At 40.7% G+C, this 270,000-nt stretch overlaps 3 protein-coding genes and 1 long non-coding RNA gene across 7 annotated transcripts; 1 reads left to right on the forward strand and 3 right to left on the reverse strand.

The window, feature by feature from the left end:
• Positions 1-32,553: 32,553 nt before the first annotated feature.
• gnai1 (guanine nucleotide binding protein (G protein), alpha inhibiting activity polypeptide 1) lies at positions 32,554-70,252 on the reverse strand. Its single transcript, XM_061959601.1, has 9 exons — positions 69,804-70,252; positions 49,009-49,051; positions 44,208-44,349; positions 42,476-42,633; positions 40,076-40,204; positions 39,422-39,551; positions 39,208-39,361; positions 33,348-33,573; positions 32,554-33,266 (listed from the first exon to the last, which is right to left on the reverse strand). The coding sequence occupies exons 1-8, from the start codon at positions 69,919-69,921 to the stop codon at positions 33,383-33,385; spliced, it is 1,065 nt and encodes a 354-aa protein (XP_061815585.1). The 5' UTR covers positions 69,922-70,252; the 3' UTR covers positions 32,554-33,266; positions 33,348-33,382.
• Positions 70,253-76,550: 6,298 nt separating this feature from the next.
• cd36 (CD36 molecule (CD36 blood group)) lies at positions 76,551-120,837 on the forward strand. Of its 2 annotated transcripts, XM_061959610.1 has the most exons (12): positions 76,551-76,691; positions 76,872-77,032; positions 82,085-82,229; positions 88,013-88,168; positions 97,280-97,371; positions 97,468-97,517; positions 107,080-107,149; positions 108,867-109,054; positions 109,126-109,244; positions 113,639-113,712; positions 113,795-113,849; positions 120,477-120,837. In XM_061959610.1, exons 1-12 carry the CDS (start codon positions 76,566-76,568, stop codon positions 120,651-120,653), a joined length of 1,413 nt encoding a protein of 470 aa, XP_061815594.1. In that variant the 5' UTR covers positions 76,551-76,565; the 3' UTR covers positions 120,654-120,837. The 2 variants fall into 2 exon arrangements, with proteins under 2 accessions (XP_061815594.1, XP_061815595.1); XM_061959611.2 differs by lacking the exons at positions 76,551-76,691; positions 76,872-77,032; positions 82,085-82,229 and adding exons at positions 87,197-87,457; positions 87,834-87,892.
• Positions 82,602-90,417, reverse strand: LOC140678804 (uncharacterized). The gene is made up of 3 exons (XR_012050417.1): positions 90,286-90,417; positions 88,695-88,760; positions 82,602-82,828 (listed from the first exon to the last, which is right to left on the reverse strand). It is a non-coding gene; the product is annotated as an uncharacterized lncRNA (long non-coding RNA).
• A 3,675-nt stretch (positions 120,838-124,512) lies between the features above and the next one.
• Positions 124,513-212,560, reverse strand: sema3c (sema domain, immunoglobulin domain (Ig), short basic domain, secreted, (semaphorin) 3C). 3 transcript variants are annotated; one of them, XM_061959613.1, is made up of 22 exons: positions 212,370-212,560; positions 205,722-205,896; positions 205,401-205,659; positions 204,991-205,283; positions 201,206-201,411; positions 187,093-187,254; positions 155,118-155,278; positions 152,763-152,825; positions 142,434-142,553; positions 141,888-141,978; positions 141,659-141,778; positions 141,450-141,592; positions 137,683-137,797; positions 137,279-137,348; positions 133,712-133,856; positions 131,877-132,099; positions 131,614-131,702; positions 129,540-129,581; positions 129,207-129,364; positions 127,201-127,268; positions 126,964-127,094; positions 124,513-125,445 (listed from the first exon to the last, which is right to left on the reverse strand). In XM_061959613.1, exons 5-22 carry the CDS (start codon positions 201,213-201,215, stop codon positions 125,032-125,034), a joined length of 2,325 nt encoding a protein of 774 aa, XP_061815597.1. In that variant the 5' UTR covers positions 201,216-201,411; positions 204,991-205,283; positions 205,401-205,659; positions 205,722-205,896; positions 212,370-212,560; the 3' UTR covers positions 124,513-125,031. The 3 variants fall into 3 exon arrangements, with proteins under 3 accessions (XP_061815597.1, XP_061815599.1, XP_061815598.1); XM_061959615.1 differs by lacking the exon at positions 201,206-201,411; XM_061959614.1 differs by lacking the exons at positions 201,206-201,411; positions 204,991-205,283; positions 205,401-205,659; positions 205,722-205,896; positions 212,370-212,560 and adding an exon at positions 191,498-191,621.
• Between the last annotated feature and the right edge of the window lie 57,440 nt (positions 212,561-270,000).

The following is a 270,000-nucleotide window of genomic DNA, read 5'->3' on the forward strand; positions in this document are numbered from 1 at the left end:
CTCCCTTAGAGATAGGGTGAGAAGCTCTGTCATCCGGGGAGAGCTCAAAGTAAAGCCGCTGCTCCTCCACATCGAGAGGAGCCAGATGAGGTGGTTCGGGCATCTAGTCAGGATGCCACCCGAGCGCCTCCCTAGGGAGTTGTTTAGGGCACGTCCGACCGGTAGGAGGCCACAAGGAAAACCCAGGACACGTTGGGAAGACTATGTCTCCCGGCTGGCCTGGGAACGCCTCGGGATCCCCCGGGAGGAGCTGGACGAAGTGGCTGGGGAGAGGGAAGTCTGGGCTTCCCTGCTTAGGCTGCTGCCCCCGCGACCCGACCTCGGATAAGCGGAAGAAGATGGATGGATGGATCTAACAGTACAGAACACTGAGGCTTGTGTTCATACAGTATTGTCACAGACCTAATGACCCTGCAACGTCGTTGCAATTTGTTATCTAAGAATTTAACGCCTTATATAGATAAAGTATGTATATTTTTAAATTGTAAAAAATCTGTATAATATATCATACATACTAAGAAAAATAAATACATGTAATATTTGCAACAAATCAATACAGAGAGGTGCAAAAAATAGGCCTTCTCCCCATTGGAAGCTACAATGCTGCGCTCTGGTGGTAAAAATGTGTCATTGCAGACAAGATAGTATCGTAATGCTGGAAATTTCTGCCTAACTGATATGTTTTGATTCTTCACAAAAGAAAAAAACGAATGACATTATAAAAACTGATAGTGTAGGTGTAGAAGAAAAATATAAAACAGAGACTAAATAATATGTAGGGCTCAAGTGAGGCGGGAATGGCGCATGTCGTGACGTCATTAAAAGCGACAAACACGCTTATGTTTCCGACAGACGGAGTAACTCGCAGTGACCGAAGTAAACACACAACATGTAAATATCCTTTCGCCGTCATTATTCAATAGTTGTACTCACCTTTGAGACCATTGAAGAGCAAAAAGACACGCTTCTTAAAGCAGTCGGGGTTTACGCATGCGCAACAACGAGTGCCGTCTGACCTGTGATGTGGTTTCCACGGAAACGCGGGGAATTGACGTCATCGCATATTAGAGGGGCGGGGTCGTGCCATCAAGTTCAAAACGAGCCATTAAGTGTTTTTTGTTTGGACGACACACGCTACACGTACACAACGTACACGATCTGGGAAAATCGGTAATAGTCCACGTCTAATTTATTGATATTATGAATTTACTTTGTATTTTTTCCAATTCAAAAATAAAGTTAGTCTCACATTTACTAGGAGGCCAAGTGCTCCACAGGAGGGCGCCCTATGCATGGACACGTCATCAGAAAGTACAGTATTTGATCCAAACTTCTCCATATCTCGATCTTACTGTTAACTGCCTGAGTTTAACATGTAATTATAGTGAAATAAAAAAATAAAGAACGTGCAATTTATATTATATATATATATATATGTGTATATATATATATATATATATATATATATATATATATATATATATGTCTTAATAAGGTTATCCAAAAAATAGTGCTCGATACCGTAGTAGAGCGCAATATATGTATGTGTGGGGAAAAAAATCACAAGACTATTTCATCTCTACAGGCCTGTTTCATGAGGGGGGGTACCCTCAATCATCAGGAGATTTTAATGGGAGCATTCACATACCATGGTTTATATAGGGCACAGAGTGGGTGGGTACCGGCTGGCGTAGGGGCATGGTGATTGGCTCATGTGTTAGGAGGTGTGAATGCTCCCATTAAAATCTCCTGATGATTGAGGGTACCCCCCCTCATGAAACAGGCCTGTAGAGATGAAATAGTCTTGTGATTTTTTTCCCACACATACATATATATATATATATATATATATATATATATACTGTATATATTAAAGAAAAGTATGCACCCAGTTGTAAAAACTGACAAAGATGGTATGATGAATGAATAAGCAAAACATATGATATATAATAACATATCAAAAAATCAAAATAAAAAAACACTTTGGCATTCATTAGATAATACTAAATGAATTAATTAAGGGTAAATTATATCAGACACGGTGGCATTAATTAATTGAGGATACATGATATCAGACACGGCATGTTAAATAACACATGGGTTCATTTATTTATACATTTAAATGATATCAAACATAGTGGCATTAATTAAATAATATATTCATTAATTCAGGATTAATGATATCAGACACATTGCCATTATCTCAGCAATGACTGATCAACTGTTAACTGCCTGGGTTTAACATGTATTTATGGTGAAAGAAAAGAATAAAGATGGTGAGTAAATAAACATTTCTTATTTGTGAAGGAAAATTATAAATCCAGCAGTAAGAACTGATGTAAATATTGTTTAATGAATGAATGAAATACAAAACATACGATAGACCAGGGGTCCTCAAGTACAAATCTTGAAGGTCCACAAATGTTTTTTTGAAACAGGCTGGGTCCGTTTATTATCGGTCAAGCTTATATAATAGCAGGAGGTAGGTAGTTTAACATTTTCTTAAAATTAACAAAAATAAAATAAATATCCAATAAAATACATGAAATATTTTCTTTGAAACAAAAATAAATAAGAACTTTGAAAAAATGTGTCCTCTGCATTTGACCCATCCCTTGATCACCCCCTGGGAGGTGAGGGGAGCAGTGGGCAGCAGCGGCGCTGCGCCCGGGAATCATTTTTGGTGATTTAACCCCCAATTCCAACCCTTGATGCTGAGTGCCAAGCAGGGAAGAATGCTGGTATGAGCTTTTAAACATAACCCGTTAACTGCTGCCAATCAAATGGTGAATAAGATACTCTTTAGGGTTCATATGTTTGTAAATCTGACTGTGTTGAAGTCAGTGCCTCACCAGCCATCAACCTCACCGCACGTTACTGCTCTGTTGCCATTTGTTGTTGTGTCATAGATTTAACAAAAATCTTGCTTGATGTTTCATATGGCTTTTTCAGCCTCGTGATTTCTTTTTTACTTAGCTCTGAATCATGAGGAAATGTCTCTTCAAATTCGCGGTGCTCTTTCAGATAGTGACGTTTCAGATTTTCACTTTTCACCAGAGCAACAGTAGTGTTGCATATTAGACACATTGGTCTGGTAAGTAGGTAGGATGAAAACATATTGCTCTGTCCATTCTTCCTTGAAACGTCGGTTTTCCCTGTCCACCTTTCTTTTACCAGCCTGAGCCAACTTGGAGCATGCCATTGTGATTTGATTCACATTCAGTGACTGACAAGTGAACAGTTAGCGAAGTAGCGATACGAGACAACTGTGTGCCTGCAGCGAAAGGTTCCATGCACTGTGCACATGACCCAGGTGGTAACAGCCTATCAGCGCGTCGTTGTGAAAGAGGTGACAACCCATACCCCGGAATTAGCCAATCAGAGTGGCGTTCTCTCGCTCTCACTCCGTCTCTCTCTCTTTCTCTCTCTGAGAGAGAGAGAGAGAGAGAGAGAGACGGAGTGAGTGAGACACGAGAAGTGTAAACGAAACGTGGAGATATTTGACTAAAAACAACAAAGAACGTTGACTTGCGCTAGCGATAACTCACAGATAAATACAATTATTATATTTTTTTATAATAATTATAATTATAATAATAAAAAAAACATTTTTTTTTTTTTTTAAACTATAATTCGTGCTGGGTCCGGACGGACACGTCGCTGGGTCCGGACATGGACCGCGGTCCGCCTGTTGAGGATCACTGCGATAGACACTATATCAAACAATACTACATTAATCAATTCAAAATAGACACAGTGGAGTTAATTAAAAAATAAATGAATGAATTAACGATAAATGATATCAGACACAGTGGCATAGCGACATGTGAACTCGTAGGAGATGTCTTGTTAAGCGGAAAACATTCATCTGGTTGTAACCACGTCTCGCTGAGACCGATGATACTAAGATTGTTGTCTCTAATGATTTGCCACCTCAGTAGATTGCATGTGCACCTCTGGCACAGTATCTGGAGATAATGTGACTTATGTGTTATTCTACGACAAAGGCAATGTGTGCAGGAACTTTCCAGCCAGGCGTTGGTTAGTTCTAGCTGAACTGACCCATGGTAACACCTGTGTCTCTCAGACAGTAGTCAGTGACTTTCCGTGCGCAGCATGGTGGGGCCCCGAGGCATATCACTGATTTGTTGTGTCGTGTGGGGGTGTTTCACCTGCCCTAAAGCTGGCGTACTTTTCAGATGGTGTCGAGTGACCGAATCTGTGTGTTTTAGGTGTAACCGTACAAAATGAGCTGCAGAGCTAGCCTAAAACAATAGCATCCTAACATTAAAATTGCAAACACGTAGCATGTGTGCTAACGTTGGCATGCTAACAGTTATCATGTTTCACATACCAAGTTATATGACTCTAAGGCAGGCCTGGGCAATTATTTTGACTCGGGGGGCCACATTTAGAGAGAAAAATGTGTCTGGGGGCCGGTATATCTATTTTTAGGAACACTAATACAAAACTTCAGAATAATGTCTGATTGAATGCTAAAAACGTTATGACAGACCGCCTTAAAAAACATAATGGAATTTTAAATTTTTCTATGAGTGATAAAACACTGAATATTGACAAAATATGTCTAGTTAGTTAGTCGGTTGGGGACATCTCTGCACTGCTGACCCGTCTCTGCTCGGGATGGTTCCCTGCTGGCCCCACTATGGACTGGACTCTTACTATTATGTTGGATCCACTATGGACTGGACTTTCGATGATATGTTGGATCCACTATGGACTGGACTTTCAGTAGAAGCATTTAAGTCCCATCTTAAAACTCATTTGTATACTCTAGCCTTTAAATAGCCCCCCTGTTAGACCAGTTGATCTGCCGTTTCTTTTCTTTTCTCCTCTGCTCCCCTTTTCCTTGAGGGGGGGCGGGGGGGGGGGGGGCACAGGTCCGGTGGCCATGGATGAAGTGCTGGCTGTCCAGAGTCGGGACCCGGGGTGGACCGCTCGCCTGTGCATCGGCTGGGAACATCTCTACGCTGCTGACCCGTCTCCGCTCGGGATGGTGTCCTGCTGGCCCCACTATGGACTGGACTCTTACTATTATGTTGGATCCACTATGGACTGGACTCTCACAATATTATGTCAGACCCACTCGACATCCATTGCTTTCGGTCTCCCCTAGAGGGGGGGGGGGGGGGGGGGTTACCCACATATGCGGTCCTCTCCAAGGTTTCTCATAGTCATTCACATCGACGTCCCACTGGGGTGAGTTTTTCCTTGCCCGTATGTGGGCTTTGTACCGAGGATGTCGTTGTGGCTTGTGCAGCCCTTTGAGACACTTGTGATTTAGGGCTATATAAATAAAGATTGATTGATTGATTGATTGAATATTATGTCAGACCCACTTGACATCCATTGCTTTCGGTCTCCCCTAGAGGGGGGAGGGGTGGGGGGTGGGGGGTTACCCACATATGCGGTCCTCTCCAAGGTTTCTTATAGTCATTCACATCGACGTCCCACTGGGGTGAGTTTTCCTTGCCCTTATGTGGGCTCTGTACCGAGGATGTCGTTGTGGCTTGTGCAGCCCTTTGAGACACTTGTGATTTAGGGCTATATAAATAAACATTGATTGATTGATTGATTGATTGACATATATACACACATTTTGTGTGTACAACATGAACCGAGCTGTGTGAAAGAATGGAGGAGGTAATCTTGTCTTTTTGGCGTTTGTCTCAGACCATTAAAAGGGTATTGGCCCATTTTTTGTTTGTTTGTGAATAGCGTCGCCGTGGTAACACAAAATGTTCCCCACTTAAAGTACCGCCGTCGGCGCGAACGACACCTTTCCGACGGTATAACATACACTATATTGCCAAAAGTATTTGGCCACCTGCCTTTACTCACATATGAACTCGAAGTGCCATCCCATGGAAATGTCCACATTTTTTGGTATCCTGGAGCATTCAAAGTTCCTTTCATTGGAACTCAGGGGCCAAGCCCAACTCCTGAAAAACCAACCCCACACCATAATTCCTCCTCCACCAAATTTCACACTCGGCACAATGCAGTCCGACACGTAGCGTTCTCCTGGCAACCTCCAAACGCAGACTGGTCCATCAGATTGCCAGATGGAAAAGCATGATTCATCAGTCCAGAGAACGTGTCTCCACTGCTCTAGAGTCCAGTGGCGACGTGCTTTACACCACTGCATCCCACGCTTTGCATTGGACTTGGTGATGTATGGCTTAGATACAGCTACTCAGCCATGAAAACCCAATCCATGAAGCTCTCTGCGTACTGTATGTGGGCTAATTGGAATGTCACATGAGTTTTGGACCCCTCTCTGTCAGTTTACATGGCCTACCACTTCGTGGCTGAGTTGCTGTTGTTCCCAAACTCTTCACTTTTCTTATAATAAAGTTGACTTTGGAATATTTAGGAGCAAGAAAATTTCACGACTGGATTTGTTGCACAGGTGGCATCCTATGACAGTTCCACGCTGGAAATCACTGAGAGCGGCCCATTCTTTCACAAATGTTTGTAGAAACAGTCTCCATGCCTAAGTGCTTGATTTTATACACCGGGCCAAGTGATTAGGACACCTGATTCTCATCATATGGATGGGTGGTGAAGGAGATAGATATCTACATATATCCATATTTAAGAGTTATGTCTTTCTATAGTCAGGTTTGAAATGACTAGTGTTTTCTCTTTGTGCTCTTTCTATTTTTTCTCCATCTCATGACCGAGGATACACTGTGGACTACCTTGAGCTCGGAATGCAGGGAGTAGCAATACTCCTTTTATTTGTTATCTCATCCTGTCTCCAGCTAAGGAGAACTATAGACATGTGTATTCATTCTGGAGGGTGGGGGCGAGGGACATATTGAAGAACACAGCACTTGGGTAATGGTTTTCAGATCAACATGGCTACGCAATTGAATGTGTTGTCCTAGGCTGGTCTCTCCAAAGCTTTGGAAATAAATTGCAAAATACCTATTCTGTTCTGGGTGATTATTTAAACTCATCTTATATGTCATCAAAAGAACTTGGGATTGACCAGTAACTTAAATTCCCTTGGAGGAACATCTGGTCTAAACGCAACAGTGGCTGAATACTTTTGGCAAACTAGTGTATGTGGGGTAGAGATGCGCGGTTTGCGGGCACAACCGCGGAGTCCGCGGATTATCCGTGGATCGGGCGGATGAAATTAAAAAAAATTAGATTTTATCCGCGGGTCGGGTCGGGTCGGGTGGTTGAAATAAAAAAAAATTAGATTTTAAATAGATTCAGGCGGGTGGCAGTTAAACCAATTCGGAAATATATATACATAGTTAAATGTTGTTACCCACATATGAAAAACGAGCAGGCACCTGCAGCATATGCCACAACAGAAGAAAAAAAAAGAAAAGAGATGGACACTTTTACGGAGCAGAGAAGGGACGCCTCGCCTCCGGGACCGAGGCCCCTCGCCCCGAGAGGGCCCCACCGGGAGCCGTAACTGAGGCGATCCGCGAGAAGGGCCCGACGCACGTCCAGGGTCACCACCGCGCCCACCGCACCGACACCCCGCCTCGTCCGCCTTCGCCGCGGCCGGCGTCACGCGCAGCAGGTAAGCAGCTTACCTGCCCGCCACCCCCGTGGCCGGGAGCTTGTAACAGGGGTCACTCCGCGCGCTCCGCCCGCGCAGCTTACCTGCCCGCCACCCCTGTTGCCGGGGGTGCGTAACAGGGGTCACTCCGCGCGCAGTGCGCTCACGAAAGGGGTGGGGCTCACCCTGGTTGATATAGACAGCAGCTAGGACGGTGGCCATGGAAGTTGGAACCCGCTAAGGAGTGTGTAACAACCCACCTGCCGAATCAACTAGCCCTGAAAATGGATGGCGCTGGAGCGTCGGGCCCATATAACCGGCCGTCGCCGGCAGCGAGACGCGCTTGGAGGTGCGCTCAGCGCGGCTCCCATATGATTGCGCACTGGTGTGCGTCTGGGTCGTGACAGCCTGGCACGCGAATGTCTGTGCTGCATTGGATCAGTCTCCTTTCTTTAACAGGCAAAAGCTTTATAACCTCACTAACGCCTTGCATCGTCTATATTAGATATATAACAACGGGCGGGTGCGGGCGGATGCGGTTCTGATCAAATGTTAGATCGGGTGGATTGCGGATGGTTGACGACTTTCTGATGCGGTTGCGGATGAAATAATTGCCTATCCGCGCATCTCTAATGTGGGGGTTCGTTGGCCGATTCGTCTGGTATTATTCACGGCAGAATAAGAGAGAAAAACTATAATAACAAAGTTTGAAGTATGAGCAATAATAATATGGGCTGCTCGCATTGCAGCAGGCCCATAACAATACATATTCAGTAGAAGTAACATCAGACATGGTGGCATTAATTGAATAATACATAAATTAATTCAAGATAAATGATATCAGACACTTGGCTTCACAGCATTGTACTTCTTCCATAGAGCGCGTAGCAACTATACTATATGCTTGTACAGCTGGATCATATTAGTACATTGTTTGCTCAATAATGAATTAGTACATTGTTTGCTCAATAACCTTCATCATTTTACTCCACATATTGACATGCCAACAGTCGCAGGTGGTTCGGGGCTTTGTGTGTGACTTTAGCGGGTAGAAAAGGTAAGCAGATTGATGAGCATCAGCATGTTTGTCCCAAAAAGAGCGGGATGCGTCACCGCCGCATGAACATGATTGAGTCACAGCGAGGGGGTGGAGGATGAGGAGGGGGGACATGACAGAAGCCACCTGGCCTCCTCCTCCTTCGGTTGGCTTTCGTCAAGGTTATGCAGGAATGTTAAGAGGGTAAAAACTCGCATTTCTAATCCTCGGTGGAACAGCCCCGTGCCGGACTTTGGTTCTGTCAGAAGCGGGAGAACAATGCTGCAGCTCAGCTTGGATTTGAGTTCTTATTAAAGCGGGATTACATGCAGACGAAGTGTGGTGTCAAACTAAAAAAAAGAACAGAAAGAGAAACAAATCCACATGTGATTGCTGAAGGACGAACTGCTTAAAGGACGTTTCTTATTCTCTCTTCCTGCTATTGGAGCTGCTGTGGTGATGACCACTTTGAGGAATGTGTCCGTGTACACTTGGAGAAGAAGCAAAACATTGTTCCCAGCACACACACACACACACACACACACACACACACACACACACACACACACACACACACACACACACACACACACACACACACACACACACACACACACACACACACACACACACACACACACACACACACACATTCAAAATAGTCAACAACTTTGAGGGAAAACCACATTTTACCACCTCATAACCATTATTTGTATACTTACTTTTTAAGCAGCGCTCAGCTCATGTCGTCCAAGTCTTAATCCAGTCCAAAACCATGTGGTCCAAGTCTTAATCCGGTTTTAAATCACATTGTCCAAGTGTTATTCCAGTCTAAATTAATGCGGTCCAAGTTTTAAATCACATGGTCTAAATCTTATTCCAGTCTAAAGTAATGTGGTCCAAGTCTTAATACAGTCTTAAATCACATGGTCCACGTCTTAATCCAGTCTTAAACCACATGGTCCAAGTCTTAATCCAGTCCAAAACCATGTGGTCCAAGTCTTAATCCGGTTTTAAATCACATTGTCCAAGTGTTATTCCAGTCTAAATTAATGTGGTCCAAGTTTTAAATCACATGGTCTAAATCTTATTCCAGTCTAAAGTAATGTGGTCCAAGTCTTAATATAGTCTTAAATCACATGGTCCACGTCTTAATCCAGTCTTAAACCACATGGTCCAAGTCTTAATCCAGTCCAAAACCATGTGGTCCAAGTCTTAATCCGGTTTTAAATCACATTGTCCAAGTGTTATTCCAGTCTAAATTAATGTGGTCCAAGTTTTAAATCACATGGTCTAAATCTTATTCCAGTCTAAAGTAATGTGGTCCAAGTCTTAATACAGTCTTAAATCACATGGTCCACGTCTTAATCCAGTCTTAAACCACATGGTCCAAGTCTTAATCCAGTCTAAAGTCATGTGGTCCATGTCTTAATCCAGTTTTAAATCACATGGTCCAAGTCTTAATCCAGTTTTAAATCACATGGTCCAAGTTTTAATCCAGTCTAAAGTCATGTGGTCCAAGTCTTATTAATACAGTCTTAAATCACATGGTCCGAGTCTCAACTCAGTCCAAAGTCATGTGGTCCATGTCATATTAAAACTCAGTCTTAAATGACATGGTCCAATTCTTAACCCAGTCTTAAACACATGGTCCAACTCTTAATCCAGTCCAAAGCCATGTGGTCCAAGTCTTAATCTGGTTTTAAATCACATTGTCCAAGTCTTAAATCACATGGTCCAAGTTTTAATCCAGTCTAAAGTCATGTGGTCCAAGTCTTAATACAGTCTTAAATCACATGGTCCGAGTCTTAACTCAGTCAAAAGTCATGTGGTCCATGTCATATTAACTCAGTCTTAAATTACATGGTCCAATTCTTAACCCAGTCTTAAACCACATGGACCAACTCTTAATCCAGTCTAAAGCCATGTGGTCCAAGTCTTAATCCGGTTTTGAATCACATTGTCCAAGTCTTATTCCAGTCTAAAGTAATGTGGTCCAAGTTTGAATCCAGTTTTAAATCACATGGTCTAAATCTTATTCCAGTCTAAAGTAATGTGGTCCAAGTCTTAATACAGTCTTAAATCACATGGTCCAAGTCTTAATCCAGTTTTAAACAACATGGTCCTAGTCTTAATCCAGTTTTAAATCACATGGTCTAAATCTTAACTCAGTCCAAAGTCATGTGGTCCAAGTCATATCAACTCAGTCTTAAATGACATGGTCCAATTCTTAACCCAGTTTTAAACCACATGGTCCAAGTCTTAATCCAGTCTAAAGTCATGTGGTCCATGTCTTAATCCAGTTTTAAATCACATGGTCCAAGTCTTAATCCAGTTTTAAATCACATGGTCCAAGTCCTAATCCAGTCTAAAGTCATGTGGTCCAAGTCTTAATACAGTCTTAAATCACATGGTCCGAGTCTTAACTCAGTCCAAAATCATGTGGTCCAAATCATATTAACTCAGTCTTAAATGACATGGTCCAATTCTTAACCCATTCTTAAACCACATGGTCCAAGTCTTAATCCAGTCTAAAATCATGTGGTCCATGTCTTAATCCAGTTTTAAATCACATGGTCCAAGTCTTAATCCAGTTTTAAATCACATGGTCCAAATTTTAAACGAGTCTAAAATTATGTGGTCCAAATCCTAGTCCAGTTTAACATCACATGGTCCGAGTTTAAATTTAGTTTTACATAATTCTTGATCCAATCTGAAATTATGTGGTCAAGTCTTAAATCATATGGTACAAATCTTAATCCAGTCTAAAATTATGTGGTCCAAGTCTCAATCTAGTCTGAAATCATGTGGCCCAAATTTTATAATCTGTTCTAAAATGATGTGGTCAAAGTCCTAATCAAATCTGAAGTAATGTGGTCCAAGATTTAATATAGTCTACAACCATGTAATCCAAGTCTTGATCCAGTCTAAAATTGTATTTTCCTAGACTCGATCCAGCCTAAATCATTGGTCCGAGTCTTAATCCAGTCTAAAATTATGTGGTCAAACTCCTAATCCAGTCTAAAGTCATGTGGTCCAATACCTAATGCAGTCTAAAATTATGTTGTCAAAGTCTGAATCCAGTCTAAAATTATGTAGGCCAAATCTGAATCCAGTCTAAAAAAATGTAGGCAAAATCTGAATCCAGTGTAAAAGGATGCCGTCCTAATTCAGTCAATTCACTTGGGGCTGGATCTTCTCCCCAACCCGCAGATGGCGCTCTACCCTTTTCCGAGCGAAAACCATGGACTCGGGCTTGGAGGTGCTGATTCTTCAGTCCGAAGTTATGGGAGCCAATTTTCCATACAGTACAGTCTAAAATCATGGGGTCCTAGTTTTAGCCTAGACTAAAATAACGTGGTCCAAGTGTCAATCCAGTCTCAAGACATATTGTCCAGGTCTTAAATCACATTGTCCCAAGTCTTAATCCAGTTCAAAGACATGTGGTTCAAGTATTGGTTCAGTCTAAAGTCTCCCCAGTCTCAGTGTAGTTTTAAGTCATGTGGTTTAAGCCTGAAGTAGGTGTCAAGTCATGTTCAAGTTTTAGTCCAGTAATTAGCTGTGTCTTTTCAATGAGGTTTAAAATAGCACCTGATCACAATTCAGTTTTAGGTCATGTGGTCTAAAGTGATTTAGTCCCAATAACAACCCAGTTTTAAATGATGTGGTCCAGGTCTTAATCTAGTCCAGAATGATTTAGTCCTCAAATCAATCCAGTTTTGAGTCATTTTATCCCAATTGTTAACGTTAAGGAAAAAATTAGAGATGTCCGATAATATCGGCCTGCCGATATTATCGGCCGATGATTGCGTTAAAATGTAATATCGGAAATTATCGATATCGTTTTTTTTAATATAGGGTTTTAAATTTTTTTTTTTTTATTAAATCAACATAAAAAACACAAGATACACTTACAATTAATGCACCAACCCAAAAAACCTCCTCCCCCATTCACACTCATTCACACAAAAGGGTTGTTTCTTTCTGTTATTAATATTCTGGTTCCTACATTATATATCAATATACAGGTAAAAGCCAGTAAATTAGAATATTTTGAAAAACTTGATTTATTTCAGTAATTGCATTCAAAAGGTGTAACTTGTACATTATATTTATTCATTGCACACAGACTGATGCATTCAAATGTTTATTTCATTTCATTTTGATGATTTGAAGTGGCAACAAATGCAAATCCAAAATTCCGTGTGTCACAAAATTAGAATATTACTTAAGGCTAATACAAAAAAGGGATTTTTAGAAATGTTGGCCAACTGAAAAGTATGAAAATGAAAAATATGAGCATGTACAATACTCAACACTTGGTTGGAGCTCCTTTTGCCTCAATTACTGCGTTAATGCGGCGTGGCATGGAGTCGATGAGTTTCTGGCACTGCTCAGGTGTTATGAGAGCCCAGGTTGCTCTGATAGTGGCCTTCAACTCTTCTGCGTTTTTGGGTCTGGCATTCTGCATCTTCCTTTTCACAATACCACACAGATTTTCTATGGGGCTAAGGTCAGGGGAGTTGGCGGGCCAATTTAGAACAGAAATACCATGGTCCGTAAACCAGGCACGGGTAGATTTTGCGCTGTGTGCAGGCGCCAAGTCCTGTTGGAACTTGAAATCTCCATCTCCATAGAGCAGGTCAGCAGCAGGAAGCATGAAGTGCTCTAAAACTTGCTGGTAGACGGCTGCGTTGACCCTGGATCTCAGGAAACAGAGTGGACCGACACCAGCAGATGACATGGCACCCCAAACCATCACTGATGGTGGAAACTTTACACTAGACTTCAGGCAACGTGGATCCTGTGCCTCTCCTGTCTTCCTCCAGACTCTGGGACCTCGATTTCCAAAGGAAATGCAAAATTTGCTTTCGTCAGAAAACATGACTTTGGACCACTCAGCAGCAGTCCAGCTGGTGTCGGTCCACTCTGTTTCCTGAGATCCAGGGTCAACGCAGCCGTCTACCAGCAAGTTTTAGAGCACTTCATGCTTCCTGCTGCTGACCTGCTCTATGGAGATGGAGATTTCAAGTTCCAACAGGACTTGGCGCCTGCACACAGCGCAAAATCTACCCGTGCCTGGTTTACGGACCATGGTATTTCTGTTCTAAATTGGCCCGCCAACTCCCCTGACCTTAGCCCCATAGAAAATCTGTGGGGTATTGTGAAAAGGAAGATGCAGAATGCCAGACCCAAAAACGCAGAAGAGTTGAAGGCCACTATCAGAGCAACCTGGGCTCTCATAACACCTGAGCAGTGCCAGAAACTCATCGACTCCATGCCACGCCGCATTAACGCAGTAATTGAGGCAAAAGGAGCTCCAACCAAGTATTGAGTATTGTACATGCTCATATTTTTCATTTTCATACTTTTCAGTTGGCCAACATTTCTAAAAATCCCTTTTTTGTATTAGCCTTAAGTAATATTCTAATTTTGTGACACACGGAATTTTGGATTTTCATTTGTTGCCACTTCAAATCATCAAAATTAAATGAAATAAACATTTGAATGCATCAGTCTGTGTGCAATGAATAAATATAATGTACAAGTTACACCTTTTGAATGCAATTACTGAAATAAATCAAGTTTTTCAAAAATATTCTAATTTACTGGCTTTTACCTGTATATCAATACAGTCTGCAAGGGATACAGTCCGTAAGCACACATGATTGTGCGTGCTGCTGGTCCACTAATAGTACTAACCTTTAACAGTTAATTTTACTCATTTTCATTAATTACTAGTTTCTATGTAACTGTTTTTATATTGTTTTACTATATTTTTTTATTCAAGAAAATGTTTTTAATTTATATATCTTATTTTATAATTATTTTTTTTCTAAAGTACCTTATCTTCACCATACCTGGTTGTCCAAATTAGGCATAATAATGTGTTAATTCCACGACTGTATATATCGGTTGATATCGGTATCGGTTGATATCGGTATCGGTAATTAAAGAGTTGGACAATATCGGATATCGGCAAAAAGCCATTACTTAGACCAGGGGTCGGCAACCCAAAATGTTGAAAGAGCCATATTGGACCAAAAATACAAAAACAAATCTGTCTGGAGCCGCAAGAAATTAAATCACTATTACATACAGATAGTGTGTCATGAGATATACATTTAATTAAGAGGACTTAAAAGGAAACTGAGCTCAAATATAGCTACAAATGAGGCATAATGATGCAATATGTACATACAGCTAACCTAAATAGCATGTTAGCATCGATTAGCTTGCAGTCATGCAGTGACCAAATATGCCTGATTAGCACTCCAACAAGTCAATAACATCAACAAAACTCACCTCTGTGCATTCACACACACGTTTGGTGGACAAAATGAGACAGAAAAAAAAGTGGCATAAAACACTTCCTAGAAAGTCGGAGAAAGTTGTACATGTAAACAAACTAAGGTGAGTTCAAGGACCGCCAAAATTAGGACAAAACGGCGCTCGCCAAATACTCGAATCAGTGAAGCATGTTTAATATAAACAGTGTGCTTTATAACAATTAGGAAGGTTTGTGTCATGTTTCTCCTCCTACAGAAACCATATTAACACAAAAAATATATTTTTTCCACCTCATCTTTTTCCATTTTTCATACATTTTTGAAAAAGCTCCAGAGAGCCACTAGGGCGGCGCCAAAGAGCCGCATGCGGCTCTCGAGCCGCGGGTTGCCGACCCCCGACTTAGTTAGACAAACTTTAATGATCCAGAAATTGTTATCGGACATCCCTAGAAAAAAAAATAGTGAATAATTATATCACTTTTGGTACAACACTGCCCCCTTTTGGTCTGGAGTGTGAACAAGAAAAAAAAAATGCTAATGCTCGTTAGCCGCTTATGAAAGCATTTTATCGACGCACAATCTGTAATTCTTTTTTCCGGCTACTCCTCAACTAGAAAGCGTCCAATCAGATTGCATTGATGTTGCGCACTCGCCGGTCATATTTGTCAAAAGCTTGAGCAAGGTTGTAAGGCTGCTTGTGTTCCCACGTGGAAACAAACCTCCAGCAGCTATTTTTAAACTTCATCCCTCAGCTATGAAAGAATATCTTTGTGTCGCCATCTCTCGTCTCCACTCCCCCGTTGCCATGGCGCTAGCAATCAATGACATCACAGAGTGCGTGTGCGCGGGGATGAAAGCAGTCAAGAGAGCGCATGGACGAGAAAAGACCACCTGACGCATGTTGTCATGTGACCTCACGTCATCATGTTGTTATTCCACACATCAAAGCAAAAATATTTGGTCCAGGTCTTAATCCAGTCTAAAATTAAAATAGTTTCAATCTTATTCCGGTTTAAAGTCATGGTGCAATCTAAAGTCATATGTTTACCGCTCAAACAGGTCACAGGTCTTGTGGTCCTGGTCTATCATGTAGTTCAAGACTTATTCCAGTCGAGATTCATGTGGTCCAAATTGCAATATAGTCTTAAATCATGTATTGCTGGTCTTGATCTATTTCAAAATCATGTGGTCCAAAAGTAAAGCAGGTGCGGTCCAAGTCTCAGTCGAGTCTTCTATCAGGTGGTTCAAATTATAATCCAGTCTAGAATCATATGGTCCAAGTCTTTATTCGGTCTAAAGTCATGTGGTCCAAATCATAATTCAGTCTAAATTTATGTGGTCCTAGTCTTATCCCAGTCTCTAGTCCAAGTCTTTATTCCGTCTAAAGTCATGTAGTCCAAGACTGAATACAGTCTAAATTTATGTTGTCCAAATCTTAATCCAGTCTAAATTTATGTGGTCCAAGTCATATCCTAGTCTAAAATTATGTTGTCCAAATCTTAATTCAGTCTAATTTTATGTGGTCCTTGTTTTATCCCAGTCTCTAATGTTGTGGTCCAAGTCTTTATTCCGTCTAAAGTCATCTAGTCCGAGACTTGATACAGTCTAAATTTATGTTGTCCAAATCTTAATCAAGTCTAAATTTATGTGGTCCAAGTCATATCCTAGTCTAAAATTATGTTGTCCAAATCTTAATTCAGTCTAATTTTATGTAGTCCTTGTTTTATCCCAGTCTCTAATGTTGTGGTCCAAGTCTTTATTCCGTCTAAAGTCATGTAGTCCAAGACTGAATACAGTCTAAATTTATGTTGTCCAAATCTTAATCCAGTCTAAATTTATGTGGTCCAAGTCATATCCTAGTCTAAAATTATGTTGTCCAAATCTTAATTCAGTCTAATTTTATGTGGTCCTTGTTTTATCCCAGTCTCTAATGTTGTGGTCCAAGTCTTTATTCCGTCTAAAGTCATCTAGTCCGAGACTTGATACAGTCTAAATTTATGTTGTCCGAATCTTAATCCAGTCTAAATTTATGTGGTCCAAGTCATATCCTAGTCTAAAATTATGTTGTCCAAATCTTAATTCAGTCTAATTTTATGTGGTCCTTGTTTTATCCCAGTCTCTAATGTTGTGGTCCAAGTCTTTATTCCGTCTAAAGTCATCTAGTCCGAGACTTGATACAGTCTAAATTTATGTTGTCCAAATCTTAATCCAGTCTAAATTTATGTGGTCCAAGTCATATCCTAGTCTAAAATTATGTTGTCCAAATCTTAATTCAGTCTAATTTTATGTGGTCCTTGTTTTATCCCAGTCTCTAATGTTGTGGTCCAAGTCTTTATTCCGTCTAAAGTCATCTAGTCCGAGACTTGATACAGTCTAAATTTATGTTGTCCAAATCTTAATCCAGTCTAAATTTATGTGGTCCAAGTCATATCCTAGTCTAAAATGTTGTGGTCCAAGTCTTGATTCACTCTTAAATCATGTATGCCAAGACTCAATACAGTCTTAAATTATGTTGTCCAAATCTTAATTCAGTCTAAATTTATGTGGTCCTAGTCTTATCCCAGTCTCTAATGTTGTGGTCCAAGTCTTTATTCCGTCTAAAGTCATGTAGTCCAAGACGGAATACAGTCTAAATTTATGTTGTCCAAATCTTAATCCAGTCTAAATGTATGTGGTCCAAGTCATATCCTAGTCTAAAATGTTGTGGTCAAAGTCTTGATTCACTCTTAAATCATGTAGGCCAAGACTCAATACAGTCTAAAATTATGTTGTCCAAATCTTAATTCAGTCTAATTTTATGTGGTCCTTGTTTTATCCCAGTCTCTAATGTTGTGGTCCAAGTCTTTATTCCGTCTAAAGTCATCTAGTCCGAGACTTGATACAGTCTAAATTTATGTTGTCCAAATCTTAATCCAGTCTAAATTTATGTGGTCCAAGTCATATCCTAGTCTAAAATGTTGTGGTCAAAGTCTTGATTCACTCTTAAATCATGTATGCCAAGACTCAATACAGTCTTAAATTATGTTGTCCAAATCTTAATTCAGTCTAAATTTATGTGGTCCTAGTCTTATCCCAGTCTCTAATGTTGTGGTCCAAGTCTTTATTCCGTCTAAAGTCATGTAGTCCAAGACTGAATACAGTCTAAATTTATGTTGTCCAAATCTTAATCCAGTCTAAATGTATGTGGTCCAAGTCATATCCTAGTCTAAAATGTTGTGGTCAAAGTCTTGATTCACTCTTAAATCATGTAGGCCAAGACTCAATACAGTCTAAAATTATGTTGTCCAAATCTTAATTCAGTCTAATTTTAGTTTGAGTCTGAGCCCAGTCTAAAATGAAGTGGTTTTAGTTTTAGTCCAGTCTGAAATGTGCTTTGAGTCTTAAGTCAATTCTAAAACGATGGGGCTTGAGTCTTAGCCTAGTCTAAAATGATGTGGTTTTAGTCTTAGTTCATCTAAAATTATGGGGTTTTGGTCTTAGTTCAGCCTAAAATGATGGGGCTTGATTCTTAGCTCAGTCTAAAATTATGTGGTTTGAGTCTGAGCCCAGTCTAAAATTATGTAGTTTTAGTCCAGTCTAAAATGTGACTTGAGTGTTAGTTCAGTCTAAAATGATGGGGCTTGAGTCTTAGCCTAGTCTAAAATGATGTGGTTTTAGTGTTAGTTCAGTCTAAAATGATGGGGCTTGAGTCTTAGCCTAGTCTAAAATTATGTGGTTTTAGTCTTCGTTCAGTCTAAAATAATGGGGCTTGAGTTTTAGCCCAGTCTAAAATGATGTGGTTTTAGTCTTAGTTCAGTCTAAAATTATGTAGTTTGAGTCTGAGCCCAGTCTAAAATAATGTAGTTTTAGTTTTTGTCCAGTCTAAAATGTGACTTGAGTGTTAGTCAATTCTAAAACAATGGGGCTTGAGTCTTAGCCTAGTCTAAAATGATGTGGTTTTAGTCTTAGTTCATCTAAAATTATGGGGTTTTGGTCTTAGTTCAGCCTAAAATGATGGGGCTTGATTCTTAGCTCAGTCTAGAATTATGTGGTTTGAGTCTGAGCCCAGTCTAAAATTATGTAGTTTTAGTCCAGTCTAAAATGTGACTTGAGTGTTAGTTCAGTCTAAAATGATGGGGCTTGAGTCTTAGCCTAGTCTAAAATGATGTGGTTTTAGTCTTAGTTCAGTCTAAAATGATGGGGCTTGAGTCTTAGCCTAGTCTAAAATTATGTGGTTTTAGTCTTCGTTCAGTCTAAAATAATGGGGCTTGAGTTTTAGCCCAGTCTAAAATGATGTGGTTTTAGTCTTAGTTCAGTCTAAAATTATGTAGTTTGAGTCTGAGCCCAGTCTAAAATAATGTAGTTTTAGTTTTTGTCCAGTCTAAAATGTGACTTGAGTGTTAGTCAATTCTAAAACAATGGGGCTTGAGTCTTAGCCTAGTCTAAAATGATGTGGTTTTAGTCTTAGTTCATCTAAAATTATGGGGTTTTGGTCTTAGTTCAGCCTAAAATGATGGGGCTTGATTCTTAGCTCAGTCTAGAATTATGTGGTTTGAGTCTGAGCCCAGTCTAAAATTATGTAGTTTTAGTCCAGTCTAAAATGTGACTTGAGTGTTAGTTCAGTCTAAAATGATGGGGCTTGAGTCTTAGCCTAGTCTAAAATGATGTGGTTTTAGTCTTAGTTCAGTCTAAAATGATGGGGCTTGAGTCTTAGCCTAGTCTAAAATTATGTGGTTTTAGTCTTCGTTCAGTCTAAAATAATGGGGCTTGAGTTTTAGCCCAGTCTAAAATGATGTGGTTTTAGTCTTAGTTCAGTCTAAAATTATGTAGTTTGAGTCTGAGCCCAGTCTAAAATAATGTAGTTTTAGTTTTTGTCCAGTCTAAAATGTGACTTGAGTGTTAGTCAATTCTAAAATGATGGGGCTTGAGTCTTAGCCTAGTCTAAAATGATGTGGTTTTAGTCTTAGTTCAGACTAAAATGATGGGGCTTGAGTCTTAGCCTAGTCTAAAATGATGTGGTTTTAGTCTTAGTTCCGTTTAAAATGATGGGGCTTGAGTCTTAGCCTAGTCTAAAATGATGTGGTTTTAGTCTTAGTTCCGTTTAAAATGATGGGGCTTGAGTCTTAGCCTAGTCTAAAATGATGTGGTTTTAGTCTTAGTTCAGTATCAAATGATGGGGCTTGAGTCTCAGCCCAGTCTACAATGATGTAGTTTGAGTCTGAGCCCAGTCTAAAATGAAGTGGTTTTAGTTTTAGTCCAGTCTGAAATGTGCTTTGAGTCTTAAGTCAATTTTAAAATGATGGGGCTTGAGTCTTAGCCTAGTCTAAAATGATGTGGTTTTAGTCTTAGTTCAGTATCAAATGATGGGGCTTGAGTCTCAGCCCAGTCTACAATGATGTAGTTTGAGTCTGAGCCCAGTCTAAAATGAAGTGGTTTTAGTTTTAGTCCAGTCTGAAATGTGCTTTGAGTCTTAAGTCAATTTTAAAATGATGGGGCTTGAGTCTTAAGCCTAGTCTAAAATGATGTGGGTTTTAGACTTAGTTCAGTCTAAAATGGGGTTTTGGTCTTAGTTCAGCCTAAACTGATGGGGCTTGATTATTAGCTCAGTCTAAAATTATGTGGTTTTAGTCTTAGTTCAGTCCAAAATTATGAGGCTTGAGTTTTAGCCCAGTCTAAAATGATGTGGTTTCAGTCTTTAGATCAGTCTAAAATGATGGGGCTTGATTCTTAGCCCAGTCTAAAATAATATTTTAGTCTTAGTCCAGTCTAAAATGATGGGGCTTGGAGCCCAGTCTGAAATGACGTGGTTTGAGTCTGAGCCAAGTCTAAAATGATGTGGTTTTAGTTTTAGTCCACTCTAAAATGTAATTTGAGTTTTAAGACTAGTCTAAAATGATGTGGGTTTTAGTCTTATTTCAGTCTAAAATTGTGGGGTTTTGGTCTTAGTTCAGACTAAAATGATGGGGCTTGAGTCTTAGCCCAGTCTAAAATGATGTGGTTTTAGTCTTAGTTCAGTCTAAAATGATGTTGCAGGTTGTAGATACTGGGGCTCCAGTCTCATGGTTTTGGTCTTAGTTCAGTCTGAAATGATGTAGTTTGAGTCTGAGCCCAGTCTAAAATAATGTAGTTTTAGTTTTTGTCCAGTCTAAAATGTGACTTGAGTGTTAGTCAATTCTAAAATGATGCGGCTTGAGTCTTAGCCTAGTCTAAAATGATGTGGTTTTAGTCTTAGTTCAGTCTAAAATGATGGGGCTTGAGTCTTAGCCTAGTCTAAAATGATGTGGTTTTAGTCTTAGTTCAGTCTAAAATGATGGGGCTTGAGTCTTAGCCTAGTCTAAAATGATATTTTAGTCTTAGTCCAGTCTAAAATTATGGGGCTTGGAGCCCAGTCTGAAATGACGTGGTTTGAGTCTGAGCCAAGTCTAAAATGATGTGGTTTTAGTTTTAGTCCACTCTAAAATGTAATTTGAGTTTTAAGACTAGTCTAAAATGATGTGGGTTTTAGTCTTATTTCAGTCTAAAATTGTGGGGTTTTGGTCTTAGTTCAGACTAAAATGATGGGGCTTGAGTCTTAGCCCAGTCTAAAATGATGTGGTTTTAGTCTTAGTTCAGTCTAAAATGATGTTGCAGGTTGTAGATACTGGGGCTCCAGTCTCATGGTTTTGGTCTTAGTTCAGTCTGAAATGATGTAGTTTGAGTCTGAGCCCAGTCTAAAATAATGTAGTTTTAGTTTTTGTCCAGTCTAAAATGTGACTTGAGTGTTAGTCAATTCTAAAATGATGCGGCTTGAGTCTTAGCCTAGTCTAAAATGATGTGGTTTTAGTCTTAGTTCAGTCTAAAATGATGGGGCTTGAGTCTTAGCCTAGTCTAAAATCATATTTTAGTCTTAGTCCAGTCTAAAATTATGGGGCTTGGAGCCCAGTCTAAAATGACGTGGTTTGAGTCTGAGCCAAGTCTAAAATGATGTGGTTTTAGTTTTAGTCCACTCTAAAATGTGATTTGAGTTTTAAGACTAGTCTAAAATGATGTGGGTTTTAGTCTTATTTCAGTCTAAAATTGTGGGGTTTTGGTCTTAGTTCAGACTAAAATGATGGGTCTTGAGTCTTAGCCCAGTCTAAAATGATGTGGTTTTAGTCTTAGTTCAGTCTAAAATGATGTTGCAGGTTGTAGATACTGGGGCTCCAGTCTCATGGTTTTGGTCTTAGTTCAGTCTGAAATGATGTAGTTTGAGTCTGAGCCCAGTCTAAAATAATGTAGTTTTAGTTTTTGTCCAGTCTAAAATGTGACTTGAGTGTTAGTCAATTCTAAAATGATGCGGCTTGAGTCTTAGCCTAGTCTAAAATGATGTGGTTTTAGTCTTAGTTCAGTCTAAAATGATGGGGCTTGAGTCTTAGCCTAGTCTAAAATGATATTTTAGTCTTAGTCCAAAATGATATTTTAGTCTTAGTCCAGTCTAAAATGATGGGGCTTGGAGCCCAGTCTGAAATGACGTGGTTTGAGTCTGAGCCAAGTCTAAAATGATGTGGTTTTAGTTTTAGTCCACTCTAAAATGTAATTTGAGTTTTAAGACTAGTCTAAAATGATGTGAGTTTTAGTCTTATTTCAGTCTAAAATTGTGGGGTTTTGGTCTTAGTTCAGACTAAAATGATGGGGCTTGAGTCTTAGCCTAGTCTAAAATGATGTGGTTTTAGTCTTAGTTCAGTCTAAAATGATGGGGCTTGAGTCTTAGCCTAGTCTAAAATGATGTGGTTTTAGTCTTCGTTCAGTCTAAAATAATGGGGCTTGAGTTTTAGCCCAGTCTAAAATGATGTGGTTTTAGTCTTAGTTCAGTCTAAAATTATGTAGTTTGAGTCTGAGCCCAGTCTAAAATAATGTAGTTTTAGTTTTTGTCCAGTCTAAAATGTGACTTGAGTGTTAGTCAATTCTAAAATGATGGGGCTTGAGTCTTAGCCTAGTCTAAAATGATGTGGTTTTAGTCTTAGTTCAGTCTAAAATGATGGGGCTTGAGTCTTAGCCTAGTCTAAAATGATGTGGTTTTAGTCTTAGTTCCGTTTAAAATGATGGGGCTTGAGTCTTAGCCTAGTCTAAAATGATGTGGTTTTAGTCTTAGTTCAGTCTAAAATGATGGGGCTTGAGTCTTAGCCTAGTCTAAAATGATGTGGTTTTAGTCTTAGTTCAGTATCAAATGATGGGGTTAGAGTCTCAGCCCAGTCTACAATGATGTAGTTTTGAGTCTGAGCCCAGTCTAAAATGATGTGGTTTTAGTTTTAGTCCAGTCTGAAATGTGCTTTGAGTCTTAAGCCTAGTCTAAAATTATGTGGTTTTAGACTTAGTTCAGTCTAAAATGGGGTTTTGGTCTTAGTTCAGCCTAAACTGATGGGGCTTGATTATTAGCTCAGTCTAAAATTATGTGGTTTTAGTCTTAGTTCAGTCCAAAATTATGAGGCTTGAGTTTTAGCCCAGTCTAAAATGATGTGGTTTCAGTCTTTAGATCAGTCTAAAATGATGGGGCTTGATTCTTAGCCCAGTCTAAAATAATATTTTAGTCTTAGTCCAGTCTAAAATTATGGGGCTTGGAGCCCAGTCTAAAATGACGTGGTTTGAGTCTGAGCCAAGTCTAAAATGATGTGGTTTTAGTTTTAGTCCACTCTAAAATGTGATTTGAGTTTTAAGACTGGTCTAAAATGATGTCGGTTTTAGTCTTATTTCAGTCTAAAATTGTGGGGTTTTGGTCTTAGTTCAGACTAAAATGATGGGGCTTGAGTCTTAGCCCAGTCTAAAATGATGTGGTTTTAGTCTTAGTTCAGTCTAAAATGATGTTGCAGGTTGTAGATACTGGGGCTCCAGTCTCAATTGCAGTGTAATTAAAAAGTTCAAGTTCACGGTGGCAGAGGGGTTAGTGCATCTGCCTCACAATACGAAGGTCCTGAGTAGTCTTGGGTTCAATCCCGGGCTCGGGATCTTTCTGTGTGGAGTTTGCATGTTCTCCCCGTGACTGCGTGGGTTCCCTCCGGGTACTCCGGCTTCCTCCCACCTCCAAAGACATGCACCTGGGGATAAGTTGATTGGCAACACTAAATTGGCCCTAGTGTGTGAATGTTGTCTGTCTATCTGTGTTGGCCCTGCGATGAGGTGGCGACTTGTCCAGGGTGTACCCCGCCTTCCGCCCGATTGTAGCTGAGATAGGCTCCAGCGCCCCCCGCGACCCCAAAGGGAATAAGCGGTAGAAAATGGATGGATGGATGGAAGTTCAGGAGGCCTAAGACTTACAGGAGACCCACGTTTCAAGCAGATCTTAACCGGGTTATGTGGTGTCATTCTGAAAGCAGTATTGGGTCATGGATTTAAGACTGGAAGGTACTAGGGTGTGAAATAGTTGGAACTTTCACTCTGATTTGCAGCACAAAATAGAAAGCACTTCATAACAAGAGTTGTCTTTTAAAACTGTCCAGACCTGTGATATCAGCACCCTCAAGGATAAAGTCTGCTGGTTCTGTGTGGGGAGGAGGGAGCTGATAAGACCTCTTATCTCCCCCCAGCACTCCAGTCCCAGAAGTAGGTGGCAGCAGAGAGCAGACATTTAAAGAATAAACACACCTTTGTTGTTTCTATTTACACTGCAGCCTGCAGACATGACTTATCAATGTGGGCTTTTACAGCAGCATTATAGGCCACGCCCACTGTCACAGCCATGTTGGATGCAGAAGGGGGCGCTCTAGCGGAATATAAACAAATAAAGGTCCCTGCTTGGAGGATTTGTTCGCATGCAAAGAAGGTCCCTCCGACGTCCAGGAAGTCCTCTTTGACCATAAAAGGAAATCAAGGAACATCAAAGAGACAAAAAAGGCATTGGTACCACAAGAGAGGTCCTGGCTTTAATCCTGGATACAATAAAGTCATTTGATTCAGTCTCAATCCCTCCTCGCTTGACGTGGTCGCCTTCCTCAACCAGTTTAAAGTCATGTGGTACTCGTTTTAACCCAATTTAAAGTCATGTGTTCCAATTCTCAATCCACTTTAAGGTCAAATGATCCCAGTCTCGATCCAGCTTTAGGTCATGTGGGTTAAATCTTAATCCAGTCTAAATTCACTTGGTACCAGACTTTATCCCAAATTTAAGTCACGTGGTCCCAGTTTTGATCCAAATTTAGGTCATTATGTCAAACTCTTAAGATTGTGTTCCCATTCTAAATCCATCTTAAATTCATGTGGTCTAAGTCTTAACCCAGTCTACGGTCATGTGATTCCAGTCTCAATCCATCTTTGGGTAATGAAACCCAAGTCTTAATACAGTCAAAGGTAAAATTTACCTAGTCTTGATCCATCTTTAGGTCATGTGGGGTGTCTTAAACCAGCCTAGAGTCACTTGGTACCAGTCTTGAGCCCAGATTTAGGTCAAGTGGTCCCAGTCTTGATTTAACTTCAGGTCATGCGGTCCAACTCTTATTCCAATCTCAAGTTATGTGTTCCCATTCTCAATCTGTTTTAAAGTCATGTGATCTAAGTCTTAACCCAGTCTAAAGTCATGTGATGCCAGTGTCAATCTATCTTTTGGTAATGTGATATACATCTTAACTCAGTCTATGGTCAAATTATCCTAGTTTTGATCCAGCTTTAGGTTATGTGGTTTAAGTCTTAAACCAGTCTAAAGTCACGTGGTACCAGTCCAGGTTTAGGTCATATAGTCCCAGTCTTGTGCCATCTTAAAAGTCACGCGGTCCAACTCTTCACTTAGTCTAATGGCATGTTTCCATTCTCAATCCAGCTTCAGGTCATGTGGTCTAAATCTTAACCCAGTTTAAAGTCATGTGGAACCAGGCTTGATCTTGATTCAGGTTATGTGGTCTAAGTCTTAACTCTGTCTAAAGTCAATTTGTTCTAGTCTTGTTCCAGCTTTCGGTCATGTGGGTTAAATCTTAACCCATTTAAGTCCAGGGGTACCAGTTTTGACCAAGATTTAGGTCAAATGCTCCCAGTCTAGTGCAAGCTTTAGGTCACGCGGTCGGACTCTTAACTTAAGTCTAAAGGCTTGTGGTCCCATTTTCAAGTCTTAAACCAGTATACAAAGTCACGTGGTAACAGTCTTGATCTTGCTTTAGGTCACGTGGTCCCTGTTTTGACCCAGCTCTTGGTCGAAAAGCCCAACTCGCAATCCATTCTAAAGACACGTGTTCCTATTCTCAATACATCTTTAGGTCATGTGGTCTAAGTCTTAACCGAGTCTAAAATTATGTGGTCCCATTCTTGATACAGCAATAGGTAATGGGGTAAGTCTTAACCCAGTCTAAAGTCATGTGATGCCAGTGTCAATCTATCTTTTGGTAATGTGATATACATCTTAACTCAGTCTATGGTCAAATTATCCTAGTTTTGATCCAGCTTTAGGTTATGTGGTTTAAGTCTTAAACCAGTCTAAAGTCACGTGGTACCAGTCCAGGTTTAGGTCATATAGTCCCAGTCTTGTGCCATCTTAAAAGTCACGCGGTCCAACTCTTCACTTAGTCTAATGGCATCTTTCCATTCTCAATCCAGCTTCAGGTCATGTGGTCTAAATCTTAACCCAGTTTAAAGTCATGTGGAACCGGGCTTGATCTTGATTCAGGTTATGTGGTCTAATGGTTAACTCTGTCTAAAGTCAATTTGTTCAAGTCTTGTTCCAGCTTTCGGTCATGTGGGTTAAATCTTAACCCATTTAAGTCCAGGGGTACCAGTTTTGATCAAGATTTAGGTCATATGCTCCCAGTCTAGTGCCAGCTTTAGGTCACGTGGTCGGACTCTTAACTTAGTCTAAAGGCTTGTGGTCCCATTTTCAAGTCTTAAACCAGTATACAAAGTCACGTGGTAACAGTCTTGATCTTGCTTTAGGTCATGTGGTCCCTGTTTTGACCCAGCTCTTGGTCGAAAAGCCCAACTCGTAACCCATTCTAAAGACACGTGTTCCTATTCTCAATACATCTTTAGGTCATGTGGTCTAAGTCTTAACCGAGTCTAAAATTATGTGGTCCCATTCTTGATACAGCAATAGGTAATGGGGTAAGTCTTAACCTAGTCTAAAGTCATGTGATGCCAGTGTCAATCTATCTTTTGGTAATGTGATAAACATCTTAACTCAGTCTATGGTCAAATTATCCTAGTTTTGATCCAGCTTTAGGTTATGTGGTTTAAGTCTTAAACCAGTCTAAAGTCACGTGGTACCAGTCCAGGTTTAGGTCATATAATCCCAGTCTTGTGCCATCTTAAAAGTCACGCGGTCCAACTCTTCACTTAGTCTAATGGCATGTTTCCATTCTCAATCCAGCTTCAGGTCATGTGGTCTAAATCTTAACCCAGTTTAAAGTCATGTGGAACCGGGCTTGATCTTGATTCAGGTTATGTGGTCTAAGTCTTAACTCTGTCTAAAGTCAATTTGTTCTAGTCTTGTTCCAGCTTTCGGTCATGTGGGTTAAATCTTAACCCATTTAAGTCCAGCGGTACCAGTTTTGATCAAGATTTAGGTCATATGCTCCCAGTCTAGTGTCAGCTTTAGGTCACGTGGTCCGACTCTTAACTTAGTCTAAAGGCTTGTGGTCCCATTTTCAAGTCTTAAACCAGTATACAAAGTCACGTGGTAACAGTCTTGATCTTGCTTTAGGTCATGTGGTCCCTGTTTTGACCCAGCTCTTGGTCGAAAAGCCCAACTCGTAACCCATTCTAAAGACACGTGTTCCTATTCTCAATACATCTTTAGGTCATGTGGTCTAAGTCTTAACCGAGTCTAAAATTATGTGGTCCCATTCTTGATACAGCAATAGGTAATGGGGTAAGTCTTAACCTAGTCTAAAGTCATGTGATGCCAGTGTCAATCTATCTTTTGGTAATGTGATAAACATCTTAACTCAGTCTATGGTCAAATTATCCTAGTTTTGATCCAGCTTTAGGTTATGTGGTTTAAGTCTTAAACCAGTCTAAAGTCACGTGGTACCAGTCCAGGTTTAGGTCATATAGTCCCAGTCTTGTGCCATCTTAAAAGTCACGCGGTCCAACTCTTCACTTAGTCTAATGGCATGTTTCCATTCTCAATCCAGCTTCAGGTCATGTGGTCTAAATCTTAACCCAGTTTAAAGTCATGTGGAACCAGGCTTGATCTTGATTCAGGTTATGTGGTCTAAGTCTTAACTCTGTCTAAAGTCAATTTGTTCTAGTCTTGTTCCAGCTTTCGGTCATGTGGGTTAAATCTTAACCCATTTAAGTCCAGCGGTACCAGTTTTGACCAAGATTTAGGTCAAATGCTCCCAGTCTAGTGCGAGCTTTAGGTCACGCGGTCCGACTCTTAACTTAGTCTAAAGGCTTGTGGTCCCATTTTCAAGTCTTAAACCAGTATACAAAGTCACGTGGTAACAGTCTTGATCTTGCTTTAGGTCATGTGGTCCCTGTTTTGACCCAGCTCTTGGTCGAAAAGCCCAACTCGCAATCCATTCTAAAGACACGTGTTCCTATTCTCAATACATCTTTAGGTCATGTGGTCTAAGTCTTAACCGAGTCTAAAATTATGTGGTCCCATTCTTGATACAGCAATAGGTAATGGGGTAAGTCTTAACCTAGTCTAAAGTCATGTGATGCCAGTGTCAATCTATCTTTTGGTAATGTGATATACATCTTAACTCAGTCTATGGTCAAATTATCCTAGTTTTGATCCAGCTTTAGGTTATGTGGTTTAAGTCTTAAACCAGTCTAAAGTCACGTGGTACCAGTCCAGGTTTAGGTCATATAGTCCCAGTCTTGTGCCATCTTAAAAGTCACGCGGTCCAACTCTTCACTTAGTCTGATGGCATGTTTCCATTCTCAATCCAGCTTCAGGTCATGTGGTCTAAATCTTAACCCAGTTTAAAGTCATGTGGAACCGGGCTTGATCTTGATTCAGGTTATGTGGTCTAATGGTTAACTCTGTCTAAAGTCAATTTGTTCTAGTCTTGTTCCAGCTTTCGGTCATGTGGGTTAAATCTTAACCCATTTAAGTCCAGGGGTACCAGTTTTGATCAAGATTTAGGTCATATGCTCCCAGTCTAGTGCCAGCTTTAGGTCATGTGGTCGGACTCTTAACTTAGTCTAAAGGCTTGTGGTCCCATTTTCAAGTCTTAAACCAGTATACAAAGTTACGTGGTAACAGTCTTGATCTTGCTTTAGGTCATGTGGTCCCTGTTTTGACCCAGCTCTTGGTCGAAAAGCCCAACTCGTAACCCATTCTAAAGACACGTGTTCCTATTCTCAATACATCTTTAGGCCATGTGGTCTAAGTCTTAACCGAGTCTAAAATTATGTGGTCCCATTCTTGATACAGCAATAGGTAATAGGGTAAGTCTTAACCTAGTCTAAAGTCATGTGATGCCAGTGTCAATCTATCTTTTGGTAATGTGATAAACATCTTAACTCAGTCTATGGTCAAATTATCCTAGTTTTGATCCAGCTATAGGTTATGTGGTTTAAGTCTTAAACCAGTCTAAAGTCACGTGGTACCAGTCCAGGTTTAGGTCATATAGTCCCAGTCTTGTGCCATCTTAAAAGTCACGCGGTCCAACTCTTCACTTAGTCTAATGGCATGTTTCCATTCTCAATCCAGCTTCAGGTCATGTGGTCTAAATCTTAACCCAGTTTAAAGTCATGTGGAACCAGGCTTGATCTTGATTCAGGTTATGTGGTCTAATGGTTAACTCTGTCTAAAGTCAATTTGTTCTAGTCTTGTTCCAGCTTTCGGTCATGTGGGTTAAATCTTAACCCATTTAAGTCCAGGGGTACCAGTTTTGATCAAGATTTAGGTCATATGCTCCCAGTCTAGTGCCAGCTTTAGGTCATGTGGTCGGACTCTTAACTTAGTCTAAAGGCTTGTGGTCCCATTTTCAAGTCTTAAACCAGTATACAAAGTCACGTGGTAACAGTCTTGATCTTGCTTTAGGTCATGTGGTCCCTGTTTTGACCCAGCTCTTGGTCGAAAAGCCCAACTCGTAACCCATTCTAAAGACACGTGTTCCTATTCTCAATACATCTTTAGGTCATGTGGTCTAAGTCTTAACCGAGTCTAAAATTATGTGGTCCCATTCTTGATACAGCAATAGGTAATGGGGTAAGTCTTAACCTAGTCTAAAGTCATGTGATGCCAGTGTCAATCTATCTTTTGGTAATGTGATATACATCTTAACTCAGTCTATGGTCAAATTATCCTAGTTTTGATCCAGCTTTAGGTTATGTGGTTTAAGTCTTAAACCAGTCTAAAGTCACGTGGTACCAGTCCAGGTTTAGGTCATATAGTCCCAGTCTTGTGCCATCTTAAAAGTCACGCGGTCCAACTCTTCACTTAGTCTGATGGCATGTTTCCATTCTCAATCCAGCTTCAGGTCATGTGGTCTAAATCTTAACCCAGTTTAAAGTCATGTGGAACCAGGCTTGATCTTGATTCAGGTTATGTGGTCTAATGGTTAACTCTGTCTAAAGTCAATTTGTTCTAGTCTTGTTCCAGCTTTTGGTCATGTGGGTTAAATCTTAACCCATTTAAGTCCAGCGGTACCAGTTTTGACCAAGATTTAGGTCACATGCTCCCAGTCTAGTGTCAGCTTTAGGTCACGTGGTCCGACTCTTAACTTAGTCTAAAGGCTTGTGGTCCCATTTTCAAGTCTTAAACCAGTATACAAAGTCACGTGGTAACAGTCTTGATCTTGCTTTAGGTCATGTGGTCCCTGTTTTGACCCAGCTCTTGGTCGAAAAGCCCAACTCGTAACCCATTCTAAAGACACGTGTTCCTATTCTCAATACATCTTTAGGTCATGTGGTCTAAGTCTTAACCGAGTCTAAAATTATGTGGTCCCATTCTTGATACAGCAATAGGTAATGGGGTAAGTCTTAACCTAGTCTAAAGTCATGTGATGCCAGTGTCAATCTATCTTTTGGTAATGTGATAAACATCTTAACTCAGTCTATGGTCAAATTATCCTAGTTTTGATCCAGCTTTAGGTTATTTGGTTTAAGTCTTAAACCAGTCTAAAGTCACGTGGTACCAGTCCAGGTTTAGGTCATATAGTCCCAGTCTTGTGCCATCTTAAAAGTCACGCGGTCCAACTCTTCACTTAGTCTAATGGCATGTTTCCATTCTCAATCCAGCTTTAGGTCATGTGGTCTAAATCTTAACCCAGTTTAAAGTCATGTGGAACCAGGAACCAGGCTTGATCTTGATTCGGGTTATGTGGTCTAAGTCTTAACTCTGTCTAAAGTCAATTTGTTCTAGTCTTGTTCCAGCTTTCGGTCATGTGGGTTAAATCTTTACCAATTCAAGTCCAGCAGTACCAGTTTTGATCAAGATTTAGGTCATATGTTCTCAGTCTAGTGCGAGCTCTAGGTCACGCGGTCCGACTCTTAACTTAGTCTAAAGGCTTGTGGTCCCATTTTCAAGTCTTAAACCAGTGTACAAAGTCACGTGGTAACAGTCTTGATCTTGCTTTAGGTCATGTGGTCCCTGTTTTGACCCAGCTCTTGGTCGAAAAGCCCAACTCGTAACCCATTCTAAAGACACGTGTTCCTATTCTCAATACATCTTTAGGTCATGTGGTCTAAGTCTTAACCGAGTCTAAAATGATGTGGTCCCATTCTTGATACAGCAATAGGTAATAGGGTAAGTCTTAACCTAGTCTAAAGTCATGTGATGCCAGTGTCAATCTATCTTTTGGTAATGTGATATACATCTTAACTCAGTCTATGGTCAAATTATCCTAGTTTTGATCCAGCTTTAGGTTATGTGGTTTAAGTCTTAAACCAGTCTAAAGTCACGTGGTACCAGTCCAGGTTTAGGTCATATAGTCCCAGTCTTGTGCCATCTTAAAAGTCACGCGGTCCAACTCTTCACTTAGTCTAATGGCATGTTTCCATTCTCAATTCAGCTTCAGGTCATGTGGTCTAAATCTTAACCCAGGTTTAAAGTCATGTGGAACCAGGCTTGATCTTGATTCAGGTTATGTGGTCTAAGTCTTAACTCTGTCTAAAGTCAATTTGTTCTAGTCTTGTTCCAGCTTTCGGTCATGTGGGTTAAATCTTAACCCATTTAAGTCCAGCGGTACCAGTTTTGACCAAGATTCAGGTCAAATGCTCCCAGTCTAGTGCGAGCTTTAGGTCACGCGGTCCGACTCTTAACTTAGTCTAAAGGCTTGTGGTCCCATTTTCAAGTCTTAAACCAGTATACAAAGTCACGTGGTAACAGTCTTGATCTTGCTTTAGGTCATGTGGTCTAAATCTTTACCAATTCAAGTCCAGCAGTACCAGTTTTGATCAAGATTTAGGTCATATGTTCTCAGTCTAGTGCGAGCTCTAGGTCACGCGGTCCGACTCTTAACTTAGTCTAAAGGCTTGTGGTCCCATTCTTGATACAGCAATAGGTACTGGGGTAAGTCTTAACCTAGTCTAAAGTCATGTGGTCCCAGTCGCAATCCACCCTCAAGTAATGCATTCAACATCTTGACCCAGTCAAGTCAAAGTCTTGACCCAGTCTAAGGTCAAGTGGTCTAGGTATAATCCATCCATTTACTACCGTTTGTCCCTTTCAAATATTAACATAGTCTAAAGTCAAGTGGTCTTAGTCTTAACCCAGTCTTGATCCAGTCTTAGGTGATACAGTTCAAGACTCAAATCTCCCAGCTGTGTAAACAAACCAGTTGAGTGTTAAGACACCGCGACACAAAAGGTGACTTGTGTGTTTTTATTATCAAAATAAGGGAGGTGAGGCTACAAAGGTTATCAGTCTCTGTGGAGACCGTTACACATGTTGTATCCCTCCGCGCGGGAAAGTAGTGCCAGGCTACCGGGACTCAATTGTCCACCATCTTTGTTTGTGGTTGGGCCGGAAACCACAGCTACAAGTCATGTCCTCTTTCTTTGTGTCTCCCAAACACTCGGCGACGTCTCCCCGCAATAAAATGTCAGATGAAAGGATGATATTATTTTACAGCCTTGAAAAAGACAAGCCCTGATCTGAATGTAACGATATATACATTTTGCTATTGTGCTGCACGGGCTATGGCGAGGGAGGAGGCGACACGTTGGTCACCATGGAGACTTCCTGTGCCATTCTCTTGACAAGGGCGGCGTCCACGCAGCCGACAGCGAGGACCCAGACGTATGATGGGGGACGATAAAAGGAGTCAGCAGGCAATAGAGCGAGCGCGGAGGCCGCGGCCGCACTTGAGGGCATGAGTACCAAACCGACTGGGACTCAAACGTGGGATCCTTAACTCCCCTCTGGCTCTTGACAACAAGAGAGAGTGTCTTCTTCCTCCGACAAACGGATGCAAACAATAGTTCAGGGACAAAAAGACATAAATAAAGCTGATAAAAGTGGCGTTTATGGTACAGTGCGGCGGTGGGAACGATTTTTCTCCCGCTCGGTTTACATTCCAGCCTGAGGAAAGGTGAGACAAAGACAGGTAAAAATGCCGGAAGGAGACGAGGACAAGAACTCAAGTCTTTCTTGTTTGCTTACCTAACCCCACAAAATGTCGTCGTGCTCGGTGGCCCTCAGAAGAGGCCGCAGTCTTTCAGGTTGTTCTTGATGATGACGTCGGTGACGGCGTCGAAGACAAACTGCACGTTCTTGGTGTCGGTGGCGCAGGTGAAGTGAGTGTAAATCTCCTTGGTGTCCTTGCGCTTGTTCAGGTCCTCAAACTCACACTGGATGTAGGCGGCCGCCTCCTCGTACGTGTTGGAGCCTGGAAGTCATGGCCACACATGGTTAAAATAGCCACTTTTCCATCATAGTTTTGAATGGAGGAATAAGTATAGTTGGAGGTTCAGGTTAAAACAGGCCCTTTTCCTTCCTAGTTTTCCCAACTCTACATGCCCCTAAAGCTGACCAACATGCCGGATTGTAGTCAGCTGGAGGCGTGTCTTAATGAAATTAAACAATGGATGTCCGCTATCTTCTTGCAACTCAACGCCAAGAAAACGGAAATGCTGATTATCGGTCCTGCTAAACACCGACATTTATTTAATAATACCACCTTAACATTTGACAACCAAACAATTACACAAAGCGACTCGGCAAAGAATCTGGCTATTATCTTCGACCCAACTCTCTCCTTTGAGTCACACATTAAGAGTGTTACTAAAACGGCCTTCTTTCATCTCCGTAATATCGCTAAAATTCGTTCTATTTTATCCACTAGCGACGCTGAGATCATTATTCATGCGTTCGTTACGTCTCGTCTCGACTACTGTAACGTATTATTTTCGGGTCTCCCTATGTCTAGCATTAAAAGACTACAATTGGTACAAAATGCGGCTGCTAGACTTTTGACAAGAACAAGAAAGTTTGATCACATTACGCCTATACTGGCTCACCTGCACTGGCTTCCTGTGCACTTAAGATGCGACTTTAAGGTTTTACTACTTACGTATAAAATACTACACGGTCTAGCTCCGTCCTATCTTGTCGATTGTATTGTACCATATGTCCCGGCAAGAAATCTGCGTTCAAAGAACTCTGGCTTATTAGTGATTTCCAGAGCCCCAAAAAAGTCTGCGGGCTATAGAGCGTTTTCTATTCGGGCTCCAGTACTATGGAATGCCCTCCCGGTAACAGTTAGAGATGCTACCTCAGGAGAAGCATTTAAGTCCCATATTAAAACTCATTTGTATACTCAAGCCTTTAAATAGACCCCCCTTTTAGACCAGTTGATCTGCCGTTTCTTTTCTTTTCTCCTCTGCTCCCCTCTTCCTTGTGGAGGGGGGGGGGGCACAGGTCCGGTGGCCATGGATGAAGTGCAGGCTGTCCAGAGTCGGGACCCGGGGTGGACCGCTCGCCTGTGCATCGGCTGGGAACATCTCTGCGCTGCTGACCCGTCTCCGCTCGGGATGGTGTCCTGCTGGCCCCACTATGGACTGGACTCTTACTATTATGTTGGATCCACTATGGACTGGACTCTCACAATATTATGTCAGACCCACTCGACATCCATTGCATTCGGTCTCCCCTAGAGGGGGGGGGGGGTTACCCACATATGCGGTCCTCTCCAAGGTTTCTCATAGTCATTCACATCGACGTCCCACTGGGGTGAGTTTTTCCTTGCCCTTATGTGGGCTTTGTACCGAGGATGTTGTTGTGGCTTGTGCAGCCCTTTGAGACACTTGTGATTTAGGGCTATATAAATAAACATTGATTGATTGTTTTTAATAGTCAGGCGTGTTGTTTAACGTTCGAGTCAAAACGCACAGTTTGCCTTATTAGTTATGAATGGAGGCTGGAGCATTAGAGTTTTGACTTAAAAGAGGCAGTTTTCTATCTTAGTTTTGAATAGAGTCAGGACTGTACTTTAAAGTTTGGGTTAAGAGACCGTTTTACTTCATAGTTTTGAATACCATATTTTTCGGACTATAGGTCGCAGTTTTTTTCATAGTTTGGCCCGGGGGGCGACTTATACTCAGGAGCGACTTATGTGTGAAATTATTAACACATTACCGTAAAATATCAAATAATATTATTTAGCTCATTCACGTAAGAGACTAGACCAGGGGTCGGCAACCTGCGGCTCCGGAGCCGCATGCGGCTCTTTGATCACTCTGATGCGGCTCAGCAGCTTACTTGCTGAACCCCCCAATTTTCCCGTGAGACTTCCTGATGCGGCTCAGCAGCTTACTTGCTGAACCCCCCAATATTCCCGCGAGACTTCCAGATTTCAGTGCCTCTCGCAGAAAATTCCCGGGATATATATTAACCGATTATCACCCTTACAACTACAATAAGGGCGTGCCACGATGGTACAACATTTGGCGCCCTCTACAATCTGCATTAACAGCGTGCCAGCCCAACACTTGTGATACAATATACATCTCCTGCTTGCACACGTACGTGACAGCAATGCATACTTGTTCAACAGCCACACAGGTTTCACTGACGGTGGTCATATAAAACAACTTTAACACTCTTACTAATAATGCGCCACACTTTGAACCAAAACCAAACAAGAATGACAAACACATTTCGGGAGAACATCTGCACCTTAACACAACATAAACACAACAGAACAAACACCCAGAATCCCATGCAGCCCTGACTCTTCCGGGCTACATTATACACCCCTGCTACCACCAAACCCCGCCCCCACCCCAACCCTGCTCCCTCACACATCAACCCCCCCCCCTCTCTCTGTGCGTCGGTTGAGGTGGGCGGGGTTTGGTAGCGGGGGTGTATAATGTATCCCGGAAGAGTTAGGGCTGCATGGGATTCTGGGTATTTGTCCTGTTGTGTTTATGTTGTGTTACGGTGCAGATGTTCTCCCGAAATGTGTTTGTCATTCTTGTTTGGTGTGGGTTCACAGTGTGGCGCATTATTAGTAAGAGTGTTAAAGTTTTTTTTATACCGCCACCGTCAGTGTAACCTGTGTGGTTGTTGACCAAGTATGCGTTGCTGTCACCTACGTGAGCAAGCGAAAGCCCATACAACGTGTGGCTGATCAGGCACACTGTTGGTAGTGGTTGCTAAACGCTGTACCATCACGATACGCATGACGCTGGCAAGCGCCAATCGATTTAAATCCGCGTGCCGCACCAGCTATCAAATTTCCATATAAAGGTGTGGGCAGCGTGTCTGAGACCCCTAGTTTATACAAGCACAAAGCAAAAAAATTTTTTGTATGCAGTGTTTTTTCATTTAAAATTTCAAAATATTTTTGCGGCTCCCATTGTTTTCTATTATTTGTGAAACTGGTCAAAATGGCTCTTTGACTTCTAAAGGTTGCCAACCCCTGGACTAGACGTATAAGATTTCATGGGATTTAGCGATTAGGAGTGACAGATTGTTTGGTAAACGTATAGCATGTTCTATATGTTATAGTTATTTGAATGACTCTTACCATAATATGTTACGTTAACATACCAGGCACGTTCTCAGTTGGTTATTTATGCGTCATATAACGTACACTTATTCAGCCTGTTGTTCACTATTCTTTATTTATTTTAAATTGCCTTTCAAATGTCTATTCTTGGTGTTGGGTTTTATCAAATACATTTCCCCAAAAAATGCGACTTATACTCCAGTGCGATTTATATATGTTTTTTTCCTTCTTTATTATGCATTTTCGGCTGGTGCGACTTATACTCCGGAGCAATTTATACTCCGAAAAATACAGTAGATTAAAGAGTATTAAACTTTCATGTTAAAACAGACAATTTTCCTTCATAGTTTGAATAGAGTAAGTTGTATTTAAATTTTGGGTTGAAATAGGGGGGTTGGGGGCGCTGGAGCCTGGGAATAAGCGGTAGAAAACGGATAGATGGAGGGTTGAAATAGGCAGTTTTTCTTCCTTCTGTTGTTCAAAGGAAGGAGTGATTTACTGTAAAAGTCTGATGCTCTAAAACATACCTGGGCAAATTAAGGTTGCTTTTCAATCTGGCCCGCCGGACATTCCCAAATATTTTTTTAGATCTTTAAGATGGAAACTGTAGCTGCCATTATGATGTGCAGTGATGTTTTCAAATTACCGTGAGTCTTGAATTATACAAAGTATTTAAATAGTTGGAATCTGCGCTTTTGCATGATATACTAGTTACTATGGTAATCTAAGTCACAGCAGCTCAGAAAAAGCACCAATCAGTGTGGGTGGGGAGCGTTTCCACAGAGTGTTTCCAGGGCGGCCAGCCTGAAATGTGGGTGTCAGGGACAGACACGGAAGAAGATTTTTCACAACAAAGTTCTAAAGCTTAGTGATACATCAGATGTATCAGATTGTAGGTGGGGTTGTTTTACCCTTCCCGTAGATATTGTTTGTGTCATGTCTGTGTGATCATGTTTTGTTTTAGTCATGTTCGGTTTTGTTTTTGGACTTTTTGTGCACTTATGTTTGTTTTGTCACCATAGCAACCATTAGTTTCACATCCTCATGTCACGCACCTGTCTCACGTTTTAACATTTTGAGTCACGCACCTGCTGTCACTAATCATGTCACTATTGATTAAGCTTCCAGTTGCCAGGCTGTCTTTCTGGACATCACTCTCTACACACCCTTGTTGATATCCATGTTGCTCTTTTTCATGTCCTTTTCTCGTTCCAAGTAAGTTCTCTTTATTCAGGCCATAGTTTGCAAGATTTGTTTTTTTCCATAGTTCTGCCTTCGTGCGAGTGTTTTATTTTCATAGCCACGTTTTGTACCTCCGCTGTGAGCGATTTTTGTTTGTTCCTTTTGAGTGTTAAAATTAAAAGATGTCATTACCTTGTCCGGTCCTAGTTCACTTGCATCTCGGGAAAACAACCACTCCATAGTCCACGTCCTGACAGTTTGTTGCATTTTTGTTGCGTTTCGCTTGATTGTAAAATATGTCGATCGAGAGGGGGTGTGACGTTCGTATGTTGTCAATATTCAGTGTTTTATCTTTCATAGTTAATATTGTAAATCCCACATTCTTTATTTTCGTGTACATTCTGGGTGTCTCATTCAGTAAAATAATTAAAAATGTCATTCCGTTTTTCCAGGCGGTCTGTCATAACGTTTTTAGCATTCAATCAGACATTGTTGTGAGGCTTTGTATTAGTGTTCCTAAAAATAGATATAATGGCCCCCAGACACTTTTTTTCTCTAAATTTGCCCCCCAGTCAAAATAATTGCCCAGGCCTGCTTTAAATGGTGCAAAATGTACTCAGAGTCAGGGGCAGGGCCAGAGCTAGCACCTGTAATGGTCCATTTCAGACATTTTTGGGCACCCCATTTATCATTGGAAGCATTTGGCTTCATTTGGGACCTTACTGGACCCCTCAAGGGCATAAAGGAGTACAATTGGGTCCTTGTAGATACTTAAAAAAACGGGTTAGGGGTTAAGAAAAAAAGACAATGTACCTTCTTTTTTCTTTGTCCAGCCACATGGGCCAATCATGTTGATGTAGATGCATGTAACTGCTGTACAGATTTACTTTACAAAAAGTGTGGGATACTTCTCCATTGCCTTATTTGTGTTTTATTTGATTAAATGTTTAGATATATTTAGTGTTCTGATCGGATCAGGAGAAGATAGAAAGAAAAAACAAGAAAAAGTACCTTTCAACCTTACAGAGGATAAGAAGTATTATTCAAGATTCGGGTTCAACAGGCAGTTTTCCTTCTAAATTTTGAATAGAATAAGTTGTATTTAAGTTTTGGGTTGAAATAGGCAGTTTTTCTTCCTTCTGTTGTTCAAAGGAAGGAGTGATACGAGTTCTGCTTAAAATGGGCAGTTTTCCTACCTAATTTTGAATAGAAGAAGGCCTATTGATTTTTTTGGTCAAAACAGGCAGTTTTCCTACCCAGTTTTGAACAGAGGAAGGACCATTACCTCAGGGCAACATTTACACTTATGTTTTCAGGTGGAAGTCTGACCTGCGTACTCCGGGTAGCAGATGGTGAGAGGACTCTTCTTGATCTTCTCTTCAAACAGGTCCTTCTTGTTGAGGAAGAGGATGATAGACGTGTCCGTGAACCACTTGTTGTTGCAGATGCTGTCGAAGAGCTTCATGCTCTCGTGCATTCGGTTCTGAGGTGAAAGGCAAGACAATCTAGTTTCACGAAGACACCTTTGCTTAAAAATACTCACCATCTCCTCGTCTTCGGCCAGCACCAGGTCGTAGTCGCTGAGGGCCACGCAAAAGATGATGGCGGTCACGCCCTCGAAGCAGTGGATCCACTTCTTACGCTCGGAGCGCTGACCGCCAACGTCAAACATTCTGGAAACAGGGCACAGTTAGACTACGCCCACGCACACATTTATATATAAATGTCCACACGTTTACGACAAAAACAACAGGTGGCGCTATAAACCCAAATAATGTCATTGCAGGAAAAAGCAGTGGTCAGTCAGTTTTGGCTTATAGAGTTTATAAATAAAATAAATATAAAAAAGGTCAATTTGAAGACATAACTATTTTAACAAATTTTGCACAAAAAAAAAGATAAATTCAATTAAAAAAATAAAATAAAACAGTAAATAATATCTACTACATTTAGTAGCACACAATAAGTGCCAACAATAGCAAAGTGGATGATGCTTGCAAAGTGCATCTACAGTGACACCATCTCCTGCCACACCCCCCACTCCCACACACTTCCTGCCTAAGTTCATTAATAGACCACAAGTGAGTCATCACAGCTGATGCTGGGCCTTAATTGTGTCAGCGCTAGCACAAAAAAAAAGGTTTTTTTTTCTGAGAGACAACAAGTCACCTACAGGAGGTCAAAGAAATGTGCTCACTTGAAGTGCAGGTCTTTGAAAGTAAAGTGGGTCTCCACGATGCCCGTGGTTTTGACCCGGGTCCTCAGCACATCCTGCTGCGTGGGGATGTAGGCTCCCTGTGAGATCCGATCCAGGTCGTTCAGGTAGCTGCCAAAATAAAACAGACGCGCTCACGCTTGAATATGAACTCTTTGAGGTCAGGACAGGACAGAATATAATTACATTTTGCATGTATTTATTTTGGTCATTTGTTTTTCATTTATTCAAATTTTTGAAACAAATGTGTGTCTCCTGACAGCCAAAAAATGTTGTTGGTTGTGCAAGAGGCGTGTTAAAAGGCGCAATGAAAACAGCAACCAGAGCACACAAGCGCTGCTTTGTTATCAGCTGCTCTGCACTTGCACAACACACCAGCGCTCAGACGCTGGAACAACAGGCCAACATCCCTCTGACAGCTACGCAGGAATCTTGTTGGCAAAAGTGGGAGATCACTCTCCAGGAAGAATGTAAAGGCACTTCATTAGGTACACCTGCACGATCTGACCACATCCGGAACACAACACCGTATTATAATTGACGCTGTCAAGTTTTTGAAAAAAATGTGTAATTAATCTGTAATTACCGGGTAGTTATTATATTAAATATGAATATTTTGCAGATATACCCGCGCAGACAGTCATCTAGAAAATGTGCAAATATTAAGAGGACAGTGGCAGCTTGGAAGAAGAGAAAGTCCAACTAGAGCAGGGGTGGGCAATTAATTTTTACCGGGGGCCGCATGAGCAACCTGAGCACTGCTGGAGGGCCACACCGACAATATTTCAATTAAATTTTGCTCAAATTATTTTTGATATACCGTAAGATAAATAATAATAATAATAATAATTTCATTTAACCTAACTTAACTTTATACAAAAGCAGATTGCTTTTGATGGTTTTATTTTTAACACTGTCTTACACAACACTTCCTGATGTATAATACAATGCAAAAATGTCAATTTCTATCACTTTATCCTGCATCCTCTTTAAAAGTCCAACATTTTTCCCCGTCAGATTTGGACAACCATCTGTTGTCACACCTGCCAGCTTGTCCCATTTCAGTCCTAACATGTCCAAACAAGTGAACAAGTCATTACCTGTGGTTGTCTCTTTAATTGACTGCATGGCTGCCAGCTCGTCAGTGATTTGAAAGTCTGTAGTTATCCCACCTAAGAAGATGAGCAGCTGGGCGGTGTTACATACATCGCAGCGCTCATCCAAAGCCAGCGAAAAACAGTCAAAGTCGGCCGTTCTGTTCTTTAGCTGAAGCTCCAAGTTTCCATCGATGGTCTCAACCCGCCTCGTTACAGTGCGTCGGGAGAGTGACACGTTCTCAAATGCGCCCCTCTTCTCCGGGTATTTCAGCGCAACAGAGTCCAATTAGCACTCCTTAATAAACTCTCCGTCAGAAAACGCCTTACTTTTTCTGGCGATTTTGTGAGAAATGACGAAACTTGTCCTGATGGCTGCATCTCTGCGGTTGTGAAATTTGGCAAAAAGTCCTTGTTGGGTTTGCAGTTTTACCATCAACGCATCAGCCTCCCTTGCGCGCGCTTCATCAGACAGATACCGGTATTTTCCCTCGTGCTTCATCGTGTAGTGGCGATTCAAATTATATTCTTTAAACACAGCAACCTGTGTACCACAAATTAAGCTCACGGCTTTACCTTTAATTTCTGTAAAGAAATACTTGGCAGTCCATGTCTTGTTGAAAACACGGAATTCGTCATCAACGTTTCTCTTTTTAGCGTCTCGGGGATAACCGGGCATCACTTGTCGCTGTGCACCTTCACTCACAGGTTACACACGGACATACGCCCATAAATAACACTTTTCAAAATAAAAGCAGCACAGTTGTATTGCACGCACGACATAGTTGTTTTTTTAAATTTATTTTGTCATTTGTGATTGCCGCTGTTCACATTCACTCACAATCGCGCACGAGCATACGTCCACACGGAAGTAATACAAACAACGCTTTTCAAAACAAAAACAGCACTGTTGTATTGCACACTCGACATAGATACTTTTTAAAATGTATTTTGTAATTTATGATTGGCCTCACGCAGGCCGGACAGGGACGCACAAAGGGCCGGATGTGGCCCGCGGGCCGCAGAATGCCCAGGTCTGAACTAGAGCAACAGTGCCAAGCAAGTGTCATGCTCGCTTCAGCCTCATTAGTCAGGGACTTCGAGGGACAGAAGTAGAGTCTCTCTAAACACGAGTACATTCTATAATAATACCAGAAACAGATGCTAGATTTCTTGTTGTTTTTAATAAAAAAAAAAAAAGGAATTAAAAGTCTATTAAAAGTTTATTTTGTCAACACTTGTATGTGTACCTAAAAAGTGGCCAACTAGTGCACCGTATGTGACTTACTATGCGGCAGAGTCGTTGAGCTGGTACTCCCGCGAGCGGCTGAAGCACGCCTGGACGCCACCGTCCCTCCACAGCCGCTTGATGACGCCCGCCAGCTCGGCGGTCATGAAGCCCTCTTCAGCGGAGCCTGCCAGCACGAACAGCTGCCGCGCATCGTCCTGTTGGAGGCATCATCCATCAACACTCCTGATAAAAGGTACTGAGAAAGGGGTGTCCAAACTTTTTGACTGGAGGGCGCATTGGGCTTAAAAAATTTGGCCGGGGGCCGAACGCCAACTGCTTATAAAGTGACTATGTGTGTGTGTGTATATATGAGTACATATTATAAGTACATATTATAATAATGTAATGGATATATAATTAATAATTATTATAACTGAATTATTAGGAGTATGTGAAAATTCAACTACTACTTTGTTTACTTCCGTGACAACTTCCTTAAGCTTTTTTAATCAACCAGAAATATCAAGCAGCATAAAATGCGCCAAACATGGATAAGTGTGGAGAGAATGTTTTGCATGTTTTCCATCATCCCTTGTAATGGATTTAAATGGGTGTAATTTAGATTTTTTTTTTTAATGTTGATTGGACTTTTTTTTTTAAAAACATCCAAAAAGTTTAATAAGCAGATTGTGTTGTGTGACCATGTTTTTTTTTATATTTTGTGCTGGTTGATTTTTTTTTTTCCTGCACCATGACGAGGGAAGGTTGTTTGGATTGTGGCATATAAGTAAATGCTGTGATGTCAGTCCTTGCAAGTACAATGAATGGTTAAAGCTATTAGAACGCTGGCTATACATCGCTGCCAGCCATATTGCTTAATGAACTTGTGCCACCTCGTGGGCCAAATTGAAGACATCGTCTAGCATATTGAAGATGCCGAGTTTGGACACGCCTGTACTAAAACGTCCTTATAGTCGCATATACTTGGAGTTGTAGGCAACCTTTTTATGTAGCTTATTTTAACTCCACAAGATTACAGACGCGGTATGGGAAGTAACATCCACCAGATTTATCTCGCTCTGTCTGAGCTTTAAAATCCTTTCCACAGTAAATTCCAGCTCCAGCTCTGGTCGGCGGTTTGTTGTTCCTCTTTGTAAGACTAAACGATATAAGAATACGTTTGTACCTGCTGCAATCACACGCTTAAATAAAGCTATCACATGGTGATTGTATTTATTTATTTTGCCATAGCACTTTAATCACTATGATTTTATTGGTTTACTAGGTATTACATTTTTATTGTTCTACAGTGTGCCTGTATACTGTTGATCGTTTGTGTTTAAAAAAAAAACATGTTTAGATGAAAATGTAATATCGGAAATTATCGGTATCGGTTTCAAAAAGTAACATTTATGACTTTTTAAAACGCCGCTGTGTACATGGACGTAGGGATAAGTACAGAGCGCCAATAAACCTTAAAGGCACTGCCTTTGCGTGCCGGCCCAATCACATAATATCTTCGGCTTTTCCCACACACATACTTGGTCAACAGCCATACAGGTCACACTGAGGGTGGCCGTATAAACAACTTTAACACTGTTTACAAATATGCGCCACACTGTGAACCCACACCAAACAAGAATGACAAACACATTTCAGGAGAACATCCGCACCGTAACACAACATAAACACAACAGAACAAATACCCAGAACCCCTTGCAGCACTAACTCTTCCGGGACGCTACAATATACAATTCCATCAAACAAAACGCATGTGAATCTCACTCACGGCTCTGGCGGTGTCGCCAAAGTCGATCTTAAGGCGGCCCATCGCTCGGATGATGGCGATGATGGACTGTATGGTGTTGCTGTAGACCACCGCCTTGTACTGCTTGCACTCCTCTTCCGAGTAGCCCGCCTCATGGATGATCCTGTCGGGAGAAAGGAAAAATGTCTGTTGTTTCCCTGGAGCGACAAGCTTCGCCGCAGGTCGTCCCGTTCTCCTCGTCCGATCACTCGCTTTTGCTACGCTTTTACTGGCGGAATTGAATCGGTTCTGTGACCCGCCGTCATCACAACTCCTTCAAATCCTCCCGGCGAGTTCTTTAAGGTGCATGAGGTTTTTGCTACAGCCTCCACGCAACATAATATAATCGTGTTTTTTATGGACAGATGTGGAGAAGAAGCGTGAAAAATCACATCTTCTCCGCCAAATGGTCGATTAATTAGCCAAAAAAGTAGGCGAAGATTTGATTGACGTTGACAGTGTGAAACTTTACAAACACACACTTTGTCTCACTTGTATATTATCCACCAACTTCCATGTGGAAAAAAATAACACCATTTAAAGACATGAAGCGCATTTCAAAGTAACACAAGGCGCTCTAACTGCCACCAATCAAGTCATAAAGTTAGTTTTAGCCAATCAGAAGCAAAAATAAAGCTACCGACAAGACAAAATAACAACAATGGAAGTGAGGAAGGGGATAAAATTATTTAAACATAAACCAAGTTGGCCTAAAAAAAATGTGTTACTATACTCTAGTTTGATAAATAATGTGTGATACTTAAAAATATATAACAATAATAATGTATGTACAGGACTGTCTCAGAAAATTTGAATATTGTGATAAAGTTCTTTATTTTCTGTAATGCAATTAAAAATACAAAAATGTCCTACATTCTGGATTCATTACACATCAACTGAAATATTGCAAGCCTTTTATTATTTTAATATTGCTGATTATGGCATACAGCTTAAGAAAACTCAAAAATCCTATCTCAAAAAATGTGAATATTTCCTCAGACCAAGAAAAAAAAAAAGATTTATAATAGCAAAACAAAATCAAACTTTTGAAAATGTCAATAGTGATATCAGATATGCGTTCAATATCTGCAAAATGACTTTGATTTGCATGTATAATGTCCGATACAAGCAGTCCTGCAAAGCTGGACAGCCAGTTAACAGCTAAATGTCCTCCAATAAACACACAATGTTGGCCTTTTCTTCTATTTTAGTCATTTACAAAAAAACACGGTAGGCTGTAGGCTAATAGGAGCTAGCAGCTACACAACAGCTAAGCACACAAGCTAGACAAACATAGTAAATGTCCTTAATTGAATGATATTGCATATTATAGTTACATATTACTTACAAATACAAAGTCTCCAAAGCAAAAGCATATTAAAAAGTATCCAGAAGCAAACGTGTTCGCATCATTGAAGTTATCGCGTCATCAGGTTAATTTAATTAATTATTATTATTATTATTATTACCACTCCACTTCAACTTAAAGGCCGCAATAGTTAGTGTTGTTTGCGGACGTCACAATTGCTTTTTGTTCAAAAGAAAATACACCGAAGCTGATAGTAATAACAACAGAATAAATTAACAAATCAAAGAGATGATTTGACAAAACAGATTATCTTTGAAATTCAGTAAAACTAAATTAAGGCTATTTTGTAGCAGTTGAAGAAAAAGACAAACACAAATACAAATAGACGGAGTAGACATCGAAAGGGCAAAGAAAACACATTTTTGGGTGTAATAATAGATATTAAAATGAACTTGAAATCTCATTAAAATTATACAATGTGTTTTATTCATGTAAATTGTGCTACAGGATGAGAACAGGAAATGAATGTTAGTAATTGCTATTAACTGAAAAAGGGGTAGGATTAAAAAAGCTTTTCTCTTTCCTACTCCTTTTCGAACATGTTGTGAAGAGAAATGAGAATATGTGGATTACATGATGTATCATATTGTAACTTAAACCACAACCATAGGTTAGTGTTTTTCCTACCTGCTACTGTTTTGTTTAACTAATTTCACTTGATCAACTTTTTCTAAGGTTCCACACTACAAAACAATAAAAGTATGCATGATTCCTGCTGATATCATATCGGATATTATTATTTAGATGTAAACAGAAATACAGGAACACAGGCTGTTATTTTAGTTACTATGTATATATTATATATATATATATATATATATATATATATATATATATATATATATATATATATATATATATATACGCATATATATTATTTAGATGTAAACAGAAATACAGGAACACAGGCTGTTATTTTAGTTACTATATATATATATATATATATATATATATATATATATATATACATATACATATACATATACATATATATATATATTTTTTTAAGTTTAAGACTGATTTATTACACCTGTATTATGATAATGAAACAGATGTATACATACTTTATTAGAGTTAAATACAAGATTATTAATATTATTTTAGGTTTATAAAATATTTTAACGTGTAATGTATGTATACACAATTCAAAGACATGATGAGTGGGTTCATTATTGTGAATATAAGTGGATGAAATTACATATGATATGTATCTTGTAATAATGTATTGACTATTGTTATTTATCAGGTGATTGTTGATCAATAATCAGATTAATATATCTGAGTGGTTAAACTGGATATTATAAGCGTTGCTTCTTCCTGCTCGTTTTCGAACACACAATCTTTCTTTTTTTATTTTCTTTATTATTATTTTTTTATGACAATTATTGTTATTTTTCCCCTCTTTGAGCTCAGTGATTACCAAAATATGGTATGCGTGCTCCATCCAGTGGTATGCCAAAGATTTGATTCATAATTTAAGTAAAGTGTTTTATTTTCTTACAAACCCTGTTTCCATATGAGTTGGGAAATTGTGTTAGATGTAAATACAAACGGAATACAATGATTTGCAAATCATTTTCAACCCATATTCAGTTGAATATGCTACAAAGACAACATATTTGATGTTCAAACTGATAAACTTTTTTTTTTTGCAAATAATCATTAACTTTAGAATTTGATGCCAGCAACACGTGACAAAGAAGTTGGGAAAGGTGGCAATAAAGACTGATAAAGTTGAGGAATGCTCATCAAACACTTATTTGGAACATCCCACAGGTGTGCAGGCTAATTGGGAACAGGTGGGTGCCATGATTGGGTATAAAAGTAGATTCCATGAAATGCTCAGTCATTCACAAACAAGGATGGGGCGAGGGTCACCACTTTGTCAACAAATGCGTGAGCAAATTGTTGAACAGTTTAAGAAAAACCTTTCTCAACCAGCTATTGCAAGACATTTAGGGATTTCAACATCTACGGTCTATAATATCATCAAAAGGTTCAGAGAATCTGGAGAAATCACTCCACGTAAGCGGCATGGTCGGAAACCAACATTGAATGACCGTGACCTTCGATCCCTCAGACGGCACTGTATCAAAAATCGACATCAATCTCTAAAGGATATCACCACATGGGCTCAGGAACACTTCAGAAAACCACTGTCACTAAATACAGTTGGTCGCTACATCTGTAAGTGCAAGTTAAAGCTCTACTATGCAAAGCGAAAGCTATTTATCAACAACATCCAGAAACGCTGCCGGCTTCTCTGGGCCCGAGATCATCTAAGATGGACTCATGCAAAGTGGAAAAGTGTTCTGTGGTCTGACGAGTCCACATTTTAAATTGTTTTTGGAAATATTCAACATCGTGTCATCCGGACCAAAGGGGAAGCGAACCATCCAGACTGTTATCGACGCAAAGTTCAAAAGCCAGCATCTGTGATGGTATGGGGGTGCATTAGTGCCCAAGGCATGGGTAACTTACACATTTGTGAAGGCACCATTAATGCTGAAAGGTACATACAGGTTTTGGAACAACATATGCTGCCATCTAAACGCCGTCTTTTTCATGGACGCCCCTGCTTATTTCAGCAAGAGAATGCCAAGCCACATTCAGCACGTGTTACAACAGCGTGGCTTCGTAAAAAAATAGTGCGAGTACTTTCCTGGTTCGCCTGCAGTCCAGACCTGTCTCCCATCGAAAATGTATGGCGCATTATGAAGCGTAAAATACGATAGCGGAGACCTCGGACTGTTGAACGACTGAAGCTCTACATGAAACAAGAATGGGAAAGAATTCCACTTTCAAAGCTTCAACAATTAGTTTCCTCAGTTCCCAATCGTTTATTGAGTGTTGTTAAAAGAAAAGGTGATGTAATACAGTGGTGAACATGCCCTTTCCCAACTACTTTGGCACATGTTGCAGCCATGAAATTTTAAGTTAATTATTATTTGCAAAAAAAAAAAAAAAAAGTTTATGAGTTTGAACATCAAATATCTTGTCTTTGTAGTGCATTCAATCGAATATGGGTTGAAAAGGATTTGCAAATCATTGTATTCCGTTTATATTTACATCTAACACAATTTTCCAACTCATATGGAAACGGGGTTTGTATATTCGAATACATTGTTACTGTATAAACTGTGTGTAAATCAACGCCTGCCTTGTTTTAGTGAATACTTAGGCCTACTACGCTACTGTATTTTAATGTTGGTCATTATGGTACTTAGGGGAAAAGTTTGATTACCACTGGTGTAGATGAAGAGTATTTCTGGTTTGTTGTGTTGGAAAAAAATAGTATCTTTATGTTATATATGGATGTATTTTTATTAATAACCTAAATCAAGATAAAAACAGCACAAATTATTGTGCATTAAAAAAAAAAAAGTGTTGTGGACGTGTCTTTTGTAAACTCACTTCATCTGCTTGACGATGGTGCTCTTTCCCGACTCTCCGGCGCCTGCAAAAGAAGACAAAAAAAATTAATATAATTTAATAATACCTTTCATATTTGGGTGGGGGTGGGAGGCTACAAAATGGCACCACCACGAACGAGGCGTGAAAGTGCAATGGAAGCCGTGCTGTGCATGTGGAAAAAGGTTGTGATCTGTCTGCTCGCTGCAGGCGCTTCCAGCCCGTCAGATGACAACTGAAGAAAGCGCCATTAAATCTGATGATGTGTTTGGAAGGCTTAATAAAATCTGCCGTGGCTGCTAAGTTGTTGTGATCATCACCCATAAAACAACGTTCATATAATCTGAAATGTTTGGCGGCAAGACTTAAAAGGAATTTTATCCCAAAACATCTTGTGATAAAGACAACGTCAATAATTATTTCATGTTGAACAAAAACTACAATGTTTCTTGCAACATACATTATTTGTGTAGATGTTGTGCTTTGTCTGTGGAACCACAATATAACCTCCTAAGAAGCAGCGTCCTCCCCAGTGGACACTGCTTCTCGAAAGGATATATTTGTGCCTTTTGTCTACAAAAATGCGATAATGCTTCCATCTGTTGAAAAGCTCTATGGAGATGATGATTTCATTTTCCAGAATGATCTGGCACCTGCCCACAGTGCCAAAACCACCAGTAACTGGTGTACTGACCATGGCATTACTGTCCTCGATTGGCCTGCCAACTCCCCTGACCTGAACCCAATAGAGAATTTGTGGGGTATTGTGAAGAAGAAGCTGAAAGACACCGGACCCAATAATGCGAATGAGCTAAAGGCCGCTATTGAAGCATCCTGGGCATCCATAACATCTCAGCAATGCCACAGGCTGATTGCCTCCATGCCACGCCGCATTGATGCAGTAATCCGTGCAAAAGGATTCAAGTACCGAGTGCATTAATTGCCTTTTTCAAATCTTTGATTTTGTTTTGCTGTTATAAATCTTTTTTTTTTTTAACATGGTCTGAGGAAATATTCTAATTTTTTGAGATAGGATTTTTGAGTTTTCTTAAGCTGTATGCCATAATCAGCAATATTAAAATAATAAAAGGCTTGCAATATTTCAGTTGATGTGTAATGAATCCAGAATCTATGACATTTTTGTTTTTGTAATTGCATTACAGAAAATAAAAAACTTTAATACAATATTCTAATTTTCTGAGACAGTCCTGTATATTAAGTTAAATTTTTCAACAATTTGCAGTTGTGGTTATGGCAGAATATACATTCAATGATAGCTGACGTTAGTCGATGAACTTTGTTAAATTGCAAACATAACTTGAGTGTGCGCGTGTGTTACATGAGCCGTAAATCACGTGCTTAAAGTCGGATGAAGGCAGGATATAATGTTTACAACTCTTTTATAAAGTTAGCGGCCTCCAGGCAGCTGCATAAAGGTTGCAAACAAACCCTTTAATTGTCAAACTGTTTTATTTTATTTTTATGAGTATATTCCTATTGCAGTTTATCAATAAATCACAACCTCATAGAAAATGATTACAATTTATTTGAATAAAAATATACTGCTGCTATCTGACTAAAAACATGTAACATTCTGAGAGTATTTTATTTTAATTAGAAAAAACAGCTGGACTATTTGTTTCTAAAAGTATTGTCATCACTTTTTGATGAAAAATCCAAAATCTCACAAAACACATTTTATTTTCCTAATAATATATGACACTTTATTTACTTTTTTTTCCAAATGAGAAAAAAATGTTTTGGCATTAAAAGTACTCACAAAATTGTGAAAATAATATCTGTATAAAACACATAGCTTGTTGGTAATATTTTTCATCATTGTGTGTTTGATTATTTTTAGGGCTGTCAAAAATAGTGACTTAACTCATGTGATTAATCACAAAAATGACACCATTAATCATGTATACATGCAGATAAAAATGTTATGCATACATGCAATTTATTTTGACCATACTTGCTCTTTTACATTACCAGCAGATGGTTACCTGAAAGACGGCGCCAGTTGCTATACGGCCAGTGATCAGGTCAGGCATACTCCAGTGCAAAGACAAGTGAGGAGCAAATTCCAAATTCACTTCCAAAATAAACCCTGACTGAAGTTTGGATAAAACTGTTACAAGTTTTAAGCAAAAAAATGATGTGGATTCAAGTAAGACATTTTAAAAATGTTCCTGCATGATATTTTGACAATAAAATGGTATTTGTGTCCAAATATTGTTTTTTTTTAAGTTCTTTCAAACTATGCAAGTGAGTATAATCATGATTAATCAAAATGCAAAAGTGGGATTAATCTGATTTAAAACAAAAAATCATTTGTAAGCACTAATTATTTTATTTTACATTAATGACCCTATAAAAAATACACAAAATCTCTAAATGTTTTGATAGGAACAACTCTATATTCCATTCATATAATTATAATTACTGTGTATGCTGGGTCACAACTAGCAAGCTGATTTCCAGATTCTGTAACCAATGCAAACATGATAAGAACAAATCTCTTCCGACACATTCAGACGCCTATATCTGCTGTTTATGTTGGCTCTTATTAAAAAAGGCTGCAGCCTTGCTGATGTTCTGGTCCATTATCATCAGGTATAAATAATTAATAATAAAGCAACAGTGTTCACAGTGACCTTATTGGCAGCATAAATTACATTACAAGGGGGCAGGGCTACCCATACAGCGCCTCCAGACACAAACAATTCACACTCAAAATGAATTTGCAGCTTTGAGGTTTGCGCGGAGCTTCAGGCCCCACCTGATGCCGTTCATGTGGTGTCATGTTTCGCACCCGCGGATTTTATACGGAAAAGCACAGCAGCAGCAGCAGCAGCAGTTTGACTATAAATTAGCTTCAGGTGTTCCGTGTAAGTCAAGTCGCTCCCACGTCTTCTATTTTGATCAGTCGACCTGCAGCACTTCTTTCTGCTTCTTCTGCCTGATGGACATTTAAATATGACTCACTCACAGAAACAACATTAACAACCACAAACGATTTCCGCACTCAAACATAGTTCCCTGTCGCTTGTGCTGACTGAAGTCTAAAGCCACACTTCTAACTGTATACCATGTACTGAACCACTTTTCCTATCAGTATACTGTATTGGTTATTGTACGGCCAATCGGTTGTGCGTAACAAACTATGGTATCCTTCAGTGGAATGTACCGGTATACTTAAAGAGCACACGCATAGATGACTAAGTCTGTCTTTTTTTTATTTAGTACAACTGCAAAAAAATCCACCATTGGACCAAAGAAAGTTTTAAGTGCTAGCTAGCGCTTTAATAAAGAAAGTGAAAAACACTATTGAATTCAAGAAGAAAACTGTTAAGTACAATGGTGACATCCGCAGCACTCTACCTGACCCGTCTCTCACTCCGCTCATCACTGTCTTTGCAAACAACAGTTAATAAAACTATAAGTGATGTTAAACAATCATTTATACATTGTATATGTATTTCACATTGTTTTCTGCATGTGAAACTATAATTGTTCTCTATAACATGGAGGAGTGTCCCGATCTAATATTGATATCGGCCATCGGTCTGATAGCAGCAAAAAAACCAAGTATGGGAAGATATCGACTTGTATGTAAAATATCATAGAGATACAGTAAGCTTCGAAACAATCAATCCTGCAGCATGTTTACTTGTGCAAAACTGAACAGCCATTTAACATCCAGATGTCCTCCGATAAGCACACAAGGTTGGTCATTTCATATAATTTAGTCAAGTCATTTACAAAAAGAAAAGATGGTAGTCTATAGGCTACTAGGACCTAGACGCTACACAACAGCTAAGCACACAATAGCGCACAAGCTAGACATATATAATAATTGAACATTATACAATATAATCCAATACATCACATTTTTCAATATAAACAAGTATCAAATAATTATAGTTGCATATTACCCACGCAACCGGATTAGAAAGAATCCAGTAATAAATATATCATTCAATTTACTGCATTATGAACTTATTTAAATTTTTGTGGCCACTAAGTGTTGCCAAAAAATAATCACCACTCTACTTCAACTTAAAGACAGCAGAAGTTTGTTCTAGACAGTTAATGTTCACAATATTATGTCAGACCCACTCGACATCCATTGCTTTCGGTCTCCCCTAGAGGGGGGTGGGGGGTTACCCACATATGCGGTCCTCTCCAAGGTTTCTCATAGTCATTCACATCGACGTCCCACTGGGGTGAGTTTTTCCTTGCCCTTATGTGGGCTTTGTACCGAGGATGTCGTTGTGGCTTGTGCAGCCCTTTGAGACACTTGTGATTTAGGGCTATATAAATAAACATTGATTGATTGATTGATTGATAATAATAAATTGTTTAGTTTTTCATACCTAACATTGTTGTCACGTGGGGGTCGCATATTTATGCGGGATCGTTCCTTCCGTGCAACACGGACACTCCGGACAAAGACGTGAGGGTAAGATATGATTTATTTACATAAATCATGGCAAACAGAAAACAAGCAAAAGAAAAACGTGTCGAACGCACGGGAAGCTAAAGTTAAACTTAGCACAGGACTCTGGAACATGAAAAAACAAACCAACTTGATGTAGCTTACCGCAAACAAGGAGCACAGGACGAGTGAACAGAAAGGCAGGCTTAAATAGTGTCAGTGATGAAAAACAGGTGCGCGTCGAGAACACAAGCGGCAGGTGAAAATAATAAGTAACCATGGTGACGAAACAAACTCACAGGTGCACAAGCAATAACTAAAGGAGTCCAAAACTAACCAAACATAACTAAACAAAACATGATCCGACCACGGATCATGACAGAGCCCCCCCCTTAAGGACAGATTCTAGATGTCCTAAAAAAACAAAAAAAAAACACATGCAGGGTCAAAAGTCACGGGAGGGCGGAGGGAGGACTTGGCGGTGGGTCGCCAGGCCAAGTGTCCCCGAATCCATCGAGGCAAAGTCAAGTGGCGGCGGCGAGTGGAGCGCCGCTGCAGCAGGCGAGGCGGGCGCCCAGGGAATGGCCACATTGGTGGCCGACTGGGAGGTGGGCGCACTTGGCGAGGCAGACGACCAGGGAGCGGCCACATCCGTGGCCGACTGGGAGGTGGGCGCACTTGGCGAGGCGGACGACCAGGGAGCGGCCACACCCGTGGTCGACGGGGAGATGGGCGCGTCGGCGCCGTCATGGCAGGCGTGGACGCAGCAGCAGACGAGTCAGGCGTGGACGCATGTGCTGGTGGCGAAGCTTGGCGTGGTGCGGGCGCTGGCGGCGAAGCTTGGCGTGGTGCGGGTGCGGGCGGCGAAGCTTGGCGTGGTGCGGGCGGCGAAGCTCGACGTGGGTCTTGGTCTTGGCGTGGGTCTTGGTCTTGGCATGGCGGGTCTTGGTCTTGGCATGGCGGGTCTTGGTCTTGGCATGGCGGGTCTTGGTCTTGGTCTAGGCATGGCGTGTCTTGGTCTTGGCGTGGAGGGTCTTGGTCTTGGACTTGTTGAGCTGGTACCGGAGCTTGGCGTCGTGGAGCTGGTACCGGAGCTTGGCGTCGTTGAGCTGGTACCGGAGCTTGACGTCGTGGAGCTGGTACCGGAGCTTGGCGTCGTGGAGCTGGTACCGGAGCTTGGCGTCGTGGAGCTGGTACCGGAGCTTGGCGTCGTGGAGCTGGTACCGGAGCTTGGCGTCGTGGAGCTGGTACCGGAACTTGGCGTCGTGGAGCTGGTACCGGAGCTTGGCGTCGTGGAGCTGGTACCGGAGCTTGGCGTCGTGGAGCTGGTACCGGAGCTTGGCGTCGTGGAGCTGGTACCGGAGCTTGGCGTCGTGGAGCTGGTACCGGAGCTTGGCGAGGAACTTGGCGTGGTGGAGCTGGTGCTAGCCTTGGTGCGGCGACAGGTGCTAGCCTTGGTGCAGGTGGAGGTGGCCTAGCTTGGGGTTGCGGCTTGGCAGGTCGGAAGACTGGTGAGGGCGGTCGTGCTGGAGGCTGTGGCTTGACGGGTCGGTAGACTGGTGGTGGCGGCCGTGAGGGAGACTGTGGCTTGGCATGGTGATGCCGAGCCACCCCACCAACACAGCTCCCGACCCCAGCCCCCCCCTCAAGGGGCGGATACCAGACGCGCTCCCTACGGTCTGGAACCCTCTGTAGGGGTGGGCGGAGGAGGGCAGAAACTTCCCCATTAAATTGTCCAAATTGTTTTGTTTTTTTATCCCCCACCTGGGGTTGTGTGGGCGGAAAGAGGGAAAAAGTCCTTGACGTGGGCGGGGCTAGAGTCCTTAGGGGAGGAGTCAGAGTCACTGGGGGCGGAAGTGATTGAAGTTGACAGAATCTATTTTCAGAAAAAGTGTCCTGATGGTACTTTATTTTTGGAAAAAAGTCATTAGGAGGTGGCTGATAAAGGGAGACAGACGGAAAAAAAAAAAATCCAGATCAGAATCTTCCCTTGACGCCGGCGGAATGATGTCATCGCCACGCGCCGTTTCAGTGACGTCATCGGAAGTGGGCGGAGTTATGTTGTTGTCAGAGTTCATGGTAATTTGGCTTGCAGCCCAATCTAAAAATTGTTTAGCAAAATGAGTAACTGGATTACCAAACAACTGAGGGGAGGAAGACTGAGCCGTTTGTGGTGACTTGCTGTTCGGAGGAGGAGTTTGGGGGAGCGACGCATTTTGGCGGTGAAAAACCTTTTTGGCTGGCTTCCGTCCTCGCCAGTGCGTCTCCATCTCCTCGGGGCGAAGGAACTGTCAGCTGTGCTCCTACTGTCACGTGGGGGTCGCATATTTATGCGGGATCGTTCCTTCCGTGCAACACGGACACTCCGGACAAAGACGTGAGGGTAAGATATGATTTATTTACATAAATCATGGCAAACAGAAAACAAGCAAAAGAAAAACGTGCCGAACGCACGGGAAGCTAAAGTTAAACTTAGCACAGGACTCTGGAACATGAAAAAACAAACCAACGTGATGTAGCTTACCGCAAACAAGGAGCACAGGACGAGTGAACAGAAAGGCAGGCTTAAATAGTGTCAGTGATGAAAAACAGGTGCGCGTCGAGAACACAAGCGGCAGGTGAAAATAATAAGTAACCATGGTGACGAAACAAACTCACAGGTGCACAAGCAATAACTAAAGGAGTCCAAAACTAACCAAACATAACTAAACAAAACATGATCCGACCACGGATCATGACAATTGTTCGCTGTTTGATTATTTTAACTTGATCAAACCTTTTCTAAAGTTCCGTAGTTTCCAGACTATATAGCGCACCGGTATACAAGCCGCCTCCACTAAATTTCAGGGAACATTTTTTTCCCATAAATTAGCCGCACCGGACTATAACCGCAGATATTTACGTTGCGAAATGAGTTATATAATATTCTGTATATGTTTATTTACATACCTTAATTGTTTCCAAACGATGCCTGTAACACGAAAGTAAAACGGCTGATCAAACAAAACAGAAGTCATCGTCATGGACCCACTAGCTACGTAAGCTAGCTCTCCAATCAGCTAAACAGACTCAATAACTCCACAATGGCGTTTTGGTGAATTTACTGAGGAATTTGTGGAAGTGAAACAATACAAAAATAATGCCATTGTAAGTTAATAATACTAACAACTAACACAGACACTTGGATGCTTGTTAGCATATTAGCTTTTGCTGACGACGTTAGCTTCATTACATTACGATTGCACGTACAAACATGCATGAAAACACTCCGACAAACATCACACATGGGACGGATTAGTAAGTATAAAGAGTTTTTGTTATATTCAGACATGTGGACATCCTTTGAGAAAAAGAGAGGAAAACTGACGAAAAAAGAGCAACACTTCTATCAGCGCAAAGTGCTTCCATGCAAGCCCTAAAATAACATTTTGAAAATCAAGACTACATTTCCTGCAATTGGGTGCGTTTGTACACTATATTTTATCTTCAGATTAATCCTCATCTACCATCCTCTTTTGGCTGTTTTCTGATACCTACATGTATGTCCCATAGACTTTTTTGTTTTTTCAGTAGATAATTTACTAACATTATTATCATTGAAAATGTAATGTAAAGTTCTATAACATACATGCAAAGAACTCAGAAAACGTTTCCCATTTGGCAACTCTATCCTATAGCCACGCCCCCTCGGGTAATATACTTCCGGTGTTGTAACCTCTGGTTACATCCGTCACATCAAAAATATACCTTCTCGCTGGCTACTAATAAATGCTCGAGAACTACAACTGGTTCGGTTTTGGTTTTCGCGTACATTTCACATCCCTGTATATTGTAAAACTTACAAACGTTGCTTAGAGTGATGAATGAAGAATCCTTTTTAGTAGAAACGCTATGGATGACTTAAAGACAAAACTTCCGGTTCAAGTCTCTAAACTGAAGAGCACTGCAGCACCTACAGTGAGCAAAATTGTCCAAAAAATGGCGCCATAGCACAAACAATACCACACCTTTTCAGTGTATTTGCTGGTTTTTATTTAAACTGCTTGCATTATCGCTGTCAGCGAAGAAAAAAAACTAATTAGCCACACCATTTTATAGGCTGCAAGGTTCAAAGTGTAAGAAAAAAGTAGCGGCTTATAGTCCGGAATTAACTGTATGTATGATTCCTGCTGATAGCGTATTGTATCAATATTTGTATTGGTCAATACTCAAGGCTCCAATAACGATATCATATCAGAAATGAAAGGTTGTGTTGGGACACTTCCAATAAAATGTATTCATATGTTTTGGTGTCTGGAATAAAATAATTGGCTTGGCATGGTGATGCCGAGCCACCCCACCAACACAGCTCCCGACCCCAGCCCCCCCCTCAAGGGGCGGATACCAGACGCGCTCCCTGCGGTCTGGAACCCTCTGTAGGGGTGGGCGGAGGAGGGCAGAAACTTCCCCATTAAATTGTCCAAATTGTTTTGTTTTTTTATCCCCCACCTGGGGTTGTGTGGGCGGAAAGAGGGAAAAAGTCCTTGACGTGGGCGGGGCTAGAGTCCTTAGGGGCGGAGTCAGAGTCACTGGGGGCGGAAGTGATTGAAGTTGACAGAATCTATTTTCAGAAAAAGTGTCCTGATGGTACTTTATTTTTGGAAAAAAGTCATTAGGAGGTGGCTGATAAAGGGAGACAGACGGAAAAAAAAAAAAATCCAGATCAGAATCTTCCCTTGACGCCGGCGGAATGATGTCATCGCCGCGCGCCGTTTCAGTGACGTCATCGGAAGTGGGCGGAGTTATGTTGTTGTCAGAGTTCATGGTAATTTGGCTTGCAGCCCAATCTAAAAATTGTTTAGCAAAATGAGTAACTGGATTACCAAACAACTGAGGGGAGGAAGACTGAGCCGTTTGTGGTGACTTGCTGTTCGGAGGAGGAGTTTGGGGGAGCGACGCATTTTGGCGGCGAAAAACCTTTTTGGCTGGCTTCCGTCCTCGCCAGTGCGTCTCCATCTCCTCGAAGCCCGGGGCGAAGGAACTGTCAGCTGTGCTCCTACTGTCACGTGGGGGTCGCATATTTATGCGGGATCGTTCCTTCCGTGCAACACGGACACTCCGGACAGGCAGGCTTAAATAGTGTCAGTGATGAAAAACAGGTGCGCGTCGAGAACACAAGCGGCAGGTGAAAATAATAAGTAACCATGGTGACGAAACAAACTCACAGGTGCACAAGCAATAAACTAAAGGAGTCCAAAACTAACCAAACATAACTAAACAAAACATGATCCGACCACGGTTCATGACAATTGTTCGCTGTTTGATTATTTTAACTTGATCAAACCTTTTCTAAAGTTCCGTAGTTTCCAGACTATATAGCGCACCGGTATACAAGCCGCCTCCACTAAATTTCAGGGAACATTTTTTTCCCATAAATTAGCCGCACCGGACTATAACCGCAGATATTTACGTTGCGAAATGAGTTATATAATATTCTGTATATGTTTATTTACATACCTTAATTGTTTCCAAACGATGCCTGTAACACGAAAGTAAAACGGCTGATCAAACAAAACAGAAGTCATCTGGAATAAAATAATTGGAATAACATTATTTCTTAGGGAAATTGATTTCATACTATTTGGGTTTCGTCTGATCTTTAGGAACAGATGACAAAAACGGAAGTACATTGTACATTTCATATTTTGACAGTGTGGTTCTGCCTCAAATTCGTTAGTTATTGCACTGACTAGGATTGACAATTGCAATATTTATCAGATTCTTCGTCTTCTCTTCTTTTTCATTTTAAATTGCAACCACTCAAGTTAGCCCCTCCCGTTTAGCTACGCAGCCAAGATGGTGACTAATATGGTGACTGCAACTCTGCATTTCGCCGTACTTGTCAGTGTGAGCGCACTTACAAAAACTAACTGGGAAATGAGACCGAGTTTATTTCCGCAGGGCGATGTGAACAACGGGATAATTGGATGACTGTGATGATGAGAGCCAAATAAAGACGGAGAGCCAAATTCCCAGAGTGCCAGCTGGCTCGCGGGAACGAATTCACTTGTCGTTTTACTGCGACCGTCAGACACTTGGAAGGACGTTTAGCCCAGTTTTTCACCAGCACGACTCTTGTCCATTTTAGAATGCTCCAGATTACAAATGCGTGCCGAATGAACTAAGTTAGCTTGTTAGACTATTTTACAATCAATCAACTACTTGGGATAGACTCAACAGCGCCCCTGCTAGTTACAGCCAGGTACTGCACTCTTTTTTGCCTGAAATCAATTAATTATTACCTGATATCACAAATTTGTGTGCTACAATATTTAATCAACTTATCAACAGAGTGCGGACGTGCCTAGCATCACACTTTAGGTACCTCTCACTGTATTTTTGTACATAGTATATGGATGATGCGTAGTATTTAGTAATGTTCCAATCAAGGTTTTATGCTACCGATTCCAATCATCCATGAGTGAGATCGGCCGATGCCAATACCGATCACATGTATGAACTGCTATTTTTTTATGTGTATTTACGGTGAATGCTATTGACAGTTTATCAATATCAACACAATATTTAACTATTTTTTTGTTTTGATTTTTTAACATACAATTGTTTGATGAAAACAAAGTCAATAGGACACAATAACTAAACCAAAGTAAAAAAAAAAACAACAACAGAATTTTACGATCTATAAGTCGCTACATTTTCCCCATGCTTTGAACCCTGTGGCTTATACAAAGGTGCAGCTCATCTATGGATTTTTTATTCGCTATCGGCTAAATTTTGGAATGGATTAAGCAAAGAAATCAAACAACGTACTAAAATGATCCACTTTAAGAAACTGTTCAAACTCAAAGTGTTTACAAAGTACAAAGAAAAAAAATCGTGACAGACATATTAAACCTTAATAAAAAAGGAGAAAATCGTATTCATTTAATAAAGGATGAATAAAGACAATGACATTTCTGTTTTGTTTGATCAGCCGTTTTACTGCTGTGTTAGAGGCAGCATTTGGAAACAATTAAGGTAAGTAACCAAACATTTACAAAAGTGGTTTACTTGGTTCGATCCCGGCCTCATTTATTTGTATTTTTTTTAAACTAGCTTAGCTGTTAGCTTAGCTATTAGCATGACTGCTCCTGGCGTGTAACATGTTTTGTGCTCCAGTGATAAAGTACTTGATAAGGATACTTGATAGTACAAAGTTACTAAGAAATGCAGCTTATTTTATTTAATGGAGGAGCTTATTAATAGCTTAAAGGAGCGGCTCCATACTGTGTATGGAGACACACAATTATCTGTCAGCCGCTTGTCAGCCGGGGGACTAAAAATACATAAAGTGTGAGTCATAGTGGCTCAACAATTGTCGTCCTCATTATAAAGCAATTATTCGCATTAAAAAGCATTATTCGGCCGATACTGATTCGTGTCTGATCGACCAGCACATATCTATTAATATTAAACTAACATACTGTATGCCCCGTTTACACAGCACACCAACTCTGATTTTGTTTGCACTCAAGTGACACAGTTCTGGGTTTTTTGCCAGTTCTAAGGCTCCAAAGGGCTTCAAATCTAATCTTTTCACATCGCATTCAGGTCCAAATCCAATTGGAATCTGATCTTTTCAAATGTGACTTGAGAATAAACGGAAGTGCGTCCTGAATGCGAATTGACTTTTGGGTCATCTTTGGGCGAGTTACGTCATTTGTGTGTTGAGGGAAATATGCAGCGCACCAGCGGAAGTGGATACGTCATCACAACTTCCGGTTTCGTTCTGCAGAGTATTTTTTCACCAACCAAATTTTCAGTAAATCGCTCGTCAAAAGTGCGCAAATATTTGGCTATATGTAACATATGAAAATATATACACTATATTACATACTTTGATTCAGAAGAAATAGCGATTGCTGAAGGACTGGAATTGACGTTCTGGGGTATTTGCTTCAATGTTATGTACATTACGTAAGTTGCTTACGTATGTGAGTTGAAAAATGAAGCAAACGGAGATCCATGCTGATGTTTGTGTTGCCTTTGCTTAATAGCCATAAAAAGATTAGAAATAGAGATGTCCGATGATATCGGCCTGCCGATATTACCGGCCGATAAATGCGTTAAAATGTAATATTGGAAATTATCGGTATCATTTTTTTATTATCGGTATCGTTTTTTAAAAAAATTAAAACAACATAAAAAACACAAGATACACTCACAATTAGTGCACCAACCCAAAAAACCTCCCTCCCCCCATTTACACTCATTCACACAAAAGGGTTGTTTCTTTCTGTTATTAATATTCTGGTTCCTACATTATATATCAATATATATCAATACAGTCTGCAAGGGATACAGTCCGTAAGCACACATGATTGTGCGTGCTGCTGGTCCACTAATAGTACTAACCTTTAACAGTTAATTTTACTCATTTTCATTAACTACTAGTTTCTATGTAACTGTTTTTATATTATTTTACTTTCTTTTTTATTCAAGAAAATGTTTTTAATTTATTTATCTTATTTTATTAATTAAAAAAAAAAAGTACCTTATCTTCACCATACCCGGTTGTCCAAATTAGGCATAATAATGTGTTAATTCCACGACTGCATATATCGGTTGATATCGGTATCGGTTGATATCGGTATCGGTAATTAAAGAGTTGGACAATATCGGAATATCGGATACCGGCAAAAAGCTATTATCGGACATCCCTAATTAGAAACTTCCCAAATACAATATTACACTATATACAATATTACATAATACATTAATTGAATTTATTTTCACTTAAAAAACACTCACTTTTAAGGTGTGGAGACTTATTTTATTTTGTAGTAGGAGCAGCAGCGACTTCCTTGTTCATTTACGGAATCAGGTCAACTTCCTTGTTTTCACTTTATCGGACTGCGCATGCAAGTGACTTTGAGGACACATTGAGGCATTATACTGGAGTCTAATAAAGATCACATTTTACTTGCATTGTAAACAGTCAGCTAGAAAAAATCTGATTTGGAAAAATGCGATTTGGGCCACTTTGGCCTACGGTCTAAACATAATCATTGTGTTCCATGTTATTTCTAAAACTTGATGTTCTTTTTGTTCCATTCCTGTTGAAACAGATCTCCCATACTGTGCTTCGTAGCCTAAATAACTTAACTGCGGTACTTTTTGGTGGACCACTTTCTACATTTTTAATGCTTAGATTCTCATTTTACACCCCCCTCTGCGGCCGAACCTCACCTCAGGCAGTAACCTGAAGAGGCCTCGGTGTTACCTGATTACCACGGCGGACATGATAAAAAAACACGGGCAGCCGACGAGGTGCCCTGACCTGGCCCGCTGCGATCATAACCAAAGCAGCCGCATTCCCAGAAAACAAACAGAGAAGCCACGTGATGAGCCGATGAAAACATTTCCAAGCGGCTGTGTACAAACTTGCCGGCTGCAAGTGGGCAAGCTTCATTTGGCCTCCAAGCACCTTCGGAATGTTGACTACCTGCAAAATATAATTGCCGAAAGTAAACGAAAAAAGTGAATCTCCTGGTGCACGTCTGTACATTGGGGTTGAGGTATTGGTATTCAATGAAAAGCCCCGTCCTGGTAACCCACATACTGCACTGCTGTGTTCATGTCAACATTTGCAAGCACGATGGAAAAGTTCCTCACCTGTGCTCTCTATTTGCAAGCATAACAACATTTTCCCCCGCATGAAAACAATAAAGTCCCTCAAAAATAAACATGGGATTCTGATACAAATGTAAACGTTTCATTTGATGTAACTGCCCATCATGTACAGGAGTCATGTTGGGCACAACCAAGCTTATAATGGGGAAATGTGCAAGCTGGCGAAAAACTTCACTTCATTGGGCATCGTTCTACACTGGAACAGACAAAAGGAGGACACCTCCATTGTGGAGGGGATTTAAACAACACAAATGATTCCAAGAGGGCAGCTCTGGGAATAAAGCCACCCTATGTCGGACCTTTTCAATTCAATGGTTCTTCTGCAAAAACACAAGTCAAAAATCCTTCATAACAGGAATGTCCTAAGTGTGGCCAATTGTAGCCCACATCTCATTTTTATTGGCCCTCGGCATATTGCAAAGATAGAATTTATTTCTTATTTATCGGATTTATTTAACGAAAAACTTCACTTCATTGGGCATCGTTCTACACTGGAACAGAAAAAAGGAGAACGCCTCCATTGTGGAGGGGATTTAAACAACACAAATGATTCCAAGAGGGCAGCTCTGGGAATAAAGCCACCCTATGTCGGACCTTTTCAATTCAATGGTTCTTCTGCAAAAACACAAGTCAAAAATCCTTCATAACAGGAATGTCTTAAGTGCGGCCAATTGTAGCCCACATCTCATTTTTATTGGCCCTCGGCATATTGCAAAGATAGAATTTATTTCTTATTTATCGGATTTATTTTACTGCCAAAAATGTTGGAGATATTCTGCATGACAGGAGCGCTCTGTTGTTTTTAAAGTTTGCCTGCAAAAAATGTTTTTCTACATGACAAGAGAGCTTCATTGTTTTTAAGGGTCTACTGCAAACACCGTATTAATGACAGGAGTTATCTACTGTTTTGAGGACCTACTGTACTTGAAAAAAAAAAACATTTTCAAAAATCTTCTATATGACAAGGACACGTTGTGGTTTTTAAAGACATGTTGCAAAAACACCAACGATCAGTAGCCCTCTACTGTCTTTAAAGGCCAACTGCAAAACATGTTAATCAAAGATATTCTATATGACAAGAGCGCTTTGTTGTTTTTAAGGACCTAGTACAAACACGGCAAAGATCGTATTTATGACAGAAGCTCTTTGCTGTTTTTGAGGACCTACTGCAAAAAATGTTAGTCAAAGATCATATATATCAGGGGTTCCTAAACTTTTTGACCTCAGGGCCCAACTTTTCCACTACAAAGGGGGCTGTGACCCACTCAAATATTAAGACTATTAGTAATCTTACTTAATTGTATTAAGTAATTATATCTAACCTACTTACAGATTTCCACCTTGTCAAATGAAATGAAAGCATGTGTTAATCACAAAGAATAATATTTATTTAGCACATAAACCTTAGGTTTAGGTCGGGATAGTTAGAAAAATAAGTGCCAACCAAATATACTGCATAAGAAGGGACTCATAACGTAAATAACTGACAACAATAATTTCAATACTGTTATGTTTTGCTAAAATAAACCAAATTAATAATTAATACTTTTCCTGAATAAACTGTCAATACAATTAAAGTGCAAATGAAAATACCGCTTCACCATTTTAGTCATAATTCCTGCGATTAAGAAACTTATGACTTCAGTTGCAGGCTTCAATCAATCAATCAATCAATGTTTATTTATATAGCCCTAAATCACAAGTGTCTCAAAGGGCTGCACAAGCCACAACAACATCCTCGGTACAGAGGCTTCTTCTGTTTGTTTGGTATTGTCATTACTGCCACAAGTGGTGGAAAAGTGTATTACAACTGAGTACCGCTGTGGCCCATACGAACCACAACTGAGTTTTTTTTTTTTTTTTGGCGGCCCCTGCCCTATGGTTAAGAAACACTGACAAGAACGCTTTGTTTGCGAGGACCTAATGCAAAAATGCCAAAGGTCCTATGTATTTTGTTGTTTGTAAGACAATAGCAATAAAAGTTATTCTATTCTATATGACAGGCGTACCCTGCTGTTTTTAAGGGCCGACTGAAAAACATGTTAATCATCCATCCATCCATTTTCTACTGCTTGTCCCTCTTGGAGTCAAAGATCCTAAATAAGACAGTAGTGTTCTGCAAGTTTTAAGGGCCGACTAAAAAGGATGATAATCAAAGACCTTATAAGACAGTATCCATCCATCCATTTTCTACCGCTTGTCCCTTTTGGGGTCGCGGGGGCTGCTGGAGCCTATCTCAGTAGTCTTCTGCAATTTTTAAGGGCCGACTAAAAGGGATGTTAATCAAAGATCTTATAAGACAGTAGTGTTCTGCAGTTTTTTAGGGCCGACTAAAAAGGATGATAATCAAAGATCTTATACGACAGTATCCATCCATCCATTTTCTACCGCTTGTCCCTTTTGGGGTCGCGGGGGGTGCTGGAGCCTATCTCAGTAGTGTTCTGCAGTTTTTAAGGGCCGACTGAAAAGGATGTTAAGCAAAGATCTTATAAGACAGTAGTGTTCTGCAGTTTTTAAGGGCCGACTAAATAGGATGATAATCAAAGATCTTATACGACAGTATCCATCCATTTTCTACCGCTTGTCCCTTTTGGGGTCGCGGGGGTGCTGGAGCCTATCTCAGTAGTGTTCTGCAATTTTTAAGGGCCGACTGAAAAGGATGTTAATCAAAGATCTTATAAGACAGTAGTGTTCTGCAGTTTTTAAGGGCCGACTAAAAGAGATGTTAATCAAAGATCTTATAAGATAGTAGTGTTCTGCAGTTTTTAAGGGCCGACTAAAAGAGATGTTAATCATAGATCTTATAAGATAGTAGTGTTCTGCAGTTTTTAAGGGCCGACTGAAAAGGATGTTAATCAAAGATCTTATAAGATAGTAGTGTTCTGCAGTTTTTAAGGGCCGACTACAAAAGATGTTAATCATAGATCTTATAAGATAGTAGTGTTCTGCAGTTTTTAAGGGCCGACTGAAAAGGATGTTAATCAAAGACCTTATAAGATAGTAGTGTTCTGCAGTTTTTAAGGGCCGACTACAAAAGATGTTAATCATAGATCTTATAAGATAGTAGTGTTCTGCAGTTTTTAAGGGCCGACTGAAAAGGATGTTAATCAAAGATCTTATAAGACAGTAGTGTTCTGCAGTTTTTAAGGGCTGACTAAAAAGGATGTTAATCAAAGATCTTATAAGACAGTAGTGTTCTGCAATTTTTAAGGGCCGACTACAAAAGATGTTAATCAAAGATCTTATAAGATAGTAGTGTTCTGCAGTTTTTAAGGGCCGACTGAAAAGGATGTTAATCAAAGATCTTATAAGACAGTAGTGTTCTGCAGTTTTTAAGGGCTGACTAAAAAGGATGTTAATCAAAGATCTTATAAGACAGTAGTGTTCTGCAATTTTTAAGGGCCGACTACAAAAGATGTTAATCAAAGATCTTATAAGACAGTAGTGTTCTGCAGTTTTTAAGGGCCGACTACAAAAGATGTTAATCATAGATCTTATAAGATAGTAGTGTTCTGCAGTTTTTAAGGGCCGACTAAAAAAGATGTTAATCAAAGATCTTATAAGATAGTAGTGTTCTGCAGTTTTTAAGGGCCGACTAAAAAAGATGTTAATCAAAGATCTTATAAGATAGCAGTGTTCTGCAGTTTTTAAGGGCCGACTGAAAAGGATGTTAATCATAGATCTTATAAGATAGTAGTGTTCTGCAGTTTTTAAGGGCCGACTGAAAAGGATGTTAATCAAAGATCCTATAAGACAGTAAGTGTTCTGCAGTTTTTAAGGGCCGACTAAAAAGGATGTTGATCAAATATCTTATAAGACAGTAGTGTTCTGCAGTTTTTAAGGGCCGACTACAAAATATGTTAATCAAAGATCTTATAAGATAGTAGTGTTCTGCAGTTTTTAAGGGCCGACTAAAAAAGATGTTAATCATAGATCTTATAAGATAGTAGTGTTCTGCAGTTTTTAAGGGCCGACTACAAAAGATGTTAATCAAAGATCTTATAAGATAGTAGTGTTCTGCAGTTTTTAAGGGCCGACTGAAAAGGATGTTAATCATAGATCTTATAAGATAGTAGTGTTCTGCAGTTTTTAAGGGCCGACTGAAAAGGATGTTAATCAAAGATCTTATAAGACAGTAGTGTTCTGCAGTTTTTAAGGTCCGACTAAAAGAGATGTTAATCAAAGATCTTATAAGATAGTAGTGTTCTGCAGTTTTTAAGGGCCGACTGAAAAGGATGTTAATCAAAGATCCTATAAGACAGTAAGTGTTCTGCAGTTTTTAAGGGCCGACTAAAAAGGATGTTGATCAAATATCTTATAAGACAGTAGTGTTCTGCAGTTTTTAAGGGCCGACTACAAAATATGTTAATCAAAGATCTTATAAGATAGTAGTGTTCTGCAGTTTTTAAGGGCCGACTAAAAAAGATGTTAATCATAGATCTTATAAGATAGTAGTGTTCTGCAGTTTTTAAGGGCCGACTACAAAAGATGTTAATCAAAGATCTTATAAGATAGTAGTGTTCTGCAGTTTTTAAGGGCCGACTGAAAAGGATGTTAATCAAAGATCTTATAAGATAGTAGTGTTCTGCAGTTTTTAAGGGCCGACTACAAAAGATGTTAATCAAAGATCTTATAAGACAGTAGTGTTCTGCAATTTTTAAGGGCCGACTGAAAAGGATGTTAATCAAAGATCTTATAAGACACTAGTGTTCTGCAGTTTTTAAGGGCTGACTAAAAAGGATGTTAATCAAAGATCTTATAAGATAGTAGTGTTCTGCAATTTTTAAGGGCCGACTACAAAAGATGTTAATCAAAGATCTTATAAGATAGTAGTGTTCTGCAGTTTTTAAGGGCCGACTACAAAAGATGTTAATCATAGATCTTATAAGATAGTAGTGTTCTGCAGTTTTTAAGGGCCGACTGAAAAGGATGTTAATCAAAGATCTTATAAGATAGTAGTGTTCTGCAGTTTTTAAGGGCCGACTACAAAAGATGTTAATCATAGATCTTATAAGATAGTAGTGTTCTGCAGTTTTTAAGGGCCGACTAAAAAGGATGTTGATCAAATATCTTATAAGACAGTAGTGTTCTGCAGTTTTTAAGGGCCGACTACAAAAGATGTTAATCATAGATCTTATAAGATAGTAGTGTTCTGCAGTTTTTAAGGGCCGACTGAAAAGGATGTTAATCAAAGATCTTATAAGACAGTAGTGTTCTGCAGTTTTTAAGGGCTGACTAAAAAGGATGTTAATCAAAGATCTTATAAGACAGTAAGTGTTCTGCAGTTTTTAAGGGCCGACTAAAAAGGATGTTGATCAAATATCTTATAAGACAGTAGTGTTCTGCAGTTTTTAAGGGCCGACTACAAAAGATGTTAATCATAGATCTTATAAGATAGTAGTGTTCTGCAGTTTTTAAGGGCCGACTGAAAAGGATGTTAATCAAAGATCTTATAAGATAGTAGTGTTCTGCAGTTTTTAAGGGCCGACTACAAAAGATGTTAATCATAGATCTTATAAGATAGTAGTGTTCTGCAGTTTTTAAGGGCCGACTGAAAAGGATGTTAATCAAAGATCTTATAAGATAGTAGTGTTCTGCAGTTTTTAAGGGCCGACTACAAAAGATGTTAATCATAGATCTTATAAGATAGTAGTGTTCTGCAGTTTTTAAGGGCCGACTGAAAAGGATGTTAATCAAAGATCTTATAAGACAGTAAGTGTTCTGCAGTTTTTAAGGGCCGACTAAAAGAGATGTTAATCATAGATCTTATAAGATAGTAGTGTTCTGCAGTTTTTAAGGGCCGACTGAAAAGGATGTTAATCAAAGATCTTATAAGACAGTAGTGTTCTGCAGTTTTTAAGGGCCGACTGAAAAGGATGTTAATCAAAGATCTTATAAGATAGTAGTGTTCTGCAATTTTTAAGGGCCGACTACAAAAGATGTTAATCAAAGATCTTATAAGACAGTAGTGTTCTGCAGTTTTTAAGGGCCGACTAAAAAAGATGTTAATCAAAGATCTTATAAGATAGTGTTCTGCAGTTTTTAAGGGCCGACTGAAAAGGATGTTAATCAAAGATCTTATAAGACAGTAGTGTTCTGCAGTTTTTAAGGGCTGACTAAAAAGGATGTTAATCAAAGATCTTATAAGACAGTAGTGTTCTGCAGTTTTTAAGGGCCGACTACAAAAGATGTCAATCAAAGATCTTATAAGACAGTAGTGTTCTGCAGTTTTTAAGGGCCGACTACAAAATATGTTGATCAAAGAGCCTCTATAAGACAGTAGCTCTGCTGTTTTTATTAGCCAATTGCGAATAAAATGTTTGTCAAAGATGTTATGAACACTTAAATAACTACTGCGAAAATGCTAGTCAAAGATCTTCTTTTGAAAAAAAAAAAAACCTTTGTTGATTGCTACCTCGTTTTGAACTAAAGTCGTGGGCCAGTGTGACGTCATTAACGAGCGACATTTGGTCCGCGTGCCGCCAGTTGATTACATTCCTCTGCCCGACTACAAACAACTTTTGTCGGACATACTGCGCTCAAAGTTATCAAAATGGAAGTTCGCAGTGACACGGCATAAAAAAATGATGTTAAAATGACAAATATGAAGCCCCTCGACGTGGCTCATCATGGTCAACGAGGGCGTAGCTCGCCAGCTTCGCCGCCGCCCACCGGCCTTACTTACCCAGCAGCAGCAGCTTGACCTCCCGGGCCGCCTTCTCGCCGTCGTCCCGCAGGTTCTTGTCGATCATCTTGCTCCGCTCCACCGCCGCCTTGTCCTCGGTGCTCAGCGTGCAGCCCATCCTGGCCAGGTGGTGTCAAAATGTCCTCACTAACACATCCACTGCTGACAACACACACGCCCTTTTTTTCAATAAAACCCCTCACACGGTCGAGGATGTGGACTCTTTCTTTTTTTAAACCAAAAAAAGTGTCTTTTCACGGCCCGCGGGGGTACTTAGGAGGTGGTATCCGAGATGGAGCTCATCAGGCGGGGTAGAGATCCTCTCTCGCCTCCATACGTTGCGGTTGCAGCTTGAAATGTGAGCGATGGGCAGCCTCGCGCTTGTGTTCAGCAACCGGAAATACACACACTTTTCTGGGTTGCTTCAGAATAAAAAAATAAAAGCCTGCGATCATCATCATTGTTTATGCAATCATGCATTTTCCATGTGACAACTTCATTAAATTGCCACTATGCTCTCTGTAATGTTTGATCTCGAGAATGGATAGCCACGCTAGACGTCACATTAAGGTGACTTTCTTGACACGGGACGACGCAAGCAATTGTAGCCATAGGTTTATTTTGAAACGACATGCTCAAGGCGGTTCAAACATCCTAGAACTTTACTTACGCAATTAATAACACGAACAGTAATACATACTAGCAAGTAGGGGTGTGGGAAAAAAATGTATTCGAATTGCGATTCTCACGTTGTGCTATTCAGAATCGATTCTCATTTAAAAAAAAAAAAATCGTTTAAAAAAAAAAATGTATTTATTTTTAAATTATTATTTATGTTTTAAATTAATCAATCCAACAAAACAATACACAGCAATAGAATAACAATGCAAGCCAATTCCAAAACCAAACCCGACCCAGCAACACTCAGAACTGCAATATACAGAGCAATTGAGAGGAGACACAAACACGACACAGAACAAACCAAAAGTAGTGAAACAAAAATGAATAATATCAACAACAGTATCAATATTAGGTACAATTTCAACATAACAGTGATTAAAAATCCCTCATTGACATTATCATTAGACATTTATATATTAAAAAAAAAGAAAGAACAATAGTGTCACATGCAGTGGCTTACACTTGCATCGCATCTCATAAGCTTGACAACACATCCATCCATCCATCCATCCATCTTCTTCCGCTTATCCGAGGTCGGGTCGCGGGGGCAGCAGCCTAAGCAGGGAAGCCCAGACTTCCCTCTCCCCAGCCACTTCGTCCAGCTCCTCCTGGGGGATCCCGAGGCGTTCCCAGGCCAGCCGGGAGACATAGTCTTCCCAACGTGTCCTGGGTCTTCCTCGTGGCCTCCTACCGGTCGGACGTGCCCTAAACACCTCCTTGGGGAGGCGCTCGGGTGGCATCCTGACCAGATGCCCGAACCACCTCATCTGGCTCCTCTCGATGTGGAGGAGCAGCGGCTTTACTTTGAGCTCCCCCCGGATGACAGAGCTTCTCACCCTATCTCTAAGGGAGAGCCCCGCCACCCGGCGGAGGAAACTCATTTCGGCCGCTTGTACCCGTGATCTTGTCCTTTCGGTCATAACCCAAAGCTCATGACCATAGGTGAGGATGGGAACGTAGATCGACCGGTAAATTGAGAGCTTTGCCTTCCGGCTCAGCTCCTTCTTCACCACAACGGATCGATACAGCGTCCGCATTACTGAAGACGCCGCACCGATCCGCCTGTCGATCTCACGATCCACTCTTCCCTCACTCGTGAACAAGACTCCGAGGTACTTGAACTCCTCCACTTGACAACACACTGTGTCCAATATTTTCAGAAAGACAAAATAAGTCATATTTTTGGTTCATTTAATAGTTAAAACAAATTTACATTATTGCAATCAGTTGATAAAACGTTGTCCTTTACAATTATAAAAGCTTTTTACAAAAATCTACTACACTGCTTGCATGTCAGCAGACTGGGGTAGATCCTGCTGAAATCCTATGTATTGAATGAATAGAGAATCGTTTTGAATCGGGGAAAAAAAAAAAATCGTTTTTGAATCGAGAATCGTGTTGAATTGAAAAAAAAATAAATAAAAAAAAATCGATTTTGAATCGAATTGTGACCCCAAGAATTGATATTGAATTGAATCGTGGGACACACAAAGATTCACAGCCCTATAGTATACTAAACTATTTAAATATGATTTTGTTTTAATTATATAAAGATTTTTTTTTTACAAGAAGTTAAAATTCAATACATTTGAATAGATGAGGTGGCGACTTGTCCAGGGTGTACCCCACCTTCCGCCCGATTGTAGCTGAGGTAGGCTCCAGCCCACCCCGCGACCCCAAAGGGAATAAGCGGTAGAAAATGGATGGATGGACATGTGAATAGTAGAGCTATGACATCATGCTAATGTAGTAGTATTTGAATATAATATAAAGTGTTCACATATGTTTAACAAGAAGCTAATAATAAAAACAATCTGCTTCCTTATTTCTACTCCTTTTCAGACATGTTCTATTATTTTATGTAACACGTGCTTAAAATAAACTATATAATAAGAGACCTAAGATACATTACACTTTTTTGGCAATGTTACATTAAAAGATGAATGTCCAGTAGGTTGCTATGGGAACCAAACAAGTAGCAATGTCCTTGTTGGACTCGTGTACACACTCATTGTTTGTGCTTTAAATAATTGAACCAGTGTCATGCACAAAGTCAACAGTGTGTCCAAAGGTTGTTGGTCGGTGTCACTTTTGATCTCTTCTTCACCCCAAAACAATTCCTAGAAACCCAAACAGTGTGTGTGCTCTGTGTTTGGGCGCTGCAAGACGCTGTACCCACTGCTCCACTGCGCTGCTCCAACGCGCTGCCCTGTATTGAAAGTCAAATAAATGTGCAAGAACATTTGATTCACCAACAACATGACACAAAACCACTTCATGTCTTGTTTGTTCAGTTTTTACATGTTCAAGATCACACAAAACAACCTAAGTCCTGTTTCATGAGGATGGAGATGAAGTTTATTCAAATAGTTCTGTCACAGTGATAGGTCATGTCATGGAAACATCTTGTTTCATGTTAGGATGGAAGTTCAAGTTACTGTCTCTTTAAGGAAACATGCCACTTGATTTTACTGTGAAAAAATCAGTAGATTTTTTGGTAGCTTATTCGCTAGAATTTTACCGTAAAAATAACAATGGTGTCGCTTTTCCATTTACAGCAATGCACTGCACTGTAAAAACAAATACCGTAATCATAGATTTTACAGTAAAATACCGGCAATACCATGAATTGATTTACGTGGACCCCAACTTAAACAACCGGAGGCCGCGGGGAAGACCCAGGACACGTTGGGAAGACTATGTCTCCCGGCTGGCCTGGGAACGCCTCGGGGTCCCACAGGAAGAGCTGGACAAAGTGGCTGGGGAGAGGGAAGTCTGGGCTTCCCTGCTTAGGCTGCTGCCCCCGCGACCCGACCTCGGATGAGCGGAAGAAGATGGATGGATGGATGGATGGGTTACCATTTAGTGGTCAATTGTACGGAATATGTACTGTACTGTGCAATCTACTAATAAAAGTTTCAGTCAATCAATCAATCAATCAGCGCAGTTGCCAAAATGTTATTTCAAACATATCAGTGGCGCCCTTTTTCAAGTCACAGTAATGCACTGTAAAAACAACTTTGGTTTTTACAGTAAAAAACTGGCAGCGATGTGGCCAGAATTTTAACGTGAAAATAAAAGTGGTACCATCCATCCATTTTCTACCGCTTATTCCCTTTGGGGTCGCGGGGGGCGCTGGAGCCTATCTCAGCTACAATCGGGCGGAAGGCGGGGTACACCCTGGACAAGTCGCCACCTCATCGCAGGGCCAATACAGATAGACAGACAACATTCAGACTCACATCCACACACTAAGGCCAATTTAGTGTTGCCAATCAACTTATCCCCAGGTGCATGTCTTTGGAGGTGGGAGGAAGCCGGAGTACCCGGAGGGAACCCACGCAGTCACGGGGAGAACATGCAAACTCCACAAAGAAAGATCCCGAGCCCGGGATTGAACCCAAGATTACTCAGGACCTTCGTATTGTGAGGCAGATGCACTAACCCCTCTGCCACCGTGAGGTACCGTTTTTCAATTTACAGTGAAGTACTGTAAAAACAACAACTGTAGATTTCACGGTAAAATACTGAGAGCTCAGGTGCCAGACGCCAGAATTTTACCGTAAAAATAACAATGGTGCCGTTTTTGCATTTACAGTAATGCACTGTAAAAACGACTGTGGATTTTACATTAATAACTGAAAGCATTTGAAAAATTCCATTCATCCATCTATCAATTAAATAAATATAAAAATATAAATATAAAAGTGGGCAGCATACATTTTACAGTAACATTTTGGCGACTGAGTTGCAAGTTTTTTTTTTGTTTTTTTTTACACTGTAATGAAAGGTCTTTCCGCACTGAAGTTATTTTTCCATGTAACTCTGCTGTTTCGGAGAACTTTCGAACAGTCTTGTAGGTAAAGATACAAAAAGTTAAAAAGTACATGCAGTAAAGCACTGACATAATGTCACAGCATGGTCCTGCTGAAAAAGGTTGAGTGAATTAACTTGTGAAGTGGCGCCCTCTGCTGGATTCATAGCTGCAGTTCTCTTTCTGTCCTGCAGATAGAGCCATCAAAGCACGTTCTATTTAAGTTTCCATGACATAAATAGCACATAAGGAAGTCTCTAATTACATAATTAAACATGCACAACAACAAAGCTCGACATTGGTACTTGTTTGGTTCCCATAGCAACCTACTGGACATTCATCTTTTAATGTAACATTGCCAAAAAAAGTGTAATATATCTCAGGTCTCTTATTATATAGTTTATTTTAAGCACGTGTTACATTAAATAATAGAACATGTCTGAAAAGGAGTAGAAAGAAGGAAGCAGATTGTTTTTATTATTAGCTTCTTGTTAAACATATGTGAACACTTTATATTATATTCAAATACTACAAAATTAGCATGATGGCATAGCTCTACTATTCAAATGTATTGAATTGTAACTTCTTGTAAAAAAAATCTTTATATAATTAAAAAAAAAATCATATTTAAATAGTTTAGTATGCTATAGGGCTGTGAATCTTTGGGTGTCCCACGATTCGATTCAATATCGATTCTTGGGGTCACAATTCGATTCAAATTTTTTTTTTTTTTTCAATTCAACACGATTCTCGATTCAAAAACGATTTTTTTCCCCGATTCAACGCGATTCTCTATTCGTTCAATACATAGGATTTCAGCAGGATCTACCCCAGTCTGCTGACATGCAAGCAGAGTAGTAGATTTTTGTAAAAAGCTTTTATAATTGTAAAGGACAATGTTTTATCAACTGATTGCAATAATGTAAATTTGTTTTAACTAATAAATGAACCAAAAATATGACTTGTTTTATCTTTGTGAAAATATTGGACACAGTGTGTTGTCAAGCTTATGAGATGCGATGCAAGTGTAAGCCACTGTGACACAATTGTTCTTTTAAAAAGTTTTTTTTAAAATAAATGTCTAATGATAATGTCAATGAGGGATTTTTAATCACTGCTATGTTGAAATTGTTACTAATATTGATACTGTTGTTGATATTAATTTTTGTTTCACTACTTTTGGATTGTTCTGTGTCGTGTTTGTGTCTCCTCTCAATTGCTCTGTTTATTGCTGTTTTGAGTGTTGCTGGGTCGAGTTTGGTTTTGGAATTGGATTGCATTGTTATGGTATTGCTGTGTATTGTTTTTGTTGGATTGATTAATACAAAATATTACAATTTTTTTTTTTAAATCGATTTTTGAAGAATGAGAATCGATACTGAATCGTACAACATGAGAATGGCGATTTGAATTCGAATCGATTTTTCCCCACACCCCTAGTAGTTTGTTCACTTTCTGTGTTAAATGTCAGCATTTCTAACAAGCAAAGAAGATAACAAAGAAAATGCAATAATTAGCGTTGTCAAATCATTAATTTGTTAACATGACATTTAAGATGTCATTTTAAATGGCAGTGCAACGTCGAAATAAACCATTCAACCATGTTTGGCCAATCCAAAATCGCATGATTATTCTGTGTTTCTACTTGAATAATGCGATTTCTTTTGTGTGAATAATTACATGAGTTAATGCGTTAAATTTGGCAGCCCTAGTAATAATACATAATTCACTAAATGAAATAACACCATACATACACAGAGTCTATCATGCATGCAGAAAGGTGATTGACACTGCCCCCAAGTGGCAACTGTAACGTCCTGCAAGACCGTCCAATTCTGTAAATGTGCTGCGTGCGTCTTCAAGCCACAATCCAGACACCAAAATATATATTTTTTTCTTAGCGATTACAGCAAAATAAAATGTGTCTTAAGGGAGTAAGGGGTAGCATTATGCTATTAGGCTAATAGGACAATAATGCTTCCATATAATATGCAATAGATAAGCACATTTAAATGGCAGTGCAAAGTGTTTGGAGGAAAGACGTTGGTGCAACTCCTCCATCAACCTTTCAACCGTTTATCGCTGATAAGGGCGCCTGAACGTTGACCCTTCAATGACAGGTGTAAGGTGCACACCTGCACCTGGCCCCGTGCACACTGCTGATGCTGCAGGCTCTGTCTGCGCTCGCTCTCTGCAGCTACACGCCCCGGTGACAACCAACCCGGAGACAGAGTCAGGCAGACGGAGGCAGGCACACACCCGCTGCCATGGAGTCCTGCTGTAACGCCAGGTGCGGGCTGATCGCCGGCGCCGTCATTGGGGCTGTGGTGGCCCTGTTGGGAGGCATCCTGATCCCGGTGGGGGACAACATCATCGAGAAGACCGTCAAGAAGGTACGGGGCTTTGGGGATCAAGGTGGCAAACCGGCGGCGGTTTAGTGATGCCATCTGGAGGACAAGTTGTCTTCAAGCATGTGCTCAAAAAGCAAATGTTGCCGCCATCTGCAGTTTCATGCATCAGCGGGGATGCTGGCAGCCTTGATTCATGTTAAAAATAGTCTCTGTGGCGTTTAGGAGGCTGTCATTGAGCCCGGAACGCCGGCGTTCGAAAACTGGGCGTCATCGCCGGCACCCTTGCAGAGGCAGTTCTGGTTCTTTGACGTGCAGAACCCCCAGGAGGTGGTGGAGCAGGGTGCCCGTCCAGCGCTGGTGGAGAAGGGACCTTACACCTACATGTAAGCTGTACATACTGTACAACACACCTTTAAGGGTCACCTTTAAGAAACAGTACTAGCATGGTGTTGTCAGGGTACATGGCAGAAGAATGCTGAGAAAAACAGTGTCTGATATCATTTATCCTGAATTCTTTCATTTATTGATTTCTAATGAAGGCCACAGTGTCAGATATAATTTATCCTGAAGTCATTCATTTAGTGGTTTCTAATGAAGGCCAAAGTGTCTTATATCATTTGTCCTAAATGTATTCATTTATTGAAGGCCTAGGTGTCTGATATTATTTATCCCAAATTCATTCATTTATTGATAACTACAGTAATTAAGGCCACAGTGTCAGGTATCACTTATCTGAATTCATTCATTTAGGGATTTCCAATGAAGGCCAAAGTGTCTTATATAATTTGTTGTAAATGTATTCATTTGTTGATATCTAATGAAGACCAAGGTGTCTGATATCATTTATCCCAAATTCATCCATTGATATCTAACGAAGGCCACAGTGTCTGATATCATTTACCTGAATTCATTCATTTAGGGGTTTCTATTGAAGGCCAAAGTGTCTGATATCATTTGTCGGAAATGTATTCATTCGTTGATATCTAATGAAGGCCAAGGTGTCTGATATCATTTATCCCAAAATCATCCATAGATATCTAATGAAGGCCTAGGTGTCTGATATCATTTATCCCCAATTCATTCATTGATTTCAAAGAAAAGCCACAGTGTCTGATATCATTATCCTGAATTTATTCATTTAGTGGTTTCTAATGAAGGCCAAAGTGTCTGATATCATTTGTCGGAAATGTATTCATTCGTTGATATCTAATGAAGGCCACAGTGTCTGATATCATTATCCTGATTTTATTCATTTAGTGATTTCTAATGAAGGCCAAAGTGTCTGATATCATTTATTCCAAATTCATTCATTTATTGATATCTAATGAAGGCCACAGCGTCAGATATTATTTATCTGAATTCATTTAGGGGTTTCTAATGAAGGCCAAAGTGTCTTATATCATTTGTTGTAAATGTATTCATTTATTGATATCTAATGAAGACCTAGGTGTCTGATATAATTTATCCCAAATTAATTCATTTATTGATAACTAATTAAGCCACAGTGTCAGATATTATTTATCTGAATTCATTAATTTATTGATATCTAATGAATGCCTAGGTGTCTGATATCATTTATCCCCAATTCATTCATTGATTTCAAAGAAAAGCCACAGTGTCTGATATCATTATCCTGAATTTATTCATTTAGTGGTTTCTAATGAAGGCCAAAGTGTCTGATATCATTTGTCGGAAATGTATTCATTCGTTGATATCTAATGAAGGCCAAGGTGTCTGATATCATTTATCCCAAAATCATCCATTGATATCTAATGAAGGCCACAGTGTCTGATATCATTATCCTGATTTTATTCATTTAGTGGTTTCTAATGAAGGCCAAAGTGTCTTATATCATTTGTCCTAAATGTATTCATTTATTGAAGGCCTAGGTGTCTGATATTATTTATCCCAAATTCATTCATTTATTGATAACTACAGTAATTAAGGCCACAGTGTCAGGTATCACTTATCTGAATTCATTCATTTAGGGATTTCCAATGAAGGCCAAAGTGTCTTATATAATTTGTTGTAAATGTATTCATTTGTTGATATCTAATGAAGACCAAGGTGTCTGATATCATTTATCCCAAATTCATCCATTGATATCTAACGAAGGCCACAGTGTCTGATATCATTATCCTGAATTCATTAATTTAGGGGTTTCTATTGAAGGCCAAAGTGTCTGATATCATTTGTCGGAAATGTATTCATTCGTTGATATTTAATGAAGGCCAAGGTGTCTGATATCATTTATCCCAAAATCATCCATAGATATCTAATGAAGGCCTAGGTGTCTGATATCATTTATCCCCAATTCATTCATTGATTTCAAAGAAAAGCCACAGTGTCTGATATCATTATCCTGAATTTATTCATTTAGTGGTTTCTAATGAAGGCCAAAGTGTCTGATATCATTTGTCGGAAATGTATTCATTCGTTGATATCTAATGAAGGCCACAGTGTCTGATATCATTATCCTGATTTTATTCATTTAGTGATTTCTAATGAAGGCCAAAGTGTCTGATATCATTTATTCCAAATTCATTCATTTATTGATATCTAATGAAGGCCACAGCGTCAGATATTATTTATCTGAATTCATTTAGGGGTTTCTAATGAAGGCCAAAGTGTCTTATATCATTTGTTGTAAATGTATTCATTTATTGATATCTAATGAAGACCTAGGTGTCTGATATAATTTATCCCAAATTAATTCATTTATTGATAACTAATTAAGCCACAGTGTCAGATATAATTGATCTGAATTCATTAATTTATTGATATCTAATGAAGGCCTAGGTGTCTGATATCATTTATCCCGAATTCATTCATTGATATCGAAAGAAGGCCACAGTGTCTGATATAATTATCCTGAATTTATTCATTTAGTGATTTCTAATGAAGGCCAAAGTGTCTGATATCATTTGTTGGAAATGTATTCATTCATTGATATCTAATGAAGGCCACAGTGTCTGATATAATTTATCCCGAATTCATCCATTGATATCTAATGAAGGCCACAGTGTCTGATATCATCATTCTGAATTTATTTATTTAGTGATTTCTAATGAATGCTAAAGTGTCTGATATAATTTGTTCTAAATGTATTCATTTATTGATATCTAATGAAGGCCAAGGTGTCTGATATATTTAATTCTGAATTCATTCATTTATTGATAACTAATTAAGGCCACATTTATTCTGAATTGATTCATTTAGTGATTTCTAATGAAGACCACAGTGTCTGATATAATTGATCCCAAATTCATTCATTTATTGATATCTAATGAAGGCCCCAGTGTCAGATATCATTTATCTGAATTCGTTCATTTAGTGGTTTCTAATGAAAGCCAAAGTGTCTTATATCATTTGTTGTAAATGTATTCATTTATTGATACCTAATGAAGGCCTAGGTGTCTGATATCATTTATCCCGAATTCATTCATTGATTTCAAAGGAAGGCCAAAGTGTCTGATATCATTTGTTGGAAATGTATTCATTCATTGATATCTAATGAAGGCCACAGTGTCTGATATAATTTATCCCGAATTCATCCATTGATATCTAATGAAGGCCACAGTGTCTGATATCATCATTCTGAATTTATTCATTTAGTGATTTCTAATGAATGCTAAAGTGTCTGATATAATTTGTCCTAAATTTATTCATTTATTGATATCTAATGAAGGCCAAGGTGTCTGATATATTTAATTCTGAATTCATTCATTTATTGATAACTAATTAAGGCCACATTTATTCTGAATTGATTCATTTAGTGATTTCTAATGAAGACCACAGTGTCTGATATAATTGATCCCAAATTCATTCATTTATTGATATCTAATGAAGGCCCCAGTGTCAGATATCATTTATCTGAATTCGTTCATTTAGTGGTTTCTAATGAAAGCCAAAGTGTCTTATATCATTTGTTGTAAATGTATTCATTTATTGATATCTAATGAAGGCCTAGGTGTCTGATATCATTTATCCCGAATTCATTCATTGATTTCAAAGGAAGGCCACAGTGTCTGATATGATTATCCTGAATTTATTCATTTAGTTGTTTCTAATGAAGGCCAAAGTGTCTGATATCATTTGTCAGAAATGTATTCATTCATTGATATCAAATGAAGGCCAAGGTGTCAGATATCATTTATCCCAAATTCATCCATTGATATCTAATGAAGGCCACAGTGTCTGATATCATTATCCTGATTTTATTCATTTAGTGATTTCTAATTAAGGCCAAAGTGTCTGATATCATTTGTCCTAAATTTATTAATTCATTGATATATAATGAAGGCCAAGTTTTCTGATATCATGTATTCCAAATTCATTCATTTATTGATAACTAATTAAGGCCACATTGCCGGATATCATTTATCCTGAATGTATTAATTTAGTGATTTCTAATGAAGACCACAGTGTCTATTATCATTTATCCCAAATTCATTCATTTATTGATATCTAATGAAGGCCACAGCATCAGATATTATTTATCTGAATTCATTCATTTAGGGGTTTCTAATGAAGGCCAAAGTGTCTTATATCATTTGTTGTAAATATATTCATTTATTGATATCTAATGAAGGCCTAGGTGTCTGATATCATTTATCCCGAATTCATTCATTGATATCTAAGGAAGGCCACAGTGTCAGATATAATTATCCCGAATTTATTGATTTCTAATGAAGGCCAAAGTGTCTGATATCATTTGTCAGAAATGTATTCATTCATTGATATCTAATGAAGGCCAAGGTGTCTGATATCCATCCATCCATCCATTTTCTACCGCTTATTCCCTTTTGGGGTCGCGGGGGGGTGCTGGAGCCTATCTCAGCTACAATCGGGCGGAAGGCGGGGTACACCCTGGACAAGTCAACTCATTGGTGTTCATTTTCAATCCATCAAGATGAAAAAATAATATCAAAATCAAATGACAGGATGTTAATTATGTAGTTTGCTCATTTTCCTCAACTGGTGCACTTGAATTGAATTGAAGTATTTATTTCAACCCTGCACAGTACAACAACACATTTTTTTGTTTTTACATCTTGGCAGAGACATTTGTGCAAGGCTCGAAAAGGGGTTGGATGAAGCAGGTGCTTAAACTTAACTGATGCACTAACATCATGTGGTTGATTTTTTTTTTTTTACATATGTAGCATCATCTACAAAGAATTGCTATTGCGACATCTAGTGGACACATTAAGGACAGCAGTTTCTTTCATTCAAAAATTTCGGCTCATTTTTGTACTTGGCAAACTTATCCCGCTGGCCGGATAAAACCTTTTCGCAGGCCTGATCCGGCCGTACGTTTGACACCCCTGGTCTACTGTAAAATGGTAACATGTGGGAGTGAGCAAAGTATTGCACATTTTTTTCGCAATTATTTATTTATCGCAATTAAATAAAATGTTCTTTCCTTCCTACAGGATAGGATATTTACCCAAAGCCAACATCACGTTCAACCCCAATCACACCGTCTCCTACAAGCTGCCTCAGGAGGCCATGTTTGCTCCTGCGTTGTCCGTGGGATCGGAGGACGACAACATCACCTCGCTCAACTTGGCTGTGGCTGTAAGTGAGTGTCAGCCTGGCTGTGTGCTGATCAACCAGCAGCCAGCAATTAGCCTGATCCCTCAGCTCCCACAACACACTCCTGCCTATTGCTTCTGCCTTAAGAGCAGTGATTCTCAAACTGTGGCACGCGGGCTCCATCTAGTGCTACGCCATATAATTGCTTGATTAAATATTCAAACCCAGTGTTACTATTCAAACTGTGTGCAATGTTACAGTGACCAAAAATATTAATATAAATACATTTGTTACGTGTACAGAAGGAGGAGACGGCACAGACAGGGAGGGACGTCGTTTAAACTCTTATTTATATACATACAATATATATACATATATATGAATAACAAATAGTAATATTAATAACCAAGGGAATGGTGTGTGACTATGTGTGGGAATTAATGGCTGAGTGTTACCGTGAGTGTTGAGCGAGAGAGGCGGAAGTCCAATAGGGGCAGAGCAGGCTCGTAGATCCGTGAGCAGGCAGGAAGTCGGGGGCGATAGCGAGCCGTCGAAGGTCCGTGTCCAGGCGGGAGGTCGAAATCCCAGAGGCAGCCAGGGAAGACGAGACACACAGCTCGTAACGTGGGAACGAAGGCAGGCTGCAGGGAGGACGACAAGGAAGGACACGAGACAATTCAACACGACGGTGGAGAAACACAGCGAGAGAATGTATAGAGCTTGTTTAGTCGGCTTACTGTACTGGAACAGATGACTATGTTCTGGCCCGGGATAGCAGGTTGTGCAGGGTTATGAAGACAGGTCCTCTGATCAGCCACAGGTGCGCTGATTGCTGGTGATTGATTGATTGCAGCCGCTTGCCGCTGCCGGACTGACACGCGCCTGGCGCGCTCCTGGAATTGCGCTCAGCGCAGCACACACATGAATTACCAGGTTCTTTCAAATAGTAACATTGAATTAGTAATCCTACTCTTGATTTGAATCATATTCAATAATTATATCTAACCTACTTACAGTTTACAACCTTGTCAAATGATATGAAAGCATGTGTTAATCACAAAGATTATTTATTTAACACATACACATTGGCCCTGTGATGAGGTGGCCTTCCGCCCGATTGTAGCTGAGATAGGCTCCAGCGCCCCCCCGCGACCCCGACGGGATTAAGCGGTAGAAAATGGATGGATGGACATACACATTGATTAGAAATATAACAATTAACTTAATTACTGCATAAGAAGGGAATCAAAAATAACTGAGAAAATACATTCGCATAAAATGACGTTATGCTAAAATAAATAAACTGAATTAAAATCAATATTTTTGTTAAAGTAACTGTCGGTAAAATTAAAGTGCAAATGAAAATACAGATTCACCACTTTAGTTATAATTTCTGCGCTTATGAAACTTCTTTATGACTTTAGCTCCAGACTTCTTCTTTTTGTTTGATTTTGTCATTACTGCCACAATTGGTGGAAAAGTGTATTACAACTGAGTGCCCATATGGACCACAGCTGAGAAACAGATATTTTTTTGGCGGCCCAACAATGGGTCCCAGCCATGTTGTCAAGAAACACCTGTATAGACTATAGAGGATCTTTGACTTGCAAGTGCTCCTGTCATATAAAGGATATTTGCCTTTCATATTTGCCGAGCAGTCCATTCCTAAAAACAGCAGAGTGCATTCATCGTATAGAGGATTTTTGACTTGCATTTTTTGCCCGGCATAGGTTTTTAAAAACAGCAGAGCACTCCTTTTACATAGAGAGGATCTTTGACTTACAAGCTCTCCTGTCACATAGAGGATTTTTGACTCGCATTTTTGGCCTGGCAGTAAGTTTTTGAAAACAGCAGAGTGCTTTTGTCGTATGGAGGATCTTCGACTTGCGTTTTGGCCTGGCAGTAGATTTTTGAAAACAGCAAATGAGAAAATCTTTGACTTGCGTTTTTGGCCCAACTTGGTTTTTGAAAACAGCAGAGCGCTCCTGTCGTAAAGAGGATCTTTAACTTGCAAGTGCTCTTGTCAATGAGAAAATCTTTGACTTGCGTTTTTGGCCCGACTAGGTTTTTGAAAACAGCAGAGCGCTCCTGTCATAAAGAGGACCTTTGACTTGCAAGTGCTCTTGTCAATGAGAAAATCTTTGACTTGCGTTTTTGGCCCGACTAGGTTTTTGAAAACAGCAGAGCGCCCATGTCATAAAGAGGATCTTTGACTTGCAAGTGCTCTTGTCAATTAAAAAATCTTTGACTTGCGTTTTTGGCCTGGGAGTATGCTTTTGAAAACAGCAGAGCGCTCCTGTCATAAAGAGGATCTTTGACTTGCAAGTGCTCTTGTCAATGAGAAAAACTTTGACTTGCGTTTTTTTGGCCCGACTAGGTTTTTGAAAACAGCAGAGCGCTCCTGTCATAAAGAGGATCTTTAACTTGCAAGTGCTCTTGTCAATGAGAAAATCTTTGACTTGCGTTTTTTTGGCCCGACTAGGTTTTTGAAAACAGCAGAGCGCTCCTGTCATAAAGAGGATCTTTAACTTGCAAGTGCTCTTGTCAATGAGAAAATCTTTGACTTGCATTTTTGGCCCGACTAGGTTTTTGAAAACAGCAGAGCGCCCTTGTCATAAAGAGGATCTTTGACTTGCAAGTGATCTTGTCAATTAAAAAATCTTTGACTTGTGTTTTTGGCCTGGGGGTAGGTTTTTCAAAAAAACAGAGTGCTCCTGTCATAAAGAGGATCTTTGACTTGCAAGTGCTCTTGTCAATGAGAAAATCTTTGACTTGCGTTTTTGGCCCGACTAGGTTTTTGAAAACAGCAGAGAGCTCCTGTCATAAAGAGGATCTTTGTCTTGCAAGTGATCTTGTCAATTAAAAAATCTTTGCCTTGCGTTTTTTTGGCCCGACTAGGTTTTTGAAAACAGCAGAGCGCTCCTGTCATAAAGAGGATCTTTGACTTGCAAGTGCTCTTGTCAATGAGAAAATCTTTGACTTGCGTTTTTTTGGCCCGACTAGGTTTTTGAAAACAGCAGAGCGCTCCTGTCATAAAGAGGATCTTTAACTTGCAAGTGCTCTTGTCAATTAAAAAATCTTTGACTTGCGTTTTTTTGGCCCGACTAGGTTTTTGAAAACAGCAGAGAGCTCCTGTCATAAAGAGGATCTTTGACTTGCAAGTGCTCTTGTCAATGAGAAAATCTTTGACTTGCGTTTTTGGCCCGACTAGGCTTTTGAAAACAGCAGAGCGCTCCTGTCATAAAGAGGATCTTTGACTTACAAGTGCTCTTGTCAATGAGAAAATCTTTGACTTATGTTTTTTTGGCCCGACTAGGTTTTTGAAAACAGCAGAGCGCTCTGTCATGAAGAGGATCTTTGACTTGCAAGTGCTCTTGTCAATGAAAAAATCTTTGACCTGCGTTTTTGGCCCGACTAGGTTTTTGAAAACAGCAGAGCGTTCCTGTCATAAAGAGGATCTTTGACTTGCAAGTGCTCTTGTCAATGAGAAAATCTTTGACTTGCGTTTTTGGCCTGGGAGTATGCTTTTGAAAACAGCAGAGCGCCCTTGTCATAAAGAGGATCTTTGACTTGCAAGTGCTCTTGTCAATGAGAAAATCTTTGACTTGCATTTTTGGCCCGACTAGGCTTTTGAAAACAGCAGAGCGCTCCTGTCATAAAGAGGATCTTTGACTTGCAAGTGGTCTTGTCAATGAGAAAATCTTTGACTTGCGTTTTTGGCTTGACTAGGTTTTTGAAAACAGCAGAGCGCCCATGTCATAAAGAGGATCTTTGACTTGCAAGTGCTCTTGTCAATTAAAAAATCTTTGACTTGCGTTTTTGGCCTGGGAGTATGCTTTTGAAAACAGCAGAGCGCTCCTGTCATAAAGAGGATCTTTGACTTGCAAGTGCTCTTGTCAATGAGAAAATCTTTGACTTGCGTTTTTGGCCCGACTAGGTTTTTGAAAACAGCAAAGCGCCCTTGTCATAAAGAGGATCTTTGACTTGCAAGTGCTCTTGTCAATGAGAAAATCTTTGACTTGCGGTTTTTTGGCCCGACTAGGTTTTTGAAAACAGCAGAGCGCTCCTGTCATAAAGAGGATCTTTGACTTACAAGTGCTCTTGTCAATGAGAAAATCTTTGACTTGCGTTTTTTTGGCCCGACTAGGTTTTTGAAAACAGCAGAGCGCTCCTGTCATAAAGAGGATCTTTGACTTACAAGTGCTCTTGTCAATGAGAAAATCTTTGACTTACGTTTTATTGGCCCGACTAGGTTTTTGAAAACAGCAGAGCGCTCCTGTCATAAAGAGGATCTTTGACTTACAAGTGCTCTTGTCAATGAGAAAATCTTTGACTTGCGTTTTTTTGGCCCGACTAGGTTTTTGAAAACAGCAGAGTGCTCCTGTCATAAAGAGGATCTTTGACTTACAAGTGCTCTTGTCAATGAGAAAATCTTTGACTTACGTTTTTTTGGCCCGACTAGGTTTTTGAAAACAGCAGAGCGCTCTGTCATGAAGAGGATCTTTGACTTGCAAGTGCTCTTGTCAATGAAAAAATCTTTGACTTGCGTTTTTGGCCCGACTAGGTTTTTGAAAACAGCAGAGCGTTCCTGTCATAAAGAGGATCTTTGACTTGCAAGTGCTCTTGACAATGAGAAAATCTTTGACTTTCGTTTTTTTGGCCCGACTAGGTTTTTGAAAACAGCAGAGCGCCCTTGTCATAAAGAGGATCTTTGACTTGCAAGTGGTCTTGTCAATTAAAAAAATCTTTGACTTGCGTTTTTGGCCTGGTGGTATGTTTTTGAAAACAGCAGAGCGCTCCTGTCATAAAGAGGATCTTTTACTTGCAAGTGCTCTTGTCAATGAGAAAATCTTTGACTTGCGTTTTTGGCCCGACTAGGTTTTTGAAAACAGCAGAGCGCCCATGTCATAAAGAGGATCTTTGACTTGCAAGTGCTCTTGTCAATTAAAAAATCTTTGACTTGCGTTTTTGGCCTGGGAGTATGCTTTTGAAAACAGCAGAGCGCTCCTGTCATAAAGAGGATCTTTGACTTGCAAGTGCTCTTGTCAATGAGAAAATCTTTGACTTGCGTTTTTGGCCCGACTGTAAGTTTTTGAAAACAGCACAGCACTCCTTTCAAAAAAACAATCTCTGATTTGCATTTGAAAAATGGCCATGTAGTATGTTTTGGAAAACAGCAGAGCGCTCCTGTCATATATTTAGGATCTTTGACTTCCGTTTTCAGTCCGGCGGTATGTTTTTGGTAACAGCAGAGCGCTCCTGTCATTTAGGTAATATTTGACTTGTGTTTTCGGTTTGGCTGTAGGTTTTTGAAAAATTGGCCAGGCCTTAAAAAAAAAAAATTATGACTATGTTTATGACGACATTATTATTTTAGTGAGTTAAATATATGAAGTTTGAATGGACATTATATACAAAATAAAAAAAGTATTTCTAAAAACGTGGCCACAGGAGGAATTGAGCGGAATAGTGCTGCTGCAGAGCTATTCCTGCTAATCAATGATTCTTCAAGGGGTTTGTTGTGGTTAAAAATGTTTTAAACGCTGGACTATTTTTGTTTGTTTTACCACTGAGTGGCACAGTGCTGTGTTGGCGTTCACACGGTCAGCAATCATTTCAGTTTTTTTTTTTTTTTCCACCCTTCAGCGAAGATAAGAGCAATCGTCACCAAGCCTGATGCTATCAAGCTAATCAAGTTGGAAATGGTTATACAATTTGATAAACTGCCGTCTCTATCACCTTTATCTCATTCCATTCCTCCTCAATCAGCAGAAATGTGACTTTGTTGTTTATGTCTTTTTTTTTTTTTTTTTTTTTTAAATCAGGGGGCTTACAAGCTGGTTCCCAAACTGCTGCACCCCATACTGGAGACCTTGATGAAGTCCACTAAGTCCTCCTTGTTCCAGCGCCGCACCGTCAAAGAGCTGCTGTGGGGGTACCGAGACCCCCTTTTTAATGGAGTGGTGGGCCTGTTTACCACTGTAAGACGACGCACCACCACAACACACACACCTCTTACTAGTTATTAGGTGTTACAGTAGGGATCAGATGCTGCAGGCGCTGTCAAATGTCAATTAATGAATGACAGGGAAGTTCATCACACACATATTCCTAGCCCTTTCCTGCTCCGTCACTGATAAGGAAATACAGTCCACCCGTGTTTATTTAATTTAGGCTTGAGGATTATTACTAATAAATTAAACATTTTTACATAGCTAGAGGCTAGCATAAAAAACTGTTTTTAATACGTTTTTATTTTTATTTAATTTTTTAAAGCCTTCTAAACATAAATTGATTGATTGAAACTTTTATTAGTAGATTAGACAGTACAGTACATATTCCGTACAATTGACCACTCAATGGTAACACCCGAATAAGTTTTTCAACTTGTTTAAGTCGGGGTCCACGTTGATCAATTCATGGTAGTTAATCAATAACAGCCTTTTACACTTATTTCACTCAATAGAGTAGCCTTGAGCGTGTTTTACTGTAGAGTACAGTACTTACCGGTAGCCCGGAGGATTCTCCAAGTGTCATTGATATGGAAGTCACCCGGCCACTACAAAACGGCCTCTACATGAAAATACATCCAATTTAGAACTGAGCTTCCATGTGCTAAAACCATGGGCGTAAATTGCTCTGCCCAAAGTTGTTAAAGGGGAACATTATCACAATTTCAGAAGGGTTAAAACCATTAAAAATCAGTTCCCAGTGGCTTATTTTATTATTTATTTATTTATTTAAGTTTTTTTCAAAATTTTACCCATCCCTAAAAAAAGCTTCAAAGTGCCTGATTTTAACCATCGTTATATACACCCGTCCATTTTCCTGTGACGTCACACAGTGATGCCAATACAAACAAACATGGCGGATAGAACAGCAAATTATAGCGACATTAGCTCGGATTCAGACTCGGATTTCAGCGGCTTAAGCGATTCAACAGATTACGAATGTATTGAAACGGATGGTTGTAGTGTGGAGGCAGGTAGCGAAAACGAAATTGAAGAAGAAACTGAAGCTATTGAGCCATATCGGTTTGAACCGTATGCAAGCGAACCCGACGAAAACGACACGACAGCCAGCGACACGGGAGAAAGCGAGGACGAATTCGGCGATCGCCTTCTAACCAACGATTGGTATGTGTTTGTTTGGCATTAAAGGAAACTAACAACTATGAACTAAGTTTACAGCATATGAAATACATTTGGCAACAACATGCACTTTGAGAGTGCAGACAGCCCATTTCAGGCGGGCTAAGAACATATATTTTTCCACGATTTCAGCACTCAGGTTAACCATACCTAAATAGACACAAAATACTGCATTACAAAAGACTACCCGAATGTACTCGAATGATTGAAAAAAATAAATGTTTTTAAGCTAAATTATTGGTAAACACAGTTTATGTATGATAATTTACGTAAAACCGCGAGTAATGAATAAAGTTTTCATCAATTAATATATTCTGTAGACATACCCTCATCCGCTCTCTTTTCCTGAAAGCTGATCTGTCCAGTTTTGGAGTTGATGTCAGCAGGCCAGGGAAGCTAGGGTCTTTATCGTTGGAAATGCATCTGCTTTGAGTGTCGCAGGGTATCCACACATTCTTGCCATCTCTGTCGTAGCATAGCTTTCGTCGGTAAAGTGTGCGGAACAAACGACTGACCATTTCGTCGGCTTTCCCCACAGCCTCGTATTTTGAACAAATTTCATCCAATTTCTTGCCACTTTCGCATCTTTGGGCCACTGGTGCAACTTGAATCCGTCCCTGTTCGGGTTGTTACACCCTCCGACAACACACCGACGAAAGTGAGAAAATATCGGATTGCTTCCCGATGTGACGTCATCGCTCCGAGAGCGAATAATAGAAAGGCGCTTAATTCGCCAAAATTCACCCATTTAGAGTTCGGAAATCGGTTAAAAAAATATGTGGTCTTTTTTCTGCAACATCAAGGTATATATTGACGCTTACATAGGTCTGGTGATAATGTTCCCATTTAAACTTGACAGCTACAACCATTCGCCGTGTTGTTAGCATTGTGTGTTATTAGCCTTGCTTCGGCGTCGCCATTTCACATCGCTCAGGCCAAAGGCTCACCAACGTCGTGGAGCTGATGATGTCCGACATGAAGCGCATCAACAGGGTTCCTCTCTGCCTAGCATTGCCCAGACAGCCAATGATAGCTGTCTTGTTAGCATTAAGTGGAGCGCCGCTACTGGTACGTCTCGCTCCTCGTCTTTTGACGTCACTCACAACGTGAAAGGCCAATGTAGCATACTTGCCAACCCTCCCGAATTTTCCGGGAGACTCCCGAAATTCAGCGCCTCTCCCGAAAAACACCCGGGATAAATATTCTCCTGTAAATCTCCCACTTTTCAGCCGGAGCTGGAGGGGGCGTGACCTGAGTGAGGACAGCCTTTTTTCACGTCCACTTTCCCACGATATAAACAGCGTGCCTGCCCAATCACGTTATTCCATACGAGGCGTCCGACATACCGCCGATGAGCATGGTGCAGATGGAGAAGATCTTCTCGGCATCCGTGTTGGCGCACACGTTGCCAAAGCCGACGCTGGTCAGGCTGCTGAGGGTGAAGTAGAGGGCGGCCATGTACGAGCTGCGCACCGACGGGCCGCCGACCGTGTTGTTGACGTAGGGCATCTCCACGCGTTTGTCCAGCTCATGGAGCCATCCCTGGGGAAAAGACGGGAGGACAACAGGGGGACAAGAACTAAATCATCCAGACTAGAGATAAATTGTATTATAAAGTTTATCTTACCTAAAAATAAATATATTTATTAATTTAAAAAAAAAACTCCTCTCTGAGCTGCCACCTTAACGTGGTAGAGGAGTTTGCGTGTCCCAATGATCCTAGGAGCTATGTTGTCCGGGGGCTTCCATGCCCCCTGATAGGGTCTCCCAAGACAAACAGGTCCTAGGTGAGGGATCAGACAAAGAGCAGCTCGAAGACTTCTATGGAAATGCAAGAACCGAGACTCAGATTTCCCTCGCCCGGACGCGGGTCACCGGGGCCCCCCTCCGGAGCCAGGCCCGGAGTTGGGGCACGATGGCGAGCGCCTGGTGGCCGGGCCTGTCCCCATGGGGCCCGGCCGGGCACAGCCCGAAGAGGCAACGTGGGTCCCCCCTCCAATGGGCTCACCACCCATAGCAGGGGCCATAGAGGTCGGGTGCAATGTGAGCTGGGCGGTAGCCGAAGGCAGGGCACTTGGCGGTCCGATCCTCGGCTACAGAAGCTAGCTCTTGGGACGTGGAACGTCACCTCGCTGGGGGGGAAGGAGCCTGAGCTAGTGCGCGAGGTAGAGAAGTTCCGGTTGGATATAGTCGGACTCACCTCGACGCACAGCAAGGGCTCTGGAACCAGTTCTCTCGAGAGGGGCTGGACTCTCTTCCACTCTGGCGTTGCCAGCAGTGAGAGGCGACGGGCTGGGGTGGCAATTCTTGTTGCCCCCCGGCTCAGAGCCTGCATGTTGGAGTTCAACCCGGTGGACGAGAGGGTAGCTTCCCTCCGCCTTCGGGTGGGGGGACGGGTCCTGACTGTTGTTTGCGCTTACGCGCCAAACAGCAGCTCAGAGTACCCACCCTTTTTGGATTCACTCGAGGGAGTACTTGAGAGTGCTCCCCCGGGTGATTCCCTCGTTCTACTGGGGGACTTCAACGCTCATATTGGCAACGACAGTGAAACCTGGAGAGGCGTGATTGGGAAGAATGGCCGCCCGGATCTGAACCCAAGTGGTGTTTTGTTATTGGACTTTTGTGCCCGTCACGGATTGTCCATAACGAACACCATGTTCAAGCATAAGGGTGTCCATATGTGCACTTGGCACCAGGACACCCTAGGCCGCAGTTCTATGATCGACTTTGTAGTTGTGTCATCGGATTTGCGGCCTCATGTTTTGGACACTCGGGTGAAGAGAGGGGCGGAGCTTTCTACCGATCACCACCTGGCGGTGAGTTGGCTGCGATGGTGGGGGAGGATGCCGGACAGACCTGGCAGGCCCAAACGCATTGTGAGGGTTTGCTGGGAACGTCTGGCAGAGTCTCCTGTCAGAGAGAGTTTCAATTCCCACCTCCGGAAGAACTTTGAACATGTCACGAGGGAGGTGCTGGACATTGAGTCCGAGTGGACCATGTTCCGCACCTCTATTGTCGAGGCGGCTGATTGGAGCTGTGGCCGCAAGGTAGTTGGTGCCTGTCGTGGCGGTAATCCTAGAACCCGTTGGTGGACACCGGCGGTGAGGGATGCCGTCAAGCTGAAGAAGGAGTCCTATCGGGTTCTTTTGGCTCATGGGACTCCTGAGGCAGCGGACAGGTACCGACAGGCCAAGCGGTGTGCGGCTTCAGCGGTCGCGGAGGCAAAAACTCGGACATGGGAGGAGTTCGGGGAAGCCATGGAAAACGACTTCCGGACGGCTTCGAAGCGATTCTGGACCACCATCCACCGCCTCAGGAAGGGGAAGCAGTGCACTACCAACACCGTGTATGGTGCGGATGGTGTTCTGCTGACCTCGACTGCGGAAGTTGTGGATCGGTGGAGGGAATACTTCGAAGACCTCCTCAATCCCACCAACACGTCTTCCTATGAGGAAGCAGTGCCTGAGGAATCTGTGGTGGGCTCTCCTATTTCTGGGGCTGAGGTTGCTGAGGTAGTTAAAAAGCTCCTCGGTGGCAAGGCCCCGGGGGTGGATGAGATCCGCCCGGAGTTCCTTAAGGCTCTGGATGCTGTAGGGCTGTCTTGGTTGACAAGACTCTGCAGCATCGCGTGGACATCGGGGGCAGTGCCTCTGGATTGGCAGACCGGGGTGGTGGTTCCTCTCTTTAAAAAGGGGAACCGGAGGGTGTGTTCTAACTATCGTGGGATCACACTCCTCAGCCTTCCCGGTAAGGTCTATTCAGGTGTACTGGAGAAGAGGCTACGCCGGATAGTCGAACCTCGGATTCAGGAGGAACAGTGTGGTTTTCGTCCTGGTCGTGGAACTGTGGACCAGCTCTATACTCTCGGCAGGGTCCTTGAGGGTGCATGGGAGTTTGCCCAACCAGTCTACATGTGCTTTGTGGACTTGGAGAAGGCATTCGACCGTGTCCCTCGGGAAGTCCTGTGGGGAGTGCTCAGAGAGTATGGGGTTTCGGACTGTCTGATTGTGGCGGTCCGCTCCCTGTATGATCAGTGTCAGAGCTTGGTTCGCATTGCCGGCAGTAAGTCGGACACGTTTCCGGTGAGGGTTGGACTCCGCCAAGGCTGCCCTTTGTCACCGATTCTGTTCATAACTTTTATGGACAGAATTTCTAGGCGCAGTCAAGGCGTTGAGGGGATCCGGTTTGGTGGCTGCAGGATTAGGTCTCTGCTTTTTGCAGATGATTTGGTCCTGATGGCTTCATCTGGCCAGGATCTTCAGCTCTCACTGGATCGGTTCGCAGCTGAGTGTGAAGCGACTGGGATGAGAATCAGCACCTCCAAGTCCGAGTCCATGGTTCTCGCCCGGAAAAGGGTGGAGTGCCATCTCCGGGTTGGGGAGGAGATCTTGCCCCAAGTGGAGGAGTTCAAGTACCTCGGAGTCTTGTTCACGAGTGAGGGAAGAGTGGATCGTGAGATCGACAGGCGGATCGGTGCGGCGTCTTCAGTAATGCGGACGCTGTATCGATCCGTTGTGGTGAAGAAGGAGCTGAGCCGGAAGGCAAAGCTCTCAATTTACCGGTCGATCTACGTTCCCATCCTCACCTATGGTCATGAGCTTTGGGTTATGACCGAAAGGACAAGATCACGGGTACAAGCGGCCGAAATGAGTTTCCTCCGCCGGGTGGCGGGGCTCTCCCTTAGAGATAGGGTGAGAAGCTCTGTCATCCGGGGGGAGCTCAAAGTAAAGCCGCTGCTCCTCCGCATCGAGAGGAGCCAGATGAGGTGGTTCGGGCATCTGGTCAGGATGCCACCCGAGCGCCTCCCTAAGGAGGTGTTTAGGGCATGTCCGACCGGTAGGAGGCCACGAGGAAGACCCAGGACACGTTGGGAAGACTATGTCTCCCGGCTGGTCTGGGAACGCCTCGGGATCCCCCGGGAGGAGCTGGACGAAGTGGCTGGGGAGAGGGAAGTCTGGGCTTCCCTGCTTAGGCTGCTGCCCCCGCGACCCGACCTCGGATAAGCGGAAGAAGATGGATGGATGGAATTTAAAAAAAATAAAAAAATGTTTTTTTACTATATTTTGCTAAAAACATCAAAATTAATTGTATTTTTATTTGTATTTTTTCTGACTCCTTATTACATCCAGCCATAGAATTATACATTAAAATAAACATATTTGAAATAATTAATTTTAAATGATCATAATAATTTATTTAAAATGACCATATTTAATTCTTAAAATAATTGCTTGTTTATCAACAACTTTAGCATTTTATTCATTACATTTTGAAGCTCTCAGAAGCCAAGTTATGTTATATTCCTTAAGATTTATTTATGCAAGTTTGACGTATCAATTATCTAAACACAGTTTTGTTTGCATATTTTCAGGATGTAGATATATATATATATATATATATATGAACTACTTGACTTGGTGAATTCTAGCTGTAAATATACTCCTCCCCTCTTAACCACGCCCCGCCCCAAACCACGCCCCCCGCCCCCCACCTCACGAAATCGGAGGTCTCAAGGTTGGCAAGTATGCAATGTGGAGATGTGTTATTGACGAGGCAGGTGTTGAAGAAGAAGTACATCTTGTAAACCAGACGGTAAGGGAGTTGAGGTGGAAAGGTTTGCTAACGTGTCTCTATTTTTCATCCAAAACAACTTGTAATTATGTCCAAAACATGAATCCCATCAAATTTACATTTGTGTCAAATAGTATAAAAAGTGTTTCACACAAATTAAGTGAGGATTTTTTTTTTGGAATGGGTTAAGTTCGGAATAAAAATCAATAAACGGTAACATTTAGTATGCGGAACACTATTCATCATTAATTAGTTGCTTATTAACATGCAAATTAGTAACATATTGGCTCTTAATAAGTCATTATTAAGTACTTATTAATGCCTTATTCCGCATGGCCTTATTACAATTTTCCCGGGAGACTCCCGAATTTCAGTGCCCCTCCCAAAAATCTCCCGGGGCAACCTTTCTCCCGAATTTCTCCCGATTTCCACCCGGACAACTATATTGGGGGCGTGCCTTAAAGGCACTGCCTTTAGCGTCCTCTCTCACCTGAAAAGGAGACTATTATATATGTCTCTGTTATCCATAGGTTTATCTATAACCCATAAAATAGGCAGGCAAGGAACTATTTCTCAGCGTGTGTTTATTCCAGCCGGCGCGTTAATACACTGACACACAACATCCGGATTCCCATCATGCATTGCTTCAAAACTACGGCAAGTAGTAATGTCCAAAAACCTAACAGAGACGAAGCAGAAGAACGAAGAAGAGACATGGCGACCACGAGTAAGAAGAAGAAGTACGGTTAAAAGTTCCAAAATGAATGGAAAAAATAATTTCAGTTCATCCAGGACAGCTCGAATCTGGAAGGGGTATGCTGCCTGCTAGAGATGCGCGGATAGGCAATTATTTCATCCGCAACCGCATCAGAAAGTCGTCAACCATCCGCCATCCACCCGATCTAACATTTGATCAGAACCGCACCCGCCCGCACCCGCCCGTTGTTATATATCTAATATAGACGATGCAAGGCATTAGTGAGGTTATAAAGCTTTTGCCTGTTAAAGAAAGGAGACTGATCCAATGCAGCACAGACATTCGTGTGCCACGCTGTCACGACCCAGACGCACACCAGTGCGCAATCATATGGGAGCCGCGCTGAGCGCACCTCCAAGCGCGTCTCGCTGCCGGCGACGGCCGGGTATGGGCCCAACGCTCCAGCGCCATCCATTTTCAGGGCTAGTTGATTCGGCAGGTGGGTTGTTACACATTCCTTAGCGGGTTCCAACTTCCATGGCCACTGTCCTGCTGTCTATATCAACCAGGGTGAGCCCCACCCCTTTCGTGAGCGCACTGCGCGCGGAGTGACCCCTGTTACGCGCCCCCGGCAACAGGGGTGGCGGGCAGGTAAGCTGCGCGGGCGGAGCGCGCGGAGTGACCCCTGTTACGAGCCCCCGGCCACGGGGGTGGCGGGCAGGTAAGCTGCTTACCTGCTGCGCGTGACGCCGGCCGCGGCGAAGGCGGACGAGGCGGGGTGTCGGTGCGGTGGGCGCGGTGGTGACCCTGGACGTGCGTCGGGCCCTTCTCGCGGATCGCCTCAGCTACGGCTCCCGGTGGGGCCCTCTCGGGGGAAGGGGCCTCGGTCCTTCTCCGCTCCGTAAAAGTGTCCATCTCTTTTTTTTTTTTTCTTCTGTTGTGGCATATGCAGCAGGTGCCTGCTCGTTTTTCGTATGTGGGTAACAACATTTAACTATGTATATATATTTCCGAATTGGTTTAACTGCCACCCGCCTGAATCTATTTAAAATCTAATTTTTTTTTTATTTCAACCGCCCGACCCGACCCGCGGATAAAATGTAATTTTTTTTAATTTCATCCGCCCGATCCGCGGATAATCCGCGGACTCCGCGGTTGTGCCCGCAAACCGCGCATCTCTACTGCCTGCACATTTTGTAGATCAGACTTTTATGTGTGTGTATATGTGTAAATAAATGAACACTGAAATTCAAGTATTTATGTTATTTATATATATATATATAAAAAATAAAAAAATATATATAGCTAGAATTCACTGAGTCAAATATTTCAGTGAATTCTAGCTATAAATATACTCCTCCCCCTTAACCCCCCCCCATCTCCCGAATTCGGAGGTCTCAAGGTTGGCAAGTATTCCTTATTATACAACCAGTTATCCATTAACTTAGAGTCTTCCCTCAATAACCTCAGAACTATTGCTTATTAGTAACCCTAACCCTATATGTTCCCCTAGGGTCCAAATAACTCCAAATTAAGTCTTTGTTACTTTAATAAGCACCTAATTAATGGTGAATATGTTCCCCATGCTAAAGTGTTACCCAATAAACAAATAGTTTAACTCCGATACTGTGATGAATCCGTAGCACTAACGTGACCACTAATGTTCCCTGCAGTATAACGGCACCTATGACGGCGACTACAACATCTTCAGCGGCAAGGACGACATCACTAAGGTGGGATTGATCGACAAGTGGCAAGGGAACAAGTAAGCAGCAATGAATATTAATAATAATTATAATAATAAGTTGCGGTGATGGAGATAAATATATTTAAACCTTTTTTTTTTTTTTTAACCTAACAGCAGCCTCAGTTTCTGGGACGACAAGTACTGCAACATGATCAACGGCACAGGTGAGGCTCTCACTCAAAAGTTGTCATGACTTGGTCCGGGGTGTGTGCTTTTCCGGGATGCAACGGAAAGTTGGCACGGGCGAGACGGGAACCAAGGTACATGATTTATTTATTAACTATAAATACAAAAAAAAGGATAAAAAAAAAAAGCGCGCACAGTGGCGGAGAATAAACTATGAACAATTAAACAAAACTTGCAAACTATGGCTTGAATAAAGAAAACTTACTTGGCATGGACAAAAAAGGAGCAGCGTGAACGATGGACATGAAAAGGAGTTAGAGGCATGAACAGAGCATAAATGTGTTGTGAGGTGTTGTGAGGTCCGGACTAACAACAGAAAATGATAAGCTTAAATAACACAGACATGATTAACGAAAACAGGTGCGTGACTCAAAACGTGAAACAGGTGCGTGACGTGACAGGTGAAAACTAATGGTTGCTATGGTGACAAACAAGAGTGTACAATGAGTCCAAACGTGGAACAGGTGAAACTAATGGGTAATCATGCAAACAAGACAAGGGAGTGAAAAGCCAGAAACTAAACAAAACATGACTAAGACAAAACATGATTACACAGACATGACAAAAGTAAGGTTGTCAAAAGTATTGATACTCCTAGACCAGGGGTCGGCAACCCAAAATGTTGAAAGAGCCTTATTGGACCAAAAATACAAAAACAAATCTGTCTGGAGCCGCAAAAAATTAAAAGCCATATTACATACAGATAGTGTGTCATGAGATATAAATTGAATTAAGAGGACTTAAAGGAAACTAAATGACCTCAAATATAGCTACAAATGAGGCATAATGATGCAATATGTACATATAGCTAGCCTAAATAGCATGTTAGCATCGATTAGCTTGCAGTCATGCAGTGACCAAATATGACCGATTAGCACTCCACACAAGTCAATAACATCAACAAAACTCACCTTTCATGCACAACCTTAAACGTTTGGTGGACAAAATGAGACAGAAAAAGAAGTGGCATAAAACATGTCCTAGAAAGTCGGAGAAAGTTATACATGCAAACAAACTAAGGTGAGTTCAAAGACCGCCAAAATTAGTAGGACAAAACGGCGCTTGCCAAATACTCGAATCAGTGAAGCATGTTTAATATAAACAGTGTGCTTTGTAACAATTAGGGAGGCTTGTGTCATGTTTGTCCTCCTACAGAAACCATATTAAAACAAAAAATAGATTTTTTTCCCCCTCATCTTTTTCCATTTTTCATACATGTTTTAAAAAGCTCCAGAGAGCCACTAGGGCGGCGCTAAAGAGCCGCATGCCGCGGGTTGCCGACCCCTGTCCTATACTAAGTTGACACCGACAAAATCGATACATGCTTTTGTTTCCAGTATCGTTACTTTTCCCTCGGCGGCGTCAATTTCTTTTTTGTTTTTTGTTTTTTTTGTCCTGTCCAGCTTCTCAGGCAACTCATATTGTTGATGTAGATGCCCTGAGATTGGTAGGTTGTCATACCAAAGACTATAAAAAAATGGGACCCATTGCCTCTCTGCTTGGCACTCAGCATCAAGGGTTGGAATTGGGGGTTAAATCACCAAAAATGATTCCCGGGCGCGGCACCGCTGCTGCCCACTGCTCCCCTCACCTCCCTAGGGGGTGATCAAGGGGATGGGTCAAATGCAGAGGACACATTTCACCACACCTAGTGTGTGTGTGACAATCATTGGTACTTTAACTTAACTTAACTTAACTTTACAAAAGGCAAGTGTGGGATACTTCTCTTGTTGCCTTATTTGTATTTGACTTTATTATTAAATGTATTTATATTATCATTTGGTGCAGCCGGGCCGGAGCAGGAGGGGATGGAAAGAGGAAAAAAAGGAAGACAGAGGGGGAAATTGTGGGGACAAGAGGGGGATAAGACAGAGAGACAAAAACAACAACAGCAAACACAACAACAACAACAACAATAGAACATCAGAAAATAGGATATGTACAAATATGATAGTAAAAGTGATATCAAAGAGGCAGTTGGTGAAATAAATATCCATCCATCCATCCATCCATCTTCTTCCGCTTATCCGAGGTCGGGTCGCGGGGGCAGCAGCCTAAGCAGGGAAGCCCAGACTTCCCTCTCCCCAGCCACTTTGTCCAGCTCTTCCTGTGGGACCCCGAGGCGTTCCCAGGCCAGCCGGGAGACATAGTCTTCCCAACGTGTCCTGGGTCTTCCCCGTGGCCTCCTACCGGTCGGACGTGCCCTAAACACCTCCCTAGGGAGGCGTTCGGGTGGCATCCTGACCAGATGCCCGAACCACCTCATCTGGCTCCTCTCGATGTGGAGGAGCAGCGGCTTTACTTTGAGCTCCCCCCGGATGACAGAGCTTCTCACCCTATCTCTAAGGGAGAGCCCCGCCACCCGGCGGAGGAAACTCATTTCGGCCGCTTGTACCCGTGATCTTGTCCTTTCGGTCATAACCCAAAGCTCATGACCATAGGTGAGGATGGGAACGTAGATCGACCGGTAAATCGAGAGCTTTGCCTTCCGGCTCAGCTCCTTCTTCACCACAACGGATCGATACAGCGTCCGCATTACTGAAGACGCCGCACCGATCCGCCTGTCGATCCGCCTGTCGATCTCACGATCCACTCTTCCCTCACTCGTGAACAAGACTCCGAGGTACTTGAACTCCTCCACTTGGGGCAAGATCTCCTCCCCAACCCGGAGATGGCACTCCACCCTTTTCCGAGCGAGAACCATGGACTCTGACTTGGAGGTGCTGATTCTCATCCCAGTCGCTTCACACTCGGCTGCGAACCGATCCAGCGAGAGCTGAAGATCCTGGCCAGATGAAGCCAACAGGACCACATTATTTATTTCACCTGGTGAAATAAATAATATTACAGAAATGACAATGAGCATTATTACACTACAAATGGAGCAATACAAATACCAATAGAAATATCACTATTGATAATGAATAATAACAATAATTTACCTCTATTATCAACAATACAATTGTTCAAATGCAACAATACATATATGTAATGATAACTTGAAATACAAAAGAAAGCACATAAATGGCGGGGAAGAAAGAGAAGCCAGCTACATTAACCTTGTAGATTGTTATAGTCAATTTCATCAAAAGAACACCTGCCGTTTAAAAAAATATATCCAGTGTTTCCATATATTTAGGTATTCGTACGAGTTTGTCACGAATGTGGATTTGGCGTTTGCGGTTCGCCCTCCCTCATAAGCAAAAGATAATGGAAGTGCGTGAGTGAAGCATGACTGCAGGTGTGGTGTAACTCCGCCTCACAACACACCTCAGACACGTCTGCTTGGCCAGAGAATAAGAGGTAGCAGAATCAATCTGGGATGCTTTTTAACTACTTTGCTGCTATACTTAGCGAGTATATACTTATTAAAAGTGAAAGAGAGGTCTATGTTGCGTCATGCATTTCTTTAGTAATCAAGTACAAGTGGTCACAAAAGTATTTGCAGCTCGAGTGAGAGAGGAGATCCGCCACCACAAGCCCAGAGAGAGTGAATTACGTGCAGAAAAGCTCCAGAAGCATGCAACTTAACCTTTATCACTTCCATAAGTGCTAAAAAAAACAACACACACAGCTTAAAGACACTCTTCTGCAACACTTTGAACACCACTGCTTTACCTTTTTTTTTTTTACCAGTAAGGCAAAGTGTGGCATGGGGGCCATTTGCTGAACGCTCCCCTTCAAACAATAATAGAGTAATAAAGGCATGACTTAATAAGAAATGGCTGAAATGTTGATACTGATAATGTATAAAAACACAAAGATTAATCTTTAAATATATGTTTTAGCTTTTTTTTCTCGGCCTATTTCATTACAAATGACATCACACTACCACCATATACAAATAATGTTAAGAACAATATTGTTTGTTTTATATACCCGAAGGCTGCGTGCCACTGCTGTTCTTTTCGGAATGTAAAAAAGTGCCCATCCATCCATTTTCTACCGCTTATTCCCTTTTGGGGTCGCGGGGGGCGCTGGAGCCTATCTCAGCTACAATCGGGCGGAAGGCGGGGTACACCCTGGACAAGTCGCCACCTCATCGCAGGGCCAACACAGATAGACAGACAACATTCACACTCACATCCACACACTAGGGCCAATGTGGATTATTGTTATTTCTGATCATATTTTCAAACACAGTATTGTTTATTTTGATATATTTTTGAACATATAGTTACCTGCTGATATTGCAATTTGATGTTGTTGCACAGTGATCTTAAAGGGGAACTGCACTTTTTTCAAATGTTGTCTATCGTTCACAAACAATACGAAAGGCATGACGACGGATGGATTTATTTTTTAATGCATTTTAAATATTAAATAAACGTAAATAAAAGTCTCCTTACAACGGAGCCAACGAGAGCTCCACTATTTCACCCATAAAATCCTATAAATAACCATTCAAAAACCGCCAACAATACTCCATTTCTATTTTATGATTTGAATATTAACCAAGTATTGGTGATATTGTTATTATAAGCGCTAACGAAGACAAACTATTTAAATGTGATCTCTTCCGTTTGTCACTATGTTTTACATCATCGACTGGTCTGCTGTTTCCTTGCTTCTTGTAAGTTTATTGCTGTCATGTCTGTGTGATCATGTTTTGTTTTAGTAATGTTCGGTTTAAATTTTGGACTTTTTGTGCACTTTTGTTTTGTTTTGTCACCATAGCAACCATTAGTTTCACCTGTCACGTCACGCACCTGTTCCACGTTTGGACTCATTGTGCACTCTTGTCACCATAGCAACCATTAGTTTTCACCTGTCACGTCACGCACCTGTTTCACGTTTCGAGTCACGCACCTGCTTTCACTAATCATGTCCATAGTATTTAAGTTCATTAATTTTCTGTTGTTCGTTCTGACGACACCACCACATTTATGCTCCTGCACACTCTCCACACCCTGATGACCCTTGCTACTCTTTTTTTCATGCCGGTTCCATGCCAAGTAAGTTTTTGTTTGTTAAGCCACAGTTAGTGTTTTGTTTAATTGTTCATAGTTTCTGCCAATGTGCAAGTTTTGTGTTTAAAGTCTAGTTTTATTCTCCGCCACTGTGCGCGCTTTTTGTTTATTCCTTTTTTGATAGTTTAAAATAAATCATGTACCCACCTTCAAGCCTTGACCAGTCCAGTTCATTTGCACCACGGGAGAACAAACCAAGCCAAAGTCCGAGTCCTGACAATTGCAGATCATAAATCATGCATCTCACCTGAAAAGTAGATGGCTGAGAATATGATCCGATAAGTTGGGACACCTTGATAGCCATGTAGGATCTGGAACTGGCGAGGAAGACACTAAAAGCACTTGCCCCCCTCCAACCCGTTTCTTCGCGAGGATTTTGAGACATTTTTATTCCGATATATGAACATCCTAGCAGTCAGCATCCTAATGACAGCAGACCTAGTACAGTAAGTGATGTTTTATTATGTTTGTTGGCTCTCATTTAGTCTGCAGTGAGCAGAAATCAGTGATGAAGAAAAAACCCAAAAACAAAGGTTGTGATGCGTTTTTGAAATTAATGCGCTGCGTATTCTTAAAATGATCAAAATATGTAAATATTAAATATGACATCACATGGACAAAGATAAGACCCTCTGGAGGAAAGTTATGTGGTGAGATGAAACAAAAATTGAGCTGTTTGGCCACAATACCCAGCAATATGTTTGGAGGAGAAAAGGTGAGGCCTTTAATCCCAGGAACACCAAGACTACCGTAAAGCATGGAGGTGGAGTTTGGAGGATTACCTCCAAATTCTTCAGGACAACCTAAAATCATCAACCCGGAGGTTGGGTCTTGGGCGCAGTTGGGTGTTCCAACAGGGCAATGACCCCAAACACACGTCAAAAGTGGTAAAGGAATGGCTAAATCAGGCTAGAATGAAGGTTTTATAATGGCCTTTCCAAAATCCTGACTTAAATGTGTGGACAATGCTGAAGAAACAAGTCCATGTCAGAAAAAACAACAAATTTAGCTGAACTGCACCAATTTTGTCAAGAGGAGTGGTCAAAAATACAACCAGAAGCTTGTGGATGGCTACCAAAAGCGCCTTATTGCAGTGAAACTTGCCAAGGGACATGTAACCAAATATTAACATTACTGTATGTATACTTTTGACCCAGCAGATTTGGTCACATTTTCAGTAGACCCATAATAAATTCATAAAATAACCAAACTTCATGAATGTTTTTTGTGACCAACAAGTATGTGCTCCAATCACTCTATCACAAAAAAAATACGATTTGTAGAAATGATTGGAAACTCAAGACAGCCATGACAGTATGTTCTTTACAAGTGTAAGTAAACTTTGGTCACGACCGTATACTTACATCATGTATATAAAATCTTAATGGAGGTGTTTGGATGTTTTTAGGGGCGCTATAAGCCAGAGGTGTGGACTCGAGTCACATGACTTGGACTCGAGTCAGACTCGAGTCATGAATTTGATGACTTTAGACTCGACTTGACAAAATGTAAAAAGACTTGCAACTCGACTTAGACTTTAACATCAATGACTTGTGACTTCACTTGGACTTGAGCCTTTTGAATTGACATGACTTGACATGACTTGCTACTTTCCCCAAAACCCAAAGATGAAAAAGTTATTCGGGAGCGCTCCGTATTTTTCATTGTGTACTTGTCTATCAGCGTTGCGTGTGTCAGCTGGTGTGGTCTCAGTACAACAGCCAATCAACTTAGATCTACTTTGTTTTCATCACACAGCATTCATCCAATCAAATTGCAGGACAACCAAGGAAGAAGACATGTCCAAACCACACGCCAGTGAACAAAAAATGATACCTAAAATAATTTTGTTTGGGTATAAAAATTACGAGGTGGTCAACACAAAACGGTTTGCAGTATGCAACACATGCGGTTCGAAAATTACTGATGGAGAGGCAACAACTTCCAACTTCGTCCGGCATTTGAAGTTGCACAAAGAACGGTAAGTTTTGAATGTAAGATAACGTTTATTGGCTAAGTAACGTGACTTTTATTTGCTGTGTAGTTAAATCAGTGAGGCTGTAAACTCACTGCTAACGTTATAACGTTATTGCAAACACGGGAATCTGTTGCAGTTCACTACCTTATTCATACTTTTTGTTCAGTGATTTTTTTAAGCAGGGTTACGTTAGTCAATATATCACACGTAACGTTAGACGGCGGTCAGCAGCACCGCGTATTTTAGCCACCTAAAAAAAAGACAAAAATAGTAAAATAAAGGTCAGTTAAAATGTATACTATATTATGAATATGTGTACCGTTTTAGCTAGCTTTCTGACATACTGTTGGTTGTTTACCTCAGTGGTATCGGGCCGCACAAGAAATAATTTTTTTTTTCTTCTTTTTTTAATTAAATCAACATAAAAAAACACAATATACACTTACAAGTAGTGCACCAACCCAAAACAACTCTCTCCCCCCTTTTGTTCTGGGCATTGAACATGAAGACTCTTCCTTCACTGTTCCGAGTGGCCATGAGAGTCTTGGCAGTGCCTGCCTCCAGTGCTCCAGTGGAGCGAGTTTTCAGCCACGGTGGCATCATACTACGCCCCCATCGTGCACAAATGACTGACAGACTCTTGGCTAATTTGGTCTTTTGCAAATGCAATGCAGCATAGGGCCCTGACATATAAAAAGTACAACTTTTTTGTTATGTTCACGTATATGTCATGTTTTTTCAATGTTAACACTTTTGTACAATAAAATAAGTACATTTGCACTTTATTTTTCCAATGTGTTTGTTCTGTAAAGGAATGAGTTAATGTTTAAAATGACTGCTATTATAAAGTGCAATGTCAGCACAATTTTCTTTCCTGCAATTTAAAATGCACTTGTTTTAATAAATAAATACAGCGTTTGAAAAGCATACACAATCTGTGTTAATATATTAGTCTGTGGTTAAAAGGACTTGAAAGGACTCGAAACTCAAAATGCAGGACTTAGGACTTGACTTGAGACTTTCCAGTCTTGACTTTGGACTTGACTCGGGGCTTGCCTGTCTTGACTCGGGACTTGACTCGGACTTGAGGGCAAAGACTTGAGACTTACTTGTGACTTGCAAAACAATGACTTGGTCCCACCTCTGCTATAAGCAGAATTAAACGGCTCCCATTGGCTCCATTGCAAGCGGACTTTTGATTGAATTTATTTAATATGTAGAATGCCCAACCAGTCTACATGTGCTTTGTGGACTTGGAGAAGGCATTCGACCGTGTCCCTCGGGAAGTCCTGTGGGGAGTACTCAGAGAGTATGGGGTATCGAACTGTCTGATTTTGGCGGTCCGCTCCCTGTATGCTCAGTGCCAGAGCTTGGTCCGCATTGCCGGCAGTAAGTCGGACACGTTTCCAGTGAAGGTTGGACTCCGCCAAGGCTGCCCTTTGTCACCCATTCTGTTCATAACTTTTATGGACAGAATTTCTAGGCGCAGTCAAGGCGTTGAGGGGATCTGGTTTGGTGGCTGCAGGATTAGGTCTCTGCTTTTTGCAGATGATGTGGTCCTGATGGCTTCATCTGGCCAGGATCTTCAGCTCTCGCTGGATCGGTTCGCAGCCGAGTGTGAAGCGACTGGGATGAGAATCAGCACCTCCAAGTCCGAGTCCATGGTTCTCGCCCGGAAAAGGGTGGAGTGCCATCTCCGGGTTGGGGAGGAGACCCTGCCCCAAGTGGAGGAGTTCAAGTACCTCGGAGTCTTGTTCACGAGTGAGGGAAGAGTGGATCGTGAGATCGACAGGCGGATCGGTGCGGCATCTTCAGTAATGCGGACGCTGTATCGATCCGTTGTGGTGAAGAAGGAGCTGAGCCGGAAGGCAAAGCTCTCAATTTACCGGTCGATCTACGTTCCCATCCTCACCTATGGTCATGAGCTTTGGGTTATGACCGAAAGGACAAGATCACGGGTACAAGCGGCCGAAATGAGTTTCCTCCGCCGGGTGGCGGGGCTCTCCCTTAGAGATAGGGTGAGAAGCTCTGTCATCCGGGAGGAGCTCAAAGTAAAGCCGCTGCTCCTCCACATCGAGAGGAGCCAGATGAGGTGGTTCGGGCATCTGGTCAGGATGCCACCCGATCGCCTCCCTCGGGAAGTGTTTAGGGCACGTCCGACCGGTAGGAGGCCACGGGGAAGACCCAGGACACGTTGGGAAGACTATGTCTCCCGGCTGGCCTGGGAACGCCTCGGGATCCCCCGGGAGGAGCTGGACGAAGTGGCTGGGGAGAGGGAAGTCTGGGCTTCCCTGCTTAGGCTGCTGCCCCCGCGACCCGACCTCGGATAAGCGGAAGAAGATGGATGGATGGATGGATGGATGTAGAATGCCTAAAAAAAAATCCCCATTCGTCGTCATCATAATGATTGTGAACGATAGGCAAAATTCCAAAAGAAGTGCAGTTCCCCTTTAAATACTAGACACTTTGAAAGACTAATGAATTTAAACGAACGTGGGTTACATTTTTTTCAGTATCGAGAATCGTGGTAATTTAAAATGTGAAATTCTGGTTTCGTGATTTGCCTTTTTAACATTCACTTTCATTTTCCAGCTGCCTCTTCCTTCTCGCCCTTCGTGGACGACAGCAAGCCGCTTTATTTCTTCTCAGCGGACATCTGCAGGTGATGGGCGCTCCAACCTTAGCACCTGATCCCATACTTGCCAACCCTCCCGAATTTTCCGGGAGACTCCCGAAATTCAGCGCCTCTCCCGAAAACCTCCCGGGACAAATATTCTCCCGAAAATCTCCCGATTTTCAGCCGGAGCTGGAGGCCACGCCCACTCCAGCTCCATGAGGACCTGAGTGAGGACAGCCTTTTTTCACGACGGGAGGACAACAGGGTGACAAGAAGTAAATCATCCAGACTAGAGATAAATTGTATTATTATGTTTATCTTACCTAAAAATAAATATATTTATTAGTTTAAAAAAAACAAACAAATGTTGACTATATTTTGCTAAAAAACATCAAAATTGTATTTTTATTTGTATTTTTTCTGACTCCTTATTACATCCAGCCATAGAATTATACATTAAAATAAACATATTTGAAATAATTCATTTTAAATTATCATAATAATTCATTTAAAATGACCATATTTAATTATTAAAATAATTGCTTGTTTATCAACAACTTTAGCATTTTATTCATTACATTTTGAAGCTCTCAGAAGCCAAGTTCTGTTATATTCCTTAATATTTATTTATGCAAGTTTGAAGTATCAATTATCCAAACACAGTTTTGTTTGCATATTTTCAGGATATATATATATATATATATATATATATATATATATATGTCTTAATAAGGTTATCCAAAAAATAGTGCTCGATACCGTAGTAGAGCGCAATATATGTATGTGTGGGGAAAAAAAATCACAAGACTATTTCATCTCTACAGGCCTGTTTCATGAGGGGGGGTACCCTCAATCGTCAGGAGATTTTAATGGGAGCATTCGCATACCATGGTTTATATAGGGCACAGAGTGGGTGGGTACAGGCTGGCCTAGGGGCGTGGTGATTGGCTCAGGTGAAACCTGATTGCCCCCTCAACGGGGGATGCTTACAAACATCAGTTGTCTACCAATCTAAGGTAATACGCAAGGACATTAACACATCCGACACATATGTAGGATTAACCGAGGGAGAATTCAAAACCAGATGGAACAACCACAAGGCTTCTTTCAGGAACAAAAACCTGCGAAATACCACAGAACTCAGCAAACACATTTGGGACCTCAAAGACAATAATGTTGAATATTCAATAACATGGCAAATTCTTGCATCCAGCACACCTTACAATAGTGGTAATAAAAGATGCAACCTATGCTTGAAAGAGAAACTGTTTATTATTTACCGTCCAGACCTGTCATCCCTCAACAAGCGCAGCGAAATTGTAACAACATGCCGCCATAGACGGAAACACCTCCTAGGTAACACATGAGCCAATCACCACGCCCCTAGGCCAGCCTGTACCCACCCACTCTGTGCCCTATATAAACCATGGTATGCGAATGCTCCCATTAAAATCTCCTGACGATTGAGGGTACCCCCCCTCATGAAACAGGCCTGTAGAGATGAAATAGTCTTGTGATTTTTTTCCCCCACACATACATATATATATATATATATATATATATATATATACTATGAAATACTTGACTTGGTGAATTCTAGCTGTCAATATACTCCTCCCCTCTTAACCACGCCCCCAACAACGCCCCGCCCCACCCCCGACCACGCCCCCCAACCCCCGAAATCGGAGGTCTCAAGGTTGGCAAGTATGCCTGATCCCCACTAGAGGTCGCTGCAATGCAACAAGAGGCCTCCTCTCTGCAGGTCGGTGTCGGCCATCTACGAGCAGACCATGGACCTGAAGGGCATCCCGGTGTATCGCTTTGGCCTCCCGGACTCCACCTTTGCCTCGCCCACCGTCAACCCTGACAACCACTGCTACTGCAAGGATCTGGAGACCACCAAGAACTGCACCATGGCGGGGGTGCTGGACTTGAGCGCTTGCCAGAACGGTGAGTCTGACGATGAACTTCAAAGAGCGACTGGAAAGTTCTTTTCATGGATGAATTCATCTTCTTGTCAGGAAATCCCGTCTACATGTCATTGCCTCACTTCCTGTACGGCAGTCCGTTCCTGCATGAGGCCATGCAAGGCCTCCAGCCCAGCAAGGAGCATCATTCCACCTTCCTGGACGTGGAACCTGTAAGAACTCTTCTGTTGCCATGTGATCCGTTCAAATAGGTCCAATATTGCAACCAAAAATAACACATTTTATAGAGAACAAATCTAGTTGTATGTGCAAATACATATAACATGATGTATCAATAAACAATTAACATCATTCGGACCGAAATTGAACACTCTTTTGTCAATGAATACAGTCATGTTCCTCACCTTTTTTTAATCAAAGTGCTGGCACTCGCAACTCTCTTTGGCCCCATGGTGGATTATTATTGTTATTGACAGAGTTAGCAACATGTGGGATTCTTTGTTTAGGAACTAGAATCCGTGGAATGGTACGTGGGTTTGTTACGTGCGATGTTTGTCCGGACGATAACCGAAATATTCAGCCAAATTTTCACCAAAAAACTAAATCATACAAAAAGTGGGGCGTACAAAAACCCAGGTACCACTTCATATGATAAATGTTGATGTTTTGATAGCTGACAAGGTGCAGTATCGATATCAGCTATCAACTTATGTCACTGCGGGCTACAAAAGCAGAATCTTTGAGAGTAGGGGTGTGTCCGATACGATACCGACATTTGGAGCTCTGGGTATTGGCCGATACCGATATTAATCCGATACAATATCCGCAGGAATCTTACATACTTTTATTTTGTAGTGTGGAATGTTAAAAAAGATTTGAGCAAATGGAATTAGTCGAACAGAGAACAATTGTAGGTATGAAGTTTCGAGTCATACCAAAGACTATAAAAATGGGACCCATTAACTCCGTGCTTGGCACTCAGCATCAAGGGTTGGAATTGGGGGTTAAATCACCAAAATGATCCCCGAGCGCGGCCACCGCTGCTGCTCACTGCTCCCCTCACCTCCCAGGGGATGGAACAAGGGGATGGGTCAAATGCAGAGGGTAATTTCACCACACCTAGTGTGTGTGTGACTATCAGTGGTACTTTAACTTTAACAGCACTAACCTATTTATTATTATTATATATCCATGATGGACTGATGCTGCCTTTAAGTTGAGGAGTGGTATTTTTTTCTTTGGCAACACCTAGTGGCCGCAATAATTCATTACGTTAAGATCATGATGCAGTAAGTTGAATGATGCAGACACGCTTGTTCCTGGATACTTTCTCATAGGCCTGTGCATTGGAGACTTAGAATGTGTAAGTAATACTCAACTATAATTATTTGATACTACAAACCCCGTTTCCATATGAGTTGGGACATTGTGTTAGATGTAAATATAAACGGAATACAATGATTTGCAAATCCTTTTCAACCCATATTCAATTGAATGCACTACAAAGACAAGATATTTGATGTTCAAACTCATAAACTTTATTTTTTTTTTGCAAATAATAATTAACTTAGAATTTCATGGCTGCAACACGTGCCAAAGTAGTTGGGAAAGGGCATGTTCACCACTGTGTTACATGGCCTTTCCTTTTAACAACACTCAGGTGGAATTCTTTCCCATTCTTGCTTGATGTACAGCTTAAGTTGTTCAACAGTCCGGGGGTCTCCGTTGTGGTATTTTAGGCTTCATAATGCGCCACACATTTTCAAATGGGAGACAGGTCTGGACTACAGGCAGGCCAGTCTAGTACCCGCACTCTTTTACTATGAAGCCATGTTGATGTAACACGTGGCTTGGCATTGTCTTGCTGAAATAAGCAGGGGCGTCCATGGTAACGTTGCTTGGATGGCAACATATGTTGCTCCAAAACCTGTATGTACCTTTCAGCATTAATGGCGCCTTCACAGATGTGTAAGTTACCCATGTCTTGGGCACTAATACACCCCCATACCATCACAGATGCTGGCTTTTGAACTTTGCGCCTATAACAATCCGGATGGTTCTTTTCCTCTTTGGTCCGGAGGACACGAATGCCACAGTTTCCAAAAACAATTTGAAATGTGGACTCGTCAGACCACTTTGTATCAGTCCATCTTAGATGAGCTCAGGCCCAGCGAAGCCGACGGCGTTTCTGGGTGTTGTTGATAAACGGTTTTCGCATTGCATAGGAGAGTTTTAACTTGCACTTACAGATGTAGCAACCAACTGTAGTTACTGACAGTGGGTTTCTGAAGTGTTCCTGAGCCCATGTGGTGATATCCTTTACACACTGATGTTGCTTGTTGATGCAGTACAGCCTGAGGGATCGAAGGTCACGGGCTTAGCTGCTTACGTGCAGTGATTTCTCCAGATTCTCTGAACCCTTTGATGATATTACGGACCGTAGATAGTGAAATCCCTAAATTCCTTGCAATAGCTGGTTGAGAAAGGTTTTTCTTAAACTGTTCAACAATTTGCTCACGCATTTGTTGACAAAGTGGTGACCCTCGCCCCATCCTTGTTTGTGAATGACTGAGCATTTCATGGAATCTACTTTTATACCCAATCATGGCACCCACCTGTTCCCAATTTGCCTGTTCACCTGTGGGATGTTCCAAATAAGTGTTTGATGAGCATTCCTCAACTTTATCAGTATTTATTGCCACCTTTCCCAACTTCTTTGTCACGTGTTGCTGGCATCAAATTCTAAAGTTAATGATTATTTGCAAAAAAAATGTTTATCAGTTTGAACATCAAGAGTTTGCCCAACCAGTCTACATGTGCTTTGTGGACTTGGAGAAGGCATTCGACCGTGTCCCTCGGGAAGTCCTGTGGGGAGTGCTCAGAGAGTATGGGGTTTCGGACTGTCTGATTGTGGCGGTCCGCTCCCTGTATGATCAGTGTCAGAGCTTGGTTCGCATTGCCGGCAGTAAGTCGGACACGTTTCCGGTGAGGGTTGGACTCCGCCAAGGCTGCCCTTTGTCACCGATTCTGTTCATAACTTTTATGGACAGAATTTCTAGGCGCAGTCAAGGCGTTGAGGGGATCCGGTTTGGTGGCTGCAGGATTAGGTCTCTGCTTTTTGCAGATGATTTGGTCCTGATGGCTTCATCTGGCCAGGATCTTCAGCTCTCACTGGATCGGTTCGCAGCTGAGTGTGAAGCGACTGGGATGAGAATCAGCACCTCCAAGTCCGAGTCCATGGTTCTCGCCCGGAAAAGGGTGGAGTGCCATCTCCGGGTTGGGGAGGAGATCTTGCCCCAAGTGGAGGAGTTCAAGTACCTCGGAGTCTTGTTCACGAGTGAGGGAAGAGTGGATCGTGAGATCGACAGGCGGATCGGTGCGGCGTCTTCAGTAATGCGGACGCTGTATCGATCCGTTGTGGTGAAGAAGGAGCTGAGCCGGAAGGCAAAGCTCTCAATTTACCGGTCGATCTACGTTCCCATCCTCACCTATGGTCATGAGCTTTGGGTTATGACCGAAAGGACAAGATTACGGGTACAAGCGGCCGAAATGAGTTTCCTCCGCCGGGTGGCGGGGCTCTCCCTTAGAGATAGGGTGAGAAGCTCTGTCATCCGGGGGGAGCTCAAAGTAAAGTCGCTGCTCCTCCGCATCGAGAGGAGCCAGATGAGGTGGTTCGGGCATCTGGTCAGGATGCCACCCGAGCGCCTCCCTAAGGAGGTGTTTAGGGCATGTCCGACCGGTAGGAGGCCACGAGGAAGACCCAGGACACGTTGGGAAGACTATGTCTCCCGGCTGGCCTGGGAACGCCTCGGGATCCCCCGGGAGGAGCTGGACGAAGTGGCTGGGGAGAGGGAAGTCTGGGCTTCCCTGCTTAGGCTGCTGCCCCCGCGACCCGACCTCGGATAAGCGGAAGAAGATGGATGGATGGATGGAACATCAAATATGTTGTCTTTGTAGCATATTCAACTGAATATGGGTTGAAAATTATTTGCAAATCATTGTATTCCGTTTATATTTACATCTAACACAATTTCCCAACTCATATGGAAACAGGGTTTGTAGTTTGTATTGACAAATGTGCTGTTTCAGACTTCAATATTGTTCAATGAAGGACACTTACTACATATGGTCCAAGTATTGTGAAGTGTCTGAATTATACTTATATAGCGCTTTTCTCTAGAGACTAAAAACCCATGATCTACATCTTTAAGCTACATTTCAACCAGTGTGGGTGGCACTGGGGGCAGGTGGGTAAAGTGTCTTGCCCAAGGACACGACAGAAGTGACTAGGATGGCGGAAGCAGGGATCCAACCTGGAACCGTCAAATTGTTGGCACGGGCGCTCTACCAAGCGAGCCACGCCGCCCCACTCTAGTGTGTACTTAGCTGTTGCGTAGCCGCGAGCTCCTAGTAGCCTGTAGACTGCAATGTTTACTTGGCTGTCCAGCTTTGCAAACGCGCTGCAGGACTGCTTGTTTTGGAGATTTTACACGCAAGCTGAATTGTTGTTGGTATCAGAGCGATGTTTGATATTGATATCGGATTGGAACACCCTTATTTGAGAGCACAATCCCAATAAAAAAAAAAAAAAAAATCTTCTTTCCAGATGACCGGATTCACCCTGAGGTTTGCCAAGAAGATCCAAGTGAATATGATGTACGGGCCGTCTAAGGTCATCACGTAAGTTTTTAAAGACTTCAGAGTAAACATTTTGCCGTTCTTCACAAAGCTGCGCTTCAAAGAAGTACTGTGTTGTCCTCAGGGTGCTGAAGAAAGTCAAGGACTACACCACCTTCCCCGTCGTTTGGATGAACGAGGTAACGATAGCAAGAACTCAAGTGGAAACGAACCTCTTGTTTCCAACGTGTACCGTATTTTTCGGACTATAAGTAGCAATTTTTTTTCATAGTTTGGCCGGGGGTGCGACTTATACTCAGGAGCGACTTATGTGTGAAATTATTAACACATTACCGTAAAATATCAAATAATATTATTTAGCTCATTCATGTAAGAGTATGTATAAGATTTCATGGGATTTAGCGATTAGGAGTGACAGATTGTTTGGTAAACGTATAGCATGTTCTATATGTTATAGTTATTTGAATGACTCTTACCATAATATGTTGCGTTAAAGGCCTACTGAAACCCACTACTACCGACCACGCAGTCTGATAGTTTATATATCAATGATGAAATCTTAACATTGCAACACATGCTTACTAAAGTGCAATTTTAAATTTCGCGCGAAATATCCTGCTGAAAACGTCTCGGTATGATGACGCCTGCGCGTGACGTCATGGATTGTAGAGGACATTTTGGGACAGCATGGTGGCCAGCTATTAAGTCGTCTGTTTTCATCGCAAAATTCCACAGTATTCTGGACATCTGTGTTGGTGAATCTTTTGCAATTTGTTCAATGAACAATGGAGACAGCAAAGAAGAAAGCTGTAGGTGGGAAGCGGTGTATTGCGGCAGGTGTTGTGCCGGATAACGCACCCCCGCCGTAGAATGCACCCCCTGACTGTTGTGCCGGATAACACAGCCGGTGTTTCATTGTTTACATTCCCGGAAGATGACAGTCAAGCTTTACCATTGACCTGTGGAGAACTGGGACAACAGAGAGTCTTACCAGGAGGACTTTGAGTTGGATGCGCAGACGCGGTACCGTGAGTACGCATGCAGCTGCGGCTTCCAAACATTTGATCGCTTGCCCGTACGTGCGTGCCGCTATGTGCATGTCACGTACGTAACTTTGGGGACTTTGGGGAAATATATGTGCTGTATGAACTTTGGGGAGGTGAACGGTACTTTGGGCTGTGGGATTGAGTGTGTTGTGCAGGTGTTTGAGTTGCATTGGCGGGTTATATGGACGGGAGGGGGGAGGTGTTTGTTATGCGGGATTAATTTGTGGCATATTAAATATAAGCCTGGTTGTGTTGTGGCTAATAGAGTATATATATGTCTTGTGTTTATTTACTGTTTTAGTCATTCCCAGCTGAATATCAGGTCCCACCCGCCTCTCACAGCATCTTCCCTATCTGAATCGCTCCCACTGCCCTCTAGTCCTTCACTCTCACTTTCCTCATCCACGAATCGTTCATCCTCGCTCAAATTAATGGGGAAATCGTCGCTTTCTCGGTCCGAATCGCTCTCGCTGCTGGTGGCCATGATTGTAAACAATGTGCGGATGTGAGGAGCTCCACAACCTGTGACGTCACGCGCATATCGTCTGCTACTTCCGGTACAGGCAAGGCTTTTTTTTTTATCAGCGACCAAAAGTTGCGAACTTTATCGTCGATGTTCTCTACTAAATCCTTTCAGCAAAAATATGGCAATATCGCAAAATGATCAAGTATGACACATAGAATGGACCTGCTATCCCCGTTTAAATAAGAAAATCGCATTTCAGTAGGCCTTTAACATACCAGGCACGTTCTCAGTTGGTTATTTATGCCTCATATAACGTACACTTATTCAGCCTGTTGTTCACTATTCTTTAGTCATTTTAAATTGCCTTTCAAATGTCTATTCTTGGTGTTGGGTTTTATCAAATACATTTCCCCCAAAAATGCGACTTATACTCCAGCGCGACATATATGTTTTTTTCCTTCTTTATTATGCATTTTCGGCCGGTGCGACTTATACTCCGGAGCGACTTATACTCCGAAAAATACGGTAGTTGTAATACACGGTCACACTTCTGACTCTATTGGGAACTGCTCAGCATCAAACATTTAAACATGCAATATTGTGCAATATATTCATATTCTACTTGAAATCGAAGCATTTGGTGACGCATTGCAGTGGTGGTTGTCGTAATCTCAATGTGCAGAAGGCAGCAGGAGACAGGTGAAAAGGTGTTTAATCTAAGAACAAACATAAGAAAAGTGCAGCAGGAAAAGCCTTGAATCATAGAGAAGGCTGTGCAATTGTTTGTATTCCGTCACGTGACTTCTTCCTGGAAGTGAAAACCAGTGGTGGTCAACCAAGCTAAGACGGCTGTTGTGCAGCAAACACTGTGCAAACTATCTGGGTGCAAAATAGGCTTAACTCCTCCTGCAAAAAGCAGATACGAGCAAAAAAAAGCAAACTATGCAATGGAATAGATCTCTATACTTAAAGGGGAACATTATCACAATTTCAGAATTGTTAAAACCATTAAAAATCAGTTCCGAGTGGCTTATTTTATTTTTCGAAGTTTTTTTCAAAATTTTACCCATCACGCAATATCCCTAAAAAAACCTTCAAAGTGCCTGATTTTAACCATCGTTATAAATACCCGTCCATTTTCCTGTGACGTCACACAGTGATGCCAACACAAACAAACATGGCGGAAAGAACAGCAAGCTATTCAGAACAGCTCGGATTCAGACTCGGATTTCAGCGGCTTAAGCGATTCAACAAAATACGAATGTATTGAAACGGATGGTTGTAGTGTGGAGGCAGGTAGCGAAAACTAAATTGAAGAAGAAACTGAAGCTATTGAGCCATATCGGTTTGAACCGTATGCAAGCGAAACCGCCGAAAACGACACGACAGCCAGCGACACGGGAGAAAGCGAGGACGAATTCGGCGATCGCCTTCTAACCAACGATTGGTATGTGTTTGTTTGGCATTAAAGGAAACTAACAAATATGAACTAGGTTTACAGCATATGAAATACATTTGGCAACAACATGCACTTTGAGAGTGCAGACAGCCCAATTTTCATCAATTAATATATTCTGTAGACATACCCTCATGTCAGCAGGCCAGGGAAGCTAGGGTCGATATTCTTCTCTTGACGGTGTGAGCCAAGACATCCAGGGGGTTTAGCTCGCTCGTCTGCGGGAACAAACTGCCGCCATTGCTTGCCGTGCTACCGAGGTCCTTTGTCCCTGAATTGCTCACACACTCCGGCAGATTCAATGGGGGTCTGGCGGCAGATTTCTTTGACTTTATCGTTGGAAATGCATCTGCTTTGAGTGTCGCAGGGTATCCACACATTCTTGCCATCTCTGTCGTAGCATAGCTTTCGTCGGTAAAGTGTGCGGAACAAACGACTGACCATTTTCGTCGGCTTTCCCCACAGCCTCGTATTTTGAACAACATTCGTCCAATTTCTTGCCACTTTGGCATCTTTGGGCCACTGGTGCAACTTGAATCCGTCCCTGTTGGTGTTGTTACACCCTCCGACAACACACCGACGAGGCATGATGTCTCCAAGGTACGGAAAACAGTCGAAAAAAACGGAAAATAACAGAGCTGATTTGACTCGGTGTTTGAGAAAATGGCGGATTGCTTCCCGATGTGACGTCACGAGAGCGAATATTAGAAAGGCGTTTAATTCGCCATTTAGAGTTCGGAAATCGGTTAAAAAAATATATGGTCTTTTTTCTGCAACATCAAGGTATATATTGACGCTTACATAGGTCTGGTGTTAATGTTCCCCTTTAAGAACTTGCACACAAAGCAACACTGGAGGTGACTATGACGTACGCATTTTCCGCGCATGCGTACTAGGTCACTTTGCACTGGGTGACGGAGGGGGGCGGGGGTCTTAAACGACCATTGTGCGTGTGTGTGAACACGGATAAGGTTAGGTAGGATTTACCCTGGATAAAGTGGAGAAGGCCGGTAGTAAGTCGGACACGTTTCCAGTGAGGGTTGGACTCCGCCAAGGCTGCCCTTTGTCACCCATTCTGTTCTGAACTTTTATGGACAGAATTTCTAGGCGCAGTCAAGGCGTTGAGGGGATCTGGTTTGGTGGCTGCAGGATTAGGTCTCTGCTTTTTGCAGATGATGTGGTCCTGATGGCTTCATCTGGCCAGGATCTTCAGCTCTCACTGGATCGGTTCGCAGCCGAGTGTGAAGCGACTGGGATGAGAATCAGCACCTCCAAGTCCGAGTCCATGGTTCTCGCCCGGAATAGGGTGGAGTGCCATCTCCGGGTTGGGGAGGAGATCTTGCCCCAAGTGGAGGAGTTCAAGTACCTGGGAGTCTTGTTCACGAGTGAGGGAAGAGTGGAGCACAGGCGGATCGGTGCGGCGTCTTCAGTAATGCGGACGCTGTATCGATCCGTTGTGGTGAAGAAGGAGCTGAGCCGGAAGGCAAAGCTCTCAATTTACCGGTCGATCTACGTTCCCATCCTCACCTATGGTCATGAGCTTTGGGTGTCGCAGGATATCCACCCATTCTTGCCATCTCTGTCGTAGCATAGCTTTCGTCGGTAAAGTGTGCGGAACAAACGTCCAATTTCTTGCCACTTTCGCATCTTTGGGCCACTGGTGCAACTTGAATCCGTCCCTGTTCGTGTTGTTACACCCTCCGACAACACACCGACGAGGCATGATGTCTCCAAGGTACGGAAAACAGTCGAAAAAAACGGAAAATAACAGAGCTGATTTGACTCGGTGTTTGAGAAAATGGCGGATTGCTTCCCGATGTGACGTCACGTTGTCCGAGAGCGAATATTAGAAAGGCGTTTAATTCGCCAAAATTCACCCATTTAGAGTTCGGAAATCGGTTAAAAAAATATATGGTCTTTTTTCTGCAACATCAAGGTATATATTGACGCTTACATAGGTCTGGTGATAATGTTCCCCTTTAATCAAAAAAAGATTTGTCGAGTAATATCAAGGATTATACGTCGGTCACCTCCCCAGACATATGGAACTATTGTGCTCCGGACAACTTTCTACACCACAAAACAGATAAAAACTTGGGAAGGCATGGAGGTCTACAACTTCTTTGTGTGTGGCTGGGCTAAGGACCTTGTTATCAGGATAAATATGGATCGTTTTTGTTGGGGTAAAGTTCCATTTCATGATTTAACTTCCCGTCTACAGCCATGTTTGTTGTTGCTGCGCACAAAATTTACGAGTAGCGTGTTTCCCCCCCGTCTTTATCCAAATAGAACTATAGATGTCACCATTGTGTCTCTCTTGAAAGATTCATTTATGATTGCTGCTTTTGGTAAAAGCTTAAATCTTTTAGGTTTTTAGGCTTTGTTTTATTTAAGACCAGGGGTGTCAAACCTACGGCCCGCGGGCTGAACAGGTTTTATCCGGCCCGCGTGATGAGTTTGCCAAGTATTAAAATGAGCTGCATTTTTTTTTTTTTTATGAAAATAAACTTGTCACATTTTGTTGGTGACGAACCCCAAGATGCAGAGATGATGGCAGGCATTGAGCGAGAAAACATGATTTAATTAAACACTATGGCAAAAAAACAAACAAAAGGGTAACAACAAAAGGCGCGCACAAGGCGGAGAACAAACTTGGCTATGAACTAAAATAGCACAGAGGCTAACTGTGGACAAGAAACAAAAATACTTACTGTGACACGAAGGAACTAGGACATGAGCAGAGTGAAACAAAAGTAGACAGAGCTACAACAACAAGTATTAAGACAGGTAGTAATGACAATGACAGGTAGACACTACAATAATCCAGCAGTGACTGGAGGGTAGGGCAGGTATAAATAGCAGCTGGCTGATTGACACCAGGTGTGGCCAGGTGCCAATCAGCCACAGCTGAGGGGACACAGCACTCAGGGAGACAAACAGGAAACAGAACCAAAACAAGAGCGCTGACAGGAAATACTACACACACAGAGGAAAAACTAAAACACAACCAAACTGTCAGGGGCAAGCCTGACAAAACTGCTGTTCTAAATGTGTCCACTGGATCACAATAGCAATTCTGTTAGCACTAGCAAGAGGCACAAAGTAAAGCGTGGCTGCGGCTCCTCTCCTTCCACCCAAATGGAACCTAAAACCTGCCGTTTTATGTCTTCTGCTTCAAACACATCGTTATTTATAATAATGTCTTTTTCAAAAACGAGATAACTTTTAAATAGTTTTGTGCCGCTCACCAGTCTGTGGAACGCTCTCCCTGACCACCTGAGGGCACAACAGACTGTGGATGCTTTTAAAAAAGCCTTTTTTTTTTTTTTTTTTTTTAGATATATGCATACTAGTTCTAGCTATTAGGCAGTTCTAGTTTTTATTTTTATTTATTTATTTATTTATTTTTTAATACACTGTAGCACTTTGAGGTTGTTTACTCAATGTAAAATGCTTTTTACAAATAACATCTATTATTATTATTATTACCTTTAAATTTGGTAATTTTACAATCAACCAGCTGGTGTGTAATATGTACAATACTTACAATATAAACAAAAGACAAGACTGGCACATTCAACTTAATAGCAAAGACTACTTCCTGGCTACGACAACACATTGTAGTTTGCACACTGCCATCTAACGTCTTGGAATTGCAACTGCATGCAAAGTATACCATATAATACTTGCAAATGAGATTTAGAAGTTAAAGCAAACATGATGAACACGCACAAACGTCCTGAGAATTGGTATTGTTGAGTACCTGGGAATGGGTACCGTATGTTCCAGTGTGAAAGATTCCCTTCCTGACTAACGATGGCTAATCTTTCTTGACTAGTCGGCGGAGTTGGACGAGGAAACAGCGAACCTGCTCAAGGACAAGCTGATGGGCAGCATCAAGCTGCTGGACATCATCCAGAAGACGATGATCGGCTGCGGCGTAGCCGTCTTTGTCCTTTGCCTTATCTCGTACTGCGTGGTCAGGAGGAACCACAACAAGATGCGGATCGTCTGATTCGATCAAAAAAAAGCTGCTGTGGGACATTTTCCATATTAACTTGCACTTTTTTTTATTTTTTTTTTTACTTTTACTTAATTTCAGTGTTATTGTTTTTGACGTTTATACTGTGATTTTTGTAAAACGCTAAAAACAATCAGGGATTTCAAAGAAGAGCGAAGTCAGGATTTCAATCCTTTAAATCTCCACTGCGAAACGTTTTTATGGTTTGCTTAACTAGTGGCTTCAAATGAATAAAATCAGAGAAGTATTCAGCTTTTTTTTTCTTCCTCGCCTTTTTAGTCCACGTCCTCCTGGGCCTCCAAACCCAGCTGGAAGGGTCTTAGCACGAGAACACGCCTCTTTTTTTATCTTAAATGAACCATCGATCAAACACCAGGCGTGTTATTTCCCTGCAATAAGTGGGGAGTGAGGTCATCAAAAGTGACATTATGACCCGACACGTCTGCCCCCTCTGGATTGGGACAGTTGCATGGCAGGGTGCTGACTCAGCAAAGTGTCCGATTTACAGCCTGCCCTCAGGGATGCCTGCAAAGATTTCCTAAATACACAGAATAAATACAAAGGTCAATCAATCAATCTTTATTTATATAGCCCTAAATCACAAGTGTCTCAAAGGGCTGCACAAGCCACAACGACATCCTCGGTACAAAGCCCACATAAGGGCAAGGAAAAACTCACCCCAGTGGGACGTCGATGTGAATGACTATGAGAAACCTTGGAGAGGACCGCATATGTGGGTAACCCCCCCCCTCTAGGGGAGACCGAAAGCAATGGATGTCGAGTGGGTCTGACATAATATTGTGAGAGTCCAGTCCATAGTGGATCCAACATAATAGTAAGAGTCCAGTCCATAGTGGGGCCAGCAGGACACCATCCCGAGCGGAGACGGGTCAGCAGCGTAGAGATGTTCCCAGCCGATGCACAGGCGAGCGGTCCACCCCGGGTCCCGACTCTGGACAGCCAGCACTTCATCCATGGCCACCGGACCTGTGCCCCCCCCCCTCAAGGAAAAGGGGAGCAGAGGAGAAAAGAAAAGAAACGGCAGATCAACTGGTCTAACAGGGGGGCTATTTAAAGGCTAGAGTATACAAATGAGTTTTAAGATGGGACTTAAATGCTTCTACTGAGGTAGCATCTCTAATTGTTACCGGGAGGGCATTCCATAGTACTGGAGCCCGAATAGAAAACGCTCTATAGCCCGCAGACTTTTTTTGGGCTCTGGGAATCACTAATAAGCCGGAGTTCTTTGAACGCAGATTTCTTGCCGGGACATATGGTACAATGCAATCGACAAGGTACAGCATTAAACGCCACAGAAGATTGAAAACTAATTTTCATATCTTATTATTATGAAGAATGCTAAGTCGCTAATCGCTAGTGTTGCGTTTTGGACCAATTGTTCCTCCCAGGGAATTCAAGTCACAAGTCGCTCCCAAGCTCTTTACGACACTTAAAAGCTGAGTAGAAAAACCACCAGAGACAGAATAGGTATTTTGTAATATATTCGCAAAGCTTTGCATATATACATTGAGACCAGTCCAGCATAGAACATTCTATCGCGCCGCCAAGATGGTCTGCCCCCCCGAAAAACCCTCTCCCCTCTTAAGTCCCTGGCAGTCATGTCTCTCTAGCCAAAACAAATGCCCATTATCTCTCTTTCTACATTCCTCACTTCAAGGTTAAGCACACAGTTTTGCATACAACCAAAAGACCACATTTGGAAGAAAAACACTAGCTGTTTTGTAATATGATTATGAAATTAAAAGAAGTAACACTTAATTTCGGATATATGTAAATATCTACTCTATATTTTTTTTTTATTTTTTTTTTCTCTCCAAAATGTGTACCTCTGACAAAAGAAACACAGATAATGTAACACATGTTTTCAGAAGAATATCTACAGTAAACTGAAATATTTATTTTCGATGTTTAGCCATTAACCAAAACATGGGATATGTTGGCATAAACAGTTAGGGTGCTGGGTAAAAATCACACTCGAATAGCAATTAGAATTTATTACGATTATGAATCGATTCAAAATGTTCAAGAATTCTTTATTGTTAAAGACATTTTTTACAGTGTAGAAAAATGATGTAGATTTTAATGTAGAAAATTGGCAAAATTACCGTAAAGGTTGTGGTTCTTTTTTTTTACACCAAATTACTGAACATGCAAAGATTATTATTTTGACGATAAAATTGTGGCGACTGAGGTGCCTTTTTTTTTAAACCATAAAATCTACGCTCGTTTTCACAGCGCATTACTATTAATAGAAAAACTGTACCACTGTTATTTCTATGGTACAATTTTGCTGAGCCGCTAGTTTTTTTACTGTAAAATGTACAGTCGTTGATTTACAGTGCATTACTATGAATGGACAAATAGTACCACTTTTTATTTTTACAATAACATTTTACTGTAAAAAGTATAGATTTGTTTTCTTATACAGTGTAGGCCAGGGGTGTTAAACGTACAGCCCGCGGGCCAGATCAGGCCTGCAAACAGGTTTTATCCGGCCCGCGGGATGAGTTTGCTAAGTATAAAAATTTGCCGAAATTTTTGAATGAAAGAAACTGCTGTTCTAAATGTGTCCACTAGATGTCACAATAGCAATTATTTGTATCTTTGTAGATTATGCTACATATGTAAAAAAAAATAAACCACGTTAGTGCACCTTGCGAGGAAAATGAGCAAACTACATAAATAACATCCTGTAATTAGATTGAGTCTTGTTCACGAGTGAGGGAAGAGTGGATCGTGAGATCGACAGGCGGATCGGTGCGGCGTCTTCAGTAATGCGGACGCTGTATCGATCCGTTGTGGTGAAGAAGGAGCTGAGCCGGAAGGCAAAGCTCTCAATTTACCGGTCGATCTACGTTCCCATCCTCACCTATGGTCATGAGCTTTGGGTCATGACCGAAAGGACAAGATCACGGGTACAAGCGGCCGAAATGAGTTTCCTCCGCCGGGTGGCGGGGCTCTCCCTTAGAGATAGGGTGAGAAGCTCTGTCATCCGGGGGGAGCTCAAAGTAAAGCCGCTGCTCCTCCGCATCGAGAGGAGCCAGATGAGGTGGTTCGGGCATCTGGTCAGGATGCCACCCGAGCGCCTCCCTAAGGAGGTGTTTAGGGCATGTCCGACCGGTAGGAGGCCACGAGGAAGACCCAGGACACGTTGGGAAGACTATGTCTCCCGGCTGGCCTGGGAACGCCTCGGGATCCCCCGGGAGGAGCTGGACGAAGTGGCTGGGGAGAGGGAAGTCTGGGCTTCCCTGCTTAGGCTGCTGCCCCCGCGACCCGACCTCGGATAAGCGGAAGAAGATGGATGGATGGATGGTAATTAGATTTTGATAAAATATTTTTATCTTGATAGATTGAAAATGAACACCAATGAGTTGACTGATGAACATTATCACATAATTTATTCAGAAAGTATAAATAACGACAAATAAAGATAGAATAGTATTAATCGCAACATGTACGTGTAAAAAAAACAACCTTACAACATTATGATTTGTACATTTTCAGAGTGTGCTTGTTCTATTTTTAAACAAAGAAAACAATTTGAAATTGTCTTTATTTTTAAGTTATCGTGCCGGGATTTTACCAGTCTGGCCCACTTGGGAGTAGATTTTTCTCCATGTGGAGATCTAAAATGAGTTTGACACCCCTGATATAGGCCATCTCCTCGCTTGCTACATGTGTAAGCTGTAATCTATTTTGAAAAGGTTTTTTGATACCAAATAAGACATTGAGAGAACCTGTTTGAATTGAGAATCGATTCTGAATTGAATGATCACCCCAATAATCTGATGACAATCTGAGAAGAGTAAATGAAAGTAGTCTTTCAAGCGGCTGCTGTACGAACACTTTTATTCAACGTGCGCTGTCGGACAAAAGGATGCACTCAGGCTCGTCTCTGCGACTTGCAGATACAGTCGTGGGAAGTCAACTTATATACACAACTTTAAATAGCTGTACACAATCTCACACATATCTACATCACACATTCTCACATGTCAAGTCTCACGCGCTCATTCTCAGTTGCGCTACCTAGTGGGGACGTTTGGACATTACAGTTTGGTCAAGCAGGAATAAATACAGGAGCTTGTGGAAGGTGTTGACAGCTAATGCAAGTGTAATACGACATGCATCCATTCTTCCCTTCATGTTTCTCCCTTTTGTCCAAAAAGACGCACACTGACTGACCACAGTTTGGATTTTTTGTCCACTTTGCTGACTTTGAGCGTCTTGTCTGTGATGTTACGTCCACGCCGCCTCAGGACGTCGGTCCAAAGCAAAAGCCACTTCCATCCGGGAGAGGGAGCATCGTCCTCCTCTCAGCGTCCACAGCCCGACTAAGCAGTTTGCTGCCTCACTCCTCCGGGAGGTGGTTGCGACGGTTGCGGCTCTTCCTGCGGTCCAGCAGCGGTTTGAGCTTGGCCAAGTCCCCTCTGAGAGGCCCCGGTGGCGGCCCCTGGGGAGGCTGCCTCTGCTGGAGCTCCTTCCTCTCCTTGCAGTACTGCTGCACGGCCAGACTCTCCGCGGGGCTGAAGGCCTCCAGCAGCACCTTGGGGTGCAAGGAGCCGGACCAGGCCCACGGCGAATTCTTCTTGTCCGTGAGCATGCTCACCATGGCCTCGCTCAGCACACGCAGGCGGATTTTGGCCACGGTGCGCTTGAAGCCGTTCTCGGTGGTCAGGCAGTAGTAGAGGCCCTGGTCGGAGGGCTGGGCCGAGCGGACGAGGAGGCCGTGATCGGTGGAGAGGACGCGCTCGCTCAGCTTCACCTGAGGGTCACATGTGCATCATGATTGTAGACCACCACAATGTACCCTGATAAACGCACCTTTACACAACTTTTAAGTCATTGGATAAACAAAGGGTACAAGTCTTTTTTATCAATTGATTATTTTCTTATTCAATATTTTTTTTAGATTAAATGATCTTTTCCTCAAAAAAATCTATGTAAATTGTGCAGTTTTTTAATGTTGTACATAGTATTTTTCGAATTAAAAAAATGACCTATGACAACAATAATGTAGGATTTAGCATAGAAATACAGTTCAAAACACATAAAATAGAGACATTATGAATAGTGCTGTATATTAATAATATATTTGAATAATAATCTGGATTGATAGCATTTTTAAATACGATTAAAAACACACAAAATATGACATGTTTCACAATTAAAATGTTTTCATCTTCTGGTGACGACATCATTGCTTTCCTGGACATTATTTCTAAAATTAATAACAGTATTAGTAATAGTAATAATAATAATAATTAAAAAAATAAGAATAATACTAATTGTGATAGTGATGATAACGATGAGCATGATCATGACAATATTTATGATAATGATGACACATAATACAAATTGTGATAAGAATAATAAATAAAAATTGCAAAAAATAATACTAAAACAAAGAATAATAATAATTATATAGAAATACAAGTAGTAAAATAATAATAGTTAAAAGTAAGTCTGACTAAAAGTAAGAATATAAACAAACACATTTTGATATTAATGTTAATACTACTACTAATAATAAAATAATAACAGAAAAAATTATAATTATGATAATAATAATAATACTAATGATAATTAAGAAAATTTGTGATTCTAGTATGAATAGTACATTTAAATTGCGATACAAAAACCATAATATTTTTTGATAATAATAATAAAAAAATCTGAATCAGAATCAGTTTTATTGGCCAAGTATGTTCAACACATAAGGAATTTGACTTGGTAGTCTGTGCTGTTTTTGTTCAATAGTAATAATAATAATAATAATAATAATAATAATAATAATAATAAATACAGATGGTGATGAGAACAACCATATTTTTTTAGAAGTATAATAATAATAATGATATAATAATTAAAATGTATATAAATTTATATTAATTTGATAATAATAACACTCAGCTGCATCCGGGCGAAAGATAGGCTCCGGCGACCCCCCCGCGACCCCGAAAGGGACAAGCGGTAGAAAATGGATGGATGGATGGATGGATAATAACACTTACAAATTACACAAAAAATAATACAAATAATTATACTAATACCAATACTTTTGATAATAATAATAATAATACAAATTGGAATACTAGCAATGATGAATATAATTTTCAAAAAAAATAATAATACTAACAATACTTTTGATGATAATACAAATTTTGCTGGGAATAATAAATATAAATCACAATAAAAAATAATAATACCAATAATATGTTTACAACAATATCGATCACCATCAGGACGCTAAAAGACAACTTTCAGGCTAACCCTGACTGACCTCTTTTCTCCTGTCATTGTCTCTATGGATGAGCCAGCGGATGGAGGCCTGGGGGGCCTTGGGGAGACACTCCAGGAAGGTGGTGTTGTTTTTGACGGCGTATTGCGTCATCTCCACCGCGTTCCTGTAGGCTGTCATCAACACATCAACTGTCATTTCTAATGCAACGGTTAATGATCAGCACGCTGGGCTGTGGCTAATTAGTGGAAATGAAGTCAACACAGGACCAGTGCATACCTTTCAGGTTGAATCCTCTGCACTGAGTGAGAGGATTTCCATGCATGATGTCCTGCCTCCTGCTCCTCCTGCAAGGAAAGCAAACTTGTTAGCAATGGATTTCCTCTAACTGGACCTCCTCAAAGGAGGCCAAAGAGGCTGAGGCGACGTGTCACTCGGATCGTCCTGTCTGGGTTTTGTTTGGCCTGACTTATTGTGAAGTGTGTCTTGAAACAACACAGTCATCATCCTGCGGTACTGCACTGTATTATCTATTTCTTCTCTTCTTGTAGTACTGCATGCTGTTATGTGCTTCTTTATTATTTTACTACATCCTATAATGTATGTATTTACTATGTTCTCATAATACCGCATCCTATTATGTACTGTATGTATTCATTTGATTGTATAACTGCATCCTATTATGTGTTTCTTTATTATTTTACTCCAGTAATACATCCTATAATGTATGTATTTACTATGTTCTCATAATACTGCATCCTATTATGTATTTATTCATTTGATTGTAGTACTGCATCCTATAACGTATTATTCTTTTATTGTAGTACTGCATCTTATGATGTATTTATTATTTTTTTAGTACTTCATCCGTTTAAGTATTTATATTTTGTATGTATTTATCCTGCAGTACTGTATCTTATGTATTTAATATGTTTTTGTAGTTGTGCATCATTTCGAGTACTTTTTTTGTAGTCTTGGAATTATGTATTTATTCAATATTTTCCAGCAGTACTGCATCTTATTATATTCTTGTAGAAATGCATCCCTTTAGGTATTTGTTTGTAGTACTGCCTTCTGTTGTGCACTTATTTATTTTCCTGTATTACTGCATCCTATTATGTATTATTATTTTCTTGTAGTACTGCATCTTATTATGTGTCTATTTATTCTTTTCCCGCAGTACTGCATCTCATTATGTATTTATTTATTCCTTTTCTGAAGTACTGAGTCTTATTATGTATTGATTTATTTTCCTGCAGTACTGCATCATATTATGTATTTATTATTTTGTTGTTGTACTGCATCCTATTATGTATTTATTAATTATTTTCTTATACTACTTAGTCCTATTTATGTCTTTATTAGTCATTTTGTTGGTGATGAATAATAATTTTTTTTTAAATAAGGTCAACCAAATAATAAAAACAGCAACAAACCCTGTAGTAAACATCGTTAAAATAATAATAGTAATAATAATTCAATTATATTTTATATTAAAAGGTTGTTTAATAATTATGAAACAATATTCAAAAATATATATATATTATTGTATTAATATTAAAATGTTTCTTTTTAATTATCCAACTCATGATATACTGTAGCTGTTGTATTAAACACTTATACAAATAATTATATAATAATACATACAAAATAGTAAAAAAACCTGCACTTGATTATTACAATTTTGTAATTAGATTTATTGTATCAATACCGATGAACATATTTAAAATACAAAAATTAATTACGAAGATTTAATACATATTTAAAAAAATACATAAATCAATAAGTATTTCTATGATCATTAATTTCATATTGTTATATAATATTATTAACAATATTTATACTTCATGATGTACTGCAGAAATACTACTACAAAAAAATACTATAACCTGAAGATGCTGAAAAAGTCTTATATTCGGGATCTAGAGACGTATACATTAAACCAGTGATTCTCAAACTGTGGTACGTGTACCACTAGTGGTCCATCTAGTGGTATGCCAAAAAAATCACTTAATGAAATTAAGTGTTACTGTTCAAACTGTGTGTAATGTTACAGTGGACAAAAATATTCAATATACTTGTTAAATAAAACCTCTACCTTGTTTTTAATGAATAATTAGGCCTACTAGGCCACTGTATTTTAATGTTTGTCGTTATGGTGGTGCTTGGAGAGCCAAGTGTTTTCTGAGGTGGTACTTTGTGAAAAAAGTTTGGGGAGTTTGCATTAAACCGATGCAGGTGTTCAGGTGTTGTGGCCAGAGATGGCGTCAGGAAAAGTGTCAAACCTTTTCCCGCTGGGGTAAAAGCGGGAGCAGCTGAGGCCGTCCCAGGCGCAGTAGGGGTCCCTGGCGAGGCAGCAGTCAGCGCAGGCCGAGCCGTAAGCGTGACAGCGGTGCAGAGAGACCTGAGAGACCCCCAACTCCGAGCTGACGTAGAGCTGTTGCTGCAAAACCAAACAGTTCAAAGGTCAGCCTGCCGCCATGTTTGTCTTCCTAAGTGGACGCAGCAGTGCCGCCACAATTCAATTTAATTCCTGGCCTGGGGGCGGGGTTAGCCGGCACTGGAGAGAAGCAAAGAAACGCATGTAGACAATAAATGATTCTGGAGGGAACACTTACTTTTTTAGGCGAGATTCTCAAGTTTGTAACCGCAGCTTGGCTCTGCAATACACAAGATGGTTCAGCAGTTTAGCACACAATTAACACAGGGCTTATTATTATTACTTTTTTATATTAGACATTCAAAGAAGTAGGAACACACTTTAGGGGTTTAAAGGGGATTCACAGGCAGGCTTCACTACATTAGTTACACCTGCACCATCTAATATGTTTGTAATAGCAGGGTTCACTTATCCCAGGGATGAGCAAACTTTTTGACTTGGGGGCCACATTGGTATAAAAAAAATTGCATGTTAAGTATAACAGAATATGTAAATATATATATATATATATATATATATATATATATATATATATATATATATGTATATATATGTATATATATATATATACGTATTATATTAATGTAATGAATATTTATTTAATAATTAATATAATTACATATTAAAAGTATGTGAAAATTCGACTTCTACCTTGTTTAACTCCTTAAAGTTTTGTAATCAATCAGAAATATCAATCAGCTAAAATGTGCCAAAAATTGATAAGTGTGGATGTGGAGAGTGTCACACCACACCTAGTGTGTGTGACAATCATTGGTACACATATCAGCACTTTATGTGATCAAGTAATGTGCAAATGTAAAACATTTCAGTGAAGAAAATGTTAAAGAATGTTTGAAATAATACGGACAATACATTTATAATTCAGTTTAAAGACCAAATAATACTTATTTGATCAAGTATTCTTCTTATATTTTAGGGATGTAACTGTATCAAAATCTCACAGTACAATACTAAGCCTACGGGAAAGGGGGGGGGGGGGGTAGGGGGGAAGTACTAGGATGACAGGGGATGCAAAACAATAACATATACCCCCATTATTTACATTTTACTTTTTAAATTAGATCTCAATTCTGTACACTGCTGCTGGAATTGTAATTTTCCTGAGGGAACTCTCCTGAAAGAATCAATAAAGTACTATCTATCTATCTATCTATCTATCTATCTATCTATCTATCTATCTATCTATCCGTCCATCTATCTATCTATCTATCTCTGTAGTGGACATCGCTTTGGAAATTGCTGATTCTCAAAAAAAGATAGCTGACAATGTAACGTTGGATAATGTAAATACCTCACAAATTGATGCTTGGCCTCCTTTGTATCAAATATATTTTCCGGGTGGTGGTTTTTTCAAGTAGCTTCTTATATTACTTGTGTTTCCTGCAGTGTGTGTCATGAAACTTTTGTTTGTTTGTTCCTACTTAAAAAAAGGATAATAAATCAATTTAACGACAAGTTGATTCAATGTTATTGAAAAAAAAAAAAGTGGGTTAAAACATCACAACTTCTGACCGGCTTTACGTGTCATCTTGGAAAAACTTCAGACGAAGGCGGCGACTTTGCCCTGCAGTATAAAGCAGTTGAGTTTTTCGCCAGGGTTTGTTTGTCTGTCTGCTAGCTAGCAACATAACTCAAAAAGTTATGGATGGATTTGAATGAAACCCTCAACAAATGTCCAAAAAAATAATCTTTCTCTCACCTTGACGACCTCCCACACGCTCGCGCTACGCAGAGAATTTTGTGAGATGAAAAAACGACACTGACCGTTACACCTCACGGTATTATTGTGATGATTTTCATACAGAAATACTGTGGTATTTATAATACCGTTACGCCCCTCCTATTGTTTTGATTTTTCATCTAAACCAGTGAGGCTCTGACTCAGCTGCCTACCCCGACCGTACGTCCCTGGGCAACACGGTTGGGGCGAATGTTTTGACGTATTTCACTCTTTTGTGCGCAGCGGTTCAGTAGCAGAAGAGTTCCAATATGGAACTGTAACTATCGCCTTCAGGGCTGTGCAACCTAGCGTGCCTTTTGGGAGAACAGCCTGGTTTCCAGCTGCTTAAGTTCATGACAAATTTGCTGAGCTAAAACAGCAAAGCTTGCTCACTAGACAACAAGGAGACTCCAGACTAAAACGTCCATCGTTGTCTGCCTGCCCCTAAACCTTCCTCCTCCTCATCCTCTTCCTCTGTGATTGTGGAAAGTGATAAAAGAAAGAATGTAACCTTAAAGACTTCCAGCTCCTCCAGGATCAGATCCTCATGCAGGGAGTGGTTGGTGGGCAGGGCGATCACCTTCTGGACGGTACCTTTGTCTGGAGGAAGAGGAGAATTTTGTTACATGGAAAATATCTGATAAGAAAAAAACAAAAGTGTGCTGGCTGCTCTTCAAAAATTTGGCCTGGAGAAACAAAAATGCTGCCTGATCAAACACCAGCACTTGTGTCCCTTTTTCCCATTCTAAGCTGGTCAAATTTCAGTCTTCCTACCGGTGCCCAAGAACAGTACTTGGTAGTTTCCATCCGCCGCCGCCACCTGGTCAACAGCCACCGACGTGTACTTGTAGTCGGCCCCCGTGCGGACCACCAGAGGTCTCCTCCCGATAGGATATATCGCATTGAACATGACCGGGTGGTTGCGGACGAAGTTAACCACGTCGTCCGGGAACTCTTTGGTGGTGTGGATGTCCGGTGTGAAGGCGCCGCCGGGACACTAAGGGGCAGGGGGGAACAAGTCAACAACCGGAACAAGGTGAAGAGATGCAGGAGAATTTATTACAAAATGGTACATAAAATCCCATAAACTACAGATGTGGCTGTAGGCAACCCACTAATATAATATTTTACTGACTCCACAAGATGGCAGTAGCCGCATTTAAAGCAGGGGGCCCCAAACTATATCCGGCCAACAAGCACCCAAAATCTGGCCCGCGGGATGTCCTAAGTAAGACAAAAAAAAAGTTTAATCTGTCCTATTCAGCCACTCAGATGCCCAAATATGCTGAACAGATTTATTTTACAAAAGAGAAAAAAAGAGCATAGAAAAAGAAGATGTCGTTGTGGCTTGTGCCGCCCTTTGAGACACTTGTGATCAATCAATCAAAGTTTATTTATATCCCTTAATCACAATGATTAAGGGCTATATAAATAAACTTTGATAGATTGATTGAAGACGGAGGGGGACATTGTGGGGACAGGTAAAGGACAAGACAACAAAATTAATAAATAAATATAATATTATATATATATATATATATATATAAAAAAATATATATATATACACATACACATGCATATACATATATACACATACATTAACATACACACATATCTACATATATACATACACATACACATGCATATACATACACACATATATATATGTATACTCACATATATACATTTATAATTATACATCTATACACACATATTTATGTGTATATATATATACACACACACACACACACACACACACACACACACACACACACACACACACACACACACACACACACACACACACATTTTTACATATATACATATATAAACTACATACTAAAAGTAAAACAGTTTAGGGAGCTCTGATTTTTTTTTACATATTTCTGTTACTTCTTATCCCAGCTATACATTAAGTTTCTTTTCTTTTACAATTCACACTGTAGTCGGTTCCTGGGATTTTTACGAGTCCTATTAAGCTAACACATTACTTCCCCTCATCCTACCCTCAAAAAATGGGGAATATTCCACTTGTCAAAATGGTCCACAGGAAATTGCGTCATTCAGATCCTCTGCAGGCCATTAGAAGACCAAAAGTAATTCACTCATTTATTTTTGTGGGTATTTGATTATAATTCAACTATGATATCTCAGCACAGTCCTGCTACCTAAACTATTTTTTTTAATGTTATTTTATTTATTTTTAATAATTGTGTTTAACCACTGTAATGTACTTAGTGTCAACATGCTATTAGCATACATGTCATGTAGCTCTATTTCATGTATTTGTTAATTCTACGCTAATTGTTACTTTCAGTTCTGTTACTTGAATGAGTCATGTTCAGTTTAGGAACCTTGTACAAAATTGAAAGGAATTTGCCCAAGATGGCCAATACACATTTTTTCCTAGTTCAATATGTGTTTTATTAAATTTACAGATGAAAAAAGACATAGATGTGAGTTTATTTTGACAGATTTAAACAAGCATGGACTCAGTGAAATGTCCTCGTAAAGGAAATGTAATGTTCTCATGAGAACCAACAAACTTTGTTAAGAAAATCGTGACTATGACACGTAAAATCCCTGTAATTTCCCAAAAGGAAACTTACGGTCCCAGGCCTCGGGTACGGGATGCGTCCCTGGAAGGCCACCCACTGGAAGTTGGGTCCGTCCCTGTGAGCGAAGGGCCCGTTGAAGACGGTGAGGACGTCGGCCATGTTGTACACGCACACCGCCGAGCCCTTGAAGACGGAGCTAAGACGAGAGAAAAGATCGAAGGGCGGTTTTGCAAAGTTTCTCTGAGGTCATGAGAGTCGTCGTTCACCTCGTATTCCTCGCTTCAAAGCGCAGCAGGAACAGAAGCGCATTGTGCAAAAAGGATTAAGAGGAATAAAGCTGTGCTAAAGAATAACAAGCAGCGTTTGCGGTGTTTGGGTTGGCCGCATTAGCTTGTCGGACACGGCGGATAGCGAGGGTCTTTGGTGAGGCCGCCGCTGTGCCAGCGCCACTTGGGGTCAACCATACCGACTCAATTAGAGATGAAAACAGAAGGATCGAGTGACCCGCCTTGAGAATTTGCCACGCTCATCCAGACTGACACACGATACGCTCGGACAGAAGCAATCAGGGCTGCCTCTGGCATAATATTTCTATCATTTAAAAAAAAATGGTTAGCGGCCATTTTATTGTTGACATGTTTTTCACTGGACTACGGTCCACATTTTGGTCAATGTGACTGGTTTATGTCCATTCAAAAACAACTGTTGAGTTCAAGGGGTGCACATGACTGCGGCCTGTAAATTCTGCCTAGCAACAAGTGGGTGCAGGGGAAATCATCCTGTTGCAGCAGCTAGCTAAAATTGCATCTCAGCTGTGACATTTTGCGATCAATCAAGTTGACTTTTTGATATTTTTGAACCACAAATCATTTCAACTGTTTTTTTTTCGTTCTCCCTGTCCTTTATTGGTTGTGTTACTGAGTGTAAGTTTTGTGTTTTTATTACCTTTTGAGTTTCAATAGTCCATATGTTTTTGCCCTGCAAAGTCTGCCTAACAACAAGTGACCTCACAACAAAGGACATTTATTAGTGGTGCTCGATATTGGCTTTTTTGCGCATATCGGATATGCTGACATTTTTGGATAAAAACGTCAACTGATAATAATATTTACAACTCAGAGGTGAAATATTCCAGACCGTGGACATACTGTGCTGGCAAGCCTGTTGCTCTCTGAAGCACGGCGCACATTGATGATGTCATCATGCTTGTGAATAACTTCATTCATGCAGGACATTATTGTGTTCTCAGGGCATTGAATCAAACACAACTGGACTGTTCAGCTTGTCCGAGCAGACTTCATCGGCTCAATCTCTAAGACTAGATAGGACAGTTCTAGTACTGACTCTCTGCAAGAGCTGGACAGAATAATTGTGATAAAGACTAGATAGGTCAGCACTGGTGTTCACTAGAACTGGTTAGATAAATTGTGATAAGACTAGATTGGACTGCGCCGGGGCCGACTTTTGACTAGTGCTGGATAGATAAATTCTGATAAAGACTAGCTAGGAAAGCTCTATTGTCGACTCTCGACTCTAGTTGGATAGATACATTTTGATCAAGACTAAATAGGACAGCCATAGTGTAAACCAGGGATCGGGAACCTTTTTGGCTGAGAGAGCCATGAAAGCCAAATATTTCAAAATGTATTGCCGTGAGAGCCATATAATATTTTTCAACACTGAATACAACTAAATGCGTGCATTTCTAAGTAAGACCAACATTTTTTGAGGATAATAAGTCTCGTATTCTTTTTAATAACACTGTTATTCTAAAGCTAACCAATACTAAATAAAATACTTCTTATTAATTCGACTTCTTGAACAGGTGCGATAAAAAACGGATGGATGGACTAAAATACATGAGAATGTTTTATAATTTGAACGTTATTTTTAACACTGTGATTACCAACGGAATTATTCACTACTTATTGTGTTAAGCAATGTCGGCTAAGATTTATCTGAGAGCCAGATGCAGTCATCAAAAGAGCCACATCTGGCTCTAGAACCATAGGTTCCCTACCCCTGGTGTAAACTCTTGATGAGAGCGAGATAAATCAATTGTGATGATAGGACAGCTCCAGTGTCGATCATCGACTAGAGCTGGGTGGATAAATTGTGATAAAAACTAGATAGGAGAGCGATAGTGTAAACTCTTGACTAGAGCTACATAAATGAATTGCGATGATAGGACAGGCCTAGTGCTGACTCTCGACTAGAGATGGGTATATCTCGTCTAAGAGCAGGAACTGATTAAACTAGCTTTGTTTGACATGAGAGCTGTCCTATCGAATCTTTGACTGGTGAAGGTCACGTGATTACACATACATTCATTTGGTGTCATTATTACACATTCAGTATGTTGTAAAAAAACTGAAACTTTTACTGGGATTTTATTATAGAAACAAGTCTTGCTTTTCTTTTACTGTGAAACAGAAATTGGTGGAAACAACCTTTTTACCTGTTATTGACTATGGAGATGTGTTGTACATGAATGCTACTGCTGGTTGTCTCCACAAGCAGGATAGTGTGTACCACGGGGCACTGAGATTCATCACCAACTGCGCTCCCCTTACTCACCACTGTGTGTTATACTCAATGGTTAACTGGACATCTTTATGTGCTCGACGCCTCAATCATTGGTATGTTTTCATCTACAAAACCATTCTGGATATCACTCCATCTTATCTGTCTTGTCTTTTAACAAAGAAACAAGGAAGTCACAATCTTCGTTCAATGAATGTTCTGCAATTTGTCATCCCCAAAGAAAGAACTGAACTGGGCAAGAAAGCATTTAGGTTTTCAGCACCGAAGGCTTGGAATAACCTACAATCGAATATTAAACTTCAAACCCTAGTTACGTTGAATGAGTTTAAAGCTTCTGTGAAAGGACTGCAGTCTACCTTGTCTGTATGCACATGTGCCATGTGAGCAAGTTTTAATGTTGTAAATGTGATGTTTTATGTATTTGTTTACTGTTTTTAATGTAACCTTGCTGCTGCCCTCTTGGCCAGGTCTCCCTTGGAAAAGAGATCTTTGATCTCAATGGGATTTTACCTGGTTAAATAAAGGCTAATAATGATAATAAATTATCGTCAGAAAAATGCATTTCTAATTTTTATGGCGATATTGCCTGATTATATCGGTCGGCCGAAATTGTTAGGCATCTATAAAAATTAGTGATAGCAATTGAGTAGATCTACCTTGCTTGAGCTAGCTAAAATTGGTCGAAGTTGCAACAATGATTCCCGGGCGCGGCACCACTGCTGCCCACTGCTCCCCTCACCTCCCACGGGGTGAACAAAAGGATGGGTCAAATGCAGAGGACAAATTTCACCACAACTAGTGTGTTTGTGACAATCATTGGTACTTTAACTTAACTTTTAACTTAACGTTATGGATCGTCTGTACTGTAACAACGGGTCAAAAGAACACTGGCATTACTAACTGTAGGCAAAGCTGGTGAAAGGTAGCATAATATACTTATGACTCGATCATTTTGTAGCAGATTCAGAAAGCTGGGGTTGTAAGGAAATACAAGTTTTCCCTGCCTATGATCCGTAGTTTGTTTGGCGCTATCAGAATCAAACTTTCCAGTCAAAGCGTACAGGAATTTGCTACCTTGTGGATGTGAAGACCCCGAACACCAAGAGGCCTTTGGGATGATCGCTTTCCAGCAAAAACACACTTTCTGCAGGAGAGACACACGAGAAGTCTTCAGTTTTATCTTCCTTCTACAGGCATTGTTGCCAAAACGCGTCCAACACACTTTAAACAATGGATGCGTTTGCAGATGTAGTGATGAGCTGCAAGGTGGTGTGTGTGTGTGTGTGTGTGTGTGTGTGTGTGTGTATTAAGCAATATGAGCTTCCAAGGAGCAACAGAGGACGTGTTATGGCAGCCGTCGAGTCCCGGGGTCCAAATCCCGGATAAAGTGAGGAAGTCCCGTGGCTTGTTTACGGAGAAAGCAAAAGGACCTTCAGGACTACAAAAGCCTTGGAATTCAAAACAGAGCAGAGACTCACCGAGTTCATCAAAGTGAGTCTCGGTGCCGTCCTCCTCCAGGACGGAACACACCATCCTGGCCTTGAGGAAGGTGGTCCACTTGTTGACCAGACTGCGCTGTCCTCCGATGTCGCTCTGCCAAGAAGAAAAGCATCTCAAGCCCAACATAACAACAAGAACAGGCCCATACAGTAGGTAGGACAGCTCTCGGGTCGACTCTCGACGACAGCCGGGTAGTTAATTGTGATCAACTCTAGCTAGGACAGCCATAGTGACAATTCTTGACTAGAGCTGGGTAGGTGGATTGTGATAAATACTAGATAGAACAGCCATAGTGTCAACTCCTGACTAGACCTGAGTTAATACATTGTACTAAAGACTGAATAGGACAGCTTTGTTGTCAACTCATGAATAGAACTGGATAAATAAACAGTGATAAAAAACTAGATAGGACAACTGCAGTGTAAACTCTCGACTAGAGCTGGGTAGATGTGATGAAGACTATATAGGACAGATCTAGTGTCAACTATCGACTAGAGCTGGATAGTGATTAAGACTAGATAGGACAGCTCTAGTGCCAGCTCTCAACTAGTAACAAGTTAATAAATAGTAATAAAAACTGGATAGGACAACTCTAGTGTCAAGTCTAGACTAAAGCTGGATGTGTAATTTGCGATAAAAAATAGATAGGATAGCTGTAGTGTCGACTCTCGACTACAGCTAGGTAAATCATTTGTGATAAAGACTAGCTAGGACAACCGCAGTGTCAACCTTAGACTAGAAAAGGGTAAATACGTTTTGATCAAGACAAGATAGGGCAGCTATAGTGTCAACTCTCAACTAGTAATGAGTTAATAAATTGTGATAAAAACTGGATAGGACAACTGTAGTGTCAATTCGCGGCAAAAGCTAGATATATGATTTGTGATAAAGACTTGATACGATAGCTTAACTGTCAACTATCGACTGGAGCTGCATAGATCATTTGTGTTTAAGACTAGATAGGACAGCTCTAGTATCAACTCTCAACTAGTAATGAGTTAACAAATTGTAAAAAAAACTGGATAGGACAACTCTCATGTCAAGTCTCAACTAAAGCCCTATATAGAAGTTGTGATAAAGACTTGATAGGATAGCTGTAGTGTCAACTATCGACTAGAGCTGGATAGTTAATTTATGATTAAGACTAGATGGGACAGCTCTAGTGTCAACTCAACTAGTAATGAGTTAACAAATTGTGATAAAACTGGATAGGACAATTCTAGTGTCAAGTCTCAACTAAAGCTCTACATATGATTTGTGATACAGACTTGATAGGATAGCTATAGTGTCAACTATCGACTAAAGCTGGATAGTTAATTTGCGATTAAGACTAGATAGGACAGCTCTTGTGTCAACTCTCAATGAGTGCGGAGTTAAATATGTATGATAAAGACCGGATAGGACAGCTCCAGTGTCAACTCTCGACTAGAACTGGGTAGATAATTTGTGATTAAGACTAGATAGGATCGCACTCGTGTCAGCTCAACTAGCGCTGAGTTAATAATGTATGATAAAGGCTGCATAGGACAGCTCTAGTGTCAACTCTCAACTAAAGCTCTACATATGATTTGTGATACAGACTTGATAGGATAGCTATAGTGTCAACTATCGACTAAAGCTGGATAGTTAATTTGTGATTAAGACTAGATAGGACCGCTCTCGTGTCAACTCAACTAGCGCTGAGTTAATAATGTATGATAAAGACTGGATAGAACACCTCTAGTGTCAACTCTCAACTAAAGCTCTACATATGATTTGTGATACAGACTTGATAGGATAGCTATAGTGTCAACTACCGACTAAAGCTGGATAGTTAATTTGCGATAAAGACTAGATAGGACAGCTCTTGTGTCAACTCTCAACGAGCGCTGAGTTAATTATGTTTGATAAAGACCGGATAGGACAGCTCCAGTGTCAACTCTCGACTAGAGCTGGGTAGATAATTTGTGATTAAGACTAGATAGGACCGCTCTCGTGTCAACTCAACTAGCGCTGAGTTAATAATGTATGATAAAGACTGGATAGGACAGCTCTAGTGTCAACTCTCAACTAAAGCTCTACATATGATTTGTGATACAGACTTGATAGGATAGCTATAGTATCAACTATCGACTAAAGCTGGATAATTAATTTGCGATAAAGACTAGATAGGACAGCTCTTGTGTCAACTCTCAACGAGCGCTGAGTTAATTATGTTTGATAAAGGCCGGATAGGACAGCTCCAGTGTCAACTCTCGACTAGAGCTGGGTAGATAATTTGTGATTAAGACTAGATAGGACCGCTCTCGTGTCAACTCAACTAGCGCTGAGTTAATAATGTATGATAAAGGCTGCATAGGACAGCTCTAGTGTCAACTCTCAACTAAAGCTCTACATATGATTTGTGATACAGACTTGATAGGATAGCTATAGTGTCAACTATCGACTAAAGCTGGATAGTTAATTTGCGATAAAGACTAGATAGGACAGCACTTGTGTCAACTCTCAACGAGCGCTGAGTTAATTATGTTTGATAAAGACCGGATAGGACAGCTCCAGTGTCAACTCTCGACTAGAGCTGGGTAGATAATTTGTGATTAAGACTAGATAGGACCGCTCTCGTGTCAACTCAACTAGCGCTGAGTTAATAATGTATGATAAAGACTGCATAGGACAGCTCTAGTGTCAACTCTCAACTAAAGCTCTACATATGATTTGTGATACAGACTTGATAGGATAGCTATAGTGTCAACTATCGACTAAAGCTAGATAGTCAATTTGCGCTTAAGACTAGATAGGACAGCTCTTGTGTCAACTCTCAACGAGCGCTGAGTTAATTATGTCTGATAAAGACCGGATAGGACAGCTCCAGTGTCAACTCTCGAATAGAGATGGGTAGATAATTTGTGATTAAGACTAGATAGGACCGCTCTCTTGTCAACTCAACTAGCGCTGAGTTAATAATGATGATAAAGACTGGATAGGACAGCTCTAGTGTCAACTCTCAACTAAAGCTCTACATATGATTTGTGATACAGACTTGATAGGATAGCTATAGTGTCAACTATCGACTAAAGCTGGATATTTTATTTGCGATTAAGACTAGATAGGACAGCTCTTGTGTCAACTCTCAACGAGCGCTGAGTTAATTATGTTTGATAAAGACCGGATAGGACAGCTCCAGTGTCAACTCTCGACTAGAGCTGGGTAGATAATTTGTGATTAAGACTAGATAGGACCGCTCTCGTGTCAACTCAACTAGCGCTGAGTTAATAATGTATGATAAAGGCTGCATAGGACAGCTCTAGTGTCAACTCTCAACTAAAGCTCTACATATGATTTGTGATACAGACTTGATAGGATAGCTATAGTGTCAACTATCGACTAAAGCTGGATAGTTAATTTGCGATTAAGACTAGATAGGACAGCTCTTGTGTCAACTCTCAACGAGCGCTGAGTTAATTATGTTTGATAAAGACCGGATAGGACAGCTCCAGTATCAACTCTCGACTAGAGTTGGGTAAATCATTTGTGATTAAGAATAGGTAGGACCGCTCTTGTGTCAACTCAACTAGCGCTGAGTTAATAATGTATGATAAAGACTGGATAGGACAGCTCTAGTGTCAACTCTCGACTGGAGCTGGGTAGATACATTGTGATATACTAGATAGGACAGCTCTAGTGTCAACTCTTGACTAGAGCTGGGTAGCTACATTGTGATATACTAGATAGGACAGCTCTAGATGGAGTGATGAGCTGCGCTTACTGGACACACTCGGGCCACCATGGTGTGGATGTTCTTGGTGTTGCCGCTGTTGTCTGTCAGCCTCTCGCGGAAGAAGAAGTAGAGCTTGGAGTCGTTGGGGTCGGTGCCGTCGGGGATGTGGTGAGCGTCGATGAAGACCGGCTCTGATTGGAAGAACACCCTCCATAAGTCGTGCTAAAAACGGACAAAATATGACCTGCGAGCCGCACCGCTTAGCCACTTGGAATTGTGCTGGTCGGTGCGCACGGCGTTCCTCTTGGTGAGGCTCCTAAAGATGGCCGCGTCCGTGCCCATGAAGTCTATGTACATGCCGGAGAAGAGCTCCTGGTCTGAGGGGCAAACGCGAGAAAGAGAGAGTGTAAAAGTCTTGGACATTTTCAAAATGAAATCATAAATAAGAGCATGCGTGAGGTGTTGAAGGAAGAAGACGTCACCTACTGAGCATGATGGACACGGTGTTGACTTGCGGGTTGAAGGAGCACCTCCCTTTTCCGGACTCGGACCTTGAGTCAATGTGAAATATTTGTTCCTGTGTCAGGGCAGAGGAGATGTCGTGACCTCACGGCAATAAATATGGAAGAAAATAACTTGTTGTTGAGATGTCTTTTTTCTGAGTCTTCCTAAGGAAGCTGCAGAATTAATCAGGCTGCTGCACTCCACCATAACTTGGAGCGTAAAGAAAATATTCCACAGGGGAGATTTTCCTCAAGCTGCCAACAAACGTTACGGCTTCTTCTTCTTTAATGATGGACTTTCCAGCCAACCTCCGTCTGTCAGGAACGTGTGCATCGAACCTGGGAGGAATTCTCTACAATGACTGGCTTTAGCCTCCACAATCCCGCCATGTGCCGAGGGGGACCGGGGTGGCTTTGTTGCCATGGTAACAAAAGCGCCACCATCTGCCGTCCATGCTCCAACCTTGTCTCGAATCAAAGTGACGCACCGTCGGATGGATAAACCAGCACCAGTCTCAAGTTTGCCCACCTCGGGTCGGCGCCCCCTGTTGACGTAGGCGCACACGGGACTGTAGGCGCCGCTGCCGCACATGAACAAGTGGGTTCTGTTGTACGGCTGCACCACCCGGATGAAGTTGCCGCATCCATGCTAGGGGAGGAGAAAGAATAAGACAGAGTCAAATTTAGTTAAAAAAAAAAAAAGTCACGAAAAGGTGGGCATTATTGCGCGGTCATTTGTTGCTAGGCAGGATATGTATGGCACAAAATGATGTCCATTTTCCAACAACATGTTTGAGAAGAAATCCAACAGTCCAAAAAAGGGTGCTATGAGGATAAATTTCACAAATATGTTGTTACAAATTCTATATCTACAATGATACAAAAATAAATAATAATACTGATAAATAGTTCAATAAAAATGTATTATAGATATTAGGGATGTCCCGATCCGATATTTGGATCGGATCGGCTGCCGATATTTGCCAAAAATTGCGTATCGGCAAGGCATGGAAAAATGCCGATCCAGATCCAGTTTAAAAAAAAAACTCTGGTCCGTGTTTTCCAACGCACCGATTTAAATAGTACATTCCACTTTTCTGCTGCTCCGTAATTTCCGTTCCGCATTTTCCAGCACACCTTCAACACATCCACAGGTCTGTGAATTCTCACGCAGTTGCTTTTAGCTGCTGGCATTACACGACAGGCTCTTCTCACTCTTTCCTGTGTCTCCCTCTCACAGACAGCAAGTGCACCTTCTTACACACGTCACATACTGTCACGTCATACGTCACATACGTATACGTCCTCCCCGAGCAGAGAGGTAGTAGCATGGCTAACGTTAGCTGTGATGCTAGCGCAGCCGTGCGAGCAACGCTCCCTCTAAGGTGCTCGCCTGTGCAATTGCGCACTGTTTAAGCGTCCTCTGCGCATAGCAAATCTATGCCACGCACAAAATCAAATAAAAAAATAAGCGCATAACAATTTTCGACACACGGACACGACAGAGAAAACAGTTTTCGTCATCATTGTTCAAATAATGTGACGTCTGTCGAGACGCTTATCTCCATTCGGTGCCACACGCCTACACCATCAAAATGCCGAGGCAAAAATTTCCACATCAACACCGTATGAAAAAATTAGTGATTTTTTTAGTTGTGATTTCCTTCTCTGCATGAAAGTTTAAAAGTAGCATATATTAATGCAGTATGAAGAAGAATGTTTTAATGTAGACATGCAAGCCTTGAAAGAAAATTTTGAAAATCAAGACTATATTTCCTGCAAATGGGTGCATTTCTACCCTATATTTTAACTTTAGATTTATTCTCATATCAAACTCTTTTGGATGTCTTTTTGACACTTACATCCGGCGCCCCCCTCCACACCCTGGATTATAAATAATGTAAATTATTCAATGTGATTATCTTGTGTGATGACTGTATTATGATGATAGTATATATCTGATAGTATATATCTGTATCATGAATCAATTTAAGTGGACCCCGACTTAAACAAGTTGAAAAACTTATTCGGGTGTTACCATTTAGTGGTCAATTGTACGGAATATGTACTTCACTGTGCAACCTACTGATAAAAGTCTCAATCAATCAATCAAAACACTAGTTCAATGATGCCATTTCTGTTTGTCATGTATAATTTTGTCTATTTTGTGTTTATCCTTGAATAAACAGGTCAGTTTCTTGTTACCAACCATTGGGTATTATTCAAACTCCCCTAATTCAGCTGGCTAGTTGTTATCAAGAGTACTAAAACCCTTTTCAACATGATTCTGACAACTAAGTAGGCTAAATAACTTTAAACTTTAATACATGCTCGGATAGGCCAGTATCGGTCAGTATCGGTATCGGTCAGTATCGGTATCGGATCGGAAATGCAAAAACAATATCGGTATCGGATCGGAAGTGCAAAAACCTGGATCGGGACATCCCTAATAGATATAGTACAGGCCAAAAGTTTGGACACACCTTCTCATTCAATGCGTTTTCTTTATTTTCATGACTATTTATGTAGATTGTCACTGAAGGCATCAAAATTATGAATGAACACATGTGGAGTTATGTCCATCCATCCATTTTCTACCGCTTGTCCCTTTCGGGGACGCGGGGGGTGCTGGAGTCTATCTCAGCTGTACTTAACAAAAAAAGGTGAAAAAAACTGAAAACATGTTTTATATTCTAGTTTCTTCAAAATAGCCACCCTTTGCTCTAAATACTGCTTTGCACAGCCTTGGCATTCTCTCGATGAGCTTCAAGCACACCTGTGAAGGGAAAACAATTTCCGGTGACTACCTCTTGAAGCTCATAAAGAGAATGCCAAGTGTGTGCAAAAAATATATAAGATAGGCTCCAGCACTCCCCGCGACCCCGTAAGTGACAAGCGGTACAAAAAGGATGGATGGATGGATGTTAAAAAAAAAAATCAGTAACTGCTCCAGTAAAACAATGGCAGCTCTGAATTTTATCAGGATGTTTATGGATTTTTTTTTTCGCAGTGTACTAAATGTACAAAAAATATACGATTACATTGTAAAGTAAAACATTGCAAATAATCATTGAAAATATAGATTTTGGATACTTAACATACACAATTATTCGGAATTCATTACAACTTGTATCCACTATTTATCTATAGAAAATCACTGTATTATTTTATGATTATTATTATTTGTTAAGCCTATTCAATTCGATAAATTAGCGTCATAATGTTTTCTTTACGGGCGTGACACAATACCCCAAAAGAAATGTGTTGTGTTAGGAGAAGAGGAGGAAGTTCTTCTCCTGGTCCACAGCCAGCATACACAGCACGCCTGTTTATTGTCTGCCGAGGAACCATTCCTTTGGACTGACGAATGCGGAGCGACAAGGCCTGCAAACGATGCTCAGACGGTCACATGAGGCTGCTGCTATTAAGGTCAAGGAAGTGGAAACAAAGTTTGGGCTGGTGCGGAGGTAGAGGCCCTCATTATTTCATCTCCGTCCTCGTTTGTGCAGCTAATTAAGTTTTTATCTTGCAGGGGGAAAAAAAAAAGAAAGGAGAGGAAGGAAAGAATCGAGGCCGTCGGAGGAAGTCGGAATTAAAAAAATAATTTATATAAAAGGCAGCTGTTGCAAGGCGAGGCAGTGAAACTGTGTGGACATTTCACCCCATCACATACTCCACTCACCAGTTATGGTGACAGGACATTAAAAGGACACGACATCCAAGCACTAGAGCAGTAGTCACCAACCTTTTCCAGCCCAAGAGCCCTAGTCTCAGCCAAAAACCAAAGCAAGTTCTATCAAATTTTATATTATACACTGTATATATATATATATATATATATATATATATATATATATAGATACAGTTCAGGACACACCTTCTCATTCAATGGGTTTTCTTTATTTTCATGACTATTTACATTGTAGATTGTCACTGAAGGCATCAAAACTAAGAATGAACACATGTGGAGGTATGTACTTAACAAAAAAAGGTGAAATAACTGAACACATGTTTTATATTCTCGTTTCTTCAAAATAGCCACCCTTTGCTCTGATTACTGTTTTGCACACTCTTGGCATTCTCTCGATGAGCTACAAGAAGTAGTCACCTGAAAGGGTTTTCACTTCAGAGGTGTCATAGTTTTGATGCCTTCAGTGACAATCTACAATGTAAATAGTCATGAAAATAAAGAAAACGCATTGAAATGAGAAGGTGTGTCCAAACCTTTGGCCTGTACTGTATGTATATACATATACATATATATACATATACATATACATATATATATATATATATATATATACACACACACACACACATACATGTTTTTGTTTTTTAAAGACGAAGCTTTGTGGTTATATTGTTATTTTTCTCATTGTTTTCCCAATTTTTGCAGGTGTTTTTTTTGTCATGTGCCTATAGGGCCAATGACAAAGGGGTCAGGGTCCACAGATGGCCCCCGTGCCGCACTTTGAGCACCCATGCTAGAAGCCAATGGTTTATGGCTACTATAGTCCTTGCTGTACTATATTTGTCCATCCTATGGTCACATATGGGATGTACAGTAAGTCAGGTTACGTCAGCACCGGAAGTAGTAAAATCAACTGTTCACTTGGCGGGTTTTTCCTCTGTGAGAGGGGATAAACAGGGAAGTCCTTCTTTAGCTGCCGCCTTGTTTCATCATATATAGCCTTTGCACAAACCAATGTTTACTGTTGTATATAAATCAACACAAAATCCATACTATGGAGCAGGAGTGCCCACACTTTCTGCAGGCGAGCTACTTTTCAATTGAGCAAGTCGAGGGGATCTACCTCATTCATATATATAATGTATATTTATTTATTTATGAAAGAGACATTTTTGTTAACAAGTTAAAGGTGTTAAAAAAAAAAGTATTACAAAATGAAAAAAAAAAATCAGATTTTTGAAATGAAAATAAATCAATTTCAAATTGGAATAAATAAGAACCGTGATTCGGATGAGAATCAATTTTGTTGAGCACCGCTATTAAATGTAGACGCAAAACAGCAACAGCAGGTCAGTCTTAGGCTTGATAAATCGAGTGCTAAATGATTTTAATTTGCATCATTTTCTCTCATCTCAGTGTTCTGATATTCATATATTCTGCATATGCATGAAGATAGACACACTAAATGGATTGCACTTACTATTTTGCTCATTTAAAAGACACAATCTTTAATATATCAGCTTCGCCTGGTCTATCAAGTTTGCACGTATTTTAATACACGCAAACCTTATATATATATATATATATATATATATATATATATATATATATATATATATATACACGAACAAGATTTCTCTATAGAATCTCCTCTCTGGTCAACAAAAGCACCATGAGGGTTCTGGCGGGAACTCTCGTTCAACCCTTTTTCGATTACGCATGCACCTCCTGGTACCCTAGCACCTCCAAAACCCTCAAATCTAGACTCCAAACCTCCCAGAACAAGCTAGTCAGATTACTTCTAGACCTCCACCCCAGATCCCACCTCACTCCTACCCACTTCTCCAAAGTGGGCTGGCTCAGGGTGGAGGACAGAGTAAAACAACTTGCACTGAGCCTAGTCTATAAAATCCGCTACACCTCCCTGATACCGAAGTACATGTCAAACTACTTCCTTAACGTAAATGACCGCCATAACCACAACACCAGGGGGGGCTCCACTAACCACGTTAAACCCAGATTCCGATCTAACAAAGGTCTTAACTCATTCTCTTTCTATGCCACATCAATGTGGAATGCGCTCCCAACAGGTATAAAAGAAAGGGCATCTCTATCCTCCTTCAAAACCGCAATAAAAGTACACCTCCAGGCAACTTCAACCCTAAACTAACACCCTCCCCGGATTGTTGTTAATAATCAAATGTAAACAATCAAATGCAGATATTTTTCTTATGCCTTCTGATCTCTCTCTCTCTATGTCCACTACTTGCTACCAAGTCAGACCTACACTGTTTCAATATCCATTTCTCTGTTCTCAATTGTTGATGACTGATGATAACAACCAAACCTAACCCCCCCCCTCCACACCCCGAATTGTAAATAATGTAAATAATTCAATGTATACACCCTAAAGATTATCTTGTGTGATGACTGTATTATGATGATAGTATATATGATAGTATATATCTGTATCATGAATCAATTTAAGTGGACCCCGACTTAAACAAGTTGAAAAACGTATTCGGGTGTTACCATTTAGTGGTCAATTGTACGGAATATGTACTGCACTGTGCAACCTACTAATAAAAGTCTCAATCAATCAATCAATCAATCAATCAATATGAGACCCTATTTGTTCAGGGAAAGAACATGCAAATATGCACTTTCATCCCATCTGATTAGCTACAATACTGTTGCATATTTTGCACAAAACGGTGACATTTTTGTGCAGGGAGGGTTGTGAATCATAATTGAGAAGCATCACCCTATATTGCATTTATATGGCTTATGACCAACAATATTAAATATACTTGTTAAATAAAACCTCTGCCTTGCTTTTAATTAATACTTAGGCCTACTATGCTACTGCATTTTAATGTTGGTCATTATGGTAGTAGCCAAGTGTTTTTTTGAGGTGAAAATTTTTTTTGATGACTGTGCCACGTGAACAAGTGACCTCACAGCTTGGGCAAATAATCCTGTTGCTCTACAAATTAATTACCATAAATTTGAGACAAGTTCTGATGTTTTCATTTGAACCAAGTGGACTATTTAATGTTTTGGATCGACACTGTAGAATTATTCCTTACCCGCCAGTAAAAACAACAGTACTCGTGTTACATTTATCTTCCATACCACCATCCAGGCACTCCTCATCACCCGAGAGTTTATCAGAGGAGAGCAGCCTTGTACCAGGAAGTGTGTGAGTGTGTATGTGTGTGGTTTAAGAACCACAAGCAACAGAGAAGGTTTAATATTGCGGCGGTCGGAAATGGAAAACGTGATGTTGGGAAAATGAGAATAATGCAAGAAAAAGAAGGGATTAGCGTCACTTGGCCCAATATTTGTGTGAGCGTGCCTGCAGTCAGAAGCACTTCTTCAGTGAGTCACATGGGAGGCGATGGAGGCAGAAAAAAAAGCCTTCTTGACACGTTTATTCGTCTCGTAAGTTTTCCCTTTTATTCTCTCCCCTCTTCCAAACCAATTAAGGCCGAGCAGAGACGGAGGAGGATCTTCTGGGTCTTAACTTTAGCGAGAGATAGTCCTGGTTATGGAATCTTTGGCCCTCGGTCGAGAGCTTCGCATGCAGCTGGAACACCTCCCGCGCCTCGCGAGGAGGGTGACCCTGCGGACATCTGCTGCTGGACACATGTGGACGAATTTGACATGGACGAGCAGATGGAAAAACCCTGGGGGGCTGGGGTGTACGCACAGTTCTGCAGCGGCAATAAATAAAGGAACAGCTGAACAGAGACATTGGCGCTCTGACAAGTGCTGTTTTTCATGCACAATGCCATTAATCATTAGCTTTGTAACTGGCACCATGTGTCCTAAGCAGCGCACACTCCACACCAACAGGGGGCAGCACGCAACAATCCAAACCCAATTAAAGGCTGTACTCACACTTCCCAGCCCGTCTGCTGGCTCCCGCTGGCCCACAGACACACTGAGCATTCCTCCTTCGACTTATCTTCACTTCGACACTGCTGGATTAATAACTAATTTCCCTGACTTTGTGGATCATTTCCAGTCTTACTCTCAGCCATTATTTTTATTGTGCAAAGTTCTTTGCAATCATGTTAACTAAAGTACTGTTTTTTAACCATAGGGCCATATTTTGAAAATAAAGACTACATTTCCTGGAATTGGGTGCATTTGTACACTATATTTTACCTGTACATTTAATCTCATCTACCAACTTCTTTGAGATGTCTTTTTGACACTTACATGTCCCATGTAATATACCACAGAATTTGTATTTTTTAGTAGATTATTTACCAACACTAATATAATTGAAAATGTAAAGTAAAGTTCTATAACATGCATGCAAATAACTCAGAAAAAGTTTCCCATTTGGCACCACTATGCTGTAACCACGACCCCTCGGGTAATATACTTCCGGTGTTGTGACCTCTGTTTACATCTGTCACGTCAAAAAAATACCTTCTCGCTGGCTACTAATAAATGCTCTAGAACTACTACCGGTTCTGAACTAACAGTGTTTGGACTGTAATCATCCAAATATGATTAGCAGCAAAGTAGAAAGCCGTCAACATTGTCACATTTTGTTTGGATAGTATTTTTTGATATTTCATTAAGAAAAAAGATTTTTTGATGCGTAAAAAAAAAATCCACCTTTTCGCAGACATTTCACATGGCTGAAAATATCTGTTTCTAAGCTGTGGTCTGTATCTGCCACACTACTCAGTTGTAATACACTTTTCCACCACTTGTGGCAGTAATGACAATATCAAACAAACAGAAGAAGTATGGAGCTAAAGTCATAAAGAAGTGCAAAAATTATGACTCAAGTGGTAAAGCTGTATTTTCATTTGTACTTAAAATTTAATGACAGTTTAGTTAAGAAATATATTCATTATTGATTTAGTTTATTTAACCGCTACATAATTGTATGTACATTTATTTTTCATAATTTTTTATGAATCCCCTCTTTTGTAGTATACTTAATAAGCACTTATTTTTTAGTAATCAGCCTGACCTAAGCCTTGATAATAATCTTTGTGATTCACACATGCTTTCATATCATTTGACAAGGTTGTAAACTGTAAGTAGGTTAGATATAATTATTGAATGCAATTAAAATCAAGAGTAAGATTACTATCCATCCATCCATCCATTTCCTACCGCTTGTCCCTTACGGGGTCGCAGGGTGTGTGGTAGCCTATATACTAATTTAGTGTTAATATTTGAGTGGCTCCGGATCCCACTGTAGTGGACAATTTTGGAAATGTGAAAACCTGAACTATCCATCCATCCATCCATCCATCCATTTTCTACCGCTTATTCCCTTTGGGGTCGCGGGGGGCGCTGCAGCCTATCTCAGCTACAATCGGGCGGAAGGGAAGATGGGGTACACCCTGGACAAGTCGCCACCTCATCGCAGGGCCAACACAGATAGACGGACAACATTCACACTCACATTCACACACTAGGGCCAATTTTAGTGTTGCCAATCAACCTATCCCCAGGTGCATGTCTTTGGACCTGAACCCTGAACTAAAACACACATATTTATCACACACACAAATGTCGCCCTGGGTGAGCGAGTGTGCCGTAGATTTTGACTTTTGGATTATTTTGAGTCTTTCTATTTCTTCTTCTTTCTACTGTATTATGAAATGCGTCGGTAAACTTTAAGAACTTGCAAGGAACGATTGCTTTAGTCATTGTTATGACGCCTCTCCCTATGCGAAGATCACACGTTGTGCATACGGCCCCACTATTTGAGGAGGGCCCCGTTTTGCATGAATAAGCGCATGTAAAATCTAAATTAAACTTGTTATATCATTGAATACAAATAAAAGCTGGCTTTATGTTGCCACAGCGATATTTAGTGGCGGGGGTGTCACACCAGCATGTTGGCCATCAGCACAGAGGTGATGGTGGCAAGGGCAAAAGAAAGGCCCCACTATCTGAGGAGGGCCCCGTTTTGCGTGAATAAGCGCATGTAAAATCTAAATTAAAGAATGTGAGGGAGCTTCAGATGAAATTTTACCCCAAGTGTATTCCTCACCCCATCCTACTCCGTCACTGACAAGAATATATTGTAAAATTGGAAATGGAATATCGACTATCCAAATATACAATATACAAATGTGTTATTTTGCACTATTATGAAACTAATTACAACAAATGTGTTTTAGTACAAAACATGCATTGAATTAAATTCAAGTTGGATTACAAAAATCTAAAAATAGTTTTACATAAATAAAAAAGTGTGCAAAAATTTGTAATACAATTACAAAATACACATTTTAAATTTAAAATAAAATTCTGCTTAGGGCTCTGACTTAGTTGTTCAATGTTAATTAACAAAACCTGTTTTTACCCCAAATGTAGTATTTAAAAAGTATAAAAATATTTTTTATACATAAAAAAGTTTAAAAAAATGTTATAATGGGAGGGAACCTCAAATAAAAAAATCTACTTTGGGCCCCAGTTTAGCAAGGGAGGGCCTTTTTTTTTTGGTCATAAAAAAATACAATCATGTGTGCTTACGGACTGTATCCCTGCAGTCTGTATTGATCTATATTGATATATAATGTAAAAACCAGAAATATTAATAACAGAAAGAAACAACCCTTTTGTGTGAATGAGTGTGAATGGGGGAGGGAGGTTTTTTGGGTTGGTGCATTAATTGTAAGTGTATCTTGTGTTTTTTATGTTGATTTAATAAATTAAAAAAAAAATTTTTTTTTTAATTTCTTGTGCGGTCCGGTACCAATCGATCCACGGACCGGTACCGGGCCATGGCCCGGTAGTTGGGGACCACTGCTCTATAAAATATTTTTCCTTATTTCCTCCCAGTATTGTGATGATCAGCATATATTCTGTATATTCATGAGAACAAATACACCAAAAAGATCATTCTTCCCACTAAAAAGAGACACCATCCTCTGTGCACAAGTTTAGTAGACCAGCTTTGCGTGTCCTATCAAGTTTGCACGTGTTTTAATACACGCAAACCTTTAGTAGATCAGTCTTTGACTATGACATGTGGTTTGAATCTGGATTGTTTTAATAAAAAACTTCCTGCAATTCTTCTTTGATATGGATCAAAGCTGCTTTGTTTAGCCAAAACCTAACATTCAGCCAATGCCCGTGGCTAGATGTTTGCGTTGTCCACGATCCATGAGGTGAGCTTACCGTGGGGTCTTTACCCGCCATTTGGCACTCCTCGATCTTGCTGGTAGACGCCGGCCAAAACGCCTGGTGGTGCAAAAACAACACAAGATCCTAATTAGCTGTGAGTGCGGTGGAAATGATCCCAGTGAACACCAGTTACAGATGCTCATGAATATGCAAATGTTCTGGAATTAAACAAGGGGGAAATTTGGGATGACACGTGTTGTAAAGTGGAAGAGGTCGAGCTCTGTGAATGCGTCCCGTAATTTACAAAATGGATGAAACGCAGCACTCCCCAACGGGGTAGGATGAGGGAGGGGGGTCTAAATGGTTTACCATCTGTTTATGCGGCTCATGCTGTCAATTACACTGGTAGACGACTCCCTCGCCGCGTACACGACGACAACGCTCCAGTGCTTCAACTGCACCTTTGAATAACCCCCGATTGTTGACGACACGGCAAATGTGTCACCATTTGCATAATATCACAGCAGAGACAGGAAGCACAGCAGCAGTATCAGCCAGAACCTGTTACACTCCACTGCAGGACGTTTAGACTCCATGTCTTAGCTAAGGATGCAGGCCAAGGCAGCGTTGCCAGGTGGGAAATGACAAATTATCGTATACCAAAAGTTTGAAATTATCGTACATTGCGGACACTTATCGTGCATTTGAAGTTACTCAGGACCATCTGCTACTTTAAAACATGACAGAAGGCCCTGTGTAAAATAGTGTAAAATGCAGTTTTACTTTTACATAAAATAATATGGCTGTTGGGAAATAGCGCCTCCACCTGGTTGTAACGAGGCCCATGAGACAATGCACAACATCAGGTGCAGTTATGAAGTGAAATTACTGCGAAAACTCCAAAAACACAAGTGTTTTTATGCACGATTTTATAATAAATATAATAAAAAAAATCTATTTTCTACAAGCAGAAAAAAACAGCACAAATAAAAATGTATTCAATTATAAAAATGAAGTAAGTAAAAAAGAAACAATTTTCTGCAAGTAAAAAACTATTTTCTTCAATTATAAAAATGATTCACAAGTAAAAAACCCAACAATTTTCTGCAAGTAAAAAAATGATTTTGTAAAAGTTAAAAAACGATTTGCAAGCAAAAAAAAACGTTTTGGCACATAAAAAAAAAAACGATTAGGGAGCAAAACTTTTTTTCTGTAAGTAAAAAAAACGATTCACAAGTATAAAAACTATTTTCTGCAAGTAAAAAATGTTTTTTTTTTCTTCAAGTTAAAACTTTTGGCAGTAATATTTCACCCAGCATGATCCACACACTTGCACTCAGAGCACTTGCACTTTACAACAACAGGTGGTTTGAGGCATTTTAGGGCCGTCAGAGCTACTGTTATTTGTTAAAAGAGGGGGGAAAAGCTCAACCTGTAAGTTAACCTGTAAGTTTTCCATCTCTTCTATCTCCCATTTTACTCCCCACCCTGCTTCCTTTTTGTTATTTTTGGCGGACGGCACCATGCGCAAATAACAGTAGCTCTGATGACCTTAAATTGCCTCAGCAGCCCCAACTGTTGTTGTAGAGTGCTAATTGCAGGTACTCTGAGTGCAAGTGTGTGAATAGCTTTTATATTTCCGAATCGTTTTTTTTTTTACTTGCAGAAAATATTTTTTAACACTTGCAAATCGTTTTTTTACTTGCAGAAAATAATTTTTAGTGAGTAAAAAAAAAAAGTTGTGTTTGTGGAGTTTTGGCACTAATTTCACTCCATATACAGTGCAGGACGTATCCTGCTTGAGTTCGCTAATAGCCACGTATCCAAGAGGTCCAATTCGCACATGAATCAGTCGGTCCAGGATTTTGCTGGCTTTTTTTTGTAATTGTTGCCGCCTAAAATGCAGCAGCAACAAAATATTACATCCCTTGGTAATTTTATGAATTTTTAATCAATATTTATTGTAACCCTAACCCTAGAAAGCACCAGAAGTCAACAAATCTAACAAAACTAAACGTTTTTGAACATTGACAGTAATTTATCAGTCCTCCCAGGATTTTGCGGCCCTTTTTTAGGATGCCTAGTTTTTCCCAAAAATTGCAATAGAAAGTGCAGACTTGTTTTTTAGGTGTTTGTTGCATTAAAATTGCGTGAGGAAGTGAAAGTTAGAATAAAATTTTATTTTTTCCATCTGTAATTATGATAGGTAAATTTGCTGAAGAAAAAGTTTTTACTGGAAAGAAAAGACTAAAAATAAAATAGAAAAACTTTTTTTTTTTTTAAATTATTGATTTTACATTTTAAAGAGGGGGGCATTATCATACAATGCAAAAAATATTGTATGTCTGGCAATGCTGTGCAAAACAGTTGTGTGTGTGTGTGTGTGTGTGTGTGTGCAACACAACTGACCTTCAAAGTGCCGTGCGTGATGTTGTTGATGTCCATGGAGAGCACGTGGTTCTTGCATCCCACGTATATCCTGTCCTGGTCCTCGTCCATGTGCAGGATCCTGTAGTCCATGGCCTTGTCGGACAGCGTGTAGTGCTCGAAGGAGGCCACGGCCTGCAGCTCTGACAGCCATCAAACAAAAAATGCCTCATTATCAAAGCAAACTTTATAACTTCAGCTAAACTTCTATAGACAACCATTTTAAGAAACAACTTTCACCAAATGTCAGACGATACTTATTGGATTTTAACTTTGCTAGGACCAAAAGGGTACAGTTCGCAAACTGTAAAAGTCCAATGTCAGGGGTACCAAAGCAGGACCTTTGAGATTACCACGCTGGTAAGAATCTACTGAAGTGGTGGCGGCGCAATATGTTAAAAAATTAAAAGTTCACACTTAAGTTACATCCTTGGGTTTTTACTCAGTCCTGTTACCTTAACACAAGGGTCGGCAACCCAAAATGTTGAAAGAGCCATATTGGACCAAAAATACAAAAAAACGAATCTGTCTGGAGTCGCAAAAAAATAAAAGCCCTAAGTAAGTCTTATAATGAAGGCAACACATAATGTAAGTGCCTACATTAGCTCTATTAGCCTACTATCAAAGTGACTAAATGTGTCGCAGGCTGATGCAAATCTTTTTTGACAGAAATGCTGAAACGGAGGCTTCTCAGAGGGTGATATAACTCCTGGAAATGACTGGCTTAGAGTTGCCAAATGTTTAGATGTGTGTGTTCAAGTTAAAGGAAACAGCAGGCTGTCTTCTTCGAATGGATTAATTACAATCTTTGCAAGCTGGGTAACGTTTGCTGTGGTCTATAACAACATGGCACACAAACAACTATCAGAAATGCAGCGCAAGCTGGGTAACGTTTGCTGTGGTCTTTAACATGGTACACAAACAACTATCAGAAATATGCAGACAATATTACATACTGACACAGGACGTAAGTAAAGGAAATTAAATGAGCTCAAATATACCTACAAATGAGGAATGATTAAATATGTACATACAGCTAGCCTAAATAGCATGTTAGCATCGATTAGCTTGCAGTCATGCACTGACCAAATATACCTGATTAGCACTCCAACAAGTCAATAACATCAACAAAGCTTAATGTTGTGCAGTCAGGCACAGCATAAAATATTTGGTGGATAAAATGAGACAAAGAAAAAGTGCCAGTGTCGGAGAAAGTTATGGGCACCTGCAATTTCTAGCTACTTCCGGATTCTACACGATATAGTGTGCAGTTTTATATTTATGATTTATCAAGGGGAATGGCACGCAACCTCAGTCCTATCATTTTGGGTAAGTACAACCCCACCGTGGCGTCATTTAGCATTGTCCAGTCGGCTTTCTCTTACAACTAAACACTATATTTTGTTGAAATATTTATATTTCATATTTTATTATTGTATAAAAAATGTATTAATCCGACAAAAACTAAAGACATTCAGTGATAAAAAGCTTTCCTAAAACCTAAAGTTAGCCAAGTTAAAAACAGAATTGCAGTACATGAAGTTACAAGTAGATTACAATTTACGATGTTGTGCAGAAACATGCTTGCTACACAGCATGTTTCCTAGGGCTCCAACGTTTGCCTATCCCTGTCAGTTTCTTGACAACGTGAAGCCACTTGTCACGACGATCTGTTGACCTCTTTTGAGACGGAAAATTGTAAAATGACAACTTCTCTCCTTGTTTCCTATTGTGATTGGTACAGTACACTGCCTCACAGCTTTGAGGCATGATGACAACTGATGAGAAAACCAAAAAAGCCAAGAAGAAATTGTACATACGTGCAATCACCTCAGAAAACAACGTACAAATGAATAGCTTCACGGAGTGTTTCCTCACACAAGATGGCGTGGGAAACCAGAAGTAGTTCGAAATTGCGTGCACCTATACATGTAAACAAACTTACACGTCACAGTCCACACAACTACGGTCAGTTCAAGGACGGCTTAATTTAGTAGGACACCCCATATATTCCCCATTTTCATACATTTTTGAAAAAGCTCCAGTGAGCCACTAGGGCGGCACTAAAGAGCCACATGCAGCTCTCAAACCGCGGGTTGCTGACCCACGCCTTAACATGCATTCCCTTTTAAAAATGTGACTTAAATATAGACTTGTCCTGACAAAAGACAGTATCTTTAATGATGAGGGCCAGTTGTCCAGCGCCATCATTTCAATGATGGAATCACAGATTTAGCACTTAGCTCGTTTCTGGCAAAAATGTTCACTTTTCAAGTGCATCAGCACACAGTTGGGTGAAAAAGGAGCGCTTGATTAGCTCACCCTTACTTACAAACAGCACACTACGGATAACGCCTCAATGGAGCATTTTTAAAATTCAGAGTTATTCTTAATTTTATCGAATGTAGCGGTGTGACCTCACTTTCCACATACAGCCCAATAATTATCGGTATTCATAAATCACCCCGAAAAGTAATCATTAATTTTTTTCGGGGATAACGAGCTGGGGTTGAACTCCCAGGACAGTCTGTTACTTCAACTAGTTTTTAAATATTTGTTTTGTTGAATCAAGGCTGGAAATAGTCTAATAGTCAAAATAGTACTAAATTATTTCTTGCTAAAACTATTTGTGCTTGTAATTTTGTTTGAAAAATCTTTTAAAAATTAAGTTTTATCAACTTAGATTTTGAGGTTAGTTGAGTTTGAGTTTATTTGGAACATGCCTGCATACAACATGATACGTCACAATATCCAGTTTCTCTATTCAACATGTTCGAAAAGGAGTAGGACGAAGCAGAGCTTATTTAATCCTACCCCTTTTACTTTACATAGCAGTTGCTAAAACTTTTGTTCACTTCCTGTTCTCAATTTATTCACAATATACGCCATAAGTAATACAAATAAAAATAAATAAATAATTGGTGAAGTAAGTTACATTTCATATGGTGAGATGAGTAAAATAATCTTGAAAATGAATGGATGGATGAAATAAATTCAGAATGTTTATCATGGTTCTTCTTCTTTGTACTTTGTAAACACTTTAAATTTGAAGAGTTTCTTGAAGTGTATCATATTAGTACATTGTTTGATTTCTTTGCTTAATCCATTCCCTAATTTCATCTGATCATGCAACAAACAAAATATTACAAACTGTTTGTTAAAATAAAAAATAAATACATATCTACTTGTCACTATGACTTATGATTTCACTGCAAATCATCCATCAATTTGTACATAAAAAATACGATAATCAAATGCATTGGCAATTGTGTAATAAAATCATGAGTTGATTATACATTTATATATTCATATATTATATTCACTGTTACAAACGGCCCTCTAGGGACAGCCATAACTGCTGTGTGGCCCTCAATAAAAACTATTTTGACAACGCTGTATCAGCATAAATTCAATGTGGCTATATTTCATGTATATAATAATTCTAGGCTAAAAACTCACTCCTGTTACTTTCAATCCGGTTACTCAAATGAGTCATTTCCATCTTAGACAGCTTGTACAAAAATGAAATAAAGTTCCCTGACATGGGCCAAAACACATTTTGAGTACAATACCGTATTTTCCGGACTATATGGCGCTCCTTGCTTCCCGAGGTTTGAACCCTGCGGCTTATACAAAGGTGCTGCGATGGATTTGTCTTTAATGTGTACAATTGTACATACCGGTAGTAGTAACATCAAAACAGAGACTGAAAAGGCGTGTTATAGTTTGTGCTATGGCGCCAGCTTTTGGACTAGTTCGCTAACCTCTGGTGCTAGGGGTTGGAAGTTTTACAGTGTTTTCTTCTGTTTCGTACCTTGAACCGGAAGTATAGACATCTACACCTCCCGCTGCCTCAACAGAGCCAGTGCCATCATCAAAGACAGCACCCACCCTGGCTCTGACCTGTTCCACCTGCTGCCCTCTGGGAAGCGCTACAGGTGCATTAAAACCAAAACAAACAGGCTAAAGAACAGCTTCTTCCCCAGGGCCATAACCATCCTGAATGGACTGCCCCATTGTCCCTCATAACTGCCTTCTCTTCGGTGCAATAACCCATTCCACCAACCACCCTGTTTTTGTTTTGTTTTTTCATGTGTATATTCATTTCACACCATATTAATTGCACTTCTACATTTTTTAAATTTTTATATATTTGCACATTGTTTTTCTAGCATGCACACATCGCACTGTATGGAATGGCCTCAATCTCGTTACCTTGCGTAATGACAATAAAGCTGATTCTGATTCTGATTCTGAAGTGCCGTTCCAATCTCCTAGTCGTAATAGCGTTCCTACTTGTACGGTTTCTTCATTCGTCACTCAAAGCAAGGTTTGTACATCTGACAATAAAACTAAAACAACTTATACTTACTGAACCGTCAAATGTTTTAAAAGTAGTGTTTTCATGCATACTTGTACGTGCTATTTTTATGTAATCAAGCTAGCGTTGTTAGCATTAGCTAATATAATAACTCATTTACTAGTGTCTGTGTTAGTATTATTAACTTACAATAAAAACAATTGTGTTGTTTCAGTTTCGTAAGTCCACCAAAACTTCACCGTGGAGTTATTGAGTCTGTTTAGCTGATTGGTGAGCTAGCGTCCGCAGTTAGTGGGTCCATGATGATGACATTTCTGTTTTATTTGATCAGCAGTTATACTGCTACATTACAGGCACTGTTTGAAATCAATACAGGTATGTAAATAAACATTTACCAAGTCTTTCAGTGTAACTATCTCATTTCACTACTTATACATCTACGGCTTGTGCGGTTGGTACATGGAAAAATATTTTTTTCTTCTAAAATTTAGCTTAATACCTTTGCGCTCTATAGTCCGGAAAATATGGTAGTTCAGTATGTGTAATATTAATATTACGGAAACGTAAGCAAATGGGCCCAAAGGCAAAGCTATGACAACCAAATCTTTGAAGGCACCAATTAAAAATGGTATTTCACTGTGTGTGAGGAAAATCACAGATTTGACAAATTATTGTACTCCAAAGCAGCAGTTTGAACTTTTTTCAGTACAAAAGAGGGTCCTTTCGCCAAATAAACTTCAACTAGTACAAAAACAGAGAAACAGACTTGACCCCAACACAGACGACACAAAACAAAGCTCTTATTTATTTATGCTTTCGTTGTCACTCCGCCTGCGTCCGTTCAATTCCAGTCATGTTTGCGTCGTTACAGTAGCTCATTAAAGGCATCCATTGTTCACACGGCGGGTAAACATTCCCAGACCAGCTATTTTCAGCCTATTGGCTCCAGAGATAGAGTGCTCTTCAGCCGCATCATCAAAAAGCTCAACTCATGCATATTTATCACTTGCTCAATCAGTGCAGCGCCGTTTTTTCTGAGGCCCTCATGTGCGACAAACAGGTCGGCGAAAGTCACTTTGACACGATTGTGCGGCCGGCGCTTTCGAGGCTTTTATTTCGTAGCCAAGTGGCAGCCGAGCCTGAAGTGTTTGAGCACAATGAGTTCTTGTGGTTTGGTTAATATGCAGCAAACAAGATCCAGTACTAGAGTTGCTTAAAAAATGTGGCCGTTTACAAAGTAGGTTGCACAGATAATTATCGGGTGGTTATGAGGAATTATAACGTCATACCGATAAAACAACAGAAAATAGCTCAGCTAAAAACAAAAGTAAGAAATACTGGGCTGGATTATTTGTACTGTGTTGTAGGTGGGTTAGTGTGTGTAAATCAAGCACTCCTTTTCTTAATCTTAACCTGAGCTCATTGTAAACAAAGATGGCGTCGATTGTGTGGAAAAAACATTTATCTGCACCAAATGTTGTGCAAAAAAACAGCTAGGAAGGACAAAAACATTGTGCTTCAACTTGGGAAGTGTACTGTTCACATTTTAACCGATACAGTATCAATTCCCGGTACCCGAGAATCGACACCAGTGCTCATCTGTACCAATTTTCAGTTATTTTGTGTGTCTTAATTAATATAAATTGTTTTTGATAATAAGATCTCATTCTTTGTTTCAACATTAAAAAAAAATAGCTGATTATGTTAGCTGCTGTCCAGTCTTTATATTTTGTGTCATTATCACATTTGTGAGTCTCAATTGCAGTTGCAAGTCCAAAACATTAGGTGGAAGTAGTGTGTAGTCTATGGAGTGTCTTGCTGTCCCATGTTGTGCCCTGCAAAGTGTTAAGACTGTAAGTATTGTAATAATTACACACCAGCTGTTTGATTGTAAGATGCATCTTAGTTTTCATTAACAAATTTGAAGGTGTTGAAATTCCATCCATCCATCCATTTTCTACCGCTTGTCCCTTTTGGGGTCGTGGGGGTGCTGGAGCTAATCAGTAGCATGTCAATAGCTAAGCCAATGTATATGAGCATGAAGCTTTTGGAAAAGTGGACCTACTTAACTTACTTAACCTCTCCAAGGTTTCTCATTGTCATCCCAGTGGGTTGAGTTTTTCCTTGCCCCGATGTGGGATCTGAACTGAGGATGTCATTGTGGCTTGTGCAGCCCTTTGAGACACTTGTGATTTAGGGCTATATAAATAAACATTGATTGATTGACCTTGGAGCGTTTTTTGAGACAATTTCTTTGTTGGCAATGAAAATTGCAAAATCACCGAGAGGTACATAGTTTGACTTAGTCCGCTCTCAGTGCTGCTGGAGTGATCGCTAAGTACTAAAGTGCAAAGAGGCAGCTGATTCGGCAACCGGGCATGATACTCACACGTAACTCAGGTACCGAAACATGGCACCGTTGGATTTTACTGGGATCTGCGGTATTCGGTCGGTACCCAAAAAGTACCGAATTCGATACCCACCTCGAACCTAATTAGCCATCTGAATCCAGCATCACTACGACGGTGTTTCGAAAGCCTTACAAAGATGCCTGCTGCTGAACAAGCTGTCCCAAAGCCTCTTTCAAGTACATTTAAAACATTATCGTTATTGTCCATCTCTGCAACAAAGCACCCTTGCGGTCATAAATGTATTCATTTACATAATATGTTGTGGGGTTAAACTGTCCTGCTAGAACCTCTTTATTGCAACTCAATAAAAACATGAACATAAATACTCCTATTTACCTGCCAGTCAAATGAAAAGCAAATGAAAGTGAAAGCTATAAACCAGATGATCAGATAGCATCACACAGCAATCCTAGCCTTCCTTTAAAGACGCTTCGCTCTGCCAGAAAGTGAGCACTTAATTGAAAACACACTAACGCACTCTTCATTTCTGCCAGTTCAACCCCGACAGGCCTCTTTTGGACCTGCTTTTAATACAAAACAGTGGGCATGCAAAACATGGCTTATGGATGACGTTAGCTTAGCATCAATGACACCATAAATCTTGCAAAGAAAGACAGCGGAACACCACAGCTATGAATGCTGGCAGTTTATTCATTACTCAGCGTTTTGTGGCTATGTTTTTGGAGCTCGCGCAGCCTTAACGGGCACCGAGGCTGTCATTTGTGTGGAGCCGGAATGTTGTACGCGTGTAAATGAGGACATGTATCCGGGAAGTACGTCCAGCAGGGTTGGTACCAGTTCATGAGCTGGGCCCAACCAGGCTGCAAAAAACATTTAGTCATAAAAGAGAAATCAATAGACACTGAACTGAACACTTGCAACACAGATGCAGCGGCTTCCCAAGATACTTTGACAGCAACATCAAAGCCAAATTTAGTGCTCGTTTGGAGCTAAAAACATTTGTAAAGTGTAGCTTGGACAAACTCAGCTAATTTAGAAAGAATGGGAACACTTAGCTTGCACTGGCGTTGGTTTGCTGTCATTGTTTTGACATTTTCACTCTACATGATCACAATTTATTCTATTTTTATACTTTTTTTTATTATGCTTATAATTTATTCTAATTAACTTATGCAATTTATAATCTACTGTATTTATATCATATTTTATTGAAATTATTATGTGTGTACTCTCGTTACTGTGGTACTCAATCTGGGACCTGTGTCTCATTTCTCTGGTAGAGATGTCCGATAATGGCTTTTTTGCCGATATCCGATATTCCGATATTGTCCAACTCTTAATTACCGATTCCGATATCAACCGATACAGATATATACAGTCGTGGAATTAACACATTATTATGCCTAATTTTGTTGTGATGCCCCGCTGGATGCATTAAACAATGTAACAAGGTTTTCCAAAATAAATTAACTCAAGTTAAGGAAAAAAATGCCAACATGACACTGCCATATTTATTATTGAAGTCACAAAGTGCATTATTTTTTTTTTTAACATGCCTCAAAACAGCAGCTTGGAATTTGGGACATGCATGAGGAGGTTGGGGGGGGGTTTGTATATTGTAGTGTCCCGAAAGAGTTAGTGCTGCAAGGGGTTCTGGGTATTTGTTCTGTTGTGTTTATGTTGTGATACGGTGCGGATGTTCTCCCGAAATGTGTTTGTCATTCTTGTTTGGTGTGGGTTCACAGTGTGGCGCATATTTGTAACAGTGTTAAAGTTGTTTATACGGCCACCCTCAGTGTGACCTGTATGGCTGTTGACCAAGTATGCTTGGCATTCACTTGTGTGTGTGAAAAGCCGTAGGTATTATGTGATTGGGCCGGCACGCAAAGGCAGTGCCTTTAAGGTTTATTGGCGCTCTGTACTTCTCCCTACGTCCGTGTACCACTACGTACAGCGGCGTTTTAAAAAGTCATACATTTTACTTTTTGAAACCGATAATTTCCGATATTACATTTTAAAGCCTTTATCGGCCGATAATATCGGCAGCCCGATATCAGACATCTCTATTCTCTGGTATGATAAATTCCCTTCAATCCCTATTAACGTAAGTTTAAACAACTGTCCATTCATCCATTTTCTACCGCTTGTCCCTTTCGAGGTCGCGGGGGGTGCTGGAGCCTATCTCAGCTGCATTCGGGCGGAAGGCGGGGTACACCCTGGAGAAGTCGCCACCTCATCACAGGTCCAACAAAGATAGACAGACAACTGTCAAATCAAAAATAAATGTACCTCTATGTCTATTTTGGAAATAATGTGCTGTCTTTTATTCAATTTATTCCTAAATTAATGGTTAATAGGGGTGTGAATCTCTGGGCACCGAATGATTCGATTCAGAATCGATTTTCAATTCAACACGATTCTCGATTCAAACCAATTCTCGCAATGTATTATCTAGTATAATAATTATAATGAAACTTTTTCATAACAGGTTACAGGTTAGATAAGGTCCTATTAGAAAGTCTTTCGTAACAAATGTGTCCGCATTATTACATTTTCTGTATCATGAGAAATCCTAATGAATCATATGTCAGGCTTGTCACTGACAGTTTGGTTATGTTTTGTTTTTTCCTCTGTGTTTGTGTTTTATTTCCTCTTATTTTGATTCCAGTTCCTGCACGTCTCCCTGAGCGCTCGTTTCCCTCACCTGTCCCTGATTTTAGATCAGGGACAAAGTGCCCTTGTGCCAACTTTTTTGCAATGTGTTGCTGCCATTAAATTCTAAGTTAAAGATTATTTGCAAAAAATATTTGTTTCTCAGTTTGAACATTTAATATCTTGTCTTTTCAGTCTATTCAAATTGAATATAAGTTGAAAAAATTAGCAAATCATTGTTTTTATTGACGAATTACACAACGTGCCAACTTCACTGGTTTTGAGTTTTGTATGTGCTATGAACAGCCTGGCACACCTGGTAGAAATTTCTAATCAGGCTACTATTCATACCTGCCTCGCCCTCCAGGCAGGGCTGGAGGATTGTATGCTGTAGACTGTTTGCTGTCTCCAGTTTTCCTTGAATCCTGTTGCCTGTTCCCTGGTATCCTGTTTCCTGTCTCCTGGTTTGTGTTTTCCCTGCATTTTTGACATTAAAGTCATGTTTTCCTGCATCTAGCCTGCCATCTCTGCATCTTGGGGTTCGTCACCAACACTTCCTGACATTATTGTGGCCATTAGGTGTCGCCAAAACAAAATTACTACTTAACTTAAATTTAAAGACAACATAAGTCTGTCATAAGGTTTGTGTTTAAAAGTATGTGTGTGCTGATACCGTTTCGGATTAATTTGGTATCGGCCAATACTCAAAGCTCTGTTATTGGTTATGGTATCACGATTGAAAAAGTTGTATCGGGACGCTCTGAGTAAAAAGGCACTATATGCTTGCCCTTCATGCACATCAAACTATTTTGTCTGTTTTCTACAACATTTTACTCTTTCCTATCGTTACAGACCCAGAAGTCTCAGACTTCCCAGCTCGTCGTCCCTCTGGAATATTCCAGAAGTGTGTTGTTCCGAGGAGTGTGGCGCCGGTCAAAATCACTGCTGGAATATTGCGGCAAACTTCTTATTGTTTTCTCCGCAGGAAGACAAAAAGAGGGGGGAAACAGGACACTTTCATGTTCCGAGGAGGGTGGAAGGCCAGCTTGCGTCCACGTGGATCCAGCTCATTTCCCGGGACGTGAGCCCAAACCCTGCAGAGCCCACATACCAGTGGATCCGGTATCTTCCTCACTGACATGGCACAAGTCAGGAAACATGATTTGCTGTATTTCTCCCCCATTTTCACAACAAACCTTTTGCTGTTTCTGTTGTCATGCGGTTTGATGACTCAGTCGCACATGTGCTCCATTAGTCACACACGTGTTGCTTGATGTTAACATGGGGGGGGGGGGGGGGGGGTTATGCGTGCAGATGTAAGGATATATGTGCAGGATAAAACACCAGAAATCTTCAACAGAAAGAAATGGTGAGGATGCGTGCGAGTGACAGTTGGTGTGTCTTCTATTATGCATGCGGGCAGGTGGGACCCCCCAGATCTCCCACCTTAAGACCCCACTGCAGCTTTGACCCCGCACGGTAGCCTAAATGTCAAAACCAAGGACATCATAAAATCCGAGCTGATCAACAGTGCACCGACCACAGCGGGGCGCGCGGAAAAGGGCCGCTTCGCACCCCGTCTGTGTGTTTTTCATGTGAGGCCCGGTCAAGCGGAAGAAGCACAAAAGCTTTTTGTTGGGACAAACTCAAAAACCACCAAAGTCATTCAATATTAAACAGCAGGTCACTGAAAGGGAAATAAAGGTGGTGCACAATGGTGGTAGAAAGAAGCATGCTTTGTGCCTGCATGGCACAATGCAGCAGAATTTACTCTGGACCCCCCCCCCTCTTTACAAAAAAAAAATCACACTAAAATTTCTGCCGCTACAAACTGAAAATAACTCAATGGTAAATCATAATTATGAGATAAGAAAGTTGAAATTCGGAGATAAAAAGTCATAATTATGAAATAAGAAAGTCAATATTATGAGATATAAAGTCGAAATTATGAGATAAGAAAGTCGATATGAGATAAAGTCATTATTATGAGATAAAAAGTTAAATTTTTGGGATTAAAAAGTCACATTTATGAGATAAGAAAGTCAAAATTATGAGATAAAGTCACAATTACAAGATAAAAAATACAAATTATGACATAAAAAGTTTAAATAATGAGATAAAAAGTCAAAAAGCAGCTACAAACTAAGAATACACCAATGGTAAGCCATAATTGTAAGATAAAAAGTCAATTATAAATTGAAAAGTGTACATAAAAAGATACAAAGTCAAAATTCTGAGATAAAGTCGACATGATGGAAGAAAGTCAAAATAATTAGATTTAAAAAAATCCAAATTATGAGATAAGAATTCATAATTATGAGATAATACAGTACATCTAAATTATGAGATACAAAGCCATAATTATGAGATAATAAGTAATAATTATGAGATGAATCGAAATTATGAAATAAGAAAGTCAATGTTATGAGATAAGAAAGTCACAATTAAGAGATAAAAAGTTGAACTTTTGAGATTAAAAAGTCGAATTTACGAGATAAAAATGGCGAAATTATAAGGTAAGAAAGCCATAATTATGAGATAAAAAGTCGAAATTGTGAGATAAGAAAGTCGAAATTATGAGATAAAGTCACAATTACAAGATAAAAAGTCAAAATTATGAGATAGAAAGTGAGATAAAAGTCAAAAAGCAGCTAAACACTAAGAATACACCAATGGTAAATCATAATTATAAGGTTAAAAAGTCATAATTATGTAATAAAAAGTGTAAATTATGAGATACAAAGTCGAAATTCTGAGATAAGGTCGAAATTATGAGGTAAGAAAGCCCAAAATAATGAGATAAAAAAGTCATAATTGAGACTAAAAAATCCAAATGAGAAAAAAAATAACTATGAGAAAAAAAGTTCATAATAAAGAGCTAAAAATTCAATATGAGATAAGAAAGTCAAAACTGTGACATAAAATTCAATATTATGAGGTAAGAAGGTCGAAATTATTCGATAAAAAAAGTCATAAAGATAAGAAAGTCAGAATTATGAGATAAAAAACAATGAGATAAGAAGGTCTTAATTATTAGATAAAAGTCGTAACTATGAGATAAAGAAAGTCGAAATTATGAACTACAAACTGTGAATGTGCTGAAGTGTTCCACGTCTGCCTGAGCTCCAGAAACATCCTGTTTCTGGAGTGCTTTTTGCTGATTAAAGTCTTATTTCGGTGGCCAAATTTTTGGAGCGTCACTACTCAATAGTGTGCAAATAATTAACTATCTATATTCATTCATACAATGAATTACTTTAATTTGGTTTTACGTAAAAAAAACTTTTTTTTTTTTTTAGGTGTGGCAGTTTTTATTTTGCTGTGGCGATGCACCGTGATCAATTACATGTAGAGGAAAGCCTGGTATTACATTATCTGTCATTGTATTAAATATTAATGTAGTTTAGAAAGCAGGATTTAATCTCTTAAGTAACTCCTCATTTCATTGAATATACAACATATGAGAAATATTCCCAATAACTGAAGGACATTCCTCACACAGACCAAATTCCTCAAGCTTCCCAATAAAGAAAGAGACCATTTTTTCTCTCCTGTGACGGTGGTCATGTGGAAACAGACAACAACAACAGGAAGTGGTTGTGTTATTGTTGGTGCGGTTCAACATCGAGACCGAGCTTTTTCTGTTGTGATTATACTGGTCTAGTTTCAAGCATCTTTAGACTTTACGACTCGACGTTCAAACAAGTTTGCGTGATCCAACGGCCAAGAATGCCTCCAGTGGTGAAGACTACTTTTAGGTTTCGGATGTCCATCAAGGAAGCAGTTTGTTTTGTTGGAGTATCTTAAACAACAACACATTTGCTACAGGAAGTATATTACAAGGTCTACAAAATCATGTCTGGAGGTTGCCTGACTGTCCTGGACCACAACCCAAAAAGGCTCAATATCAAAATCCACCCTAACAGCTAGGGATGGGAATTGAATACCAGTTCCCAGTTTATCAATTCCTTGGAATCCCTTGCTAAATTTGTCAAACGATTCCCTTAAAGGCCTACTGAAATGCGATTTTCTTATTTAAACGGGGATAGCAGGTCCATTCTATGTGTCATACTTGATAATTTCGCGATATTGCCATATTTTTGCTGAAAGGATTTAGTAGAGAACATCGACGATAAAGTTCGCAACTTTTGGTTGCTGATACCGGAAGTAGCAGACGAGTAGCGTGACGTCACAGGTTGTGGAGCTCCTCACATCCGCACATTGTTTACAATCATGGCCACCAGCAGCGAGAGCGATTGGGACCGAGAAAGCGACGATTTCCCCATTAATTTGAGCGAGGATGAAAGATTTGTGGATGAGGAAAGGGAGAGTGAAGGACTAGAGGGCAGTGGGAGCGATTCAGATAGGGAAGATGCTGTGAGAGGCGGGTGGGACCTGATATTCAGCTGGGAATAACGAAAACAGTAAATAAACACAAGACATATATATACTCTATTAGCCACAACACAACCAGGCTTATATTTAATATGCCACAAATTAATCCCGCATAACAAACACCTCCCCCCTCCTGTCCATATAACCCGCCAATACAACTCAAACACCTGCACAACACACTCAATCCCACAGCTCAAAGTACCGTTCACCTCCCCAAAGTTCACACAGCACATATATTTCCCCAAAGTCCCCAAAGTTACGTACGTGACATGCACATAGCGGCACGCACGTACGGGCAAGCGATCAAATGTTTGGAAGCCGCAGCTGCATGCGTACTCACGGTACCGCGTCTGCGTATACAACTCAAAGTCCTCCTGGTAAGAGTCTCTGTTGTCCCAGTTCTCCACAGGCCAATGGTAAAGCTTGACTGTCATCTTTCGGGAATGTAAACAATGCAACACCGGCTGTGTTATCCGGCACAACAGTCAGAGGGTGCATTCTACGGCGGGGGTGTGTTATCCGGCAAAACACCTGCCGCAATACACCGCTTCCCACCTACAGCTTTCTCCTTTGCTGTCTCCATTGTTCATTGAACAAATTGCAAAAGATTCACCAACACAGATGTCCAGAATACTGTGGAATTTTGCGATGAAAACAGACGACTTAATAGCTGGTCACCATGCTGTCCCAAAATGTCCTCTACAATCCGTGACGTCACGCGCAGGCGTCATCATACCGAGACGTTTTCAGCAGGATATTTCGCGAGAAATTTAAAATTGCACTTTAGTAAGCTAACCCGGCCGTATTGGCATGTGTTGCAATGTTAAGATTTCATCATTGATATATAAACTATCAGACTGCGTGGTCGGTAGTAGTGGGTTTCAGTAGGCCTTTAACGATTCCTGCGGGCGTCTGTAGTCTTACGCAACGTGCGTAGTTACATCAGACAGCCAGTTTGGTTATGTTTACGCAAAAAGATTGCAACACCGCTACTTGCAACAATTGCAATGTTTTCTATTTTGACAAAAAGAGGAAATATGAGCAACATGCAAAAGTAATTAAGTAAGTAATTTTTGAACCACCCCGATTTCATACCAGCAGCACCACCGCTAGCTCAGCAACAACAGACTTACTCACTGCTTATCAAAGAGATTTGGCGCTCACATTTAGATTTAGATTGAGATTTGAGATGAAGGTTTGGATTTAAGATCTAGGTTTAGATTTAACATTTAGGTTTGGATTTAACATTTAGCGCTCACATTTAGATTTGAGATTTATATTTAACATTTAGGTTTATATCTATCATTTGGGTTTAGATTTAAGATTTAGCGCTCACATTTGGATCTAAATTTGACATTTAGGTTTGGATTTAACATATTGGTTTAGATATAAGATTTAGATCTGGATTTAACATGTACATTTATATTTAAGATTTAGGTGAAAAAAAATGGCGTTTAAAGTGCGGCCCACAGCAAATTTTTTAATGCCCCAGGGCACATTTTAAAAATATAATACAAAAAAAAACAAGTTTAATGTAACGAGAAGATGTTGTATTATTGACACTAATAAAGTAGACCATTTTTTTTTTACTTTAAAACTGTCATTGCTCAAAAAAATTATTATAAAAACTTATAATTGGTGGACGGAGCTGAAGTTGATTCAGAGATTTAAGCGTTGAAAGTAAAACTAATATCTATTGATTTATGACTTGTTTTTGAGACTTTTATGAGTATGGGCCTAAATTGTCATTGCTCAAAAAAAAATAATGAACCAAAAACAATGTTGTTATGAATGATTTACGTATTAAAGGATCCAATTACTTCACGTTAAATATTCCACTTTGAATATTTTTTAGGGGAAAACATTGCATATTTTGTGTTTTTCTTATTAAAAAGAGTTTTGACAAATGGGGCATAAAACAAACAAACAACCAAAAAAACTGATAGATCTAAAGGTAAGATATTTAAGTGTTGCAGACCCTTTTGGATTCGCGAGACCTTTAACATTCACCAATATTGATGGAAGCCCTAATGGTTATAATTAATATATATATATATATATATATATATTTATTTTTTAAATAAAAATAATCAAAATGGCCCCGGCATGATTTAATTGTTTAATGTTCGGCCCTCAGAGGAAAAGTTTGTAAACCCCTGGCTTATCATGGCAAAGCTTCTATTACCTGTTACATTGGAATGACTGCCTTCCGATTTAGATGACCATGGCGAAAGACAGGTTCTAACTATGAATGTCACCGAACAGTGACTACGTTTGTGGTCAAAAGCGTTCATCATTTACCACAGTAGAGAATGCTCCTGATTTTCGGTAGGTGAATATTTAACTGTAGTCAGAGAAAAGTTGCATGTTTTCCTGCAACCATTGTTACCTTTTATATTATGCAGTATTTTCAGACCCGAACCGTAGTTAAGGACGTACTGACCTCTTTAGTTGGCTCGGTGAGTCGGTAACCACCTCAACGAGGTCACAGACTTGATTCCTGGGAATGATAATGCCGCTTGTCCTTGCAGCATGCAGGCCTTATTTTTAATGCCAAACACAGCAGTTATCAAGCACCTATAACTTTCATAGCTGCAACTTTGCCTATCACCTGCTACACAGACACCTCTTTCTATTTTGCCACCCACTTTCGCTCTCATTATGCTCCCGCCCCCAGGTCAGGTCAGAGTTCACACAGTACCCCAATAATAGCTGCCCCAGGCTACGCCTGTAACACCATTTTATATATTTGCTAGGGAGATGAAAAATATTGTCAACCCTAAGAACAAACCCCCAAACAGAGACAGATTAGGTACTGTAAATGTCAATGTGAATGTTACATTCTTGGGTAAATTCCACATGTTTTATTTTGTTAAGAACATTTATTTCTTATATTTATTTTCAAAAAAGGTCATTTTTTATGCTATGTCTCTTAAACGGGAACTGCACTTATTTTGAAGTCCTGCCTATTCACAATCATTTTTGAAAGACATGACGGATAGATTTTTTCTAATGCATTCTAAATATTAAATAAACGTAAATAAAAGTCTGCTTACAGCGGAGCAAATGGGAGCTCCTCTATTTCGCTCATAAAATCCAATAAATAACCATTCAAAAAGCGCCAACAATACTCGACTTAAATTTCTTGATTTGAATATTAACCAAGTATTAGTGTTATTTTTATAGTAAGCGCTAACGCAGACAAACTATTTATAGCCGCGACGTGATCACTTCCTGCATGTCGCTATGTTTGCATCGAGTGGTCTGCTGCTTCCTCGTTTCCTTGCTTCCTGTAAGTTTATTGTAGATCATAAATCATGCATCTCACCTGGACAGAAGACGTCAGAGTACGAATTCCGACAATTTGGTACACATCGACAGTCATTTAGGACCCGAAAATGGCATGACGACATTAAAAGACGCTTGATCCCCCCCCCGTTTCTTCGTGAGGATTTTGATACATTTTTCACCTAAATGGGAATATATGAACATCCCTGCAGTCGGCATCCTAATGACAGCAGACGTTATACAGTAAGTGATGTTTTATCATGTTTGTTGGCTCTCATGAAGTCTGCAGTGAGCAGAAATCAGTGATGAAGAAGAAAAAAAAGCACTGTGTATGCTTAAAATGATCAAAATATGTAAATATTAAATGTTATTATAAATGTTCCTGTTACTACATCACATATATATTTACATCATGTATATAAAACACTAATGGAGATCTTTGGATTTTTTTTTCCGGGGCTCTATAGGCAGATTTAAACGGCTCCCATAGGCTCCATTGTAAGCTGACTTTTGATCGTATTTATTTAATAATTAGAACGCCTAAAAAAACCCATCCATCGTCATGTCTTTCATAATGATTGCGAACGATAGGCCAAATTCTAAAAAAAAAAAGTGCAGTTCCCCTTTAAGAGGCAATTACAAAGTTGATGCTAGTCCACCTTTTTGTTCCTTTTTCCACCGAAATAAGAATCAATAAAGAACCGAATCGTTAAGCCGAAGGGAAATTGGAAATGAAGCCGGAAATATCTTACCCATTCCTTTCCCTACTAATGACTGACTTCCCCAAACTAGCTAGAACATGGGTTAGAGTTGCAAGGCAGGCCAAGAAATTAAGTGGTGGAAAAAAACCTTTAAGGTGAGGGATGTGAATAAAACAAAAGGAGTTTGTTATGTTACAGTGGAACTCGGTCAAAGTTAACGCAATAATGACGAGTTAGCGCTAATTTCTTTTGACGGTACTATTTCTTTTATGAACATGCACTGGTGCCATAGCCTTTGAGTTACAGCAGAAACGGACAAAGAAAAGTGCACAGTGAATGGCAGGGCGAGACACAAAGCCCTGCAGGTGACTCTTCTGACAAGACCAAAACGGTCCGCGTCCCCCGCAGGCTGAGTCATCATCGGAGCAATCGAGTCTCAAATGCCCGGAGACCATGCCGGAAAGCCCACAAAGAACAACTACAACCAAAATTTCCAAATGGTTGTCAACAGCCCGGATTCTGCGACCAATCGATATTGTGGACTACAAAGGGCCATCGTCCGAAACAGTCACACGTCATAGTAGGTTTCTTTTTGAAAATGAACCTGTGTCAGACGAGGTAAGCATGTGTGAGAGATTATGTTTGTTTGATCATGGGATTGGATCTGGTGGCCGATAGTTGCCTTTTTTAACTGATCGGCCGATAGTTGCCTTTTTTAACTGATCGGCTGATGAGCTGCCAAGCCCATTGGATCTTTACTGCAGCTGTGTCCCAGTGTTTACATGCTACAGATTGTACTAAACGGATGCACGCTCAGGGAGACATGATTACATTTCCATATTCCTTCTTACACACATGCAGGAGGTGCATGAACTCCAGGAGGGTGCATGTCTTGCCAAAACACAGGCTCCAATTTTTTTTTTAAGTTGGAAAGAATCTGTCGTCTATCCACAATGCGAAGCAGCTTCTAAGATGCTAATCCTTGCCACCGTGGCGAAAAATAAACAGTTGCTTCCATGTATTATTATCACTGGAGGACTAGAAGAAAATAAATGGCTAATCATGCTACACTCACACACACACCTAGCAGGATGACACTATAAGCTAACTGCTATAACTTCAAAGTAAAGTAGGGGCAATTACCGGTAATACTATTAATACTTAGTACAGTATTAGTGCGTAAACAATTCTAAGGTAATTACATCAATATTTTTCTTTTTCTTGTTCTTAATACAAAATATTTTTGGGGTGTTTAAAAATTCAAGGAGTAAGTGTTCTAATAGCCAATAATAGTTTTTGTTTTTGTTTAGTAATTCTATTTTGTAAAAAAAAAAGTTTGTGGACTTCAACGTCACAAATTTAATACATCATTTAATTTTTCAAAAATACTGTCTAAGTCTAAATTGAACAAGATTAGCTTTATACAAATGTGTAATTGTTTTTACTTTAAAGTACCAGTAGAGTGGAAAAACAAGTTTGCTTGTATATGCTTAATTGTGTTTCATTGTATTTATAAAACCATATCCAATTGTATTTACAATCCGCAAAGTATGTGAAAATACCCCCTAAACATCACAAAATGCCACATTCAGTCAGCTATTGTGAATATTTCACTCTAAAGTCTTACGTAATTACCACAGATTGACGTCACTGGAGTAACACTTCCGTACTGTGACCACAGTACTGATACTACTAAAATTAGAGAGGGATGTTCTGTCTATCATTCACAATCTCTATATAAGACATGAACACATATTTCTTTTGTTTTTATTTAACACATTTTAAGTCGTAAATAAATACATAAAAAGTCTGCCAACAATTTAGTCTGTGGGGGCTCTCTATTTCGCCCACAAATCCCTCTAAATAACCATTCAAAACCCGCCAACAATACTCTATAAACATATCGTGACGTGAATATTAACCAATAATTAGCGATGTTGTTATTATAAGCGCTAATACGGACAAACCATTTTTTAGCGGCAGATTGATAACACACAGCTAAGTAACCCTCTGCTGCTTCACTGTGAGCTGGCCGCGATGTCCTGCTGCTCCTGCATCATTGCGTCTCGGCTCGACAATGTTATTCTAGATTATAAATCATGCTTCTCTTCTGGATATTAGGAGGATTTGGCCATAAATCTAGAAGTTATTCATCTGTGACATTCAATGGAGACAAACACACAACCGAAGACATAGTGTCTGCAGTGAGACTTTTCCGTGTTTACCCTTCGTGTGTATGATTAATTCTTCATTTAAACGGGAAGATATAAACATCCTATCAGTTGTCATTGAAGTAAGAGCAGACATTGTACAGTAAGCTACCGTTTAGCAGAGCTTCCAAAACTTGTAAATCATCCTGCTTATATTCAGGATCAACAATATAAGTTTCTGGATCATAATTTTTTCCCAAAGTTGTCGTCGTTGGCTCTCACAATGTCTACTTGATTAGTATTGTTGTTGGTGATGAAGGGATCTGCGGTTCCTACCTCTACATCAAGCGACCACGTGCCTGGCTAGCTCAATATCGCTTAAAATGGCTCGGGAATCTCTGTGAGATTAAATACTATTTTGATCATATCGATTAACTCGCAAACTTTGGAAGTCTTTTGGTGTGATACATCAGATATTATATGATAATAGCTTCAATATAGAGGCAACTTGTTTTTCCACTGTAATGGTACTTTAAAACATGTTCAGTTTTATGATCTGTTGTCGAAATTGTATCACATGCCAAAAATGTTGATCTGATTGTGTGTGTGTGTGTAAAAGAGTGTTTGTGTCCATTTTTAGTTGCATTGTTCAAAAAGGCGTAATGTATAAACAAATAGTAATAAACAAACATTTGCATAAAGCAACCATATTGTTCACACTATTGCTGATAGCATTACAAACTTCAAAATGTTCTGTGTATGGTACACAAAACTCCTAACTGGCTGTGATTAACCACAATTAATGACGAGTTAACTATGGACAAAATGTGATTAATCACGATAAAAATTTTAATGAATTGACAGCCCTCGTTAGAACGTCTAAAAACAACAAGGAATTTGCTTAAAAAATATGATAGATTTTCTATGGAATGATGACTGCAATCCGAAAGGTCGCCAGCACTTCACTTTAAAGCCAATTACATCCCGACTTGTTTCCCATGAACGTTTCACTTCCTACAGGAAAAGTTAGCTCAAACCGACTACCCTCAGGGAGCACCGAAAGCTCACAGACCTCGTCCTGCCCCCTCTCCTCATGAGATGACCCGGCTTTCATCGTGCCAGTCTGACTCCAGAACCCTCTGCCAAGTCATGAACAAAGCCTGGAGTTCTTTAGGACTTGGATGACCGCCTTGTCGTTCCAAAATGGAAGCAGGAATGCATTTTTTTAATCCTGGCAACTGACAGGGCACTTAAGAGATAAAAAATGGCCACTGTCAAGATGTTCTCCTGTGGGACGGCAGTAACGACAGTTGGCATATCAATATCACATCATTGGAGGTTGAGGAGACCACCCAGGCATCATCCCGTCCTCTGACAGCATTCTCGGGAAGAACAGACATCATCTCTGCCTTATTTCATTAACATCCTGACTGTGGTCAATAAGGAGGAATGGGAATCATATGGGAGCGCTCTTTCTTCGCTGGGATATCTAAATATGACACAAGGGGGGTCTGGAGTATGTGTCGTCGCCCCCAAGCCCACTTCCCCTCGCCTCCGTGTCCATGTTATGATGTTATCCAGCACTGACGTCTGCTTTCATTGCCAAGATGACCTGCTTAGGTGTTGGCTAAGATTCCCGCTAGGAGTTGAAACACGAGCCTACAAGCACGCTAGTTTGTATTCCTGCTATTCCCCAATTAGCGCCCAGGCGTCACTCTGAGGTCTCAACCTGTAGAAGCAGCCCACCCCCCTCGCTGTGGCCTTTCAAAAGGGAACCTCTAACCTCCTGTAAATCTCTGATCTTAATGTCAGGAAGGCTCCCAGGTCTATGGGGGGTGGGGGTCCACAGGAGATACGGGTTAGTGGATTTTCCGAGTGGATATGTTTACAAGTCCCAGGGGGTAAGAAAAAGCGAGTCCAACAAGTGTAACTTCATTTCTTTCCCGCCGTGATGTCGCTGAGGTCCAGTGGTTGTTTCTACGCTGCAGAGTGGCAATAAAGTTTCTCTTCAAAAGGAAATTACCTTTTCTCCTGTTTTTGCTATTTCTAATACACTCAAGTCATAAAAAAAATCCTGTCTGGAAAAGGAACATGCTGGGAACATAAAAAAACTAACATTTGATGGACAAGTGTGGGGCAAACTGAAGAAAATACTGACACCTTTGCATGGACGCTTAACTCCATTTGTTCAACTTTGTTCATGAAAATATTAAAAAAACATGTTAAATTCAAACAATTATTTATAATATTTTTAAGTAATTAAAACATATCTTTATTATTTTCAAAAATCAACAATTTTAGCCACTTTAAACTGCACTTTTCTTTTTTAATTTTACCTATCGTTCACGATCATTATGACGACGGATGGATTTTTTTTAATGCATTCTAAAAAATACATAAACGCTCCATAGTATCCAATAAATAACCATCCAAAAAGCGCCAACAATACTCAATTTACAGTTTGTGACTTGAATATTAACCAAGTATTAGTGATATTGTTATTGTAAGCGCTAACGCAGAGCTATAATCACTTCCGGGTGTCCCTATGTTTACATCATCATTATTTCCTTGTGTCCTTTTTCCCTGTAAGTTTATTGGTGATTATAATTCATGCATCTTACCTGAAAAGTAGATGGCTGAGGATGTAATCCGACAAGTTGGGACACTTTGATAGACATTTAGGACCCGGAACTGGCGAGAACGACATAAAAAGAGCTTGTTACCCCTCGGCCCTCCCACCTCGTTTTTTCGTGAGTATTATGAGACATTCTGCACCTAAACGGGAATATTTGAAGATCCTAGTAGTCGGCATCCTATTGACAGCAGACCTTGTACAGTAAGTGATGTTTTATTATGTTTGTTGCTCTCATAAAGTCTGCCGTGAGTAATAATCAGTGATGGAGAAAAAAAAAGAAGAAGCAAATATCGTGATGGGTTTTTTAAATTAATGCGCTGCGTATGCTTAAAATGATCAAAATACGTAAATATTATAAATGTTCGCACTACTACATTGCATATATACTGTACTTACATCATGTTTATAAAACTCTAATGGAGGTGTTTGGATGTTTTTTTAAGGGCTTTGTAGGCAGAATTGAACAACTCCTATAGGCTCCATTGTAAACTGACTTTTGATCAAACGTACTGTATTTATATTTAGAATGCATTAAAAAAAAACACATCCATCGCCTTGTCTCTTGTAATGATTGTGAACGATAGGCAAAATTCCAAAAACAGTGCAGTTCCCCCTTAAGCACGGAGACAGTCACTTCCGGAAAAGTAACACTAACTAAAAGGGGTGTTCAAAAAATTTGATTTTTGACAAAAAAATTAAAATTTTGTGACCTAAATTAAATCACGTTTAGATGGCAACACAGACTCCATGGTTAAACTTTTTCAGTAACAACTATTTGTAGTGTGTCTCTGCGTCTTTGCGAAGAAGACACAAGAGGACGACTGAGACGTCCAAAATTGACCTTTAGCTACCGACCTTTCACCTTTTGAACTTTTCCTGCGCCCCTGAGCCCCGGGGGCTGACATCTCTGTAACTGTAACTGCTCGTCCATTTAAAGGCACGGCGCGCAGGTGGGACGGGTGGCTGATATTGGATTTTAATCTTGTCCAAAATGAATTTCATTAGTGGCCGGAAGGAGGACGAGGAAAGAAAACACAGCCAGTATCTTGCTTGGTGGCGTTTCAGAACTTCCAAACATAGTCAGAACCTACATAAAGCATACAACAAAGTGTTTTTTTGCAGATATTTGTGCAGCTACAAAGAAAAACTAAACAAGCTGTTGATTCGTTCCAAACGTTCGCATTGAATTGATGAGGCGTGCTCCATAAGCTGTGTACAGTATATGTGTTAACATCGAGGAATGGAGGAATGCAGCACGGGCCAAGATGGGAGTCATTACCTTTTGGCACCGTTAGCGTAGCTTGTAAAGAGCGTGCCCGCGCGGAGTGACTCAGCAGAACGTTTGAAGCAACACACACGCTTTGAAACTTTCGCCTCTCACGCGGACATCCACCTTATCGCAAAGAGCCTTGATAAAAGCTAAGGTGTAATGTAAATGGAAACTTTGTGGTTCTGTTTCTGTTCTGGTTTTGCCATGTGGATCATTGCATAGTGAGTCATCAGTTAGTTGCTCGGCAGGTGAAATGTTTTTTTTTTTTTAAATAAACATCTCCCTCATGCTTTGGCATGTGCGCTGCATGTTAAATAAATATAGCTAGCATGGTACAGAACACTGACGAGGGGTGTCCCGGGCAGATATCAGCAAACAACAAGTATGAGATCATATGGGCTCACACGCAAAACGTCCGATACAAGCAGTCTTGCAGAGTGTTTACTTGTGCAAAGCTGGACAGCCAGTTCACATCTAAATGTCCTCCAATAAGCACGCAAGGTTGGTCTTTTCTTCTATTTTAGTCAAGTCCTTTACAAAAGGTAAACATGGTAGGCTATAGGCTACTAGGAGCTAGCAGCTACACAACAGCTAAGCACACAAGCTAGACTTACTTGTCCCCAAGTGAACAGCACACTTGTCTATCTCAACCCGAACCTCAACTAAAGTAAACACAATAACACATTTACCTTATGGTATGTAGGTATTTATAAAACAATCTTGCCTTTCTTCAAATGAGCTGTTTGGAATTTGTCCAATTTGTGATGTTTTTCCAGCTTGTGAAGTCAGCGGATAGCTCCATACATGGTAGAGCTTTTCCCGTAGACAGCTAATAAGTCCGTCATTTTTATTTTACGTAACAGCATTTGTAGTTCGTACGATAACATGACCCCTATGAACGAAAAGGCTGTGATTGGTTGCTTTGTCCAACAAAAGGTCAGTCGTCAAACCTCCAGTCTCATCTGAAGAAGAAGTGCCTGGCTAATGTTTATGTTCCGTGGCAAAGTGCCTTCAACTGGGAAGAAGTCTTTTTTCGTGTGTGTCAACCACTTCGAAGATTCCTGCTTCACAAACATGGATCATCCCAAAAGCTACTTTTTGTCACGACAGGTTTTTTTTTTTCGCAGCTTACTGCAAGGTTTGTTCTCCCAGGAAGCAAAAATGACGGCTGCGGATGAAGGCGTGAAGGTAGGATTTGATTTATACAACATAAATCACCAAACTACCAAAATACAGGCAAACAACAAAAAGGCAAACGTGCCGATTGTACGAGAGGCTAAGACTTAGCATAGGCTATGGCATGAAACAAACAAAACTTACTTGGCATAGGTGTGACGCAAACAGTGAAGCCAGGACGACTAACTGGCAAAGACAGGCTTAAATAATAGTCTCTTGATTACAGCAGGTGTGTCCCGAACACATGAGGCAGGTGAAACTAATTAGTCGCCATGGAAACTAAAACAAACAAGGATGTACACAAACAGGAACTACTGGAGTCTTAAAACTAACAGAAAATAACAAAAACATGATCCAGACCACAGATCATGACAGAATTTCCCCCTTAAGGACAGATTCCAGGAACCCTGCCACACTAAAAACTACAAATGTGCTAACTTGCTTTACGACATACGTCACTCCCCCATTTCCCCATTCGCTACAAAGACGGAAGTCAATGAAAACGCCTACGTGCCGCCAGAAAACTAAAAGAAGAAGAAGAAGCACACCTACGTGCAATTACTGCCATAATGGCCTAAGCTACAAAATAACCAAAGAAACAAAAAGTTTTGTCTGAGGAGACAAAATAACAAAAACTGAGTCCTATCCGGACAAAAGGACAGTCAAGGATCAACATTGCCCCCGCTTTCACTCACTGGCGTGAGCTCAAAGATGAGGAGGGATTTTTGGCCGATGCTGCCTTGGCTCTGTTCCTGCTGGACTAGTAAGTGACTTTTGATGATTAGTAAGTAAGAAAATAATAATGCTAATGTTAGCTATCGGAAATTTTCGTGGTAGCAATAAAAAGCCACCAGCTTGATAGTTTGCAGTTCCACAATACTTCCTCTGAAAAAACTCTCCCTGTGGTCTCTCTTTGCTTCAGACCCCGATACATTTTTGGTAATAGCGTCATGTTTGTAGTTCAATCCAAGATCATTTTTGTTAGTGTCTGCTGTTTACCATCAGCATAGCCATGGGAGACGTACTGTTTGTGCCTATATTAAAGCGGACATCATGTCAGTATGACGCTAAATGCGATGGTCCTCATGAGAAATGTGGTCTTCTTCTGTGGTCCACTGGCGCCACCAAAATTAACCAAAACTGAAAGTTCTTAAGTGGAACATTAAAAATAGTAAAAAAAAATCAAAAAATCAAAGCATGACCCTTTTAATGTCTGTATTTCCTTAATATTGTCCCCTGAAAGGCGCTTTTTCATGTGTAATTAATTAAAAGTATTACAGTGACGTTTTTTAAGGCTATTATTTGGCTTGTTTTGACTCTGGAAGCTACACAATGGGGTTCAAATAAAATGCTCCTAACTTCTTAAAGCGGGACTGAAAGTAAAGCGTTCTGGAGCTGGTCCAAAGCAGCTGGAGTCATGAATGAAGACGAGCCAGGAAGACGGCTGTCCCAAAGCGGAACAAGAGGAAGGTTGCTCATTAGCACCTGCTGGCTGGGTGGCCTAGAATGATTAATCCTTCAAGATGATGTGAGTTATTATAGGCCTGAAGTCACGAAAAAAATTAAATAAATAAATAAATACAAAGCCCAGGTTCTTCAGCCTCTGAAATATCCTCCTGGACGGTTGACATCCAATCTGGGGTTGAGGCCGGTTCAAGGGACTCTCGGAGCGGTCTCGCGTCCCCCCGCCGCGAAGTTGCTGCCTCCGACATTCCTCTCTCTCTCCCTCGCCTCGCTCTGCTTGCTCAAAGCTTCCCTTTGCGTCGCTGCCAGGCCACAATTAAAACCGCATAATCAACAGCGAAAAAAAACACACACACACTACAGCTAACCCAAATAATCAAACGCGGAGCTGCCAAATGCTGGGAGTTGTTAACTGTTATCTTTAGCTTAGCGTTCCTAGCTCCATGGCCGCACACTGAGATGCTAATCGTATACAGAGGCACTTGATACGAGTTTATTTGTGCAGCACACATGTTGTTGGAATTAAACCATCGCGCTACCGTGCAGCGATCTCACAACCAAGCCAAGCTAGCGTTAGCAAACTTTGCAGCAGGCAATCGGAGACGCAACTGACACCGCTCTGAAAACTTGCAGCGGCACAGTGCTGGCACGCTGGACCGCGGGATAAATCATAACGATAGTTTAGTCAGGCTAACGTGTGTTCCCTATTAGGCATCGCACTGTTTTTGCTATGACGCATGGGGGAGCAAACAATCACGGAAAACAAGACGCCAGCACACCAATAGATGTCCTTCATTTCAAATATGCACACAAATTGAATAAAACAAGAGGTCTGCTATTAAAGTTTAACGAGGAGCGGGTGGAGGGTAAACAACAATGAAAGACACAACCGCTCGCACGCATCGAGTTGGACCGGACTTTCAAAAACACTTGTCTTGTTTGCTTCCGTTTAAAAGAACTCTGGTGCGATCATTCAAACACTGGCGCGCACCAAACAAGAAGGCTGAGACCGCCATGTAAACACGACACCATTTATGTGGATCTCGAGCTACCGGCCCATCGCAAAGGGGGTTGATTGATTGCCAGGCATTAAAAAAATAGACCTAAAAATGTCCGATCATCAAGCTTCACTATGACGTCACATTGGTCAGTTGACTGATATACACGGCACCCGAGGGTCTTGCGAGATTACGACTGGCTTCTCTGTGCTCATAATGGAGAAAAAAAGACCAGTTAAGAACGCAAAAAGCACTTTTTACTCCAACAGACTCTCTCTCCCGAACGCTTGCGTAAAAGTGCTGATCCAGCCTGCCTGCGTTACCAAAACAAGGGTCTCAGGAAACTAAAGCGCACACAAGCTTGCAAGCTATGGAGTTAGCCTCCAATACATTTCTTGTAAAGGGTGTAAAAACGAGCATGAAAGCTGGACAAATAAACTAAAAACCAACCACTTTCATGTGGTATTGGAAAGAGAGGAGGACTTTTTTCCCTCCGCAATGTAAGTTCTAAGTTGTGGAAATGATCAGCACTTCTGTAAATCCTGTCTGATTAGAATCAATGAAAGTCACCAGAATAAAGGAACACACCAACTTACTGTATATTCTTCTCCTCAAGAAAGAAGGGAATCTTTATGTGTTTTTTATTAAACGACTTTAACATTACAACAAAACATATATCGTACATGTACGCTTGTATGCTATAATACTCTGCTGTTGCCATTTCGAATACAAAGTGGCGTATACTTCTAACTTACGGTTTATGGTTTAAAGCAAGGGTGTCAAACGTACGGCCCACGAACAGGCTTCATCCGGCCCGCGGCATGAGTTGGCCAAGTATAAAAATGAGCCGAAATTTTTGAATGAAAGAAACTGCTGTTATAAATGTGTCCACTAGATATCGCAATTCTTTGTATCTTTGTAGGTTATGCTCCATATGTAAAAAAACAAAAAAACAAACCCACATAAACTACATAAATAACATCCCGTAATCTGATTTTGATATAATTTTTTCATCTTGATAGATTGAAAATTAACACCAATGAGTTAACTGATGAACATTGTCACATAAATTATTCAGAAAATATAAATGACAACAAATAAAGATAGAATACTATTAACCGCAACATGTAAGTGTAAAAAAAACCCAACAACATTATGATTTATACATTTTTGGAATGTGCTTGTTCTATTTTTAAACAAAGAAAACAATCTGAAGTTGTCTTTATTCTTAAATTATCGTGCCGTGACTTTACCAGTCCGGCCCACTTGGGATTAGATTTTTCTCCATGTGGCCCCCGATCTAAAATGAGTTTGACATCCCTGGTTTAAAGGGAAACTGAAATTGGAAGTTTGCCTATCGTTCACAATCATTACGGGAGAAAGAAGACAAACGTTTTTAGTTTTTTTTTACATTCTCACATGTAAAAATCATCTCCTTCTTGGTGGCTAGCAGTGCAGCTAATGGAAGCAATTAATTCTACCTGTAAATTACTTTAAAAATGCATTCAAAAACAGCTTTCAAAAACCGTCTTTTTGTATCATACGAACACATCGGCATATTTACCGTAAAAGCTGGCTACGCAAAGAGATAAGTTAGCAACTGTGTCAACACGAAATGCGATTGAGTTTGTAATGCACAACACAAGGCGATAAGACACTAATCTTACTGACTGAAAAACATGAACAATCATATTACAGTACCTGTAAAGTATTAGTCTAAATTTTATGTTTTGCTTGTACACAGCTAGCCAGACAGCGTAAGTAGTGGTAATAGCACGCATGACGTGTTGTGTGTATCATGGTCTGTATCAGATATTTAAATAATCTGTATCAGATATTAAAATGTGACTCACTCGATGGACAGTTGTGCGTTTGGTTCAGTTGGCCGGGCAGGGTTTTTTTCCGGTATATTTGGTGTAAGCACACCATTTATGTCGAAATAGCTTCCACATTTGCAGCTTCGAGTCAATCTGGCCTCACTCTCTCGGCTTCCGTCTGCTCCAGCGTTTTACCCTCTTCTTCGTGCTCGCTTCTAGAAGCAGCAGTTCATCCTCTGTATATTCAGCTTCAAAAAGATAAGGTTGTGAACCCTCATTTGTCCAAAAATAGTTGTCTACGTTGTTTGTTACCAAGTCTGCCATGATTAGAAGACACACTAAAGTTAGATTCCAGAAGTAGGAACACACATTTGTTGACAGAAGTAGGAAGTGCGTTGCTTTGGAATTGCAAACCAATGCACGGAAGAAGTCAGTTCCGGCATTGATTAATATGACCAAAATACGGTAAATATTGAACATATTAAATGGTAAATGGGTTATACTTGCATAGGAGCTTTTCTACCTTCAAGGTACTCAAAGCGCTTTGACACTATTTCCACATTCACCCATTCGCACACACATTCGCACATGCATGGCGGGAGCTGCCATGCAAGGCCCTAACCACGACCCATCAGGAGCAAGGGTGAAGTGTCTTGCTCAAGGACACAACGAACATGACAAGGTTGGTAGAAGGTGCGGATCGAACCAGGAGCCGTCACGTTGCTGGCACGGCCACTCTTCCAACTGCACCACGCCGTCCCCGATATTACAACAACATTACATATTGTTATGAATGTGTCTCTTACTACATTTTATATAGCTTCCTTCCACCTCCAAAGACATGCACCTGGGGATAGGTTGATTGGCAACACTAAATTGGCCCCAGTGTGTGAATGTGAGTGTGAATGTTGTCTGTCTATCTGTGTTGGCCCTGGGATGAGGTGTAGACTTGTCCAGGGTGTACCCCGCCTTCCGCCTGAATGCAGCTGAGATAGGCTCCAGCACCCCCAGAAAAAAAACCCACATGGAATGTGGAGCAGACGGCGTCCACAAAGTATGTGCGTACTTGAGCTCAGCATCGAAAGAATCGTCAACAGTCACCAGTGAATAGCGAAGAATGTCCCGACAAACCAATGGTGTCGCAAGCTCAACTTAAATAGTGCTAACAACAAATAGAAAACAGGTTAGGGGGAAAAGTGCTCGAGGGCAGGCGTAAAGCTGCGGCAGGAAAGGGAAAAACAGGAAATAAAAAACCACAAAATAAGAGTGCAAGATAGGAACTAAAACTACACCCAGAAAATTACCAAGAAACTCAAAATAAGGCACGGCGTGGTGTGACAACTTGTGACACTATGAAGGCTACAACGGTGACTCTGATTAATTAGCCGTATCTTCCAAGTGGTTTTTATCATCTTTAAAATCCCCCCCAAAATAGACGCGTGTTCTTGTCTCTCCTAATGATTGTGAACGATAGGCAAAATTCCCCCAAAAATTGCAGTTTCCCTTTCAGTTTATCTCGAACATGCATACAGTTTCAATATGATACATCACAATTCCCAGTTTCTCTTTTCAAGATGTTTGAAAAGGAGCTAGAAGAAGCAGTTTATTTTATCAGAGCTTCATTATAGCAAAGAAGTATACTGCTAAAACTACAATGTGGCTGACAAGGCAAAGGAGGGGGCTCACTTAGGTCTAATAAGACCCGCCTTTTAAAAGCACCAACGTTACATGTTGTTGACATCAATGAAATGTTTTAGATGTAGAATAAAAATCATATTATGTCTCCTCTAAAATGATAACAAAAAGTATGCAGGAATGACAAATATGTAATAGAACATGTGCTGTCTCTATGCTCGGCTCTCACCTTCTGTGTGTGACAATTTAAAAGTATATTTTATTTAAAAGTAATTTTTAATGTCTGGTTAGGATCAGTCATGAGGAGTCCCCTAAAGCAGTGGTTCTCAACCTTTTTTCAGTGATGTACCCCCTGTGAACATTTTTTTAATTCAAGTACCCCCTAATCAGAGCAAAGCATTTTTGGTTGAACAAAAAGAGATAAAGAAGTAAAATACAGCACTATGCCATCAGTTTCTGATTTATTAAATTGTATAACAGTGCAAAATATTGCTCATTTGTAGTGGTCTTTCTTGAACTATTTGGAAAAAAATATATAAAAATAACTAAAAACTTGTTGAAAAATAAACAAGTGATTGAATTATAAATAAAGATTTCTACACATAGAGGTAATCATCAACTTAAAGTGCCCTCTTTGGGGATTGTAATAGAGATCTATCTGGATTCATGAACTTAATTCTAAACATTTCTTCACAAAAAAATAAATCTTTAACATCAATATTTATGGAACATGTCCGCAAAAAATCTAGCTGTCAACACTGAATATTGCATTGTTATGAATGGAATAGCCTACTTGATTTGATGTTCAGTTTATGAACTTACATTCATATTTTGTTGAAGTATTATTCAATAAATATATTTATAAAGAATTTTTGAATTGTTGCTATTTTTAGAATATTTAAAAAAAATCTCACGTACCCCTTGGCATACCTTCAAGTACCCCCAGGGGTACGCGTACCCCCATTTCAGAACAACTGCCCTAAAGAAGGCTTGTGTACTCAACCAATGAAAGAACCCCAGGCCAGCATCAATGATCACACTCATTAGCACACAAACAAACATGCTCAAACATCTTCTACTTACCGTCGAAGGAGAGGAAGACTCTCGGCATAGGCTGAGGAAGGCTGGAGACTCCACAGGAGAACAGAAACACAACCAAAAGGATCGGCAACATAGTCGACGCCTGGAGTGGATTGGCCGGTCCGTCTGACCGGCCCATGACTGCCGAAAAGCGGTCAGCACCGCCTGGTATGGCAAAGGAAACCATGGCGTTAGCGTCAGGTCAAAGCGTAGCTCTAACTTACATACTTGATCAATGACACTGCTCGATTTACTCAGCTGCCCGGTCCGTGCTGCAAATATGACATTCTCTCGTGCTTAAACAATTTTACGACCACAAGTTATACTTTTTTTTTTTTTAATTTCGCACTTCAATTTTTTTCGTGAGAAGCAAGTCTATTGACAGTACCAATATGTCAGCCGGAGTCAAAGCTAAAATGAAAAGGGCAACTTTAAATTTGGATAATGAACATTGTGAATGGATAAAAGTTATTTAAACTTTTAAAGTGTGGTTGTCGATTATTTCAGGAGGTACTTTGGTGAGCTGCAATCGAATAGGGAACGGAAGTTGCAGACTTTTAGCGCTATCAGACCGGGAAGCTCAATAAATTTTTGGCCGAAGCCACGCCCTTTACAGAATTTAGTGGGAAATTGGTAACGCAGATGTGGCGCAATCCTGCTGATGATTTCCTGTCACATAGTGCAACATCAGCATTACTGTGCTTCTTCTTTGGTTTATTGAGACCGTGGGATACCAGCACATATACTCACCTTACCACTCTTTCATTTTCATTTTATTGTGTATTAATGCAACTAATGGGATGCAGCATATCATGTAGGCCAGGGGTTCTTAACCTTTTTGACCTCAGGGCCCAAATTTTCCTTTACAGAGGGGACTGGGGCCCACTCAAATATTAACACTAAATTAGTAATCCTAATTTCAATAGTATTCAACAATTTTATCTAACCTATTTACAGTTTAACAGGATAAACATTGCCAAATGATGTGAAGCCATTTGTTAATCACAAATATAATTATTACCTTAGGCTTATTAGGCAAATTAAATATACTGCATAAGAAGGCACTCAGAAATAAATGACAAAAAAATAAATTAATAAACCATTATGTTGTGCTGAAATAAATAAACTAAATTAATAACGAATATTTTTCTTAAATAAACTGTCACTACAATTAAAGTGCAAGTGAAAATTCAGCTTCACCACTTAAGTCATATTTTTTGCGCTAAGAAACATCTCCATGACTTAAGCTCCAGACTTCTATTTGTTTGAGTACTGCCACATGTGGTGGAAAAGTGTATTTCAACCGAATACCACTGCGGCCCGCTAGGCAATGGCTAAGAAACAACTCCAATTTACACGAGTAAACCAGGAAAAAAACTTGAAAAACAATTTTAGCATTTATATCAAACACATTTCTTTGGAAATTTATGTTATTATTTTCATTAAAAACATGTACTGTAATTTTAGGGAACTAATTTCCACACCACGAGAGTGCGCTTGACATTTTGTTGCATCGTCAATATTAAGTACGGATGTGTTTTTAACCAAAACGTAAAGTACGTGTGTTTTTCATTCAGAAGCGACAATGTTAAGAAACGAAAGCCTCAAGTCAAGTGCGCCCTAGTGGTGTGGTGGTCTTACCTTTCAAACGTCAGACCATGTTAACGGGAGCATAGTACAAAATGGTGACATATTTGACATGGAATGATCAGTCTGCTTGCACAAGCACTTGCCCTAAATATGGATGAGCTAAAAAACATTCCCCCTCAGCTTGGTAACAGGACAAGAGGCGCTGCTCCATTATTGATAGGTGGCAGGTAGCCTGTGGGGAAGTAAATTCCTGTCAGGCAAAGCCTCTTTACGCCAGAAGCAATAAAATATGTTTTTACAAGCAGGTGGATCTCTGCTCTCATGGCTTATGGATGTGTACTGAAACATTGATGGCTGAAATACATGAAGGTGATGAAACTTTTAGTGCATCGTGCGCAAGAAAAACACCAAAACACGCCTCTTTTGTCAATCAATTAACCAGCCCGTCGATCAGGGTTTGGCTGGAGGCTTTAAATCGTAGTTTTGTACTGTAACCGAAACATGACTCCAGTCCATAAGCATGCTTGGATGAGTTTGGTGTGGAAAAACACCTTTGGGATGAACCAAAATGGAGGAAACGATTCAACACCAGTCAACCTTTGACTTCACAAATGATCACAAACTCCCTAAGACACACTCGGAAAATCTTGTGAAGTGGACGCCCTTGTCCTCAGGGTGTGGCCCCTTGACTCCAAGTGGTGCGTAGCCATGAGACAGACCACTTGGGGGTCATTGAGGCATGTTGATGCAATCATAGGGCGTCCCGCTTTTGAACTTTGACACTCATTAGCTCCCCGCTGTCATAAAAAACGCAAAGAAAACTGTTTAATAACGCATGAAATTTGCCACATTTTGAATATAGGCAGATTTAGCCTAACCATCAGGAACAACCATACAGAAATGCTACAAAAGTTTCTCCCAAATGTCCAACAACAGAAAAATACATTTAAAATATCAACCTATATACATTTCCTTTGATGTCGGCTTTTCCTATCAATGTGAAGCAGAATTCACAAAGCGTTGGATTGTTCACCCACTAATAGGGAATGTGAGCCGGGTGTCGACCGTCTTGAGACAGTTTAATTTTACCCTACTGATGATATGTTGTAGCAAGAGTATATACATACATACATACATACATACATACATACATACATACATACATATATATATATATATATATATACACAAACACATTTTAGAACTGTATGCCTTAACTTATATTTGCACATTTTTTCTTAACAGCAATTTTCTATGTTGTTTTTCCCCCCATAATGAAAAATTAAACTGAAAATAAAACATCAACTTCAGAGAATGCTGGTTCCTAGGAGGTTATAGCTATATTTTCATGTCATTATTTTTGCTAATTATGTGATTTTTTTTGTAACATAGTGAAGCATTCAGAGACCGTTATAAAACAACACCTAATGTTTATTTCAACCTAAAATAAAACTCACCAAAAATTACATTTATATATGTACAATATTTTTTGCATCTGCTAGTTGGCAACACGACTCAAAACGTTGAGTGCGGATTTTATTGAACTTTAAGGCAATGTCATGCTATAGAGGCCCCCGCCTCCACCCACAGAGACAAAGACAGTGGATGAATGACAAGAGGGTTTGTTCTACTTATTTAATCCCGCTATAGAAAAATAGTTAAGTGCAGATTTTAACAGAGCTTTTAGAAAATGTCAGAAATTAGATAAGGAACCTGCAGTGATTAGATGTTGGGGGTGATCAGGATCTCCATTTGGATTCAGGATTTTTTTCAAAGGATTCTTTATTTTGGGAGGAAGGGCTTGGCGTTGGGTTACGCTCTCCGGGTTCTTTACTAGTTATTATCAGTTTTATTAATGATGTCAGTGAATTGTTCATGAATGAAAAATGGTTCCCACAATGCTAATGTTGTCACACCTTCCACCTCTCAGCCTTTAACTTCAAGCCAAATTACAACCTTGGAAAATACCAATACATATTATTATATTTACGAATTATTGTTATTATTATCAAATATTTTCTGCATGGATAATGAGGCCTTCAGGAACTAAATATGGTTCCAACTCTGCTAACAAAGTTACACCCTGGGTCCTTAATCCTGGAAGGGAGTTTGAAGCCTCTTGGGAAGCATTTAGTTCCAAATCCTCACTCTCATTATCGCTCTTTTCCAGTTTTCTAAAGAAGACGACCCACTTCCCGAACATCTGCGTGGTCGTCCTGTGAGATTCTCGGCCAGTAAACCTGACAGCTGCGTGAATCATCTCCCTGACATCCACCCTCTTGAACCTGCGGACCCCCCGCGGCCAAATAATTCACCTTTTACCGACACAAAATCCAGCAATTCTGGAGCCGGTGAGGCGTTTGTGTGACAAGCAATCAAGCGTGTGCACAAAGCTGCTCGGTGAGTGTCGGGATAATTGTGTTTATTGGCCATTTCCAAGCCTCCTCATGAGGAATTTTCCAAGACGCTTGTCCAGAAACTAACAGTTGACATCTTACTACTGGGCCATGCAGTAATAAAAATAGTTAAGTGCACGCATGGTGAGTTTAAATGGTAAACACGTTGCTCAACGTGTCCTGAGCGCTCGTATACCACACCCTGACACTGACACACACTTTCACACACACTTGAACACACACTGACAGCAGCAGATGTTCACAGTGGAAGAATGCAAGCATTCCGGCGATAAGCCTCATCAGAAACTTGAAGCAAAGTTACAGCATACAAGACAAATGATGCATGCAAAAGGACAAGTAGAGGGAATGAGGGAGACTAGTAGGATGCTCCTCCCGTCAGCCTGATATAGAAATATCCTCACCTCTCAGGAGCGTCCCCCCCTCTTGGATGAAGACTCCAGGTACAGAACCAAAGCGTCCTTTCTACCTAACCCAGCTCCTGGGACTCCAAAAAGAGCTGATCCACCTTCCCAGCCGGAGTTGACAGACTAGGAGGAAGGAGGGAGGAGAGCGGGAAGAGACGGCGAGGGGAGGGCGAAACAGGACACCCTCCCCTCGCCGTCTCCTCCCTCCTCCTAATAACAAGACAGCAAACTTTACACGCAGGCCGATTATGGGGCGGAGGGCACAGAGGTCACGCATGGTAGTCATGATGGTGGAGGTCACGCATGGTAGTCATGATGGTGGGGTCTGTTCGTTTGTAATGTGGTCAAAGAAGAGGGCGGGAGTGTTTAAAAAAATAGGGCGTGGCTCTCAGAGTTGGAATCACTACAACGATAGAGGTTACCATGACAACACTTAATTACCTTAACGGGCGCCATCCAAGTGTGGCATCGTATAGAATTTCAATACGAGGTGGAACTGATTAAAGATGTGGTATGTTCGATAGGAAAGAGGGTCATTCTTTAACAGTGATGGACATAAGTAATCAATGAATATATCAATCAGAGGTTGGCCTACAGTCCTTACTTGCCCCTGATTTTGTCATTTTGGACAACTGTATGCATCCAACTGTCTGCAAATGTGGAAGACACATTTTCAAATTCCAAGCATGGCTGCAAGGATTAATCAATTTGGAAAAAAGGTTTGATTTATTTTATGTTGCGTCGATTAATTGTTTAATGAGTGTAACTAATGCAAATTTACAAATTCCGGACAGCATGAAGTGCCCGGAACTTTACATAAAGTTTCCGCACAGCCACTGCAATAGAGCGCACATGAGAGCGGAGGTGTATGTCGCGGCGAAGGGTGGGGACTTCCCCCTAATTATTACCACACACATGTTAAAAGTGTAATTCTTATGTCAAGACGATTAGCATTTGTTAGCAAAACAAAATAAGATTATGAAAAGCAGATTTTTATTTGAACTATTTTCCCTATAAAGCTACAAATTAATCGATAGCCAAATTTCCAAGTAACTTGACCCAGCAAAGGATTATCCCCCGCAAAGCCACTGGCCCAGACGACATCCCAGGGCGGGGACTGAGGGACTGTGCCCATCAACTGACTGAGGGACTAACAAACTATTTTTAACACCTCGCTTCAACTATCTTCTGTTCCAACCTGCTTGAAAACCGCATCCATAGTTCTTGTACGAAAGAGTTCTACAGTAACACAGGTCTGAATGACTATCAGCCAGTTGCCTTCAAACCGATAGTCATTGAATGCTTTGAGAAGCTGGACATGGACCAGATTAGGACTTCCATCGATGTCACTGTGGACCCTCACCTGTACGCCTACAGGAAGAACCGGTCCACCGATGACACCATTTCATCAGAGGTCCATACAGCCCTATGTCCGCCTGCTTTTCCTGGATTTCACTAGCACCTTCAACACCATCGTCCCACAGACCCTGGTGAAGAGGCTGCGCACGGTAGGGCTGAGTTTCCACCGGAAAACTGGGTCCTGGACTTCTTGACAAACAGACAACAGACTGTCAGGATCCACAACACTAGCTGCGTTTCCATTACCCCGAGAAATAAGAAACTGGTAATGGAAACACCCATTTTACGAATAACCTCTCAAAGACTGCACTACCATGAGCTTATGTAACGAAATTTCGTTCTTATCTGTGCTGTAAAGTTCACATTTGAATGACAATAAAAAGGAAGTCTAAGTCTCTAAGTCTAAGTCTAAATATCACCAAAACATTTTTGCGCTCTCATGAGGTGGTTTTTGAGACGTTCCGATATTGAAGCTTTTTGCAAAAGCATGATGAAAACACTTTTTTCGCATTTAGAAGGCGGGCGCCCATGCAGGACAACCAGGGCAGACTGGTCGTCTTGGTCTTGCTTCCGATCGGTCGGCCGGGGTCGAGCGAGGCGACCCCATCGCACCGGACCGTCTCGCGACTGCCTTCGTCTTCTGTTGACATTACGGCAACAGCGGTGGCTGCAATATCTTCCTCAAAGTGGAGTCTCGCAGGATGAGATTTTACAAAGTCGCAAATGTACTTTGTCGACATTTATAAAAATATCTTTTATTTTGCGAAAAACTGCAATGGAAACACAGCTACTGTCTCCCCTTGCGTCACCCTCAGCACTGGCGCCCCAAGGGATGTGTGCTGAGGCACATTCTTTGCCCAATACTGACCCTTGACTGCACACCTAAAACCCCAACATTAGTGGGACGCATCACAGAAAACGACGAGTCCGAGTACAGAGAGGAGGTAGAACATCTGGTGGATTGGTACAAAAGCAACAACCTTCGCATCCATGTTAAAAAGACCAAAGAGATGGTTGTGGACTTCAGGAAGGTCAGACAGAGAAAAAAACGGCAAGGCGCTAGTATTCTATTTTGCATCCTCTTCTACTGATGTTCTCCTCAAGATGACGGAGGAAATGCTGAAAGAACATGAGAAAACTCCGGCTATGGCGTCCATGGAAGAGCAGGGAAGTCAGAAAATTGTGATTCTTCTATATTTCACACTTGATAAAAACAAAATGCAATTATAGAATGGATGGGATTCATATGGCCCCATTTCTGGGTGGATCTTGCGTCATCATTTTTAGAATGCAGCCTGCTGAAAGTGATGAAAAGCGCCACTCTATGTAGCAATTGACCCTGTGGTCAAAGTTGGAATTGCCACAACTAAGATATTCAACACTCTACTGCCATCTGGAGGCTAAAGTGGATAGTGCACGTCTCCCAATTCGTCACATTTCATGTGTCAGGTAAATCGTGACGAAATGGGCCATGCAGTCTTATGATTCCCCTTCCTACTGTAAGTGACGAAAATAGTCTTTTATATGCCTTCATCCACACTGTCTATGCACAGAAATGGGCTCCAGTTCTGCCGACGACGTCACACCAAGAGGGGGCGGCATATTGAGTCCGGCGATGGGAAGGGGGCGTTCCAAGTAGTTATCTACCGATTGCTTAAACACAAATTGATATTATGGGAAATGACTGTCAGATTAATTTTCAGGAGCATAGAATACATAAAGAGAACTTCTTAGTGAAATGTCAGTCATCTGGACGTTATGGGTCCTTTAGCAAGTACATCACGTTTACACTTGCATAGCTCAACTTGTCTGAAGAGTAATTTTAAAAGGAACTTAACGTTTACTATCACACTTTATTCTTGTTAATTTCCATACAGTATCTTCCCATTCATTCCCTACGGGAAGCTTCCAACCTTGACAATTTGACTGCTGCAGCTGGACCGGAACGAGTGTGGACAAATGATGAGGGGTCAGTCCAGTCCACTTTGCTGAACAACCTGCTCTTCATTAGTGATGGGCATGTTGCACATTGGTCACAGGCATGCTAACTACACAGGTCAACAACCATCCATAAAAGCATCACAGCTCTATAGGATGGTCATGCTGATACTGTAGATAATGCAAACCCAGGCGTGATGACGCACAATGGCAACCATTCTTCCAGCAGACATAGAATGAAGGAAGAAAAAATTGAATTATTAGATCCAGTGAAAGGCTGCTATTGAGGCAGCGGCAGACAGCAGACGCTAACCTCTAAATATGCTTTGTCCTGACAGACAAGACAAAGATCGACTTGTAGAGCATCTTTCCACATTCCTGTTCAGGCATCATCATCCTCACCGTGGACCTGCACTTCATCAACTTGTCTTTGAGGTAAATGACCATCTTTCATGTTCTGCTACAGTACACAAGTCAGATGAAAAAAAAAAAACCCACAGTGTTGCTTTCACCTCGCGATAAACTGTCCAATAAGCAGCGTGGCTGATCTGAGGGCCACAGTCAAAGGTTGATAAGATCTACTCTAATTACTTTGACAACAGACGCCATTACTGACTGATGTGTAGGAGATCACGAAAAGCGCCCGGAGCAACAAAAACATTCCACCGCTGCCACCTTTTAATTATTCTGCTCATTTTGGACTGGATTCTGGACTTAATGGAGCTCCTATGAATGTTATTTTCCATTACCGCTAGTTGTTCCATAGTTCCTGCACTTTTCTCCAATGAAATGAGCTCCTATCAAGCAGGAATAATGTTGTCCCAGTTTTCTATAGTTGTGCCTTCCACGCTCCGAGTCGATCCTTTCAGGACGACCACAAGCCTTCATTGAAGCTCAAGTGTCACCTGCGTGTCATCTGTCTCATATGTCAATCACCAGTTGACCTCCCGGACGAGTTGCCACAACGAGTCGAAACGAGAGACCCTGGAAGTTTGAGAGCGCTGAGGAAAGTGCAGGCGAGGGGCGACACCGTCATCCATCTTGGATAATGTAAACGAGCGACGGTTCCCAAAGACTTCTTCTTCCTGGATTCTTTAAACACAAGGAGGTGGGCTAATGGGACACTATGCTCCAATGACGCCAGTTGTTTAGGGCCAGGGTTTGGAAGAACTCTCCATAATGACCTCCCCACACAAACACACACTACCTGCATTACCAACACATGTGCCGAGAAGATGAATGCTGTGACCTAAAGACGCATGACGAATGGCTGACTTTCACTCCGGGGCAAGGGTCAAGTCGTATCCCTTTCCCGACCTTGGCATCAGACAGATGCATGATGTCAGTTCCCATGTGTACCCACTGGGAGGTGACTTTCGAAACCCCCTCTTTTTGACACGCCGGCGAGTTCCCCACGGAGCGGAACTGCTTGATGAGAATGTCAGAACCTCTAGTTCCCTCCTCAAATTATTGGGTCCCTAAAGTTCAAACTTCTGCGAAACATCCACCCGCCACCAGAGTCACTCACCTGCGGATGAGGGAGGGGGTACAAATTGTGTCTCAGCAAGTAGGTCACATTCCGGAATTTTGTGGAAAATACACAATTCCACAACAAAAACTCTGGCGATGCACAAATAGTGCAGCCTGCAAACTAGCGCTTGAGAAAACTTCCTGTGGCTTTATGAGGTGAAAGGCCACCAGGGAAATAATCTCCAATCGCGCACCGATTCGTTTAGCCTTGATTGGTCATGAAAGGCTTGGATTAGCCTTGTCAGTGACTCCAACTGACACTTAAGAGCTTGTTCACAATAAAGGCACAGTTTTTAGGTACATTTAAACTTTTTTTTTGTAGTTTAATTGATTGACACCCCCTCTTAAACCCAGCTGTACAGAGAATTAACAAGTAATGTTATTGCTGTCCCATCCTGTCTAACTGATGATGCTTTTATTCTCTGTTGTGTCTGTATGTCCCCTCTTAAACCCAGTTAAACAGAGAATTAGCAGGTTGTGTTATTGCTGTTCTCTTTAACTGATGATGTTGTCACTATTCTCAATTGTGTCTCACCCTAGCAGGCACAAGACATTAAAAACAACATTGAGAACTTGTTGAATTAGGTCCTAACGTTGAGCAACTCAAACATAACGTTGAAACAACATGCTTTTTGACAACATTTCATCAATGTTGGGTTCTGACGTTGATTTGACCATTGAATTTTTGTTCATTCCCCAGCCAATATTCGACAACACAAATACAATGTTGAAACAACATGCTATTTGACAACCTTTGTTCAATGTCAGGTAGCGACGTTGATTTGACCATTGAAATTCGGCCATTTTTCAACCAATAATGTGGATCCAACGTTGGACATCAGTGTTGTCTCAGTGTACAAATACAACTATTTTGCACATTGTTTTAAAGTCCGTTTTACAAGGACATGTATGTATAATCAACGTTGGATCAATGTCTTCTGCCTGCTGGCTATCCTCTCTTAAACCAAGTTAAACAAAGAACTGGCAGGTAATGTTATTGCTGTCCTGTCCTGTTTAACCGATGCCGTTGTGTCTGTGTGTCCCCTCTTAAACCAAGCTAAACAGAGCATGAGCGTGTAATGTTGTTGATGTACAGTTCTGTCAAACTTAAACTTAGACAAACTTTATTGATCCCCAAAGGAAATAGTTTGACACACAATCGTTCAATCACAAGAGGCAATGATAACTAAAACACTCAAGAGCACTGAAAAAGAGGAAGAAATAATAAATACAATATACCAGACCAGATATTCTCACACTAATGGTACGCGGGCTCCATCTAGTGATACGCCAAATAATCACTTAATTAAATATAGACATGTTCCGATGTCGATACGGCACTTTTTGGAGGAATTTGTATTGGTAAGTACTTTTAACTAAGTCTCGATACAATACTAATATGTATTTTGTAAGAAACCTTGCATCTACGATCCATTCTCCACTTACTTCGCCCTTTCCTAAATACGCTACTGTATTTTAATGTTGGTCACTATGATTGGTACAGTACTTGGAGAGTTAAGTGTTTTCTGAGGTGGTACTTGGTGAAAAACGTTTGAGAACCACTGTACAATCCATCCATCCATTTTCTAAACTACTTAACCTCAGTCCCAGCTGATTTGGGGTGAGAGCTGATTGCAGGGCACTTATTGACAAACAACCATTGACACTCATTCAAACCTATTGAAGATTTGGATTCTTCAATTAACCTAACATGCATATTTATGGAATGTGCGAGGAATCCGGAGTGCCCAGATTTCCCCAATCTCCTGACTGTGTGGCCTAACCACTAGGCCACCGTGCGGCCTTGCTAGACAATACCAATTATAAAAGCCACCATCTGTGATGGTATGGGGGTGTATTAGTGCCCAAGACATGGGTAACTTACACATCTGGGAAGGCGCCATTAATGCTGAAAGGTACATACAGGTTTTGGAGCAACATATGTTGCCATCCAAGCAACGTTACCATAGAGGCCCCTGCTTATTTCAGCAAGACAATGCCAAGCCACGTGTTACATCAACGTGGCTTCATAGTAAAAGAGTGCGGGTACTAGACTGGCCTGCCTGTAGTCCAGACCTGTCTCCCATTGAAAATGTGTGGCGCATTATGGAGCCTAAAATACCACAACGGAGACCCCCGGACTGTTGAACAACTTAAGCTGTACATCAAGCAAGAATGGGAAAGAATTCCACCTGAGAAGCTTAAAAAATGTGTCTCCTCAGTTCCCAAACGTTTACTGAGTGTTGTTAAAAGGAAAGGCCATGTAACACAGTGGTGAACATGCCCTTTCCCAACTACTTTGGCACGTGTTGCAGCCATGAAATTCTAATTATTATTTGCAAAAAAAAAAAAAAAGTTTATGAGTTTGAACATCAAATATCTTGTCTTTGTAGTGCATTCAATTGAATATGGGTTGAAAAGGATTTAAAAATCATTGTATTCCGTTTCTATTTACATCTAACACAATTTCCCAACTCATATTTGTAAAAAAAAAAAAAAAAAAAAAAAAAAAAATGGCACTCAGTCACCAGAATTTTACCATAAAAGTTATGGTGTTTTTTACACCAAGTTACTGTAAATTGAAAAACTGTACCACTGTTATCACGTGAAAATTGTGGTGACTGAGCTGCCAGTTCTTTTTACCGTAAAATATATTTTCCTTGTTTTTGCAGTGCATTAATGTAAATGGAAAAATGGTACCACTGATGATTTTATGGTAAATTTCTGGCGACTGAACTGCCAGCTTTTTTACAGTAAAATCGAAATAATTGTTTTTCAGTGTAGCCTTGCAGACATTCCATTGATGATTGGGCAGCTTGACAGAGTTCAGTATGAACATTTGGTAGCCACCATTTGGCGGGCTAAACGAAATGACAAAAACCGGGTCCCACTTTGGGCATACCTGCTCTAACTGGTTGGTAACTCGGTGTTGTTCTAAAATCTGTCTTTTTGGGGTCAAGAGTGAGCCCTTTGAATCTCAAAGACCTGCATAACAGTATCTCTTTCCACTTCAGTCAGAAAAGTAGTCCTCCAGGTGACACGCTTTATTAACGCGGCTAATTGCCTCCGTTATTTATTCCATGTGAGTGAGTGCCTCTAAAACTCGGCTCAATCAGGTACAGAGTGACATATGGACATGTCATCAATAGCCTTGTAATTAGGAGTAAATGACACTAAAGCTACCACCGCTGGCTTTTATTAGAATGCTCCCTTGCTTTGTCTCTGCAAGTATTCCCAGGTCATCTGTCAGGAACAATCAAGGTCTAACATTTGACGTGGAATATCAACCGAAGTTTGGCTTTATTGTTAGCAGATGCATGGGTGAAAGGGGAATAAACCATTTGCAATCAAACACTCTTAGATCTCAGAATACAAGAGTAGAGGAGTTCACGTAGGACAGATTTGATTCAAGGAAGAGGCTCATTACGCAAAATAATCAGGTTGTCGCAAGGAAGATAAACATGTGTGATCAACATCAAACTTGAGAAAAAACAATTGCAGACAAAACTTGACCTTAGTTTAAAAAAATGTAGTACCATTCCTCTCTTATAAATGTTCAAAACTTTGGATTCGGACTTGGATTCATCGACATACAAGATGTTTGTTACAGAACACCAGTCACGTTTTTCTTTGGATTACATTCAAAGTTTGCGTGTTTGCAACAGTACTTAAAGTCTCAACATGGGCCAAAACCAAACTCCTGCATTCAAAAGAGCATTAAAGTCATCGATGGAAATCCACAAAGCTAGAAGAGGACTTTTTGTCCTCCTAGTTTATCTCCATCTCCTTAATTAATTAAGCGTTTTGCAGTCTTCCAATTAACTTGATTACTCTTGCTGGTTGACCCCCTGCGGACCACTAAAACATCAAGTCCGGATGTCTTCAGGTTGCGATCAATACCCACACTAAGTAAATGAGTACATATAAAAACAGCATCTTTAATTAGCATTGGGTGGTCTCTGCACTGCACTGGAAAGAATGGAGCTAATTAGATGAGTGGCCCTCAGGAATACTAGCAAGGTACTCCCATCGGATTTTTCCATTGTTTCGGTTAAAATTAACCTGTAGACTCGTGTCCCAAAGGACTGCGAGGCGGGCACCTTTTGTACAAACTCCAAATTGGGTTTATGCACCGCAACGTGAACCACTTTCAAACTATTTAATCCATCGGGAATTCACAATTGTGTGTGCCTAGTTAGCATGCGACGTTTCACTCTGACTCGTGTCCACCGCTGATTAGAATTAATGATGACTCAGCAAAATGTGTGTCTGAAAGTCAAATTCCTTCCCGCGCGCTTGCTAAAATATAAGAAATCCATCTTGCAGTTCTGATAAGATTAGCGTCTCTCCACAGAGAAGAATCAAAATGAAATATAAATTCATTCGCTGGCGCCCAAAACAAACTATATCAAATGTATGCTGATTAGTCGGCGCTCGTCACACTAACACGATTTGTTCTGCTTCCGTCTGATGACGATACGCAAATGAAAGCCAGACGCCGAGGTCCACCACGCATCCACCCTGGCATTTGATGTGTGTGGCTGCGTGGATGCTGCTCGAGTTCCGAATGGAATCCCAGTAAGTACGATGAAAGATCCCACCTGCTAACTTAATGTGACACTGGAGTGGCGTTTATTTAGCATGGGGGAGGGTGCGCGTCCAGCTAGTGCATCTGCAAAGTCGCTCTACGCTGACTACATCTACATCTGCACCCTCGTAAAAACGCCACTGAAGGCTAGATGACGACGTTGTCGGCTTTATTGTGCTAACCACCTTCATTTTTTGTGCGAACGGCCTTGTCAAGCTAATGATGGTCGCTGATAAAACAAAGACAACACACATGTTGAAATTACAAGATTACAAACAATAAAAACTCACCAGGTGTCATTTTTCCTTCATTTTGGATGCAGGATTTAACAGTATGGAGTTTTGCAAGGAACCACCTTTAAGCCACTTTACTTTGGTTCACTTTTTTTCTTTGTTATCAGGACGACAAAAAGGGTGGTGTTTTGAAGCACTTGATTAAACATTGAAGTTCAATAATTGGTTGCAGCCAGCAGGGACGCTGCTGATTCAGCCTCAATCTGTCAAAAGAGGACAAACATGTTAGCTGTGCTATTTGTTACGTAGCATTTAATGTTTGTTTTTATTTGTCAACAGAACAAAAAATATTTTGAACTTCTGAAATAATAATGTGGATTAATACTAATTTTACATAAACTTGTGAGACTGTATCCTTTCGGATTGAAGCAAGTATTTACAGTATTATTTAATCGCTACCTGACAATCAATCAATCCAAGTTTATTTACATAGCTCTTCATCACAAATGCCTCAAAGGGCTGCACAAACCACAACGACATCTTTGATCCCACATTAGGGCAAGAAAAAACTCAACCCAATGGATGGCGAGTCATTGCTTGTTTTTGATTGCCTCGACAAGCTCGCTAGCAAGCTGCGATCCCACTTCAAAACAGAAACACACAGTTCTTCTCTCTTTTTGTCCTCATAAAAACAGCTGGAAAGAAACTTAATAGGAAAAGTCCAATTCTAGTGATAAACAGGAGACATGATGTCAACATGTTTTGAGTGTCGAGGCCCACCTGCAGTTGGACTTCATCCCGCGAGCCGTAATCTAATTATAGTCCCTTGTTCCCAGCGTCCCACAAGTCCTGTGAATCATGCTTGTCTTCACCACAGTCCGATAAGCATATGCTAGTACCATCAACTTGCACAAACTCAGCTATCGCAACAGGTGCGTTTCTTGGCAGTTGCATCCCAAAACTGTGATAGTAGGAATGTCACAAAAACAAATCCATCTGTTTTTAGGATTCTGACAGCTGCTGTTTAGGAGGAATTAAAACTTTCATGTTTATTAAAACGCCCGAGTGTAGGCAAGGAGTTTTTACCAGAGTGTTCCACATTTGCCAGCAAGGTTAAAATGTCAATGCAGGGGTCTGCTGATGTGTTTACTGCTGATGTGTTTACAGTGGTTCCAAGTTATACAACAGAAGCACTCATTTAATTTTTTTTTTTTTAGAAATAGCTGCCACCAATGAAGAATGGATAGAAAAAGCTGCTGCCAACAAAGAAGATATAGCCGTTGCCAACAAAGAAGATATAGCCGTTGCCAACGTAAAAGAAATAGCCGCCTTCAATGTACAAGAAATAGCCGTGATCAAAGAAGAAAAAGCCACCATCAACGAAGAAGAAATAGCCGCCATCAACATAGAATAGCCGTCGGCAATGTAGATCAAATAGCCGCTACCAACAAAAAGAAATAGCTGCCACCAACAAAAAAGAAATAGCCGCCTCAAACGTATAAGATATAGTCGCCGTCAACGAAGAAGAAATAACCTCCATCAACGTAGAGAAAAATAGCCGCCCCCAACAAAAACAAATAGCTGCTGTCAAAAACAGAAATATAGCCACCATCAACATAAAAGAAATAGCCGTCGCCAACACATACATAGCTGCCGTCAATAAAAAAGAAATAGCCGCCATCAACGTAGAAGATATAGCCGCTGTCAGCGAAGACAAAAATAGCCAGCAACAACGTAGAAGAAATAGCCGCTGCCAACAAAAACAAATAGCTGCAGCCAACAAAACACATTAACGTAGAAGAAATAGCCGCCACCAACGTAGAAGAAATAGCCATCGCCAACGATGAAGAAATAGCCACCTTCAACATAGAAGATATTGCCACCGCCAACGAGGGAGAAATAGCCAACGAAGAAGATTTAGCCGCCATCTACGTAGAAGAAATAGCTGCTGCCAACAAAGAAGAAATAGCCACCGCCAATGTAGAAAAATTTGCCATTGCCAACAAAGAAGAATATAGCCGCCTCCAACGTAGTGGATATTGCCAGTCATAGCTTAAGGCGGCGACCATCGAGGTTTGTTGGGGTTGATGTTGTGTTTGTGTGCGGGTAATGTTCAGAGTTCCCATGGTCGTAAACGTACCACGTCTGGAAGATGATTGGCGAATAAGGAGCAAGGTTGTGTTGAGGAAATAAGACGAGGACAGACGAACGACTATACGCGTTGGAATTGAATGTATCAGCATAGGTTGGACAACAAAAGTAAGAAAAGCGCGTCAGACTTTGTGTGCACTTCTTCTGGACGCTAGATTATTATACAATTGCGATGAGCTTCTATGTAACTCTACTGTCACTTGTCATGTCAGTCAGGGGAATATTCTGTCTACACCATTTTTTTGCAGTCCTCCTAAATTAAAAAAAAATAAGAGTCTGAGTCGCCAACGCGTGGGATTCATCCATTAGGTGCACCGAGGGACTAGATTGTTACGCAGCATGTGGCCGTATAATAACCGGGACAAAAACTGGGGCAAACTTTCACAAAGTCAGAAACCAAATCAAAGGAAAAGTGGGGTGCACAAAAACCGAGATATTGCTGTTATGTACATAAATTAAACTCACCATTGTATTGACTTTAAAATGAGTCACTAAACTAGACCGAAACAACAAGAGAACATTTTGAACAACAACTTTAATAAAACTTGTCTCAAGAAGTGCCGGCTGCGAATAAAAGGTTTTTTTCAGTTCAGTTCAGTTTATTTTACGACACAATGTAATGCATCACATATTTATAGTTGTTTCATTGCACACATCCAAAAAAATAGTAATAAGAAGCAGAGCTTATTTAGCCCTATCCCTTTTCATGTCATAGCAGTTGTATCCCATTTCTTTTTTCTGTTTGTAACAGAACAGTGAGTAGATAAATTAATATACCATAAATAAGTAAACAAATATTAAATACATAAATAATCACTATCCATTAAAACAAAAAAAAAAGGTTCAAGATGTTTATCATCATTCTTCTTCTTCTTTGTACTTCGTGAACACTTGTAGTTTGAACAGTTTCTTAAACTGAATCATGTTATTGCTTTGTTTAATTTCCTTGCTTAAGCCACTCCATAATTTAATTCCACATACAACAGATATACTAAAGGTCTTAAGTGTTGTACGTGCATAGAAATGTTTTAAATTAGATTTTCCTCTAAGGTTACATTTCTCCTCTTTTGTTAAGAAGAATGGTTGTACATTCTTGGGTAGCATGTTATAATTTGCTTTGTACATAATTTTAGCTGTTTGCAAAGGCACCAAGTTGTTGAATTTCAATATTTTTGATTCAATAAATAAAGTGTTTGGAATGTTCTCTATATCCAAGATTAAGAATTATTCTAATTGATCTTTTTTGTAAAACTGTTAATGAACGAAGTGCACATTTGTAGTTATTTCCCCATATTTCTACACAATAACTCAGATATGGTAACACCAGCGAGCAGTAAAGAATATGAAGTGATTTTTGGTCCAGGACATATTTTGCTTTATTCATTGATGTGATTCTTGCTACTTTATGTTGTATGTTTTTTACATGAGATTTCTAGTTAATTTTATCATCTATTATATTACATATAAATCTTAAAAAAGACAATGTGGTTCAAGGAGAAACATTTTAAAGATCTATATATTAGATCAAAGGAGGTCAGTGAACGCCTCATCCAAGTCAAGTACCTTTTTTCTCTCTGGTACGTCTCGAAATAGAACGTCTGGTACATTTAAATGCTTCACGTTCTTTGTGGACAACAAACAAAGCATTCTCTGCCAATATGGACCGCTTCAAGTTGGACAAGTTTTTGTACCTGATGAGGAAGTCGCGGAAGGCCTGACAGCTGTCAAAGGCGATAAACACGTCGGGATAAGTCTCTATCCCCACCAGGACTTTGGCTAGGAACATGTGGCGAACCCGATCATGCCCCCTCAATATCTTGTACAGGTGGTACTTTATGGCCCATGTGGCAAAGTAGGAGGCGCGACCGCCTATGGCCAATTGCGGGTCAAAGTTGTTGTGGCAGATGTCATCGACGGCATTCTCGGTGGTGCTGTGGAAGAGATGGCGCTCCAAAAGGTTCCTTTCTGCAGGTACACCTTGTGCCTGCAATTGCAAAACAATCCCCATATTTAGAACATCTGGTGCTTAGCTTACCATGGCACTGATCTGACATTTCGTACCAAACTGAACCAAGCTTAAGTACTAAAAGTACAGTCTGACCTTTGGTACTTGTCCCAGTGCATGACATTCTGGACCATATGGATGCTGACAATGTCTACATTAGTCTCAGGTAGACTCGCATAGAAGACTTTCTGGACTGTCATGAAAGCCCATGAACAGGCCGGAACATTCACCAGGTCCATGTCCTGCTGAGTCTAGGGACCACATTGGAGGGTACCAGACGTTGAAGTCCTCCAGAGGGTCCACACTAAAGTTGGGCTCACGGAGAGGCTGGGCGTGCCTTGTCGGGACTCCCATCCTGGAGGAAGTAAAGAAAAGTAATAAGTTACGGTCAAGAACTTAATCAAGCGGGTTACTAACTTCAAATAAGGGTGCATAGATTCGGGCGAGCGGTAAGTGTGTCGGCAGCGGCTTTCCTCGGGAAGCCGGTGTTGATCTGGATCATGTTGGTAAAGTCCACCATCTTGGCATCGATGTGTAAAGAACAGTAGAACTCCTTCTGGCTCATCTCCCAAAGGAGAATTTTGGATTGGTTCTGCAACACATTCACAAACTAAAGTGCCCAAATCCATGCCTGAGATATTTTTTTGTGACGCCAGGCCAGGACAAATGGACCTGGCTGTACACCTTCCAATTACTGTCATCCTTCCAGTAGATGTGCTACCTGATGGGGAAGTACGCATTGATTGATTGATTGAGAAGTTTATTGACATCTTAAAGAATTTAATCCATGTAATGCTTTAAAAAGCCAAATGGATGGCACAAAAAGCCAAAAGGCTTGTTTCCATTTTGGTCCATTACATATTCATCACATTTGATACATCCATCCATCCATCCATTTTCTACCGCTTATTCCCTTTGGGGTCGCTGGAGCCTATCTCAGCTACAATCGGGCGGAAGGCGGGGTACACCCTGGACAAGTCGCCACCTCATCGCAGGGCCACATTTGATACATCCAATAATAAAAGATATATAACCTGTAACATGTATATAAAAAATTACGTTAAAAAAATGTATACATTATGTACATATACACAGTATACATGTCAGGTGATTTGAAAAACAATATATACAGAAAATGTGAGGGGGGGGGGGGGGGGGGGGGTATATATACACTATGTACATGACTATGCACATGTTGACTCCAAGAGTGTGCAAAACAGAATGAGAAAATACACTATAACCACATATAAACCTCTTTGATGCTTTGAAGAGTTGCTGGGGATCAATGTTGGTTCAGATCAAGTAGAAGTTGAGCTGAGCCATGATTTTATGGCAGTTCTAACATTTAGTAGGAAAGTTCGAATGTTGGTCTGTTGGTAGTGCATTCCAATGTGTGGTGGCAAAATAGTAGAATGCATTTTTTCCCCATGAGCGTCCTGAATTTGGGGGGGGACTAGGTCTGAGGAACTCCCTCTCATGTAGCATGACTCTTCGAGTTGCTCAGGCGTCTGATGCTGCTGTACTTGGACGAGTTGACTATCTCCATGGTGTCCAAGTGCACACAGTGGATCTTGTGCCTGTAGAGCAGGGACCAGATGAGACCGAGCAGAGGTGGGTTAGCACCCCAACCCCCCCACCCCCCGTCTACTCACTCCTTGTACAGGAAAACAATGTCCTGGTTCACGTTGAATTACAAGCGCTCCAAGACAACCTGGGAAGAAGACCGCACATCCACCCAGCTCCACGTCTTGTGGCACCACAGTTGCCAGTGGAAGGGCAAGGCCGTGTGATGCTGTGGACACAACCTCCCTTTGGAGCACTACACCAGCAGGAAACGGTCGCAGATCTCTACGTCGCCCAAGCTCTTGGTGTGGAACAAAGGCTGTGCGAGGGGCTCAGAGGGTATCTGAGTGGCTGGCAATGGAGACACTTGGCCATCTGGGGGCGCTTCACCAAGAGGAGCAGGCTGAAGCACGTTATTACCGATGCTGAGTAGTAACATGCAGGTATTGTGGGTCGAGCCATGTTGCACAATGTGACAGGGGGCTGCTCGGCAGAGCTGCTGGTATTCGGGTTAAAGTGGAAGCTGACTTGGTCGGGGTTGGTTGGTCTGGCTTCAGAAGACTAACTGTGGTTTTATATTCAGACCTTTCTTTCTCTTCAGTCCTCTGCTGGGCAAGTCTGTCATCTCTGCCACTCTAAAAAGTTAGCTAGTTGGTCAACTTAGCAGGCTAAATGCACTAGCTTAGCTTTTACAAGTCTAGTTTCATTTCAAAGGTCATAGCAAACAATCCTAAGCCCCGAAATTACATTTACTCAACTTGGATCAATTTTAGCAGCGTGATGTCGAATGTGCTGCTAGCATTTAGCAGGTGTGGCTAATTAAAGGTTAATTGCTAATAAACTTAGCTTCTCAGCTCTTAGATATTGACTGCAGAGACAGGTCCTCGGGGACGATGTCAGGATGATGCAAACTAAAGACAGGAAAAAGCGGACTTCTTATTAAAGAAATGGGCGGAGTCTTTTGTCTTTAAAGCTTTTTAAAGTTGTGATTTTTTTCCACCTTTGTATTATTTTACTCACTTTTCAAGTAATCGATTTAAAAAGCACTACAAGTATAATCGATTATATTTTATAGTGTGCAAAATATTGTCTTTATTTTACTGATCAATATGTTCAAAGAATAACAACTTAACATTGTGCATGTTAGTTATAACGTACATTTTAATCAACATTTTTCAAAACAACTTTTTTTTACTTACTATAAGTACAATTTAATTTTGTTTATTAGACATTTTTATTAAACACATATTTTACTAATTGTATATACAAATAATTGTGGATTTTTACATTATACTGTATATGTAAATACAAAGTGAAATTTTGACAGCAAAAGAACTTAGCAAATCAGACCCAAAACACACTGGTTTTGATGTTTTAAATCAATAATCGGCTGTTAGTGACTAGAATGATAAAAGATTTGTGTCCAATCTGTCAAATGAGATGAATCATAACTTGAATATTTTTACTGTTTTTTTTTTATTTTTTTTTTTTATAAAGCCCTCGTCTTCTTTCCACTGGCTTGAGAGACACGTTGACCTCTGTCAGCTTTCGCGGCAGCGCTGTGTAAATCACTCCAGATTTTCAGCACATCTGGAAGCTTCTGGGTCACGCCCTTCTTACATACTTGCCAGTTTTTTCATTCAAAATAATGGGAAAACAACAGGAACAAAACCTTTTTGGTTTTGTTTCATTTGCGCACATTACCTGGAAGGACGCCAAGATTCCAAGAGTGTTCTGGAATTGGTCTAATTCAGGGATTCTCAAACTGTGGTACATAAAACCCATGCTTTGTGTTTCATGAATACTCTAACATACAAACCCCAAAACTAGTGAAGTTGTCAAGTTGTATAAATCGTAAATAAAAACAGAATACAATGATTTGCAAATCCTTTTCAACCTATATTAATTGAATAGTTGAGGAATGCTCATCAAACACTTATTTGGAAAATCCCACAGGTGAACAAGCTAATTGGGGACAGGTGGGTGCCATGATTGGGTATACAAGCAGCCTCCAAGAAATGCTCAGTCATTCACAAACAAGGATGGGGCGAGGGTCGCCGCTTTGTGAACAAATTGTCCAATAGTTTAAGAACAACATTTCTCAACGACCTATTGTAAGGAATTTAGGGATTTAACCATCTAAGGTCTGTAAAATCATCAAAAAGTTCAGAGAATCTGGAGAAATCATTGCACGTAACATTGAATGCCCGTGACCCTCTCAGGCGGTACTGCATCAAAAACCGACATCAGTGTGTAAAGGGTATCACCACATGGGCTCAGGAACACTTCAGAAAACAACTGTCAGTAACTATAGTTGGTTGCTGCATCTGTAAGTGCAAGTTAAAACTCTACTATGCAAAGCCAAAGCCATTTATCAACAACACTCAGAAACGCAGCCGGCTTCGCTGGGCCCGAACTCATTTAAGATGGACTAATGCAAAATGTAAAAGTGTTCTGTGATCTGACGAGTCCACATTTCAAATTGTTTTTGGAAACTGTGGACGTTGTGTCCTCCGGAATAAAGAGGAAAATAACCATCCCGATTGTTCTAGGCACAAAGTTCAAAAGCCAGCATCTGTGATGGTATGGGGGTGTATTAATACCCAAGGCATGGGTAACTTACACATCTGTGAAGGCACTAGGGCTGAGCGATATATCGATATACGCGATATATCGCGGGTTTGTCTCTGTGCGATATAGAAAATGACTATATCGTGATATAGAGTATAGGTTCTCACGCAGTTGCTTTTAGCTGCGGGCATTACACTACAGGCTCTCCTCACACTTTCCTGTCTCTGCTTCTAACAGACAGACAAGTGCAGCTTCTTACACACGTCACAGACTGTCACGACATACGTCACATACGTATACGCCCTCCCTGAGCTGAGAGGTAGCAGCATGGCTAACGTTAGCTGTGATGCAAGCGGAGTGGTGCTAGCGGTAATACAAGAGAAAGAAGGTGCGAATCTGGTAACAAATGGAGGAATAATTAATTCTCAAGAAAAACAGCAGGGGGTCCATCGTCTGGCGGTGGTTTGGCTTCAAGTGGGAATATGTCGAACAGACAACCGCAATTTGTCAAGCGTTGCTATAAAAAGTAGCATTACTGCTGTAACAAACAGTTCAGGGTGTCCCAAGTTACCGGAGTGTGTTAGGTAAGGAGGAGGAGTTTTGTCCCTCCAGAGTTGTTGCCGTAGGGCTGTGACGTAGGGTGTGTGTGGTTGTGGAAGGAGGTGTGTGATGTTGACATTAAAGAAGCGGTGGCTACCGAACCTGCTCTAATGTCTCCCGTTTATTATTTTGTTAGATAAGTACACCGTATAGACGAACCCAGGACACTCGGCTACACTGCTAATATGTAGCATCATTTGAAAAGTCACCCGCTAGACAATGAAGAGTGCTTACTCCGCACGTCAATATCTCCGTTTGGTGCCACACGTCCACACCATCAACATGCCGAGGCAAACATTTCCAGATCAACACCATATGAAAAAAATAGTGATTTTTTTAGTTGTGATTTCCTTCTCTGCATGAAAGTTTAAAAGCACCATATATTAATGCAGTATGAAGAAGAATGTTTTAATGTAGACACATAGAATCATCATAATGCTGTGATTATATGCACCAAGTGTTCATTCAAGGCTAAGTCAAAATATCGAGATATATATAGTGTATCGCGATATGGCCTTAAAATATCGCGATATTAAAAAAAGGCAATAGAAGGCCACGATATTAAAAAAAAGGCAATATCGCCCAGCCCTAGAAGGCACCATTAATGCTGAAAGGTACATACAGGTTTTGGAGCAACATATGTTGCCATCCCTGCGATGAGGTGGCGACTTGTCCAGGGTGTACCCCGCCTTCCGCCCGATTGCAGCTGAGATAGGCTCCAGCACCCCCCGCGACCCCGAAGGGAATAAGCGGTAGAAAATGGATGGATGGATATGTTGCCATCCAAGCAACGTTACCATGGACGCCCCTGCTTATTTCAGCAAGACACTGCCAAGCCACGTGTTACAACAGCATGGCTTCATAGTAAAAGAGTGCGGGTACTAGACTGGCCTGCCTGTAGTCCAGACTGGTCTCCAATTGAAAATGTGTGGCGCAATATGAAGCCTAAAATACCACAACGGAGACCCCCGGACTGTTGAACAACTTAAGCTGTACATCAAGCAAGAATGGGAAAAAATTCCACCTGAAAAGCTTCTAAAATTGGTCTTCTCAGTTCCCAAACGTTTACTGAGTGTTGTTAAAAGGAAAGGCCATGTAACACAGTGGTAAAAATGCCCCTGTGCCAACTTTTTTCAATTCAAATTCTAAGTTAATGATTATTTGCCCCCCAAAAATGAAGTTTCTCAGTTCAAACATTAAATATCTTGTGTTTGCAGTCTATTCAATTGAATATAAGTTGGAAATGATTTGCAAATCATTGTATTCTGCCAACTTCACTGGTTTTGGGTTTTGTACTACGCTACTGTATTTGAATGTCGGTCATTATTGTGGTCCTCAGCGACAGGGCCGGCCCGTGGCATAGGCCGTATAGGCAAATGCTAAGGGCGCCGTCCATCAGGGGGCGCCACGCCAGTGCCACAAATGTTGGAGAAAAAAAAAAGAAAAGAAAAAGTTGGTACTATTATTTCTAAATACAAAAAATAATCCCACGTTAATTAAAATGCAAAGTAAAGCCTATTTAATAGAAATATTATTTGTTACAACATTACGCCCCCCCCCCTCCCGCGCACGGTGCGCCCCCTCCCTTCCCGTATCATGACTCTTTTTGAACACATCAAAAAATCAACACAAGATGTCAAAACGGCCAAAACTGTCAGGTGCCCAAGGAAGAAAAAAAGAGAAAAGAAGAGGAGTAGAAACGAGAAAAGACAGAGGTAGCAGGTAGGTAACGTTAGCCTACATGAAATTATTTGTCTGTTACAGAATGTGATAGTAACCTGGCTTGTTAGCATTAAGCTAATGTTACATGATTCGGCAATTGCTAATCAATAAATAGCTAGTTCTGTTTTAACGTCGGGTTAATATTGTGGAGGGGGCTAAATTGTTATGGAAAATAATAATGTAACGTTAGGTAATTACTGTACTCCCACCTTACATTCCTCAGGTATTAGATCTTTTAAGCAGGTGTTTTTTGTTTACATTGTTATTGACTTCTGGTTAGCTAATGTTTGCCCTGCAGGTAATAGTCACTTGTCCACCCCTTTGTATATTAGGTATAGTTGTAAGTAAAAAAAAAAGGTCAAAGATAAAGCTATTCGGTTTCTTGTGAGTATATACACTTCACTGCCGATGTGGGGGGGGGCGCGCCACCTAAAATCTTGCCTAGGGCGCCAGATTGGTTAGGGCCGGGCCTGCTCAGCGAGCAAAGTTTTTTTCTGAGGTGGTACTTGGTGAAACAAGTTTGAGAAGCACTGCTGTAATTAATATCAGAATACACATCAAGATGGATTTATTTGACTATTTTACTGGCAGTAGAGAGGACTGTCTTACCTTCAGTGTGTTGACGATTAGCTTGATTGGGTCCACCTGCCCGTGAAGTCTAATGAGAGCTAAGACGAAATAAAATATATATTTACAAATACAATAACGTTTTAAAGGTATTACTTGAACAATATGCTAATCATATTACTTGTAGCTAGCCGGCGCTTGAAAAGTTTCCGTTTAGCTTATGAGCTAAAACCACAATTACTTCGTGAAGCATAACAAATCAACTCAGTGAGAGGAAATCCAGCAGGTGATGAACGTCATGTTGGGAAATGCTACCACCTAGCGGACGGAAAGGTGCACTACACGCAATTCAAAAGGCAGGCCAGGAGAAAATTACATATTTTGTGCATTATGGCAGGGGTCCCCAACCTTTTTTGCACCAGGGACCGGTTTAATGTAGGCAATTATTTTCACGGACCGGCCTTCCATGTGTGGCAGATAAATATAGCAAATAAAATGAATACATGAAAAAACTCATTAGTGGAATCAGTGGGAGCCCCTGACCTTTTCGCTTTGCTAAAAAAGCTCTCCATAGACGTTTTTTTTAATCGTTTTTGCTCGGAGACAAAGATATGTTTCAAAGGGCAGATTTGTTTCAGGCCAGAACAAATTGACAAAACTATTTGAAATAGCTGCAACATAACATACATAAGTAACAAACAGCATAATAACAACATAGCTGTAAACCAAGGAAGGCACACACTACATACACAAAGCCTAACCAGGCGTTTTTTTTTATCTCAAGGAATTCTGAAATAAAATCATGTCTGAAGTCCAGAACACTCTACACATTTCCCCACTTTTAGTTTAGAGATTGGCCTGGCCCACTAGGATCCCTCTTTATGTTTGTGAACTTTATAGTCTATACATTTAGAGTGATGTGATAATCAAACACTCTAGAAGTGTAGAATGAAAGAGTATATAAGAGAATTGACAGAGTGTGTACCTTCAGTGCGCAGTGCCTCGTTAAAATCCAGCCGCTGTTGGAGGTAGAGGTGAAGTGTGTCTCTCTTTACTAGCTTTGTCAAAGCATGTTGCTTTTGTAGCTGTTTCAGCAGATTTAAATTGCTAGGATAGGATCTTTGATTCAAGACGCAACTTACATTCAACTAAAATTTTATTTTCTTTGTGGTCGACAAAAGAAAAGTATTGAGAATGTCTCCATGTTAAGAAACTCGGCTTCGGGCTTCGCCATGATGTCTTGTTAGTAAACACAGACATGCCCCCTCCACACACACACACACACACATACACACAGACAGCGCGCAGCGCGCCTCTTTCTTGTTGCCTCTTCCGCAGCGCTGCAATAAAACACACTCAGATCTTCTCAGTTTCTAGCCGATAAAAAATAACGTAAAAATAACGTATTAATGTAGTAACGATAACTGAGTTACTGAATATAAAAAATAACGCGTTAGATTACTATTTACCGCCGAAAGTAACTAGACATTAGTTCTAATAGATTTCTGTGGGTTACTATTTCCATTCTAAAAGTTCTGTATTCATATTTTGTGCAATATTTCATACGTAGATACACTAATGTTAGCTCTTTCGGTCCAATTTTCCATACATAAATACATCTGTTATTGCTAACTACTTGTATAATTGGAGTATGTGCAATAATACCAGCACTTTAACTTACTAGGCCAAAGAAGATGTGTATTTTCTATCAATCAATCAATCAATCGATATTTACTTATATAGCCCTAAATCACGAGTGTCTCGTAGGGCTGCACCAGCCACAACGACATCCTCGGCTCAGATCCCACATCAGGGCAAGAAAAAACTCAACCTAATGGGATAACAATGAGAAACCTTGGAGGGGACCGCAAATGGGACCCCCCCACGGGCGACTGGTGCAATAGTCGTCAAGTGGATCTAGCATAATATTGTGAGAGTCCAGTCCATAGTGGATCTAACATAATAGTGAGAGTCCAGTCCATAGTGGGGCCAGCAGGAGACCATACCTTCAACACAATTATTATATGCAACAATTTAGCACTTTTCCATCTGCCTTATGCACTTTACTACAGTTTAGAGTTACAGCTCATTTTATTACCTATTCTGTGTTATATGTGTTTTATGTTGCACGATTGCACCAAGAAAAATTCCTAGTTTGTGGACCCGTTCTCAAACAATGGTAATAAAAACTATTCTGAGTCTGATTCTAATTCTGATTCGGATTCTACTATGGTAATTATTTTGACTCGGGGGCCAAGTTTAGAGAAAAAAATGTGTCTGGGGGCCAGTATATCTATTTTTAGGAAAACTAATACAAAACCTCACAATAAAGTCTGATTGAATGCTAAAAATTTTATGACAGACCGCTTTAAAAACAGAATGGAATTTTATTTTTTCTATGAACAATAAAACCCTGAATATTGACAACATATGAACGTCACACCCCCTCTCAATCGACATATTTTACAACCAAGCCAATGCAAATGCAACAAACACAGCGAAATATGAACGTGAAGGGTAAAAAAACTAAAAATATCTACAATCTGATATATCACTAAGCTTTAGAACTTTCTAGTAAAAATCTCCTTCCACGTCTGTCCCTGACACCCACCTTTCAGGCTGGCCACTCTGGAAACAGTCTGTGGAAACGCTCCCCACCCACACTGATTAGTGCCTCGTCTGACCTGCTGTGACGTAGATTACCATAGTAACTAGTAGGGTCCCCCGTTCTCAGCACATTCTACAGAGGCACTATAGAGAGCCTGCTGACCAACAGCATCTCTGTCTGGACTGGAGCCTGCAATGCCTCAGACTGGAAGTCTCTCCAGAGAGTGGTGAGGACGGCGGAAAAGATCATCAGAACTCCTCTTCCTCCTATCCAGGAGATCGCAAAAAGCCGCTGCCTGACCAGGGCTCAGAAAATCTGCAAAGACTCCTCCCACCCCCAACAAGGACTGTTTTCACTGCTGGACTCTAGAAAGAGGTTCCGCAGTCTCCGAAGCAGAACCTCCAGGTTCTGTAACAGCTTCTTCCCTCAGGCCGTAAGACTCTTGAACGCATCATAATTAAATTATCCCCTCAACTCCCCCCAAAATGGATTAACTCGCTGGAATAAAAAAGACAATATAACATACATCCATAAACGTGGACGCATGTGAAAAAGTGCAATATATTTATCTGTACAGTAATCTATTTATTTATTTATATATATGTATATGTATTTATTTATTTAATATAAATATTATATATATTATTTATATATATTTATTTATTTATATATGCACCTTATTGCTTTTTTATCCTGCACTACCATGAGCTTATGTAACGAAATTTCGTTCTTATCTGTGCTGTAAAGTTCAAATTTGAATGACAATAAAAAGGAAGTCTAAGTCTAAGTCTAAGTCTATACGGGTATTAGTATAGTACCGCGATACTAATGAATCATATTCGGTACCATACCGCCTCTGAAAAGTACCGGTCCGCCACACCTAAGATTTTTGGTTAAAATAAAGCCAATAATGCAATTTTTTCTGGTCCCCTTTATTTAGAAAAGTATCAAAAAATATCAAAATAATATTGGTACCAGGACAACATGAGTCACTAAAAATATCATGCAAAAGCGTGGATTCCAACCATTGAAATACTTAGTATAGTTCAAGACTTATGGTAATTAGAAAACATCACTGCACATCATAATGGCAGCTACACTTTCCATCTTAAAGATCTAAAAAAATATTTGGGAATGTCCGGCGGGCCCCCGGGCCTTAATTTGCCCAGGTCTGTACTATGATCACTTTGTTCCTAATCTTAGGTCATCAACCTGCCGCGGACTGCAGACGGAACCTAGCTTTTGGCTACGATTTGGCACCTTTAGATTTTTAGATGTTTATTAATGTGCATTGTCCCATGTAAGAAAGATGTAACAAATATAGCAAATGGCGACTTCGTATGGAGGAGTTGCATAATACATCTATGAACAAGCTAATTGGTGTGTCTGATGGGACTGGCGAAAGTTAAATATGAGGAAATGTGGTCGGTTATAGATTATTTGATGTCTCTGTGCGGCCCGGTAGCAAACGTGTCACGGACTGGTGCAGGTCCCCGGACCGGTGGTTGGGGATCCCTGCATTATGTAACAACAACAACAACAAAAAGTATTTCTAGCAGTGGCCACAGGAGGGCGCACTTTCAACTCCATTACATAGTGTGTGAATGTGAGTGTGAATGTTGTCTGTCTATCTGTGTTGGCCCTGCGATGAGGTGGCGACTTGTCCAGGGTGTACCCCACCTTCCGCCCGATTGTAGCTGAGATAGGCTCCAGCGCCCCCCGCGACCCCAAAGGGAATAAGCGGTAGAAAATGGATGGATGGATGAATGTGAGTGTGAATGTTGTCTGTCTATCTGTGTTGGCCCTGCGATGAGGTGGCGACTTGTCCAGGGTGTACCCCGCCTTCCGCCCGATTGTAGCTGAGATAGGCTCCAGCGCCCCCCGCGACCCCAAAGGGAATAAGCGGTAGAAAATGGATGGATGGATGGATACACGGACATCCTATTTGACTTATATTAAGCGATCACGTCATTGGGTTCTTACTTTTTTAATAACACAAATATAATTTAACAAGTCAATGAATGTGCAAGTAAATGCAGTTTAGGAGCATACTTTGAAGGTTTCCTCGGGTTTGAATCACTTTAAAGAGAAGGGGGGGGCGGAGGGGGGGTCAACCATACTTGCCAACCTTGAGACCTCCGATTTCAGGAGGGGGTGGGGGCGTGGTTGGGGTGGGGGTGTGGTTGGGGGCGTGGTTAAGAGGGGAGGAGTATATTTACAGCTAGAATTCACCAAGTCAAGTATTTCATATATATATATATATATATATATATATATATATATATATATATATATATATATATAAAATAAATACTTGACTTTCAGTGAATTCTAGCTATATATATATATAGCTATATATATATATAAAAGCGCAACCCAACACCTTACAGAACATCCACCTGGAAAATAAAAGGATCGCGGCTGAACTGGACATTGAGGACAGGGTGGACGCCACAGCCAACAAGGAAGCCTTCATCACATTGAAGGACCACAAACCCAACTTCGCAAATAACCCAACATGCCGACTAATAAACCCAACTAAATCTGAAATAGGAAAAATCAGCAAAATAATCCTGGACAGAGTCAACACAAAAATCAAGGACAAAACACCACTCAACCAACGGAGAAATACAGCAGCAGTAATCAAATGGTTCAACAACATCCAAGACAAACAACAGCACAACTTTATCTCCTTTGATATCGAGGAATTTTACCCTTCCATCACGCAAGACCTACTGACTCAAGCACTAGACTTCGCCTCAGACTACGACTCAATCACAGGCAACGAAAGAAACATCATCATCCACGCAAAAAACTCCATTCTCATCCACAACAGTACACCATGGCAAAAAAAGAACAATGCAACATTTGACGTCACTATGGGAAGTTTTGACGGAGCAGAAACGTGTGAACTCGTTGGGAGTTTCCTCCTCTCCCAGCTCGCTAGCCTCAATCTGAACCTTGGTATTTACCGTGATGACGGACTGGCAGTGTGTCGCGCCTCGCCAAGGAGCAGCGAGAATACCAAGAAGCGCATATGCCAAATTTTCAAAGAGAACGGCCTACGGATCACGATTGAAGCCAACAAGCAAACCGTCAACTTCCTTGACGTCACTTTCAACCTGAGAAATAACAGCTACCAACCATTCACGAAACCCAACACAACACTCCAATACGTGCACCATGACAGCAACCACCCACCCACCACCACGAAAAGAATACCTACCGGAATCAATAAAAGGCTATCGATGCTGTCATCTAGCAAAGCTGAATTTGACCAAGCAACCCCCCCGTACCAAAAAGCCCTTGATGAAAGCGGATACAATTTCACCCTCACCTATGAACCCACGCCAGGAAACCAGCCAAAAAAGAACAGAAAACGAAACGACATCATCTGGTACAACCCCCCATACAGCAAAAACGTCTCAACGAACATTGGACACAAATTCCTCAATCTGATTGACAAACACTTTCCCAAAGACAACACCCTAAGAAAAGTATTCAACAAGAACAACATTAAATTGAGCTACAGCTGCATGAACAATATACGACAAATCATCTCAAACCACAACAAAACAATTGCAAATGAGCCGTCGACCCCCAGACAGAGCGACTCCAAAATCAACAAAGCATGTAACTGTCGAAAGAAACCTGATTGCCCCCTCAACGGGGGGTGCTTACAAACATCAGTTGTCTACCAATCTAAGGTAATACGCAAGGACATTAACACATCCGACACATATGTAGGATTAACCGAGGGTGAATTCAAAACCAGATGGAACAATCACAAGGCTTCTTTCAGGAACAAAAACCTGCGAAATACCACAGAACTCAGCAAACACATTTGGGACCTCAAAGACAATAATGTTGAATATTCAATAACATGGCAAATTCTTGCATCCAGCACACCTTACAATAGTGGTAATAAAAGATGCAACCTATGCTTGAAAGAGAAACTGTTTATTATTTACCGTCCAGACCTGTCATCCCTCAACAAGCGCAGCGAAATTGTAACAGCATGCCGCCATAGACGGAAACACCTCCTAGGTAACACATGAGCCAATCACCACGCCCCTAGGCCAGCCTGTACCCACCCACTCTGTGCCCTATATAAACCATGGTATGCGAATGCTCCCATTAAAATCTCCTGATGATTGAGGGTACCCCCCCTCATGAAACAGGCCTGTAGAGATGAAATAGTCTTGTGATTTTTTTCCCCACACATACATACATATATATATATATATATATATATATATATATATATATATTTATTTATTTTATTATATATATACATATATATATATATATATATATATAAATAAGAGAAATACTTGAATTTCAGTGTTCATTTATTTACACATATACACACACATAACAATTATCTACTCATTGTTGAGCTAAGGGTTGAATTGTCCATCCTTGTTCTATTCTCTGTCACTATTTTTCTAACCATGCTGAACACCCTCTCTGATGATGCATTCTGCTTCTTCTCCTTGTTGTGTGCTCAGTTGTGCACTCTTTAAAAGCCGTAGATGTTATTGTCACATATGCATGTACAGTAGATGGCAGTATTGGCCTGTTTAAGAGTGTCACAACATTGCTGTTTACGGCAGACGAACTGCTTTACGGTAGACGAAAACGTGACTGCTGTTGTTGTGTGTTGTTGCCGCGCTGGGAGGACGTTAATGAAACTGCCTAACAATAAACCCACATAAGAAACCAAGAACTCGCCCTCCATCATTCTGCAGTTATAACGTCATTGGGCAGGCACGCTGTTTTATTGTGGGAAAGCGGACGTGAAAACAGGCTGTCGACACGTCACTCAGGTCCGCCTGAATTTCGGGAGATTTTCGGGAGAAAATTTGTCCCGGGAGGTTTTCGGGAGAGGCGCTGAATTTCGGGAGTCTCCCGGAAAATCCGGGAGGGTTGGCAAGTATGGGGTCAACCCTTCTCGTATCCGACATCATCGCCGCTTCACGCTCCATCAACGTCTTGAGAATAATCTTCTTCCCGCGTCTCCTGCAGGAAATTCCTCCCTTCGCTTTTCATTTCTGCCTCAATCCGTCTTTTCCAGCGGAGTCACGCCGGGAGAAATTCATTCATTTGCAGTCGTCAATGCGGGAGTGAAATAAACGCGGCGGAGATGACGGCGTGTTGCGTGGAAGTGGGGGAAAATGACAGAAAAACACCACAAATTCTATGATATATAGATTTTTTTTTTATTACGTTTTTTTTAATTTGCAGATTTTCTAATGTAATCAAAAATGAAAATGATATAGGAAAACACCAAAACTTAAAAAATATATAGATTGCTTTTAATATATATATATATATATATATATATATATATATATATATATATATATATATATATATATATATATATATATATATATATTTGTATTTTATTTTAGCCGATTTTCTATTTTATTCCAAATTTGAATGATTTTTAACTGTTATAATTACGTGTATAATAATTGTGTGTGTGTGTATATATATATATAGCTGAGATAGGCTCCAGCACCCCCCGCGACCCCAAAAGGGACAAGCGGCAGAAAATGGATGGATGAATATATATACACTAGGGGTGTAACGGTACACAAAAATTTCGGTTCGGTACGTACCTCGGTTTAGAGGTCACGATTCGGTTCATTTTCGGTACAGTAAGAAAACAACAAAATATAAATGTTCTTCCACCATAGCAGTGGGTCAAAATCTAGTTTTTAATGCAATATGGACTTATATCTGCTGCTATAAAAACATTTGTTATTGCTTTAGCCCTGCCTGACTCGCCAAGGAGAGGCTGCTTGAATGCGGTGGCGACGCTTCAAATGGGTTAGCATGTGTTATGAGAGTAGCGTATGTGTGTGTGTGTGGCCCTTTAATATGTGACAGCATGTGAGGTGAGTGTGTGGGCGAGCGTGGTGAGGGAGCGGTAGCGTGAGTGCGGGGAGTGGCTAGTGTTTTGTTGGATTGGCTGTGTGCAAGACCTCAATAAAACCACGATCCGGACTCGTTATTTACCCTGGAGTCCGGAGCTGTGGAGACCGAATGCCGAGTAGAGTGAAGGGTGTTGCCCCCGAGAATACATCGGCCCTGAAGGAGTGTCTCCCCTGCGCTCCTCGACTACGGTCTGGGAGCCGGAAGCAGGAAAGGTGCAACACATGTTTGACGTGTTGTCAGAAGCAGCTGCTGAACAATGTCAACAAACCTCCGTCCTCCATTGTTGTATCGCGCAGAAAAAAGTGTTCCCAAACGGGAGATCTTAACGAGGCAGGAGGGTCTTCCAGCTCTGACTTTTACATGTTGTCCTAGCCCGGTCGCTGCTAGCATGTATATATTTGTTCGGTACACCTCCGAACCGAACCAAAACCCCCGTACCGAAACGGTTCAATACAAATACACGTACCGTTACACCCCTAATATACACACACAATATGTCACATACAACTTGTCAATTTTTAGAAAAGTAGTCAATATTCATCATCATTCGGTCATATAGGAATTTTAAGCTTGAAAATACATACATTAGGACAAAGACATGTAGAAAAAAACACCAAGATTTCAAAAATATGTAAATTGTTTTATTTATGAATTGTTTTATTTTTTGCCAATTTTCTATACGGATGAAAAATTTAAATAGATTTTGTTATATTTTTTTATTTGCAGAATTTCAATTTTAATGGTGCAAATGAAAGGAAAACATCAATAATTCAAAAATAGTTTGTATTATATATTTTTCTATTTGCAGATTTTGTATTTTAATCAAAAATAAAGATGACAAGAAATCACCAAGAGTTTAAGAATATATATATATTTCTAATTAGAATTTTGTAATTTGCCGATTTTCTAATTTCATAGAAATGTTGATTTTACAACTTGTTTTGAAATTCTTCGTGTGTGTGTATATATATATACAGTACATACATACGCATACATACATACATACCTTTTGCTCCGATTACTGCTTTGCACACTCTTGGCATTCTCTCGATGAGCTTCAAGCACATCTGTGAAGTAAAAAAAAACATGTCAGGTGACTACCTCTTGAAGCTCATCGAGAGAATGCCAAGAGTGTGGGAAAAAGTCATCTGAGCAAAGGGTGGCTATTTTGAAGAAACTAGAATATAAAACATGTTTTCAGTTATTTCACCTTTTTTTAAGTACATAACTCCACATGTGTTCATTCATAGTTTTGATGCCTTCAGTGACAATCTACAATGTAATATATATATATATATATATATATATATATATATGTGTGTGGGGAAAAAAAAAATCACAAGACTATTTCATCTCTACAGGCCTGTTTCATGAGGGGGGGTACCCTCAATCGTCAGGAGAAAAAAAAAGAAAAAAAAAAAAAAAAAAAGAAAAAATCTCCTGACGATTGAGGGTACCCCCCCTCATGAAACAGGCCTGTAGAGATGAAATAGTCTTGTGATTTTTTTTTTCCCCACACATACATATATTGCGCTCTACTACGGTATCGAGCACTATTTTTTGGATAACCTTATTAAGACATATATATATATATATACACACATGTATATATATATATATACATATATACGTATCTATCTATCTATCTATCTATCTATATATATACATATATATATATACACATATATATATACATATATATATATATATATATATATATATATATATATATATATATATATATATATATATATATATATATATATATATATATATATATATATATATATATATACATACATATAACTTATTTTTTTTATATATGGCACTATTTCCTGTTGATGATTGACAGTCCGCGGTCCTTCTGCGCGGCTCTTAAGAGCTGGATGACGGACCGCGCCCATGTCTCTCTACGATGCAGCTCTGAGGCCTCCACCATGGTCTAGGTGGAGAACACCAGACTGAGCACGGTCCTTTCTTAAGTCCTGCTGGCTCAAAGGAGGCCGAAGTTGATCCAACACAGAAGCGAGACATTTGGTTTCAGAAAGCCGCTTGGGCAGGACGTCTTTGCAGTGACCTGACGCCTCTGAGAGGCCAGCTCCGGATCTGGGACGAGGAAAATGTCTACCTCACCTCCGATCTCCACTCCAGTCAGAAGGATCTGCAAAAATAGAAGTTCAAAAGTTTGCATTTAACTCTTGTGCATAATGAAGTGTTAGATGTTGATAAATGTCCCCAGGCAGAAACAAGGACAACCACATATCTGTTTGTGATTAGCAGCTAGCATAAAGTCCCCTCAAAGAGCAGCTTGACGTCCTCCACAGAGTGCTGAAAGGACGAGTTGACCAGCCAGGGGGTCCCTCGCTTTGTCCGCAACGCCGCCGGACACAGAGCTGAAAAAAAGTGGAGTATTTTGGGAAGTTATGATGCATGTGAACAAACACATGAAACTCAAAATGTCATCCTAATGTCACCTAAACACACTAAACCAGTAAAAAACATCAATCTCTATTTGTTGTTAATGCATAACAATGAAGATTTGGACACACATGCTTTTCATTAGACAGCAACTATAATACAACTGATTGAAGTATTTAACCAATTGGAGGTACCGAACCCCACCAGTTTCATATGTGCATTCACCCAACCCTTCTTTAGTGAAAAATAAAATGTTTTTTTTTTCAAATTCATGACAGCCTTCCCGGTAAGGTTTATTCAGGTGTATTGGAGAGGAGGCTATGCCGGATAGTCGAACCTCGGATTCAGGAGGAACAGTGTGGTTTTCGTCCTGGTCGTGGAACTGTGGACCAGCTCTATACTCTCGGTAGGGTCCTTGAGGGTGCATGGGAGTTTGCCCAACCAGTCTACATGTGCTTTGTGGACTTGGAGAAGGCATTCGACCGTGTCCCTCGGGAGGTCCTGTGGGGAGTGCTCAGAGAGTATGGGGTATCGGACTGTCTGATTGTGGCGGTCCGCTACCTGTATGATCAGTGTCAGAGCTTGGTCCGCATTGCCGGCAGTAAGTCGGACACGTTTCCAGTGAAGGTTGGACTCCGCCAAGGCTGCCCTTTGTCACCGATTCTGTTTATAACTTTTATGGACAGAATTTCTAGGCGCAGTCAAGGCGTTGAGGGGATCCGGTTTGGTGGCTGCAGGATCTGCTTTTTGCAGATGATGTGGTCCTGATGGCTTCATCTGGCCAGGATCTTCAGCTCTCACTGGATTGGTTCGCAACCGAGTGTGAAGCGACTGGGATGAGAATAAGCACCTCCAAGTCAGAGTCCATGGTTCTCGCCCGGAAAAGGGTGGAGTGCCATCTCCGGGTTGGGGAGGAGACCCTGCCCCAAGTGGAGGAGTTCAAGTACCTAGGAGTCTTGTTCACGAGTGGGGGAAGAGTGGATCGTGAGATCGACAGGCGGATCAGTGCGGCATCTTCAGTAATGCGGACGCTGTATCGATCCGTTGTGGTGAAGAAGGAGCTGAGCCGGAAGGCAAAGCTCTCAATTTACCGGTCGATCTACGTTCCCATCCTCACCTATGGTCATGAGCTTTGGGTTATGACCGAAAGGACAAGATCACGGGTACAGGCAGCCGAAATGAGTTTCCTCCGCCGGGTGGCGGGGCTCTCCCTTAGAGATAGGGTGGGAAGCTCTGCCATCCGGGAGGAGCTCAAAGTAAAGCCACTGCTCCTCCACAGCGAGAGGAGCCAGATGAGGTGGTTCGGGCATCTGGTCAGGATGCCACCCGAACGCCTCCCTAGGGAGGTGTTTAGGGCACGTCCTACCGGTAGGAGGCCACGGGGAAGACCCAGGACACGTTGGGAAGACTATGTCTCCCGGCTGGCCTGGGAACGCCTCGGGATCCCTCGGGAAGAGCTGGACGAAGTGGCTGGGGAGAGGGCTTCCCTGCTTAGGCTGCTGCCCCCACGACCCGACCTCATATAAGCGGAAGAAGATGGATGGATGGATGGAAATTCAAGACAAAGTTATATGTTTTTGGTAACACTTTAGTATGGGAAACATATTCTAAGTAACAAAGACTTAATTTAGAGTTATTTGGTTAGGGTTAGGGTCAGGGTTAGAGGGTTAGGGCCAGGGTTAGAGGATTTGGGTTATAATAAGGCCATGCTGAATTAGGCATTAATAAGTACTTAATAATGACTAGTTAAGAGCCAATATGTTACTAATTTGCATGTTAATAAGAAACTAATTAATGGTGAATATGTTCCCCATAATAAAGTGCTACCATGTTTTTTTATTGGTGCATAAAATGAACCGTGCATAAACATCACCTTGTTCAAAGAACAAAACCAACACAGTGCATAAACTCACAACAAATTACACACCTGCAAATCAGTCAGCTGTTGCCGTATCCGTAATACGCCGATAAGGAGAAGTTTATATTTACACGATGAATCGGGTGTGTTTTGACCTGCGCCGAACCCCTGAGGCCGACTCACCGAACCCCTAGGGTTCCATCGAACCCAGGTTAGGAACCACTGCAGTAGAAGAACAAATAAGACTGGGCCAAGCTATTTTTAACGACATTTATAAAACCCCAAACCAGTGAAGTTGGCACGTTGTGTAATTCGTAAATAAAAACAGAATACAATAATTTGCAAATCCTTTTCAACTCATATTCAATTGAATAGACTGCAAAGACAAGATATTTTTAATGTTTGAACTGAGAAACATAATTTTTGTTTTTGCAAATAATAATTAAGTTAGAATTTAATGGCAGCAACACATTGCAAAAAAGTTGTCTCAGGGGCATTTTTACCACTGTGTTACATGGCCTTTCTTTTTAACAACACTCAGTAAACGTTTGGGAACCGAGGAGACCAATTTTGGAAGCTTTTTAGGTGGAATTATTTCCCATTCTTGCTTAAGTTGTTCAACAGGTATTTTAGGCTTCATAATGCACCACACATTTTCAATGGGAGACAGGTCTGGACTACAGGCAGGCCAGTCTAGTACCGGCACTCTTTTACTATTGCCAAAAAAAAAAAAAAAAAAAGAGTTAAAATGTAGAGAAAAAAAAGAGCAAAAAGACATGATGTAATGAAAAAAGATGACATTTGGATTGCAAAAACTACCAATAAGGCAACTTATGACACAAAGCTGACACCATGTACCATATGTTTGTTTGTAGCATTTATTTGGGGGGACAAAATAATAAAATAATTAAAATGCCCCCCGCATGGTTGTACTTTTCAAATTTTTGTATAAATGTTCAGCTTTTTTCTCGTTACATGTTGCGAGCCAAGACGGCTCAAGCTCCGGGACACAAATGGCCCCCGGGCCGCACATTGGACACCCCTGCTGAAAGGTCTTTGTAGCCAATCAGATAGAGGAAGACAGTTAGATCCAGAAAAGACAACAATAAACAAATAAAAATGGAGAACAAAATAAATAAGTGAATTATAACACTTTCAGAAAGTACTTAAAGAAAATAATTATTAATGTTTAAAGTAAAAATAATCGTTAAATGCAAAATATTTTTTATTAATTTTGTTTTTTAAAAAGCGAAACAACAGGGAAGTTTTTTTTTAGTTTTTTTTTTTAAGTTTTTCATGAGCTAAAATGCTTTTTTTTTTAAATTAAAGAATGTATACTTTTTTTTTCAAACCTAACAATTAATGCAGAGCTTACCTCCTAATTAATTAGTTTTGTCTTCCTGCTAGCATCAATTCCAATGTGACGGATCATTTTAGTATGGCAAACACGTTAGCGTCGCCTGATGTCATTAAGAACACGTCGAGAACTTGTAATCTGCCGCTAACCTTCTCGCTGAGGAGCCGAGGGAACAACAACAACGCTTATTTCATTCATTAGCAACACTAAACACTATTGCAGGGACGACATGCCGAAGGAATGGGAAGATCTCTGGAGGAATGGCAAGATCTCTTGAGGAACAAACTGAAGGCAACAAGATGGTTGCAACTTGCAAAGCACGAACAGGTGCAGACTGCCACCCAACAGCCTGACAGGACTGAAAAGGAGGAGCCTTTCACAATAAAAGCAGTAGTGACTGACCAAGACTTCCAGCTATTTCCTCAGTGGTCAAATCCCAAAACAAGCCAAATTTAAAGTTAGATTCATTTACAGAGAGGCTAAAAAAATGAAATGAAACATGGACTGTACCTGTTTGAGTGTCCACCCGGCTGAAGGACAGCTAACATGACACACCATCTTCTCATCATGCGTAGTCTAAGGAGACGTCTTCTTGCTCTCTTCTTCTTCTTCTTCTTCTTCTTCTTCTCCGGCCGCAACAAGCAAGACATGTGGCCAGCCTTCTTTGGCTCAAGGCCTCGCAGCTACTGGATGACACCAACTCAACCCAGATCCTAAGGCTGATCCAGGCTGACTCAAATCAACAAGACGTTAACTGACGTAGAGACCGTTTTAAAACCCTAACATGGACCAGGAAATATTACAAATGGAGTTTTTTCTGTGTTTCCTAACTTGTAGTGAAGAGGATGACTGGTTTCTCCAGAAACATCCCAATTTCATATAAAGTTGAGCCACAAGTTTATCAATGTGAGATTTAAAAAACACATTTTCATTAATAACAATTCCGTAGTACGTATCGGGACCATTTCAAGTTCAACCTCATGAGCAGTTGATATTTTTGGAGTGTTCAATGGCAACCATTCGAAATTACCTTCGATTTCTCTGCATTAAGCACGGACTGAACAACATCAAAAGCAGACGGCAAGAGCTCAATGGTTCGCGCAACAGCGGGAGATTAAAGTTAAGGTTGAAGTCCCAACGATCGTCACACAGACACTGGGTGTTGGTGAAATTTGTCCTCTGCATTTGACTCATCCCCATATTCAGCCCCTGTGAGGTGAGGGGAGCAGTGAGCAGCAGCATACGCCGTGCTCTGGAATAATTTGGTGATTTAACCCCCAATTCCAACCCTTGATGCTTAGTGCCAAGCAGAGAGGCAATGGGTCCCAATTTTATAGTCTTTGGTATGACTCAGCAGCACAGGGGTTAGTGCATGTGCCTCACAATACGAAGATCCTGAGTTCAATCCCAGGCTCGGGATCTTTCCGTGTGGAGTTTGCATGTTCTCCCCGTGACTGCGTGGGTTCCCTCCGGGTACTCCGGCTTCCTCCCACCTCCAAAAACATGCACCTGGGGATAAGTTGATTGGCGACACTAAATTGGCCCTAGTTTGTAAATGTGAGTTATGAATGTTGTCTGTCTATCTGCTGTTGGCCCTGCGATGAGGTGGCGACTTGTCCAGGGTGTACCCCGCCTTCCGCCCGAATGCAGTTGAGATAGGCTCCAGCACCCCCCGCCACCCCGAAAGGGACAAGCGGTAGAAAATAGATGGAAATGAATGGATGGCATGACTCGACCAGGGTTTGAACTCACGACCATCCAGTCTCAGGCAGGACACTCTAACCACAAGACTACTGAGCTCAGGGTGAACAATATATGACCGCGGCATCCGCATTAAAAATAGAACGCAGCATCCGACAATAATCACAGAGATGGTTTACGTAGACAGAAAACAATATCGGACCTAATATGGAACCCTGAGGTACACCATTTAGTACAGGGGGAAAAGACGAGGATGAACGCATTGGGTTCTATCGGACAAGTACTTAGAAAACCACTTTACAACCTGCTGAGATAAGCTAACAGGCTACGTCAAGTGTTTTTTGTTTAAAGCAAAAATAATCGTAAAAAGCTAAAAAAAAAAAAAAAAAAACATGTAAAAATACATGCTTATTTTTAAAAAAAAAAAGCAAAATAAAAACAGGGAAATAGTTTTCTAACTTTTTAGTTTTTCATGAGCTAAAAAGCATTTTTTTTTAAATTAAAGAAAGTATACTTAAAAAAAATTTTTTTTTTACAAAGCCTAACCTCCAAAAACATGCACCTGGAGATAGGTTAATTGGCGACACTAAATTGGCCCTAGTGTGTGAATGTGAGTGTAGAAAATGATGGATGGAGGGATGGATGGAGATAAGGCAATCCAGTGCAGTCTGTCTGCCAGAATGATATCAAATGCTTTTCTTTGCAACCATTTTAATTGATGACTTATTTGGTGAACAGCTTGCTCTGTTGATATTTAATGACATGCAACCTAAGACGGCTGAGGTCAAAGTTATTTTACTTCCTGTTGCACACTTAGAACATCACTTTCTGACATTTGTCATCTCGGTGTTTATGAACGGGGCTCAGAGCCGCAGAGTGAATCTCCCATTATCTCTTCCCGTGCGGTGCGTACGAGGAATTGAACGTCGCGCCGCCGCACGCTCCGACGTCTTGAGAGGCGCAGATCAGATTTTTTCCCGGCCGCGCCGTCCTCCGAGGCGCCAACTTAAAAGGCAGATAATATTCCGTCGGATGTTCTTGTGGGAAATTAAAAAAGAGGCGCTGGTAAACAACAAGCTGGAGATAACTTTAATGTTCCTTTCTAACGTTTAACCCCCCCAGATAAGGGTCCCCGGTTCCTCATCGCCGTTTTGCTCTCGGAATGAACAATGAGCCGGAATACGGCAAAGAAAGGTGAGCGGAGCATCAGTCGCTCAGGTCACGTAACCTAATCATAAACATCAGCACTGCTCTCATTTCATCAAAGTGCACCGCGACACTTGGGAGTCATTTTCCTCCATGTGATGTGGAAGAATGTCAAGCATCCCATCGCCATGGTGATATAACCAAGTAGGACTAAAGTATTGGGGATGCTTAGAGGACCTGTCATGAATCATCTTCCACTCTTCGGGGAAGACCTCATACACTATTTTGGAGTGTGTTCCTGGGAATGTTTGTGAGGTTCAAAGTCACCAAACTCATCCAAGCAAACATTTTTACTCTGCACTGGAAACAGAAAATGGGATTTTCTCAAATTGCTTGCCAAAAATTAGAAGCATGGACTAAAAATGAAGATTGAGGCACAACTAAGGACTTTAGTTCAACAAGGGATGGGTACTGAAACTCCATTCCATAATGGTTAAAGAATGGACATGGTGGACGAAACATTAATACAATAACACTTAACAGTATATGTTTAAAAAAGCCTAATCACCTATTTCACAGATTACTCTGTTAAAATGAGTTAAATGGGCCCTTTTTGACTGTAAAAAACCAAAACCAAAACCAAAACCAAACCACCAGTATGTGATCAACGACCACAGGGAGGTAGTATTGAGTCACTGATGTCCTCCTGATAACTGTCCAATTAGTCTGTCCAAGATCTTACACAGAGATGTGCAACACTTTATGTGATGCTGCATGGATCCAAACCTTGTCCATTGTGTCGCATTCAAAGGTGTGACATGAAGGAAGACACACAGCACACATCAAACAGGAAAAAAGAAAGAAAGTGTGGAGCTTCCAATTTCCTTTTAGCTTGTTTGCTGTACAAAACCCAAAACCGGTGAAGTTGGCACGTTGTGTAAATCGTAAATAAAAACAGAATACAATGCTTTGCAAATCCTTTTCAATTTATATTTGTCATGTCTGTGTGATCATGTTTTTGTTTTAGTCATGTTCGGTTTTGTTTTTGGACTTTTTGTGCACTTTTGTTTTCTCACCATAGCAACCATTAGTTTTCACCTGTCACGTCACGCACCTGTTTCACGTTTTGAGTCACGCACCTGTTTTCGTTAATCATGTCTATAGTATTTAAGTTCATTGTTTTCAGTTTGTCGTTCTGACGACATCCCACAATTATGCTCTACACACTCTTCATCCTCTTAGATCATGCTTCATGTCCCATGCCAAAGTAAGTTTTTTACTGTCATGACTTGGTCCTGGGTGTTTGCTTTTCCGGGATGCAACGGAAAGTTGGCTCGGGCGAGACGGGAATGTAAGTACATAATTTTATTTTTATAATTACTAAAACAAAAAGAAGTAAACAAAAGGCGCGCACAATGGCGGAGAACAAACTATGAAACCAAAAAGACTATAAACATGGAACAAAAACTTACTTTGGCATGGGACATGAAGCATGATCTAAGAGGATGAAGAGTGTGTAGAGCATAATTGTGGGATGTCGTCAGAACGACCAACTGAAAACAATGAACTTAAATACTATAGACATGATTAACGAAAACAGGTGCGTGAGTCAAAACGGGAAACAGGTGCGTGACGTGACAGGTGAAAACTAATGGTTGCTATGGTGACAAAACAAAAGTGCACAAAAAGTCCAAAAACAAAACCGAACATGACTAAAACAAAAACATGATCACACAGACATGACAATATTCAATTGAATACACTGCTAAGAAAAAGATACTTAACCTTTGAACTGGTAAACGTTATTTTTTGCAAATATTAGCTCATTTGGAATTTGATGCCTGCAACATGTTTCCAAAAAGCTGGCCCAAGTGGCAAAAAAAGACTGAGAAAGTTGAGGAATGGCCCTGCGATGAGGTGGCGACTTGTCCAGGGTGTACCCCGCCTTCCGCCCGATTGTAGCTGAGATAGGCTCCAGCACCCCCCGCGACCCCAAAAGGGAATAAGCGGTAGAAAATGGATGGATGGAAGTTGAGGAATGCTCATCAAACACTTATTTGGAACATACCACAGGTGAACAGGCTAATTGGGAACAGGTGGGTGCCATGATTGGGTATAAAAGCAGCTTCCGTGCGAATGCTCGGTCATTCCCTAAAAAAGATGGGGCAAGGGTCACCATTAGGTGAACAAATATGTGAGCAAATTGTCGAACACTTTAAGAACAATAATTTCTCAACGAGCTATTGCAAGGAATTTAGGGATTTCACCATCTACGGTCTGTAACATCATCAAAAGGTTCAGAGAATCTGGAGAAATCACTGCATGTAAGCGGCAAGGCCAAAAACTAACATTGAATACCCGTGACCTTCGATCCCTCAGGCGGTACTGCATCAAAAACCGACACCCGTGTGTAAAGGATATCACCACATGGGCTCAGGAACACTTTAGAAAACCACTGTCAGTAACTACAGTTGGTCGCTACATCTGTAAGTGCAAGTTAAAACTCTGCTATGCAAAGTGAAAACATTGATCAAAAACACCCAGAAAAACCACCGATTATTAAAAAAAAAAGTAATTGTTTAAGATTGATGTTCCTTCTTTTGAACTCTTTTCCTTCCTTACTTACTTGTATTTCTTTCCATTTCTTTCTTCATTTAGATTTGTAAAACTGAAACTATCAACATAAAATAAACATTAAAAAAATATAACGTACATTGTGTATTTTACATAAATAAAATAGAAGGTTTAGTATTAATACATTCACACAATAAACTACAGATGTTTACGCATATTGAAATATAACAACACCCACAGCAAACATTGCACACAATGAATGTGACTCAACACAATTAAACCTAAGTAGCGTTATCGCCTTCTACCGGTCAAATATAGCGCTACATGTATTAAAAGATTGTAAATCACCAGAGAGTTACGGCCACAAACACAAAAGACATCACAAAGTCAGCAATTTCAATACAAAAACTAAATATCTTTATGCACAATATTGTTGATATTCGCAATTTATTTAGATTTGCTTCAGGGTTCTACTTCCCCCACTGCTGCTTCATTGTGACGCATATGCTTCGTTGTTGGCCCCTGCGGGGTGGCGGAAGTACTGCGTACATGAGCAACCCTAGTTTGAATGGTTTCATATCAATCAATTCCTTTATTGTCATTGTCATAATAGGTGGTTAAAGCGGCGGGGAAAATTACAAGGATGATACTCCCAGAGATGAGTGCCATGTACACAACTCGCTGCCTAAAGCGAGTACACAACATCCTGAAGGACAGATACCAGCCAACACATGGCCTCTTCAACCTGCTACCCTCTGGTAGGAGGTATAGATCGATTCGCGCCAGGACCACCAGAATGTCTCACAGTCTGTATCCCCAGGCTGTGAGACTGCTAAATGAACAGCCTGCCCCTTTGCTTATTACCTCACTCTTCACCACCTCAATAATTGTGCTCTGGACATTGCATTGCTGCAACATCAACGTAACACCCATCAGACATCTGACTGTTCCCACCCTCACGTCCCTATTATCGTGATCTTCCTGACAATGCTAAAATGTAAACTATTGTCAACCTGCACATCAATGCAGTTTCTATGCCGCTGGACAAAGCTCAAACAAAATCTCGTTGTTCATGTAAGTGTTGTTATGACAATGACAATAAAGGAATTGATTGATTGATTGATTCATCAAGCCTACTTGGGTGATATAGGGCTGGCCAAATGAAAAGGTTTGGCGGGCCGGATGTGGCCCGCGAGCCGCCAGTTGAATAGCCCTGCTGTACAATATTACCAAATTACAACAGATAACTACTGTAGTTATTTGTACTACATTCTATTACATTGTTTTTCATTCAATATTTCTTATGCAAAAGTTAATTTTCTCTTTAAAAGGCATGTTGTTACATGTTAGAATGTTGTTGTTTTGTCAGATGTCTGATTCGATTGATTTTGAATCAGCTGGAGGCGTGTCTTAATGAAATTAAACAATGGATGTCCGCTAACTTCTTGCAACTCAACGCCAAGAAAACGGTAATGCTGATTATCGGTCCTGCTAGACACCGACATTTATTTAATAATACCACCTTAACATTTGACAACCAAACAATTACACAAGGCGACTCGGTAAAGAATCTGGGTATTATCTTCGACCAACGTCTCTCCTTTGAGTCACACATTAAGAATGTTACTAAAACGGCCTTCTTTCATCTCCGTAATATCGCTAAAATTCGTTCCATTTTGTCCACTAGCGACGCTGAGATCATTATTCATGCGTTCGTTACGTCTCGTCTCGATTACTGTAACGTATTATTTTCGGGTCTCCCTATGTCTAGCATTAAAAGATTACAGTTGGTACAAAATGCGGCTGCTAGACTTTTGACAAGAACAAGAAAGTTTGATCATATTACGCCTATACTGGCTCACCTGCACTGGCTTCCTGTGCACTTAAGATGTGACTTTAAGGTTTTACTACTTACGTATAAAATATTACACGGTCTAGCTCCATCCTATCTTGCCGATTGTATTGTGCCATATGTCCCGGCAAGAAATCTGCGTTCAAAGAACTCTGGCTTATTAGTGATTCCCAGAGCCCAAAAAAAGTCTGCGGGCTATAGAGCATCATGGAAAGAAAAACATTTTAAAAAGAAAAAAATATATATTAAATTGTTAAATGTATCCAGTGATTATACTATAAAGTTATTTTCCATTTAACTTCACCAGTTTTAGATTATTTTTATTCAAAATCGCTGAATTTTCACATTTGCCGTTCAAATACTGAGAAGAGACGGTGCGGTGAACAGCAGCCAGTCGAGGCACGTCACTCAGTGCCTCAACATGGACGGACTCGGCTAACTGCTGGTCTGCTGTGCAGTGAGACTGTATTGCTATATGAATTATATTATACATTTCCATAGTTTAGTTAGCTGAGGTATATAATGTACAGTGTATTTTGTCAACAACTGTATGTGTGTAACGTATTTCTTGTGCTGAGCGATCATAAAACGGCTGCAAAAGACGCACTGGCTGAGGCTCGCCTCCTGCACCCCCGCCGTAGAATGCACGGCAACCCCTGACGGGAGTGTTATATCAACTAAAGCCCACACTTAAACTTTCCACGTGCAAGATTTAATCTATTTAAAAAAGTTAATTCATAAGAAGCCAAAAAGTGCAAAAACAATAATGTTCGTGTTGGAGGAGTTGTGAATGACTGCAGGGCCACAACATTAGGTACACCTGCAAACTGCAGGTGTACCTAATTCACAACTCCTCCAACACGAACATTATTGTTTTTGCACTTTTTGGCTTCTTATTAAATAACTTTTGTAACCTATTTTTATGGGCTTTCCTCTTTGTGATGTTAAGTTCCTATTATGCGCTTTATACAGTATATGCCTTGAGCTCTTATTTTGAAGGCGCCAAGAGCGGAATTTTGACACGTTGGAGTGGAGCGGAAGTTTTTGAAAGAAGGTAAATAAAGTGGTCCTCGTGTAAACTGGAGCCTTCGTGTTTGTTATTTTGTAGTTTCATACAGTATAGGCGACATTTATAAACCCTTGGTTACACTTTTTTAAATAGATTCAATCTTGCATGTGGAAAGTTGAAGTGAGGGCTTTAGTTGATATAACACTCCCATCAGGGGGTTCATTAATCCAGCACAACAGCGGCGCATTTATAAGTAAAGGTAAGACCATAATAACGTTTTTTTATTATATGTGCTTTTTTGTGTGCTACAGTTTGTATGTGTAAAGTTTAAGTTAAGTTAAAGTACCAATGATTGTCACACACACACTAGGTGTGGTGAAATTTGTCCTCTGCATTTGACCCATCCCCTTGTTCACCCCCTGGGAGGTGAGGGGAGCAGTGGGAATCATTTTTGGTGATTTACTCCCCAATTCCAACCCTTGATGCTGAGTGCCAAGCAGGGAAGAATGCTGGTATGAGCTTTTAAACATAACCCGTTAACTGCTGCCAATCAAATGGTGAATAAGATACTCTGTAGGGTTCATATGTTTGTAAATCTGACTGTGATGAAGTCAGTGCCTCACCAGCCATCAACCTCACCGCACGTCACTGCTATAGAGCGTTTTCTATTCGGGCTCCAATACTATGGAATGCCCTCCCGGTAACAGTTAGAGATGCTACCTCAGTAGAAGCATTTAAGTCCCATCTTAAAACTCATTTGTATACTCTAGCCTTTAAATAGACCCCCTTTTTTTTCGACCAGTTGATCTGCCGTTTCTTTTCCTTTCTCCTCTGCTCCCCTCTCCCTTGTGGAGGGGGAGACACACAGGTCCGGTGGCCATGGATGAAGTGCTGGCTGTCCAGAGTCGGGACCCGGGGTGGACCGCTCGCCTGTGTATCGGTTGGGAACATCTCTGCGCTGCTGACCCGTCTCCGCTCAGGATGGTTTCCTGCTGACCCCACTATGGACTGGACTCTTACTATTATGTTGGATCCACTATGGACTGGACTCTCACAATATTATGTCAGACCCACTCGACATCTATTGCATTCGGTCTCCCCTAGAGGGGGGGGGGTTACCCACATATGCGGTCCTCTCCAAGGTTTCTCATAGTCATTCACATCGACGTCCCACTGGGGTGAGTTTTTCCTTGCCCTTATGTGGGCTCTGTACCGAGGATGTCGTTGTGGCTTGTGCAGCCCTTTGAGACACTTGTGATTTAGGGCTATATAAATAAACATTGATTGATTGATTGAGTCATTTCAATGCAACACAAGTGTTTTGAGGCACAAGCTGTGTCACAGAACCAATTCATATTCAGAGGTTTCAGTGGAATTCAGCTCAATATTAATTTTCTCCTTTACCTTGATCGTGAAATGAATGCGCTTCGTTGTCGGTGGCTGTAACACGAACAATAGAAGAAAGAGGATGAATACGCTGGAAGCAGCTGACATTTAACGAGACTCCAACAGGCTTCCTGCAGCGACTTCCTGCTGGATCTGTCCTTTTCTTACTCAAAAGCCAACAACATCCAAACGTCTGCCTTGTTAAAAGCTCACACTTCCTCCACCCCTCAATCCTCTCAGAGCTGTGCAGTGTCTTGTTAGATCACATCTGTCACCACCTCCCAATCGACTCGTCATGTCTGGATGGTAATTAAAACTCCTTGCACGACAATAATGTCAGTCCTACCAGGGAACTTCTGCGCAACATATGTCTTAATCGGCAACAGTCCTCGAGCCAACTCGCCCTGGTCGCTTACATGGCCCTTTTAAACCCTTCACAAACACTCACGGATCATTCTGCCTTCTAAAAGCTTAGGCCCGGATGTTCTGCACAAAGAAAGTCTGGATTGCTTCTCGTTTTTTTGCAGCCTCGTAAATGGGCATGTCGCAAATCCTCCGCTATCGGTGTAAACCTGCAAATTGAGAAGTTATTGTTCAGGTTTTGGGCAGGTGACAACACCGAACTAGGAAGAGAACTCTTGCAAACTAGATGAGGCAATTCCTGAAGAAATTGCGTGTGAACTGAAATGCTGACAGAATGTAGTATGAATGTAAGAATAGTTTGAATGTTCGAATGGTTTGAATGTTGAAGAGTTTGAATTTCCAGGAAAAAACGGAATTTGGTTTGGAACTTGGGAAAGTGTTAGTTGGATGAGTGGAATGTGTCGAAGGTGGGATGGTTTGAATAGGTTGAAAAATGTGAGAATTGTGGAAGTTTAAAAAATGGACAATTCATTTTGAATGGGGAAAAATGTCCCTGAAAACTGTGAATTCTTGGAAATTCGGGTATTAAAAATAAATTATTGAAGGACAGCACCCAATTTTGAACAGGCTGAATATTTTGAAGTTGGAACGGTTTGAATCGGGTAACAAATGTGGGAGTTGAGGAACTTTGAAAAATGTCCCCCATTCATTTCAATGGGAATTTCGAGGAAATTTGGGAATTTCGGGAAAGTTTTGGAAAATGTTAAAATACTTGAATGTTCTGAATGAGTTGAAATGGTTGGTGTTGGAATCTTTCAAATCGGTCGAGAAATGTTGAAGTAGTAACAATTTTAATTGAGAAATGGTATGAAGGAATTCCTGGAATTTCGGGAAAACTGGGAATTTTTCAAGTTAAAAAAACAACTTCGTTTTTTGTCCTGATTAAGAGGAATGTTTTGACGGTAGAACGGTTGAAAAATGTGGAAGGAGTAGTCGATAGTAAAAAGGCTCAAAAAAGGGTTTGAAGAAAACGATAATTCTCCTAATTCCTGGAATTTTTTCGAACTTGGAAAAATGATCGTTTGAAGGGTCAGGATGAGTTGAATATGTTGAAGGTGGAATGGTTTGAATCGGTTGAAAAATGTGGAAATGGTGGAAGTTTGAACAATGGCTAATTCATTTTGAATGGGAAAAATGTACCTGAAAACATGGAATTCTGGAAAATCTGGGAATTTTTGGAATTTGTCAAGTGATAAGTTGAACAGTTGTGGGAGTAGAGGAACTTTGAAAAATGTCCAATTAATTTCAATGGGAATTTTTCCAGTTAAAAAACAACTTTGTTTTTTTGTTCTGATTAAGAGGAATGTTTTGATGGTAGAACGGTTGAAGTGGGTTGAAAAATGTGGAAGGAGTAGTCGATAGTAAAAATGGGTGAAAAAAGGGGGTGAAAAAAATGATAATTCTCGGAATTCCTGGAATTTTTTCGTATTTGGAAAAATTATCGTTTGAATGGTCAAAATGAGTTGAATATGTTGAAGGTGAAATCGGTTGAAAAATGTGGAAATGGTGGAAGTTTGAAAAAATGGCTGATTCATTTTGAATGGGAAAACATGGAATTCTGGGACATCTGGGAATTTTCGGAATTTGTCAAGGGATAGGCTGAACAGTTTGATGTTGGAATGGTTTGAATCGGATGAAAAATGTGGGAGTAAAGGAACTTTGAAAAATGTCCAATTAATTTCAATGGGAATTTCGGGATAAGCGGGAATGTTTTGGAATTGTTAAAAGACTTGAATGTTCTGAATGAGTTGAAATTGTTGGTGTTGGAATTTATCAAATCGGTCGAAAAATATTGAATTAGTAACATGGTATTAAGGAATTCCTGGAATTTCGGGAAAACTGGGAATTTTTCCAGTTAAATAAACAACTTTGTTTTTTGTCCTGATTAAGAGAAATGTTTTGACGGTGGAACGGTTGAAGTGGGTTGAATGTGGAAGGAGTAGTCGATAGTAAAAAGGGTCAAAAAAGGGTTTGAAAAAAAAACGATAATTCTCGGAATTCCTGGAATTTTTTCGAACTTGGAAAAATTATCCTTTGAATGGTCAGGATGAGTTGAATATGTTGAAGGGGGAATCAGTTGAAAAATGTGGAAATGGTGGAAGTTTGAAAAATGGCTGATTCATTTTGAATGGGAAAACCTGGAATTCTGGGAATTTTTTGAATTTGTCAAGGGATAGGCTGAACAGTTTGAAGTTGGAACGGTTTGAATCGGATGAAAAATGTGGGAGTAAAGGAACTTTGAAAAATGTCCAATTAATTTCAATGGGAATTTCGGGATAAGCGGGGGACGGCGTGGCGAAGTTGGTAGAGTGGCCGTGCCAGCAATCGGAGGGTTGCTGGTTACTGGGGTTCAATCCCCACCTTCTACCATCCTAGTCACATCCGTTGTGTCCTTGGGCAAGACACTTCACCCCTTGCTCCTGATGGCTGCTGGTTAGCGCCTTGCATGGCAGCTCCCGCCATCAGTGTGTGAATGTGTGTGTGAATGGGTGAATGTGGAAGTAGTGTCAAAGCGCTTTGAGTACCTTGAAGGTAGAAAAGCGCTATACAAGTATAACTCATTTATCATTTATCATTTAATGTTTTGGAATTGTTAAAAGACTTGAATGTTCTGAATGCGTTGAAATTGTTGGTGTTGGAATTTTTCAAATCGGTCGAAAAATATTGAATTAGTAACATGGTATTAAGGAATTCCTGGAATTTCGGGAAAACTGGGAATTTTTCCAGTTAAATAAACAACTTAGTTTTTTTGTCCTGATTAAGAGAAATGTTTTGACGGTGGAACGGTTGAAGTGGGTTGAATGTGGAAGGAGCAGTCGATAGTAAAAAGGGTCAAAAAAGGGTTTGAAAAAACCCCCGATAATTCTCGGAATTCCTGGAATTTTTTCGAACTTGGAAAAATTATCCTTTGAATGGTCAGGATGAGTTGAATATGTTGAAGGGGGAATCGGTTGAAAAATGTGGAAATGGTGGAAGTTTGAAAAATGGCTGATTCATTTTGAATGGGAAAACATGGAATTCTGGGAAATCTGGGAATTGTTTTGAATTTGTCAAGGGATAGGCTGAACAGTTTGAAGTCGGAACGGTTTGAATCGGATGAAAAATGTGGGAGTAAAGGAACTTTGAAAAATGTCCAATTAATTTCAATGGGAATTTCGGGATAAGCGGGAATGTTTTGGAATTGTTAAAAGACTTGAATGTTCTGAATGAGTTGACATTGTTGGTGTTGGAATTTATCAAATCGGTCGAAAAATATTGAATTAGTAACATGGTATTAAGGAATTCCTGGAATTTCGGGAAAACTGGGAATTTTTCCAGTTAAATAAACAACTTAGTTTTTTTGTCCTGATTAAGAGGAATGTTTTGACGGTGGAACGGTTGTAGTGGGTTGAAAAATGTGGAAGGAGTAGTCGATAGTAAAAAGGGTCAAAAAAGGGTTTGAAAAAAATTATAATTCTCGGAATTCCTGGAATTTTTTCGTATTAGGAAAAATTATCCTTTGAATGGTCAGGATGAGTTGAATATGTTGAAGGTGGAATGGTTTGAATCGGTTGAAAAATGTGGAAATGGTGGAAGTTTGAGCAATGGCCAATTCAATTTGAATGGGAAAAATTTACCGGAAAACCTGGAATTCTAGGAAATCTGGGAATTTTTGGAATTTGTCAAGGGATAGGTTGAACAATTGTGGGAGTAGAAGGCTTTGAATAATGTCCAATTAATTTCAATGGGAATTTCATGGAAATTTGTGGATTTCGGGATAAGCGGGAATGTTTTGGAATTGTTAAAAGACTTGAATGTTCTGAATGAGTTGAAATGGTTGGTGTTGGAATTTTTCAAATCGTTCGAGAAATATTGAATTCGTAACATTTTTAATTGAAAAATGGTATCAAGGAATTCCTGGAGTTTCGGGAAAACTGGGAATTTTTCCAGTTAAAAAAACAACTTTGTTTTTTGTCCTGATTAAGAGGAATGTTATGATGGTGGAAAGGTTGAAGTGGGTTGAATGTGGAAGGAGTAGTCGATAGTAAAAAGGCTCAAAAAAGGGTTTGAAAAAAACGATAATTCTCGGAATTCCTGGAATATTTTCGAACTTGGAAAAATTATCGTTTGAATGGTCAGGATGAGTTGAATATGTTGACGGGGGAATCGGTTGAAAAATGTGGAAATGGTGGAAGTTTGAAAAATGGCTGATTCATTTTGAATGGGAAAACCTGGAATTCTGGGAATTTTTTGAATTTGTCAAGGGATAGGCTGAACAGTTTGAAGTTGGAACGGTTTGAATCGGATGAAAAATGTGGGAGTAAAGGAACTTTGAAAAATGTCCAATTAATTTCAATGGGAATTTCGGGATAAGCGGGAATGTTTTGGAATTGTTAAAAGACTTGAATGTTCTGAATGAGTTGAAATGTTTGGTGTTGGAATTTTTCAAATTGGTCGAGAAATATTGAATTAGTAACATGGTATTAAGGAATTCCTGGAATTTTGGGAAAACTGGGAATTTTTCCAGTTAAAAAAACAATTTCGTTTTTGTCCTGATTAAGAGGAGTATTTTGACGGTGGAACGGTTGAAGTGGGTTGAATGTGGAAGGAGTAGTCGATAGTAAAAAAGGTCAAAAAAGGGTTTGACAAAACGATAATTCTCGGAATTCCTGGATTTTTTTCGAACTTGGAAAAATTATCGTTTGAATGGTCAGGATGAGTTGAATATGTTGACGGTGGAATCGGTTGAAAAATGTGGAAATGGTGGAAGTTTGAAAAATGGCTGATTCATTTTGAATGGGAAAACATGGAATTCTGGGAAATCTGGGAATTTTTGGAATTTGTCAAGGAATAGGCTGAACAGTTTGAAGTCGTAACAGTTTGAATTGGATGAACAATGTGGGAGTAAAGGAACTTTGAAAAATGTCCAATTAATTTCAATGGGAATTTCGGGATAAGCGGGAATGTTTAGGAATTGTTAAAAGACTTAATTGAATGTTCTGAATGAGTTGAAATTGTTGGTGTTGGAATTTTTCAAATCGGTAGAAAAATATTGAATTAGTAACATGGTATTAAGGAATTCCTGGAATTTTGGAAAAACTGTGAATTTTTCCAGTTAAAAAAACAACTTTGTTTTTTGTCCTGATTAAGAGAAATGTTTTGACGGTGGAACGGTTGAAGTGGGTTGAATGTGGAAGGAGTAGTCGATAGTAAAAAGGCTCAAAAAAGGGTTTGAAAAACCCCCGATAATTCTCGGAATTCCTGGAATTTTTTCGAACTTGGAAAAATTATCCTTTGAATGGTCAGGATGAGTTGAATATGTTGAAGGTGGAATCGGTTGAAAAATGGCTGATTTATTTTGAATGGGAAAACCTGGAATTCTGGGAATTTTTGGAATTTGTCAAGGGATAGGCTGAACAGTTTGAAGTCGGAACGGTTTGAATCGGATGAAAAATGTGGGAGTAAAGAAACTTTGAAAAATGTCCAATTAATTTCAATGGGAATTTTGGGATAAGCGGGAATGTTTTGGAATTGTTAAAAGACTTGAATGTTCTGAATGAGTTGAAATGGCTGGTGTTGGAATTTTTCAAATCGGCCGAGAAATATTGAATTAGTAACATGGTATTAAGGAATTCCTGGAATTTCGGGAAAACTGGGAATTTTTCCAGTTAAATAAACAACTTTGTTTTTTGTCCTGATTAAGAGAAATGTTTTGACGGTGGAACGGTTGAAGTGGGTTGAATGTGGAAGGAGTAGTCGACAGAGGTGTGGACTCGAGTCACATGACTTGGACTCGAGTCAGACTCGAGTCATGAATTTGATGACTTTAGACTCGACTTGACAAAATGTAAAGAGACTTGCAACTCGACTTAGACTTTAACATCAATGACTTGTGACTTCACTTGGACTTGAGCCTTTTGAATTGACATGACTTGACATGACTTGCTACTTTCCCCAAAACCCAAAGATGAAAAAGTTATTCAGGAGCGCTCCGTATTTTTCATTGTGTACTTGTCTATCAGCGTTGCGTGTGTCAGCTGGTGTGGTCTCAGTACAACAGCCAATCAAATTAGATCTACTTTGTTTTCATCACACAGCATTCATCCAATCAAATTGCAGGACAACCAACGAAGAAGACATGCCCAAACCACACGCCAGTGAACAAAAAATGATACCTAAAATAATTTTGTTTGGGTATAAAAATTACGAGGTGGTCAACACAAAACGGTTTGCAGTATGCAACACATGCGGTTCGAAAATTACTGATGGAGAGGCAACAACTTCCAACTTCGTCCGGCATTTGAAGTTGCACAAAGAACGGTAAGTTTTGAATGTAAGATAACGTTTATTGGCTAAGTAACGTGACTTTTATTTGCTGTGTAGTTAAATCAGTGAGGCTGTAAACTCACTGCTAACGTTATAACGTTATTGCAAACACGGGAATCTGTTGCAGTTCACTACCTTATTCATACTTTTTGTTCAGTGATTTTTTTTAAGCAGGGTTACGTTAGTCAATATATCACACGTAACGTTAGACGGCGGTCAGCAGCACCGCGTATTTTAGCCACCTAAAAAAAGACAAAAATAGTAAAATAAAGGTCAGTTAAAATGTATACTATATTATGAATATGTGTACCGTTTTAGCTAGCTTTCTGACATACTGTTGGTTGTTTACCTCGGTGGTCCCCAACCACCGGGTCACGGCCCGGTACTGGTCCGTGGATCGATTGGTATCGGGCCGCACAAGAATTTTTTTTTTTTTTTTTTTTTTTTTTAAATTAAATCAACATAAAAAACACAAGATACACTTACAAGTAGTGCACCAACACAAAACAACTCTCTCCCCCTTTTGTTCTGGGCATTGAACATGAAGACTCTTCCTTCACTGTTCCGAGTGGCCATGAGAGTCTTGGCAGTGCCTGCCTCCAGTGCTCCAGTGGAGCGAGTTTTCAGCCATGGTGGCATCATACTACGCCCCCATCGTGCACAAATGACTGACAGACTCTTGGCTAATTTGGTCTTTTGCAAATGCAATGCAGCATAGGGCCCTGACATATAAAAAGTACAACTTTTTTGTTATGTTCACGAATATGTCATGTTTTTTCAATGTTAACACTTTTGTACAAATAAGTACATTTGCACTTTATTTTTCAATGTGTTTGTTCTGTAAAGGAATGAGTTAATGTTTAAAATGACTGGTTAATAGTGCTATTATAAAGTGCAATGTCAGCACAATTTTCTTTCCTGCAATTTAAAATGCACTTGTTTTAATAAATAAATACAGCGTTTGAAAAGCATACACAATCTGTGTTAATATATTAGTCTGTGGTTAAAAGGACTTGAAAGGACTCGAAACTCAAAATGCAGGACTTAGGACCTGACTTGAGACTTTCCAGTCTTGACTTTGGACTTGACTCGGGGCTTGCCTGTCTTGACTCGGGACTTGACTCGGACTTGAGGGCAAAGACTTGAGACTTACTTGTGACTTGCAAAACAATGACTTGGTCCCACCTCTGGTAGTCGATAATAAAAAGGGTCAAAAAAGGGTTTGAAAAAAAAAACGATAATTCTCGGAATTCCTGGAATTTTTTCGAACTTGGAAAAATTATCCTTTGAATGGTCAGGATGAGTTGAATATGTTGAAGGTGGAATCGGTTGAAAAATGGCTGATTCATTTTGAATGGGAAAACCTGGAATTCTGGGAAATCTGGGAATTTTTGGAATTTGTCAAGGAATAGGCTGAACAGTTTGAAGTTGGAACGGTTTGAATCGGATGAAAAATGTGGAAGGTAGAGCACGCCAAAATCTAGAGAAGAAGAAGAAGAAGTAGAAGAATAATAAATAGATGAATTTTGGTGTAGAAAACTTTATGTGTGAATGCTTTGGAGCGTACACACAATTATTATGGGATGTGTTTTAGGAAAAGGGTGGAGTGCCATATCCGGGTTGGGGAGGAGATCTTGCCCCAAGTGGAGGAGTTCAAGTACCTCGGAGTCTTGTTCACGAGTGGGGGAAGAGTGGATCGTGAGATCGACAGGCGGATCGGTGCGGCGTCTTCAGTAATGCGGACGCTGTATCGATCCGTTGTGGTGAAGAAGGAGCTGAGCCGGAAGGCAAAGCTCTCAATTTACCGGTCGATCTACGTTCCCATCCTCACCTATGGGCATGAGCTTTGGGTTATGACCGAAAGGACAAGATCACGGGTACAAGCGGCCGAAATGAGTTTCCTCCGCCGGGTGGCGGGGCTCTCCCTTAGAGATAGGGTGAGAAGCTCTGCCATCCGGGGGGAGCTCAAAGTAAAGCCGCTGCTCCTCCACATCGAGAGGAGCCAGATGAGGTGGTTCGGGCATCTGGTCAGGATGCCACCCGAACGCCTCCCTAGGGAGGTGTTTAGGGCACGTCCCACCGGTAGGAGGCCGCGGGGAAGACCCAGGACACGTTGGGAAGACTATGTCTCCCGGCTGGCCTGGGAACGCCTTGGGGTCCCACAGGAAGAGCTGGACGAAGTGGCTGGGGAGAGAGAAGTCTGGGCTTCCCTGCTTAAGCTGCTGCCCCCGCGACCCGACCTCGGATAAGCGGAAGAAGATGGATGGATGGATGGATGGATGGATGGTGTTTTAGGAGAGGTAAACATGATGAAGATAAAACTAGCACGGCTTTCTTGTTGTGAAAAGCTTTCAACTCACTGCTGGGTCGCGTCCCGCCATTAGAGGCTCCCTCGCAAGACTGATTGAGCCCCTAACGGTTGCTATGGCGTTTGCGTTATTTGTGCTCGTTTCACTTTGCCGCATGACAACGTAATTAGCAAAGCTGAGAGCAATTAAAGCAGGCGTCGGAGTTGAGGCGTCAACACGCGCACACACAAAAAGTTCTAGAAGAATGTTCCTGACAGCACAGCAGCAGGGGAGAGGGGGATTTAGTGTGGTGCCCACCCGACTTGACGCTAATATGACGTCAAACTGTGGCTACGTGTAAGACAGTTGTCCCCAACCACCGTACTGGGGAGCGGTACGTGACGCACAGAAACCATTTTTCATCCATTTTCTACCGCTTATTCCCTTTGGGGTTGCGGGGGGCGCTGGAGCTTATCTCAGCTACAATCGGGCTGAAGGCGGGGTACACCCTGGACAAGTCGCCACCTCATCGCAGGGCCAACACAGATAGACAGACAACATTCACACTCACATTCACACACTAGGGCCAATTTAGTGTTGCCAATCAACCTATCCCCAGGTGCATGTCTTTGGAGGTGGGAGGAAGCCGGAGTACCCGGAGGGAACCCACGCAGTCACGGGGAGAACATGCAAACTCCACACAGAAAGATCCCGAGCCCGGGATTGAACCCAAGACTACTCAGGACCTTCGTATTGTGAGGCAGATGCACTAACCCCTCTGCCACCGTGAAGCCCTTACGCACAGAAACATCTCAGGACCTTCGTATTGTGAGGCAGATGCACTAACCCCTCTGCCACCGTGAAGCCCTTACGCACAGAAACATTAAATTATTTATAAACAACCACATTTTCTTCAACTTAACGTTGAAAACCAGTGATTCTTAAACTGTGGTACAGGGCTCCATCTAGTGGTACGCCAAAAAAATCACTTCTTTCAATATTGTACTGACGTGACTCGATCAAGCCGTTATCAAAGCCTTCAATGGAAGTCGTTCCAATCAGACTACAAAACCCAAAGCCAGTGAAGTTGGCACGTTGTGTAAATCGTAAATAAAAACAAAATACAATGATTTGGAAATCCTTTTCAACTTATAGCATACTTGCCAACCCTCCCGAATTTTCCGGGAGACTCCCGAAATTCAGCGCCTCTCCCGAAATCCTCCCGGGACAAATATTCTCCCGAAAATCTCTCGATTTTCAGCCGGAGCTGGAGGCCACGCCCCCTCCAGCTCCATGCGGACCTGAGTGAGGACAGCCTTTTTTCACTACGGGAGGACAACAGGGTGACAAGAAGTAAATCATCCAGACTAGAGATAAATTGTATTTGTTCTGTTACAACTAAAAGTTGTAAACTGTTGTTGAAATGTGTTGTGCTTAAATAAGCTTGTTACGTCATTAACATTAAATGTGTATTTGTCGCCATCATGTGGTCATGGCAGTTATTACATCATTGAGAAGTATGTATTTTGAATCAAACTTTATTGACCGGAAGTTGCATAAGCCAAGCAGAGAAATCTACGGTGCCAGCACGTACTTTATGGTGGTTATTTTCGAAGAAATACCAGAGGTGGGACCAAGTCATTGTTTTGCAAGTCACAAGTAAGTCTCAAGTCTTTGCCCTCAAGTCCGAGTCAAGTCCCGAGTCAAGACAGGCAAGCCCCGAGTCAAGTCCAAAGTCAAGACTGGAAAGTCTCAAGTCAAGTCCTAAGTCCTGCATTTTGAGTTTCGAGTCCTTTCAAGTCCTTTTAACCACAGACTAATATATTAACACAGATTGTGTATGCTTTTCAAACGCTGTATTTATTTATTAAAACAAGTGCATTTTAAATTGCAGGAAAGAAAATTGTGCTGACATTGCACTTTATAATAGCACTATTAACCAGTCATTTTAAACATTAACTCATTCCTTTACAGAACAAACACATTGAAAAATAGAGTGCAAATGTACTTATTTGCACAAAAGTGTTAACATTGAAAAAACATGACATATACGTGAACATAACAAAAAAGTTGTACTTTTTATATGTCAGGGCCCTATGCTGCATTGCATTTGCAAAAGACCAAATTAGCCAAGAGTCTGTCAGTCATTTGTGCACGATGGGGGCGTAGTATGATGCCACCATGGCTGAAAACTCGCTCCACTGGAGCACTGGAGGCAGGCACTGCCAAGACTCTCATGGCCACTCGGAACAGTGAAGGAAGAGTCTTCATGTTCAATGCCCAGAACAAAAGGGGAGAGAGAGTTGTTTTGGGTTGGTGCACTACTTGTAAGTGTATCTTGTGTTTTTTATGTTGATTTAATTAAAAAAAGAGGAAAAAAAAAATTATTTCTTGTGCGGCCCGATACCAATCGATCCACGGACCAGTACCGGGCCGCGGCCCGGTGGTTGGGGACCACTGAGGTAAACAACCAACAGTATGTCAGAAAGCTAGCTAAAACGGTACACATATTCATAATATAGTATACATTTTAACTGACCTTTATTTTACTATTTTTGTCTTTTTTTAGGTGGCTAAAATACGCGGTGCTGCTGACCGCCGTCTAACGTTACGTGTGATATATTGACTAACGTAACCCTGCTTAAAAAAATCACTGAACAAAAAGTATGAATAAGGTAGTGAACTGCAACAGATTCCCGTGTTTGCAATAACGTTATAACGTTAGCAGTGAGTTTACAGCCTCACTGATTTAACTACACAGCAAATAAAAGTCACGTTACTTAGCCAATAAACGTTATCTTACATTCAAAACTTACCGTTCTTTGTGCAACTTCAAATGCCGGACGAAGTTGGAAGTTGTTTCCTCTCCATCAGTAATTTTCGAACCGCATGTGTTGCATACTGCAAACCGTTTTGTGTTGACCACCTCGTAATTTTTATACCCAAACAAAATTATTTTAGGTATCATTTTTTGTTCACTGGCGTGTGGTTTGGACATGTCTTCTTTGTTGGTTGTCCTGCAATTTGATTGGATGAATGCTGTGTGATGAAAACAAAGTAGATCTAATTTGATTGGCTGTTGTACTGAGACCACACCAGCTGACACACGCAACGCTGATAGACAAGTACACAATGAAAAATACGGAGCGCTCCCGAATAACTTTTTCATCTTTGGGTTTTGGGGAAAGTAGCAAGTCATGTCAAGTCATGTCAATTCAAAAGGCTCAAGTCCAAGTGAAGTCACAAGTCATTGATGTTAAAGTCTAAGTCGAGTTGCAAGTCTTTTTACATTTTGTCAAGTCGAGTCTAAAGTCATCAAATTCATGACTCGAGTCTGACTCGAGTCCAAGTCATGTGACTCGAGTCCACACCTCTGAGAAATACTGCATATATCTTTTGTTTAAGGTTGCATCGCCGGTATGTATCATAAGTTGAACTTTGAAACTTGGTTTTTGTCTCAAATATTTCGAGCTAAATTTATGATTTTTGATGTATGATCTTTGCCATACTCATTAGCAATAATTTGCGATGTCATCTAAGATGGCGTCGTAGTACACATTCACTTTGTTTACCTTCTCATTCCTTTTAAGGTAGCATTACAGCATATATATGATACATTTGCTCAACATATGTATATATTGACTGTATTGTTTGTCTTTTTAGTTTCAACCTTTTGAATGTCAATAAACCTGCTGACAACGCTCATCGGTCTCCAGAGTCGTGACGTAAGAAAGGTGTTAAACAGCCCTTGCATCAGACATGCACCCCTAACGGCACAGTATTATTATGTTTATCTTACATAAAAATAAATATATTTATTAATTTAAAAAAACAAACAACTAAATACATTTTTACTATATTTTGCTAAAAACATCAAAATTAATTGTATTTTAATTTTAATTTTTTCCGACTCCTTATTACATCCAGCCATATAATTTTACATTAAAATAAACATATTTGAAATAATTAATTTTAAATTATCATAATAATTCATTTAAAATAACCATATTTAATGATTAAAATAATTGCTTGTTTATCAACAACTTTAGCATTTTATTCACTACATTTTGAAGCTCTCAGAAGCCAAGTTATGTTATATTCCTTAATATTTATTTATGCAAGTTTGAAGTATCAATTATCCAAACACAGTTTTGTTTGCATATTTTCAGGATGTATATATATATATATATATATATATATATATATATATATATATATATATATGTAACGGGTATAAGAAATACTTTAATTATTTGAGTGAAATTCCTGCTAAAATACAGGTAAAAGCCAGTAAATTATAATATTTTGAAAAACTTGATTTATTTCAGTAATTGCATTCAAAAGGTGTAACTTGTACATTATATTTATTCATTGCACACAGACTGATGCATTCAAATGTTTATTTCATTTAATTTTGATGATTTGAAGTGGCAACAAATGAAAACCCAAAATTCCGTGTGTCACAAAATTAGAATATTACTTAAGGCTAATACAAAAAAGGGATTTTTAGAAATGTTGGCCAACTGAAAAGTATGAAAATGAAAAATATGAGCATGTACAATACTCAATACTTGGTTGGAGCTCCTTTTGCCTCAATTACTGCGTTAATGCGGCGTGGCATGGAGTCGATGAGTTTCTGGCACTGCTCAGGTGTTATGAGAGCCCAGGTTGCTCTGATAGTGGTCTTCAACTCTTCTGCGTTTTTGGGTCTGGCATTCTGCATCTTCCTTTTCACAATACCCCACAGATTTTCTATGGGGCTAAGGTCAGGGGAGTTGGCGGGCCAATTTAGAACAGAAATACCATGGTCTGTAAACCAGGCACGGGTAGATTTTGCGCTGTGTGCAGGCGCCAAGTTCTGTTGGAACTTGAAATCTCCATCTCCATAGAGCAGGTCAGCAGCAGGAAGCATGAAGTGCTCTAAAACTTGCTGGTAGACGGCTGCGTTGACCCTGGATCTCAGGAAACAGAGTGGACCGACACCAGCAGATGACATGGCACCCCAAACCATCACTGATGGTGGAAACTTTACACTAGATTTCAGGCAACGTGGATCCTGTGCCTCTCCTGTCTTCCTCCAGACTCTGGGACCTCGATTTCCAAAGGAAATGCAAAATTTGCATGGTTGGGTGATGGTTTGGGGTGCCATGTCATCTGCTGGTGTCGGTCCACTCTGTTTCCTGAGATCCAGGGTCAACGCAGCCGTCTACCAGCAAGTTTTAGAGCACTTCATGCTTCCTGCTGCTGACCTGCTCTATGGAGATGGAGATTTCAAGTTCCAACAGGACTTGGCGCCTGCACACAGCGCAAAATCTACCCGTGCCTGGTTTACGGACCATGGTATTTCTGTTCTAAATTGGCCCGCCAACTCCCCTGACCTTAGCCCCATAGAAAATCTGTGGGGTATTGTGAAAAGGAAGATGCAGAATGCCAGACCCAAAAACGCAGAAGAGTTGAAGGCCACTATCAGAGCAACCTGGGCTCTCATAACACCTGAGCAGTGCCAGAAACTCATCGACTCCATGCCACGCCGCATTAACGCAGTAATTGAGGCAAAAGGAGCTCCAACCAAGTATTGAGTATTGTACATGCTCATATTTTTCATTTTCATACTTTTCAGTTGGCCAACATTTCTAAAAATCCCTTTTTTGTATTAGCCTTAAGTAATATTCTAATTTTGTGACACACGGAATTTTGGATTTTCATTTGTTGCCACTTCAAATCATCACAATTAAATGAAATAAACATTTGAATGCATCAGTCTGTGTGCAATGAATAAATATAATGTACAAGTTACACCTTTTGAATGCAATTACTGAAATAAATCAAGTTTTTCAAAATATTCTAATTTACTGGCTTTTACCTGTATGTAAAAACAAATAAACCACATATTAGTGCACCAGTCGAGGAAAATGAGCAAACTACATAAATAACATCCTGTAATTTGATTTTGATATACATTTTTTTTATCTTGATAGATTGAAAATGCACACCAATAAGTTGACTGATGAACATTATCACACCATTTATTCAGAAAGTATAAATAACGACAAATAAAATATATATACTATTAACCGCAACATTTAAGTGTAAAAAAAACAACAACAACATTATGATTCGTACATTTTCAGAATGTGCTTGTTCTATTTTTAAACAAAGAAAACAATCTACAGTTGTCTTTATTTTTAAGTTATCATGCCGTGAATTTACCAGTCCGGCCCACTTGGGAGTAGATTTTTCTCCATGTGGCCCCCGATCTAAAATGAGTTTGACACCCCTGATGTAGATCATGGGTTTCACTATGTAAAGCACTTTGAGTCACCAGAGAAAAAGCGTTATTTAAATACTAATCACGAGGGATGTCCGATAATGGCTTTTTGCCGATATTCCGATATTGTCCAACTCTTTAATTACCGATACCGATATCAACCGATACCGATATATACAGTCGTGGAATTAACACATTATTATGCCTAATTTTGACAGCCAGTTATGGTGAAGATAACGTCCTTTTTAAAAAAAAATTATAAAATAAAACAAGATAAATAAATTAAAAACATTTTCTTGAATAAAAAAGAAAGTAAAACAATATAAAAACAGTTACCTAGAAACTAGTAATTAATGTAAATGAGTAAAATTAACTGTTAAAGGTTGGTAAAAGTTTAATCACAAATAAAACTCAAAACATTACAACTAGGGATGCCCGATAATGGCTTTTTTGCCGATATCCGATATTGTCCAACTCTTAATTACCGATACCGGTATATACAGTCGTGGAATTAACACATTATTATGCCTAATTTGGACAACCAGGTATGGTGAAGATAAGGTCCCTTTAAAAAAATAAAAATAATAATAAGATAAATAAATTAAAAAAATGTTCTTCAATAAAAAAGAAAGTAAAACAATATAAAAACAGTTACGTACATAGAAACTAGTAATTAATGAAAATGAGTAAAATTAACTGTTAAAGGTTAACACTATTAGTGGACCAGCAGCACGCACAATCATGTGTGCTTACGGACTGTATCCCTTGCAGACTGTATTGATATATATTGATATATAATGTAGGAAGCAGAATATTAATAACAGAAAGAAACAACTCTTTTGTGTGAATGAGTGTAAATGGGGGAGGGAGGTTTTTTGGGTAATTGAATATTGTGCTTTTTATGTTGATTTAATAAAAAACCAAAAAAAAACCAAAAACGATACTTATAACAAAAAAAACCATACCGATAATTTCCGATATTACATTTTAAAGCATTTTTCGGCCAATAATATCGGCAGGCCGATATTATCGGACATCTCTACTAATCACTTATTTTTTTGTTTTTTTGAGTAGCAAACAACCGTTTTTGCTCTTGTTTAGTTATTGTGTACTATTGACTTAGTTTTGTTTAAACAATTGTATGTAATAAAATACAGTAAGGAACTAATTTAAATATAGTGTTAATATTGTTAACATGTCAATAGCCTTAAACATAAATAAAAAAAAAAAGTGCATCAGTATTGGTATCGGCTGATGTCACTCATGAATGATCGGTATTAGAATCGGCAGGATGAACTTCTGATGGGAAGATCTCTAGTAAGGACTGATATAGAACGGGATACAGGTGGGAGAACAACATGGACAGTACAGAGATTGAAAAAAGAAGGTGCACGGCCGATGAAGGTGAGGGTGAATGGCAGGTAGAGATGGAGTTGATTGACATACAATGATCAGAACACGGGTTATACCGAGATGTGGGCACAAAGTGCTGCCACGCAAACCATGAAAGAACATTTTGAACATCAAGACTACATTTACTGCAATTGGGTGCATTTTTTACAATCAATTTCACCTTTAGATTTATTCTCATCTACCAACCACTTTTGGCTGTCTTTTTGACAGATACCTGTCCCATGTAATGTACCACAAAATGTTTCGTTTTTGGAGTAGATAAAGACAAATCCACCACCAGCAACAAATTTACACTAAATCAGTGTTTTTCAACCACTGTGCTGTGGGAAATTATGCAATTTCACCTAATTAGCCTAAAGAATATTTTTGGAAAACCAATAATAATAATCTGCATATATTGTGCCAATGTTGAGTGTCTGTGCTGTCTCCATATCGGCAGACTAACCATGTAATACTTTGCCATATCAGCAGGTGGCAGCAGAACGATAATTGCTTTGCAGGCCGACTTTGAGAGAAGAGAATTAGTGATGCACGGATGGTTATGGTTTAAATTCATATCAAACAATTGTGTCAGGTATTTGATTAAAATGACGTTATAGTGTCAATATAGGCTACCGAGTTTCATTTTTAAACATGTTCTGCTATTGGTGAGCTCGATGAAAAAAAACGTGCCTTCGCTCGAAAGAAATTTAAAAACACTTCACTAAATAACACCACCAATATAGATGTATAAAATGTATTTTTATATATCAATGAATATATAAAGTTAGAGAGACTACGTAATCAGGGATGGCAATAGACATGCATCACTGAAAGGTGGACAAAATATTTGTAAAACATTCATCTTAATGATATTTTACTAATTATTTAAGTCCTAATTTTCCCACTGATGATTTATTTACCTTTAAATTTTTCATAGTTAAAATGTTTCATTCAAGCAGATACATATAGAATGTCTAACAGATGATACACTAAAAGACAAATAATGTAACTGTTTATCTTAATTTTGCAGTTCAAGTTTATATCTACTCTAAAGAGATTTCATGAGATTAATATCACTTTACCGGGTACGACACGACCACATTTTCCCATCAATCATTTCCTTGCATTTCGCAAAGCTGGGTTTTATCAATATTGTCAAACACAAGACTTAGTTGTGTTTTTTCCAGCTAAGATTAGTGCCACCGATTCTTAACTCCCGCATCAATTCTTGTAACATCAGTTAACTTTTGCCACGTTCGTCCTTTGTTTACAATGAGCTCGCAACTTCGCTTACTATCATAGCACTTTTAATGATAAATACTTTAAACGTTAGTCTGTCTGCCCATCTGTGGCGTCATTGCCATAAATCATCAAACAGGAATGGCGGATAGGTCACAACAAATGCAAACTCCATAGGACAAAAAGATACAACACAACTTTCAACTACAGCATGATTGCAAAAGCCACAACAAATACTGTACAAACTCCACTACATAATACTATACAGCCGTAACACTACTTTAAAGGGGAACTGCCCTTTTTTTCACATGTTGTCTATCATTTACAATCATTAACAGAGACAAGAAAGCATTTTTTTTTTTGCATTCTAATTTGTAATGATCAGATCATTCTAGTTGGCTAACAATGCTGTTAATGGGAGCAATCCATTCTGCCTCTAAATTACTTTAAAAATGCATCCAAAAACCGCCAACAATACTTAATTTATGTTACGTAACCTGTATAATAACCAAGCTGTAGCGACAATGTTATTGTAAGCGCGAATCCTGAGGTACTGCTAATCTAGAGTAGTAACACATCGCATTACGACGGCATCAGCCATAAGATAGCTACGGCAAGAGGTAAGTTAGGTACTAGTTTATCTGCTGAATGGCTTTTGAGCTTGTAGAGCACAACACAATGCGATAGAACACCAATCTCTACTGACTGAAAAATTCTAAACAATCATAATACAGTATCTGTAAAGTATTAACTCACATTTTATGTTTTGTTTTTACACAGCTAACTTAACAGCTTAACAGCGTATGTAGTTGTAATAACAAGCATGATATGCTGCATGTATCATGATCAATACTATAGTAACTTACTCGATAGACACTTGTCCATTTGGTCAAGCTGGCCAGGAAAGTTTTTTTCCAGTTTACTTTGGGTAAGCACGCCATTTATGTCAGCATAGCTTAGCTCCAAGTTCCATATTTGCAGCGTCAAGTCATGCCAAGTCACTTTCTTGGCTTCCGTTTGCTCTAACATTTCAGCCTTTATTATTATTAGCCTTTATTTAACCAGGTAAAATCCCATTGAGATCAAAGATCTCTTTTCCAAGGGAGACCTGGCCAAGAGGGCAGCAGCAAGGTTACATTAAAAACAGTAAACAAATACATAAAACATCACATGTACAACATTAAAACTTGCTCACATGACACATGTGCATACAGACAAGGTAGACTGCAGTCCTTTCACAGAAGCTTTAAACTCATTCAGCGTAACTAGGGTTTGAAGTTTAATGTTCGATTGTAGGTTATTCCAAGCCTTCGGTGCTGAAAACCTAAATGCTTTCTTGCCCAGTTCAGTTCTTACTTTGGGGACAACAAATTGCAGAACATCCATTGAACGAAGATTGTGACTTCCTTGTTTCTTTGTTAAAAGACAAGACAGATAAGATGGAGTGATACCCAGAATGGTTTTGTAGATGAAAACATACCAATGATTGAGGCATCGAGCACATAAAGATGTCCAGTTAACCATTGAGTATAACAAACAATGGTGAGTAAGCGGAGCGCAGTTGGTGATGAATCTCAGTGCCCCGTGGTACACACTATCCAGCTTGTGGAGACAACCAGCAGTAGCATTCATGTACAACACATCTCCATAGTCAATAACAGGTAAAAAGGTTGTTTCCACCAATTTCTGTTTCACAGTAAAAGAAAAGCAAGACTTGTTTCTATAATAAAATCCCAGTAAAAGTTTCAGTTTTTTTTTACAACATACTGAATGTGCTCCTTAAAACTCAAGTGGCCATCAATTAAAAATCCTAAATATTTAAAAGCAGATACTAACATAATTTGTTGCCCATTTCTTGTTAAAATGTTCTCACACAGTGATGATCTTACAGTTTTTGATGTGGTAAAGAGCATACACTTTGTTTTCTCTGCATTTAAAACCAGTTGAAGATAGCAAAGTTGTTCTTGTACTCTGTCAAATGCATGTTGTAGATATTTAAAAGCCTCAGCAAGAGTGGGTGCTGTGCAGTATATGACAGTATCATCAGCATAGAAATGGAAAGTTGAGTTCGGAATATTCTGTCCAAGATTATTTATGTAAATAGTGAATAATAAGGGGCCCAACACAGAACCTTGAGGGACACCCTTTTTCACTTGCAGTACGTCTGAGGAGGAACCTTCTATCTGAACAGCCTGAGTTCTACTTGTGAGGTAATTTGCAAACCATCCAACTGCTTGCTGAGAAAAACCAATAGCTGAAAGACGTTTGATTAAAATGACATGATCAACAGTATCAAATGCCTTTGAAAAGTCAATAAAGAGGGACAGACAGCACTGCTTCTTGTCAAGAGCTTTAGTTACATCATTTATAAACTTCATAGCAGCAGTAACAGTACTGTGATTTCTACGAAAACGAAGCCTCTTCTTATTGCTCACTTCTATAACAAGCAGCTCATCCTCTGTGTATTCAGGCTCAAAAGATAAGGTTGTGAATCCTCATTTGTCCAAAAATAATCATTGTCTATTACCGAATCTGCCATTTTATTTCACACACACACACACACACACACACACACACACACACACACACACACACACACACACACACACACACACACACACACACACACACACACACACACACACACACACACACACACACACACACACACACACACACACACACACACACACACACACACACACACACACACACACACACACACACACACACACACACACACACACACACACACACACACACACACACACACACACACACACACACACACACACACACACACACACACACACACACACACACACACACACACACACACACACACACACACACACACACACACACACACACACACACACACACACACACACACACACACACACACACACACACACACACACACACACACACACACACACACACACACACACACACACACACACACACACACACACACACACACACACACACACACACACACACACACACGTTTGTTTCCGGAAGACTGAAGTGTGCTGCTATGGAAATAAATGCGCTGAGGAAAGAAGTCCTGGTATAAATTAAAATGACCAAAAAAACGGTACATATTGTTATGAATGTTTGTTACTATATATATATATACACACATATATACAGTGTATATATATATACACACACATATATACACACACACACATATATATATATATATACATACATACATATATATATATATATATACACAGAAATACATATATATATATATATATATACACACACAGAAATATATATATATTTTTTTTTTTTTGCAGCGTGTAAATAAAACGGAGGGTTTTCAAATTGTTTTAAAGGGCTTTGAAGGCTACAATGGTGACTCCCTTTAGCCTCTTCTTGCAAGTGTTTTAATTATTATTGTTATTTTTTTTAACTTTTTTTTTTTTAAATCAAATTTAAAAAAAAGATGTGTTGTCCTTACCTCTCATATTTGATTGTGAACGAAAATTCCCCAAAAGTGCAGTTCCCCTTCAAACCACAAAGCGAGTGACAATGGAACACGTTTTGCCGACGGACCGGTTAAAAAATGTGTAATGAACAGTGTTGGGTTAGTTACTGAAAACCAGTAACTAGTTACAGTTACTAGTTACTTTATTTCAAAAGTAACTCAGTTACTAACTCAGTTACTTAAACCAAAAAGTAATGCGTTACTGTGAAAAGTAACTATTTAGTTACTTATATATATATTTTTTAATTTTTTTAAGGCCCCATTTAATGCCCTTTTAGCCTTCATTTTAGTACTGTTATTGCACTGGAGAATAATACAATCTGTTGTTCAACTTGACATGCATTTGCATCATTGAACTCTGCTAAGCAATGTGCTCTACATACAACACACAAAGACAAAGATATGTTTTAAAGGGCCAATTTGTTTCAGACCAGAACAAATTGACAAAACTATTTTAAGTAGCTGCAACTTAACATACATAAGTAACAAACTGCATAATAACAACATAGCTGTAAAACAAGAAAGGCACACACTACATACATAAAGCCTAACCAGGCGTTTTCTCAAGGAATTCTGAAATAAAATCATGTCTGAAGCCCAGAACACTCTACACATTTCCCCACTTAGTTTAGAGAAAAGGAAATATTAGCCTGGCCCACTAGTATCCCTCTTTAGGTTTGTGAACTTTATAGTCTAAACATTTAGAGTGATGTGATAATCAAACACTCTAAAAGTTTAAAATGAAAGAGTATATAAGAGAATTGACAGAGTGTGTGTACCTTCACGTGTGCAGTGCCTCGTTAAAATCCAGCCGCTGTTGGAGGTGGAGGTGAGTGTGTCTCTTTACTAGCTTCGTCGAAGCATGTTGTTTTTGTCGCTGTTTCAGCATATTTGAAACTTACATTCAGCTAAAATGTTCTTTTCTTTGTGGTCGATAAAAGAAACGTACTGAAAATATCTCCATTTTAAGAAACTCGGCTTCGGGGTTCGCCATGACGTCTTGATAGTAGACACAGACACGCCCCCTCCCCCACACACACACTCACACACACACACGTACACACAGACAGCGCGCGGCGCGCCTCTTTTTCGTCGCCTCTTCAGCAGCGACACTCAGATCTTCTCAGTTTCTAGCCGATACTACATAAAAAATAACGCAAAATAACGCAGTAACGCATCATGTAGTAACGGTAACGGAGTTACTGAATATAAAAAATAACGCGTTAGATTACTAGTTACCGCCGATAGTAACGGCGTTACAGTAACGCGTTACAAAGTAACGCGTTAGTCCCAACACTGGTAATGAACATATAAATATTTGCCATAGGGACAAACAGTAGAAATTGGATGGATGGATGGATGTTAGGCTTACTATGTTTAGCTCGCAACCTCGCTTACTTGTATTTTAACACTTCCAGGGCTTGTTAAAATTCGAACAATAGCCAAAATACCAACATTTTCTTTACATCGCAGTTTTAGTGATAGTTCATAAAATAAAAACCCCAGCAAAAGTGATATTTTGACGCTTAAATTAATGTTTAAGAACACATTTCCACAGTCATTTCACATGCCAGGTTATATAACGAATAGGAGGAGAAGAAGACATGAAGAGAGACAGGCGGTAATGAAAATACCTTGTTGTCATGGTTACAGTAGTATAAGACACTTGTCCCAAACTTCCCCCTCACGTAAGGAAACAACCTGTACGGCCCGAGTGCATCTGTTTCTATGGCGATGATGCAGCCTTTCCCGGCATAAATCAAACGCATAATTTTCCACTTTTAATGAAGAAAAACGAGCCACTTGTGGCCTGACCGCGCTTGCTTGTTAGAATGACAGAAAAAAACGAGCGGGCGCGTGGTTGGGCGGCCCGAATAAGCGCTCCATCATAAGCAATCAATAACTGCCAACACACAAACTAGTCCGAACTTACCCGACTGTCGGGTCCAGGCGCTAGCCGCGAGTGTTAATTTGGCTCCAGGTGGCGATATTTACCAGGGCTTAGCCGCAGGGACGGACTACACGTTATTCTGCTGCGCGTGAAAACAAACAGATAATATTTCAGCCCCGCTGGCTCGTGTGTTGTGACAGCCAACATAATAGCATTTTCATTAGCCGCCGCATTTGTCTGCTGGCACTTGTGTGCGAGGGTGGGGGGGATACAATATTTGTTTCATTACCAGAAAACACACCAAAGCACTTTGCAAAGCCCGGGAAATGAGAGGGAAGGCAGTGAGGCATGGAGGAAATAAATAAACAACTCTGATACGGTGCATCATTTCCACAGGTTTTGGGGATGAATCTTAACTCCAAGGAGCAGCCTGCACCTTTCTAGTGAGAGATACAACATTCGGGGGGTCACCTTTTTTTAAAATACATCACAGGGCAGACTGCAGACTTCAGGAGGGGGCAAAAAAGTTTGGGCTGCAAAGTTGGACCTGCTGTGTCTGAGCTAATATGAGGAGGAGGGGAGGTGAAAGGTCACTGGAGAGGTTTATGCTGGGATTTAATTAAATGTGATGAAATGTCAAATGAGAGCAGACACACAGAATACGAACCAATGAGTTGCTACCTCAAACTGACTTGTGCAAGTGTCAATTAGCACAAAAACAGTAGAGCAGTGTTTTTCAACCACCGTGTGCTGTGAGATACAGTCTGGTGTGCCGTGGGAGACTATCTAATTTCACCTATTTGGGTTACAAATATTTTTTGCAAACCAGTATTTATAGTCTGCAAATGTTGTTGAGTGTCGGTGCTGTCTAGAGCTCGGCAGAGTAACCATGTAATACTCTTCCATATCAGTAGGTGGAAGCAGATAGCTTAATTGCTTTGTAGATGTCAGGAACATGGTTTGTCGTGATCACAATATGCGGGAGGCAGCGTGCAGGTAAAAAGGTATCTAATGCTTAAACCAAAAAATAAACAAAAGGTGACTGCTGCTAAAAAAGGCATTGAAGCTTAGGGATGGTTATGCAAAAATGAAACTAAAACTGAACTGGCTGCAAAGTAAACAAAAACAGAATGCTGGACGACAGCAAAGACTTACAGCGCGTGGAGCAGACGGCGTCCACAAAGTACATCCGTACATGACAATCAACAACAAAATAGGAGCGCAAGACAAGAACTAAAACACTACACACAGGAAAACACCAAAAAACTCCAAATAAGTCACAGCGTGATGTGACAGGTGGTGACAGTACACCTACTTTGAGACAATAGCTATAGTTGTTTATGGTTTGAATTCACAAACCCCGTTTCCATATGAGTTGGGAAATTGTGTTAGATGTAAATATAAACGGAATACAATGATTTGCAAATCATTTTCAACCCATATTCAGGTGCATATGCTACAAAGACAACATATTTGATTTTCAAACTGATAAACATTTTTTTTTTTTGCAAATAATCATTAACTTTAGAATTTGATGCCAGCAACACGTGACAAATAAGTTGGGAAATGTGGCAATAAATACTGATAAAGTTGAGGAATGCTCATCAAACACTTATTTGGAACATCCCACAGGTGTGCAGGCTAATTGGGAACAGGTGGGTGCCATGATTGGGTATAAAACAGCTTCCCAAAAAATGCTCAGTCTTTCACAAGAAAGGATGGGGCGAGGTACACCCATTTGTCTACAACTGCGTGAGCAAATAGTCAAACAGTTTAAGAACAACGTTTCTCAAAGTGCAATTGCAAGAAATTTAGGGATTTCAACATCTACGGTCCATAATATCATCAAAAGGTTCAGAGAATCTGGAGAAATCCCTCCACGTAAGCGGCATGGTCGGAAACCAACATTGAATGACCGTGACCTTTGATCCCTCAGACGGCACTGTATCAAAAACCGACATCAGTCTCTAAAGGATATCACCACATGGGCTCAGGATGACTTCAGAAAACCACTGTCACTAAATACAGTTGGTCGTTACATCTGTAAGTGCAAGTTAAAGCTCTACTGTGCAAAGCGAAAGCTATTTATCAACAACATCCAGAAACGCCGCCGGCTTCTCTGGACCCGAGATCATCTAAGATGGACTCATGCAAAGTGGAAAAGTGTTCTGTGGTCTGACGAGTCTACATTTCAAATTGTTTTTGGAAATATTCGACATCGTGTCATCCGGACCAAAGGGGAAGCGAACCATCCAGACTGTTATCGACGCAAAGTTCAAAAGCCAGCATCTGTGATGGTATGGGGGTGCATTAGTGCCCAAGGCATGGGTAGCTTACACATCTGTGAAGGCACCATTAATGCTGAAAGGTACATACAGGTTTTGGAACAACATATGCTGCCATCTAAGCGCCGTCTTTTTCATGGACGCCCCTGCTTATTTCAGCAAGACAATGCCAAGCCACATTCAGCACGTGTTACAACAGCGTGGCTTCGTAAAAAAAGAGTGCGGGTACTTTCCTGGCCCGTCCAGACCTGTCTCCTATCGAAAATATGTGGCGCATTATGAAGCGTAAAATACGACAGCGGAGACCCCGGACTGTTGATTGACTGAAGCTCTACATAAAACAAGAATGGGAAAGAATTCCACTTTCAAAGCTTCAACAATTAGTTTCCTCAGTTCCCAATTGTATATTGAGTGTTGTTAAAAGAAAAGGTGATGTAACACAGTGAACATGCCCTTTCCCAACTACTTTGGCACGTGTTGCAGCCATGAAATTCTAAGTTAATGATTATTTGCAAAAAAAAATAAAGTTTATGAGTTTGAACATCAAATATCTTGTCTTTGTAGTGCATTCAATTGAATATGGGTTGAAAAGGATTTGCAAATCATTGTATTCCGTTTATATTTACATCCAACACAATTTCCCAACTCATATGGAAACGGGGTTAGTAATACTCTTCCATATCAGTAGGTGACAGCCGGTAGCTAAGTGCTTTGTAGATGTCGGAAACAGCGGGAGGCACCGTGCAGGTAAAAAGGTATCGAACGCCTAAACCAAAAATAAACAAAAGGTGAGTGCCCTTAAGAAAAGGCATTGAAGTTAAGGGATGGCTATGCAGAACGATGTAGTCTACTCTCCGTTATTTTATACAACTTTCGTAGTTGTTTGTAGTACATTATAATTTATTGTTTTTCATATATTTATTAACCAACAAACACACATTGAATTGATTTCAATTCATTTTAATGGGCGCATGTCAAGTTTTTGGAGGTACGAGCGGTGTCACAGAACCATCCATTCATCCATCCATCCATCCATTTTCTACCGTTTGTCCCTTTCGGGGTCGCGTGGGGTGCTGGAGCCTATCTCAGCTACATTCGGGCGGAAGGCGGTGTACACCCTGGACAAGTCAGATAGACCAGTGTTTTTCAACCACACTAGTGTGCCGTCAGATACCGTCTGGTGTGCCGTGGGAGATTATGTAATTTCACCTAATTGGGTTAAAAATATTTTTTGCAAACCAGTAATTATAATCCGCAAATAGGCCGTTGTTGAGTGTCTGTGCTGTCTAGAGATCGGCAGAGTAACCATGTAATACTCCATATCAGTAGGTGGCAGCAGGTAGCTAATTGCTTTGTAGATGTCAGGAACATGGTTTGTTGTGATCATAATATGCGGGAGGCAGCGTGCAGGTAAAAAGGTATCTAATGCTTAAACCAAAAAATAAACAAAAGGTGACTGCTGCTAAAAAAGGCATTGAAGCTTAGGGATGGCTATGCAAAAATGAAACTAAAACTGAACTGGCTGCAAAGTAAACAAAAACAGAATGCTGGACGACAGCAAAGACTTACAGCGTGTGGAGCAGACGGCGTCCACAAAGTACATCCGTACATGACGATCAACAACAAAATAGGAGCGCAGGACAAGAACTAAAACACTACACACTAGAGATGCGCGGATAGGCAATTTATCTCATCCGCAACCGCGTCAGAAAGTCGTCAACCATCCGCCATCCACCCGATGTAACGTTTGATCAGAACTGCATCCGCCCGCCATCTGCCCGTTGTTATATATCTAATATTAATTTAAAAAAAAAAAAAGGGTGAAAACTACGCGAATTGCACCTTGTGCAGACAAGATTTTTCGATCGGACACGGAGGAATTAGCGATGTAAAAGACCACGTTGGGACAAAAAAACACAAGTCTAATGCCGTTGCTAGCGATACAAGTGGAAAACTTTCAACGTTTTTCGTCGCCCAAACAGATTCTTTGGATGTAATAAATGCCGAAGTTTTATTTACGGAGGCAATAATTGAGCATGGACTTCCAATTGCACTGGCTGATCACATGGGACAGTTAATAATGTAATGCAACCTTTAAAAATCATTACGCGGTGATCGCGATCCCAAAAATAAACTTTTCTTGCATGATAATGTCCAGAAAAATTCGCTTTACATTACTATAGAGTCCTTTTAACGAATGAGTTTGATGGTTTATCACAAACCTTAAATGAAATTCCATGGCCACTGTCCTGCTCTCTATATCAACCAGGGTGAGCCCCACCCCTTTCGTGAGCGCACTGAGCGCGGAGTGACCCCTTTTATGCGCCCCCGGCAACAGGGGTGGCAAGCAGGTAAGCTGCGCGGGCGGAGCGCGCGGAGTGACCCATGTTACGAGCCCCCGGCCACGGGGGTGGCGGGCAGGTAAGCTGCTTACCTGCTGCGCGTGACGCCGGCCGCGGCGAAAGCGGACGAGGCGGGGTGTCGGTGCGGTGGGCGCGGTAGTGACCCTGGACGTGCGTCAGGCCCTTCTCGCGGATCGCCTCAGCTACGGCTCCCGGTGGGGCCCTCTCGGGGGAAGGGGCCTCGGTCCCGGACCCCGGCGAGGCGTCCCTTCTCCCTCCGTAAAAGTGTACATCTCTTTTTTTTTTTTTCTTCTGTTGTGGCATATGCAGAAGGTGCCTGCTCGTTTTTCGTATGTGGGTAACAACATTTAACTATGTATATATATTTCCCAATTGGTTTAACTGCCACCCGCAAAAAAAAAATAAAAAAATAAAATAAAAAAAATATCTAATTAATCCGCCCGACCCGACCCGCGAGCGGATAAAATCTTATTTTTTTTAATTTCATCCGCCCGATCCGCGGATAATCCGCGGACTCCGCGGTTGTGTCCGCAAACCGCGCATCTCTACTACACACAGGAAAACACCAAAAAACTCCAAATAAGTCACATCGTGATGTGACAGGTGGTGACAGTACACCTACTTTGAGACAATAGCTATAGTTGTTTATGGTTTGAATTCATATCCAACAATTGGGAGAACAACTTTTTATTATCAAAAATGGTTGAAAAACACTGAGATTGACAGACAACATTCACACTCACATTCACACACTAGGGCCAATTTAGTGTTGCCAATCAACCTATCCCCAGGTGCATGTCTTTGGAGGTGGGAGGAAGCTGGAGTACCCGGAGGGAACCCATGCAGACATGCAAACTCCACACAGAAAGACCCCGAGCAAGGGGATAGAACCCAGGACCTTCGTATTGTGAAGCACTTGCACTAACCTTTGTTGAACCAATTACCTGCAAAGGTGTATCCCATGGTACCGCTGCATACGGCAACATCCTCCAGCCACCATTATTTGTGCACATGTAATAGCTCTCAACCGGTTAGGCAATTCTATATTCTCATTGTTGTGTCGTGACCGCTGAGATAAATCGCCCGCCTTGCTTACATGAAAAACTTAAAAACAATTCCACCCCCGGGCCTCCGCCCCTTCTGTTACGTAAACATTCATTAGCGTGCGACGTTGCGATAAAGACGAGCAAGCGAGCGAGGTCAGGCGAGGCGAAGGCACTAATGATAATCATTAAGTGTACAGTAACAGGCCCTCGCAAAGGTTAATTGAGTGCACATGATCTTTTCTTCCCGATAGACTCAAACCGAATTAGCCTGCCTGCCTGGAGAAGCAACAACGGCACAACTACCAGGAACAGACAACAGAAAATGAGGGTGAGCACAGGAGGAGCTATGAAAGCGACTTCCTTGTTTTGGTTCCTACAAGTCCAAACTAGCTAATGAGAAGAGACACGAGCGGGTCAATCCAAAGTAGTTCCCTGGTTCTGGTTCAAGGGATTCTTAGAACCTTTTGTCTAACCCGGTGGTTTTCAAAGTGTCAGCCTGAGTACAAAACAATTTGCTAAGCCATCTTCAGTTAGGTTTAAAAAGGCAAAGTGATTTTTTTTTGTTTGTACGGCGAGACATTAAAACGGATTCTGGAGTGAGCAGAAATATCACAAAAAAGCCCCAGGAAATACGCTTTTTAGGGAGTATGTTGGTTCTAACCAATCCTTGAAAAGAACAAGAACATGGAGACCTATTGAAAAACCTAGGAGGGGACACGGGTCATGGCAGTGGATCGGTCTACATTACCATGACGTGGCTTTAGGCACCAGGGTCAAAACAAGCTATGGATCAAAAGACTTGTCAAGGAAGTTGGGGCTGGGGTGCTTACCGGTAATTAGAACCTTGAGTTCCATCCATCCATCCATCCATCCATTTTCTACCGCTTGTCCCTTTTGGGGCCGCGGGGGGTCGCTGGAGCCTATCTCAGCTGCATTCTGGCAGAAGGCGGTGTACACCCTGGACAAGTCGCCACCTCATCGCAGGGCCAACACAGATAGACAGACAATATTCACACTCACATTCACACACTAGGGACTAGAGATGCGCGGTTTGCGGACACAACCGCGGAGTCCGCGGATTATCCGCGGATCGGGCGGATGAAATTAAAAAAAGTAAGATTTTAACCGCTCGCGGGTCGGGTCGGGCGGATTAATTTTTTTTTTTTTTTTTTTTTTTTGCGGGTGGCAGTTAAACCAATTCGGAAATATATATACATAGTTAAATGTTGTTACCCACATACGAAAAACGAGCAGGCACCTGCTGCATATGCCACAACAGAAGAAAAAAAAAGAAAAGAGATGGACACTTTTACGGAGCGGAGAAGGGACGCCTCGCCGGGGTCCTGGACCGAGGCCCCTTCCCCCGAGAGGGCCCCACCGGGAGCCGTAGCTGAAGCGATCCGCGAGAAGGGCCCGACGCACGTCCAGGGTCACTACCGCGCCCACCGCACCGACACCCCGCCTCGTCCGCTTTCGCCGCGGCCGGCGTCACGCGCAGCAGGTAAGCAGCTTACCTGCCCGCCACCCCCGTGGCCGGGGGCTCGTAACATGGGTCACTCCGCGCGCTCCGCCCGCGCAGCTTACCTGCTTGCCACCCCTGTTGCCGGGGGCGCGTAACAGGGGTCACTCCGCGCGTAGTGCGCTCATGAAAGGGGTGGGGCTCACCCTGGTTGATATAGAGAGCAGGACGGTGGCCATGGAAGTTGGAACCCGCTAAGGAGTGTGTAACAACCCACCTGCCGAATCAACTAGCCCTGAAAATGGATGGCGCTGGAGCGTGGGCCCATATCTGGCCGTCGCCGGCAGCGAGACGCGCTTGGAGGTGCGCTCAGCGCGGCTCCCATATGATTGCGCACTGGTGTGCGTCTGGGTCGTGACAGCGTGGCACGCGAATGTCTGTGCATTGGATCAGTCTCCTTTCTTTAACAGGCAAAAGCTTTATAACCTCACCATACCTGCCAACTTTTAAATCAGAAAAACCTAGTAGCCAGGGTCCAAGGGCCGCAGGCCCCGGTAGGTCCAGGACAAAGTCCTGGTGGAGGGTTCAGGGCTTCGCCCCCCGACGCAAAATGACTATTAGCATTCAGACAGGTTAAAATGTTGCTAAAACCATCACTTTTCTATCAGTCACAGTGACTTTTCAAAACAAAAATATTACAGCAAAAATCATATGGGTTGATTGACATGTTTATTCTGTAAGCTAACTTCAATAGTTTGAAATTATTTTGACAGTTAATGCCAGTTATCCTGTCAACCTTTCACAAGACTTCAATTTGTTGATTGAAAGTATAAATAGTATAAACACTTTTTACAGTATGTTGTGCTGTGAAATACAGCCAACAGGATTGCGCATGCGGTGCAAGAGAACAAAGGACTTCTTTCATTTAAGGTTTGTGATAAACCATCAAACTCATTCGTTAAAAGGACTCTATAGTAATATAAAGCGAATTTTTCTGGACATTATCATGCAAGAAAAGTTTATTTTTGGGATCGCGATCACCGCGTAATGATTTTTAAAGGTTGCATTACATTATTAACTGTCCCATGTGATCAGCCAGTGCGATTGGAAGTCCATGCTCAATTATTGCCTCCGTAAATAAAACTTCGGCATTTATCACATCCAAAGAATCTGTTTGGGCGACGAAAAACGTTGAAAGTTTTCCACTTGTATCGCTAGCAACGGCATTAGACTTGTGTTTTTTTGTCCCAACGTGGTCTTTTACATCGCTAATTCCTCCGTGTCCGATCGAAAAATCTTGTCTGCACAAGGTGCAATTCGCGTAGTTTTCACCCTTTTTTTTTATTTTTTTATTAATATTAGATATATAACAACGGGCGGATGGTGGGCGGGTGAAGTTCTGATCAAACGTTACATCGGGTGGATGGCGGATGGTTGACGACTTTCTGACGCGGTTGCGGATGAAATAATTGCCTATCCGCGCATCTCTACTAGGGACCATTTACTGTTGCCAATCAACCTATCCCCAGGTGCATGTCTTTGGAGGTGGGAGGAAGCCGGAGTACCCGGAGGGAACCCGCGCAGTCACGGGGAGAACATGCAAACTCCACACAGAAAGAAAAACAAAACCAAAAAGTGACCCAGACCCTTAATTGATATACCCAAAAATTAATTAGTGAATCTGCTAGGAAGACCTGATCAGATGTGTGAGGCCTTATTTTAGGAGAGATAAAGCAGCATACCTACCCTTAATCTATCCTTTCATTTTCTTACACTAACCCTTTAAAGATCCCCCAATAAGGACTATAACTGTCCCTGGAATGGGCTTAGAGATATATATTTTAAAGTGACACCCCCTGTCAGGTTCAAACACTGATGACATCTAATAATCAGACAAGAAGCAAGGAGTCATGCAGAGATAGAGTTCAATTTAGCTCGAGGAGACACATGTTTTGGGCTATATTCTAGTTACAGATCCAAACTACGTTCTAAAAGTCAAGCCCGCGCGTCTCCTCTATTTATTTGGAAGGGCCCTATTACATCACTGAAGCTGTTGCTGAGGTAAGGGGGTAATCTCGACAACTCCAGTTAGACACAATATGGCTATAGAATGAATAAAAATTAGTTGACGCAGGTCATATCGCCTTGTCTCTGCTCTGTCTGCGTCACGGCGGTGTTCGGCCTTGGCAGCCAGCAGGCCAAGTCTGGACACAACACTGATAAAGTCGGCTGGCAATCTTTTGGACTGCCAGCTTTGCACAGATACAAAAATACCACTTCAGCAATTTATAACAATGGCCCTTAAAGGCCTACTGAAACCCACTACTACCGACCACGCAGTCTGATAGTTTATATATCAATGATGAAATCTTAACATTGCAACACATGCCAATACGGCCGGGTTAGCTTACTAAAGTGCAATTTTAAATTTTGCGCAAAATATCCTGCTGAAAACGTCAGCGCGTGACATCACGGATCGTGGAGGACATTTTGGGACAGCATGGTGGCCAGCTATTAAGTCGTCTGTTTTCATTGCAAAATTCCACAGTATGCTGGACATCTGTGTTGGTGAATCTTTTGCAATTTGTTCAATGAACAATGGAGACAGCAAAGAAGAAAGCTGTAGGTGGGAAGCGGTGTATTGCGGCCGACTGCAGCAACACAAACACAGCCGGTGTTTCATTGTTTACATTCCTGGAAGATGACAGTCAAGCTTTACCATTGGCCTGTGGAGAACTGGGACAACAGAGACTCTTACCAGGAGGACTTTGAGTTGGATGCGCAGACACGGTACCGTGAGTACGCATGCAGCTGCGGCTTCCAAACATTTGATCGCTTGCCCGTACGTGCGTGCCGCTATGTGCATGTCACGTACGTAACTTTGGGGACTTTGGGGAAATATATGTGCTGTATGAACTTTGGGGAGGTGAACGGTACTTTGGGCTGTGGGATTGAGTGTGTTGTGCAGGTGTTTGAGTTGTATTGGCGGGTTATATGGACGGGAAGGGGGAGGTGTTTGTTATGCGGGATTAATTTGTGGCATATTGTGGCTAATAGAGTATATATATGTCTTGTGTTTATTTACTGTTTTAGTCATTCCCAGCTGAATATCAGGTCCCACCCGCCTCTCACAGCATCTTCCCTATCTGAATCGCTCCCACTGCCCTCTAGTCCTTCACTCTCACTTTCCTCATCCACAAATCTTTCATCGTCGCTTTCTCGGTCCGAATCGCTCTCGCTGCTGGTGGCCATGATTGTAAACAATGTGCAGATGTGAGGAGCTCCACAACCTGTGACGTCACGCTACTCGTCTGCTACTTCCGGTACAGGCAAGGCTTTTTTATCAGCAAAAG

This window comes from Nerophis lumbriciformis, linkage group LG05 (genome assembly GCF_033978685.3).
Source record: "Nerophis lumbriciformis linkage group LG05, RoL_Nlum_v2.1, whole genome shotgun sequence".
NCBI lineage: Eukaryota > Metazoa > Chordata > Actinopteri > Syngnathiformes > Syngnathidae > Nerophis > Nerophis lumbriciformis.

Excerpts from the sequence above, each read along its gene's own strand:
- gnai1 (XM_061959601.1), bottom strand. The coding sequence starts at position 69,921 with ATGGGCTGCACGCTGAGCACCGAGGACAAGGCGGCGGTGGAGCGGAGC. Across the intron at positions 44,350-49,008 it reads ACCATCGTCAAGCAGATGAA|GATCATCCATGAGGCGGGCT; the intron begins GTGAGTTTACAA and ends TTCTCCCGACAG. Across the intron at positions 42,634-44,207 it reads TTGGCGACACCGCCAGAGCC|GACGATGCGCGGCAGCTGTT; the intron begins GTGAGTGAGATT and ends TGCCTCCAACAG.
- cd36 (XM_061959610.1), top strand. The coding sequence starts at position 76,566 with ATGGAGTCCTGCTGTAACGCCAGGTGCGGGCTGATCGCCGGCGCCGTC. Across the intron at positions 82,230-88,012 it reads CGCTCAACTTGGCTGTGGCT|GGGGCTTACAAGCTGGTTCC; the intron begins GTAAGTGAGTGT and ends TTTTTAAATCAG. Across the intron at positions 88,169-97,279 it reads TGGTGGGCCTGTTTACCACT|TATAACGGCACCTATGACGG; the intron begins GTAAGACGACGC and ends TGTTCCCTGCAG.
- sema3c (XM_061959613.1), bottom strand. Across the intron at positions 133,857-137,278 it reads GGGGTCTTCACATCCACAAG|CTCCGTCTTCAAGGGCTCGG; the intron begins GTAGCAAATTCC and ends CTCTCGTCTTAG. Across the intron at positions 131,703-131,876 it reads AGTACTGTTCTTGGGCACCG|ACAAAGGTACCGTCCAGAAG; the intron begins GTAGGAAGACTG and ends CTCTTCCTCCAG.